The following is a 257,048-nucleotide window of genomic DNA, read 5'->3' on the forward strand; positions in this document are numbered from 1 at the left end:
TTATCGTACGAAACAAATAACATCATAAAAAAGTCAAACATTGTGGTTTTTCTATTATTCTTTTTAAAATACTACAGAGACAACAAATCTATACTTGTGTTTTTCTATTATTCTTTTTAAAATACTTACTACTGAGACGACAAATCTTTACTTGTATTTCCCAGTAATAAAAAGAAGAAAACATGCAATCTCTTTAAAACAGGTACTTCGGTCCCACTGAACTTATTCAATAAGATTTTGTGTTATCATGAAATTCAAGTGATTTAAATTTTAATGTCGACTTCTATATAATTATATAACTGCGCGATACGCTTTACAAGTTCGGTATTTTCGACATAATCTCGCGCATGGGTAGTCAATCAGTCCTACAAATTGTCTGTACTTTGGAATTAGGAACAAACAAATCCCCCCTTTGTTGGTCTCATGGAACGCTACAAACCGTTCTTTTTATGCGATTTCTATATATCAATACAGAAAGGAAATTGAATTGAAAACGTTCAGTACCCGAGAATAAGAAACTGATTGATCAATATCAATAGAGTATTATTATTGAACAATTCAAATCATGTACAATAGAAACTATAGATCTAGTTTTTATTTGCCTTGACAATCTCTTAAACGTTGTCCAAAGGCACCAACTCTACAGAATAGAATCTATATTTATATATTTCAATTATGTCCTTCTATATTTAAATTAGGAAGATATTTTTCTAGATGAATTTCAACAATTCTAAAACGGTTTTTTGGAGTAAAATATCTTCGAGTTCAATAGAAAACCTTCCAAAAATTGGGGAACAAAATACGCTTGAATCTAAAAAGGTCACAGGGATACGAACTTGGAGGTCACGTGATCAAATTCTATGAAACCCGAAGGTTTTATCAAGTACCAACTAAGTTCATATCCCGATGAACTTTATAAAATTGCTGATAAATAATAACAAATTCATTATAAAACCTTGTCCTTTTAAAAGTTTTGATTACAAAACTATCTTTTTAAAACCAATTGTATGACATTTTCTTATAATTATAAAAAAGCTTTTAAAACGCGCTTGCTCTACTACGAAAGCCCATTGAGCTCATGCATAGGTAAAATAAAAAAAAATTCGCGAATAAACACGAAATTTTCGCGAATTAACGCTTCCTTATCTACATGTACTTGGAACATCTAACAGTTTTAAGAAGTTTAATAAGATTTATTTATATCCATATATAAAAAAAAGACAAATTTGTTTTGATATATCAACGTAAAACGGATGATATAATAACAATGAATAATATATATTTATTTAAAACTAAAATGTGTTTGTTTTCAGTCATTGTTCTTCATTAAAGTTCATACGTTTTTACTTACAATTTTCCTTTTTTTCGCGAGAGTTAAGCGTTTATTTGCAAAAGTAACGCGTTATATCGCGAAAATAACGCTTTAATTATCGAAAGATTCGTGTTTATTCGCGAAATATTTTTCTACCTACGAAGATGAGCTCAATGGGCTTTCTTACTGTACTGGCAAGGCGTGTGCGAATAAAAAATTCGAACCAGCTGTCCATTGATTCTAATTTTGTACGTGATGTACGTAAGGAATAAGGAATCATTCTTTGAGTATTATGAGGTGATAATTTTGGTCCTTGACCTTTTCCGAATGACCTTGGTTGAAGGTAATGACACACCCTTAGGTCATAAGCAATCTTTGTGTGAAGTAAGAACTTCCAATGTTTCTCCATAAGAAAAATATGGAACGGACACGAATTTTGCACTTTTCTGCCAGTGACCTTACCCAAATGACCTTGGTTGAAGGTCATGACACACTCTTAGGTCATAAGCAATCTTTGTGTGAAGTAAGAATTTCCAATGTTTCTTCATAAGAAATATATGGACCGGACACGAATTTTGCACGTTTTCTGCCAGTGACCTTGCCCAAATGACCTTTGGTCAAGCTCACGACACATCCTTAGGTCATAAGCAATTTTTGTGTGAAGAAAGAACTTCCAATGTTTCTCCATAAAAAAGATATGGACCGGACACGAATTTTGCACTTTTTCTGCCAGTGACCTTGACCAAATGACCTTGGGTCAAGGTCATGACACACCCTTAGGTCAGAAGCAATCTTTGTGTGAAGTAAGAACTTCCAATGTTTCTCCATAAGAAAGATATGGACCAGACACAAATTTTGCACAGACAGACGGACAAGGTGATTCCTATATATACCCCCCAAACTACGTTTGCAGGGGGTATAAAAACCCCAGGAAATATAGCGTTGTTTAAAAATTCATTTCCCATAACAGTTGTAACCTTAGTACTTATAGTGAAATTATAATTTAATTTTCTGAATCAATTTATTATTAATAGGAAGGCACAGTGGTGCACTGGAATTGTGTTGGAGTGGGGTGGAAGTATATCTTTATAGAATTGTGAATCTAGAGTCAGCTTCACATCGGCGATGGCGTAGCTCATGAACTAAGCTTTAATTATTCTGTATTTACTGTAATTTCAATTTCAGGGTGAAAATTTTCAAGATCAGTAGAACATTGGTACTGTTTTGTAGCAATCGTATTCTATTAGATGTTCCGGTATGCTCGGAAAACACACCCAAAATTGTTTTCCGAGCTATTTATATAATTTTTAAGGAAACTTGGCATTATAAAAACTAAGCTACAGTTACTTTTTGGCATTTATTATAAAACACAAAACTTTAGATCATATACATGTATATAGATAATATAACAAAGTTCACATGGCACAGTTAATCTACAGAAGTACAGTATTCCCAGAATGCCTAACCATGAAGTCTGGCATGCGTATTCAAGTAAAGAAGACCAACGTAGTTGCTAGCGCTCAAGAAAATAGAGACATTAATATGTATTCTGCTCTAGTACACTTGAAAACAATTAACTTTTTTCCTTAAAACAACAACAAATTCTGATATTAAAGACTAATAATTAATCCGTCCTTGGTGACCTTTAAATTCTGTACCGTGATGGAATGAAAATCAAGTCTATATCCAAACAATTGCTAGCCCTACTCGCCCGTCTCATTCAGAAGATTTTTTAACATTGTTAAATGAATATTAACCAAATTTTCAGTTTTAATATTAAATGACTGTAATCAGACAAATAGATTGAAGAACCCTCTAAGTGTACTGTAGACATTGGTGAAAATATTATCAGTGTGCAATGAACTTAAAGAAAATCAGCTTCGTCCATATATGTATCGGACAGAATGAAAGAATTAAAATGTTTAAACTGAAGCTTTTATGAAAATACATGAACATTAAAACCGGTTAGAGCAAATTCCAGTTCAGTTGACTAAAGTTGGACTCAATTTTCAAAAGGGTCAGTTTTCAACGTGTCGAGGTCATCAGATTTTAGAAACACCTTTTTCAAACTGTTGAAAAATTACCCCGAGTATAAATTTCACAACCTTTTGTTTTCAATTTCCAACGTTGAAAAATGGCCCCATTGTCAATTTTCAACCCGGGTCAATATTCTTCGTAACAGGGGCATGGTCACGATTTTGGTCAAAAATTATATTTTGGTTTTAATGTTTTTAATGCTTCCATAAGACATTTCTAACGGTCAACCAAAACTTGAGTGTCATTCATCGTATTATAAGCGAGACACAGAGCTCGCAATTCTGTCATGTAAACAAAGCTTTTGTTTATGTTTTGAAAGTGGAAATAAATATTCCAGAGTAAGATCTAAAATGAATGTGATAAACGCTAGAAACTATTTTTTATGCTTAAAACGAATTAGAAGAGAGATAAATCAGCTTGAAAAAGAATGTTTACTGGTTTATTAAACATTATTACATAACAAAGAAGTGTTAGCTCTGTATCCTGCTGTTAAATCTACGACTGATACTCAAATTTTGGTTGATCATTAGAAATGCATTTCTAAAGCATTATAAACAATAAAAATGATAAATAAAATTTGACCAAAATCATTTAACAGAAAGAACCTCACAATGTGGAGGTGTCCAATACCACCTTAAGAAAAATTAATCACAAGTGTATATACAATTTGAATCCATAAAAATATACAACAATATATTACATGTACATTAAATCAAATAAAAATGTTCATAAAAAATTAGACATTAAATCAGCTCATACTCTAACTACAAAATTGTAGAGAGTACATGTATAATAACATTGCATTAGCATGATAAACAAGTCAATGCAGTTATAAAATATAATAATATAAATTGATATGTTTCATGATCTACATATGTACATGTACATATATATAAAATAGATTTTTTTTTACCATAAATATGTACACAACAATATTGGAATGTCTAAGATATTGGGGTTAAAATGAGGTTATATACACATTGCTGAATACTAGTATTGCTACAACCCATTTTTTCATTCATTTTGATAATAAAAAATTCACTGAGCATGGTATGATATGTATAAGATTAGTACATAAAAAGTCCAATATACAAATTACACTACATGTAAAATCACATTTTACGTGAATCAACAAAAGAACATGAATTTTAAAAAAAAATCTCAATAATATCTTTGGAAAACACTGTGAGTGTTCAAAAGTAATTGTCTCTAGAACCCCCCCCCCCCCCACTGTGAGTGTGTCAGTAGTCTTTGTCTCTATTTCTGTGGTTGACAATACACAGGGCTATAATGATGATTACCAACAACGATGACAGAGCTGTGAGGGACCACGTTGATATCTGGAAATTGTCATTCGTTTCTATTATGGGGGATGATGTGGCTGAACCTGCAAGGAGCAAAATGCATACATGTAATATGTACATTTGTTAACAAGATAATGTACATGTTATAGTGTGACAAAAGAAGAACATTGATTCTCGAAATATGATTTATCCAAGATGTACATGTATTCCTATCCAAAATCATGTTGTACATCTCTACAGAGCAATAAGATTTACCGGTATCCACTTCTTTTCCAAATATATTGTAAACTAGACACAATCTCGTTGCAAGCAACAATGGGGTCCTCCGTGTGATTTTCAGAATGTTATATAAAAACCTTGACTTTGAAGCTATGAAAGACATTAGACCCCCTCTTGGCCCCATATTTGATGGGCTGGCCACTTTTTATTGATATCAAAGTTGTTCAACAATTGTTTAGAAATTTTTAACCATTCTTGAAATATTTGGAAAAGAATGTTTTAGGGGCTGACCTTATCGGGATGATTTATCAATATGTTGGTTGCATAAATAACCACATCATTTGAGCATCTTTTCTTCTATATTGCCTTTTAAGGATACCGCTTACTAATGGGTGAAAAAATTCCTCTAATAGGAACAAAAAACTTACTCATTGCACACTGTAGCCCTACTATTGCACTGCAATTTTTTCACTATCAAATAACTGTCAATGACCTAGCTAGTGACCTCTGAATGTACCGGTATATTGGAAAATTTGTTGAAATTCTATAATGCATTACAAAATATTGATTGTTTTAAAGTTATTTTTAATTGAGTTTATGAGTCTCTTGGCATCTAATTCAAGGGGCAACCCCTTTTTTCTTGATATCCCAAGAATTCTAGTATCCCAACAATTCTATCCAAAATTGTTGTTCATTTTAAAAATAAAAGTGATCAAATATTTAAGAAGCCAGCCGTGAAGATTCTTAATGGGGACAGACATGTATTTCAATAAGGGTAATCAACAAGATATCTGTGAGCCAATGCTCACTAGTGATACCCCCGCTCTGATGTGAATATGCAAAATAAGCAGACTCGACATTTAACAGAAAGCTGGCATCCGATTGGTACAGAAATATATTCCACAATATGGCATGCCTAAACAAATAGTGTGTTAAAATTTCAAGCATCTGCGATAAATAGCTGCTGAGAAATCTTTGACGGAAATTTGTTTTAAAATTTTGGCTAAAATAAACAAAGTACTCATTTAACAGGAAGATGACATCCGATTGGTACAAAAATATATCCCACGATATGGCATGCCAAAACAAACACTGTGTAAAAATTTCAAGCATCTCCGATAAATAGCTGCTGAGAAATCTTTGATGGAAATTTGTTTGAAAATTTTGGCAATAAATAAACAAAGTCATTATTTAACAGGAAGTTGACGTCCAATTGATACAAAAATAAATCCCACAATATAGCATGCCAAAACAAATTGTGTGTTAAAATTTCAAGCATCTGCGATAAATAGCTGCTGAGAAATCTTTGACGGAAATTTGTTTGAAAATTTTGGCTAAAAATAAACAAAGTCGTCATTTAACACCCGATTGGTACAGAAATATATCCCACGATATGGCATGCCTATACAAATATTGTGTAAAAATTTCAAGCATCTGCGATAAATAGTTGCTGAGAAATCTTTGACGGAAATTTGTTTGAAAATTTTGGTTAAAAAATAGGCAAAGTCATCATTTAACAGGAAGATGAAGTCCGATTGATACAAAAATATATCCCACAATATGGCATGCCAAAACAAATAGTGTGTTAAAATTTCAAGCATCTGCGATAAATAGTTGCTGAGAATTCTTTGACGGAAATTTGTTTGAAAATTTTGGCAAAAAATAAACAAAGTCATCATTTAACAGGAAGTTGAAGTCCGATTGATACAAAAATACATCCCACAATATGGCATGCCAAAACAAATAGTGTGTAAAAATTTCAAGCATCTGCGATAAACAGTTGCTGAGAAATCTTTGACGAAAATTTGTTTGAAAATTTTGGCAAAAAATAAACAAAGTCGTCATTTAACAGGAAGTTGACATCTGATTGGTACAAAAATATATCCCACGATATGGCATGCCTATACAAATACTGTGTAAAAATTTCAAGCATCTGCGATAAACAGTTGCTGAGAAATCTTTGACGAAAATTTGTTTGAAAATTTTGGTTAAAAAATAAGCAAAGTCGTCATTTAACAGGAAGTTGACGTCCGATTGGTACAAAAATATATCCCACGATATGGCATGCTATAATAAACACTGTGTTAAAATTTCAAGCATCTGCGATAAATAGTTGCTGAGATAAATGCGACAGAAATTTTTGTTACGGACGGACAGACAGACAGACAGACACACAAGGGTAAAACAGTATACCCCCTTTCCTTCGGAGCGGGGGTATAATAAGAATTATCAATACAAACATGTTTGCTTCTACAATGCTTGATAAAATTTATCTCCTTCTCAAGATATACTCTGTCCAAGTTTGAGGACTTTGGCCCCTAAAAATCCCTACTTACGTCACCAATAGGCGTGACAATGATTTTTTTTTTCAAGAGAGATCTTGTTACGAACAATAACTTTGCTTCTATAATGCATTACAAAATCTTGATCATTTAAATTCACTACCACATTTGTTATATACATCGAAGTTCGAGCCATGTCTTAATAAAATATCAAATATTAAAAAGATACAGATAAAAAGGTTGAAAATTTTGATTCAAAAGGACTACCGGTATATATTACGAGTCATATGGCTGCATAATTTGTCATTTTTTAAAAATTTCAGACACATAAGATTGTATTGTTATTTTTAAGAAGAGTTGATATAAGAAGACCTAAGTGAATTTAAGTTAAAATCTGCAAGGGATCCCTTTCAGATGATAATTTCTCATGTTTAATTAGTAATCAAAAGAACACAATTTACTAGTCAGTGCCTGACTTACTTCCTGGTCGAGATGCTAGCTGAGGGAAATAGCTGGCCCAAAATCCAAAGTCCTTCTGTCGGTAGTTGGTGTAATTATAGGATGAGTTACTAATGTAAAAGTAGCTATGATTGTATATATTGTATTCCCGCCATGTTGTATTCTTAAAATAATTCAGATTAAATCGCCTAGGTGTGGGATCTCTGCAAATAAAGGAAAAGGTATTTTAGTTAATTTTGGCATATTCGTACAGATATTTGAGAGAAATTTAATTCTTTTTTTACATCAGAATTACTATATTAAATGTCATATTAAATAGGGTAATTACTTTGACATTAAGGAATACTAGTACATGTAAATGTACCACGGACTGGCTGATTACATAATGAGTTATTAACATCCTCATTACATATAGTATCGGCGGCAATACCCCGAGCAGAGTCAAGAAAAATGCATAAAGACAGAGTCAACATTTGTTACAATTGCATTGTTTAAATTTATTTTTAGCGCTCTAATTTAATCGCAGAAATTGGAAAGAAATAGCAGAATATAACCTTTTTGGGCCCAAACCAAAAAAAATTTCAAACCGCAGAAAATACCTGATATATGGTATCACAAATTGGAGCATTGTAGTTCTTGAAAAGAACATTTTTAAACATTTTTCCAATATAAAATTTGAGCCCCTCTTGATCAAGCTCGAGGCCCCAGTGTTGGTCTCAATTTGGCCTCACCCTCGGGCCTGAATCCCTAATTCAAGGGTCATGAATTTCACAATTTAAGTACAGGCTTTCATGAACATCATAACCATGCACTTAGTTTTTCTAAATTATATATGGGAGTAGAGAAGATGGTTATTGAAGGTTTAGTACATTTCCAGCATATGGCCAATTTGGCCTGAACCCCTGACCCAGAGGGCATGAATTTCACAATTTTGGTAGAGGGCTTCATGAACCATTATAGTTTATAACCACTAGAAATGCTCCAAACTAAAAATGGTAACAATTGGCCTTGTAGTTTTCAAGAAGAAGTTCAAAATGTAAAATCGTTAAAGGACAACATATGTTGCACGATGACTGAAGAAGACCGATTGCAATATTAAAGTCACCTTAGGTGACCTATTAAAAAAGTTTAATGAATGGTAAGAAACAAGAGAAAAGAGAATTGTTTGGTCAGTGTATTACATCTCACCCGTATGAGGAGAAATTAGTCCACAGACTCATCATGTATTCGCTCATGTTTCTGTCAGCGTAGTCATACTGCTGACGAGGATACACCCCCAGCAAGTCTATGTAGGTCTGGTTGATGAATGGGAAGCCAAAAATGTACTGGAGTTCTTGTCCATGTGCCACTCCTACAGAAACAAAAATAGCCATGAAGATGTCAGGGATTGAAATTCACTTTTTTTATAACCACCTGCAAATTTTAACTGGTGGAATTTTTTTTTACTTGCAAAAATTAAACATTTACTCGCATTTTTTCTTCTCTTAGTAATAATGTGAATAATTTTCATTAAAAAAACTGATTTTCTGTAGTAAATACTGCCTTTGATAGTATAGAGCACAAGTCTGCTCAAGTACGATTTTAGCATTCTGTGAAATCATTAGATTTCGTGGCGGCTCAATTTTCATGGAATTCGTGGGTACCTCTAATCCACGAATTAACATCCTCCACGAATTAATAAATTAGGGTAATAAAGCCATAAAGGTTTAAGAGAATACACGAAATTACGCCCCCACGAACCTGTAAAATTTAAGCAATCCACGAAAATTGGCCCCCACGAAATTAAATGATTCCAGAGTATTTTTTTTTCATAGACTTATACAGATCATAGTTAAATATGGTACTTAAGCCAGCATGCAGGTGATGTTTTCCAGTAAAAAAATAGTCAAAAAACACTTGTATTTTGCTCCAAAACATTAATTTATCAAAAAACAATGCTCCAAAACATTTTATCAAAAAATGACAACCTTCATGAAGTCATTTCTACATTTTGACATCACTGTGGTGACAACCTTTTCCACACTTACTTTTATTCAATATGACTTCAACTATCTTTAACCTTTTGTTTTAAAGCACATTATAGATCTTTAATTTTAGGAAAGGGGGGATGGCTAGATAAGAAATATGTAATACTGCATACAGTCCTTTTGATATCCAGAACATCTTTAACAAGCAATCACGAGCTTATAATTTCAGTAAAAAGATTTGAACTTTCAGTACATGAACATCTTCTATTCTTTTATTGAAGTGTGTTTAAAAAAGAAATACGGTAAGTTAAACCAAAATGAGAAAACTAGCTATAGTGTCTATTTAAAGAACCTTAGCAAAGAAAACTATGATGACTGTACTTGTGAAAATAACAAAGTCCAAAAAATAATCGATTTTAACAATGAAAACGATACACAACACATTGTCTACTAAATTATTTCCATTAGTTTTTCATCATTTGTAAAAGATACATGTATATGAAGATAAACATAACAATTTTTGAATTTAAAATCAATGATCAGACATTGAAATTTAAGAAAATTTGAGCCTTTTCAATTTCAACTTGTGAAATACCTCTGTAATATGGAAGGTAGTCATTCCAGGAGAAGTAGTTAAAGACATAAAAAAAAGTCTTGTTGTGGACAGTCTGCCATTTCATAGCTTCGTTCATTCCAGTACCAAACAGATAGTCCGACATCATCTGATATAGAAAAGAAAACAATTCAGAAATGTTTCATTTAACACCGACCCTAGATTTTTCACAGAAGCATTAGTTCTAAATTCATGAATAATATTTAAAGAAGTTAACACACAGCACTCACATCAATAGTCTTATGCAGTATCATGGTCTGATTTTGTGGTTGTGGCCAGTATTTGTATTGAAAGATCATGGCCTCTTTGGTGACACTATCTTTTACTCCTCTGTCACTCAAAAATTCATTGACAATATTGTCAAATTGGATTTTCTGTACTCCTTCGTCGAGTGTAGGTAAATTGGCTGAAAAACGATACACAAATCCATAATTTCACATTCGTATGCTTTATTTTATGTATTCTCAATGTATATCTGTATGATATAAAAAATACCACTAAACATCATCTTTGCTAGCCAAGGGTTTTCGGTCCACTTTGCTCCCGGGAGCAAAGTGGACCGAAAACCCTTGGCTAGCGAAGATGCTAAATATGCACAGTTTCCATCTCATACAAATTCTACATGTTTAAAGCTATACACGCTATAATTTGTGTCAATTATGAATGGTGGGAAAAAGCATGTGTTTGATTACTCATAAAAGTTACCTTTATGCTGTAAATTACAATGCTCAATTCAATCCCATAACAAAGATATCAAATTTTAAACAATAACAAGAGGCCAATAGGCCTTAACAGTCACCCGAGTACCATGCCCATACACAAACTTGTCCAGGAATCTCATATATGCATTTAATTAAGTTTCATTCTGGAGTATAAAAATTATAATACTGTAAGGACAACCACCTTCCTGCCTGAAATATTTCAAAAAGGACTATAAAACCTGTAATTTTGGCAAAAAACTGAAAGAGTGCATGACCTGATATTGAAAAGTTGCAAGACTGTGATAGAAAATAAATTTCCCATATAAGTTAACTTTCAAGAAAGGTTTTGTGTGTAAATGTGGCTCTTCTTTCATCAAAATTCATGAAAAAGCACTATTTTCCAGGCAGGAAAATGAACAATTAAAAGTCTATATCTTTGTAATGAGATAGAATTCACCATTGTAATCTACAGAATAAATGGAACTTATATCAGTAAAGAAACATATGCATTTTCACTGTCACTCAAAATTGACGCAAATTATAGAATGTATAGCTTTTATTCATTTTTGGAGCCATTATTTTTCCAAAGATATATTTCATCAACAATAGAAATATATACTTTCTTGCACGGCAAAGATATACAGAAAATAACTTGATAGCCTTGAAAACAAACAAGATATCTGTGAGCCAATGCTCACTAGTGATACCCCCGCTCTGATGTGAATATGCAAAATAAGCAAAGTCGACATTTAACAGAAAGCTGGCATCCGATTGGTACAGAAATATATCCCACAATATGGTATGCCTAAACAAATAGTGTGTTAAAATTTCAAGCATCTGCGATAAATAGCTGCTGAGAAATCTTTGAGGAAAATTTGTTTGAAAATTTGGGCTAAAATAAACAAAGTACTCATTTAACAGGAAGTTGACGTCCGATTGGTACAAAAATAAATCCAACGATATGGCATGCCTTAACAAACACTGTGTAAAAATTTCAAGCATCTGCGATAAACAGTTGCTGAGAAATCATTGACAGAAATTTGTTTGAAAATTTTGGCTAAAAATAAACAAAGTACTTATTAAACAGGAAGTTGACGTCCGATTAGTACAAAAATACATCCCACGATAAAGCATGCCTATACAAATACTGTGTAAAAATTTCAAGCATCTGCGATAAACAGTTGCTGAGAATTCTTTGACAAAAATTTGTTTAAAAATTTTTGCTAAAAATAAACAAAGTCGTCATTTACAGGAAGTTGACGTCTGATTGGTGCAAAAATATATCCCACGATATGGCATGCCTATACAAATACTGTGTAAAAATTTCAAGCATCTGCGATAAACAGTTGCTGAGAATTCTTTGACAAAAATTTGTTTGAAAATTTTTGCTAAAAATAAACAAAGTCGTCATTTAACAGGAAGTTGACGTCCGATTGGTACAAAAATACATCCCACGATATGGCATGCCTATATAAATATTGTGTAAAAATTTCAAGCATCTCCGATAAATAGTTGCTGAGAAATCTTTGACGAAAATTTGTATGAAAATTTTGGTTAAAAAATAAGCAAAGTCGTCATTTAACAGGAAGTTGACGTCCGATTGGTACAAAAATATATCCCACGATATGGCATGCCTTAACCAACACTGTGTAAAAATTTCAAGCATCTGCGATAAATAGTTCCTGAGATAAATGCGACAGAAATTTTTGTTACGGACGGACAGACAGACAGACAGACAGACAGACGGACGGACAGACGGACGGACGGACGGACGGACAGACAGACAGACACACAAGGGTAAAACAGTATACCCCCTCTCCTTCGGAGTGGGGGTATAATGAGAGAAAATGGTTACTTATCAAGTGTGAGATATTTCCTAGCTGTCTCAGAAGGACTTTGAACTTTAAATGTGTGTCATGGGGTTACTTACGGATGAAGAATGAACCATCATCTTTGTTTAGTCCTGCCATCACGACAATTCGCTTAAAATTGCCCGTTTCTCTCATGAATTTGGGACTATCTGGTAGGAATGCATCAACTGTCCCAACCAGCGACCCATCAACCACTGGTCCCCAAGGATTCCCGACTGACCCAGGCTGAAAAGATTCATGACAAAATATTAAAATTTTTATTGGGCCAGCATCAAACACTGATGTCAGTAATGGGAAACTTTGTTTATAATTTGATCCAGATGTCATTCAAATAAAACTTTGTATATTCATTTGGTACAAATAATTGATCTATTTTTGACAGTGTCAATGTAAAACAATAACATTTAACTGCAAGACAGAACACAAACTAAATAATCACATCATAATTATTGTCAATTTTCTTGCACTCGAACAACCTGTGAAATCTGACATGACACAGGTGCATGCTTCACAAGAAATTGTTAAACAAACATCGACCATGCAACGAGTCAACAGGTGGCTGGTTACATAATTGGAAATACACTACCAAGTACTTGTTTGATGCCAGAAACAGTAGTCTGAGTGGATAAATATTCTAATACATGGAAGTTAAATTAAGAATAAGGTATTTCTGAAAAATTAGGTTTTTTTTACACTCATTCACCTTGCATAACATGCTATATCAGCAGTCATTCTCCAGCAGTATCCAGAAACACTCTCTAAAAAAATGGGATAAAATTTTGTTTCTATGTATAATACGCACCCCAACTTTTGATAAAATTGGCTGAAAAAAGTGTTTACGCACGCACGCAAGCACACTAACACATATATATATCACTTCAGTTCAAATTTAAGATAGGGTGACAGTGTTCAAATTTCCAATAAAACTTTTATATACTTTTGATTTGGGCTGTGCAATAATACCTGTATTCAGGTACATGTATTGCGATATATATTTCAATACTGGTATATCATTTTAATTAATTGGGCTCAGAATTTCATTATGGGCTCACTATTCCAAAATTCTGATTTGAATTAAAAATTGCTGATGCATTTGTAATTGTTCCAAACACAAAAGGAAGGTCGTAGATTGTGATATTGTGACTGCTCAAAGAGATTCCCTAGAGCCAAAAAAAGTTGACATGCTAATATTCTTAATACATTGTAAAGAATTTGAAGTAGGCCCTGTTGCAGCAGATTATGTATCCCTGCAAGTTGACACAATCAGTCAAAACGTTCATGTCATGTACCCGGTACATGTAATAACTATAAATACATTAATTGTTGCACACGTTTAATTTCCTTTTTTCACCAGATCAGTTGACCACCTTAAATGCATTGTACCAAATGTACCTAATATACTGACTACTTTGGTTTGCTGAATGATAAATCATATAATTTTCTAAGTTTATATATTAAGAACAAAAATGTTTTATTCTTTTATTTGATATAGACTTATAGTGCAAATGAATTTTGAATATAAAATTATAAATCGATCATTTATACATATATCAAGAGCAAATCAAAGTATGTTGAACAATTTATTAAACCTACACATGAAAATACTTTACAATTATTAAACACCAACAAAAGCACAACAAATAAATCTACTGACAAAGCATAGATTAAAAATCACACAAAATACAACATATTTGGCCTTCTCGGGGGCTACTCACATATAAAACTGAAAAACTCCTGGGTTGACACCATCAGGAAATTATTAGCTGTAACTTAAGAAACCCGGGTTGACACCGTCGGGTAAATAATGGTTCCCGGGTTGACACCATCGGGATTTAAAGAGTATTTCCCGGGTTGACACCATCGGGATTTAAGGAATGGTTCCCGGGTTGACACCATCGGGATTTAAGGGATGGAACCTGGGTTGACACCATCAGGTTTAAATGCAGGGACCCGGGTTGACACCAGCGGGTAGATATAACTAATTACATAATGCATAGAAATTTATCTGAATTGGGGGTAACCAGGCCCAGGCCAGTTTAAAAAAAAAGAAAAGAAAAAAAAAATTTAAATTTTTTTTACAATTAATTGTGAGAGCCCCAACGACTGCATTGAGAACAAATTAAAATACAAATGTCTTATCTAAAGCATACAAAAGGTGAAGCATGGGGATGGTGGGTGGGATAATTAAAAACACAATGCGTCTGCTTAGCTAGAGTCCGGACAAAGGAATGATGCTACAAGTAGTTACTGAAACTTAATACTGCTAAGATAAGAGAATCACGTGGTGGCTGACCACCAGAGATGTAGCTGCCCATTATGCAATGCATTACCTAATTTGGACATGGAATTTAGGTATCTGCAATAATTAGGGACCCACTGCCTGGTCTAAAAATAACTACTACAGAGTGACCAAGCTTGTTTGCATATAAAGTATAAAACAAATCCTACATTGTTGACTATAAAATAATATCCAGCAAATGACTGTTTAAACCTAAATACATGTAGACCACACATTACATGAAGAATGAAAATATACACATGAAAATTATTGTTTTATATGTATAAACAAAATTTTTTATACATAAAAAATAACATATAACAGTCTCTTTACATTAAAAAAAAATTAAATCTTGATAATCAAGAGATTTTTGTGAAACACTTATGCCCCTCCCCCTTGAAGACCTCTGCAAAGAAAATTATTGGAATTTTTCTAAAACCAAGGGGCGTAACTCTGTCCAAAATTGCTGGATATATCACAATATATGGCAATACCAAATCCCCCCCCCCCCCCCCCCAAATACCAAGTCCTACTTTTGATTAATTTTTTCAAATTACATATACATATACTTTCTTCACCTGAAAATGAATTTATCTTAAAATCTTCACAATGTTCATGTGAAAATTTTTACAAAGCTAATATTGGTTATTACATTCACTTTACGATAACCTAACATGATTATTCTTCTAAAAACCTGTATACCAACCTTTAATCTGACTTTTGACGAGGCGTTTACAATTTCTCCGTATGACCTGTGTTCTGTGAGACATTTGGTCAGTCTATATGTGTCCCCAGTTGGACAGCCAAGCTCCCGTGCTAGCTCCTTGGCATAGTGCTGGGCATCATTGTTAGACTTAATGATCGCCCACTCACTCCTGTCTGAACCACTCTGCATGATTGCACGTTGAAAGAGATCTGAAAAGTTATTTTAACGATGAAGCAACCTTTCACTCATATACATTGTATGTATTGATGTATTTTAAATTAATCGTATAGAGCTGTTCAGTTCACAGTTAACTATACAATAAGCAAAGCTTGCATATTGTTGCTATGTGTATTCTACTGTAATTTATCGAATTACATTCACACTATAATACCCAACGTAACTGTTTATAAATGATCATGATCTATAATTATTACCAGTATTAATACACTTACTGACAGATCTAGGAGACAAAATCTGTAAACCAACACTAGATGCCCCTGTATTTTGACCAAAAATTGTGACGATGCCGGGGTTTCCCCGGAAACTCCGAATGTTTTCTCTGACAAACTCTAAAGCTCTTAACTGGTCCCACATTCCGTAGTTTCCTGGAGAATTGGCATCGTTTGTGCTTAAAAATCCTGCAGAAAAACCAATGGCATTTAAATTGCATTACTGGTGCATTGACATACAATTTCAAACACACATGTACAAAACAGATTAAGTACATTTTTTAAATTTATGTAGCAAAAACCCTTATTCTAATCAAAATAACATCTTACTTATAAAGTCAATAAATGCAAGCAGCATATTTATAAATTTCAAGCATATTTATAGAATGGGACAAATAAGGATATAATTTTTTCCTAATTTAACTAAAATTAGATTTGTAATATTGTTCCTTTGTGATACACTATAGAAATCCTTAAGGTCGGTAGCGGGGTTAAAATTTTGCGCCCTCTGCGCAGGGTATTGCGCATAACTGTTGTAAAACACAAATTTAAAGTAAAATGTTCAATGATACAGGTTATCATGTAACGTTTTTATTTCAGAAAAATTACTCATCAAAAAATTATTTTAAGTGAAATGAATCGTTAGAATAATGTCAGAAGTATTTTAATTTTTTCGCTGCTTCTTCAAAATCGACATTATTGTCGTCAGAGTCAACGTCTTAGGATCACGTCAGTTGAGACTCTAACGAAACAATTGACAAAAATTAACGTCGTGCATTTTCTATTACAGCGTCAATAATTAAAATCAAAACTATAATTTGCAAAATAAAAACATATACGCGACCTTTCTACGTTCTGTGTGAGTGGAAATGTATTTTTTCTTCTAATACAAATAAATTAAATTTGATTCGTAAACATCCTTTTGTTTAATACAATTCTATAATGTAAAATGGCTGGCACGGCACGTTTGTAGGATCAAACTATGATGACGGAGAGCCTAAAAACCATCCGCTCAATTTCGTTTTAATTTGGCAAAAAGTTTACTTATAGTTAACCTTCCATTGCCGAAAATTTAAAGAAAATCGTATGTTTGTAATTTTTAAATAAGAAATTGAAAATGAAAACCCTCATTTTCCTGTATAATCCTATATAAAATGTCGGTGATGAATCGGACATACGACCAAAATTTGAGCGCGAGAAACAGATAAACTATCCGGTCAGTTTACTTTATATTTTTCACATAGTTTACTCATAAGTTGACATTTCACTGTAAAAAATTTAAAGGAAATCGTATGTTTGAAACATTCTCCCCCGAGACTCCTTAAGTCAAAGTAGATGGGATCTCTCACTCTCAATCCCTCCACTCTCATCAGAAGCAAGCCAACCCATAATTAATAAATGATATTATCATACTTTCATGTTAAATACTGAAATCTGATTGGTTTAGACACAGTTGATAATCCATTCTATTACCCTCAGCTATAGCAACACACTTGGCAATGGGTAACACAACGAATTGTTACATGCATGTAAATTATGGGCGTACGGTTTGCCGTAGATTTAACATCATTTCTATATAAACGCAGTAAAATTTATCTAAAATTGTGATATTCAGTATAACAAAATAAATATAGTGCCTGTTTGGGAGGGTAACAGTTGAAATTGACACCCCTCGTTAACCATTGTCAAACAACGCGCAGTGGAAGTTGATAATAGTTTACTCAGGGTATCATTTTCAACTGTTACCCTCCCAAACACTTTTAACAGGCACTATTTGTATAATGTTGTCACACTTCCCTCAAACATCTCTATAGTATAAATGTGTGCAAGACAAAATATTGTGCTGAGTGCCCTACCCAGTGGTCCTAGCCTGTAGTTAAAGGTCACTACTACCACATCTCTCTCTGCCATGAAGACTCCAGGATACTGGTGGGAGGATCCCATCACGTACCCTCCACCATGGATAAACACCATTACAGGGTACAGTGTGGGGCTGTTACTTGGGATCTCTTCTGTATTCTAAACAAAATCAAATCAAGAAACAGATACACCTTTGTATGTACGGTACATGTATTTCATTATTCTACTTAACTTGAATTGAAAAACATGCTGCAGATGAAAACCACTCTAAAAATTCTAACGATCAAATCAAATGTGTCTGTTTTTCTTACCCTTGGTGCAAAAATATTCATGTAGAGACAGTCCTCGCTCATATTGGCATTTCCCATGTTTGGAACTGTCTCCTTCACATACCACAGGTGTTGTGGACATGCTGGTTTGTATGCTGTTGCATCCCATATACCCTCCCAAAAGGGCCGCTCTGGTTTCTTAAGTAAATGGTGAAACATATAAGTTTAAAGTTACCATTGTGTATAATGTGTATATATGTGTGAGAGAGATAGATAGATTACTTATCATGCTTATATCTAAAATATTGTAGAATATTGATATGACTTAAACCAAATGTTCCATACAAACATATGGAACACCATAGCTGTCTAAAGGACACAAATTACTTAATACATTGTTGTTTATAGTTACCCTATTTGGGTATATCCCTCTAACTATTTTTAGAATTGGTAGGACAACAAAGTAGTGCTTTTAAGCAAAATAGTCCCTGTACTTGCAGAGTGTATATACATTTATTGGGACATTTTAAATCAGAATGCTTGACACATGTCAGAAAAGAGGATTTGCAATTTTAAAAACAAGTGTCAAAATTGAATTATCATTTGAAGAAAAGAAATGAAATTGTTTGATGTACACCCTTTCCAAAACTGAGAAATTCCCTACTTTTACTTTCATTTTCAGAGTTTTTCAATACAGACGCATTTTGGCGGAAAACGAATCAGACTTCAAACCACGAAATTTTAACAGGAAAGAGACAATTTGATGAGCTTTCATTCAAGAGGTCCCTTGTTGCTGAACGAAAATTAGGGCCGGAGCTATGAACCATAACGTTAACATTACCACATATGGAAAATGCATTAGTGGACTATACCCATTGTGTGGCTAACCATTATATCATTACGTTGATAACATATCATAATATTCTGGTTCAACCCAGAGAATTTCACAGGTACAAAAACAGACATATTGTACGGAGATTCAAAATGGGAAATTTTTACATCTTTTCTCCATTTGGGTGTACTTGGGACACCATGCACAATATTCAGGTACTTTTATGTCTTTTCCAATGCAACATTCCCATAGACTTTTTATTTTTGGCTAGCTAGCTGTGTTATTTATTAACCTGAGGCGGTAGGGGGGACAGTTCAAAAGAGATAATCTCATTTTTTTTTCATTCTAATAATTTGGGTACAAAGGTATTTCTGTATATTGAGAAATTATGCAAAAATTGGTGGAGGTAGAAACTTGGGGATGAGTATACATGCTGTTCCATAGATAGAATGTTCTATCATTAAAATGACAGATGTCCTACGGACCTGGTTTAATGATAGAATTTGTCCCATATACTCGCTTTGTAGCAAATAAAAAAATTATATTAATTACCTAAAATGTTGCTCTTTTATAATCTCATATTACCACATTAACTGTTTTTGCAACGAAATCGCTGCCACTTTTAATGTCACGTTCGAAAATGTTTATGGTCGCCATGTTAATGATAAAATTTGAGACATTCCGAGTGCGATTTCCAACAAAATGGCAGGCAAATTCAAACGTTTATTTTAACAAAATGCCTTGGTACAACTCATTAAATGGATATTTTGTGGATAAAACTACATATGCATGTTCAAAAAGGTTTGTAATGTATAAAAATGTTATTTTCCCTATCAGATTATTTTTAACAGACTTAAAATCGAGGCAGAGCTGTTCAGCTTCACGGCTGCTACATTGCAAGTATATGGGACGAATTCTTACCATGTCTTACTGTGACCTGATCGTAGCCTGGTCATGGTAAGATTATTCTTTCTAGCTGTTCCATTGTGACCAAAACATTCCCCGATTACTGTAGACGTTTACTGCTCCAGTGCCACAAATACGTCCACGGCTCAACGTTTATTTCTCATTCTATTTTCAATGTAGAAGACAAAAACTTACCTTAAATCGATAAAGCCTTGGATCATTGTTGTATTCTATTGGTCGCTTTGCATATGGAATTCCAAGGAAAACATTGATGTGTTTTTTGTGTTTAGCAGCATACTGTGAAGGAATGGCAAACCCTTCGACAGCCCCATGTTTTGTATGCACTATAACGCTATCCCTACACTCAGAAATAGTTATCACACACACAAAAACACACAAAATACTCAAAAATTGCATTTTTTAGTGTAAATGTTTAAAATATCGAAAGCTTGATTCATAGCGGAAGTGGTTCAACGTAAGGTAAAAAACAGACTCGAGTGTTGGTAAAAACGGGCCGGGGCAAAACAAAAGCCGGGACAGATCGAGATTTTTTTTTTTAATCGTTAATAATCGGCTAATCTCATAGAAATTTTCAGAATATATCCGTAATATATTTTGAAAATTTCAGAATATATAAATATAAAGTAAAATTTTCTGTTTAATGTATCTCACTCCTCACGTTTTGTTTTCATTGCGAATATGATCATTATATTTTACATGAATATTATTTTATTTTATAATATAATCATAACAAAAGGATTATTATTTCATAATTACACAACATTCATAAAGAAAATCTTTCTGAAATCGACCCATTTCGAATTTAATTAATCGTCAATTAATTAATGTTTAAATGATATCTAACATTGTTGACAGATCTAGGCAGAAAACTGTAGCAAAATGTGATTTTTACTTTTTACAGAATTTTTTAGGGCGTACTTGGCGTATAGCGTGAAAAGTAATCCGTCAACCATATGACCATACATGATTTATTTTACCAAATCTTTTTGCTAAGATGTGATTCTATAGAACAAACACCATGAATTAAGGTTTGAGTCCATAAAATAGTAAATTAATTTAAGTTGTAACTTTGTCTCAAAATATATGGAGGTACATTGAAGTTATATTTCATTGAAAAATATATGTATATTTTTTATTTAAGACAATTATTTTTGGAGCACATATCCTACTTCTAAAGAGAATAAAAAAAACCCTTATAGAACTAAAATAAAACTATTGCAATTGGTATAGAGATGGTATACCATGTCTGTCACATTCAGCCCAGATTGTTTTAATCTGCAGTTGCGCAGTTCCACAGCTGTTCTAAATGATTACAAAAGCATTGTTCTGTTCATAAAAGCATAATTTGAATACAAAACAACATATAGAACCTCATGTTAATTGCTTTTTCATTTTTCATCTAGCATACTGGTTACTTATTACAATCAATTCAATTCATTAATTTACACAAAGAAAGATGTAAATATGAACAATAAAATGCTTTTTGCGGGCTATAAAGATAGCCACATTACAGAACGCGGGTTACGTTCATTTTTTTCGGTATTGATTGCTACCTTTTGTTCATGTTTGTTTAAATATACTCCTCCCTACCTTATTAAGGGTATCAAATACGATAGACCAACAAAATACAAAAGTTATCCTATCTCAATTTTCAATTCTTTATTCGCTCAAGACCAGTTCACTGGTATTTGAGGTTCAAAACCAGTATATATACAAATGTACACGAACACAGTCAAGGATCACATGTACAGTAGGAGTAATGATGACAAAAAAAGGTTAAAATCACAATACAATAGGTTGTTAAAGTTGGTTTCTGGAAGAACAGACTTTGAAAATTTTCTTAATAAATATTGACAAGTTTTTTAGTTTTTCTACATTAAAAGTATTCATGAGCTCGTTAAATTTTATAATATCCCACGTGCTGTATCTACACTTCTTTTTAATCAAGTCATCGCCTTACATGTATGCATGTTTTAGACTTTTTAGGTACGTCCAATCTCGCCCATTCTTAGCAAAAATTGTTTATATAATATATTTTGGGAATTTCATAAGTTAAAGTGACAATCACAGCTTCTTTGTATTAGTGTACTGAGTTTCACCTATACACCCTGTCAACACCACTGTTTTCTGGTATTACATGATTCGTAATGTGTCTTATATACACATGTATGTTTATATTTCGGAGGTGTTTTTTTAAAACATTAAAATCGCATGAAGTAAGAATAATTAATTATTAGGGATGGCAATCGGTTAATCGTATAACGTCCCGACCGATGAAACGGTTAATCAAATCAGAAATTACTTTTTGGAAACATACTTTTTTATATCATTCTCAAATAAATTTTATTTTTCCGTGCAAGAAGAGACAAAGTATGTTAATTTACTTTTATGGTCAAGATCAATGACTTAATTTCATTTAAAACAGAGAAAATAGTAACACACGTGTAACGGATGCATTAAACACCATGGACAAATATTTTTCGATAGTCATGCTGCATTGTTACCCTTAATTAGCTAGCAATATCAGCATTTTCGTGTCAGTATTTGTTTCAAAAATATTACTACTATCTGATCTATAATGACAGATGATAATCGACTTCGATGTGTCTGCCGTAGAAAATATCCTTTTAGGTGGCTGATGTACTTGGTATTGATAAATATTTTCTTGCTGGACCAGCAAGATTTAGAAGCAGTATTTAATCTTAAGACCATTATTTGGGAGGATCAAAGTTTCGCGTTCCATTTCATTTATATATTTCAACATTTCACTTTCCGATTCGTTCAGCTTGTCTTGAAACGCTGCTAGAAAGTCCAACGATTGTTCAGCTCTACATTTTTAGGGAGGGGGGGGGGGGGGGGGTGGGGGTGGGGGAGAGGGAGGGGTGGTCTTCGCTAATATCGGGTCGGGTCGCATGTAATCAATGGTAAATCATCTAGCAGAAACAGGAATGTAATTTTAAAACTGTCGGTATATCTAATGCTCGTATATCTAACAACTCCAGTTCACATTCCTTTAACTAAGCTAGGAGGAAATCAATAATATCTCCAAACTAAAGCTCGTACAGATGTATGAAAACTTAAAATTATGAACGTTCTTAGTTTTTGATGTTGGTTTTTAAAAATATTTTCCGATTTTTTTTTTTCTAACCGATTACAAAATTTGTAACCGGTTACCATCGTTCCGACCAATTAGTCGCTCAACCGGCTAGCCATCCCTATTAATTATATATAAGCATCATTCACATTTCTTTTTTCAAAATGCAGATTGCATGCAACTTTCAATAAGACTTCTGCATTAATCATGCCAATTTATTGCAATAGATATAGTACAGTGCCGATAAACGTACTAATATAGCTTATACTCAGTGAGTAGTAACATTTTTACATGTTGACTAAATTTAATTTTCTTATTATTGATGTTACACGCTGAATGAATAAATCTCTCTCTCTCTCATTGAATATATCGGCCAAGTGATTATCAATTTCCAAAAAAAAAAAAAAGAGAGAAGAAATATCGCGATTCTCGGATTTTTTTTATTGCTGTACAGTGTAACAAAAGCCCATAAACATTGACTTCAGTATCATCGAAATTTGTTTCTTGTATAAAAAAGAAAAGCTGAGAAAACATCATCGATGAAGATGAATTGTACGTCAATGCATGTTATTAGTTGTAAATGTCGTACATGTAGTGTTTATATATAAAACGGCAATTTTATCGACTTTATGCCGCTACTTTGACCTCGTTTTCCAAGCACTGTGACATCAAAAGATAAAGGCCCTTTTCTCATGACGGCAGTCATATATTATCAGTAGCTCACCTTAATATTTCATCACAAGTAAGAACAAGTAGACAATAAATTCCCAAACATTTAATATAAAGCTATTGATAAAACAAATACTAATTTGAATTTAATTGTTTTGATTTTTTAAAAAAATAAAACAGTAGATGCACTGAGGAGTGTTAAATATATTGCATTTTATGTCTTTATTATGATATTATCAAGGCTTAATCACTCTCACTGCTTGATACACGTGTAATATGACTAAATTAAAAAAAAAAAAAAAAAAAAGAGGGTAAAATTCATCAAAGCTTTCAGAAAGTAATAGAGTCAACAGAAAATAAATGCAAGAATCCCTTTATACATTTGTATATATCCCTTAACATTTTATCATGATGCCCTTCAGTTGATGCATGATGTAGATCAATACTAAACAGCTGTGGATTTCACCGCATATGGCACAGTTGGTTTTGGTAAACTAAACATGCATACCTTTGTCTATATTGAACATCTATAAACAACTAGTTGATGCTTGAAATTAAAAACACACTGACATTGAATCGTATAATTCATGGTATTATTCATATGAACAGTTCAACCTATTAAAACATTATTACATTGTGAAGATGTTAACAAAAGCAATAAAGGTATGCGCCCAATAAACATGACAGATGTATCATCTTGAACAACCAAAACTAACGCCTTTGAGCAAGTTTAAAAATTTTAAAACTTTAACGAAATTAAACCGCTATGTAACAATACTACTGATGTAATGAAATGCAAACACTTCTAGGAATCCAAAGATTTAACAAAATTAAATGCAGCTGATTTGAAGATAAATGGCTGACATATTAGTAGATAAAATTAATTGATTCAGAAGCAGATTGAGAATATTTCTGAAATAAAACAGATGGTTTAATTCCTGCAATGTGTCTGCATAGCAGCATGAACTTCCCTTCCTGGTTCCAACAAGTTGAGGTCAACTGTTGGGGGAGGAGTAAAGGTTAACATTTGGAAGATTATTGGGTGTATTCTCCGTCAGTGATGCAGGGGCAGAGCCTCCACTATTATTTGTAATGATGTCTTTGGTTTCATGCTTCCCAAGCTTGAATTTACAACAAACAACCTCCACAAAAAATTCTGTCCAGTTGTGAAACATTCCTAAAACAGAAGCAATTAAGGTAAAGAATTAGGAATTTTATATATATATATCAAAGATCAGAAGATATGAATGTTTTCATAGAAATCAATTTTCATAGACTATGTATCAAAATTCTAGTAAGACAAACATTGATTTTTTTTTCTCTCTTATTTGCTAAAAATTACAGTCATTTAGCAAAAAAAGTTTGATAACTGGTTTAAATGTTTCACGGCAAGTAATTGGTATACCTGTAATAAAATTGACATCTCTTTTACAGTAATGAAGAGAAATTTTGCAAACTGTTGCAATTTGAATAAAGCTCACCTGAGACAGCAAATATTCCTCCCACAATTCCACATAAACGAATAAGGAACTGACTAAAAGGTCTATGTTTTTCTACAACACGTATTTTGAGTGCATTAAGGTCGTACTTCACAAATATTCCTGGCACGCCATGGCTCCCTTTACTATGGTTTATCGTCCTGTTCTAAAAGACAATAAAAAAAACCTCAAATCTTTTGATGTTGTTATAAAAACATTGTCATTCTCTTTGAATGGAGAATTACTCAGCATTTGTAAACTTTACATGTGATGCTTATATCACTGTTCAAGTTAGATGCAGTGTGAGGTTGGATCAAAGTTGTCTCCCTTACCCTCTGTGTGACAGAGAACTGATACGTGTCAATATTGCCTGCTGCGTACGTTCGCACTTCTGTGGGAACAATTTTTATGAAGTAGTTGAAAACATGGAAATCTACAAAGAAACAAAAGAATAGAAAGATTTAACATTTTCTCTACCTACTGGACATATGATCGGAAAACAAGGTGGCAAAGTTGGAATTTTTGCACAGCAATGATGAACTTAACAAAAATTAACTTGTGAAACTGGATATACCGATATGTGCATTTAAGAAAATAACTAGACTTCAACATATCCTAAATAATAGAGCTTGTAAATGCACATTAAATGAACATACTGTCAGATGAGACTTGCTCCTCTCCATCCAGTGGATTAATGATACCTTTCACTGTTTCTCCAAATGAAAAGTGATCAATTCGATGGGAAAAGTTGTATTCTTGAAAAGATCAAAATAAAGTCTATTTTTCCAAAGTCACAGAATAGAAGATTTATATACAGTCCCCTAATATCATAAAAATTATCTTCACATTGAAGCACAATAATCAGGCAGGAGATCAATGACATAATTGAATCTGTACATCTGCATAAAAATTCACTAAGGTATATTCTTATCATATCTAAGAATCAAGATTCCGAATTTCAGATACTCAGACAGGATATAAACAATTTTAGATTTACCTTTTTCATGTACCATCATGGATATATGAGCATGTCCTCTTGGAAAAACTGGAACTGATCTGAAACAGGCACAATAAATGTGTATACCGTATATCCTGTCATTTTCGCGATAATCTAATTTTTTCGCTTTTTTTGCGATGTCTTTTAAATCGCAAACTATTGAATACGCAGAAATTATATTCTGTATTATTTTTCTATAAGAATCTTTTTATATCGCAAAAAATGACTGGCACAAACTGAAAATGCTACACAGTTTCCCCATTTTCAAAAATTTTGTGACACGCGAAAAAAACCCGGATATACTGTATAATAATATGCATAATTATATCACAAACTCCCCTTTATTTATAGATGAAAAGTTACATGTACAAAGCTTACAAACTATTCTTAATTTCAATCCATATATATATCCAATATTCAAAGTAAAAATGTTTAAAGCTTGTTTCTGAATTGTTAATATTAATACTGTATGCAGGGAATCAGTTTTATTTTCGCCCCTTTAGCCCTTGCTGTCAGTTGGCTAATTTAAGACTGGGCAATTCTAATGTCTCGATTATATCGTCTCAATTATATCTCTTTTAACACAAATGTATCTGGGCAAAATCAAGACTGAGCGAAGCCATTTGCAAGTGTAGAAGGGCAAAAAATAACACAGGGCAAATATAACCCTGTATACAGTACTGTGGAATCATCATTATTCGTGGGGGACCAAACCTTTTGTATACTATACGAAAATAGATGAGTATTGAATATATAGCGACAAACTGACAGGAGGCATAACAAAAGGCCCAAGGGCCACATCACTCCGGTACCCCCTGGATATTCTTATATTTATAATCAATTCCATTTTCTAACAGGCTGATTTTATAGTCATATCACAATCAGCATTGCAGTTCTCAAAAAGACCCTAAACAATCATCCAGCGGCAAAAGTTTAAACAATTTTAAAGAATCAACAATATGTAAAAATGATTGGATATACAAGCATGTATAATAACATTTCAGTTTTTGTGAATAATTAAAATGTTTTCCTTTGTACAACTGGATCCCCAATGTGGCCCGACCCTACTCCTAAAGATTTTAATTGAACAAATTTGAATCTTCACTGTCTGAAGTTGCTTTCAAAAAAGTTACAGCTTTTCTAGGCAAATGTTTTTTTTGAAAAAGATTTGAAGATATTTATATATAATTCCTATGAAATGCAAAATCACCATAGATTTTCTATTTTTGGTTGTGTATTAAAACCTGAAGAAGTAGAGGGGGCGTTTCAGGACAGATAATCTGGCTAGTGAATGAATGTAGTTTAGGAACAAAGGTATTAACGATTCTCGATATGTTATCCAAAAACTGGTTGAAGCAGAAACTTGGGACAAAGCATAGGTTATTAAGTTCAAAACCACGCGCAACATTTTGTACACAATAAATATACAGTTTTTCATATGGATCAACCTGTAGCTCCACAGTCTGTCTATCCGAATTTCCTTTAGAGCTACAGTTCTGAATTTAGTGGTTGGATGGATTTTCTTCAAAAATCATAAAAGTAACTAATAGGAATGAGGCATCAATTATGACTTTGTGAGAATGATCAATAGAGCTGGCCAACAGCCAGTGAGTGTATGGAGAGTGAAAAGGTTGGGAATTTGCTACAGCCCTTAAACCCACGTGAGCAGTAGCAGGCTTATTCTTATTTCTGACAAGATTAATGAAAAGTTACGATTAATTTATCACAAAATCAAATAACATACTTTCCGGCTGTGATGTGAAAATTTCCGGCCACTTTATTGACCTCAAGTGAACCGTAAACTCGGCAGGCATCTGGTTCCCCCTCTGCAGGAATCTCCCTGTGTAAATGTAGACAGCATGAGGGAAATAATTGTTAATGACAACAAAAATACTATTAGAAATACTTTAGAATAATTTTTACTTAGTAACCATGCCCCTTTACCATGTTGGAGAATGGGGAAATACAAAAAAGAATATAACCCTAAAATTAAAACCCAGAAAACATTTATGGAAGCCAGGTCATACATAACATTTTCACTAATTTTTTGCAAACAAAAGAAGAAAATATTTCCTCATTTACTATTACGACAGGAAATAATCATACTCTCAACTTTTGCTCAGTCCTTTCAACTATTGATTTATCATCAATACACTGTTTATGCATTTCATAAATAAATGTACAAGTAAAAATTAATGTACATTTATCCTGCAAAAGAATTACACTTATAATTGAAATGCTTCCTATGGAATCCAATTATTTTCTACTGATACCAAAGTTTCAAAACTTAAGATACATACCTTTTAGGCATCCCAGATTTATATGTGGCAATTAACCCCCTTGACATCCACATCACATCCTGAAGAGCGTGATACTCGGATCTCAGAAACTCGCTGATTTCTTGAACTGTCTCATGATAGTGCCTTTGGTTTGGACTCAATTCAAAGTGAGTTTCCTCGTATTTTAACTCCCCAAAACCATGTGTATCTTGACCAGTTACATCAAGAACATCTGCTCCTATCGCTAATTTAAAAAAAATTAAAAAAATCTTGTTTGAAATGTACAATTATACTTTGAAGGGTGGGAAAAACACCTCAGTGTCTTCAGGGATTTGAAAGAAACAAGAGGCCTTAATAGATAATTATCAAGTGATACAATATCATACCACATAAGAATCACAATATTGTAACATATCATATGATATAATAATATATATAACAATATCATACAAAACAATATTGTATCATGTGATAAAAAATTTTTCATTATACATTATTTGATACCAAATCATTTTGTGTCATATAATTTTTTACAATATAAATATTTGATATAATATTGTATCATGAAAAACAATAGTGTATCATATCATACAATACTATATCATAGTAATCATGTTATATCATTTAATAACAAACACATCTATCAAGCAAGTTTGAGTGAGGTAGGAGTTTTTTTAGCATCCTTGATAATTAAGATCAGGCTCTGCATCTGAAGCTACCTCTGCCATTCATTTATAATATAGTTTAATCATCAATGCAACTTTGAAATAGTACCATACTTTCATCTATTAAACATGTGACCTGTTCCAAAAAAATAAACCTCATCCAGCATCCGAAACCTATGGCTCAAATTCAGCATTCAAGCCTGTCAGGTGCATCAGTATCAGGAGACGCACCATCCATGCAAGTTTGGTAAGTTAGGACCAGTATTAACTTAGATATAAACATCAGCAGGCACCTGCTCTAAAAGTCTTTTAAGTTCATAAGTAGGTCCAGATGCATCCTTCATGCAATTTTGGTGAATAAAGGACAAGTTATAACTTAGATACAGAACCTGCAACAAAAACTTTAACCAGGTCCAGATGCCGACGGTATAGTATAAGCTCCCCTCAATTTCGTCCCAGTGAGCTTAAAGTGTGAAACTGTTAACCCATGATGACGGATTAAGACCAAATGCAATAGGTCACCTGAGCAACATGGGTGGCCTAAAATTTCAATTTAAGAGTTGAGTCTGGTATTTAGGGATCTTAGTACCAACTTTGTGTTTATTTTTATCTTTAAAGATAACTTTTTCATGTGAGGTGTCAAAATAAGCCAAGCAGAGTAAATATTGTCCTTACATAATTAATTCTGTTAATGTGCATACAGTATTTGAAATTTGTTGATAAATTTTGATAAATTTTTAATCCCCAATCCTTTTCTTGGAAAGGTTGCTTGTATGAACATTATTAATGAATTATTACAGTATTCTTTTGTACATACCATGACATTTCATTGCAACAGTCATATCTATGTTGAGCTTTAATTTTCTAAAAGAAATGAAAACATCATTAAGACAATCTGTCAAAGAATAAGAGGAATTGTTTGATAAAATTACATTTTGTGTATACTGTGGAATAATCATTGTTTGTGGCTTTTGTGGGTAACCCTTGCCCACAAATTTACATCCCAATGAACTTGTATACAAGCATTTGTTTTAAATTATTAAAATTATTAAAATTATCTTGAACTTGCTACCATGAAATTAAGTCCCAATGAGCCAGGAAAACTTTTGGCTACCAACGAACATGAAAAAAAAAATGGTTCAATAGTATATGCATAATGATGTTTTTTTAATCATCTATAATTATTGTCTTACCCATCAATCCCAGTATCAACTTTATATTCAAACTTGAGCTCTGTTGTTGAGTAGTATATTATTTCTGACACAATCAGAATGAAAATACACAGAAACACTGCTATGGAAACTACAAGAGAGAAAGGAGATCAAAGAATAAGAACCACATGATGGCAAAGAGTCTGAAAGGGAATTAGGGTAGATTACAAATGAACTACAAGAAATAGTTTATGTTAAATTGCTCTCAAGTATAGGAGATAAATATAGTTCATTTATTCTCATCAAGGCTATTGTCTTTTCAGTATAGATAAAATAAGACTTATTATAATATTATCATATAATTATTACAGAAAAAAGTTTGTAAATATTAAAGTTAATGACTACAGAAAGCTTGTAAATTGGCTCTATAATATATCATATTATAAAGGGGTTGAATGATATTTGCAAATACTGACTTCCTCCTCCCGATGCCGTTTTCTCCTGACAATCATCCAACACTTTCGGAAATGCATCTAGTTCTGTCACAACCTTAATGGCCTGCTTCTTACTTGCTACATTCAGACGCCTCATGTCTCCTCAAGTCTTTTACAATTTGTCTCAGAAATGCCAAGGTGCCATTATATCTAATTAATAAAGAAAAAATTGTTTCTAGTTTAAAAAAGTTTTTACCATATATATCAATATATCTTATTCAATTCAAACTCTCTTTTAATAATCTCGGCCGAGTTTTTGTTCCACACAGCGGAGTGCATTGGACTGACCCCCTTACCAAATCTCAGGACAGTCTGCATAATTCACAATTAGAAAGTTGCTTTTAAAATCAGTATATATATCTGAGTGTCTAACCTACTTCAATTTTGCTACTACATGTTATTCTAAATATTGATAATTGCAATTTCATATCCTATTGAACTAATCATTTTGAGTGCATTTTCAATCATCATCCTTATTGAGCTTGATGCTGATGCACAAAAAGTGCAAGCTGATGTACAGCTCTCAAATGACTCTATGGGGAGTTTTAATTTTAAAACATTCAAAAATGTATGCATATGTAACGAGATGGGGAGAAATAATGTCGGACGAGAATGAGATTCGAACCTGGGCCCTCTGAATCTCTAGTCAGGTGCTCTACTATATGAGCTACTTGGCGCCAGAATTAGAACCAGTCTGACCGTCACATTCCTCACCCTTAAATGATCTTTGCCCTCATAGATCAGCTCAGATTCCAGGGGTAGGTCACGGCCCTAAATGTCAGGAGATGGGATAAATAATGTAGGACCTGACCAAGATTCGAACTCACACCCCCGAATCTCCAGTCAGGTGCTCTACCAACTGAGCTATCTGGATCAGGTATCCAAACTGTACGGATTAACATTTAAATAAATTCAAAGTCAACAAATATTATTTTTTTGCACTTTAAATTTATATCCAATTTGGGCGATTGGTCCCAACCTGATAAAGAGAATAGACTATCGGAAACACATGACGGCACAATATGAGTTAAGCCATTTAAACAGGGGCGTAAACAATGCTTATTCAGTTGAAAATTGAACACCGTTTGCAGTAGCAAGGCAAGGAAAGATTAATCAGAATTGAATTTTCATAGCAAACACATTATCTTCTAAAAGCTAGCCTAAAGACGTCACAATCAGCCTGCTAATCTCTCGAAAACTCGAATTTCCTCGAAGATGTAAACCCAAATGTGAGAAAGATTCTTTTAATCTACTTGTTTTTGCATAGAAACACTGGAAAAGTTGTATTACAATGTTAATGTTCATTCTGCTTACATCAAGAGCCCTGAGGCTTTTCTATATTTTCGCTGAAGCAACTTTTTCAGTCAATCTCCCAAGCACAAATAACAGGAAGTTGTCAGAACGGAAGTACACGTTTCAAGATAGGAGTCCGAACAAGTCGTACACAGGCCAACTCGTATACAGGTCAAAGTTCCCGGTATGCTTTAAAACCGAAAGCCAACTCGTATACAAAAAATATAATTTATGTCTAATATTAAATATGATAACAAATATCCAGGCACGTAGCATCGTTTTTGAAAGTGGGGGGGCCAGACCCATCCAAAAAATCTTGACAAGGAAAAAAAAAAAAAAAAAGGAAATTTAAAGTTTCCAAAAATCTTCAAAATCCTAATCCGTGGGGGGGGGGGGGGGGGGGGGGGGGGGAGGGGGGGGGTAGACTCAACTATACTTCCAAAAAAAAATTCTTCCCTACCAAAATTTTTTTCCATCCAAATCATGAAATTCCTAATCCGTGGGGGGGGGGGGGGGGGGAGGGGGGGGGGAAGAATGACCTTCAATTTGACTACTCCTTTCCTAATTTTCATATCAATTTTTTACTAACTTCCAAAAAAGTGGGGGGGCCAACTCCATTATAATTCATTTTTTTTATATGTAAATTTTAAAAATTCGTTGCTGCGAGAAAAAGTGGGGGGGCCAGGCCCCCCCCCCCCCCTGGCCCCCCCTGATGCTACGTGCCTGCAAATATTCTTACAACAGACGATGTCATTTTTATAGCTTCAGATACGGTGAGTGATATTTAAAATCTTGTTCCATATGCAGTTACCGGTAATACAACTATTTAAGAAATGAACTCTAGATAGTCAATGTCTACCGAAGTTATACGAGTTACGGAGTATAGCATGGGTTGGGACAGTTTACGCTTTATAACCCGCGAAGCGAATTATTAAAAAGTATCATGTTGTAAATTTTGAATTTACCGGGTGGCAGTCAATACAAATTTACAACATGACAACTTGTAAATTTTGTATGTACTGCCATGCACCCGGTAAATTCAAAATTTACATCATGACAAGAGCGTAAATTTCTCCAACCCAGGTTATACGAGTATAACTTGGGTAGATACTGGGTTCATTTCTTTTAATTTAATTTTTAGTCATTTACTGTACAAATTGAGTGCGTTTTCTTTTTGATATACATATTGTAATGTTAAAAATTTTAGGTTAAAATCGGCATAAATAGATATGATTAAGCCTTCAAATGGTACAAAATTCTAACAATTTGAGAAAGAAATTTTACCGCTGTTTGTGTTTAGACATCAAAATCGTCGATATGAATATTAATTTGTAAACAAAAATATTTAAATAACGAGCTTGATCGTTCAACGCCATTTCAACGCAATTTTAAAGAATACAAATCTGTCATAATCATAAATCTACATTCTATCTCAAGTCACCATCTTAATTTTGTAATCAATTATGAGCATGTTAAGGGAACAGGGTCGATAAAAATTGGATCGTACGAACGCGGAGCTAAAAAATTGAATTGGCTCTGAAGAACACGGGTCATGGGCCTGTAAAACGCGGAGTTTTTTGACATAGTTACAACAATCATATTATTAAGCAGACATATACCGATGAAAATATCAAATAAATGGCACATAAGCAATTACTAGTTTAAGTTTGAAACCAATAAAACCAATTCTTGAGAAAAAAAACCCATTATATCATAGTTTGTACATCCAACTTGGAGACAGTTATATCATTACATTTACATAGATGTATCTGCTGTTTTATTATGTCCTTGCCATGTCAATTTCGACTTTTTCTATTTGCAGTTTTCCTTGATATCTAAAATTTATTTTAAAAAATCAAAAAATAATTACACACCCCTGAATTGTTAAATTTTGTTTTAATCGTGATTTAAAATTCAAAAGGATAAATGCACTTTAAAGGGGCAGGGTCACGATTTTGGTCAAAATTAATTTTTCTGGTTTTTTATGGTTACAATGCTTCAGTGATGCATTTCTAATAGTTAACCAAAAGCTAATGTTTACATTTTAAATTTTCAAAGCTTAGACCTAAAATGAATGTACCAAATGCTAGAAACTGTTTATTGATGTTGAATACTAATTAGCAGATAAAAAAAAACAGCTTGAAAAAAGGGATCTTTTACGGTAGCCTATATTGAACCAATGTGAATAAAAACATGGCACGAGCCTTGTTGACAAAACAAAGAATTGTGAGCTCTGTATCACTTATAACCCAACGACTGACTCTGGCGCTCAAATTTTGGTTGGCTAGTACTAAAAATGTCTTGCTGAAGCATGGACCACATTAAAACCAGAAAAATAAATTTTGACCAAAGTCGTGACAATGCCCCTTTAACACATCTAATTAGCTTTTCTTTCTTTGGCGTCTGTGCTGTTTTGAGTTCACATTCCTAATGTAAACACTAAATTATCACTGACCACAATGCATTCTGATTTCATACAACATTTGAAGGAATAACACTTTCGAATATTTTTGTTCGGTAAATAAACTCTTCGTTGTTTTCGTTCAACTGAAGTTCTCTATATTTCAGAAGTTCAACCGTTTCCGTGGGTTTTGGTACAATGTCTATTATATCTTTTAAAATGTCCTTTTTGTAAATAAATTCTCCGTTGTTTTCGTTCAAACAAAGTTCTCCATGTTTCAGAAGTTCGACGATTTCCATGCAAGGGTTTTAATTGGTGCAATGATCTATTATATTTTTCAAAATGTCTTTTTTCTATAGGCAATAATATCGTACAAATTGCTGCATCTATAATATGTGCTACAAAACAAAAAAAAAATACACATTCAGACATATATTTGTTCAACGACTACAAATGATTAACCATGCCAATTTTATACAGGTTGGTATATCGCAATATAGAAAAGTCGTATTTTGTACATATTGTCACTTAAGGCAAAAGTGCAAAGTTGCGAAGGCGAAGGAGCGATAGTAGTATTCACCTTTCGACATCGCATCTTCGCACTTTCGCCTTCGCAACTTCGCACTCTCGCAACTTCGCCCTAAAGGCGAAAGTGCGAAAGTCAAAGTGGCCTCATCGGAACACCATACACTTAACTTCAAAGCCAGAATAAAGTCATTATATTATAATCTACCATTTTAAGACCACCAGTTAATTCACGTGGTTTCCACTGCTTTACTAGTATTAGTTTTTTAATATCCTCTAGTTTTGCATTGTAATTTAAGTTTATCATATCATCTAAGTTTACTTAAAATTATATCCCTAGCAAGTCAAAGTTTGTATTGCTCCAATCAAGTTTCCAACTCGAGTGATGAAAAGTTTCTTTTGAAAACTTTTTACTCCCTTTATGATCCACACAATCTTGGTCTTCGAAAAGTTTATATTTAGTCCTGATATATCAGCAAAAAAATCTAGTTCTCTAAGAATACCATCTAATGTTTCTGGTCATCCATTTGCAAAAAAAGATGTGTCATCTGCATATAGTGAAATTTTGTATTCAGTATCTCCAGTTTTATGCCTTTCATATCTCTATTATTTCTAATTATTGTTCCTAATATTTCTACGCAGAGCAAGAATAAGTAGGGTGATATTGGATCACCCCGTCTGCACCCTTTTTGTGGGTAAAAATAATCTGATATTATTCCATATTGAATAATACATGTTTTTATTCAATTAAAATTGTTTAAACACACAAAGACTGGGGGTGGGGGGGGGGGGGGTATAGCAATAGAACAAAAGTGAAGAAAGCGGGGTTAAAAAATAGAACGAATTTGATTGGATGGAAGAGGGGTGTTCAACAGTAAAATAGAGGTCAAGGGTTGAAAATATAAGTGGAGTTAACATTTAGTAAAAAGGACGTGTTGTATAGAAGCTTCAAAGTTACTGGTATTATATACCGGTAACTATTGTATTGGTGCTTGCATTGGTAAACATGGTTGTTTTCCTTAAACAGTCAAAAGATGCCAAAAAGCCCTCCAATTAGGCAATAAACATTCATCACCTGATTATTTTACTACTATATGGTAAAATATGGCAGTTAAGGACGTTGTTTACTCAGGGTTTGAGTTCTCAAATCCGGATTGTAAAAAAGTTGGATTTCATGAGTAAAATTTGTTTTAAATACAAAAAGTATTAATGAAATGAATTATTATTGACATAACAATGGATATTTTTTCTAAATAATGGAATTAGGCTCTGACAAAGTTTGACGTTTAGCGAAACAGAGGAAATTCGGACAAAAATTTTCAGATTTTGTTTTCCACTGAAATATTTTTGGTAGTACTATAATATTTAAAGTTAAGATTTTATTTGTTAGTCAACATAATTTTGCATATTTTCTGTCGGTTTTATTTTGCAATAAACTAAGTTTAATACTATTATTATTTTAGCATTATCATCATTCAGTTTTTTGTTATATTGAATCAAAAATGGGTAGTAATTTGAAAACTGATAGAGGAAATTCGGACTAGAATATCTATAAAAATTGTGAATGAAAACTTAATGCTTTGTATGTCACTACCATTCATAAACTGTATTTTATTTGTTAAAGAGTTAAGCAATTTGTATTATTTTCACAATTAAAACAATCTCAATCATAGTGTAAAATTTTTATGGATTTTTCTTAAATATTCAAAAATTATTCAATGGCAATATTAACTCAAAAAGTAGGTTATTGACCTACTTTTTTGAAAGTGAAGAATAACACTACCTCGTGAGGTCTATAACACACAATAGTTGGTTTTTCATTATCATCAGTGGAATTTTTTTTCATTCTGAGTAAACGTCATCCTTAATGAAAGACTAGCTCAAAGAAATTATCAACAACACAGGCAGCTAATTCTAGACTTTATGAGGTATAACATTTTGTTCTATTTGTTAATTACACATACATTACATATTATAGAAAAATGACTATATTGATACATGCATGTGCATCTTCTTTGTAAATTGAAAGTTGTGTTGAAATTTAATTATAATGTTCCTATTCTATCCAATGAAGTTATAAATAGACATAACAGTTTGTGTTCATATCAAAGCTTTCAACATAGCAATTTGTTGGGCGCCCTAGTCGAAAAAGGTAACAAAGTTGTACAAACGGAAACTGGCAATACTTAAACACAAATGTACATGTATATATGCAAACATCCAATAAAATTGAGAAAAATGTCAAGGATCTTGTAAATTAACAAAACATTGGAATGTGGGGGGAAATGCTGCAATTGAATTGAGCTCACTTTTTTCAATCAAGTTACAACACAGAATAATTGATCACTTATAAGTAACTTTTAAAAGCAATCAATGTTTGACATTAAGTGGCATTACCAAACAAAGCACTGAAGTTTACACTGAAGTTAACACAAAATAGTTTAAAGTAAAACAAGGCTGCCCAAAGTTACTGTAATTCTACGTTTAACGTCACCTTCAAAATACTAAACCTACAAAGCGAGGGCAATAAAATTTCAACAAACAAAAATTTCAACAATGATGTTGTTTTTCATTTATATTAAAACAATTGCAGTGAACGCATTCAAGCTTATTGGAAATTAATTAACTTTTTAATGATCTTTCCTATCAGTTTTAAAGAAAAGTATCGATGTATAATTATTAACGTGCCCTAAATTTTCACATTTCTACAGATTGCAGTATTTTAGCTGCAAAAAATAAAATCTAACTGGAAAAAAAATAAAACTGAAAATTGAGGTTTGTTTGTTTTTTTGAAACAACAATTTTGCCAAAACCTAGTGCGCGGGTAATGATAAACACAGATTTAACTTTAGACAGCCTAACTCCCAAATAATATTCATAACAATAATAATTGTTAAAAGAAAAACCAGCCACTGAATTTGTTTGACTCATTTTCATTTTTCTAAAGCTTAATGGTTTCCATTTTGAACATATTTTCTTTTCTGACTTGGAAATATGTTAAAACCTATAACTGTTCTTGTATCTATGTAAAATGGTACCCCTAAGTTTCTATTTTAGCAGTGCTATATTCAAATTATCAAGACACATTTTCCCTTGATTGTCCTAATCTGTTCAGGCATCATCAAACAAATACATGGATTTAACAATGTTAGGAAAAAAGTATTCATAACTACATTAGATTGAAAAAATTCCCAAAATACATACACAAACTGTTTTTGATATATTTAAACCATGACATATCTACCTATCCATCATTTAATTATTTGAAATGGAGGCATGCACTAAACTTTGCCCAAATCTTACTAAAGTAAGGTTTTACAGATTACCCAACAAATGGCTGAATTTGTCAGCTCTCTGTCTCTTTAATTCTTTATAAACATGTACAGCTTCCAATACAAGTATTACCAGTACTCGATGCTGGTCCTCGTAGACCCTATTATTTATAAATAGTTGAGCCCAGTTACATGGGTATTACAATACCGGTAAATAATACAAACATTGGTCCATGAAACCAATATATGAAGAAAACTGGAGAACATTTTCCAAAAAAATTTAAAGAGACTATTCGTAATTTGCTTTCTAACTAGGTTTTTCTAAACCCTCTTCAAGGTTTGACTGTCTGTCTGCCTGTTCTAGAGGGTGCGAAAGAGAGTCTGTATCACTGTGACTAGCTCCGTATTTGGCCTTTTCATCATAGTTTAGTTTTGTAGACTCGTTGCTAGACTCTGGTGGGGGTCCCAACACAATGGGGGAATCCCCGCCCATCTTAGGTTGCTCGGTTACCACATGCTCAGGTGAGCCTGATTCTGGACTGCTAAATTCATCCTATATAAAATCACAAATTTAACTTATCATTACATACCAGTAAATGAACATCAATCCACAATAAAATCAACATTAAGAACAAAGCTAGTACAGTAAAACTCGGTTATAGCGAAGTCCTAAGGACCAATGGATCTGCTTCATTATATCCGTAATTTGTTATATTCGCATAACGAATTCCTAATAATAACTATTGCAAATTCACTATATTCATGTTTTTTCTTTCACCAGACTACAATTTTTGTTAATTGAGGCTTAGAATGAAAATACTTTCTTTTGATACCTTTAATAATCGGATTCTGAATTTAACGACTTATGTGAAATTATTCACCCCTACGGAACTCTGAATTAGTTCGCTATATCAGTAAATTTGTCATATCCGAATTCGTTATAACCATCAAATTTGGCAAAGATTTGATAAGATTTTTAGTGGGGACTCAAAATAAACCCTTCACTATATCCAAGATTTCGCTATAACCATGTTCTTGCTAAACAAGTTTTACTGTACATAGTATATACCGGTATATATCCAAGTATTGCATTATCTCTATAATTACAACTGAAGGTTTGGATTATTAAAACAAATGATGATAATATAAACAGAAGTGTAAATACACTGGTATCATATAAATTCAATTATTTTGTTATAATGTTTCATTGACTTGCTATAAGTAGCAATAAAAACAAAAGTTAATTAATAAATATAAAACCATGGTTTTTATGAGTTCATAATATCGAATAATATATTGAACCCAGGTTCAATATTTTGTGGTATCAAAATGTTATATGACACCTGTATATAACACAGAGTATGATTAAATAAACAACAGATCTGTCTTAATTAATTAATCAACTTTAAACTCATAGAGAGAGAGAGAGAGAGAGCAAGCACAGGTGCCTGATACCTTGCGTGAGAGAGAGACAGAGCACTTCTACATGTACATTGTACTTCATTTAATATGTCTTCACACGTTCTTCCATTAATTATAATCTATTAATCATGTTTGTTGACCTATGAATATGTTCAAATCAGGTTTTTCTAAATACCGGTAACTGAGTTTGTTATAATGTCTTCATTATATGGCATAGAATTATTGCAAATCTTGAAGGCGGGGAACCAAACCATTATTTCTAGTAAGTATGTACATAGTACATGAAAAGGTAAAATTAAGGTAAAATTAAAATCATTCCATTTATAAGAGAAGAATTGCATCCTACCCTAAAATATAAAAAAAAAAACCCTTGAACTTTTCTTTCTTCAACAATTTTTATTCACGACAGTTTAAATTCGATCTCCATTTGAATACAGAAGTGCCTAAAGAGTATGAATAACTATAATGAATGATAATTATTAGTATTATGGTAGTACAATTTGTAGGTACTGGGTACAGGAAAATCTATGGATGAGGTTTTCATGCAAGTCATGGTCACTGTTAGTGGTTAGTTATAAAGATATACTATGTACATGGTACACACGTACTTGGTGAGTGCCTGGGTGAGTAGTTAAAGTTCCTGAAACGTTCTATTTTCCAACTTGAATGTTGAGTGAATGGTGAGCGCACGCTGAACAGAATTTGATGAGCGTTTATGAACGGTAAATGGTGAGCAAACACAGAGCGCAAACACGAGTGCAAAGTGAATGGTTAACACAAGGTGAAGGATTGAATTATTTATTCGGAGTGACTCGGCAGTTATTCTTTCATTGTGTTACGTCAGTAATCAGGAAAAAATAACAAATAAACTACATGTCTGTATTGTTATCAGCCTAAATATAATATTATCTGACTGAACGATAAGTGAACGCTGAATGAAAGGTGATCGCAAGGTGAACGTTTTGTGAAAGGTGAGTGCGAACCAAGCTGAGAGCACAAGTGAACGCACGGTAAGCACACCATGAATGCACGAATAATGGAAAAGTAGAACGTTTCAAGGACTGTAGTATTAGCTTGGGGAAGCTCTGTGCATTAGTCTTTCAAAGCTCTGGCGAGGCAGAAAATTGAAATAGATGTTCTTACACGACGTACATGCAGATTTGCGTATTCTCCGTCTTCCTCGGGATTCGGTGGCTTCCATTTTCCGCAGCAGAAATTACAGCAACAGCAACAGCAGCAGCAGCAGTAGCAACCTGTGATCACTCCGCAGAAAATAAACAGAGCCTGCAACAGAGGTATGAATACCATCAGCATCCAAAGTACAGAGAAAGACATGACACATGTTACTTGTTGTCTTTTTCACAGCTTCAATAATAACAAAAATTCATCATGTTCACAATACTCAACCAAAACAAAATTTCACAATAAACATACAGTATTGCCCTTTCTTAAAAAAACACTTGACAACGCAAATCCATCTACTTAATGTTAAAGGAAAGATAAATTTAGAACTTACAAATTTGAAACCCCTAGATAGTGATCTAATCAATAAGGTATGTACTGGTACACATGTATCAAAACTTCTGTTAAAAAACACTCATTTGAATTTTTAAAAGAAAAATTCACAAATACATATTTTCCTCATCTCTGTAAAATAGTTAACATTGCACAGAATGTGTATACTGGAAGATTTTATCCTGGTTTTAAGAATATAAACACAGAACAATGATGAGGAATAACAGAAGACAGAAAAAAATTATCCCAAGGGAGGAATATTTAACCAGTTACAGATGTACCGTAACATGCTGAATCAGATATATATAAATCAATAAGTACTAGCCTTGCACCAGCCACTGGTCAGTAAGAGGTAGGTCGTGGCGTTCTCTTCCCCAAACTGGTCTGCCGCCCAGATTCCCAGCGACCCATACTCGTCATAGATCTGTCTCTTGGTGGTGTCCGTCAGAATTATATGAGCCCTGCTGATCTCTTTAAACTGAAAGTACAACAGCAAACATTAGTTTAAAACTAGGACTGTCCAAATGGGACTAATACCCCTGCAAGGCTAATTTAAAATGGGACATATACCCGGTAGTTGAATTGAATTACCGGTATTAAGGTTTGCGACACTAACATAAACAAAAGGCCAACAGGCCTTAACGGTCACCTGAGTACCATAGTCCAAACTCATGAGGATTCTCATATAATACATTTAATGAAGCTTAATTCAGGAGTAAAATAAAATCTAAAATATGGTAATGACCACCACCTTCTTACTTGAAATCTTACAACAAGGACATTGATAAGAAATAATTGTCCCATAATTTTGGTAACTTTCAAGATAGCTTTTAATTTTATATGTTTTTATTGACTTTATTAGATACAGTAAAAAATGGCTAGTGCTGGTATACATGTTTTATTATAAACAACAACAACCTCCCCTCTTTCCCATCTCCAGGGGCACAGACAGACACTCTCCCCCTTTGGACATTTATACGAAAACAAAAACCGCTGAAAAGTTATTTCGTTATATCAATTCTCATGTTTTACCTGTTCAGTTATCAACCAATAAAGCTCCACCCGACTTCGTGTCGTTGAGTGTAAAATAATTCTTAAACATCATGATTATGCATTAACACTATACATCCATTTTGACCCTGCCTAGAGTCAAAACCCATACTCTAAGGGAAATGAAATTTACAACTTTAGCAGAGGACTTCTTGTTTAACATTATAATTATGAAGTCAGTTTTTCTTACAGATGTTTAAGAGTAGAGAAGAAAATTTTTAAACATTATATGCATTAACATGACATGGTCATATTGCCCCCCCCCCCCCCACACACATGGCCTTAACCCCTGACCCAGGGGCCATGAATTACACAATTCAGGTAAAAAAGTTTGTGGACATCATAACTATGCATTCAGTTTTTTCCTCACATGTGTGGGAGTTGAGAAATTTTTGAAAATTTGGCTTTTTTTGCACATTTGGCCCCGGCTGTGGGGCATCAGGGTTGGTAGAGCCATGAACTTCACAACTTAGATTCCTCTTACCATAGAGTTGCTTTACACCAGAAATGGTAACATTTAGCCTTCTAGTTTTCAAGAAGTTAAAAATGAAAATTGTTAACACACAACGCATATTGCACCACGACGGACGAAGACCAGTTGCAATAGGTCACCTGATTGACTCAGGTGACATAATAAAATGTGTAAGGATTACCTCCCTTACTTTTCAACATCAGTGTACAATATATAGGAAAAGGAAAATGAAAACTGTCATAAAATCATTAAATCTTGTCTGATCTTAATAAAATTTGCAGGTGCACATTTTCAGATGGTTTTTAACATATGTACAAATTTACAGACTGTTCCATGCAGTAGTAAAATATTCTATAGGGGGGACAAAATTGCATCTTCAGGTAGACAGACAGACAGGGTGAAACCAATATACTGTGGTTTCATCCATATTCGTTGAATACCAATTTTCGTGGATTTCGTTGTTAAGTTGATCCACGAAATTTAATGTTCATTGAAGTGCAATATCTATTAACATTTTGTATTGATATGGTCATTGGCAACGAATTTACATATCCTTGAAACTGTGATTTTCACTTTATCCACGAAAATTGATACCCTTGAAAATTAATGAAACCACAGTACCCCCTAAACACTGTTTGTGGGGGTATAATAATACAGTCGCACCTGCTTTAAGAGTCCACTTGTGGGACAATGGCAAACTTGCCACTTAAGACAGGTGGCCTCTTATTCCAGGTTTCAAATTAATGAAGAAAAAACACCGAGTACATTCATTTTCATAGCATCTGTAATGGTGGCGTACAGTGAGATGGTGAATGCACAGCTCGGATTGCTGAATAAACCGTTTATATCAATTTTAAATGGCCGTTTTAATTCAATTAATCTCTCAAGGGATTAAGAGCAAAACATTTTTTGCTTCATACGCTCGAAAAATAATTTTCAATTGATTAAATGCGGTAAACAAACATAAGTAGCGTTTCCGTACAAAGGCTATGTACTGAATTTAGTGAATTACGATAGCCAATGTTTTACCTCTTAAAACAAAGTGTCAAAATTTCTTTGGGATGTATACTGGCCGTTAATGGCAAGTGGCCGCTGATTAAAGGTGGCTGTAACAACAGGTTCGACTGTATTTACAAAACTCTACACCAGTATATGCCTCATAGAAATAAAAGTTAATGCATGTAATATTGCACTATATGGATTTTTAAAAGTCCCTTATTGTCTTTGAATTGAACTTGAATTGTGATAGACAGGAAATAGATCAATAATTCACTTAATATCGTTGCTATTAGTATATTTCCCAAATCACTGAGTGTATCAAAATTATCACTAAAGCATGCTCAGCATCATAAGCATGACAAGAAAGTCATTCTTCATTCAGCTTCCACTACATTGTGTGAGCATTGTGTCAACCAGTCTGTTCACCACTCGGTGACTTAATAGACCAGCTCCTGCTTTGTTTATCCCTTGATCCCATCCTCGTTAAATCCCTTCTTTGCTGACTGTACATATAAATATATGCTACATGTCTCGAAGGGCCCTAGTTTATGATTGATTGAACGCTCAAACAACAATTCTCTCCATAGATCCAGCTACACATGGCAAGTACATAGAGCCATGCTGGCAGTCAAGTGATGGCTGTGGGTAATTTGTATTTTTAACTGCTGCTAGCAAGCAAGTTGATCTCACTGTTAAACTTTTTTTTTTTTTTAACAGTGTATTATTCACTATTCATTTGTTTTGTGTATTGATTTCCAAGTCAAGACAGATTAAATTGGAGCAACAGTATGTTACATCATCAAAATTTAAAACAGTTAAAATACAAATGCAGGAAATCATGCAGATATTGGTTACCGGTATATGTATTTTGAGCTTTTATCTATTTAGAAAAAAATTCAAAAATTTAAAATATTGTGTGACCAGGTTTTTAAGAAATTGTGTATTTGACAAAATCAATTTCATGCAGGAAACATAAAAAAGATTTTTTAAAAATGTTCCCCTTTTAACTCTCTATCAATATCATTTCCCAACATACATTGCCATTTACATTTTCTGTAGTTGAGACAGCAGACTGGTCATATCAATTTAAGATTGACCTGTTAAGATTAATCAATTCAGGTGTAGCAAAAAAAAGACGCCCATCGGCCACATCACCCACCTGAGCAACAAGAGGCATGATAAAATAGCTTAATGGAGTCATAATTTTCTAACAGGATGATTTTATAGTCATATCACATGTTGAGCATTGCAGTTCTTAAAAAGACCCTACGTTGTTTAACCTACATCAAACCCCTTGTGAGGGGGCCAAAGTCTTAACAAATTAAAAGAATCAGCAATATGTCCAAATAAGTAAAACCATATATTATATCATTTGAGTTTTTGTGAATAATTAAAATGTTTTCCTTTGTATAATTGGATCCCCAATGTGGGTCCACCCTACTCCTCAAGATTTTGATTTTAACAAATTTGAATCTACATAATCTGAGGTTGCTTTCACTAGAGTTACAGATTTTCTGGGCAAATGGTTTTTTAAAGAAGAAAATTTTTAAAGATTTCTTTCTATATATTTCTATGTAAAAATTGTGGCCCCACCCAACCTCTGGGGGACCATGGTTTAAACAAACTTGAATTTACCTTACCTGAGGATGCTTCCACACAAGTTTCAGCTTTCCTGGCCGATTGGTTTTTGAGAAGATTTTAAAACATTTTTCTCTAGATATTTCAATGTAAACCCCCCCCCCCCCCATTATGGCCCTACCCTACCCATGGGGATCATGTTTTAAACAAATTTGAATCTACCATACCTGAGAATGCTTCCACACAAGATTAAGCTTTTCTGGTCACTCGATTTTTGGGGAGAAAATTTTTAAAGACTATATTTCCTATATAAAAATTCAACCCCCAACCCAATAGTGGTCCCATCCTACCCTAGTGATCATTTAAACTAGCTTGAATCTGTCCTACCTGAAAATACTTCCACACAAGGAACAGCTTTCCTGGCTGATTGGTTTTTGAGTTCTAGGTTACTCTAAATATTCTTAAGCAAAAATTCAACCCCCCATTGTGGCCCCACCCTACCCCCAAGGGTCACGATTTTTAAAACTATGAATCAACATTACCTGAGAATGCTTCCACATAAGTTTCTACTTTTCTGGCTTAATGGTTCTTGAGAAAAAGGTTTTTGAAAATTTCTCAAAAATTTCCAATAATTCCTAATTATCTCCCCTTGAAAAAGGGTGTGGTCCTTACAACTTTCACAACTTTGAATCCCCTTTGCCTCAGGGTGTTTTGTGCCAAATTTGGTTGAAATTGGCCCAGTGGTTTCTGGAGAAAATTTTGAAAATATGAAAAGTTTACAGACAGACAGACAGACAGACGGACAGACGATAGACAAAATGTGATCAAAAAAGCTCACTTGAGTTTTCAGCCCAGGTGAGCTAAAAAAGTCTATTCTCCCTACTGTGATAAATGTGAGATATGAAAAGCCTGAAGTCTGCAGCTGTATAATGCTAGTGTGTTGCATGCCGTACATATGGTCATTGGGTATACTCCTAATGTACACGGTATCCTTTATCAATATCTGATGTCAATTATTAAAGGGCAGTCTCAGCCACATTGAATACTGACACAGTTAGCTGTCAATTAACATCCAAAACATATTGATTACACATTCCTGGTGGACTTGTTACAGACGTGTTTGCCTCTTACCATCAATATGTACCTTTTACATACAATAGGAAAAAGGTGACAGATGAAATATTGATTAAATGTATCTCTATTTTGGACACACATCTGCTAAAATTACAGATGAAATATCAACACGGGTATTAAGATGATGTGTGTACCATTTGGTATGCATATCATAAGATGACAACAAACTCTACAAGTTCAGAAGTTTACACTGCTTTATATATTTATCTATTCAGGTCATATTTCAGGGGATAGAACATAAACGTTTTAAGGGCTACTGAGCTTTACATGTAGTGACTTATAAAATACAGTCCCTGAGAGTGCACTCTGAGCGCTTGTGAACGGTGAACGATGAGCAAACACAGAGTGCAAACGGACCGCAAACGCAAGCGCAAATGGAACGCAAGCGCAAGGTGAACGGTAAATGCAAGGTTAACGATATGTGAACGCTATAAGAATTAAAGCAAGAAGAACGATTCATTTGGAGTGCCTCGGGAGTTACTCTTCTATTGTTTTTCGTCAGTAATCAGTGAAAAATTACAAATAAACTACTTGTATGTATTGTTATCAGCCTAAATATAATATTTTGATTCTTACATAGAATTGAAACTGGTTGGATTGTGATCTTATAACATATGATAAAGAATACCCCTATTCATCTCAAGAGTACTTTCTGTATTCAAGAAGTCAGAGGTAGGAGAGGACTATGTAGACTTCCAACCATGACCTAGGACAGCGCTATTCTGTAGAAATAATACGTACCTTATCCGCTGCCTCAGGGTCATCCGGATTCTTGTCTGGGTGATATTTCAAGGCTAACTGAATAAACACAAACAAATCTGTCAATGCAACTTTGGGTTATTTATTGTACAAAGTTATTGATTAAAGAATAACATTCTATTACTTAAACCATATTTACATAAAATAAGCAAATTGATTGCTATTTCATTTACATTTTAATCTGTTCTAAGTAGAATTGAAAATCAATCTTGCTCAAGTAAATCATATATGGTATCTATTGTTTAAAACAAATTAGGTAAATATTAATTTGCTCAATATTTACAGGATATTTGGTTAATACATATAATATACTGACCCTTCTATAAGTCTTTCTGATTTCATCATGAGGTGCAGACTTCTCAACACCCATTAACTCATACAGACTGTTGCCCGATTTCCTGCAATACAAAATTACTAAATAATGTACCGTACCAAATTTAATGTGGCAGAAAAATACTGAATGTTGAACTTTTTTAAAGTTCAGCAGTATTGAGTAACTGCAATTGAATATACATGTATCTGTACATGTGTTAAATAATTTTCTTTCGGTTTCGCTCTAAGACCTGTCCCTATAGTTTAAAATGATGTAAAAACAATCATACAGCATCTTATTAATTTCATTTGTTCTGCCTCAGACTAGAACTGTAGAATGACACTGTATCCTTGGATAAAAAAGTGTCTAGAGATTGAATATCTACAATTCCTAAGAAGGAAAGAAGCAAAATATATATACTGTTCAGGGTTGTCGGAAGGTATTTCATATTGGGACAGCAAATTTGGGTGATATAACCAAATTTAAGTCCAAATAAAGATATATTCTACAATGTGTCCAATTATTCCTAAATGTAATGTTCTATTTTCAATTATTTGATGGCACTATAAGAAGTAAAGCTTGATTGTTTACATTTGACAATATTTGCACATTTTATTAGAAGAGTTAATATGAATATACAAGCATCACTTATGTTTCAATTTATCAGTCTCTGTTGCACATCAAAAACCACCAAAAAACTAGAACTGTCCTAATGGGACTAATACCCCTGCAAGGCTAATTTCAAATGGGACAAATAATTGAATCGAATAATAAAGGTTTACGACACATAAATAAGAAGAGGCCAACGGGCCACATCGCTCATCTGAGCAACAATAGGTATGATAAAATCAGCTTCATGGAATTATAATACCAAATATCCTGACAATGTGGTATAATACATGTAGATCCTGTACAAAAAAATATGTTTCCCCCGGATATTCTTATATTTATAATCAAGTTCCTTTTCTAACAGGATGATTTAGTCATATCACATTCCGCATTGCAGTTCTCAAAAAGACCCTTAACAATTGTTTATATACAGGATATAAACCTACATCAAACTTTGAACCCCTATAGAGGCCCAATAATCGTCCAGGGGCCACAGTTTAAACAATTTTAAAGAATCAGGAATATAAAAAATGCTTGCATCTAAGTAAAAGCATATACATGTATAATAACATTTCAGATTTTGTTAATAATTAAAATGTTTTTCTTTGCGCAACTGAATCCCCACTGTGGCCCCATCCTACTCCTAGATAACAAATTTGAATCTACACTATCTGAAGTTGCTTTCACTAAAGTTACAGCTTTTCTATGCAAATGGTGTTTTCTTTTAAATACTGTAGACGTACTTTTGTCCGCGTGGTATTAATTTACGCTATGAACGCGGGCACAAATTTTCCGCGGAATTTTATCCCAGTGTACTTAAAGTGCGTTTTCGAATTGCATTACATGAATAAGGATAATCGGAAGTTACTACATTATAGAACACTTGCATATACGTGTACCCAATGTATATCGTTTTTATCTATGCAAACTGTCAAACAAAGTATTGAGAATTCACATAATAAATAATTTAATCTCCTAAAGATTTGAATTTTCTGTAAATTTAATTGCATGAAATTTAAACTTCTCCAAGCTTGAGATAACGGCACGTGTCAGACGACAAATAGCCCCAAGCGGGTCTGTCTTTCAATGACCCAATTAACTACACGCTAAGACCCGTGTTTTTACTGCAATTCTTAGATCCCTTCGTGCTCTGATTTTTAATTGATAAAACTTATCAACTCATAATTTAAACGACATGTGAACCCATAAATTGACAGTTAATAAAGATTAAATGGTGTTTCAGACGATTTTAGCCAGCGTCGTAACATCTTGAAGGCTAACTAATGACCACCGACCAGTGCACAGCCGATAATTATACTGCTCATTGTGAACAGTTCTTACAATTTAAGTCCAAAGTTGAACAAATTCTAGGTAATGATCGAAAATTGCTCAGAACTATATTTAATAATAATTATTCAAATGTTGTTTTTTTTTCGTTCCGCGTAAATTTTTACCCGCGGATTAAATTGATATTGTGATTCCGCGGAATTATGACCCCGTGGAAAAAAATACGTCTACAGTATTCAAAGAAATTTTTCACTAAATATTCCTATGTAAAAATATGTCTCCCACCCCCCTTGTGACCCCATCCTACCCCCCAGGAATCATGATTTGAATAAACTTGAATTTTCACTACCTGACGGTGCTTCCAAACAAGTTTCAGCTTTCCTTCCCAAATGGTTCTTGAGATTTTTAAAGATTTGCTCTATATATTCCTATGTAAAAAGTTGCCCCCCCCCCACCCCCCCCCCCCTCAAAGGTCATGATTTTCACAACTTTGAATTTTCAGTACCTGAGGATGCTTCCACACAAGTTTCAGCTTTCCTGGCCTAATGGTTTCTGAGGAGAAGATTTTTAAAGATTTACTCGATATATTCCTATGTAAAAATTCATCACCCCCCCCCCTCCCCCCACTGTGGGCCCATCCTACCCCTGAGGGTCATGATTTTCACAACTTTAAATTTTCAGTACCTGAGAATGATTCTACATAAGTTTCAGCTTTCCTGGTCTAATGGTTTTCTTTAAAGATTAAGTCTATATATTTATATACCGTATAAAAATGCATCCCCCCCCCCCCCACATTGTGGCTCCATCATACCTTGGGAGTCATGATTTTCACTACCTTGAATATACACTTCCTGAGGATGCTTCCACATAAGTTTCAGCTTTCCTGACCAAATGGCTCTTGAGAAGAAGATTTTTAAAGATTTACTCTATCTATTCCAATGTAAAATTTGCCCCCCACCCCATTGTGGCCCCACCCTAGCCCCAAGGGTCATGATTTTCACAACCTTAAATGTTCACAACCTGAGAATGCTTCTACACAAGTTTCAGCTTTTCTGGTCAACTGGTTTCTGAGAAGAAGATTTTTTAATATTTACTCTATCTATTCCTATGTAAAAAGTCGACCCACCCCCCATTGTGGCCCCATCGTACCCCCAGGGGTCATGATTTTCACATGTTTGAATCTACACTACCTGATGATGCTTCCACAAAAGTTTCAGCTTTCCTGTCCTAATGGTTCGTGAGAAGAAGATTTTTGAAAAATTTTCGAAAATTTTCAATACTGGTAATTCCTTTGCAAAAGTGCATTACATGTACAATTGAAGAAACTCCACAATCCTGTAGGTTTGCCATTTTAATATACAGTTTTTTTAAATTTTGTCTATACACTTTAAGATTACATACTTTAACAAACTTTTCTATCACACATCTTAAAAGTCCTTCACATTTCTAAGAATATTTTCATAAAACAGGAAAAATACTCTTGAAAGATTTGAGAATTCTCAAATGACACAGAAAAAATTGCAAAATTTTACAAAGGAGAATAATAACCTTTAAGTATGAATTAATCATGAAAACAAAAGTCCCTGAATAATTGAACTTGGCATCCAAAGGTTAATATTGTCAAATGCTCTATCTTAAATGATCAGGCAACATATATGAAGTATAAGTTAAAAAAGTCATTTGTTATATATAACTGACTGGGTATCAATGCTGTCATATTGTGTTCCTCCCTGTGGTGATAAAAAAAAGTTATGAAAAAAGTTGCTGTGTTCCTTCATATTTTTTTTCCCCGACCTATTGACCAAAGAGGTATAGCATACTTGATATACGATCTGGCCTCAAATATAGGACTTTTGCAAATATCAGACATTCTTAATGTTATACAATATTTAGTTTGAATATATTCAAAGAAGCACAAATAAGACAATTTCCATACAAGAAGAGTCTTAATTATCTTACATGACATCATTAAAATATTCAGGTTTTGTTAGGGATATATAGGAAAGTTGTTAGTATACGATAAAAAATTGGATATTTGACTATTTAAACCACTCTAAACCAAAGAAATCCAATTAAAATTATGTTCTACAGGTATTGTAGTGCATGTTTACTTAAGGAATGAATTCAATTTTCAGAAAATGTTAGATGCATGGCTTAGTGGTTACACGGAGGTCTTTTTGATTTTGTGGTCGCTGGATCGAATCCACGAAGTAGTAAATAAATTTTTTCACTTAACCAATGTTAACTGAAACATGAAAATAATAGAGAGATTAAGTAACATGTATCTTATCTTCCAGCATAAGACATCAAAGCTGATACTGAAACATCTGTTAGCATCCTGTATCACCTCTTCAAGAAGATCTGGGAGGAAGAGAGTATTCCGGAGGAATGGAAAGAAGGCATACTTATCAAGCTGCCAAAGAAAGAAGACCTAAGGGAGTGCAGTAACTACCAGGGAATTATGCTCCTGTCAGTGCCAGGCAAGGTCCTCAACAGGATACTTCTTGAGAGAATGAGCAAGGCAGTCGACCCAAAACTCCGTGATCAGCAGGCTGGATTCAGAAGCAACAGATCTTGTGCTGACCAGATAGCTAGCCTACGTATCATAACTGAACAATCACTTGAGTGGAAGTCCCCACTTTATGTCAACTTCATTGATTATGAGAAAGCGTTTGACAGTGTGGACAGAGAGAGTCTCTGGAAGACACTGAGGCACTATGGAGTACCCGAGAAACTTGTCTCCCTAATTCGTACCACATACCAAGGCATGAAATGCAGAGTGACCCATGCTGGCCAGATGTCTGACAGTTTCGAAGTCAAAACATTAGTTCGTCAAGGATGTTTGCTGTCGCCATTTCTCTTCCTCCTTGTTATAGATTGGATTCTGAAGACTACCATATCAGACAGGAGGAATGGAATACAGTGGACACATCTGACACACCTTGAAGACCTAGACTTTGCTGATGACCTGGCTCTCCTCTCGCACAACCGAATTGATGAAGATAAACACCACTGCTCAGATACCAGTTACAGTTGGTGAAAGGTCCATCAAAGAAGTCGAGTCCTTCATCTACCTTGGGAGTGTGGTGGACAGACTGGGTGACACAGACTCTGACATCAAGTCAAGAATTGGGAAGGCATGGACTGCATTTTCCATGCTTAAAAACATATGGTCCTCTAAGAAAATCCACATTACCATCAAGCTGCAGATCCGTAACTCCATCGTGAAGTCCATCCTACTATATGGAGCGGAGACCTGGAGGACAACAAAAACATCCCTGCAGAGGATCCAGACCTTCTACAACACCTGTCTCAGGTGCATCTTCAACATCAGATGGCCTGATAGGATCTCAAATGAAGACCTGTGGAGGGAAGCAGTACAAGAAGCAATGGAAATGCAAATAAGACGTCGGAAGTGGGGCTGGATAGGACACACCTTGAGGTAAACCACCATCCAGCATTACACGCCAAGCCCTTACTTGGAACCCACAGGGCAAGAGGAAAAGGGGACATCCAAGAAACTCCTGGAGGCGGGATGCAGAGGCAGAGCTACAGGCACTAGATATGACCTGGAGCAGTGCCGCCAGAGCAGCCCAGAACCGTGTTCGTTGGAGGACTGTTGTTGATGGCCTATGTTCCTCATGGAACGACAGGCCTAAGTAAGTAAGTAATCTAATCTTCTGATTTTTAAAAAAATTATCTAGACTGTTTAGTTCAGTCTGAGTATGAGCACACCCAATATACCATGATAAACAGATCTCTTCATTAACACTATGCATGTACTCTATTTACACATAGACCCATTGCATTTTTTTTAACTTATCAAGGTTAAAAATATCAATAAACATTATACACAGAGTTTTCCAAATTTAACAAACAAGTTGTTACAGTTACCATTACAAAACCAGTATCTAGGTTTCGAAAATGATATTGCAACAGCTAGGTACCTGAAGCTATGTTTAGTAACAGGTACTTTCTGTCCAAACACAGTTGTAGGCGAAATAATGGGAAAAGGCCCTATACCTCTTTTTGAATTTTTAAATTCGTAATCCATAAATAAAAAATGTTTCGCCTGATTTACAAAATTTAAAGTGTACTTGCTTTGCCCCCCCCCCCCCCCCCCCAAGAAAATAGGCTTAACCCCACGGTCACATCTTTTACATATTAATAACATGTTAATGACCTGATGCACTATATGAAGTATAAATAATTATTTATATATAGTCAATGATACTGTAAATCACTCTGTAGTCACCTTTAAATATCATGAATTCAATTTCAACATGCATCAATTCATAATTCAAAAATACTTCATGATGTGTAACATGTATTTCCATCATCATAATTATTATCTACAATTCATCTCGAGTTGACTCTTTATATACCAGATCTTCAACGTGATCTTCATGATTTTTTGATTTTTAAATGCACGAACACACCCATAGTCCAAAAACATTTAAAAATTGTACTTACGATAAATGTCTTGGCCGATTCATTATATCCTTAAGAAGTGTCTGACGATATCTTTAACGGCAGTCAATGGATATGGCGAGCAGCTTCACACTTAACCATCTCTAAAATCGATTATCAACTGCTTCCCAATATCCCATGCCACTTGCAGAGGCCAATCCGGAAAAATTGCACTTCGTCATTGTCATGACTTCATATATATGAACTAACATGCTGTTACTGAATTTGCAGCATTCATTTCCTGTATCATCTAATTTTATTGTAATTATTATTTTCGATTTTTTGATGATCTGAAATACAGAGTATTGTTTTATACACATTACGTCATTTGAAACAGTTTGTTGTATTGGACTCTAATTTTACAATAACAAAAAAAAAAATGATAGCACGTACAAAAACTCGTTCGACCTTACAAAAAGTTACTGTGTCAGACAGTGCATTTCTATTTTACGTAAGACAAAAATAATAAAATTGGTACAGAAATTGCATTTCAATAAAATACTGTGATTATTTTTCAAATACAAGTATTTTATTGGCACAAAAACAATTACAATGGCAAAGGCGCAATGAATATACAGGAACATTATGTGTTAAATTTATACAATAACTGTACAGAAGTACAAAAAAACCCAACAACACTTGTTATCTATAAGTGTCGGGTCAAAAAAAATTATATATATATATATATATATATATATATATATATATAACACCTTTTTATCAACATATACAACCTCGTATATAGATGCACCACAGCAATAATGCGAAGAAGGAATGTTTTCTTTTTATAAATACATACATTTCATAAACAAAATTAATCCTAAAGGAGGTTCGCGGGTTTACCCTATAAAAATTTCAAGAAAAAACATATCCTGAAAATCTGTCCAAAATTTTTTTTATTTTTTTTTTGGTTTTACAGTTAAATTCATTATATAATTTTTTTTATCAGTTTTGCCAACGCTATTCATGCGATAGCCCTGAAACTTGGTATCGTTTTTTGTGCTTGTTTGACACGTTTCCGATAAGAACATAAGCACATTTATCTTAATTTATTCAAGATAGAGTCATTTTGAGAAATTGTAAATAACTTTAAAGGGACTTTGACACGATTTGAGCTCAAAATTCTAAATTTTATTTTTCCATTTTTAATGTTTAGAATGGATAAAATGGGCACTAGTATTTTCAATGCTTTGTCAAAATTTGAAAGTCAGATATTGAGTTATAAGCAAGATACAGAGTTGCGAATTCTTTGTTTTGTAAACAAAGTTCGAGCCTTGTTATTGTTTACATATGCATTTTATTGGTATACGTTTCAATCAAATGTTGCTTCTTCTATTGATAATATATTTTATAACTAAACACATTGAATAGGTTTGCCTTGTTAACATTATTTGTAAACAAATATAAGACCCGAGCTTTGTTTACATAACAATGAGTTCTTACCTTTGTATCTCCATTATAACTTAAATTCTAACATTCAAATTTTTGTCAATAATTCAAAATGTGCAAGTAAACCATTTTATATATTAAAAATTAAAATTTTGTTCTAAAATCGTGTCTAGGTCCATTTAAACAATTTAAACATTTCTATGCTGAAAGAAAAGGTGATTTACAATGTTTTGTTGAAAATTTATATGTGTTCTCGCTAGATTTTTTGCTATTTTTTGTTTTATTGCAAAATTTGCAAATGGGGAAGAACTCAATTTTCATAATTGAGTTATATGGCAATAAAATATAAACAATGCGGATGCATTTGAGCATGTGCAACAGTGCCTAAAACCATTTATACATATCAACCACCCTTGTACATGTATATGCTTATTTAAACATACTATATGATTGTTATTTTATTCTTATTGTTTACGTATTAAAATTACAATTAGCTCCTTGCATAAAATAATTATTTAATGTCTGTTTTAAAAATTAGATTTCTTTTTAGCTCACTTGAACCAAAGGATAAAGTGAGCTTTTCTGATCACCCGTCGTCCGTCTGTCTGTAAACTTTTCACATTTCTCACTTCTTTTCTAAAACCACTAGTCCAAATTTAACCAAACATGATACAAAGCATCTTTGAGTAAAGGAAATTCTAAAATGGTTGTATAAAGGGCTATTTACCCTTTTTAAAAGCGAGATAATTTCGAAAAACCATGAGCAATGGGTGTGCGTCTTTAAAAATCTCCTTCTCATGAGCCACAGTACCAGATATGCCAATATTTACAAAAAAAGTTTGTGTTTATAGTGAAGATTCTAAATTATGGAAATCGCGACCCCCAGAACAAACCTGGGGCCCCAGGCAGGCTTCAAATCTTAACATTGAAATGCATAAGAAAAATGTTTAAAAAATTTCTTCTCAAGAAGCACTGCACCAGAAATGCGAATATTTACACAAAGGCTTGTATATAAGTGAAGATTATATGTATAATTATAAAAATGGTTACCCTCGGACCAAAACTGGGGCCCCAGGCGGGGTTCAAAGTTTAACATTGAAATGCATAGGAAAAATGTTTAAAAATCTAGCTAGCTTTTTATTAAAAACCACTACACCAGGAATGCTAATATTTACACAAAGACTTTTATATACAGTGAAGATTCTAAACTATAAAAATCGTAACTCCGTACGAAAACTGGGGTCCATGGTGTGGTACAAAGTTTAACATATATAACGAAATGTTTAAAAATATTCCAACCAAGAAGTACAATGCAACAGTTTAGGATATGCGTACATCCTTGGATATTGTAGATTCTAAACTGTTTTAAAAATCTTCTTCTCGAGAACTACACCCCTGCGAATGTTATTGTCATTTAAGGTGGTATGGGACATCTGTCGATATTAATGTGGATTAAAGTACTATGTAATTGAAAAACTTTCACCGGTTTAGAATTTTCCAATTTTACGTTATTTCACCAAAAAATAGCTTTTAAAAATATTTGAAAAGGTAAAAATTGTAAAAACCCCAGCGGGATTCGAACTCATGACTTACAGGTTCGTAGTAAACCCTCTAACCCACTGCGATACGGAGTTAGGTGACCATTTTGGGAAAGAAACTACTTATATAATTACACTTTATTTTATTGTTTATTTCGATAAACAATACGTCACAAAATGGAAACGTCCCATACCACCTTAAATTTTAGACCACGTGGTTTAATTTGACCCTTTCAGTTTCGCAGTAAAAATCGCGCCTCGTGTTTATAGTCTATTTCATAGAATTTATGTACTTGTAGTCAAATATAAAACCTAAAGGTCAATAGATTTTAAACTTTATCATCATTAATTGGTGGATAAAATGTGTCTAGTAATAAATGTGACAATACAAAAAATAGTTTTTGTCTGCTGTTGCGACAACTAACATGCTTAGTGGAGATCTCCCCTGAGGATTGATTTTCGATCCGCGCCTGACCTAGTAATAGCATCAATAGTGAAACAGACTATACTACTAGTATTTTATGCAGAATGTTCCTTGAAGATGGCTCAATATACTAAAGTTTTATGCAAAACAGACAACCATTATTTTTTTTAAAACATGGTATCGCTCACTACAAGCAGGCACGTAGCATCGTTTTTGATAGTGGGGGGGGGGGGGGATTTTGAGTTTTCCAAAATCTTCAAAATCCTAATCCCTAATCCGGGGGGGGGGGGGGGGGGCTGGCGTATTTTGTAACTTCAATTTCACTTCTCATTTCCTTATTATCATATCATTTTTTTTTACATACTCCCAAAAAAGTGGGGGGGGGGGGGCAACTCAATGATAATTCAATTTTTTATATGTAAATTAATTTTAGAAAATTTGTTGCTGCGAGAAAAAGTGGGGGGGAGGGGGGCAGGCCCCCCCCCCCCGCGATGCTACGTGCCTAACAAGCATCAAACATGGCTATGATTTTATTAAGCAACCCAATGTTTATATTTTCTCTAAACGTGGTTGAATTCAAACGATAACTTTGTTCTGATTATCGTTTAATATAAATAACCGCTAGATGGTGAATTAAGACATGCATCTTAAAAGATTTTCATGTTTTAACAAAAAGTAGGATTTGATATGAAAAACGACCAGTACTTGCGCATTTTGAGAATATTATCCGAACAATTATACTTCCGCTCGAAACTTCACAAGAACAGAACAAATCTAGGTGAAGCATCGTGAACTTTAATTCGAGCACCTCTGGATTTTTGACATACTTAGCAACGATAAAGAAAACATTCTGAACACATTAGCAGGGATGATCTACGATGCTTCAATTTGTCAGACTGCTATGTAAGCATTCTCAAATGTTGTAGATTCTAACTCATAAAATCTGTGACCCTCGATCTAACACAGGAGCCCCAAAAGAGGTTCAAATTTTAACATGGAAATATAGAAGGAAAATGTTTTAAAAAAAATTTTCTGGAGAACTTCAATTTGTGAGATTGGAAGCATCCTTAAATAATGTACATTTTAAATTAATAAAGCTGTGATCATGGGACTAATGCTGGGGCTCCAAGAGGGGTTCAAGGTTTAACAGAAATATATATGGAAAATGTTGAAAAATCTTCATCTCGAGAACTACAATGCCACAGTTTGTGAGATTACTTTGCAAGGATTCTCCGATAGTGTAGATTCTAAATTTTTAAGGCCATCTATAGACCCTTGAACAATACTGGGGTCCCAGGAAGGGGTTCAAAGGTTAAAATAGAAATAGCATATGCCACAAACTAGAATGTTACAAGGAACTGTTGTTCAGGTGAGCGATGTGGCCCATCCTTTTTTTTTTTGGTTAAACACACTATTGCATACTATTCTATTGCTTTAATGATGGTTGAAATTTGTTTTATGTTTAAATTTTCATTTTAATAATTGATACCTTATTTATATACACGTAGTTTAAAATATAGTCATGCAAGTATACAATCTACATTATGTTTTAATAAAAATATCATGATTTGTGAATAAAAATAGAAGAAATTGTGATATTGGCACATTTTCTTCATTGTTTCTCCCAGTCTCTTAGTGAGATACAAAATATAGGAGTACTTTTAAATCATATTAAGGCCATCTTTTCTTAAGCAGTTCTGTTCTGATATATATACATGTATATATAACTAAGTTGAAAACATCTAAAGTAAAAATGAAATCTAAAATAGTATTGATTTAGAACTGAATTTATTTTCAATAATCATTTGAAAAAACCATACAACTGATTTTTTTGTGTGAATGCAAAAATGCAAATGTCTGTAATTTGCCTAGGAGATAAATAAATCATAATTTTTTTTAGTTCTATAATATAAATAAAAATTTAAACATTTGTTCCTGCAACCTTTTTATCAACTTTCAACCTCCCCAAAGATAAATTACATGCATACATGCACCAGAGCAAAAATGCGAAGAAGGAATGTTTTCTTTATATAAATACATACATTTCGTAAACAAAATTAATCCTAAAGGTGGGTCGCGGGTTTACCCTATAAAAACAGAAGTGGGAAATCTTGGGATGTCTCCATTATGACATCATATTAAATGAATGTGCACAAGACGACCACTCAACTTTTCTAAATTGCGTACAAAATATGATGACAAAGCAAACCCGCAACCTACCTTAAACACATGTTCCCACAACCTAAATATACCCAAAATCTAAAAATTTTGAAAAATACTAGTATGCAAGTTGTGTTGATCAAGAGGTTCACAAGTCACAACTAAAATTATAACCTGTATAAATGTGATCAACCATACGGTTTACGTGTAGGATTTTCACTAGTTGAGGATTACAATACTCTTCCTTGAAATAAAGATCAGATTACTCCACTTTACCAACCCTATTCTTAACAAAACTTGTGTACAGAATTTCATACGGTTTTGAACTGGTTTTTAAATAGATGAAACAGTGATTGAAATGACATTAACAGATCAATAGACTAAAGAAGAATGAGATCACATAAACATCAACGCATCAATTTGTATGTATGCATACATCAGTTATTTTCAGTTGATGATATCTCTGTATTATAATCATATGTACAAAACAATTGTATTATTAGTACTCAAGCACCACAATTCATATGTATTTGACTACCATACATACTATATCAAATCTGTATCAAATAAAGGTATTCAAAACGTCCTCAATTTCTTACTATTACAAGTAAATCATGCTACAGATACTGGTTCATATACTACTTATATTTAATCCCTGAAATCAGAAATATATCATAAATAAAACAACAAAAGCAAATTACTACATTCTGTTTCGGAGAAATGAATTCAGAAGTACTTGTACCGGTACATGTAAAGTGATATTTTCTCATATTGAACATTTTGTAGGCAACATGGCTCAGCTTACTTGCAGTGACTAAATATGAACTACAAGTATTCTGGAAAACTGATGAAGTTTAATCAGTTGTTCAAATAAAATGAAATATACTTGTACATGATATTAATATCAGACATTCCTAAAAATGTCTTTCTAAAAAAAACCAATCAAATTGAGCAACTGAAAATTGGACCATGATATAACTACACAGAGCAAAACTAGCAAGAAAAAAATAGGAAATCCTTTACTGAGACATGGACATGAAAATGGAAATACATTCTAAAAAGAAAAAATCTATCTAAATATATCTGCGACTAAATAATCTAATTATTGCACCATTATCTTACAATTCTGTCTTGTCTTTCTCTGAGGCTGGGTCTAAGTAAGGTTCATCAATCTTATCTAGATTGCCATGCCAGTGATTATAAGCTAACAGTGCGACATTTTTCCCTGCAATGGAACTCATTTCCATGGCAGATGCTGCCAGTTCTATACCATTCACATAATACAACTGGTCATGCAGCACAAAGGGAGGTAAATCTTCCCCCACAGTAGAATACTCGGGGTAAGCCATGAAAGTGGCCATTCGTATGTCTTTCTTTGAGGTAAACATTTGTTTGACATCATCCTCACTTGGTGGCGTATTGGAGAAAAATTTATAAACATCAGTAGGGTTTCCAAAGACATCAGCTTTTTTGTCCTGGGAATTGACTAGAATTGAATCGTTACATGTTAGTATACTATTTGGCAAGTCATCAGCGTTATCAACTCCAAAATACTTGGGATCTGGAACTCCTTCTACAAAAGTAGCTGTCACTTTATGAAATTGCTGAGGAAAATTCTCAATGGAGCTGGGGAAATCTTCAAAATCAATCTCTGACACTTCATCGTGTAATGGTGTAGCGACAATGACAATGTCATAGTCTTTGAATTGCTCTTTCTTTTCTGCATCAAAGAATCCAACTCTATAATTCTTGCCCTGGTACTGTAGAAGTTGTACTGACACCACTGTCCCTTGGATTACCTGAACCTGGGCTTCAGACACCAGTTTCTCGGGCACCTGTTTGTTACCCCCCTTGACAGCCCACAGTCCTGGTTGCACTCCTGCTATAGAAACAGCTCCTGCAGAAATGAATAAAATTCTATACTTCATACATGTACAAGCAGTTAAATGTAATTATCTTCAACTCTACTGGGCTGAGAAAAAAAAGAATAGTGACTTTTCCCATCATTTCATTTTCACCTGTGTCTGGACGGAGAGTACTGGTACTAAACAGGTAACCTGACACAATATGATTTTCAAAACATAGATACTGCTTTTACAATTAAATTCTGGAAACCTGCATCGAGAGATGAATATATAGAACTCTGCGTATAATGTCAGCTGCCTGATAATTCAAGCAAAATACAACAAATCTAAGTGTACACTTGTGTATAGAATACATGTATAGTGTTATTGAAGAGATCTGTCTATATTGCGTATGCTCAAACTCAAGCTGAATTAAACAAAATAATTTGGAAAAAAAATCCAGGCGATTAAATACATGTAATTTAAACTATTCTTATTAGGCTTCAATTAAGTGGAAAAATAGTTACTACCTGGTGGAATCGATCAAGTAACCACAAAATCAAAAAGACCTCCGCGTTACCACTAGGCCACGCATCTAACACTTTCAATGCATGTCTTTTAAATTTAGATCGCTATATACATGATTGTATTAGAAAAGTCACTAATTGAAATATTTCTCTAATTTTCAGTTCGAAGACCACATTAAACCAAAATTAATTCAATGTAAACGTGTACTACAATACCCATAGACAGGGTTGTCTCTAAAAATTGAAGTAGATGGAAGAAATAGAAAAGTAGAAGGGGGGTCTAGGGGTCTTGCTTATAGCTACATTGTGTTGAAATGCAATAATAGCTGGGTAATTAAGGCATTATAAGGCGGGGGAATTCCCCGCCTCCCGGGTCTTAAAGACAACCCTGCATGATAGAATGTAATTTAAATCGGATGTCTTTGGTTTAAAGTGGTTCAAACAGTCAAATATACCATTTTTTTCCCCGCATGCTGACTTTTTTCTGATACTGTATATCCCTAACAAAACCTGATTATTTTATAGATGTCGTGTAAGATAATTAAGACTCTTTTAGCATGATGATTGTGTAATTTGCGTTTCTTTGAATATATTTTAACTAAATATTGTTTGCAAAAGCTCTACATTTTAGGCCATATCGTATATAAAGTGCGCTATACCTCTTTTCCAAGATATTAAAGGATTTGAGATATCAAAGTAAATATACATGAGGAAAAAAATGATAGGGACCGTAAATTCCCTTTGAGCTTTGACTTATCAAGAGTATTCAAGATGTGGATCATGTTTAACATACTGAAGATGAAGATCAGATGTTTAAGATCCAATGTACTTCATCTTCTTTCTGAAAATTAGCATTCATATCTTTTTCCCATGATGAAAAAAAATTCTAAAATACTGACCTACAAAACCTGGAATGTCTGTATTTTGACCATAATTTGTCCTTAAGGCTCCCATTACCATTTCGTCGATGAATGTATCCCCAAATCCGGAAGTTTTCATGACAAATTTTATGGAATTCTTCATGTACGAGATGAAAGACGGGTCCATGGCTCCAATCAGATCAGGGACAGTTGTGTAAGCATGTCCGGCACTCTGAATATCATAAATTCTGTACAAAGAACAACAAAACAGATCTTTTAATGAGTAAAATATTCCCTTTAGTTGTGTAAAAAGTGGAATATAAAATTTTGCAGTAAGGCCATATAAATTTTTTTTTATATTCTTCATCTCGTCTGACCCTCTGAAAATGGCCCGCCCCATTGTATTTTAAATTTTTTTAAAAATCGTGTGGGAAAAAATTAAGAGGAAAAAACTGGGCTCGGTATACAAAAAAGTCACAACATTTAAAATTGCTGCTTGACATGTGGATTATCATTTGATTCCAGTCATGTTGTTATCATAAGGATACAAATGTCTACATGCATCAACAGTTAAGTTAAAATAAAAATGGAATTAAAAGATCACAAATTGGTTTGTGTACTCATATAAGCTTTAACAATTAAAAAACAGAGCAGTTATTATTTCATGAACATGCACAATGAAATAAATATTTTTTAACAGATAAAAAATTAAATCCGTCTACCCGCCCCATATTTCGCGCAAATCTGGATGAGAATTTAAATATCAATTTTCTGTGGCCTAATAACAATTTTATTGTTCATAATACTAATGAAAAATAAAATTGATCTTATCATGTGTGCTTTTTTGCCTTGCAAAACATCATCAAAACTTACCTCATGAATTTAGATAACAATTTTTCATTGATCCAGGAGTCAATGTTGTAGATGTCCATACCGTACCTCCAGAAAAGCTTGGCCATGGTGACCACACTGTATTTACTACTGCTGATCCTCATAGAGCTTCCATCAAAGATCCCAAAGGACCCTCCGCCAACATCTAATTGTTCCAGACCTGTTTGGAAACCAATGTTATCAGAAAAATGATGAATTTTGAACACTTCAAACACATTACACAATTAATAGTAAACTTGATACCATGGAAATATATACTAGTATATGATAAAGGATCCAAATTTGTGTCAATTATGTGTGCACCCTGAAACCACAAATTAATGTTCTAAAGTATATAAATCAAACAATATTAAATGATAATTTATTTTACAAAATAGCAATTCCACTAAATATCATTTAGATTTTTAAGACATATTTAGATAAACAATGAAAATTTCACTCTCAAAATTTCATAGCAGAAAAAAAAATAATCATTTTTTTGTTTAATTCGACCATTCTTCAATCAATTTCAATTGTATAGCCTATATAATACCTACAAATACTGGTGAGAATTTTACCTAATAGCTTGGTGAAATTGACCATGTACATATTTTTGGGGTGGATCAGGGTTCCTCCAGCCTCTATCTGATTGTCGCCTATCTTTATGGTGGTGAGTCTCCCTCCCACCTGCCTCTTCTCAAAGATGTCAATCTTAGCCTCTTTACCAAATAACTGCCTCAGGAAATAAGCAGTAGATGTTCCCCCAATTCCTCCTCCCACAATACCTGCATTAAAGAATTATTACCATAAATACTGGTAATATTTCATTTAATTCATATACATGTATTTACACAAGTACACGTACAGGTAATTAGCATTTGTAGAATTTTATTTAAATTTCAACATCCTGATGTTTAGCATTATACAGGAATACACTTTTTGGATTATGACCCCCAAAAAATCTTCCTTTCTTGGTCCATAGTTTCACGACTTGCCATATCAACTTTACCTACTAAAGGTAAGCATTCCCTTTAGCTATTTGGTTGTGTAATTAATCATCTGCATACACAGTAAAAGGTTCTCGTTTTCTACACAGCCTAGTATTTAGTGATTTAGCATTCTAGGGATCTAATCAACACTGAAAGCAAATCTAATAATAAACCTAATTCATTGTGGTGTGAATTGACTGGTGAACTATTTCATTCATTCATTTCACTGTTCAAAGTTTGATATACATTTACCATATATTTCAATGCCAAAAGGTATGTAATACTACATACAATACCATAAAATTATCTCAATTTAAAATGCATCAATTTCACAATTCCAATTTTCTTTAAAAACCATTTTCTTGAAATTAAGAAAAATTACATCACAATCTTTCTAAAATGTAATATTGAGACAATGTCAGACTTAACTTTACATATATGTTAACATATTAACTAATTAATGTGATTTCAACTTTAAGATGCTTGTGAATTTACAACAAGTTTGGGGCACTTATGTAACATATTTTGGGATGATTATTATATATATATTAGATAGAATGTTCTATCATTAACATGACAAACGTACAACTTGGTTTAACAATACCTATAGACTTTATCCCCTATACTCATTTCGTAGCAAATGAAAAAAAAAATATCGCATTGTATCTCGATCGCCTAAATTTTCAGATGATTGGCTCTATAAATACCTACATTGTCACTCTTTTATAGTCCCATTTTACCACATTCATTGTATTTGCAACGAAATCACTACCCCGTTTAACATCACATTTGAAAGTTCAATGTTTGCGGTTGCCATGATAGTGAAAAAATCTGTGAAATTCCGAGTGTGATTTCTGGCAAAATGGCAGGCAAATTCAATCATAGAAATATTGTTATACAAAATGTACCATAATGCCTTGGTATGACTTATTCAATTGATATTTTGTGGACTTAACTACATATACCGGTATACATATATATTTTCTGACAAAAAGGTTTGTTAGGTATTTTTATGTGTAGCAGATCTGCTTCACGGCTGCTATGTTGTGAGTATATGGGAGGAATTCTTACTGTGACTTGAGCGTAGCCTGCAACGTCATGGTAATTAAAATTATATATAACATATCAATATGGTCAATTAATATGACATAACAGTTTTACAATGAAGGCATAAAAACAGGTTGGGCACAGTTACCCTAATGAGGAATGATTAGGCTAAACGGAACTATTCCTCTTTTCAGGATTAAAAACATTCCTACAAATGCGTGATTTCCGCTCACATCTTGTCTCCTTTAAACTGAAGAATAAGTGCAAAAATATTTTTACATTTCATTAACAACAAGCATCCACTTACAATGAGTATGCCTAAAACTTTGACATTTACAGCTGCTTTCCAGTAAAATCCATGAGTAACAAACTAAATCTATTCAGCAGATTTCTTACAGTAGCCTCTATTGATATTAATGTGATTATTCTGTATACATGTAAAGTCCTACATAGAATTATTCATTTCAATTTTTTTTTCATTTTTTATTGAAATAATTGACAATAATTTCTTCTAATCATTATTTTTTTTCTAAATAAACGTATAGTTTTATATCATTCCTTTTTTTTTTTCATGATAGTTAACAATATGCATATGTGTTAAAATCATTGCTGGTACAAACTTCCGTAGTTTTCATTATATTCCCAAGATCAAAATATTAAATCCAAAATAACAATTTCTCTATTTATTTTTCAATTTCTGTTGCAAGATCAAGTGGTATCAACTGATTAAAAACAAACTCTATAATGTTGGTTGTTTTAGGCAGAAAAAGCATATACTTGTTTCCTATCATATCGCAGGTTGTAAGGTATCACAGTATTTCTGTTTATGTATAGTAGCATGGGCTGAAATTGACATTTGACGTCGGGATATTTTTAGACATAGTAAACAGAGGCACGCTGAACACCACTGAGGTATATAATAGAGGAAACTCCAAATAACATTAGTTTCTGGAAATATTTCTGTATTTATAAGATTTTTCGACAAAATGATTTTAATAACACATTAACTACTGCGATATCATAGGGCTGGCTCATACTCTCAATGGAAAAATTCACAATCAATGCAAGACTGCTTGCGACTTCCACAAGTTCAAAATCGTCTTATTTACGTTTGCAGTTTGGAGGAGTAATGCTTTAGGCCATGATGGTCAGTTTTGTAAAGTACTTTTGCACCACATTGCATTTCTTATTTGTTTTTTTAATTTAAGTGAGATTTTTTTTTAAAATGGCAAATTTAGCATTTGTGGGAGTTTTTTTGTTTGTTACTGAAAAGTGGAATAATTCAGAATAATAACGTAATCATTCCTCATTACGAAAACTGTGTCCAACCTGATCATGCTGATTAAAAGAAATATGCAGGTAGTCTTGTAGCCCAGAAGAGATTTAAAATGAAACCAAGTGAAGTAATATCCTTGAAAATCCCTGTGAATATAAAGTGTTTTCAGGTCAAAATCAAACCTTTATTTTTCACAAGCAATATTTTAGTAACAGCTGTTTCTAAACATCTGTTTCTTTTCTTAATGTTTCGCTTTATAATATAGTAACAAACGATATTTACTGTTTCAAAAAAGCAAGACACATTTAAAAAAAAAACTTCTTTACCAATTGATGGATGTTCTTTTGTCTCCTCAGATAATGCATTTGGCAGAAAACATGCCAGAAAAAAAAGTATCGAAGTCCACATTGCTTTACCAGAAGCTGACATATTGGCCGGTGTACATATTTTAGTTTCAGTTTTCAGTTTAATATAGAAGTTTCGTAGCATGAAGATTTTTGCTTGTGAAATAAAAAAGAAAAGAAACGGAAATGGTGTTGTTTAAATATACAATAAACGACTGTAAAAATTAAAAAAAATTCGTTTGTTTTGCGAGCACGAAAAGTACGAAACAATGTAGAGGGGGATTGTGTAAATGTAGGTCATCGGATCATGTAACGTTAGGACTACGGAAGCATATTAGTGCCAAATTATAATTTGTTCCTTCAAAATCCAGCTGTAAAGTTGAAATTTCTAACTTTTGTCTTGGAATTTTCAACTCTAAACTTGGAATTTCCAACTTTAAAGTTGATTTTTCCAACTTAAATTAAATTAAATTAAATTTTAAATTAAAATTAGCAACTGTAAAGTTTTTACCAATTTTAAACGAATTTCTTTTAATACATGTCAGTGATGTTTATTAACGCCATGTAGATACAAATTCTAAGGCTTTATTTTGATCCTAATTTCTTTAAGTCAATCGCAACTTCTCGGGCCTTTCCGGCAAGCTCGGAAAAACACCTCGAATGTATTACCTAGGCGTCCATGACAACCCCCCTTTTTGTAAAACTTGATATAAATAGAACACATTTTACGATCTGTTGAGATGTGAGCTATACTTCATTAAAGTAAACGATATACACTAAACTATAACACAGAAGCGACATACAAGACTGTCTAGCCGATATTTATTTTAATGGGAAGCTACTCCATTTTGTATAAAATTCTAACATCCGGTGATGTTAATACATTCGAGGTGTTTTTCCGAGCTTGCAGGAAAGGCCCGAGAAGTTGCGATTGTTCTTTAAGTTTGATACTTTTTAATCCTGCATTTAATTAACGACACCATCTTGTTTTACATATTAATTAAGATAACATATATTTATTTGATTCAAAATTATCTTGATATTTGATATCTGATACTGTATCCATTTAAACGTTTTAATCTTTAATATTTATGTAAAAACTTTTAGTTCAGACATATACAACTGAAGGTTTTTGCACAGTTTGCCTGTAATATAATGTATACTTTAAACTTGGAATTTTAAAGAAAAAAAATAACGATGTAGAACTAAAACGCTTGGACCATATCATTCCAAATCGGCTGGGTCAGCATCAGGGGCAGGTGCATCGGCTGGGTCATCATCAGGGGCAGGTGCATCGGCTGGGTCATCATCAGGGGCAGGTGCATCGGCTGGGTCAGCATCAGGGGCAGGTGCATCGGCTGGGTCAGCATCAGGGACAGGTGCATCAGCTGCGGGTGCATCAGCTGGGTTTGGCCAATACCGATCCTCGCATGGTCTGCAGAACCAGTGGATTTCCTCCCTCCCGTGTTTTGCAGCATTATACTGCTGAAATGTTATTCCTGAAAATAGATTGTAATGATATGATAAGAATAATGTCAAGAAACGCAAAACTTTGAATACATGTCATATTTTGTGTTTCTTGACTTTGATACATGATAAACAAAATAGATTGTAATGATATAATAAGAATAACGTCAAGAAACGCAAAACTTTGAATACATGTCATATTTTGTGTTTCTTGACTTTGATACATGATAAACAAAATAGATTGTAGTGATATGATAAGAATAACGTCAAGAAACGCAAAACTTTGAATACATGTCATATTTTGTGTTTCTTGACTTTGATACATGATAAACAAAATAGATTGTAGTGATATGATAAGAATAATGTCAATACAAAACAAACAAAATATAAATTCTAAATTTTAAGATAATTGGATTTTTAAGATAATAATTACTAATTACTACATTGTATGTGACGCATACGCCAATAAATTATTACTATATATAAAATTAAAATATAAATTTTAAGATAATTGGATATTTAAGATAATGATAATTACTAAACATTTTTTTTTACATGTAACAATGCAATACATTGTATGTAATGTATACGGGTCATTATCAAAATATGCAGCCTTTTGCGTCAGTGTCAATTTCAAGGGGGAAAAATAATGTTCTGGGGAATATATACAGTACCATTGGATTTTAGAAACTTAAACCTATATTGTTGAACAAATAAATTGACAATTTTAGTGCTTAAAGTATAAAAAAAATATTATTATCATTGAGATTTCAGTGAATTTATGTTGTCATTAAATTTTTCCAACGTCTTTAACCTACAATATCTTCAATAATATTGATGTTTTATTCCAAAAATCAACGTTAATTTTCAAAACAACATTCATATATTAATTTCTGCTATGCTAGACTAAACTTTATGTCCATCATTTTAAAAGAATTATTTTATTTTATTTAAGAATTTTTTCCTATACTAAATGCCTGTTACACCACTGACAAAATTTTCACAGTTTATTATATTTTAGTCTAATTATCAACTAAATGGTAGATTCCAATGTTTGCAAATTTTTAGATGTTATACTTCATTGTTTGTTAAATGTGTTTTTTGCAATCAAAGTAATTTTTTCAGCAATAATTTTCTCATGTTTTACATTTTTCAAAAGTCTGCATATTTTGATAATGACCCATACGCCAATAAACTATTACTACATATAAAATTATACATTAATTTAAGACAATCTGGATTCTTATGGCGTTGTTTACAACATCGGTAAATTATTAAGGACAACTTAAGACAGTCTGGATACTCAAGATATATATTTTATGGCGTTATGTACAACATCGATTTGATATCGGACTTATAGCTTAAGATGCATATTTCTCATTCACAAACCAATGTACTGTTGGCATATTTTAGCAAACAAACAACATGATATGTCCAATACAAAATATGATCAATTCAATCTGGTTGTTTTTAAACAAATGGTACTTGAAAAAATCCACCTTTTTTGAGAATGACCCATCATGTACAACATCGGTAAATTATTGAGGACAATTTAAGACAATCTGGATATGTGAATTATACTATATACATTGTAAGTGTACTTATAAAATTAGTAACTGGGCTCACAAGTTTTGCATCAAGAAACTCGATTTATTACCTACTTGCATACAAAACATTGTACCATATACAAGAGCTCGGAATTCTCTAATGAATAAGCTATTGACATTACGTTATGTACACATAATAGATGAACATTTACTGTTATGGGGGGGATGATTCTTTGACAAATACTCAAAACGCTGAAATTTTCCAAGACGGTACAAATTTTTTTGAGTGAATGTTGTCGCTCTTCAAAAAATGTCTGAATTTATAAGGTGATATTATATATCATTGTTTATTCATGTATATTTATGTGTATTCATATCTAACGTTATCACTGGCAATATCTATAAAATTTCATTATTAGGGGAAGACTATCAAAGTTATTTAGAACTTGTGTCTTATCCATTTGATTTAATCAATAAAATATGTTCAATTCAATTCAGGAATTTTTGACTCCCATTTTAAAGACTTGAAATGAGGGAGAGTTGCTTTTAAACTTTCACTACAATCAATAAATAGGCTAGATAAATGGATAAAATAAATAAGTGAATTTTTTTAATACAACTTTTCCTACAATTAAAGTTCTCTATGTTAATTTTTTTTTATACCTATCCTATCGATTTATCAAGGAATTTTAGTCAAATATAAATATAGTATATTATTAATATGTAACTGTATTTAATTAGAACATAACATAAGACAGTGGATTTATTGTGGATTTAACACTTTATAAGTTTATACTTGTACTAGTATCTTGGGGGGGGGGGGGTGGGGGGGGGGGGGGGTAAGTAATAAATCCTACACAAATAATTTTGATTTACTTTTATATTTCTTACATACCAGTATTGCATAGGCGGTGCTGCCAACCTTCACAAGCATCACAGCTCACAGCATGTTGTTTAGGTCTTACTTCTCTGCCACATGAGATGCACGGGGGGTTGACCTCTGCCATGGTTGACAGTAGTTTGATACAGTTTCATGTTCCATCTCCGTATATATCTCATTTAGAGATCAAAGGATTGTGTTATGTAAATTCTTCAAAGATAGAATAGGTGATAATCATCTGCTGAGCTTCTGAATGACCCAATTAAAGTCTCAAATTCTTTAATTGTTTAAAAAAACACCAAGCGAATCATTATAAAAACAAGAAGACGGTTATCGACAATTTACGGCAATAAAATCTAACAATTATACCAATTACGTCTTTTTTTGATGAATGAAAAACATAGAATATACGAATAATTAATATAAGTTAACAAGTTTTAAGTTAAAGGTAAATAAAATAACTTATAATATACTTTATTTATAAACAAGGAGCGAACGAGGTTTAAGGCGAACGAGAATTTGGGCGAACGGTAATTAGAGCGAACGGACGTAGGGCGAACGGACTAAGGCGAACATGTAGATAGGGCGAACGCACCCGATACCATTCCAAATAGCTTGCCTGCGTTTATCTACGAAAGACGAATAGGGCCACATAATTGTTTTCTCTCTCGTAATTACGTGAAAAGAATTCGTTATTACAATTAAATTATCTCGTTTTTACGAGAAAAGATCTCGTTATTACGAGTTACGAGTTATTTATCTCGTTATTTCGAGTTAATTATCTCGTTATTACGAGAAAAGATATCGTAAAATATTACGAGTTATTTATCTCGGTATTACGAGAAAATATCTCGTAATTACGAGAAAATATCTCGTAATTACGAGAATAGTTCTTGATATTATGTGTTAATCACCTCATAATTAAGAGAAAATATCTCGTTATAATAAAACAAATAGTAGTTGATATTTGATTTATTATTGTGAAAAAATACATATATTATATAAGTGCTCCTCGTTCATCAGATCTAGACATCGAAGTCGATTGGTTCACTCTTTCAGTCTATTTTATATTCTTTCCAGAAAAGTTAGTTTAATTTTGATTATTTCTAAATAACAACCACATGTGCTTGAGGACAGGACCGACCCCCCTCCCCCTCCTCCACCCCCAGGTATCTAGACACCAAGGACTTTACTAATTTTTTCCGGATATCCCCACTGTATATAAATGTTGTATTTATATACAGAGGGGATGAAACTCCTTTATATTTTTTTTTATATTTTTAAATCTTAAAAAGAAGTCTATAGCTGCGCAGTTCGACCAGGGACGTATATACTTAGTATATACGTCCCTGGTTCGACAGCTGTTCTGAGTGATCAAAAAGGCATTGTCCTGTTCTTGTATGCAAACTTTTATAACAAAATGACATATGTAGGACTTCATATTTATTGCTTTCATATCTTTTGGCAACATTTTTGGCCAGTTTCGGGCGGAAACAAGCCAGTCCAAGAAAAGTTTATATTCTTATCCTCAAATGTACAAGATGGCCGCATATCCCCCTTAACTGAGCAAGCGGATGCATTTTGAACAAACCATAAGAATCTGCGCTCGGCCCAACGGTCATAACGTTTACATATAAAGCTGACGTTAATTTTATATAAATATTTATCTTAAAATATCGCAATAGGTATCGTTATAAATAATACAGATATAAATCGGCGCGAAACGTCTCAGCGCGAAAGGTCTTTAGGAGCGAATCGTCTCGGTGTGAATCGTCAATAGGAGCGAAACGTCCCGTTACCGCTCCCAAATGACTGACAGGAAGTTGCGATAATCATGGCAGCGATGGCAGAAGAGAACGAAGATGTGGATCTTACTCAAGAACAAACAGAAAAATTACTGCATTTTCAGGTGTGCCAAGCAAAATTTCAATTCAAAATGTTTTTATGATTCATACATGTTTATATCAGGACAATCGACTGTATTTTAAAGACAAGACTGGTCCTTGAGTAAGTGATTTGATTGTACATCATCAGAGACATAAATAACATGTTATTTATGTCTCTGACATCATGTAGTACATGTAAGTCACTAGTTGTGCTACGTCAGTTTACTTACATTGTATGTATTTTATACAGAAAATTGAAAATATAATGTTAAAGGGGTAATTTATCGCTAAAAATTACCCCACATGTTTGTTGTTTACAAAAGTCAATATACATTCTACAATCTGTAAGAGCTAAAAAGGAGTCAGTTCATCATATGCTATTAGAGCAAATAGATCCAGATATATAACGTTAGTCCTAGCACAGGAAACATGGCTCCGACCGGACACTGGATCAGACACCTGTATTGGAGGATCAGCAGGCCTGAAGACACAGCAGCATTACAACAGGACCTAGACAGCCTCCAAACTGGGAGAGAAAATGGTTGATGGAGTTTTAAAGGGGCATGGTCACAATTTTGGTAAAAAATTATTTTTCCGATGTTATTGTTAACAATGCTTCAGTGAGGCATTCTTAATTAGCAGCTAAAATTTGAGTGTCATTTGTTGAGTCATAAGCAAGTTACAGAGCTTACAATTCTTTGCTATGTAAACATTTTGTTTACATTTTGAACGTTGAAGAGAAAATTCCTGTTTTCGACCTAAAATAAATGTTTTAAACATTAGGAACTGTTTATTTATGCTTTTAAGCATTTTAAAAAATAAATAAGAAGATAGATATATCAGGTTGAAAAAGATTTTTTTGTGGTATATTGAACATATGTAAACAAAAACAGGGCACAAGCCTTGTTTACATGACAAAGACTTGTGGGCACTGTATTTTGCTTATAACTTTACAACCGACTTAAAAATTTTGGGTAATCATTACAAATGCATTCCTAAAGCATTGCAATAATAAAAACAGAAAAATCATGACCATGCCCCTTTAACGGAAAGAACCTTTAATCCTGACAAGTGCAAAGTCATCCACATCTTTCAGGATAGCTATAGCATACACAACCATGTATTGAACCTTACCAGCAAAGCTAAGTACCTGGGAGTAACCATTAACAACAACCTTGACCACCACATAGACCAGGTGTGCAAGAGAGCAAACTCCACCACAACCTTTCTTCGGAGGAATTATTCTACCATCTTGTCGTTGGAAAACCAAGGATATGTTTTATACATTAATATTCAGCCTCCAGGTGGAATATGCTTTTGCAGTGTGGGAACCCTCTACCCAGAGCAACATCAACAAACTGTAAAGTGTACAGCGCCAGGCTGCAAAATATGTGCTGGCCAACTAGCAGACTACCAGCAGCATTTCATCAATGATTCAACAGCTGGGATGGGAACCACTACAACAAGTACGGTACACAAGCAGAAAAAGCAGTGTTGATGTACAAGATCTAGCACTTTCTTGTTCCATTTCATCTTCACCATTCTGCCATTCTGTCTGTGCTACTATTAGAGGCCATCAACACCAAATACAGGTTCCTTATGCCAGAATAGAGACATTCAAAGGATTCTTCTTTCCATCTGGGATTTTCGTATGGAACACGTTACCATCCTGTGTCACAGAGGCTCAGTCCCTTGATGTTCAAGTCAAGACTAACAGACATGAGTTAACATTAAGTGACAGTGCCCCTCTTTTTAGTCCATTTTTAAACTTTAAATATAGGACCACCTGTTGTGCTTGCATCCCTTTTAAAACAGAACCTGATATCCATTATCAAGGATGCTGAAAAATATATCTTAGTTATTACTGGCCCTAACTTCATCAAACTTGCATGGATAGTGCGTCTTATGATACTGATGCACCTGACAGGGATGAATGCTGAATCTGACCCATAGGTTTGGGATGCTGGATGAGATTAAGTTTTATGGAAAAGGTGACATATTTTATAGATAATAGCTTGAATAGTTGATTTAACTATAATCTAAATAAATCACAGAGGTAGCTTCAGATACAGAGCCTGATCTCCGTTATGAAAGATGCTCAAAAAATCTCCTACCTCACTGAAACCTGCTTAATGTATGTGTTTGTTGTTAAATGATATAATATGCTTCCTATGATATAGTATTGTATGATATATGATACACTGTTGTTTTATATGATAAAATATTATATCATTATTATATTGTAAAAAGTTATATGATACCATGATATTGTATTTTTTTAGAACATTTTAATATGATTTTGTATCATTATATTATTATATCACATAAAATTGTATTATATGATATTGTAATATATAATATGGTATCATATGATATTGTACATATATTGAAAAATACTTTATGTTTATCTCTGTTGGTCATTTTTATCAGGATTTGACTGGCATTGAAGATATTGACAGATGCAAAGACATCCTACGAGAACATAACTGGGATATAGAGGTACCCTTCCCCCTCCCCCTTAAAACAATTAGATAAAGATGTGTTTCTCTGGATCAGTTTCTTTGAATTGATTCTGCCTTTGTGTGCTATCTATTAAAAAGTTACTGTAACATATTTGTTAAGATTAGATTTAAAATAGCCACATAACAATTAGGAAATTCCTGAATTAATTATGCTTTTCTCTTAATTTTCTTTAAAGATGGATATTTTATGGGTTGTTGTAGATTGCAGTACAGGACACATTTAATAAGAGAGAAGGAGCACCAAATGTTTTTAATCAACCTGAGGCAGTGAATAATGAACCCAGAGAACCATCAATGAATTTACAACCAACAGACCAGAGGTATAACTAAAGTACAATGATGATATCATACATGGATTGTAATTAACTTTCTTCTTTTCTTTTTAGCATCTCATTATAATTCATGTTAAAAATTTACTAAAGGGGCACAGGTACCAGATATTTTATAGTTCTTTTATTAATTAACATACCTATTTTGAGCCCCATCATTTCCTCCATTACTGATGTTTGTAGGTAATATGTGTTAGATTAAATTCTTATCATGTAGATCTAAACTGCTTACTTTCAAAGATGAAATCATTGAGCATTATATATTAAATATATGAATTGGGATGATATGAATGTAGTTGTATTGACTTTGTTTTGTAGGGTGTTCACAGTGGCTCGACCTCCACCACAGGGCATTTACCAGTGGTTGTACCATGTGATCATCTTTCCATTTCGCTTTGTGTACTCTACATTATTAGATCTTGTTAGGTTTACTAGTAAGTATCACACACAGGATATATATTTGATTTATTAATGACTAGATTTTTCTCTGATTAATGTACATAAGTTTATAATTTCATATTTGTTGTACTTGTATGAGTTTTGCAATTTTACCAAATAGAGTCAGTATTTTGAATTAGATATTACAATTAATTTTTGGTGAAGTGTTTAAGGAGTCTCGGGGGAGAATGTTTCAAGCATGCAATTTCCTTAAATTTTTTTTCCAGAGAAAGGTCAACTTATGAGTAAACTATGTGCAAAATATAAAGTAAATTGACTGTGTCTTGCCAGGCATTTTACAGAGAGAATTGTATAGAATAAAAGGATGTTTACGAATCAAATGTAATTTTTTTTGTAATAGATAAACAAATAACTTTCCACTCACACAGAACATGATATGATCGCACATATTTTTTATTTCGCAAATTATATTTTCAATCTTAATCATTGACCCTGCAATAAATAATGCATGACGTTCATTTTTCTCAATTGTTACCTCAAAGTCTCAACTGACGTCATCGAAAGACGTTGACTCTGATGTGAATAACATGAAGCTTGAATAAGCGGCAAAATGATCAAATACCTCTGAGACTGAGGATTCATTTCTCTAAAAATATTTTTATGATAATTCATTTTTTTTTAAAATAAAAAATGTTACATGATAACCTGTATATTTGACCATTTTTTTTCTGTATTTGCGTTTTACACACTACTTAGTAAATATGGGCAATACCCTGCGCAGAGGGCGCAAAATTTTAAACCGGTTACTGACCTTAACTGTATTGAAGAACTAGGTTACACAATATGTCTGTTGGTACTGGTAATACAAATGGGTAATACATTGACATTGTATAACATTTTATCTTTCAGTTCGATTAATTCGACCAGACCCTAGAAGAAGTAAGTTAATATCCATTAATATCCGTAATTAATATCCATTAATATCCATAGCTGTATCTTATATAGAAAGATTCTGGTCTAGTATTATTATCATTAGTCTGTTTATATTTACATGCATTTATATCAATTAACTGCTCTTCATGATCAATTTGTAAAAAAAAAAAAGATCATCAAAAACTTGGATACAATGAAACAATGATCGTTAATCAAGTGCATCATTTATCAAAGGTATTTTGCTAAGTTTAACAAGGCTACAGTGTATAAATCCTGCCTTTGAAAACTACTGCTGTATGAAAAGAAATGTACATGATTAATTCTGTAAATATTTTGATTTTTTTTCCCCTTGAATTTTCCTTTAAAGATGTAACAGATCCACTCGGAGATGTAACAAGGTTCATTAACAGTTATGAGGAGACATTAGGTACAACACACCCTACCTTCTACCAAGGCTCCTATAGTCAGGTAACTCATAACCCTCACAGCTAGCTATCTTTGTACCATGCTTGTTTGTTAGACTTACCTCACTACCATTAGAGATTGGATCAAATGGGCATTTTGATAAGTAATGTTTAAAAGGTTTAGAGGTTGAATAACGTAGAAGCCTCATTTGATCAATTTTATAACATGAAAGAATTTAGACTAAACTTGAAATGAAAGTGAATGAATTTGTCTTATGTGAAATCATAAATGAATATGTGTATTCATATTGAATGTTGAAATTTTTTAGGCTCTTAATGATGCCAAAAGGGAGTTAAGGTTCTTATGTGTATACCTTCATGGTGATGATCATCAAGACACAGGTGACTTCTGTAGGTAAGTAAGGCTCACTTGGTGACGAGGGCAAGGTCTGTAGCTCTGATTACAATGTAATCATTCTCAGTAACCTTGATTAATTTCGAAGAACTTCAAGATAACTTACATTGATCATGATTAGAGCAGAGAGCAAGAACTGTAATCATGATTACCAAAAATTATTAAATTATTAATATGATAGTTTAGTATTATGATTTGTTAGCCATATGATTGAATTTGCGTTGATCAAGGTAAAAACAGAAAGTATTATTCATAACTCTGATAATTTGATGAATTGCAGTGGACAACCAGTAAACTTGGATTAATTATGATTAGAGGAGAACCAGTAACTTTGATAATAATGAATTAAACTTATGTTAATCACGATATTAAGAGCAAAGTAGTCGTTTAACCTTGATTACAACCAATGAAATTTTATTTTATCTTGATAGGAGATGTTTTGTATTAAACTAATGACATTTTTAGCTCACCTGAGCTGAAAGCTCAAGTGAACATTTCTGATCACATTTTATTTGTCATCTATCTGTCCGCCTGTCCATAAACTTTTCACATTTTCAACATCTTCTCAAGAACTACTGGGCCAATGTCAACCAAAGGGATTCAAAGTTGTGAAAATTAAGAATCATGCCCGTTTTTAAGGGAAGATATTTAGGAATCATTGAAAAATTTTGAGCAATTTTCAAAATCTTCCTCTCAGGAACCATTTGCCCAGGAAAGCTGAAACTTGTGTGGAAGCATCCTTAGGTAGTGTAGATTCAAAATTGTGAAAATCATGACCCCCATGGGTAGGGTAGGGCCACATTGGAGGGTCTAATTTTTACATTCAAATATATAGAGTAATATATAGAGTAAATCTTTGAAAATCTTCTTCTCAGAATCTTATCAGTCAGGAAATCTGAAACTTGTGTGGGTGTCCTCAGGTAATGTAGATTCAAAGTTGTGAAAATCATGACCCCTGGGGATAGGGGGGCCACAGTATGGGGGTTGAATTTTTACAAAGAAATATAAAGTAAATCTTTTAGAAATCGACCTCTTGGAAACTAATCAGCCAGGAAAGCTGAAACTTGTGTGGAAGGGAAAAAAGGGACTTGATTATAAGCATAAAAATTTCTAAGGGAAATTGGATTTTTATTTAAACAGGATCTACTGAATGTATCATGCTAAATTGTATAGATATTTTGTATTATGACTCCATTAAACTGATTTTATTATGCCTATTGTTGCTCAGGTGAGCAATGTGTCCCATGAGCCTCTTGTTTAAAATTCAGTTTTATTATTCTTATAGAAACACATTAGGTAATCAAGACCTCATTGATTTCATCAACACAAGAATGCTTTTTTGGGCATGTAATACAAACAGTCCAGAAGGATTCAGAGGTAAGAAAACGTCTACATTTAGGTTTAGAAATAACTCTTTGATATTGGAGAAATCTGTTACATCTTGGAATTTTTTTTCAGTGTCAAGGGCATTGAAAGAAAACACTTATCCATTTTTGGCACTGATTGTCCTACGACAAAACAAAATGACAGTAGTAGCACGTATAGAGGGGCCTATAGGTAAGCAAAGAAATAAACAAAATTAATAAGGGTTAAACACACAGTGGGTTCCGCAATATTCCTCGAGTACCAATTTTCGTGGATTTCGCTGTCGAATTGATCCAAAGAAATAAAAATGTTTATTGGAGTACAATTTCTAATTTTAATTGGTTAAAAAGAAAAAAAAACCATAAAGTGCTTTTAATGAGAATTTCCATCCGTCATACATGTACTTGATAAGTTAAAAATTATGAGTTTTGAGATTTCTGAGATATTCTTCAGGGCCTGGAGAACTCATAGAAAAATTAGAAAGAATCTTGCAGGATAACGAGGCATCCTTAATAGCTGCACGTGCTGAAAGGTAAAAGACATGATAACAGGTTATTTGTAAAAAACATGTTTGAAACTGCACTTTCAGCAAGTCAATTTGAATTGAGTGTTTCATAAGCATGCATTGGTTATCAATGCAAATTTGTGAGAAATTATTTTTCTGTAAAAAATTAAATATTTTTGTGATATTATTTTAAATTATGAAATATATTTGATAAATTTTAAGTTGAAAAAAAATTGGTCCATAGCTTTCTTTTTTTCTCCATAAAATTTTGACAACCTTTGAACTATGCAAAAGAAAGACTTGTAATTGTTGACCTTAGATTAGTAAAGGTCATTTGTCATGTTCAAGATCAAATTGATTAGAAGAAGTATGGTTAAGATTTAAAATGGATGTCTTAAATGATTTTGTTACAGGGAAGAAAGAGATTTCACTCAGACGTTGAGGAGAGAACAAGATGCAGCATATTTAGAATCCTTGAAAGCTGACCAAGAAAAGGTAAAGTGATGACTTTAAAATTTACTTATTTTATGGTACATAATAGTTTCTTTATGATATAATAATTTTTCATGTTACACATACTTTACTGCTGTCATGATGGTTTCTTCTTCATAAAACTTATCATGTTTAAATGCATATCAATAGGAAAGGAAAAGGAGAGAAGAGCAAGATAAAATTGACCAAGAAAAACAAAGATTAGTGGATGAGGAAAACAAAAGAAAAGAAATGATACAGGTAATTTTTAGCTCACCAAGACGAAGACGGAGGAGCTTATGCTTTACCCCTGGCGTCGGCGTCCTGACCTGGTTAAAGTTTTTATTACTTGAATGCTGAATCTAAGCTATAGGTTTCAGATGCTGGAGGAGGTTAAGGTTTTTAGAGCTGGTTAAAGGTCATAGAGCTGGTGCCCTCTGATGATTTTATCTTAGTTATTACTGGTCCTTGCATGGATGGTGGGTCTTATGATACTGATGCACCATATTCCCGAGCCTTGGCTTGTAAATATGCCAGATGTTGATTTCATGAAAGATGGAACAGGAGAAGTGAAGAACCTGAATAGGTTTTTATAGCAGTGTTTTGTTTTTGTTTAAATGCCCACAGGGAGAGTTTCTATCTGCCCCTGGGTGGAGGATGGGAAGTTGTTTTAAATAAACCATGTCTACTAGCCACTTTGTTTTAGTTTATCTATGAAAACATATACCAATACACATAAAACCTATCTTGAAAGTTGACAACTATGGGAAAATTATTTTCTATCAGAATCTTGCACCTTTTGAATATCAGGCCATGCACTCTATTATGATCTTTAAGGTTTTCGCTAAATTAAAATTATAGGTTTCATAGTCCTTTTTGTAAGATTTCAGGCAGGGAGATGGTCATAATTACAATATAATAATTTTTGTACTCCAGAATGAAACTTAATTGAATGCATGTACATGTATGAGATTCCTCAGCAAGTTTGTGTATGGCCTATGGTACTCAAATGACCATTAAGACCTATTGCCCTCTTGTTTTTTATTTTTTTTTGGGGGGGGGGGGTGGGGAAGGGGGGGGGGGGGAAGGTAATTTTACTATGTAAATAATAAGTTTGGAATTTCCAGAGGGGGTCCTGATCCACCCCCACCTCCTAGATCTGTGCTTGTATATATGTATTATTACTGGAATGCAAGATGAAAAAATTAAGATTCCTCATCTCGCCGTTTATTTTTAGGAAAGAGAAAGAATGAAGGAAGAATTAAAGATTGAAATCCCAGAGGAGCCTGCAGTAGATGACCCAGATGTAGTACGAATCGTTCTGAAGTTACCTCACGGATCAAGGATTGAAAGAAGATTTCTGAAAAACCAATCATTAAAGGTGATGCCTTATAAAAAAAGACCCCATTATGGTTTCTTTATGATATATCTGGTCAAGATGTGCATGCTACTGTTAAAGTGGTTATTTACGCATGGGGGGAATTTACACTAGTTACATGGTAAGCTTAAAACCGTGTAAAATATCCCTGTGCGAATGGTAAGAATGGAAAAAAAATCAAAACTTGTGTATGGTAAATCATGCATCTGCATATTTAATACCCATGCGTATTGTTTGACTCCAGAAAATGTGTACTATACCACCAGTGTAAATAACAACTTTTACAGTACTATCAACTTTTACAGTACTATAAATGCAGTATTGTGTATTGATTTCAATATTTACTTTGTATTTCAGTTTTTATATTATTTCGCATTCTGTCATGAGGACTGTCCGGATGACTTTCATGTAGTGACAAATTTCCCCCGAAGGACTGTCCCCTGTGAACCCTCAAAGAACGGCCCAGATCCCCCTTCCTTTGAAGAGGCGGGGCTAGGCAAAAATGAAATGCTTTTTGTACAAGATAATGAGGCATGATATTCACAGGATATACATTTGGAATAACACTATGGCTCCAAAAAGGAAAAGTTTCAAAACGAAGGCTATGTAAAATGCAGGCGTTTACCAAGAAATTTGGTAGAAAGAGAAGAAAAAAAAGCAAGGGAAGATTCTATTATGTTATGTATGTTATTGATCAGAAAATTGTCGTTTATTTTTTGACCAGAATGTTGTTCCTCTTTATAACCAAATACAAATGTAGTAAGAAGTACGTGTTGCCAAGTCAATGAGCAACCTAGATGTTCCTCTTTTTTCTATTTATATTTTATAATTTTTTTTCCTTATGTTCAAAGGGTACTGTGGAAATTGATATCTTAAGGAAATCTTTTAGAATAAATTAGTTTGATTTATTTAAAAAACCTGAAGAAATGTCCAATACCTAATTACAATAACTACTACATGTCCTCTGGAGGGCCTTTCAGCCCTTTGTTAATTGTATGATCAGGTCATTTCATTTTTCTTAAAAACCATGGAATAGTACATGAAGTGTTCTTTATACTTGAACTACATAGTTACATACTGTGGAATTGATTAAATTTCTGGGGACCAATGTTTTTGAATTGTCAGTATGTTAAAAGTTTATTCACTGAGTGAATAAGTTTTGTGGATTCACTTTCATGTATGAAAAATACAGACTGTGTTTAATAATCAATAATTTGTTGGGGTGAGTTTACATAACACATCCATGGCAAAATGAGCTCCCATGAATTCTAATAATTCCACAGTATGTACAATATAATGACATGGTAAAAGTCAAACAGAAAGTATTTTTACATTGTATTTCCAGGGGAGCAATACTGAAAGTCCTACTCTTAAAACTAAGTTGCTGCATTCTAGTTTTACATTCAAATTATTGTGCCTGATTGGTCAAATTTATGCCATATATATTTGACTCTTAGTTAAGGTCAGACGACACGTTCCTTGAGAATCTTTTTTGTATTTCCTCGTAATAAAGAAATAAAAAATATTAATTTTATAATTACTTTAAAAATGATTAAAATTTACTTGGATTTGGATTTATGTCTCGATGGTCGAGTGGTTAGAACCGTGGCTGCTCGCTGTATATGTTCTAGAGGTTGTGTGTTCAAAGCCCCGCCCCGGCGGAGATATAGTTCTTATATAGTGAATTTCGCTGTGCTGTAGATGTATTTATTTTTATATCAGCAATTCAAGTGTATTTTCAAGAAGATTATAAAGGAAATTGCATACTCTAGTATTTTGCAGAAATGCCTGGTAAGTTCCCCTAATTTTTTGCAAGAAAGCTTGTCAAAGTAGTAGTAAACCATTAACAAATTCCTGGAAAAAGTTATCTAAAATTGAGGGACGTGTCGTCTGACCTTAAAATAGAATGCTGTTTTAATAAATTCACTGCCAAATTATATTTTGAAAACATTGAGATGCTTTAGTGGTAAATTTATTAATATTATATAGAAAGCATACTCAAATGTTACGGTGATTAAGATGGTTATATAGTTAATAATGTGTTTTTGTATGTTATTAACTTATTCAATAAACTTCAGACTCTTGAACAATGCACAATACTGAATGATGTTTATGAAATTGTCATCAAATAAAAATTACAACATATGATAACGCATATATCTCAAAATAGTCCCAAAAGGATCATAAAATGACATCACTATACTGTTATGTCATCTGCATTTGGTCAGTGTTTGTATGAAAGTCTTTATTTTTTATCTAGTCAACTTTTTTTTATCTCACCTGAGCTGAAAGCTGAAGTGAGCTTTTCTGATTACTTTTTGTCTGGTGTCCGTCTGTCTGTCTGTCCGTCCGTCTGTCTGTCTGTAAACTTTTTTACATTTTCAACTTCTTCTCCAGAACCACTGGACCAATTTCAACCAAACTTGGCACATAGCATCATTTGGTGAAAGGGATTCAATTTTCTTAAAATGAAGGGGCACACTTTCTTTCAAGGGGAGATAATTAGGATTAATTGAAAATTTGTTGATATTTTTCAAAAATTTTCTTCTCAGAAACCATTTGGTCAGAAAAGCTGAAACTTGTGTGGAAGCATCCTCAAAGGGTGTAGATTCAAGTTAAATCTTGGTTCCAATGAGTAGGCTTGGGCTACAGTGGGGGGGGGGGGGTGTGTCAAATTTACATAGTTACATATCAGGTTAAATTTTAAAAACCTTATCGAAAACCATTTTGCCAGAAAAGTTGATGAAACCTATGTGGAAGCATTTGATTTACCATCAGCTGTTTGGGTCAGAGTTTGTCAGTATGGAATTGTTGCTCAATTGAGCGATGTGGCCCTTGGGCCTCTTGTTTTACCAGGCTTTCTTCTTTATATGCATTCAAAATTCAAAACAGATTCTGAAAGTAATATTAGTTTATTTCATTTTATGTTAAATGATCCATAATGATCATGTACATGTACAAAATGTGAATCGAAAAAAAGGAAGAGTTTTTCCATTTCATTAGATTGACAGATAAATAGCTTTACAAGTAATGGTTACATGGTATATGGGCGACCAGTTTCAACATTCAAATATCTGTCATGTTTAAATTCTTCCCTTGAAGGGCGAAATCATGGGTGGTTCCTCTTTCCAGTGAGGCGGCCATGATTTCTGAACGCTAGGGCGGGCTGTCACTTTGTCGTAGTAGGCCTTCATATTGGGAAATTTCCCGAGATCCAAACCCATGCGTACGGATTGGGCAATAAATGGGTAAAACCACACATCAGCCATGCTAAAATCTGGTCCTGCCACAAAGGCTTTGGTCTTGATTGAAAATGTGAAATTGAAAACTTAATTGATTGTAGTAACCGTTGAAAATTAGATTTGCTGAAAACATCATGTTAAATGTTATTACGCACTAGAATATTCTTTTTGTTTTGAGTAAGATGGAACAACAGATGATTTAATTAATTTTAGTTCCCCGTTTGCAAAAGTGAATAAATTGAAAAAACATTAAATACCAATAACCAACAAAAATTAGATACAGTACCTCCCCAAGATATGCCTCCCAGCGGTCCAATTCCTCTTTTGCAGCCTCTACTTTCTTGGCAACTTCTTCCTATTAACAAATGATATTATTATCTAATCAAAGGAATTTAGTTGTTTTATTACAATTAAATATTCGATTCTATTTTGAACTGCCGGTCAATAGACTGCGATCTTTGGACCTGCAACGTATTTCAGAACGCGGGTATGGTAATGTTACATCCTTTCGATAGTTCTCAGGGAATGTATATTCCTTTACATAGACGCTGTTTTTAGTACTTGGTGAAACCAAATTCAATGTTATCAAAATGGAGTTCAAATAATCAACAGTTTTAAAGCTTTATATAAGCCTAAGGTAAACGACTATTTAAAATCTAATGGGTTGAAGACCCCCCCCCCCTTCTTTGGGTAAACTAATATTAAATTGAGATGTTGTAATGCATGCAACAGGTTTTGTGCATGTAAAAGATGAAAAAAAAATCTGAGTTTATTGCATAATGGCACGAAAACCATCTGCAATATGAAAATTGTAAACCACGAAAACTAAAAAAGGAATTAGGTAATAAAACAATTATTTAATGCTTGAAAAGTCAATAGACCAGAATTTTTTCCCTTGGTGCAGGAAACAGCTCAGTATGATCTATTGAACAATAGATCATACTGAGCTGTTCCCTGCACCAAGGGAAAAATATTCTGGTCTACTGACTGCTCAAGCATTAAATAATTGTATATTCCATTCATCAAGAGTTTTTAAAAGTTATAGAATTAATTAATGCCTCATTACATATTTGTACAAGAAAGATTTGTTTATCTTCCTAGAGAAAGATGATCTGTAATGTGTACTTAGGTTAAACAGTGGTATTTTCTTTGTCAAACTCATTTACATTTCTCTGTCATTTACATTTGCAATGCAATTTACATGTAGCACTACATATATATGAATATATGATTCTCAAAAAGAACATAACTTGCCTCTTTGCGATCCTCTTCCTTTGTTTGGAAGAAGTAATAGAGTAGGTCCAATACTAGCTTCTGTTGCATGTTGGCGGCAGCCTGTGTTTAATGATTAAAAAAAGCTCTACATGCCTAAGATTGTTTCAATTGGTGATAACGTCCAATTTAATGCATTATATCGGTTTATACATTATTACAGTAGTGTATTTTTTACCTCGTGCATCCTCTGGAGAACGCGGGCTCTCTTGGCTTTGTCAGTAGGAATGAGTTGTGTCCCTTTGTCTGTATAAGTACACTAGGAAAGCAAATAACAAAATTAGGGATCTCTCTCTCTCTCTACTTACATATGTACATATATATAGGTTTATTACCTCGAGGTATTCACAAATTGCGTTGGATTCATTAACCACGATGTCTCCATCTTTAAAGGTAGGTACCTATACAAATAAAATTATATACAAATAATTATAATAGCTTTCCAAAAAGCTTGCCAGACTAAACAAAATTATTCAACAGAAGCATGCATGTATCAATTAGGCTTATAGGATATGAATTTTAATTTTCGCTGCTGATCATAAATTCGTAAACAACGTGCAGATTTAAGAAATTTCGGTCTCGAATTAGTTTTCATGGTTTCAAATCTTTCCGATAAATGAGAGGTGGTAGAGACATGCCAGAAAAAAATGAACATTCATACGTATAGCGTGAAGATAAATTCTCTTAACGGCTATGAGTGTGAATGTTTATTTTTCTGGCATGTCACTATCATATCTTTGTTATCGAAAAAAGAGCAATGTCTTTCAAAAAAAAAAAAAAGAAAAGAAAAAAAAATGCTAGAGAATGCATGGTTAAGATCTGGAGGAGTACGGTTGGGCTAACTGTGCTGGAACCCCGTACGTTAGTAAAGCGTGTGTGATATCGGACTAGCTGTGCTGGATTACCGCACGTTAGTGTCGATTTTGGGTACAGAATTATATCGGACTGTCCGTGCTGGAATCTTCGCACGTTATTAAGCTGTCATCTCGAAACTCCAAGATTCGGGGTTTTTTGTTGCTTTTTTTTAATACCATGTACCGTTATAGTCCAACCTAAATACAACTTGTTGGACTTATGTTTCGTTTTGTAGTTTTTATTCAGCGTAAACTTGAGCGAGTGTAACGAATTGAGCTTTCCCCTGAATTCACAATATGGACTTTAAAAAAACTTTAACTTTACAATTCACAGTTTACAATGCAAGATACTTTCGTGAAAGTTGGGTAGTATTTTAGTAGAAAGTCAAGTGGCTCTGTCGGGATAACCACAACTTCATTGGTGAAAATTAACGATAAAATCTTTTCACACTTAAAATTTCATAATTTCTTGAAAGTTTATAGTGGTCGATCCAGATTCTACTTGACGATACAACCACCCCCTAAATCAACGGTATTTATATAGCCTATATAAAACGTAGATATATACGACTGACATCAAGCAATTAAAATTATTCATTTTTCCAAAAACACTTCATTATTGACGGTAATTTTAAAGTTAAAGTTTCTTATAAACTTTTGAACAAATTGATTGAACATTTTTCAAAGAAATTCTACATGAGAATCACAAAAACGCTTTTTTAAATGACGCTTGATAAAGAATGTACAAGAAAAAAAAATCAATGAGATTTCGTCTGCTAAACATTTCGAGTTTTCTCGGTAAAGCCAAACGTCTCTCATTTCTTGAAAAGAACATAAACCTTTGTTGACTTTTTATTGTACAACAACTTGTTGATTAAATAAACAATCAAATTAATTGATTAATTTGAAAAAAAAAACAACAAAACAAACGCTTGCTTTTCCGGTGATTATTTTTAGGGACTTGTCAACACTCGAACGTCATGTGCAGCTACTTATAGCAAAGTACGCAAGTATATTCAACAGTCGGCATAATAATAACAATAGTGTAGTGTTGTGCATGTACTATGCCTAAATAGTAGTCAGGGTTTGATACACTATGTATCAAACCCTGACTACTATTTAGGCATAGTACATGCACAACACAACACTATTATATAAATAGTTAGACTAACAAGTATGTACCCTTTAAAGTCCGCCGCATTAGGGGTTTTTAGGGAACATGCTAGCTGATAAGATAGAACACCATGTGCACCACAGTTAATGTAACAATTAACAGACCTGAACATGTACCACTACTAATTGCGGCTATATTAAATTGGTCTACATTCTACACTGCATTATATCTGACATGGAAACTCAATTTTCTTTTTAAAAAACACAACTCCGTATAAAATTGCACTTATTTAAGATTATTACGTTCGTGTCCCTTTAATATGAAAAGCAAACCTCAATGCGGTCAATTAAAAAAAAACAATTGTGACAGTTGAAAAACTAGAGCAGAAATAGACATGATTATCGGTAGTTCAAAATGAAGAGCAAAAAAGACATTATTATAAATTGGAACACAGGTGCTTGAGGACTGGACCGTGCACTACCCCCCCCCCCCCTTTTTCTATATTTTTTTTTCAAAATTTTTTTTTTTATTTCTTTTATTAATTATCATTAACAACCCCTTATATATGTCTCCAGTCGAAAAATAAAAGAAATATCACGACTTGGTAGCATTTTATAATCACACTCGTTTCCCATATATATATAAAGAGAGAAGGTAAGCAACTCCCGTTTGTTTACATTGAGGTACCACCTGGGAAATTCAAACGATTACTACATCAAAAATCGCTATACCTTTGGTGTCATCTATTTTTCTCACTTCCACACATATCCTTCTATCTGAAAACTTATATAAATTAGCACGCTGAACCGTAATCTATCCAATTAATAAACATTTGTCACTCGCGACCACGGTATTTTGAAACGTTTCAAGTAGAAGCTACGGAAGTTAGCTGCACAGCGACATCTATGCTAAGAACGATAACTCATCCCGTGTTCCGAATGTCATTGACTTAACGGTAACGCACGAGAGGCCCGAAAAAAGTTCGGGAAAAGTTTTAGTGCAATATTTAAGAAAATGGATGTAGATCAATTGTTTACCTTTCAAGCAGCAATTAATGGCCATAACTTGGTCATCACTGGCCAAGCTGGGACAGGCAAAACATACATAACAAAAAAATTGCAAAACACATTAGGTATACTAAAAAAAAAGAAGTATCAATAGTTTGCTCTACAGGCATTGCAGCAACACATTACCAGGATTTGAAAGCCCAGACACTTCATAGGTGGGCTGGCATAGAGGACATCAGATATTCAAATGCTGAAATTTTGCATTTAATCTAAAACTTTTCCCGAACTTTTTTTCGGGCCTCTCGTGCGTTACCGTTAAGTCAATGACATTCGGAACACGGGATGAGTTATCGTTCTTAGCATAGATGTCGCTGTGCAGCTAACTTCCGTAGCTTCTACTTGGAACGTTTCAAAATATCGTGGTCGCGAGTGACAAATGTTTATTAATTGGATAGATTACGGTTCAGAGTGCTAATTTATATAAGTTTTCAGATAGAAGGATATGTGTGGAAGTGAGAAAAATAGATGACACCAAAGGTATAGCGATTTTTGATGTAGTAATCGTTTGAATTTCCCAGGTGGTACCTCAATGTAAACAAACGGGAGTTGCTTACCTTCTCTCTTTATATATATATGGGAAACGAGTGTGATTATAAAATGCTACCAAGTCGTGATATTTCTTTTATTTTTCGGCTGGAGACATATATAAGGGGTTGTTAATGATAATTAATAAAAGAAATAAAAAATTTTTTTTTTTAAAAATATAGAAAAAAAGGGGGGGGGAGGGGGGGGGTAGTGCACGGTCCAGTCCACAAGCACCTGTGAATTGGAACAGTTAAAAATTATATTAAAAGAAAAAATATCCCACACCACACATATTATTGATAGCTTCATTATTTTCACTTAACGGTCACTATTTTGAAGGGTGGGGGGGGGTTACATTTTTCAGCTACCTGTATACTATATTATTACACCACTTAAGGTGGCTCTATACACCACGTTTTGATGACGCAGTACGCAAAAAAGTAAATCTTTAAGCATGCAATTCCGGTACTGGCTGATTTAAACTGAGGCGAATTGTATGGGAGCCGCTCTTTTGAAAAAAATATTAAATGAATAGATTTAATTTGATAATTGGAAAATTCATTACTTACAAGTAATGTGGCATTTGACACCTTCACGTTGTGTGATATTATTTATCGAAATAAACAATAAAATCAAGTATATAGAGGATATCTATATTGTGTGATTTTATATTTGCTTTATCCAACGAGTTTAACGAGGCCGAGTACAGAACGAGTACGCACGCTTTCGCGCAGCGTTTCATTTGTATTGTGACGTCATCTTTTTGCTTGGTTGACGTCATGGCGTGATAGTTTCAACTGCAGATATTCAGCGAAGTTTGATGAAAATAGCTCGTTTGATGCGTAAAATTAATGTTATATTGTGGAATAAACATAAATGTCTCGAAGTATAAGCTATATTTGGGCTCGGGTCGAAAACGTGAAGTGGTTTCAGCAAGCCTAGCCTTCTGTTGCGTTTTCTTAACCCGCCTAAGTATAGCTTTAATAATTCATATATTTCAAACAGTAACAATGTATTTTATTTTAATGACCCTTAATATGTGATGTTATATATTCTTTTATTACTTAAATATGTCTGAATGTTTTAATAATACTATATAGATCATATTTTCCGCCTTTGTCAAATAAAAAATAGCCATTCTTTGACAAATCTGGGAAATTTGGCATACAAAAATCAACTTTGATAAGACCCCTGGAACAAACCAGGAGGTAAAAGGTTTTTTTTATTTGACCATTTGATGTCTTTTAGCAATAACTTAAACACGTAGAGCAGGGAAAGGAATCCCTAGGGCAGAAGTTTAAAAAAAATGTAAAACTGATACATTTCAAGCAAAATCCCATAGGATCCTATGTTAAAGATTAACAAACTTTGAGATGACTCCCTAAACAAACGGTGTGGTAAATGTCTTATTTTTTAATCTTAAAATAATAATTATATCAGTAGAAATTCATGTAAAAAATTTCGTCCAAAAATCTAGGGCAGAACAAATTAGACCCGGCCTCGTTAAATGGTGTATATATTCGCGAGGCTTGCCGAGCGAATATAACCATTTCAACGAGTTGGATAAAGCAAATATAAAATCACACAATTATAGATGTTCTATTTATCTCATACAATTTGATTTATATTATGAAGCTTTTGAAACAGTCCCTTGTGTGACCCAAATTGTTTTTTTCTTCAAAGATTAAAAACGATGATGCAACGTTGTGTTATGCGGCTATTGTGACCTTGCGCAATACAATTTAGTACGTCATTCCTGAGATAAATCTAACTGTTTTAATGTAAAGTTTCACTGAAATAAACCTTAAAATAATTTTTTAGCTCTAGATAATTTTTCTTAGAGCTTATTCACTTGATTAAATGGAAATTCCGATTAGAAGACTTGAATAATCAAGTTTGTTGACATAGGCCTACACAAAGTTGCGAATGCTCGTTAGTTTGAATTGACTCGAACGAGGAACAGTTGTTGATGCATGATGTTTAATAAAACAAACACTAGGCTAGCCTTAATTATGATTCAAAATTGAAAATAGTGAATAAGGATGCTTACTGGTGGTGGAATAAAAGTCTCATGAAACATTATTTCGGTAAGTTCTTGTATATAAACACAACCAGAGCGCTCTGTTTTCATCGCGTCGTCAGGATGAACTCCTTGATAGTTAACGTAATTTGTAGTTTTATAAACTTCACAAAGCAAATTGAAAGTTGAAAGTGGGCTAAATTTATCAAAAATCTTGACAAACAAGAAAAAAAGGGTCTTGTGGTTACGGTTATGAATAACTTTGCAAAAAAGGTGTGGTGGGGGGCTAACCCCCCCCCCCCACTCACAATAGCCCCCCGCGGTCGGTTCCGACGCCTGTGCTACGCAGTTATGTGTTTTCCTTCATATTTGTATTTTAAATCTTTGACAAAATCTATTTTATATCAATTTTTGTAGAAGTAATAGTTATGTTAAAAGTACTAGCAAATCTTCGAATATACGTCACTGAAGCTTTGAAGCGAGGGGCTGTGTCAAAAGTAGTTCCGACCGGAAGTATTTGATATAGCATCACCCGTGTGATAGCAAAGGTTTATCACACGGGTAATATACACCACACGTATGAGATAAAAAATTTAAAGAGTTTCTTTACCTCCATCGATATGTTGCACCGTAGCGCAGTGGGTTAGTGGGTTCACTAGAAACCAGACGGTCATGAGTTCGATTCCCGCTGAGAACAATAATTCTTTTTACTTTCCAAAAATTTCTAAAACGTATCTTTTTATTTAATACAGTGAAAGAAAATTCTAAACCGGTGAAAATATTTCATCTATAATATACTTTAATGCACATTAATATCCACACCTAAGGGGGATGAGAGGGTTGCTTTGAATTTCTCTCAGGTTGTGATACATAAATCTTATTAGCCTAGTCAATGTTCCCCTTTATTTATTTGACTTAGTTTTGCATTAAAGCGAATAAATTCACTTATACAGGGCAAAGTCTATAATGAAATATGTATGTACATGTATTTATCATTATATTTAGGAAATGTTCTTCAACTCAGAAATGAAAAGTCCCCAAGGTGTTTGGGCCTTGGGACTTAGGAACGATAACCCTTACATGAGGAACTTTCATACCAAATAAATTTTTTAATATTTTTTGTGTTTATTTGCAATGGTTTTCATTCAATTTTTTGAGTCACATTTATTAAAATATATTTTCTTATAACATCAAGCAACTTTTTCAGATGATTTGTCAACAGAGTAAGAAAATATGAAAAATTATGTTTTGGGGAAATACTAAAAAAATTGCATTAAAAACATTTTTGAATGTTAAGAAGTGTAATAATTTTTTTTATGTGTCCGATGGAAATATCCATCATATGACAAACAAATTTCTCTCAATTTGTTAATAGCTGTCTTTTTAAAACATATTTTACAAAACACGAAAAAACATTAAAAAATTCTTTAAAAATACTTATAGTATCCCTATTATCATTTTAATATTTGATAAGTATATGTTTTGTGGTCTTCTATTGAGATTTGGAATAAACTGTGGGTGTATAGAGCCACCTTAATGCACACACTTTCGCGTCGGGTATTATAGTTTATGGCTATTCAATTAGCAATTAATACGTTGATATGAATTTAATACAGAACGTGCTAATAGATTAAATGTCACTCATAGATTTGAATTTAAACCCCATGCATGCATTATGCATAATAAATAGCAATAAGGTCTTCCGTTGGAAACGGAAGACCTTAATAAAAAAAGACAGTTAAATGCCTAACGCGTACATGTATACTATAAATTACAATTGATTACACGGCCTGCATACTTGTTACGCATGTAAGATGGAATATTTGCGTACCTGACCTCGGGGGTTGAGTTTTAGAATATCCTCCCCTTTCTGTTCCTTGTTGCTGAACGTTATCAATTTGTTCTTGTATCCCCCGAAACCTTTCTCCTCCAAAACTATCATAGGCTTCCAGCAGGGAATGCTGCCCGACCCCCAGAACAGAAACATGTTCTCTGCCATGATGATGATGATATTGCCACTCTCACTGACTGTGTGTGTGTACAGTGTGTAGAATCACAAGTAGTATGGAAAGCCGAGAGGGAACTGCTGTTTTGGGCACGTAATACAAACAGTCCAGAAGGATTCAGAGGTAAGAAAATGTCTATATTTAGGTTTAGAAATAACTCTTTGATACTGGAGAAATCTGTTACATCTTGGAATTTTTTTTCAGTGTCAAGGACACTTATCCATTTTTGGCACTGATTGTCCTACGACAAAACAGAATGACAGTAGTAGCACGTATAGAGGGGCCTATAAGTATGCAAAGAAACAAACAAATAAGGGTTACACATATATTATACAGTGGGTTCCTCAATATTCCTCGAGTACCAATTTTCGTGGATTCGCTGTCGAATTGATCCAAAGAATTAAATGTTCATTGAAGTACAATTTCTAATTTTTAATTATCATTGGTCAGGAAATAATTTATTGTTGAAACTGTGATTTTCATTAAATCCACAAAAATTGATGACCATGAATATTGATTTTAACCGCAGTATGTGCAAATTTTGGTAATATATTGAAACTGAAAAATACATATATTTTGTGTAGCTGTTAAAGAAAAGAAGCCATAAAGTGCTTTTAATGAGAGTTTGCATCTGTCATGCATGTACTTGATAGTTTAAAAATTATGAGTTTTGAGATTTCTGAGATATTCTTCAGGGCCTGGAGAACTCATAGAAAAATTAGAAAGAATCTTGCAGGATAACGAGGCATCTTTAATAGCTGCACGTGCTGAAAGGTAAAAGACATGGTAACAGGTTCTTTGTAAAAAACATGTTTGAAACTGCACTTTCAGCAAGTCAATTTGAATTGAGTGTTTGGTAATCAATGCATATTTGTGAGAAATTATTTTTCTGTAAAAAATTAAATATTTTAATTGTGATATTATTTTAAATTATGGAATGTATTTGATGAATTTTAAGTTGAAAAAAAATTGGTCCATAGGTTTCTTTCCAATTTTGACAACCTTTGAACGATGCAAAAGAAAGACTTGTAATTGTTGACCTTAGATTAGTAAAGGTCACTTGTCATGTTCAAGGTCAAATTGATTAGGAGAAATATGGTTAAGATTTAAAATGGATGGCTTAAATGATTTTGTTACAGGGAAGAAAGAGATTTCACTCAGACGTTGAGGAGAGAACAAGATGCAGCATATTTAAAATCCTTGAAAGCTGACCAAGAAAAGGTAAAGTGATGACTTTAACGTTTACTTACTGGTATTTTATGGAACCATAATAGTTTCTATAAGATATGATAATTTTTCATGTTACACATACTTTACTGCTGAAAATGTCTGTCATGATGGTTTCTTCTTCATTAAACTTATCATGTTTAAATGCATATCAACAGGAAAGGAAAAGAAGAGAAGAGCAAGATAAAATTGACCAAGAAAAACAAAGATTAGTGGATGAGGAAAACAAAAGAAAAGAAATGATACAAGTAATTTTTAGCTCACAGAGACGAAGTTTGGGTGAGCTTATGCTATACCCCGGCGTCGGCGTCCGGATCTGGTTAAAGTTTTTATTGCAGTGCAGGTCCTGTATCTAAGTTATTACTTGTCCTATCTTCACCAAACTTGCATGGATGATGCATCTGGACCTACTTACGGACTTGAAAGTCTTGGATGCTGAATCTAGGCCATGAATTTCAGATGCTGGAGGAGGTTAAGGTTTTTGTAGCAAGTTAAAGTTTTTGGTGCAGGTGCTCTTTGGTAGCCAATTCTAAGTTACTACTGGTCCTAACTTCAAAAAACTTGCATAGATGGTGCAACTTTTGATAATGATGCACCAGACAAGCTTGAATGCTGAATCTGAGCTATAGGTTTCGGATGCTGGAGGAGGTTAAGGTTTTTAGAGCTGGTTAAAGTTTATAGAGCAGGTGCCTCTGATGATTATATCTTAGTTATTACTTGTCCTAACTTCACCAAACTTGCATTAAATGGTGCGTCTTATGATACTGATGCACCTTACAGGTTTGAATGCTGAATATGAGCATCTTCATGCAGTAAAATGAGTTTTGTATATATGCCAGACGTTGAAGACTGATTTCCTGAAAGACGGAACAGGAGAAGTTAAGAACTTGAATAGGGTTTTATAGCTGTTTTTTGTTTTTGTTTGAATGCCCAGAGGGAAGTTCTTTTAAATCAAAGTTGTATTTATTACTAGCAACCTTGTTTTAGTTTATTTGTGATAACATATACACATAAATTATTTTCTATCAGAATCTTGCACCTTTTCAATATCAGGCCATGCACTCTATTATGAATTAAAATGATAGGTTTCATAGTCCTTTTTGTAAGATTACAGGCAGGGAGGTGGTCATCAGTACAATATTATAGTTTTTCTACTCCAGAATGAAACTTAATTTTTCTATGTAAATATTAAGTTTGCAATTTCCAGAGGGAGTCCTGATCCACCCCCACCTCCTAGATCTGTGCTTGTATAATTACTGGATTGCAAGATGAAAACATTAAGATTCCTCGTCTCGCGGTTTATTTTTAGGAAAGAGAAAGAATGAAGGAAGAATTAAAGATTGAAATCCCAGAGGAGCCTGCAGTAGATGACCCAGATGTAGTACGAATCGTTCTAAAGTTACCTCATGGATCAAGGATTGAAAGAAGATTTCTGAAAAACCAATCATTAAAGGTGATGCCTTATAAAAAAAAGACCCCATTATGGTTGCTTTATTATATATCTGGTCAAGATGTGCATGCTACTGTTAAAGTGGTTATTTACGCATGGGGGGAATTTACACTAGTTACATGGTAAGCTTAAAACCGTGTAAAATATCCCTGTGCGAATGGTAAAAAAATCAAAACTTGTGTATGGTAAATCACGCATCTGCATATTTAATACCCATGCGTATTGTTTGAACCCAGAAAATGTGTACTATACCACCAGTGTAAATAACAACTTTTACAGTACTATCAACCTTTACAGTTCTATGTATAAATGCAGTATTGTGTATTGATTTTAATATTTACTTTGTATTTCAGTTTTTATATTATTTCGCATTCTGTCATGAGGACTGTCCGGATGACTTTCATGTAGTGACAAATTTCCCCCGAAGGACTGTCCTCTGTGAACCCTCAAAGAACGGCCCAGATCCCCCTTCCTTTGAAGAGGCGGGACTAGGCAAAAATGAAATGCTTTTTGTGCAAGATAATGAGGCATGATATTCACAGGATATACATTTGGAATGACACTATGGCTCGAAAAGGAAAAGTTTCAAAACGAAGGCTATGTAAAATGGAGGCGTTTACCAAGAAATTTGGTAGGAAGAAAGGAAAAAAAGCAAGGGAAGATTCTATTATGTTATGTATGTTATTGATCAGAAAATTGTCATTTATTTTTTGACCAGAATGATGTTCCTCTTTATAACCAAATACAAATGTAGTAAGAAGTACGTGTTGCCAAGTCAATGAGCGACCCAGATGTTCCTCTTTTTTTCTATTTATATTTTATAAATTTTTTTTCCTCATGTTCAAAGGGTACTGTGAAAATTGATAACTTTAGAAAATCTTTAGAATGAATTGGTTTGATTTATTATAAAAACCTAAAGATATGTTTAGTACGTACCTAAGGGTTACCATTACAATAACTACTACATGTCCTCTGGAGGGCCTTTCAGCCCTTTGTTAATCGTATGATCAGGTCATTTCATTTTTCTCAAAAACCATGGAATAGTACATGGTGTTCTTTATACTTGAAATACATAGTTACATACTGTGGAATTGATTAAATTTCTGGGGACCAATGTTTTTGAATTGTCAGTATGTTAAAAGTTTATTCACAGAGTGAATAAGTTTTGTGGATTCACTTTCATGTATGAAAAATACAGACTGTGTTTAATACTTAAAAATTTGTTGGGATGAATTTACATAACACATCCATGGCGAAATCAGCTCCCATGAATTCTAATAATTCCACAGTATGTACAATATAATGACATGGTAAAAGTCAAACAGAAAGAATTTTTACATTGTATTTCCAGGGGAGCAATACTGAAAGTCCTACTCTTAAAACTAAGTTGCTGCATTCTAGTTTTACATTAAAATTTTTGTGCCCGATTTGTTAAATTTATGCCTTATATATTTGACTCTTGGTTAAACTAAAATGCCTTTTTAATAAATTCACTGCCAAATTATATTTTGAAAACATTGAGATGCTCTAATGGTAAATTTATTAATATTATATAGAAAGCATACTCAAATGTTACAGTGATTAAGATGGTTATATAGTTAATAATGTGTTTTTGTATGTTATTAACTTATTCAATAAACTTCAAGCTCTTGAACAATGTACAATACTGAATGATGTTTATGAAATTGTCATCAAATAAAAATTACAACATATGATAACGCATATATCTCAAAATAGTCCCAAAAGGATCATAAAATGACATCACTATACTGTTATGTCATCTGCATTTGGTCAGTGTTTGTATGAAAGTCTTTATTTTTTATCTAGTCAACTTTTTTTTATCTCACCTGAGCTGAAAGCTGAAGTGAGCTTTTCTGATTACTTATTGTCTGGTGTCCGTCTGTCTGTCTGTAAACTTTTTACATTTTCGACTTCTCCAGAACCACTGGACCAATTTCAACCAAACTTGGCACATAGCATCATTTGGTGAAGGGGATTCAATTTTCTAAATATGAAGGGCCACACTTTCTTTCAAGGGGAGATAATTAGGATTAATTGAAAATTTGTTGATATTTTTCAAAAATTTTCTTCTCAGAAACCATTTGGTCAGAAAAGCTGAAACTTGTGTGGAAGCATCCTCAAAGGGTGTAGATTCAACTTTAAATCTTGGTTCCAATGGGTAGGCTTGGGTTACAGTGGGGGGGGGGGGGTCAAATTTACATAGTAACATATAAGGTTAAATTTTAAAAACCTTATCGAAAACCATTTTGCCAGAAAAGTTGATGAAACCTATGTGGAAGCTTGATTTACCATAAGCTGTTTGGGTCAGAGTTTGTCAGTATGGAATTGTTGCTCAATTGAGCGATGTGGCCCTTGGGCCTCTTGTTTTACCAGGCTTTCTTCTTTATTTGCAATCAAAATTCAAAACAGATTCTGAAAGTAATATTAGTTTATTTCATTTTATGTTAAATGATCCATAATGGTCATGTACATGTACAAAATGTGAGTCGAAAAAAAGGAAGAGTTTTTCCATTTCATTAGATTGACAGATAAATAGCTTTACAAGTAATGGTTACATGGTATATGGGCTACCAGTTTCAACATTCAAATATCAGTCATGTTTAAATTCTCCCCTTGAAGGGCGAAATCATGGGTGGTTCCTCTTTCCAGTGAGGCGGCCATGATTTCTGAACGCTGGGGCGGGCTGTCACTTTGTCGTAGTAGGCCTTCATATTGGGAAATTTACCGAGATCCAAACCCATGCGTATGGATTGGGCAATGATTGGGTAAAACCACACATCAGCCATGCTAAAATCTGGTCCTGCCACAAAGGCTTTGGTCTTGATTGAAAATGTGAAATTGAAAACTTACTTGATTGTAGTAACCTTTGAAAATTAGATTTGCTGAAAACATCATGTTAAATATTATTATGCACTAGAATATTCTTTTTGTTTTGAGTAAGATGGAACAACAGATGATTTAATTAGTTTTAGTTCCTCGTTCGCAAAAGTGAATAAATTGAAAAAAACATTAAATACCAATAACCAACAAAAATTAGATACAGTACCTCCCCAAGATATGCCTCCCAGCGGTCCAATTCCTCTATTGCAGCCTCTACTTTCTTGGTAACTTCTTCCTATTAACAAATGATATTCCATTCATCAACAGTTTTTAAAAGTTATAGAATTAATTAATGCCTCATTACATATTTGTACAAGAAAGATTTTTCTATCTTCCTAGAGAAAGACGTTCTGTAATGTGTACTTGGGTTAAACAGTGATAATATGTATTTTCTTTGTCAAACTCATTTACATTTCTCTGTCATTTACATTTGCAATGCAATTTACATGTAGCACTATATATGATTCTCAAAAAGAACATTACTTGCCTCTTTGCGATCCTCTTCCTTTGTTTGGAAGAAGTAATAGAGTAGGTCCAATACTAGCTTCTGTTGCATGTTGGCGGCAGCCTGTGTTTAATGATTAAAAAAAGCTCTACATGCCTAAGATTGTTTCAATTGGTGATAAGGTCTAATCAAATTCATTATGTCGGTTTATACATTATTACAGTAGTGTATTTACCTCATGCATCCTCTGGAGAACGCAAGCTCTCTTGGTTTTGTCAGTAGGAATGAGTTGTGTCCCTTTGTCTTTATAAGTACACTAGGAAAGCAAATAACAAAATTAGGACTCTCTCTCTCTCTCTCTCTCTCTCTCTCTCTCTCTCTCTCTCTCTCTCTCTGCTTACATATGTACATGTATATAGGTTTATTACCTCCAGGTATTCACAAATTGCGTTGGATTCATTAACCACGATGTCTCCATCTTTAAAGGTGGGTACCTATACAAATAAAATTATATACAAGTAATTATAATAGCTTTCAAAAAAGCTTGCAAGACTAAACAAAATTATTCAACAGAACCATACATGTATCAATTAGGCTTATAGGAGATGAATTTTAATTTTCGCTGCTGATCATAAATTCGTAAACAGAACGTGCAGATTTAAGAAATTTCGGTCTTTTCTTCGATCTAGTGCATGTACATGTATATCACTTGAAATTATATTAGTTTTCGTGGTTTCAAATCTTTTCGATAAATGAAAGATGGTAGAGACATGCCAGAAAAAAAAGAACATTCATACATACAGCTTGAAGATAAATTCTCTTAACGGCTATGAGTGTGAATGTTTATTTTTCTGGCATGTCACTATCATATCTTTGTTATCGAAAAAAAGAGCAATGTCTTTCAAAAAAAAGAAGAAAAAAAAAGACCGCTATAGAATGCATGGTTTAAGATCTGGAGGAGTACGATTGGGCTAACTGTGCTGGATTTCCTCACGTTAGTAAAGCGTGTGTGATATTGGACTAGCTGTGCTGGATTTCCGCACGTTAGTGTCGATTTTGGGTACAGAATTATATCGGACTGTCCGTGCTGGAATCTTCGCACAACTAAATACAACTTGTTGGACTTATGTTTCGTTTTGTAGTTTTTATTCACCGTAAACTTGAGCGAGTGTAACGAACTGAGCTTTTCCCTGAATTCACAATATGGACTTTAAAAAAAACTTTAACGTTACAATTCACAGTTTACAATGCAAGATACTTTCGTGAAAGTTGGGTAGTATTTTAGTAGAAAGTCAAGTGGCTCTGCCGGGATAACCACAACTTCATTGGTGACAATTAACGATAAAATCTTTTCACACTTAAATTTCATAATTTTTTGAAAGTTTATAGTGGTCGATCCAGATTCTACTTGACGATACAACCCCCCTCCAACCAATGTAAAGGATTGGATTGTTAAGACAACGAATATTATTTAAAACCATATCAAAGACTACTTGCACGGTTCACTGTCCATTTGAGTGCATGCATTGTCAAATGCATTGTATGGTAAAATAGTTTTAGACTAAACCAGTATGTACCCTTTAAAGTCCGCCGTATTAGGTGTTTTTAGGTCACCTGAGTCACTCAGGTGACCTATTGCAGTTGATCTTCGTCCGTCGTCGTGCGTCGTGCGTTAACAATTTTACACTTTTAACTTCTTCTTGAAAACTACCAGGCCAATCGTTACCATTTTTGGTTTGAAGCATCTCTATGGTAAGAAGAATCTAAATTGTGAAATTTATGGCTCTACCACCCCTGGGGTGCCACGGGCGGGGCCAAATATGCAAAAAAGCAAATTTTTCAAAAATCTTCATGTGAGGAAAAAACTGGTTGCATGGTTATGAGGCCCTCTACCAAAATTGTGAAATTTATGGCCCCTGGGTCAGGGGCTCTGGCTCTAGGGTGGGGCCAATATGGCCATATAGTAAAAATGTATTAAATCGTAGAAAATCTTCTTCTCTACTACCATATAAATATTTTTAAAAACTAAATGCATGATTATGATGTCCATGAAGCCCTCTACCTAAATTGTGAAATTCATGACCCCTGGGTCAGGGGCTCAGGCTCTAGGGTGGGGCCAATATGGCCAAATAGTTAAAATGTATTAAATCTTAGAAAATCTTCTTCTCTACTATCATATATATTTGTTAAAAACTAAATGCATGATTATGATGTCCATGAGGCCCTCTATCAAAATTGTAAAATTCATGACCCCTTGGTCAGGGGTTCAGGCTCTAGGGTGGGGCCATTATGGCCAAATAGTGAAAATGTATTAAATGTTAGAAAATCTTCTTCTCTACTCCCATATATATTTGTTAAAACCTAAATGCATGATTATGATGTCCATGAGGCCCTCTACCAAAATTTTGAAATTCATGACCCCTTTGTTAGGTGTTCACGCTGTAGGGTGGGGCCAATATGGCCATATAGTAAAAATGTATTAAATCTTAAAAAAATCTTCTTATCTACTCCCACACATGTGGGCAAAAAACTGAATACATGGTTATGATATCCACAATCTCCTTTACCTAAATTATGAAATTCATGGTCCCTGGTTCAGGGGTTCAAGACATGAGGCCGGGGGGGGGGGGGGTATGGCAATATAGTGTTAATGCTTATAATGTTTAAAAATCTTCTCTATTCTCACACATCTGTATAAAAAAACTGACTAATAATTATGTTTACCAGGAAGTCCTCTACTGATTTTTTTTTTTTTAATAATGATTTTATTTGAAATTACATACAAATTGCTTGAGGTAATACCTCCGCAGAGGCCCTCTTTGTATACCTTACCTGGGGTGCCAGGGGCCCCCTGGATCGGTAACTATGTAGTTAATAAAGTGAAGTAATATAATTATAATCATAGTAGATCATACACATATCTAACTTAATAGTGCGAATTTATCATTTTTTTTCTTATGTAAAGATTTATTGAAAAAAAAAAAAAAATATATATATATATATATATATATATATATATATATATATATATATATATATATATATATATATATATATATATATATATATATATATATATATATATATATATATGAAAACAATTCAAAGTCATAATTTAAATACAATTTACGAATAAACATGTAATAGGAATTGACAATTGTGAATATAGAGAATATAAAATGCGGTACTATGCGGTAGGACTTGCTTCTACAGTCACAGTTCTTTTTGTCCTATACCGCATAAAAGTACGAGAGCCAGGTGATAAAATGATAAAAGCATTGCTGAATTAATTTTAAATTATTGCACAATCTGTTGCCAAATAATCTATACCTTAGCAAATGGAATAAAAATATTGATAAATTTTGTACGTATTGTATTAAAATGCGGTACTATGCGGTAGGACTTGCTTCTACAGTCACAGTTCTTTTTGTCCTATACCGCATAAAAGTACGAGAGCCAGGTGATAAAATGATAAAAGCATTGCTGAATTTAATTTTAAATTATTGCACAATCTGTTGCCAAATAATCTATACCTTAGCAAATGGAATAAAAATATTGATAAATTTTGTACGTATTGTCGAGAAATTGAAAATACAAAACATATGGTTTTCGACTGTATACTTGTAAAAAACATCTGGAAAAAGGTTTCTGCTATACTTAAAATTAATATTGCTTGGAAACATCTTGTTTTGGGTTTCATTTATAATGGAAACCAAAGCAATGTAGTTTTAAACAATGTGATATCCTTCATTGCATGTAAAATTTTTAAATACAAAATGAAATGTAAATTGATAGAAGACAATGTCACAAATGAAGGCCTAATTTTATTTTTAAGGTCATCGCTTGCAAGCTTTTTCCTTGTAAATCAGCAAGCACAAACTGTCAATTTTGATTACTGTATACTTAGAACTCTTTCTGAAATGCTGTAAATTGTAAAATATGAAATAGTTATAACAATAATGTTGTATTATTAGTAATAGAATATAATGAACTCTACTGAAATTTTAATTTTCATGTCCCCTGGAGAATGGGTTTTGACTCTGGGGCAGGGGCAAAATGGATGTATAGATGTTAATGCATATAACGTTAAAAAATTATCTTCTTTACTCCCACACACCTGAAAGGAAAACTGAATTCATGATTTTGTAGACCAGATCTTTTAGTTTTTCACCAAAATTATAGGTTTCACAGTTTTTTTTTAATTACAGTAAATGTGGTCGTCATTACAAAGAAGGTGGGTGGATAAGGCGTGTAAAATGCCCATACGCGGTCGGACAGGCTACTAAAAAATCAAAGTATCAAAAAATCTGATGGGTTTTTTAAAAATCATTTAAAACAATATATATTTAACGAATCATTGATTTGTAACCTGTAGGTATGTTCAATACTTGGAATATGTTGACTCAAACAGGCGTATACGTATCAAAACCTGCAAATATTGTCATTATTTAGAACTTCAAGGCATATTCTTTTATAGAGTGGGTCTGTGCTCCATATTTTTCTCATAGTCTAATTAAGGTCTAATGGAAAACAAACCGATTTCAATCAACAAAAACGTGGAGAGATGACCCACTATACATAAAAAATATCATTTTGTATCCCAACAACTGAACGTATTGAAAAAAAATAATACAAGTCCGGTAATTCGTGACCTTAGTCACACATAATATTTAAAAAGCCGCCTTTGTTGTGTCTGAAATGGCTCAGAGGTTAGAGTACCTGGCATAAGCTAAACGTATATATCTAGGGTTTTTATGTTTCGGGTTCGATACCACCAAAATTTCCGACAATATTTTTTTTTCTTATTTTTTTGTTAAATATATTAAAAACTGACTATAGTTAGAAATTGTGCTTTTGCAAAGTTGTATTATAATATATTTGAATAGATTTAATTGGGGAAAAATAAATTTAAAATTGTATTTCACTACTAAACTGAATGGGCATTTGCGCCATCTTATTCCCCCATCTTCTTTATAATTTTTCTACTCCAGTATGAAACCTAATTAATTAGATGCATATACATGTATGAGACTCCATGACAAGTTTGTGTATGGGATATATGCTACTCATGTGACCGTTAAGGCCAGTTGGCCTCTTGTTAGGGAACATGCTTGCTGATAAGATAGAACACCCAGTGCATCACAGTTAATGTAACAACAGGCCTGAACATGTACCACTGCTAATTGTGATTATATTGTATTGGTCTACATTCTACACAGCATTATATCTGACATGGAAACTCAATTTTCCTCTTTTTTTTTTTTAAAATCCGTATTAAATTGCACTTATTTAAAATTCTTACCTTCGTGTCCCTTTAATATGAAATGCAAACCTCAATGCGGTCAATTAAAAAAAAACAATTGTGACAGTTCAAAAACTAGAGCAGAAAGAGACATGATTATCGGTAGTTCAAAATGAAGAGCAAAAAAGACATTATTATAAATTGGAACAGTTAAAAATTATACCCAAAGAAAAAATATCCCACACCACACATATTATTGAAAGCTTCATTATTTTCACTTAACGGTCACTATTTTGAAGGGGGGGGGGATACATTTTTCAGCTACCTGTATATACTATATATTATTACACCACTTAATGCACACACTTTCGCGTCGGGTATTATAGTTTATGGCTATTCAATTGGTAATTAATACGTCGATATGAATTTAATACAGAACTGGTGCTAATAGATATATATTTGAATTTATATATTTGAATTTAAACCCCATGCATGCATTATGCATAATAAATAGCAATAAGGTCTTCCGTTGGAAACGGAAGACCTTAATAAAAAGGACAGTTAAATGCCTAACGCGTACATGTATACTATTAATTACAATTAATTACACGGCTTGCGTACTTGTTACGCATGTTACATGGAATATCTGCGTACCTGACCTCGGGGGTTGAGTTTTAGAACATCCTCCCCTTTGTGTTCCTTATTGCTGAACGTTATGAATTTGTTCTTGTATCCCCCGAAACCTTTCTCCTCCAAAACTATCATTGGCTTCCAGCAGGGAATGCTGCCCGACCCCCAGAACAGAAACATGTTCTCTGCCATGATGATGATGATATTGCCACCCTCACTGACTGTGTGTGAGTACAGTGTGCAGAATCACAAGTAGTATGGAATGCCGAGAGGGAATTCTTTTTATAAACTGCTGTTTTGGGCATGTTATACAAACAGTCCAGTAAGAAAACGTTTATATTTAGGTTTAGAAATAACTCTTTGATACTGGAGAAATCTGTTACATCTTGGAATTTTTTTTCAGAGTCAAGGGCGTTGAAAGAAAACACTTATCCATTTTTGGCACTGATTGTCCTACGGCAAAACAGAATGACAGTAGCAGCACGTATAGAGGGGCCTATAGGAATAAGGGTTACACATAGTATACAGTGGGTTCCTCGATATTCCTCGAGTACCAATTTTCGTGGATATCGCTGTCGAATTGATCTAAAGAATTAAATGTTCATTGAAGTACAATTTCTAATTTTTAATTATTATTGGCCAGGAAATAATGTGTTGTTGAAACTGTGATTTTCATTAAATCCACAAAAATTGATGACCATGAATATTGATAAAACCACAGTATGTGCAAATTTTGGTAATATATTAAAACTGAAAAATACAAGTATTTTGTGTAGCTGTTAAAGAAAAAAAGCCTTAAAATGCTTTTAATGAGAATTTCCATCTGCCATACATGTACTTGATAGGTTAAAAATTATGAGTTTTGAGATTTCTGAGATATTCTTCAGGGCCTGGAGAACTCATAGAAAAATTAGAAAGAATCTTGCAGGATAACGAGGCATCCTTAATAGCTGCACGTGCTGAAAGGTAAAAGACATGATAACAGGTTATTGATAAAAAAAAAAAGATGTTTGAAACTGCACTTCAATTTGAATTGAGTGTTTCATAAGCATACACTGGTAATCAATGCAAATTTGTGAGAAATTATTTTTCTGTAAAAAATTAAATATTTCTGTGATATTATTTTAAATTATGAAATGTATTTGATGAATTTTAAGTTGAAAAAAATTGGTCCATATCTTTGGTTAAGATTTAAATTGGATGGCTTAAATGATTTTGTTACAGGGAAGAAAGAGATTTCACTCCGACGTTGAGGAGAGAACAAGATGCTGCAATTTTAAATTCATTGAAAGCTGACCAAGAAAAGGTAAAGTGATGACTTTAAAGTTTACTTATTTTATGGTACCATAATAGTTCTTTATGATATGATAATTTTTCATGTTACACATACTTTACTGCTGTCATGATGGTTTCTTCTTCATAAAACTTATCATGTTTAATTAAATGCATATCAATAGGAAAGGAAAAGGAGAGAAGAGCAAGATAAAATTGACCAAGAAAAACAAAGATTAGTGGATGAGGAAAAGAAAAGAAAAGAAATGATACAGGTAATTTTTAGCCCAGAGAGACAAAGTTGGGGTGAGCTTATGCTATACCCCAGCGTCGGCGTCCGGAGCTGGTTAAAGTTTTTATTGCAAGTCTTGTATCTAAGTTATTACTTGCCCTATCTTCACCAAACTTGCATGGATGCTGCATCTGGACCTACTTATGGACTTGAAAGACTTGGATGCTGAATCTAGGCCATGAATTCCAGATGCTGAAGGAGGTTAAGGTTTTTGTAGCAAGTTAAAGTTTGTGGTGCAGGTGCTCTTTGATAGCCAATTTTAAGTTACTACTGGTCCTAACTTCACCAAAATTGCATAGATGGTGCATCTTATGATAATAATCGGGGGAGGGGGTAATTTTATTATGTAAATAATAAGTTCGCAATTTCCAGATGGAGTCCCGATCCACCCCAACCTCCTAGATTTGTGCTTGTATATATGTATTATTACTGGAATGCAAGACGAAAAAATTAAGATTCCTCATATCGCGGTTTATTTTTAGGAAAGAGAAAGAATAAAGGAAGAATTAAAGATTGAAATCCCAGAGGAGCCTGCAGTAGATGACCCAGATGTAATACGAATCGTTCTGAAGTTACCTCACGGATCAAGGATTGAAAGAAGATTTCTGAAAAACCAATCATTAAAGGTGATGCCTTATTTAAAAAAAAGACCCCATTATGGTTTCTTTATGATATATCTGGTCAAGATGTGCATGCTACTGTTAAAGTGGTTATTTACGCATGGGGGGAATTTACACTAGTTACATGGTAAGCTTAAAACTGTGTAAAATATCACTGTGCGAATGGTAAGAATGGAAAAAAATCAAAACTTGTGTATGGTATATCATGCATCTGCATATTTAATACCCATGCGTATTGTTTGACTCCAGAAAATGTGTACTATACCACCAGTGTAAATAACAACTTTTACAGTACTATCAACTTTTACAGTACTATAAATGCAGTATTGTGTATTGATTTCAATATTTACTTTGTATTTCAGTTTTTATATTATTTCGCATTCTGTCATGAGGACTGTCCAGATGACTTTCATGTAGTGACAAATTTCCCCCGGAGGACTCTCCCCTGTGAACCCTCAAAGAACGGCCCAGATCCCCCTTCCTTTGAAGAGGCGGGGCTAGGCAAAAATGAAATGCTTTTTGTACAAGATAATGAGGCATGATATTCACAGGATATATATTTGGAATAACACTATGGCTCCAAAAAGGAAAAGTTTCAAAACGAAGGCTATGTAAAATGCAGGCGTTTACCAAGAAATTTGGTAGAAAGAGAAGAAAAAAAAGCAAGGGAAGATTCTATTATGTTATGTATGTTATTGATCAGAAAATTGTTGTTTATTTTTTGACCAGAATTTTGTTCCTCTTTATAACCAAATACAAATGTAGTAAGAAGTACGTGCTGCCAAGTCAATGAGCAACCTAGATGTTCCTCTTTTTTCTATTTATATTTTATAATTTTTTTTTCCTTATGTTCAAAGGGTACTGTGGAAATTGATAACTTAAGGAAATCTTTTTGAATAAATTAGTTTGATTTATTTTAAAAACCTGAAGAAATGTTCAATACCTAATTACAGTAACTACTACATGTCCTCTGGAGGGCCTTTCAGCCCTTTGTTAATCGTATGATCAGGTCATTTCATTTTTTCTCAAAAACCATGGAATAGTACATGAAGTGTTCTTTATACTTTAAATACATAGTTACATACTGTGGAATTGATTAAATTTCTGGGGACCAATGTTTTTGAATTGTCAGTATGTTAAAAGTTTATTCACCAAGTGAATAACTTTCGTGGATTCACGTTGTATAAAAAATACAGACTGTGTTTAATAATTAATAATTTGTTGGGATGAGCTTACATAGCATTTCCAAGGCAAAATGAGCTCCCATGAATTCTAATAATTCCACAGTATGTTCAATGTAATGACATGGTAAAAGTCAAACAGAAAGTATTTTTACATTGTATTTCAAGGGGAGCAATACTGAAAGTCCTACTCTTAGAACTAAGTTGCTGCATTCTAGTTTTACATTCAAATTAATGTGCCTGATTGGTCAAATTTATGCCATATATATTTGACTCTTAGTTAAGGTCAGACGAAACGTTCCTTGAGAATCTTTTTTGTATTTCCTCGTAATAAAGAGTTCAAATAAAAAATATTAATTTTATAATTACTTTAAAAATGATTAAACTTTACTTGGATTTGGATTTATGTCTCGATGGTCGAGTGGTTAGAACCGTGGCTGCTCGCTGTCAGAAGCGTATATGTTCTAGAGGTCGTGTGTTAAAAGCCCCGTCCCGGCGGAGATATAGTTCTAATATAGTGAATTTCGCTGTGCTGTAGATGTATTTATTTTTATATCAGCAATTCAAGTGTATTTTCAAGAAATTAATAAAGGAAATTGCATACTCTAGTATTTTGCAGAAATGCCTGGTAAGGTACCCTAATTTTTTGCAAGAAAGCTTGTCAAAGTAGTAGTAAACCATTAACAAATTCCTGGAAAAAGTTATCTAAAATTGAGGAACGTGTCGTCTCACCTTAAAATAGAATGCTGTTTTAATAAATTCACTGCCAAATTATATTTTGAAAACATTGAGATGCTTTAATGGTAAATTTATTAATATTATATAGAAAGCATACTCAGATGTTACAGTGATTAAGATGGTTATATAGTTAATAATGTGTTTTTGTATGTTATTAACTTATTCAATAAACTTCAGGCTCTTGAACAATGCACAATACTGAATGATGTTTATGAAATTGTCATCAAATAAAAATTACAACATATGATAACGCATATATCTCAAAATAGTCCCAAAAGGATCATAAAATGACATCACTATACTGTTATGTCATCTGCATTTCGTCAGTGTTTGTATGAAAGTCTTTATTTTTTATCGTCAACTTTTTTTTATCTCACCTGAGCTGAAAGCTGAAGTGAGCTTTTCTGATTACTTTTTGTCTGGTGTCCGTCTGTCCGTCCGTCCGTCTGTATGTCTTTCTGTAAACTTTTTTTACATTTTCGACTTCTTCTCCAGAACCACTGGACCAATTTCAACCAAACTTGACACATAACATCATTTGGTGAAAGGGATTCAATTTTCTTAAAATGAAGGGGCACACTTTCTTTCAAGGGGAGATAATTAGGATTAATTGAAAATTTGTTGATATTTTCAAAAATTTTCTTCTCAGAAACCATTTGGTCAGAAAAGCTGAAACTTGTGTGGAAGCATCCTCAAAGGGTGTAGATTCAAGTTAAATCTTGGTTCCAATGGGTAGGCTTGGGCTACAGTGGGGGGGGGGGGTCAAATTTACATAGTAACATATAAGGTTAATTTTTAAAAACCTTATCGAAAACCATTTTGCCAGAAAAGTTGATGAAACCTATGTGGAAGCATTTGATTTACCATAAGCTGTTTGGGTCAGAGTTTGTCAATATGGAATTGTTGCTCAATTGAGCGATGTGGCCCTTGGGCCTCTTGTTTTACCAGGCTTTCTTCTTTATTTGCATTCAAAATTCAAAACAGATTCTGAAAGTAATATTAGTTTATTTCATTTTATGTTAAATGATCCATAATGATCATGTACATGTACATGTACAAAATGTGAGTCGAAAAAAAGGAAGAGTTTTTCCATTTCATTAGATTGACAGATAAATAGCTTTTCAAGTAATGGTTACATGGTATATGAGCTACCAGTTTCAACATTCAAATATCTGTCATATTTAAATTCTTCCCTTGAAGGGCGAAATTATGGGTGGTTCCTCTTTCCAGTGAGGTGGCCATGATTTCTGAACGCTGCGGCGGGCTGTCACTTTGTCGTAGTAGGCATTCATATTGGGAAATTTCCCGAGATCCAAACCCATGCGTACGGATTGGGCAATGAATGGGTAAAACCACACATCAGCCATGCTAAAATCTGGTCCTGCCACAAAGGCTTTGGTCTTGATTGAAAATTTGTGAAATTGAAAACTTAATTGATTGTAGTAACCTTTGAAAATTAGATTTGCTGAAAACATCATGTTAAATATTATTATGCACTAGAATATTCTTTTTGTTTTGAGTAAGATGGAACAACAGATGATTTAATTAATTTTAGTTCCTCGTTCGCAAAAGTGAATAAATTGAAAAAAACATTAAATACCAATAACCAACAAAAATTAGATACAGTACCTCCCCAAGACATGCCTCCCAGCGGCCCAATTCCTCTTTTGCAGCCTCTACTTTCTTGGCAACTTCATCCTATTAACAAATGATATTGCGTTCATCAACAGTTTTTAAAAGTTATAAAATTAATTAATGCCTCATTACATATTTGACATTTGTGGTTATGTATAAGAAAGATTTTTTTTATCTTCCTTGAGAAAGATGATCTGTAATGTGTACTTGAGTTAATCAGTGATAATGTGTATTTTCTTTGTCAAACTCGTTTACATTTCTCTGTCATTTACATTTGCAATGCAATTTACATGTAGCACTATATATGATTCTCAAAAAGAACATTACTTGCCTCTTTGCGATCCTCTTCCTTTGTTTGGATGAAGTAATAGAGTAGGTCCAATACTAGCTTCTGTTGCATGTTGGCAGCAGCCTGTGTTTAATGATTTAAAACTCTACATGCCTAAGATTGTTTCAATTGGTGTGTCTAATTTAATGCATTATATCGGTTTATACATTATTACGGTAGTGTATTTACCTCATGCATCCTCTGGAGAACGCGGGCTCTCTTGGCTTTGTCAGTTGGAATGAGTTGTGTCCCTTTGTCTGTATAAGTACACTAGGAAAGCAAATAACAAAATTAGGGATCTCTCTCTCTCTCTCTCTCTCTCTCTCTCTCTCTCTCTCTCTCTCTCTGCTTACATATGTACATGTATATAGCTTTATTACCTCCAGGTATTCACAAATTGCGTTGGATTCATTAACCACGATGTCTCCATCTTTAAAGGTAGGTACCTATACAAATAAAATTATATACAAATAATTATAATAGCTTTCCAAAAAGCTTGCCAGACTTAACAAAATTATTCAACAGAAGCATGCATGTATCAATTAGGCTTATAGAATATGTATTTTAATTTTCGCTGCTGATCATAAATTCGTAAACACCGTGCAGATTTAAGAAATTTCGGTCTTTTCTTCGATATAGTGCATGTGCATGTATATCACTTGAAATTAAATTAGTTTTCATGGTTTCAAATCTTTCCGATAAATGACAGATGGTAGAGACATGCCAGAAAAAAATTAACATTCATACGTATAGCGTGAAGATAAATTCTCTTAACAGCTATGAGTTTGAATGTTTATTTTTCTGGCATGTCACTATCATATCTTTGTTATCGTAAAAAAGAGCAATGTCTTTCAAAAAAAGAAAGAAAAAAAGACCGCTATAGAATGCATGGTTTAAGATCTGGAGGAGTACGATTGGGCTAACTGTGCTGGATTTCCTCACGTTAGTAAAGCGTGTGTGATATTGGACTAGCTGTGCTGGATTTCCGCACGTTAGTGTCGATTTTGGGTACAGAATTATATCGGACTGTCCGTGCTGGAATCTTCGCACGTTATTAAGCTGTCATCTCGAAACTCCAAGATTCGGGTTTTTTTTGTTGCTTTTTTTTAATACCATGTACCGTTATGTATAGTCCAACCTAAATACAACTTGTTGGACTTGTGTTTCGTTTTGTAGTTTTTATTCAACGTAAACTTGAGCGAGTGTAACGAATTGAGCTTTCCCCTGAATTCACAATATGGACTTTAAAAAAACTTTAACTTTACAATTCACAGTTTACAATGCAAGATACTTTCGTGAAAGTTGGGTAGTATTTTAGTAGAAAGTCAAGTGGCTCTGCCGGGATAACCACAACTTCATTGGTGAAAATTAACGATAAAATCTTTTCACACTTAAAATTTCATAATTTCTTGAAAGTTTATAGTGATCGATCCAGATTCTACTTGACGATACGGTAATTTTAAAGTTAAAGTTTCTTATAAACTTTTGAACAAATTGATTGAACATTTTTCAAAGAAATTCTACATGAGAATCACAAATACGCTTTTTTAAATGACGCTTGATAAAGAATGTACAAGAAAAAAAATTCAATGAGATTTCGTCTGCTAAACATTTCGAGTTTTCTCGGTAAGCCAAACGTCTCTCATTTCTTGAAAAGAACATAAACCTTTATGGACTTTTTATTGTACAACAACTTGTTGATTAAATAAACAATCAAATTAATTGATTAATTTGAAAAAACCCAAAATAAACGATTGTTTTTCCGGTGATTATTTTTAGGGACTTGTCAACACTCGCCTCCAGCTCGTGCACTATGTATCAAACCCTGACTACTATTTAGGCATAGTACATGCACAACACAACACTATTATATAAATAGTTAGACTAACAAGTATGTACCCTTTAAAGTCCGCCGCATTAGGGGTTTTTAGGGAACATGCTTGCTGATAAGATAGAACACCATGTGCACCACAGTTAATGTAACAATTAACAGACCTGAACATGTACCACTACTAATTGCGGCTATATTAAATTGGTCTACATTCTACACTGCATTATATCTGACATGGAAACTCAATTTTCTTTTAAAAAACACAACTCCGTATTAAATTGCACTTATTTAAGATTATTACCTTCGTGTCCCTTTAATATGAAATGCAAACCTCAATGCGGTCAATTAAAAAAAAAAACAATTGTGACAGTTGAAAAACTAGAGCAGAAATAGACATGATTATCGGTAGTTCAAAATGAAGAGCAAAAAAGACATTATTATAAATTGGAACAGTTAAAAATTATATTAAAAGAAAAAATATCCCACACCACACATATTATTGATAGCTTCATTATTTTCACTTAACGGTTACTATTTTGAAAGGTGGGGGGGGGGGGGGGGTTACATTTTTCAGCTACCTGAATACTATATTATTACATCACTTAATGCACACACTTTCGCGTCGGGTATTATAGTTTATGGCTATTCAATTAGCAATTAATACGTCGATATGAATTTAATACAGAACGTGCTAATAGATTAAATGTCACTCATAGATTTGAATTTAAACCCCATGCATGCATTATGCATAATAAATAGCAATTAGGTCTTCCGTTGGAAACGGAAGACCTTAATAAAAAGGACAGTTAAATGCCTAACGCGTACATGTATACTATAAATTACAATTAATTACACGGCCTGCATACTTGTTACGCATGTAAGATGGAACATTTGCGTACCTGACCTCGGGGGTTGAGTTTTAGAATATCCTCCCCTTTCTGTTCCTTGTTGCTGAACGTTATCAATTTGTTCTTGTATCCCCCGAAACCTTTCTCCTCCAAAACTATCATAGGCTTCCAGCAGGGAATGCTGCCCGACCCCCAGAACAGAAACATGTTCTCTGCCATGATGATGATGATATTGCCACTCTCACTGACTGTGTGTGTGTACAGTGTGTAGAATCACAAGTAGTATGGAAAGCCGAGAGGGAACTGCTGTTTTGGGCACGTAATACAAACAGTCCAGAAGGATTCAGAGGTAAGAAAACGTCTATATTTAGGTTTAGAAATAACTCTTTGATACTGGAGAAATCTGTTACATCTTGGAATTTTTTTTCAGTGTCAAGGACACTTATCCATTTTTGGCACTGATTGTCCTACGACAAAACAGAATGATAGTAGTAGCACGTATAGAGGGGCCTATAAGTATGCAAAGAAACAAACAAATAAGGGTTACACATATATTATACAGTGGGTTCCTCAATATTCCTCGAGTACCAATTTTCGTGTATTTCGCTGTCGAATTGATCCAAAGAATTAAATGTTCATTGAAGTACAATTTCTAATTTTTAATTATCATTGGTCAGGAAATAATTTGTTGTTGAAACTGTGATTTTCATTAAATCCACAAAAATTGATGACCATGAATATTGATTTTAACCACAGTATGTGCAAATTTTGGTAATACGTGTATATTGAAACTGAAAAATACATATATTTTGTGTAGTTGTTAAAGAAAAAAAGCCTTAAAGTGCTTTTAATGAGAGTTTCCATCTGTCATACATGTACTTGATAGTTTAAAAATTATGAGTTTTGAGATTTCTGAGATATTCTTCAGGGCCTGGAGAACTCATAGAAAAATTAGAAAGAATCTTGCAGGATAACGAGGCATCCTTAATAGCTGCACGTGCTGAAAGGTAAAAGACATGGTAACAGGTTATTTGTAAAAAACATGTTTGAAACTGCACTTTCAGCAAGTCAATTTGAATTGAGTGTTTCATAATCATACATTGGTAATCAATGCATATTTGTGAGAAATTATTTTTCTGTAAAAAATTTAATATTTTAATTGTGATATTATTTTAAATTATGGAATGTATTTGATGAATTTTAAGTTGAAAAAAAATTGGTCCATAGGTTTCTTTCCAATTTTGACAACCTTTGAACGATGCAAAAGAAAGACTTGTAATTGTTGACCTTAGATTAGTAAAGGTCACTTGTCATGTTCAAGGTCAGATTGATTAGGAGAAATATGGTTAAGATTTAAAATGGATGGCTTAAATGATTTTGTTACAGGGAAGAAAGAGATTTCACTCAGACGTTGAGGAGAGAACAAGATGCAGCATATTTAGAATCCTTGAAAGCTGACCAAGAAAAGGTAAAGTGATGACTTTAAAGTTTACTTATTTTATGGTACCATAATAGTTGTTCATGTTACACATACTTTACTGCTGAAAATGTCTGTCATGATGGTTTCTTCATCATTAAACTTATCATGTTTAAATACATATCAACAGGAAAGGAAAAGAAGAGAAGAGCAAGATAAAATTGACCAAGAAAAACAACGATTAGTGGATGAGGAAAACAAAAGAAAAGAAATGATACAGGTAATTTTTAGCTCACAGAGACGAAGTTTGGGTGAGCTTATGCTATACCCCGGCGTCAACGTCCGGATCTGGTTAAAGTTTTTATTGCAGGTCCTGTATCTAAGTTATTACTTGTCCTATCTTCACCAAACTTGCATGGATGATGCATCTGGACCTACTTACGGACTTGAAAGTCTTGGATGCTGAATCTAGGCCATGAATTTCAGATGCTGGAGGAGGTTAAGGTTTTTGTAGCAAGTTAAAGTTTTTGGTGCAGGTGCTCTTTGGTAGCCAATTCTAAGTTACTACTGGTCCTAACTTCAAGAAACTTGCATAGATGGTGCAACTTATGATAATGATGCACCAGACAGGCTTGAATGCTGAATCTGAGCTATAGGTTCTGGATGCTGGAGGAGGTTAAGGTTTTTAGAGCTGGTAAAAGTTTATAGAGCAGGTGCCTCTGATGATTATATCTTAGTTATTACTGGTCCTAACTTCAGCAAACTTGCATTAAATGGTGCGTCTTATGATACTGATGCACCTTACAGGTTTAAATGCTGAATATGAGCATCTTCATGCAGTAAAATGAGTTTTGTATATATGCCAGACGTTGAAGACTGATTTCCTGAAAGACGGAACAGGAGAAGTTAAGAACCTGAATAGGGTTTTATAGCTGTTTTTTGTTTTTGTTTGAATGCCCACAGGGAAGTTGTTTTAAATCAAAGTTGTATTTATTACTAGCAACCTTGTTTTAGTTTATTTGTGATAACACATACACATAAATTATTTTCTATCAGAATCTTGCACCTTTTCAATATCAGGCCATGCACTCTATTTGTAAGATTACAGGCAGGGAGATGGTCATCATTACAATATTATAGTTTTTCTACTCCAGAATGAAACTTAATTTTTCTATGTAAATAATAAGTTTGCAATTTTCAGAGGGAGTCCTGATCCACCCCCACCTCCTAGATTTGTGCTTGTATAATTACTGGAATGCAAGATGAAAACATTAAGATTCCTCGTCTCGCGGTTTATTTTTAGGAAAGAGAAAGAATGAAGGAAGAATTAAAGATTGAAATCCCAGAGGAGCCTGCAGTAAATGACCCAGATGTAGTACGAATCGTTCTAAAGTTACCTCATGGATCAAGGATTGAAAGAAGATTTCTGAAAAACCAATCATTAAAGGGTACCTGCAGCCCAGCCGATGTGAAACATATGTTAAAGAGTTTATTTACCAAAATTTAATGCAAAAAACCGCATCGAAATCGGTGCAAAAATAATGGAGTTACGCCTCTTCAAAGTGGCTATTTTTACCTGCTTTGGGAAATCTAATCAAGAGAAAACAGAATTAGGCGATAACGAGGCTTCAGCGGAAGTGACGTCACGAGGTCAACACGAGGGAAATTTCCTTACAAAGCTATACAAATTAAATTCGATTTTTCAGCCAAAATGATTGATATAGGTCTGATGTTTTGACGTATCTTGTTATTTTAAGTATTGTAGATCTAGAAATTTGTATCCGTTATTATTTTATTACAATCAGATTTCTTTTTAAAGGATTTTAAAATTTGTTATTCTCGTCGCCCTTTTACCGATGAATACGATATCTTAAAACGCTTACATGGGCAAATTTATGTTCATTATCCATTTTTGATTACATAATATCCTTTCACACACGAGTGATCCGAGATAATGACACAGGTAAACAGGTAAACTAACGAAGCCACTGCTCCAGACACACGTGTATCTGGGGTATGTATACACAAGGTACACGAGTCTGGTGAACAAAGGGAGGGTTTCACACCTCTAGACTGGTAAATTGATTTGTGTATAATTAGCTACTCAACTAATGAAAGATAAAACAGAAAAATAAATTAAACTGTGTAAAATCAAGCATTCGTCAGCTAAAACATGTGTATAATCCGTCAATCAGTGATTAAAGAATCATGCATGATACTATTAAATAGTAAAACTAATGTTCGAAGTAAATGCCTTTATTGTTACTTATCTAATCACTTAAATAATGACCGAATTTATAATTCGGCAATTGAAACCTTTTTTATGTAAATAAGTAATTATTTCGGATTTATAATTTCTTATTTAATAAAGTGCAACTTTCTTTCGAGCGCTATGGTCAGCAATTAAACGCTTTATTACTCCTGACAACGAATCATTATGAAATCTAAATAAACTGGAACATTTTGACAAAGGATGTAAATAAATGTAAAATTAAATTCCATTATCGTATTTTTAAAAGAATACGAGACAGACTTAATCATGCAGCCATCTTGGACTTTCGCCTTGATCCGTTCATAATCCCGTGTTTGTTTGTTAAAGAATGCATACTATTTTGATTGTTATTGGTCCGATGTCAATATTATTGAAAAATCGGGCGATATCATTTGTAATTTTATGCCTTATACGAGAAATAGACCCCGAGTTACCTTTTACGAAATATCATTATGCATTATCAATATTATTAATCAGTTAATAATGTCACTGAGAAATCAATCGAAAGAATGACAATATTAACAAAATATGTTTCTTATAACAATAATGCTTTGATTAATTGTCATTTTGCTACATATGGTGTGCATTTATATGTAAAATGTGTTACACATTTGACGAAATTCATGAAGCAAACAATTCTCTGAATTCGGGCATTTTTGTTCGATAAAATACGGGTTAAACTCAATCAACAGTATAATTAGTCATCCAGGGTTGATAAGGAAAAAAAACAACAGAAAAAAATGTTCATATATCGATAAAACAATGCAAGAAAACAAACAGTTTTCATACGATATTCCTGTTTCTCATGCAGCGGCGTTGACCCCGTGACGTCACAGTTCATCTCGCGCCAAATCGGCATGATTCAAAACTCGTTCAGGTGTGAAATCGGGTTTTCCCCAAATATCTCGAAAACTACTTATGCGATCGCTGTAAAATTTTCAGGATGATGTTTTTACACATAGATCTCCATTATATCAAAAATTGACCGGCACTGCAGGTACCCTTTAAAGGTGATGCCTTATAAAAAAAGACCACATTATGGTTGCTTTATTATATATCTGGTCAAGATGTGCATGCTACTGTTAAAGTGGTTATTTACGCATGGGGGGAATTTACACTAGTTACATGGTAAGCTTAAAACCGTGTAAAATATCCCTGTGTGAATGGTAAAAAAATCAAAACTTGTGTATGATAAATCACGCATCTGCATATTTAATACCCATGCGTATTGTTTGACCCCAGAAAATGTGTACTATACCACCAGTGTAAATAACAACTTTTACAGTACTATCAACTTTTACAGTTCTATGTATAAATGCAGTATTGTGTATTGATTTCAATATTTACTTTGTATTTCAGTTTTTATATTATTTCGCATTCTGTCATGAGGACTGTCCGGATGACTTTCATGTAGTGACAAATTTCCCCCGAAGGACTCTCCCCTGTGAACCCTCAAAGAACGGCCCAGATCCCCCTTCCTTTGAAGAGGCGGGACTAGGCAAAAATGAAATGCTTTTTGTACAAGATAATGAGGCATGATATTCACAGGATATACATTTGGAATGACAATATGGCTCGAAAAGGAAAAGTTTCAAAACGAAGGCTATGTAAAATGGAGGCGTTTACCGAGGAATTTGGTAGGAAGAAAGGAAAAAAGCAAGGGAAGATTCAATTATGTTACGTATGTTATTGATCAGAAAATTGTCATTTATTTTTTGACCAGAATGTTGTTCCTCTTTATAACCAAATACAAATATAGTAAGAAGTACGTGTTGCCAAGTCAATGAGCGACCCAGATGTTCCTCTTTTTTTCTATTTATATTTTATAAAAAAAAATTTCCTCATGTTCAAAGGGTACTGTGGAAATTGATAACTTAAGGAAATCTTTAGAATGAATTGGTTTGATTTATTGTAAAAACCTAAAGATATGTTTAGTACGTACCTAAGGGTTACCATTACAATAACTACTACATGTCCTCTGGAGGGCCTTTCAGCCCTTTGTTAATCGTATGATCAGGTCATTTCATTTTTCTCAAAAACCATGGAATAGTATATGAAGTGTTCTTTATACTTTAAATACATAGTTACATACTGTGGAATTGATTAAATTTCTGGGGACAAATTTTTTTGAATTGTCAGTATGTTAAAAGTTTATTCAATGAGTGAATAAGTTTTGTGGATTCACTTTCATGTATGAAAAATACAGACTGTGTTTAATACTTAAAAATTTGTTGGGATGAGTTTACATAACACATCCATGGCAAAATGAGCTCCCATGAATTCTAATAATTCCACAGTATGTACAATATAATAACATGGTAAAAGTCAAACAGAAAGAATTTTTACATTGTATTTCCAGTGGAGCAATACTGAAAGTCCTACTCTTAAAACTAAGTTGCTGCATTCTAGTTTTACATTAAAATTTTTGTGCCTGATTTGTTAAATTTATGCCTTATGTATTTGACTCTTGGTTAAACTAAAATGCCTTTTTAATAAATTCACTGCCAAATTATATTTTGAAAACATTGAGATGCTTTAATGGTATATTTATTAATATTATATAGAAAGCATACTCAAATGTTACAGTGATTAAGATGGTTATATAGTTAATAATGTGTTTTTGTATGTTATTAACTTATTCAATAGACTTCAAGCTCTTGAACAATGTACAATACTGAATGATGTTTATGAAATTGTCATCAAATAAAAATTACAACATATGATAACGCATATATCTCAAAATAGTCCCAAAAGGATCATAAAATAACATCACTATACTGTTATGTCATCTCCATTTCGTCAGTGTTTGTATGAAAGTCTTTATTTTTTATCTAGTCAACTTTTTTATCTCACCTGAGCTGAAAGCTGAAGTGAGCTTTTCTGATTACTTTTTGTCTGGTGTCCGCCTGTCTGTCTGTAAACTTTTTACATTTTCGACTTCTTCTCCAGAACCACTGGACCAATTTCAACCAAACTTGGCACATAGCATCATTTGGTGAAGGGGATTCAATTTTTTTAATATGAAGGGGCACACTTTCTTTCAAGGGGAGATAATTAGGATTAATTGAAAATTTGTTGATATTTTTCAAAAATTTTCTTCTCAGAAACCATTTGGTCAGAAAAGCTGAAACTTGTGTGGAAGCATCCTCAAAAGGTGTAGATTCAAGTTTAAATCTTGGTTCCAATGGGTAGGCTTGGGTAACAGTGGGGGGGGGGGGGTGTCAAATTTACATAGTAACATATAAGGTTAAATTTTAAAAACCTTATCGAAAACCATTTTGCCAGAAAAGTTGATGAAACCTATGTGGAAGCATTTGATTTACCATAAGCTGTTTGGGTCAGAGTTTGTCAGTATGGAATTGTTGCTCAATTGAGCGATGTGGCCCTATGGCCTCTTGTTTTACCAGGCTTTCTTCTTTATATGCATTCAAAATTCAAATCAGATTCTGAAAGTAATATTAGTTTATTTCATTTTAAGTTAAATGATCCATAATGGTCATGTACATGTACAAAATGTGAGTCGAAAAAAAGGAAGAGTTTTTCCATTTCATTAGATTGACAGATAAATAGCTTTACAAGTAATGGTTACATGGTATATGGGCTACCAGTTTCAACATTCAAATATCTGTCATGTTTAAATTCTTCCCTTGAAGGGCGAAATTATGGGTGGTTCCTCTTTCCAGTGAGGCGGCCATGATTTCTGAACGCTAGGGCGGGCTGTCACTTTGTCGTAGTAGGCCTTCATATTGGGGAATTTCTCGAGCTCCAAACCCATGCGTACGGATTGGGCAATGAATGGGTAAAACCACACATCAGCCATGCTAAAATCTGGTCCTGCCACAAAGGCTTTGGTCTTGATTGAAAATTTGTGAAATTGAAAACTTAATTGATTGTAGTAACCTTTGAAAATTAGATTTGCTGAAAACATCATGTTAAATATTATTATGCACTAGAATATTCTTTTTGTTTTGAGTAAGATGGAACAACAGATGATTTAATTAATTTTAGTTCCCCGTTTGCAAAAGTGAATAAATTGAAAAAACATTAAATACCAATAACCAACAAAAATTAGATACAGTACCTCCCCAAGATATGCCTCCCAGCGGTCCAATTCCTCTTTTGCAGCCTCTACTTTCTTGGCAACTTCTTCCTATTAACAGATGATATTATTACCTAATCAAAGGAATTTATTTGTTTTATTACAAATTAAATATTTGATTCTATTTTGAACTGCCGGTCAATAGACTGCGATCTTTGGACCTGCAACGTATTTCAGAACGCGGGTATGGTAATGTTACATCCTTTCGATAGTTCTCAGGGAATGTATATTCCTTTACATAGACGCTGTTTTTAGTACTTGGTGAAACCAAATTCAATGTTATCAAAATGGAGTTCAAATAATCAACAGTTTTAAAGCTTTATATAAGCCTAAGGTAAACGACTATTTAAAATCTAATGGGTTGAAGACCCCCCCCCCCCTTCTTTGGGTAAACTAATATTAAATTGAGATGTTGTAATGCATTCAACAGGTTTTGTGCATGTAAAAGATGAAAAAAAAATCTGAGTTTATTGCATTATGGCACGAAAACCATCTGCAATATGAAAATTGTAAACCACGAAAACTAAAAAAGGAATTAAGTAATAAAACAATTATTTAATGCTTGAAAAGTCAATAGACCAGAATTTTTTCCCTTGGTGCAGGGAACAGCACAGTATGATCTATTGAACAATAGATCATACTGAGCTGTTCCCTGCACCTCGGGAAAAATATTCTGGTCTATTGACTGCTCAAGCATTAAATAATTGTATATTCCATTCATCAACAGTTTTTAAAAGTTATAGAATTAATTAATGCCTCATTACATATTTGTACAAGAAAGATTTTTTTATCTTCCTAGAGAAAGATGATCTGTTATGTGTACTTGGGTTAAACAGTGGTATTTTCTTTGTCAAACTCATTTACATTTGCAATGCAATTTACATGTAGCACTATATATGAATATATGATTCTCAAAAAGAACATAACTTGCCTCTTTGCGATCCTCTTCCTTTGTTTGGAAGAAGTAATAGAGTAGGTCCAATACTAGCTTCTGTTGCATGTTGGCGGCAGCCTGTGTTTAATGATTAAAAAAAGCTCTACATGCCTAAGATTGTTTCAATTGGTGATAACGTCTAATTTAATGCATTATATCGGTTTATACATTATTACAGTAGTGTATTTACCTCATGCATCCTCTGGAGAACGCGGGCTCTCTTGGCTTTGTCAGTAGGAATGAGTTGTGTCCCTTTGTCTGTGTAAGTACACTAGGAAAGCAAATAACAAAATTAGGGATCTCTCTCTCTCTACTTACATATGTACATATATATAGGTTTATTACCTCGAGGTATTCACAAATTGCGTTGGATTCATTAACCACGATGTCTCCATCTTTAAAGGTAGGTACCTATACAAATAAAATTATATACAAATAATTATAATAGCTTTCCAAAAAGCTTGCCAGACTTAACAAAATTATTCAACAGAAGCATGCATGTATCAATTAGGCTTTTAGGATATGAATTTTAATTTTCGCTGCTGATCATCAATTCGTAAACAACGTGCAGATTTAAGAAATTTCGGTCTTTTCTTTGATATAAGGCATGTGCATGTATATCACTTGAAATTAAATTAGTTTTCATGGTTTCAAATCTGTCCGATAAATGACAGATGGTAGAGACATGCCAGAAAAAAATTAACATCCATACGTATAGCGTGAAGATAAATTCTCTTAACAGCTATGAGTTTGAAAGTCTATTTTTCTGGCATGTCACTATCATATCTTTGTCATTGAAAAAAGAGCAATGTCTTTCAAAAAAAAAAAGAAAAAAAAATGCTAGAGAATACATGGTTAAGATCTGGAGGAGTACGGTTGGGCTAACTATGCTGGAACCCCGTACGTTAGTAAAGCGTGTGTGATATCGGAGTAGCTGTGCTGGAATACCGCATGTAAGTGTCGATTTTGGGTACAGAATTTTATCGGACTGTCCGTGCTGGAATCTTCGCACGTTATCAAGCTTTCATCTGGAAACTCCAAGATTCGGGTTTTTTGTTGCTTTTTTTAATACCATGTACCGTTATGTATAGTCCAACCTAAATACAACTTGTTGGACTTATGTTTCGTTTTGTAGTTTTTATTCAGCGTAAAATTGAGCGAGTGTAACGAATTGAGCTTTCCCCTGAATTCACAATATGGACTTTAAAAAAACTTTAACTTTACATTTCACAGTTTACAATGCAAGATACTTTCGTGAAAGTTGGGTAGTATTTTAGTAGAAAGTCAAGTGGCTCTGCCGGGATAACCACAACTTCATTGGTGAAAATTAACGATGAAATCTTTTCACACTTAAAATTTCATAATTTCTTGAAAGTTTATAGTGATCGATCCAGATTCTACTTGACGATACAACCATTTCTTATAAACTTTTGAACAAATTGATTGAACATTTTTCAAAGAAATTCTACATGAGAATCACAAAACGCTTTTTTAAATGACGCTTGATAAAGAATGTACAAGAAAAAAAATTCGATGAGATTTCGTCTGCTAAACATTTAAAGTTTTCTCGGTAAAGCCAAACGTCTCTCATTTCTTGAAAAGAACATAAACCTTTGTTGACTTTTTATTGTACAACAACTTGTTGATTAAATAAACAATCAAATTAATTGATTAATTTGAAAAAAAACAAAACAAACGCTTGCTTTTCCGGTGATTATTTTTAGGGACTTGTCAACACTCGAACGTTACAGCTACTTATAGCAAAGTACGCAAGTATATTCAACAGTCGGCATAATAATAACAATAGTGTAGTGTTGTGCGGAGGCGAGTGCACTATGTATCAAACCCTGACTACTATTTAGGCATAGTACATGCACAACACAACACTATTATATAAATAGTTAGACTAGACCAGTATGTACCCTTTAAAGTCCGCCGCATTAGGGGTTTTTAGGGAACATGCTAGCTGATAAGATAGAACACCATGTGCACTACAGTTAATGTAACAATTAACAGACCTGAACATGTACCACTACTAATTGCGGCTATATTAAATTGGTCTACATTCTACACTGCATTATATCTGACATGGAAACTCAATTTTCTTTTTTTTAAAAACTCCGTATTAAATTGCACTTATTTAAGATTATTACCTTCGTGTCCCTTAAATATGAAATGCAAACCTCAATGCAGTCAATTAAAAAAAAACAATTGTGACAGTTGAAAAACTAGAGCAGAAATAGACATGATTATCGGTAGTTCAAAATGAAGAGCAAAAAAGACATTATTATAAATTGGAACAGTTAAAAATTATATTAAAAGAAAAAATATCCCACACCACACATATTATTGATAGCTTTATTATTTTCACTTAACGGTCACTATTTTGAAGGGGGGGGGGGGTTTACATTTTTCAGCTACCTATATACTATATTGTTACACCACTTAATGCACACACTTTCGCGTCGGGTATTATAGTTTATGGCTATTCAATTAGCAATTAATACGTCGATATGAATTTAATACAGAACGTGTTAATAGATTAAATGTCACTCATAGATTTGAATTTAAACCCCATGCATGCATTATGCATAATAAATAGCAATAAGGTCTTCCGTTGGAAACGAAAGACCTTAATAAAAAGGACAGTTAAATGCCTAACGTGTACATGTATACTATAAATTACAATTAATTACACGGCCTGCATACTTGTTACGCATGTAAGATGGAACATTTGCGTACCTGACCTCGGGGGTTGAGTTTTAGAATATCCTCCCCTTTCTGTTCCTTGTTGCTGAACGTTATCAATTTGTTCTTGTATCCCCCGAAACCTTTCTCCTCCAAAACTATCATAGGCTTCCAGCAGGGAATGCTGCCCGACCCCCAGAACAGAAACATGTTCTCTGCCATGATGATGATGATATTGCCACTCTCACTGACTGTGTGTTTGTACAGTGTGTAGAATCACAAGTAGTATGGAATGCCGAGAGGGAATTTTTTTCATAAACTGCTGTTTTGGGCACGTAATACAAACAGTCCAGAAGGATTCAGAGGATATTTAGGTTTAGAAATAACTCTTTGATACTGGAGAAATCTGTTACATCTTGGATTTTTTTTTCAGTGTCAAGGGCATTGAAATAAAACACATCCATTTTTGGCACTGATTGTCCTATGACAAAACAGAATGACAGTAGTAGCACGTATAGAGGGGCCTATAGGTAAGTAAAGAAACAAACAAATAAGGGTTACACATATAGTGTACAGTGGGTTCCTCAATATTCCTCCAGTACCAATTTTCGTGGATTTCGCTGTCGAATTGATCCAAAGAATTAAATGTTCATTGAAGTACAATTTTTTATTTCTATTTTATTATTGGCCAGGAAATAATGTGTTGTTGAAACTGTGATTTTCATTAAATCCACAAAAATTGATGACCATGAATATTGATAAAACCACAGTATGTGCAAATTTTGGTAATATATTGAAACTGAAAAATACAAATATTTTGTGTAGCTGTTAAAGAAAAAAAGCCTTAAAGTCCTTTTAATGAGAATTTCCATCTGCCATACATGTACTTGATAGGTTAAAAATTATGAGTTTTGAGATTTCTGATATATTCTTTAGGGCCTGGAGACCTCATAGAAAAATTAGAAAGAATCTTGCAGGATAACGAGGTATCCTTAATAGCTGCACGTGCTGAAAGGTAAACGACATGTTAACAGGTTATTTGTAAAAAAAAAAAATGTTTGAAACTGCACTTTCAGCAAGTCAATTTGAATTGAGTGTTTCATAAGCATACACTGGTAATCAATGCAAATTTGTGAGAAATTATTTTTCTCTGTAAAAAATTAAATATTTTTGTGATATTATTTTAAATTATGAAATGTATTTGATGAATTTTAAGTTGAAAAGCTTTCTTTCTAATTTTCTCCATAAAATTTTGACAACCTTTGAACGATGCAAAAGAAAGACTTGTAAATGTTGACCTTAGACTAGTCATGCGCGGATCTAGAGGGGGGGTCGGGGGGGTCCCGACCCCCCCTGGAAAATGAAAATTTATTAAATTTACATAGTAAAATTACCGCGAAAATATGCCTCGGACCCCCCCTGGCAAACACAATTATCCTTCGGACCCCCCCTGGAAAAATTTTCTGGATCCGCGCATGCTAGTAAAGGTCATTTGACATGTTCAAGGTCAAATTGATGAGAAGAAGTATGGTTAAGATTTAAAATGGATGGCTTAAATGATTTTGTTACAGGGAAGAAAGAGATTTCACTCAGACGTTGAGGAGAGAACAAGATGCAGCATTTTTAAAATCCTCGAAAGCTGACCAAGAAAAGGTAAAGTGATGACTTTAAAGTTTACTTATTTTATGGTACCATAATAGTTCTTTATGATATGATAATTTTTCATGTTACACATACTTTACTGCTGAAAATGTCTGTCATGATGGTTTCTTCTTCATAAAACTTATCATGTTTAAATGCATATCAATAGGAAAGGAAACGGAGAGAAGAGCAGGATAAAATTGACCAAGAAAAACAAAGATTAGTGGATGAGGAAAACAAAAGAAAAGAAATGATACAGGTAATTTTTAGCTCACAGAGACGAAGTTGGGGGAAGCTTATGCTATACCCCAGTGTAGGCGTCCAGACCTGGTTAAAGATTTTGTTGTAGGTCCTGTATCTAAGTTATTACTTGCCCTGTCTTCACCAAATTTGCATGGATGATGCATCTGGACCTACTTATGGACTTGAAAGACTTGGATGCTGAATCTGGGCCATGAATTTCAGATGCTGGAGGAGGTTAAGGTTTTTGTAGCAAGTTAAAGTTTTTGGTGCAGGTGCTCTTTGATAGCCATTTCTAAGTTACTACTGGTCCTAACTTCACCAAAATTGCATAGTTGGTGCATCTTATGATAATGATGCACCAGACAGACTTGAATGCTGAATTTGAGCTATACGTTTCGGATGCTGGAGGAGGTTAAGGTTTTTAGAGCTGGTTAAAGTTTATAGAGCAGGTGCCTCTGATGATTATATCTTAGTTATAACTGGTCCTAACTTCACCAAACTTGCATTAAATGGTGCGTCTTATGATACTGATGCACCCTACAGGTTTGAATGCTGAATCTGAGAGCATCTTCATGCAGTAAAATGATTTTTGTATATATGCCAGAGGTTGAAGATTGATTTCATGCATGATGGAACGCAAGAAGTGAAGAACCTGAATAGGTTTTTATAGCTGTTTTAAATGCCCACAGGGAGAGTTACTATCTGCCCCTGGGGATAGAGGATAGGAAGTTGTTTTAAATAAAACATGTATATGCTAGCAACCTTGTTTTAGTTTATCTATGAAAACATATACACATAAAACCTATCTTAAAAGTTGACAAATATGGGAAAATTATTTTCTATCAGAATCTTGCACCTTTTCAATATCAGGCTATGCACTCTATTATGATCTTTCAACTTTTCGCCATATTAAAATTATAGGTTTCATAGTCCTTTTTGTAAGATTTCAGGCAGGGAGGTGGTCATCATTACAGTATTATAATTTTTCTACTCCAGAATGAAATTTAATTGAATGCATATATGAGATTCTTCGACAAGTTTGTGTATGGCCTATGGTACTCAAGTTACCGTTAAGGCCTATTGGCCTCTTGATTTTCTTATTTTTTTTGGGGGGGGGGGGCGGTAATTCTACTAAGTAAAATATAAGTTCGCAATTTCCAGACGGAGTCCCGATCCATCCCCACCTCCCAGATATGTGCTTGTATATATGTATTATTACTGGAATGCAAGATGAAAAAATTAAGATTCCTCATCTCGCGGTTTATTTTTAGGAAAGAGAAAGAATGAAGGAAGAATTAAAGATTGAAATCCCAGAGGAGCCTGCAGTAGATGACCCAGATGTAGTACGAATCGTTCTGAGGTTACCTCACGGATCAAGGACTGAAAGAAGATTTCTGAAAACCAATCATTAAAGGTGATGCCTGATAAAAACGACCACACTATAGTTGCTTTATTATATAACTGGTCAAGGTGTGCATGCTTCTGTAAAAGTGGTTATTTACGCATGGGGGGAATTTACACTAGTTACATGGTAAGCTTAAAACCGTGTAAAATATCCCTGTGCGTATGGTAAAAAAAAATCAAAACTTGTGTATGGTAAATCATGCATCTGCATACTGTGGAATCATTTAAATTCGTGGGGGCCAATTTTCCTGGATTGTGGATTTTTTGCTTATTCGTGGGGATGTTATTTCATGGATGCGCCGGTTTTCTTTTTCATTAACAAAGATAACTCTTTATGAATTTGTTTTCGTTGAGGATGTAAATTCGTCGGGGAGGGCTACCCACGAATACCACGAAAATTGAGTCACCACAAATTCTAATGATTCTACAGTATTTAATGCCCATGCGTATTGTTTGACCCCAGAAAATGTGTACTTTACCACCAGTGTAAATAACAACTTTTACAGTACTATCAACTTTTACAATACTATGAATGCAGTATTGTGTATTGATTTCAATATTTACTTTGTATTTCAGTTTTTATATTATTTTGCATTCTGTCATGAGGACTGTCCGGATGACTTTCATGTAGTGACAAATTTCCCCGAAGGACTCTCCCCTGTGAACCCTCAAAGAACGGCCCTGATCCCCCTTCCTTTGAAGAGGCGGGGCTAGGCTAAAATGAAATGCTTTTTGTACAAGATAATGAGGCATGATTTTCACAGGATATACATTTGGAATAACACTATGGCTCCAAAAAGGAAAAGTTTCAAAACGAAGGCTATGTAAAATGCAGGCGTTTACCAAGAAATTTGGTAGGAAGAAAGGAAAAAAAAGCAAGGGAAGATTCTATTATGTTATGCATTTTATTGATCAGAAAATTGTCGTTTATATTTTGACCAGAATGTTGTTCCTCTTTATAACCAAATACAAATGTAGTAAGAAGTACGTGTTGTCAAGTCAATGAGCAACCCAGATGTTCCTGTTTTTAAGGTCTTCCGTTTTCAACGGAAGACCCTCTTGTTATTCTATTGTTTTTAAGGTCTTCCGTTTCCAACGGAAGACCTTATTGTTTTCGTTCGGTTTCTTTTTCCCTATTATTATTATTTTTTTTCTTTTTTTTTCCAACCAATTTTGTGTACGCGATTTCTCTGAATCTACCCGACCGATTTACATGAAACTTTCAGGTCTGATAGATAATGATCTGAACCTTATTGGAAATTTTTTTTAATGATGACGTCACTTCCGGTTTTGAGTTATTTACAATTTAACGATTTTCAGAGGGTCGGCTTGTCCAGGGTTAAACTCCTAAACGATTTAAGATATTGAGTTCAAAATTTCAGGGATTGTAGACAAAAGGTTGTAGATCTGACATGTGGTATATATATTTTCCTGTGACCAAAAGCGCTGAAGCTCGCCCGAGCTCGAAAATTACAGTTAAAAAAGCGTCGTGATTTTTCGTGGTTTTCTTTCAATATCTCTTTCCTGGATAGTATTTTGTTATAACATGTAGAACAAAAAATCTTTATAAAGTAAAGAGCTTTGATGTGACATCAAGAAAAAGGGGCTGACCCTTCAAATAAGGGGCTGAGGGGGCTCTAAAGTCTTTAAATGATAACTTGTTACCGTGAAATATTTTGTGATACGTTATAGAAGCAATTATGTTCATTCTAACGTTATCCACCTACACATGGCAATTATTTACTCCTATGTTACGTAATTAGGGATTTTAAGGGGCCAAAAGTCCAAAACTTTCATGCTAAATATCTCAAAATGGAGGACAATTTTGAAAAGCAATATTGAACAAAAGATGCTCAAAATATTAAGCTTAACAATAATTAACCATTATTTCTTTGTTATGCGGTCCCTAAAAGGAGTTACAGGGTCGGCCCCTAAAACGACCCTCTCAAAATATCTCGAGAACGGTACAAAATTTGTAAACACATGTTGAACAAAATGTGTTTGAATTGATTAGATCTTTCATTTAAAATCATGAAAAAGGGGCTGGCCCTTCAAATAAGGGGCTGAGGGGGCTCTAAAGTCTTTTAATGATAACTTTTTACTGTGAAATATTTTGTGATACGTTATAGAAGCAATTATGTTCATTCTAACGTTATCCACATATACATGGTAATCATTCCCTCCTATGTTACGTAATTAGGGATTCTAAGGGGCCAGAAGTCCAAAACTTTGATGCTCAATATCTCAAAATGGAGGAAAATTTTGAAAAGCGATATTGAACAAAAGATGCTCAAAATATTAAGCTTAACAATAATCAACCATTATTTTTTTGTTATGTGGTCCTTTAAGGGAGTTAAGGGTCGGCTTCTAAAACGACCCTCTCAAGATATCTCAAGAATGGTACAAAATTTGTAATTACTTATTGAACAAAAAATGTTTTAATTGATTAGAGTTTTTATTTGAAATCTTGAAAAAGAGGCTGGCCCATTAAATAAGGGGCTAAGGGGGCCTAAAGTCTTTTAATGATAACTTTTTACTGAGAGATATTTTGTGAAAGGTTATAGAAGCAAATATGTTTATCCCACAGTTATAATATATCCAAGCAATGTAATGATTTTTTCATGTGTTACGTAATTAAGGGTTTTTAGGGACCAAAATTCCAAAATTTTGGACACCCATATCTCAGAAAGGAAAAATATTTTGAAATGCAGTACAGAAGAATAGTTGTTCAGAATGATGTTCTTAACAATATGTAACCTTTAAAATTTCGTTAAAGGGCCCCTTTAAGGAGAAATGGGATCGGTCCCTAAAACCTCCTTTCTCATATATCTCCAAAACGGTAACGAATTTTTGAACATTTGTTGACAAAATGTGTTTAGATTTAAATGTCCTTTCATTTAATATCAAGAAAAAGGGGCTGGTCCCTTAAATTAGCGGATCAAAGGGCTCTAAAATCGTTTATCTGTAGCCCTTTCAAGAGAGCCATTTTGTGAAAGGTTATTAAAGATAGATTAGGTATAATACGTTATTATATACTAACAATATAACGATTTTCTCTTGTGTTACCCAATTAGGGTTTTTAGGGACCAGAGGTAAAGAAGTTTAATCTTTTTTATCTTGATTGGAAGAAATGCTAGTATTTAATAAAGCAATGTAAGAGAACTTATAAAAAGCGGTACAAAAAAGCATTAGTACTTCACTCTTTTTTACCATATCATGTTTTGTTGTCGAAATTCAAAGTCGATGATGTCATAATTCCTTCTAAAAAATCGGACGGAAGACCTCCTCGTTGCTCGCAACGAGATCGTGTCTAGTTTTTTATTATTATTATTCTTCTTGTTTTTCCTTCTGACTTCTTTTTTGCTTTATATCTCAAAAAGTATTCGACCGATTTGCAAGAAATTTTCAGGGATTATGTTAAATTCTTGTCCCTTGACGCTTTTAAAGTTTCCGTCATTAAATCACTTCCGTTTTCTAGTTACGTCATTTTAAAATTTTTCAAAAAGTGAATTTGTCCATGACTTTTCTCGTAAACGGTTGTTTATAAAGACTTGAAATTTTCTGTGATTGTAAATCTGCGGATTTACTTATGGCATTTGACCAAAAAAACGTATTTTGTCACTTCTGGTCGAAACCGGAAGTGAAACAAATTTTTCGAAAAAATGAATTTTCTGATCGAATCAAAAATGAAAATGTGTTTTGTAGAGCTTATTAAGCTGAATCTAACACTGAAAGCCGTTTTCAATTCGGACGATGCCTGACAGAGATATCGGGGTTTAAAAATTGATTTTTCCGGAAATTTTGATTCCGCGTCCTTGGTTTAAAAAATAGCGTAATGTTCAAAGTAAAATTAACTCGTACCAAAAATAATTGCTAAGTCGTACTTGAACACATTCGGATTTTTTTTGTTAACTCGTTCTTGAAATCGGAAAGGTTTTTGTTAAGTCGTACTTAAAATCATTCGGATTTTGTTAAGTCGTACCAGGAATATTCGATTTTTTCATCTTTTTATTTTAGTTACTCTTGTTATTGGTTTAAAAGCTCTGCTTCTTACAGGAACTTTTAGCTTTACTTCCGACATTAACGGAAGACCCACTCGTTGCTTTGCAACGAGCTTTGCTCTAGTTTCTATTTATATTTTATAATTTTTTTCCCCTCATGTTCAAGGGTACTCTGGAAATTGATAACTTTAGGAAATCTTTTAGAATGAATTAGTTTGATTTATTATAAAAACCTAAAGATATGTTTAGTACGTACCTAAGGGTTACCATTTCAGTAACTACTACATGTCCTCTGGAGGGCGTTTCAGCCTTTTGTTAATTGTATGATCAGGTCATTTCATTTTTCTCAAAAACCATGGAATAGTACATGAAGTGTTCTTTATACTTGAAATACATAGTTACATACTGTGGAATTGTTTAAATTTTTAGGAACCAATGTTTTTGAATTGTCAGTATGTTAAAAGTTTATTCGTCGAGTGAATAAGTTTTGTGGATTCACTTTCATGTATGAAAAATACAAACTGTGTTTAATAATTAAAAATTTGTTGGGATGAGCTTACATAACATATCCATGGCAAAATGAGCTCCCATGAATTATAATAATTCCACAGTATGTACAATGTAATGACATGGTAAGAGTCAAACAGAAATTATTTCTTACATTGTATTTCCAGGGGAGCAATACTGAAAGTCCTACTCATAAATTGCTTCATTCTAGTTTTACATTAAAATTTTTGTGCCTGATTTGTCAAATTTATGCCTTATATATTTGACACTTAGTTAAAATAGAATGCTGTTTTAATAAATTCACTGCCAAATTATGTTTTGAAAACATTGAGATGCTTTAATGGTATATTTATTAATATTATTTAGAAAGCATACTCAAATGTCACAGTGATTAAGATGGTTATATAGTTAATAATGTGTTTTTGTATGTTATTAACTTATTACTTCAGTAAACTTCAGGCTCTTGAACAATGCACAATACTGAATGATGTTTATGAAATTGTCATCAAATAAAAATTACAACATATGATAACACATATATCTCAAAATAGTCCCAAAAGGATCATTAAATGACATCACTATACTGTTATGTCATCTGCATTTCGTCAGTATTTGTATGAAAGTCTTTATTTTTTATCTAGTCAACCTTTTTATCTCACCTGAGCTGAAAGCTCATGTGAGCTTTTCTTTCTGTCTAGCGTTCGTCTGTCTGTCTGTCTGTAAACTTTTTTACATTTTCGACTTCTTCTCCAGAACTACTGGACCAATGTCAACCAAATTTGGCACGTAAAGCATCATTTGGTGAAGGGGAGAGAAGTTTGTGAAATGAAGGGGCATTCTTTCTTTCAAGGGGAGATAATTAGGACTAATTGAAATTTGTAGATATTTTTCAAAACTCTTCTTCTCAGAAACCATTTGATCAGAAAAGCTGAAACTTGTGTGGAAGCATCCTCAAAGGGTGTATAGATTCAAGTTTGTTCAAATCTTGGTTCCAAGGGGTAGGCTTGGGCTACAGTTCGGGGGGAGGGGGGTGTCAAATTTACATAGGAACATATAAGGTTAAATTTTAAAAACTTTATCAAAAACATTTTGCCAGAAAAGTTGAAACCCATGTGGAGGCATTTGATTTACCATCAGCTGTTTTGGTCAGAGTTTTGTCAGTATGGAATTGTTGTTCAACTGGGCGATGTGGCCCTTGGGCCTCTTGATTTACCAGGCTTTCTTCTTTATAGGCATAAGAAATACAAAACAGATTCTGAAAGTAATATTAGTTTATTTCATTTTATGTTGAATGATCCATGATGATCATATACATGTACAAAATGTGAGTCGAAAAAAATGAAAAGTTTTTCCATTTCATTAGAATGACAGATAAATAGCTTTACAAGTATTGGTTACATGGTATGTGGGATACCAGTTTCAACATTCAAATATCAGTCATGTTTAAATTCTTCCTTTGAAGGGCGAAAATTTGGCTGGTTCCTCTTTCCAGTGAGGCGGCCATGATTTCTGAATGCTGGGGCGGGCTGTCACTTTGTCGTAGTAGGCCTTCATATTGGGGAATTTCTCGAGCTCCAAACCCATGCGTACGGAAAAGGCAATGAATGGGTAAAACCACACATCAGCCATGCTAAAATCTGGTCCTGCCACAAAGGCTTTGGTCTTGATTGAAAATTTGTGAAATTGAAAACTTAATTGATTGTAGTAACCTTTGAAAATTAGATTTGCTGAAAACATCATGTTAAATATTATTATGCACTAGAAGTTCCTCGTTCGCAAAAGTGAATAAATTGAAAAAACATTAAATACCAATAACCAACAAAAATTAGATACAGTACCTCCCCAAGATATGCCTCCCAGCGGTCCAATTCCTCTTTTGCAGCCTCTACTTTCTTGGCAACTTCTTCCTATTAACAAATGATATTGCATTCATCAACAGTTTTTAAAAGTTATAAAATTAATAAATGCCTCAGTACATATTTGACATTTGTGGTTATGTATAAGAGAGATTTTTTTTTATCTTCCTTGAGAAAGATGATGTTTAATGTGTTCTTGGGTTAAACAGTGATAATGTGTGTTTTCTTTGTCAAACTCATCTACATTTCTCTGTCATTTACATTTGCAATGCAATTTACATGTAGTACTATATATGAATATATGATTCTCAAAAAGAACATAACTTGCCTCTTTGCGATCCTCTTCCTTTGTTTGGAAGAAGTAATAGAGTAGGTCCAATACTAGCTTCTGTTGCATGTTGGCGGCAGCCTGTGTTTAATGATTAAAAAAAGCTCTACATGCCTAAGATTGTTTCAATTGGTGATAACGTCTAATCAAATGCATTATCTCGGTTTATACATTATTACAGTAGTGTATTTACCTCGTGCATCCTCTGGAGAACGCGGGCTCTCTTGGCTTTGTCAGTAGGAATGAGTTGTGTCCCTTTGTCTGTATAAGTACACTAGGAAAGCAAATAACAAAATTAGGACTCTCTCTCTCTCTCTCTCTCTCTCTCTCTCTGCTTACATATGTACATGTATATAGCTTTATTACCTCCAGGTATTCACAAATTGCGTTGGATTCATTAACCACGATGTCTCCATCTTTAAAGGTAGGTACCTATACAAATATAATTATATACAAGTAATAGCTTTCCAAAGGCTTGCATTATTCAACAGAAGCATGCATGTATCAATTAGGCTTATAGGAGATGAATTTTAATTTTCGCTGCTGATCATACATTCGTAAACAGAACGTGCAGATTTAAGAAATTTCGGTCTTTTCTTCGATCTAGTGCATGTACATGTATATCACTTGAAATTAAATTAGTTTTCATTGTTTCAAATCTTTTTCGATAAATAAGAGATGGTATAGACATGCCAGAAAAAAAATAAAAATTCATACATATAGCTTGAAGATAAATTCTCTTGACAGTTATGAGTGTGAATGTTTATTTTTCTGGCATGTCACTACCATATCTTTGTTATCGAAAAAAGAGCAATGTCTTTCATAAAAAAAGAAGAAAAAAGGACCGCTAGAGAAAGCATGGTTTAAGATCTGGAGGAGTACGGTTGGGCTAACTGTGCTGGAACCCCGCACGTTAGTAAAGCATGTGTGATATCGGACTAGCTGTGCTGGATTTCCGCACGTTAGTGTCGATTTTGGGTACAGAATTATATCGGACTGTCCGTGCTGGAATCTTCGCACGTTATTAAACTGTCATCTCGAAACTCCAAGATTCGTTTTTTTTTTTTTTTGAATACCATGTACCCTTATGTATAGTCTAACCTAAATACAGTGTACAACTTGTTGGACTTATGTTTCGTTTTGTAGTTTTTATTCAGCGTAAACTTGATGGAGTGTAACGAACTGAGATTTCCCCTGAATTCACTATACGGACTTTAAATAATACTTGAACGTTACAATTCACAGTTTACAATGCAAATCAAATACAAGATACTTTCGTGAAAGTTGGGAAGTATTTTTTAATAGAAAGTCAAGTGGCATGCTGCCGGGCTAACAACAACTTCATTGGTGAAAATTAACGATAAAATCTTTTCACACTTAAAATTTCATAATTTCTTAAATGTTTATAGTGGTCGATCCAGATTCTATTTGACGATATAACCCCCCCCCCCTCCCCCAACCCATGTAAAGGATTGGATTGTTAAGAAAACGAATATTATTTTAAAACATACCAAAGACTTATTGCACGGTTTACTGTCCATTTGAGTTAATGCATTGTTAAATGCATTGTATGGTAAAATAGTTTTAGACTAAACCAGTATGTACCCCGTGTTAGGTTTTTTTAGAGAACATGCTTGCTGATAAGATAAAACACCATGTGCACCACAGTGAATGTAACAACAGGCCTGAACAAGTACCACTGCTAATTGCGGCTATATTAAATTGGTCTACAATCTACGCTGCATTATCTCACATGGAAACTCAATTTTCTTTTTTAAAAACAAACTCCGTATTAAATTGCACTTATTTAAAATTTTTACCTTCGTGTCCCTTTAATATGAAATGCAAACCTCAATGCGGTCAATCCAAAAAACAAACAATTGTGACAGTTCAAAAACTAGAGCAAAAAAAGACATCGTTTTTGATTGCAACTGTGGTAGTTCAAAAAGAAGAGCAAAATAGACATTATTATAAATTGTAACAGTTAAAAATTACATCAAAAGAAAAAGTATCCAACACCACACATATTGTTGATAACTTCATTATTTTCACTTAACAATCACTATTATGAAAAGGGGGGGGGGGTGTTACATTTTGCAGCTACCTGTATAATATTTAATTTATCATTACACCACTTAATGCACACACCTTCGCGATCGGGTATTATAGTTTCTGGCTTTTCAAATTAGCAATTAATACGTCGATATGAATTTAATACAGAACTGGTGCTAATAGATTAAATGTCACTCATAGATTTGAATTTAAACCCCATGCATGCATTATGCATACTAAATATTAAAGTAAATAAAAAAGGACTGTTAAATGCTTTACGCGTACATGTATACTATTAATTACAATTTTACACGGCTTGCATACCATGTTACACGGAATATCTGCGTACCTGACCTCGGGGGTTGAGTTTTAGAACATCCTCCCCTTTGTGTTCCTTGTTGCTGAACGTTATCAATTTGTTCTTGTATCCCCCGAAACCTTTCTCCTCCAAAACTATCATAGGCTTCCAGCAGGGAATGCTGCCCGACCCCCAGAACAGAAACATGTTCTCTGCCATGATGATGATATTGCCACCCTCACTGACCGTGCGTGTGTGTACAGTGTGTGTATAGAATCGCAAGTTGTATGGAATGCCGAGAGGGAAATCTTTTTATATAGGTTCATGAGGTCATTGCGAAATGGGTTGAAATTTTAGAGCGATCTTTTGTCATTTAAATGCGGAGAATCCGAGCCCTAGATCTTAAAGTTTAAGCCTTTCAAACTAATATTGCACAGGAAAATGGCATTGTTGTATCGTTTTTGCCAGAGTGTTTGATGCAAAACACTACTGAAGCGTATTTTTATACCATAAATTGAGGAGTTCTTAAAAATCCTCAAGAACTTGTATTAATGATCTTTGTATAATTTATCAAATACCAAATATTTGCATATATATATAGATCGTTTAAACATTCTAAACGCTATCTTCAACATGTTTCGGAGCAAAATACTAGTAATGCATTAAGAACGTATCTGTGAGCCAATGCTCACTAGTGATATCCCCGCTCTAATGTGAATATGCAAAATAAGAAAAGTCGACAATTAACAGAAAATTGGCATCCGATTAGTACAAAAATATATCTTACAATATAGCATGCCTAAACAAATAGTGTGTTAAAATTTCAAGCATCTACGGTAAATAGTTGATGAGAAATCTATAACGAAAATTTGTTTGAAAAATTAGGCTAAAAATAAACAGTCATCGTTTAACAAAAAGTTGACGTCCGATTGGTACTAAACATATATCACTGGCGTCGGAAGCAAATTGAAAGTGGGGGGCTAGACTCATCCTCTGAAATATTGAGAAAAAAGTAATTCCCAAAATCATGGAAATCCTAATCCGGGGGGGGGGGGGGGGGGGTGTTTACCTATACTTCCCGAAAAAAAAAATTACTTACCCAACAATTTTTTTTTCCAAAATCAAGAAATTCCTAATCCGGGGGGAGGGGGGGGGGGGGGGGGGGGAGTAGTATGCTTCTGAATCGAACTTTACAATCTTTCAAGGTAAATTTAGAAACAATAATCTTTCCTGCGAGAAAAAGTGGGGGGCTGAACCCTCTATTATGCTATGTTTCTAATGGTAAGGTATAAATTTGCAAAAAAAGTGGGGGGGCTAAGCGGGGGGGGGGGCTTCTGAATAGCAGACACTGTCATGACATTAATTTTTTATGTTCGATGAACTGTTTACGTTTGCTTACATTGTAGCTAATTTCGAACCCGACGTTATCATTATGCAGAATGATTGCACGCGAGGGTGTATAACAGTTTCGGTAGGGCAACTATTTCTTGTGAAATATAACTTTTTCCGGGAGGGCAATATAACTATTTCCGGTGTGATTAAGCAATTTTCAAGGCATAGTATTAAAATTATCCCATTTGTGACATAACGAGAAAACTAAACAAATGGTGTCTTAAAATTTCAAGCATCTGCGATAAATAGTTGCTTAGAAAAATGCGACAGAAATCTTTGTTACGGACGGACAGACACACAAGGTAACAGTATACCCCCTTCTCCTATTTCTGATCCGGAGTATAAAAAGTGTAGATCAGCGGTAAGAAAATTTTAACATGTGTTGAAAGATTTTATATACTAGATTTTGACCCGTGCGTGCACGGGTTGACATTGCATAATTATGATATCGGACTTTTAAGAATAGATACATCGACACACCGTAGTGTTGACATTTACTTAACCAAGCTTTAAAACTACTATAATGCTATTAATTTCACTACATTCTGCTTAGTTAAAATAATCTAACTGTGCCCCGGAACAGGCCTTCACCCCCGTTATGTATGGCACGCCAAATTCAAAAAATGAGCTAAACATAGTTTCACATTTGATAAATTAGGTTTATCGACTGTTAATTATAGTTTACGAACCTCAAACTGTAGTTAACAATTCGTTAACTATAGTTTTAATCTAACGGTTGTAAACTATAGTAAACGAATGAGAATCTAAGTTTATCTGTCTGCAAATAACGTTAACGATAGATTTTGCTGATAAATATAGATTCACATCTGTAAACTATAATTTACATTCGTTAACTATAGTTAAGAGTTGTTAATCATTGTTTCACAATCGTGAAACTATATTTATCAGATAAATTATGTTTTGCAATTGCAAATGGTTGTTTTCAGTGTTAATTATAGTTTTACATTTCTGAAACATAGATGATCGCGTTAATAACTATGGTTTACAGATGTGAAATATAGATTAACGGCGTTAAATAAAGTTTCACAGATGATAAACCAGGTTTATTGACTGTAAACTATAATTTTCAGACGCTAAACTATAGTTAACAATAGTTTATTAGTTCGTTAACTATAATTATCGATTCGTTAACTATAGTTTTCATCTGCAAAACCATATTTAAAGGTTGTAAACTATAGTAAACGAATGAGAATCTAAGTTTATCTGTCTGCAAATAACGATAACGATAAATTTTGCTGATAAATATAGATTCACATCTGTAAACTATAATTTACATTCGTTAACTATAGTTAAGAGTTGTTAATCATAGTTTCACAATCGTGAAACTATATTTATCAGATAAATTATGTTTTGCAATCGCAAATGGTTGTTTTCAGTGTTAATTATAGTTTTACATTTCTGAAACATATATCACCGTGCAAAATTCACTGTTTAATTATAACTTTATTTTGGACTTTACTTTTAAAATTCAACATCTGTTTCGTAATATTTTCTCACAATTTATTTCTTACTAAGTTACAAGTTTATTTTGTGATTGACACTTTTCGGACTCTATATGTGATTTCAAAGAGACAGAGTGCCACGTCTCAAGGACTGTTAATCTCTCAAAACAACAATGTGCAATTATCAGCTTTACATGTCTTGGACATCAAAGACTCATTGAGTCTATTTAATTATTTTATATCTGTGAACCTTTCACTCAGCTTACTTATGTCATCACCTGTCAATTTATACTTATTGTTCAGATTCTTATAAATAATTATGTACAATTGTCAATCGGCAGTCTGGAATACGGCGGCCAGCCTCGGCCACGTCCGACTCACCCAGAGTCTTGAGTCCGGAGGCCTCTACTGGCCAAATCCGTTAAATTGTTATAATGTTGCCATCGATGAGTCTCGACTAATAAAAACGGAATCCTGCATCAATTGCCTGTTTATTTCTCTGGAACTGTATACTGGTGGACCTTCGGGAATACGGCAAACCTACCCTTCGTTTTTACCTTATGGCCTACAGCGCGCCACAACCTCATACATTATACCCTTTACGCCAACATTCCCTCACCCGGTTCGTACTGCACACGACCGATGCAAATCCAGAAGAATTTCCCTAGCACCGTAAAATCTACGCGGTCACACATAGATGATCGCGTTAACTATGGTTTACAGATGTGAAATATATATTAACGGCGTTAAATAAAGTTTCACAGATGAAAAACCAGGTTTATTGACTGTTAACTATAGTTTACAGACGCTAAACTATAGTTAACAATAGTTAATTGTTAACTATAGTTTACGAACCGTAAACTATAGTTAACGATTCGTTAACTATAATTATTGTTCCGTTAACTATAATTTTCATCTGCAAAACCATATTTAACGGTTGTAAACTATAGTTAACGAATGATAATCTAAGTTTATCTACAAACCTAGTTTATCGACTGTGAAACTATGATTAGCTAATTTTTGTGAATTTGGCGTGCCATAGTTTTGTAGCCAAAAAAAAAAAATGCAGAATCACTCCGAAGCGATTTTGGAGAAAATTAATGAGGCTGCATTGAAAATTACAGTCAAATTTTCATCTAAAAATTTAATTCATTTTAATGAAGAATTCAACACTTTTTCTCCAACGTTTTTTACTCGCTTCGAATTTACACACTATGTTGACATTTGGAACTCTCGGGATAATTCATATTAAATGCTTTGAGTTAGAGTTATCTCCCGTATTCCTTTGATGAACAGAATATAAGACAAATTTTGAATGAAAAACACGTATTTGTAATATCGTTTCTGAGTTTATCCATGCAAATATGATATTGTGGAAAAATAAACTAAAGAGCCTCTCGTGATTTAGCGTGAATGTAATGCGCATGTGCAAGATTGTCAAATCCAAAAAATCCAGATAATTTCCGGATTTTTTAAAGGAATTTTCGTTGATTATTAATTGGCGAAGCTTGATTGAGAACAAATAAAAAGAAATTGGTAATCTTCAAGTACCAATTGCAATGATGTTTAAAATATATAAAACAAAAGACAGTACTCTTCCGATTTCTCGGCATTAAAGCCCAAAAATTCGAGTCTATTATTTTAATATCAATAATAATAGTAGTATAGATAGATAGAATAGATTAGATGTAAAGGGGTGTTTTAAAATGGGTCTCTCAGTCAGAGAGATGTTTACAATTATTTTTCGAACTATATAATTGAAAGTCAAGCCACGAAAATGAATGATTTCGCTGTTACGTTTTGATATCTCTATTACCCAGGTTTTACGGGGCTTTTGTCAGCGACAGAGGATATTTGCTACTGACGAGTTTCACGAGTTTTACCATGATATCGCCATTAAAAATCTTGAGAAGGAAAAACTGTGCTTGGAAATTTGATTTCCCCTCCTGAAAATATCGGTATTCTACATACATGTACATGGACTTGTGATATATTTTGTTCAGTGTACATTTTTTTCATATTAATTGATGAGTGTATGTATATATATCTGTGTTCATCTTTAGTTGCAAACAAAATAAAATTGATATAATCGTTTAAAATAAATTTTTAATTCATAAACACATTTAATTACATAACAACAACAACAAAAATAAATTCAATAGAATATATCAGTTATTTTGATTTCGAATGGTAACATGCTAAAAAAAATTTACTAGATCAGTTTTAAAGAAAATGGCATGTAACAGGTAAGCACGCGCATAGTAAGAGGCAGGCGCACCGCAATGTGGCACTGTTTCGTCCATTCACTCATAGTACAGGGCATACACGGAGCCGTCGGCAAAGATGTGGCGGTTGTGGAAGGAGGCGGCGGCGAAGTTGTCCCTATCGGCGTCCCACAGATAGCGGGACCCAATCTGTACCCCCTGGTCGTGCATCTGTCCGATCGTCACGGTGCACACCAACTTGTACCTAGAAAGACGAAGCTTATATTGGTACCTGTCCACAACTTAGTATTAAAGTACCAGTACATGGACGTACAGACTTTCTTTTGTTTCTGTTACATGAAAGAAGGGAATAGTTTGACGGACAAACCTTTCACAGATGGCAAGACTACAAATTTTGAACTACGTGTATTATGTTCAAAATATGTAGGAATTATTCTTTGCATTTAAGAGTTTATTACAGAGGCAAATGCATCTGCATAGCTAAAAGATTTGATTGGCGGATGCCTGTACACATGCATATGACTTACCTCTTAAAGTTGAGTTCCTTGACTCTGTGTTTGATTTCGTCTGACAGCTTTTTGGACAAATAGGAGCATTCTATGGGGTCATACTTCATTCCTAAATACATGTTAAGACAGATGTTAATATAAACAATAAAATGCTTTTTGATGACTCATGCGGGTTATGAAGGTAGCGATCATTGCAGAAAAAATTACATAACCCGAGTAAGCGGGTTATGTATTTTTTCTGCAATGTCGCTACCTTCATATCCCGAATGAATCACCAAAGAAAGCATTTTATTGTTTAAATAAGTAATAGGGAATCATTCTTTGAGTATTGTGAGGTGATGAAATACAATGAACGGTCGGGCGTGATCAAATCTATCATAAAGCTCCTCGGGCTTTTTTGGATTTGATCACCCACGACTCTTTTGATCACCTCCTAATACTCGAAGGATGATTCCTTATTCCTTAATTAAAAGCATATGATAATCACTTCACTGCTTTATAAAAATTTCTCCATACTTTTCCCATTTCGCTCCTGGAAGATAATATCAATTTTCATGATGAACCACTTTCTTTGAAGAACCACTAGAACAAGGTTAGTGTTCATTTGTGATCCTACACAGACAACTGTGCCTCACTTATTTTTCTCGTGAATTAAACGTGAAAACACACGTTAAATTGCCCGCGTGACTATAACTCCACACGACTTCACATGAAGCTTCCAGCGAATTTCACGTGAAGCACAATTCAATTGGCTGAGTCCTCTTGCATTTGAAAATTTATAGATGTATGTACATACGTCACAGGCACCTGAAGTTATTTTCTTATAATAATTCCAATTAAAGAAAATTTATCCCAACGTAATTTTAGAAAAAAATATATTAGATAGAGGGTACATTTTCTTTTATAATGAGAAAAATACATTAGGAAGGGAGTATAGTGTTCGTTTGTGATCCTACACAGACAATTGTGCCTCACTTATTTTTCTCGTGAATTAAACGTGAAAACACACGTTAAATTGCCCGCGTGACTATAACTCCACACGACTTCACATGAAGCTTCCAGCGAATTTCACGTGAAGCACAATTCAATTGGCTGTGTAAGAGTCCCCTGGCATTTGATAACTTATACATACATGTATGTACATACGTCACAGGCACCTGAAAGTATTTTCTTATAATAATTCCAATTTTAAAAAATATATCCCAACGTAATTTTAGAACTATATATTAGGTAGAGGGTACTTTTTTCTTCTTATAATGAGAAAAAGGGGTATATTTTTACTATTGGAAAAATCAATAATGGCAGGTGCCTGTGGTATACGTTTGAGTCTGTTGTCATCACCAGCCTTTTAGGTTTATTTCATTATGCCATGTCTGACGTTCGATGCTCTCTCCTCGTACATAGAAACACGAGATATCAGTAGAAAACATGTAATTGCCCGAGAGCACCGTTAATAGGATCGACATATACAATAGACACTTCCCAAGAACATAGAATCTAATAGAGTTCTAATAATTGATGTCCATTTCAAGCTATTAGTAAGGAATTCATGTTCGGAAAAAGATTGCTATTGATGTTTCAATTTTCCTGTCATTTGATATACTCAAACCCCCTTCCCGTAGCTTGCGTGTTTTACAAACATAAACGCAATGGTGTGCAGCAGCAGCAGGTGCACATGCTTGCTAAAACAATGATTGCTAATCATGTCAAACTCGGGGGGAGGGGGGGGGACGACGACGACATTTTGTGTCAGTCTGATACTGGGTATTAATAAACGCTAAACCTGTGATCGAATTCATTTCCTTCTAAATAATGGAAGCAGGTATATTAATATTTAGGGGTGAATTGTTGAAAACTGATCGTCTAGGGAATCATTCCCTCCTACCTTCCAGATTAACTTGCAGGACCTGCTCTATAATGGGCCTGACTTTGTCCGCTCTGAACTTTGATGGTGGATCCAACTGATACGTGTTCTCGTAGTAAACCTTTAAACAAACCCCAAATATCAGTCAAGTAAGTGTGCTATTATTATTTTTTTTTTGGGTATATTTTGATAACCAAAATTTGTAAATGAAAAGCGATGCTCTTTTTTTTTCAAAATCATGCATATTTTCCATGTGAAAAATTAAATACTTAGTAACTCGATCTCTCACAGTTCAAAATCAGAGACATGAAAAAAATACCTTCTTCGCCCTATGAAGGCCCACATCTTCGTCATGGCGAGGATCACAGGCGTAGGAGATGACGCTGGAACCTGCGTTCTTCAGGGGTCGGTGTAGGGCGACCACGTCAAAAAGGCTGGACACCTTGGCTCCTAAATCCCTTCCCGTCATCGCTCTGTCAACTTCCTAAACATGTGCGTGTAAATAGTGGATCATCAGTAGGTATAGATATATAGTTACAGACCGTTCTCATGCAGCAGTGTATCGTGTACCTCTTGTACTACTACTAGCATGCTGTACATGTAAGTTGTCCTTGTGAGTCTCTATCGGCGATTGATTCACATAAAGACTATAGAAAGGTGCTTATTCGGTTTCCATGGTAAAAAGGAAGCTAGGTATCCACGGACGCTGAGATTGATTGGTTTGATGATCTCTGTTGTGCCACTTTAGTCTCGAGAGTCCCTCGTTAAATCAACAGTTCATGTGCGGTTTAATGGCTGTATGAGGACTTGAGAATAAGCACGATCGTAATTACACAGAGACAAATCAAAACCTAATAAAAGTAACTTTCATTGATTAATGATTAAAGGAATCTCCGCGTTCACAAATGTCGCATCAAAATTTAAGAGACGTTTACACAAAAGGAACAGAGCAATCGGTTTGAAAATTTCATGAGAGTAGCGATGTCGCACTGACTATTGTAAAGATATTACATATTCTTTTATCATGATAAATAAAAATGTGTTTGCAATAATGTCTTCATTATGATAATCTATGGTCGTAATTAAATTACCAACGACAGTATTGATAAAAACATTATTATATAAAAAAAAGTTTTTGATCCCCTATCTTTTTATGCGAGCGTGATTGTTGCAAGCAATAAGGTAACGTGCCTTGTGACGAATGGGCCATCTCTACTCGTATTTATTGCCTTCGGTGGCTGGATTTAGAAGTAGCTATGTTAGATTGCTATAAATCACGGTGAAATATTAATCGTCAGTTCCTTCTGCTTGCGTAATAAAATAACAATCAAAAGTGCAAGTCCCGCTCGAATCGATTCTTTCCTGCAATAATTCCGATTCCATGTTAAACAAACGAACTTTTTCTTCATAATGCATCCACCCATTTTTTGTTTCTCAAATTAATACAAAATTATTCACATTTGGTACTCAAATTAAGTATAATTTTCACAAGTTCGTAGATCTATCCAATCAATGATATCTTTGCCAAGGACATTGCTATAAATATATATATATTTGTTGAATTATGAACGATTTAAGAAATGGCTTGAACATATTATTGATAAGTGTATTGCACGCCAAATTTTACAAAAAAGAGCTGTTGCTTAGTTGATAAACTAGGTTTAACTATAGTTTACGAATTGTAAACTATTATTTACGTTCGTTATCTATATAGTTTCACAAATTGTGAGCTTGCCGGAAAGGCCCGAGAAGATACGATTGCTTTAAAACAGTACATATGTTCTACTGATCTTGAAAATTTTCGCCTCGAAATTGAAATTACAGTAAATACAGAATAATGAAAGCACGGTTAATGAGCTACGACATCGCCGATGTCAAGCTTACTCTAGATTCACAATTCTATTAAAACAAAATTATAGACTTCCACCCCAGTCCGCCGTGCCTTCCTATTAGTTAAAGACTGATTCAGAAAATTAAACCAATGCACAGGGACCAAGCCCGTTTGAACATTAATTTCAATGTAACCATAAATTATGGTTACGTTGAAATTAATGTTTAAACGGGCTTGGCCCCTCTGAACCAATGTTTTAGAAATCTCCTTTTGTGTTTTATGATGGCTACATCGCGAGCTCACCAATCTTTTTAAAAGATAAGCTTGTGACTTCATTAAGTTGATTTTTTCATACCTATTGGTTTTTTTTTCGTAAGAACAAGTTCATAAGTTAAGAAATTGGACAAAAATTGTCGGTTAACCTTCTTTCTTACGTCTCGCGGGCATACACCTCTTGCACAACATAGGATATAAACTTGCATGTTGTGGTACCTGGTGTACTTATAGTTCCTCTATATTTTCAAAATAAATAAACATTTCTTTTTCATCTCTAGGCATAAAGTTTTGCATTGTCTACGGCTTGTCTGTCTGTGTCTCTCTCTCCTTCTGTGTGCGTGTGTGTGTGTGTGTGTGAGAGAGAGAGAGAGAGAGAGAGAGAGTGAGAGAGAGAGAGAGAGAGAGCGAGCATTCATACAAAGCTTCCATTCATTGAAAAATTTTCCAATTTCTTTTGCTAAGTCAGTGTGCTCCATCTTTTAAAAGTCAAGTGCCAACGGCCGAACCCATATGACTCTACTAGACACAACAATAAACCTACTTGTATACGGTGATATTTCAAAAATTCCCTTTCTGGTAACTCTCTTATCTTCGTCAAACCATTTGTTTTAAAAAGATTGTGAACTTATTATTCAGACAAACGCATAGATGATACAGACAACACTACAGTCGTGGTCAAAATTGTGTTCAATTTATACCCAGAAGTAAGAATAAGAACAATTATGTCGATATGCTTTATTAATAATATAATCAAAACAAAAAATATTTTTGGAGCGTTCGGTATTTCTTTTAATATTTCAAAAATTCCCTTTCTGGTAACTCTCTTATCTTCGTCAAACCATTTGTTTTAAAAAGATTGTGAACTTATTATTCAGACAAACGCATAGATGATACAGACAACACTACAGTCGTGGTCAAAATTGTGTTCAATTTATACCCAGAAGTAAGAATAAGAACAACTAGACTCTTGTTGCTATAGCAACAAAAAGGTCTTCCGTTCCTCATTTATTAATCTGCACATAAAATCCAGTTATCTTGTAAACAGAAAATGGATACATGTAAATTTTGTCTTTCCTCAAATTTTGGATGTTCATGTTTTCGTTAGTTATAATATCTCGTTGAAAAAAGGCTTTTATCTAGGGACCGGAAACGAACAAACCGAAGTGATTTAAAAAACGGAAAGTAGATATGTTAGTTCATTTACCTACGTACGTTACTGTTCATCACATTGAGTAAAATGTTTTTAACAAAGTTAAAAGTTTTAAAAAAAGTTCTATTGCTTTTGAACATTTCAATTATTAACCGGAAGTGACGTAGGACCCAATGAAACCCGTTAAACACATGGTCAATCAATGTCCATTATCTATATAAGTCTTGATATATCACAGTTTCTTGTGGGTACTTTGTTTTTAAAAAAGAAGGCTACCTGAGATATTTGAGATGTCTCACCGGAAGTAGATCTTTTTTTTACCATGTGTAGATGACTTTTTGTATTCCTATACCTAAAATGTTACTTCAATGCTAAATAACCAAAATATTTTTAAAAATATCAAAATTGGGTGTACTTCCTGTGACGACCGGAAGTAACGCCGGATAAAAAAAAATAGTGTTAACACATGTACATACATAAGTCTATCATCCCACAAAGTTTGGTTGTTCAAGTCGTTACTGTTTTTGAGATCTCGTCGAAATCTGGTTTTTGGTCTCGGGACAGGAAACGGGCAAACGGAAGTGTTCAATGTAAATTGTATTCATTGTTTCTTGTATACTTGCCTTTTGTACATTATTTTTCATTTATCTAACTAAAATATATCAAAGGAAAACAGTTAAACTGATAAACAGCTCGATTTTTTAAAAACTCTTCCGGTATGGACCGGAAGTGACGGAAGACAAAATGAAACCGGTTAAACACATCTTCAATCAAATGTCTATCATCCATGAAAGTTTCGTGTCTTGATCGCCTATAGTTTCTCAGATCTCGCGGGTACAAAATGTGTTTTAAAAAAGCTATTCAGATAATTGAGATATCTCACCGGAAGTAGAAATTTTTTGTTGATATTACATCGCAGAAATTTCCTATGTATAGATTTATTCTTATATATTTATTCTATTGACAAAAAATTTGATGCGTAAATTTTTTTATTTTTAAGTGCTTCCGGTGACGACCGGAAGTTATGACGGACAAAACAAAAGTGTTTAAACACATCTACAGCTATAGGTCTATCATCCCACAAAGTTTGAATGTTTAAGTCTTTACTGTTTTTTAGATCTCGAGGTGACAAGCTTTTTGTCGCGGGACAGGAAACGGACGACCGGAAGTGAATTTAGAATATTTTTAAATAAAATCCTCTAGATCTTTTTATTTTCTGTTATTCCTGAAAATTTTATAAAAATCCATCAAGACATCTCTGAGAAATTCACGAGAGAAAAAGGGGAAAAAAATAATAATAAGAAGAAAGAAAGAAAAAACCTAACAATCACTATAAGGTCTTCCGTTGGAAACGGAAGACCTTAATTATGTCGATATGCTTTATTAATAATATAATCAAAACAAAAAATATTTTTGGAGCGTTCGGTATTTCTTTTATAGAGTACTGCAGCCATATAATTAATTCGATTGTTATTTATTTATCGTCGGACTCTGACTACAAAAAATATTCTTGGCGCCAAGAAATTTGAAAGACTTATTTAGGTTTGTTTCTTATGTAGTTCTTTATCAACCATTTAAACTTGTTTTGATTACTTATCAATTAGTTAAAAATACATTTATTGTGTAAATAATATTTTGTTTGTTTGAATTTATGTAGTAATTAAGTGCTTCAATCGGCATTTCTGAAAAATGGAGAAAAAGGAAGTATTCGTGGTTGTGGTAGCTTTGCTTCTACTGCAGTCTGTAAAGACTCTATCTTGTGTCGTGGACTATTCATCCCCTGATGGTTGTAAGGACGTCGGCGGTGAATGTGCAAAGGGTTCGGGGGAGTGTTACATGGTGCCGACCTACGATCATGGCGACCAGTGTTGCTGCTCATTAGACGACAAGTGTCAATGGATCTTGCCAGATTCAAGTCTTGTTGAGATCAATGATGAGCTGTAACGTGAAAATTTAGAATTACTTTAGCAATTAAGTGTACAAAGTCTAAATATTAATGTTGAAAATCATGGCGTGCCAGAATCTTGTTATTATAATGACTATGTTTAATTATGCACCTCTTCTAATATAATTAAATATGTAGTTTTTGGTTTCAATTTTCTTTATAGCATATATAATTAAAACTGAAAGTGTGTTTTATTGACATGCATATCATGGAAGCCTGTAGAGTTTGGTGTTCATTGTTGGCCATGATTGAAGTATCACTAAAGACGATACGTTTTTAATATCTTTATCATGCGCGGATCCAGAAAATTTTTCCAGGGGGGGTCCGAAGGATAATTGTGTTTGCCAGGGGGGGTCCGAGGCATATTTTCGCGATAATTTTACTATGTAAATTTAATAAATTTTCATTTTCCAGGGGGGGTCGGGACCCCCCCGACCCCCCCTCTAGATCCGCGCATGTTTATCATAACGACATTGTATCAATACTCTCTCTCTCTCTCTCTCTCTCTCTCTCTCTCTCTCTCTCTCTCTCTCTCTCTCTCTCTCTCTCTCTCGTTTGAATTTTTGTTTCACGTACTAAATAAATACAGAGAGTTTGGCAACTCCGCCATTAGCGTGTTTTGTTGGTGAAAATTGTTACAGGACCAACCTTACTTTGAGAACTACATATTAATAAACTGAGATAATGACTTTATATAATTTTATGAAAAATGTGCATAGGTTTTAGACGTTTTAGAAACAAAAAATTGAAAAATAAGATTAATTATTAATATATAAAAAATATATTGGCCAGCTAAAAAAAACATTGGCAAAATCTCGGACGACGGGTAATCAACTGCCTCCTAAAACTTCTCTTTTATTATAATATTGTTTATAAAACATAAACTCATGAATACAATATTTTGAATGTTTTGGTAATAGAGTGTAGCTGTTTATATTTCGATATAATTGTTTATTGGAGAGGTATTCTGATTTAAACTGGGAATACTTTACGATTGAGATCGCGAGATTTCGATCAGTTGCCAATTCTCAGATAAATGTTGATAATATTTGTGTACTGGGACGAGTACTGAAAGTGAGACTTTTTAAAACATCTTATTTACCGTCACTGTAAATGACAAATTGAATGTCATTTAAATATTTTTTCTGGAAATTTAATACACCCTGTACCTGTGTATTGCGACCCCCCCCCCCCCCCCCACCCTATGACGATTGAGTGGAAAACCGGAAGAGCCAAAGGTAATTCCCACAAACATGGCGGCTGATTTTTTGCGGGAGAGGCATCCGCTAGTGAATTTCGGAGTAACGAGGGATGGGAGAGTCTTTTTCATCGAGTAAGTAAAGTGAATAATGAAGAATTGAATGAAAAATTTAGAATTAAGAAGGAATCGCTTGAAATTTTGATTTTTGTCCCATTAACACCTGATACAGGTAAGATATTTACCTGACTGATCAGGTTAGAATACGAATATTTTATAGAAAGTCAGTGGCGTTTTCTTTCTTTGAACAGTGATAAAACACGTACTACTTCGTGGCTTCATCCACTAAAAAGAAATCCGATGCAAACAGGCCATAGCAGAGTACCAGGTAAGAAAATGCGACAGTGTTTACAAAGGGACATAACTCGTAACTGACCCAAAACCATATGTTCTGTCAGATAAAATCTACAAATTCTTGTCGTGTTTTCGTGGCATCAATGATCATCTTACATAAAGCGTTTAAGAGATTTAATGCCACAAACTGAATGAATAAGATCTATCTTTACGTAAATGTACAATATTAGTATCCAAATGTTAACAGGTTTAATTTATTGACAGCTATATGATTCTTCGAAGGAGGTTATTATGTTGCATCACGCAATTTAGTTATAGGTATAAGTTTGTACAAGTATCATAAAGAGAGTTAGTTTTTACACTGTGATGCAAAATATACATTTAAATGTTTGTAAAGATATGTTCACAGTCTAATTTTATATGTATGTGTTCGATTAAAGTGAAATCGGTCATCAAATTCACTTTTTATCCTGATGGCTGTAAGTGTGTCAAGTTCATTGTTTATTTAGTTTACACCATCTTCGCTAGCCAAGTGTTTTCGGTCCACTCTGCTCCCCACAAGTGTGAGGAGAGGTACGGATCAGAAACCCTTGACTTGGGAAGATGAGTTTACACTGGTATAATACACAAATGCATGTTTAGTTGCAAAATGCATTAATATATGATTGTGTTTATATAGTTTAAGGGAGACAGGATCGATCAGATAACTGCAATCTAATTAATCTATCTTGTATTTTATTACTGATATAGTACATGTACGTATATACATACACACACGTGCGTGCGTGTGTGTGTGTGTGTGTGTGAAGATCAGGATTAATGAAAACATTAAAATTAACAAATTTCTTATTGAATCACTATACAAGTACTCGCAAGTTAATAGATCATATTTAAGAAAAATTCATGCGATTAAAAAGGGGACGGAGGGAGCGAAGCGACCAAGCCTCTTCTTCATTGCATAAATTTAATAATATGATCTAATTTACTTAGAACATATCCCACTTTTTGATTGGCTGATCAAAAGTTCAGCTCTAATGAAATATTATCTCTCGACTGCCTTTTGTTTACAGCTCTGTAAACGGTCAATTGAAAACTAGAGAAATTCTTAATGATTAAAAATATCACTTAATAGAATATTTAGCGACTGCTGATTGGATGAAAAAGTGGTTTATGTTCTAAGGAAATGTAATCAAGAAACCTACTGTAAAACTATACGTATACGTCATATATTTTTAAGAAATTGCTGATAAACTTAAACATTTTTCTGAAAATGGAACTTAAAAATAACAATTATGAGGCATCATGGTTTTTAGTTTAGGTAAAATACAAAAGCTTATTAACAGCCTTTCATAGTACATGTATTTGAATAGAAAACATGTGTGACATAATATGCTGGAAGATGATAGTGTGTAAATAGATCAGCTGTTGTGCAATATGAAACCAGATGACATAATTTAGTGTGTATTTACCAGTGAAACTAGCCAGAAAGGTCAGGTACATGCCACTGATCAAGCGTGTCATGTGGGAACTAAATCTAAACAGCCGGGTTGTTATTGTACCTGTGTAGTGTAAATGGAAAAATATGAGCCATGATGAAGGCTAAACTCTACAGATGCGTGTAAAAGCATTGACACAGAAACACACAACAATGTTTTGAAATGGTTTGGTTAAAACTGTGTTATATTAAACATTTTGTTTTGAATTTCTCTTCACACTCAAAATGCATGTATATATGGATGCTTATAATAGCAGGCAAGGTTACAGTATGACTTGCACCTGTTGAAAAGAGAACTCGATAGCAATCAATAGGTCAAACAAACATAAAAGTATTAAGATGTAGACTCGATTAGATTTTAAAGACTTTATGACGTCTGATTTATATAGCGGTATATCAAAAGAAACCCATGCCATGACTTTTGTTCCTTTATGTAGACACCTATCCAAGGAAATTGACAGAACAGGTAAAAATGAGATGCTAATGTTTGATTTATGACAGTTTGGGCTGGACATTGAATTGTTCGGATACTTCAGTCATATATCCAGTGAACTGAAGAGAAGTTTGCAAAGAGCTAACAAACTTAAGCATTTATTGGGGGGATCAAGTTTCCTTAGTGTCACTTGTTGGCTTTTGTTTGCTTTATATTTTATATGGCCCAGCCGGGCTGTCCCAGTTTACAGATGGACAGTCATTTTAAAAGTCCTGACTAATCGCCTAAGTAAGATCACTTCTTATCTATTTCTCTCGTCACACCTATTGTTGAAAACAAAAACAAATGGATACCCCAGGAGGAGATTTCAATGGGGGGAAAACAGCTGAGTTAAGAGGACTATTGGCTTAGGTATGAAATAATGTACTTGCTCTGAATGGCCCTTCACATTCCGGAATATTTTGCATAGAAAATATATATAAATATGCAGCGTAGAAGGAAAGGTGTCATGATTTTATGCTGATGAATTCACATTCAGTGTCTGCCGTGTGTGTGTGAGGACAAGTGAAAAATTTGGATACCGGCGGCATTAATTTGACTTGAAGCCTTTTCTTCAATTCATTTGGTATTGTCAGTTGGTCAGTTGAAATTTAAGAGACTTATAACTACTACTAAGTTTACACTGAGTTTGTGGATCATGAATTAAAGGTGAGTCACATGCTTCAATGCTATAAATGTTTGTAATGGTCATATTTTCCACACGAGTCAATCTGTACGCAGGATGTCAAATTTGAAAGAGAAAAAAAAAGCCTGACAAGGAATTTAATATACAGGTACACCAGACTGTTGCTATTTATATTTGACATGAACTTGATACTGTCAAGTTACTAGATTTCAGGAAATATTATGTTCAGGAAACTTTCTTTCGTGATAGACTAGAACCAGTAAGTATATGAATTTTTTGTTTACTTGTAAAATCCACAGTTACTGATAAGATCAGAACTCACTGTCAAGACCTTTATGGCTAAAAACACTTTATATGAAGGAATAATAATGTCCAGACACGATAGTTCCATTTTCTTTTATGACTGAAAGTATTTTTTAATTGTATCGAAATTAGCGCAAATCCATTAAGAAAAATGGTTACACTGTTAATAAAGGACAATTACGAGTCATTAAACATATATATTTTGGGGGAAGGGAGAAGGAGGTGTCCAATTGATAAATTGTGTATTACATGTGTATATACCAACACAATCACTTAGAAAAATGTGATTTTCTTTAGTTTCGGTCCCCTGGGGGCATAATACTTCACAGGAAAGAAAGAAAAAAGTATTGTGCTGGTGTGTAAGTGTTACATTAGGTGGAAACCTGAGGTGGGAAATGTCAAATGATGTTTGTGTTTAATGGACGTCTGTGTTGTCTGACAGCCTTATGATTAGAAGTCTGAGGGACAATTAACGACTTTGGACTTTGTTTTTTATCTCTTCTTTTTTTCCCCCATGACCTTCATATTGGATGTGTTTTGATTGAGATGCACTAACTTGCATTACAAACTGTTTGATATGATTGATCATGTTGATAAAGCAAATTTTATCAATGTTATTGATATGCAGACCTGTATGAATTAAAATATTCCCATAACATGAGTGATCAAAGGTGGTTCCTGTGTTACGTTTTGCACATGTTTAACTGAAGTGGAAAACAGCCTTAATGGAGGAAGTTATTCGATTGCTTCTTGTTTTTAACTGTAATTTCATGTGGACAGTTCGAGACTAATTTGAATTTAATGGTTAAGTATGATATAAGAGCTATGAAGAGGGGCCGAAAACCAGCTGTTATTGTCTGGTCCTCAAGAGGTTGGCAACTCTTTCAAAGTAAGAATTACATTCTATGGTCAGCTTGGATTAATTGTCTCTATTATAATGTTGAATTTGGTTAATTTGACTTTTACAAATAATTGATTGTTACATCACTATGATAGACAGTGCTGTATTACAACTACAGGTATGCAATTAATATAGTCAATATGAATACCTGTGAGACTCAGTGAATTAACTATAATTTGCTCTTGTGTCATTGTCACATAAAAGCTTTTAAGATATTATTTTGGACTGTATGTTTGATTTTCTTGCTGATGGGCATATTAATTTGTAAAGTTTTCATGTATATATTTTTTTTCTTGGGGGGGGGGGGGGTGGGATTTTATAATGAAATATATTTATTCAGTGTTGGTCAACATGTATCAAGTTTAGCTCTTGTAAATAATTTTTTGTATGCAAAAACCCCCAGTACATGAAAGTATTTTATATTCCTGGTATCAGAAATAAAACGGTTTTTGCAGCACAAGAATAAAATTCTGCACCCTTACTTATTATCTCATCTTACCTTAGCAATTTTACTTCAGTTGTGAGCATAACAGACTTAACAGGAGTTTATACTGTAGAAAATGAAAAAAAGCAAGGGAAATAATGTCACATATCAATGGTTAAAAAGTCAAGATCGGGTTATTGCAGGTTTAATACCTTTACCCTGGTTATACATATACATTCTTATGCACCTAAATACAGGCAGAGAAAAATAAGTGGTTTAATTTCTATACAAGCTTTAGAAAACTTATGCATTGTTTTACATGAAGATTTGATCTTGATATGGCAAGACAATTTTGATTTTCATTAGACATCAAGATAAGTCTGATCATTTAAATCGGCAATTCAAAATCAAATTAATGTTATTTCTTAAAGTGTAGTATATAGAAATAGAATATTGATTGATTTTGTAAGTAAACTTGAATCTGATGCTAAGTTATTTTACACCAAAGTTTTAAAATCAGACTTATGAATATTAGATGAATGAGTGTGAATTTAAGCATGATAGCTAAATACAGTTTGGTTTCAATTTCAGGACTGCCAGATGGTTGGGAACAAGCCGTGACACCAGAGGGCGCAATCTACTTCATAGAGTAAGTACTATCAAGAGCAGATAACTTCTGTTAGGCCAGTCTGCAGGACAGAATGTCACATATATATAATTGTGTTGCATGTTGGAACTAGGTGCAATGGAAACTATATTAGAAGAGGTAGAAGAAAGGTATATATTATGCTTAAGCTTTGAATGCAATGAAGGTTTCTGGTTGTTGCAAAAGGAAATTTTAAAGACTTGCTTGCTATATGGCTTAATTTGATTTTGGTGTTTTAAGTCAGATAACTCAGCCAGCGTGTTTGTGAATGTTTGTCACCTCTCTCATCTAGTGTATACGTAATTAATGCTGAATCAGTTTCATTGATGTGTTGCAAGTTACCTTTGACAGTGTATTTTTTTAAAAATCATTGATTTTCTTAATTAATGTTGAAAATAGGGAGAACCAAGGATTCTAGAATGGTGTATATTTAAGGCATCAGAACATGTACGACAATAATAGCTATTCAGTATAATTGATTGATCTTTGACCTTTTGTTTGTTAGGCTTTGATTAACAAAGCTGCTCGAATCAATGATTCTTTAAAGCAGAACATTGAAAAATTAGCATGAATTGGATTTAAATTGATGATCAAATTGACAATGAGGTGTTCATGTCCTCTCATTGTGTTGTTACATAGTAATCATAAATAAAAGACACAGTTAATTGATAACTAAAGTTCCAATTGAAAGACAGAAACATGTAGTCTTCAGAATCTGAGTTGCCTCACCTTTCCTGGTGTTAAAGGCTGAGGTTTTTTAACCGGTCGGTTTATTCAGGTGGGGGGTGGAGCCTATATTAAAAGAGGTGTGTAGCCCCGAGGGAAACAGGCTCGCTTCTGTATACATGTGTATATACATGGGGTATTAAGGTGCTCTCAACAGAGTTTTTCCAATGATCTGAAAGAATATCGTATTTGTATGTACTTAATAAATTCTTAATCGTTGAAATGAAATTCAATGTAAATGCATAAATAACAGCGTGTGACATGGACAAACTCTTTCGTTTGATTGAACAAGTATCTGACGGGATTTTCTGAGAATATATTGTGATGTTTTGTGTATTATACGATCACCCCCATCGTACTCAAATACTAATGCAACATTGCAACAAAAGCTTGTAAAACTTTTCCGATCAGCTACTAAATTAAAGTGCACAATGATTCTACCAGCTGCGTATGTACCAGAAATTTGAATGGGGTGCTTATTTTCTCTGTCTTTAAGGAGGTATTGGACATTCCGACAACTCCTTTTTGCAACATACTGTCTTTCAAAGTTAACAATATAATTAACAATTAATAAATTTACAATTCTAGAATTTTTTTCAATTGTGTGTCGCAATCCTCTATTGTTAAATTCAATTATTTGTCCCATTTGAAATGAGCCTTGCGGGGGTATTAGTCCCAATAGGACAATTCTAGTTTATTTTACATATAAGAAGTTTTGAAATGCATCAGGCATGTCCAAATTTCTACAAATTGAAAATCTTAAAACAATGATTATGTTTTAAATATGATGTACTCATCAACATTGAAATCTTGAGTTTCCTATATAAACCACCTTGATTGTCCTGATTGTGACCTCGTAATGATGTTTGCTTACAGACATTCACTCATTCATTCTTTAGAAGCAATAAATGGTGCCTGCTTGTTCTTTGGGGAGGTCTATAGTTAGTACACTGTGGACAGGTTACAGGTGATTACATCAATAATGGTCACAAAACACATGTAGATCAACAGATAATAGTCGGCATAAGTGTCAAACCTACAAATAGCTTTAAATATAGTGGTAATGCAAAGAACAGGCCAAGTATGGATTCTTTAGATTTGAATAAGTTATAGTGCATGGATATTAGAAATAAATGTTTGAATGATATATTAGATATGAGTTATGGATAAAAGAAAATTTGGAACTTGATTTGGGATTAGTGGTTTTTAAGGACTATTTTCATTTTTAATATGCTAAATCTGCTGGTCAAATATCGGTAATTGTTGTATGGAGGAAAAACTGCCCTCTATCAGTCATAATTTAAGGAGACTTGATGAAATTAGAATGAAAGTTTCGTAATTTATTAGATATTCAAGCCTATATTATGTAACATATGATCTGTAAACAGATGTTGTTTGTGCAGTATAGGTGTGTAGCTTTAGTGCTGTAGTAATTCATTATGACTTTTTTCTTGATATGAATTTTTAAACTATATCTATAAAACCGTTTATGTTCTTTTTCACCGTATGGTATAAAATTAAGGTAGCTAGTCCATCCATAACTATCATATTTCATATCTAATAGATTGCAAGTTTGATCACTAAAATCTTAGTGTGATTTTAAGGGGTTTATTAAATAATAAAGTTGCACCTTTGAAATCTTTAAAAAAAATTAATTTTAATAAATTTATCATATGTTGAAGTTAACATTGAAGTCTATGGGAAAAATGCATATTTAAATATATTTCTTTAGTACAAGTAATTTTCTCACATTTCTCTTGGTAAAAAGTTGCAAAAGCTTTCTCCGTATTCGAATATGCGAAAATGATTCATAGTTTTCCATACATATTTTCAGAAAATGATTTTATCAATTTTCCTAAAGGGCGGACAACTCTTTAAAAAAGTTTTAAGTGCACAAAGTTCATTTAATTGACTACATACATACACCCAAGTTTGGTCTATGTCAGCCTTATAATAGCTTTAAATATGTATTTGATGTAGTATAGATCAATCAAAATTGTTAAATTCACCTTAGTTATGGATGGACTACCTTAAGTGCACACTGGAGTAGAATTTTGGGAAATGTCTATTCATCACTTTTATTATTATTTAAATAACCTTTTATAAACCTTTGACTCTATATTTTTGCTTTCATAATGCCACTTGTAAGTGCAAACTATGTGTTAAAGCTTTTTTTTTTGGAAAATTTCAAAACACTGAGTTGAGTGTAAAAGAATTCCTTTACAGCAATTATTGATTTTATAAAGTGTGGCCAAAAAAACCCTATTGACACAGCCATTCTCTGGGAATTAAAAGATTAAGACCATTCACAACACATCAATAGACAGGGTCTTAGTTCAATATTGACCAAGCCTCTATCAGTTATTTGTGGTATATTGTGTTTTATACTTAGTCAGCTGGCTCTGGTACAGGTGTAACGAATGGTAACATTTTGATTTTTACCTGTACAAGTGTACCTGTATGTCGTAGACTGAGTAATGTTGACATTGAGCAGTGCATGCGTATATGTGTGTGTGTGTATAGAGCTTGACTGAATGAACACACACTTTAACTTCTTTACGAAGGATTTTTTTTTTTCGTCTGTAACACTGCATATCCTTAAATCACCAGCTATCCAAAGGTTTTTGTTCCTGGTATTTAGACTCTGAACATTTAACTTATTATTACGGTGACATATTGGGCTCAAAACAAGGAATGTATGTATGTAGGTTGGAATGCTAATTTGCAGGACACAATGAGAGTTCTAAGGAAAAGATTGGCATAGTGCTTTGGGAATGTCAATGAAGGTTTTTTTTTCTCAAAGAGGTTTTTTTTTGTGAGAGGCAGCAAATGTGAACATTCTGTGTGATCTTTTGTGATTTTCGTTTTATGGGATCTGAAGGTTGATGAACTTGAACCATGCCCAGGTATGATTAATTTTATGTGAAATCAGAATCGAAGAAAAAAAAAGTCTTTTGATTTGTATTTTTTATGTCCTAGCTGTCAAAAATGGTCGGAGATTTGTACATTTCAAATGCATGTGCAATGGAGAATTTTAGATTTAAAAAAATTATTTTGAAAAAGAAATTATGAATGTTAATTGATAAACTTTACCATGCATATAGATTCATGTGAATTGATTGGTCTTAAAAGTTACTGGCTGCTAAATGTTTCAAACTTCTTTAATTGCTGTTTATTATGAAAACTTGAGCAATTTTCGTTTTCTTAATTTCTCAGTCAAAAGGTTTTGTGTGCAAGTTCTCAAAATTGTGTTTTCTTCTTTGTCACAGTCACAACACACACACAACGACCTTTGAGCACCCAGTGACAGGAGGAACAGTCAACCATGGGAGTCCTATACACAGGTAGGTAGTCGTGGTGTTTCCATGTACAGTATCCATCAGTCTGTATCTCCGCTTTCATTGTCATCGAAGATCTGTCAGTAGCTCAGTCTTTGCATATAACTCTTTGATCATGCACTGTAAACAAACTTCTATTCATGTGTGTCAAAGTTTACCAAGGTTTCTGACAACATATTATGTCACAAATATTTCTATCAGTAAACTAGTCTTTGCATTGTGCAGGCTTTCAACAAGATTCAAAGCATGGTTTTTGTGTATTTCTCATTCTTTCTGCTGGGTGCAAGAACTCTAGAAAATTCTCCATATCTGGTGCTGTGTTTTAATTACTCTCTACCATAGTCAATAAATTAACTTAAGCTGGTATATACCGGGTAATGTATTTTTAGTGTAAACTCTCAGTTAATTCTCTCCAGATATCAGAATGAAAGGGTCTCTATTAAAATATAGGTGCCCATAAATGCCTGTTTGATTTACCTGTTATACAACCCTGTTATTTGTAGTGCAAATTGAACCTTCCTGATATGTGTGTGTGGGTGAAAATTTTTTCAGTGTTCAGGTCAGGTGAAAGAAGTTCTAACAAGTCCCTATAGCTTGTTACACACCTTTCATATTGTGAGCTTTACACTGTCTTGTGCAGGATTTTTAAAAAATTGTTTACATCAAAAATAAACTACAATTAGATTGTCTTTTTAAAGTAAATATTCTTTGAAAAAAAAAAAAACTTTGGACGTTTCCCAAATTTGTTGTTATTACATTGTATTAATCTGTCAGGAGAACTTGACTCAGTGGATAAATATGATTAGCTGATTACTTTCGGCAATGTGCACTGGTTAATGGGATTATCAAGTAACAAGTCAAATTGGTCACAAGCTTCTTTTTAATAATTTGTCAGAGCAAGAGATTCAGGTGTAAAAGGTCATTTCTCCATTATAGGTTCACATTTACATAACAATAGATAATCTGTAGATGTGATTTTTTTTTCTCCCCCATAATGATTTTGAGCAGTGAAATAATTTCTTTCGCCTGTTGTATTGTTTGGATTTGGTTGAAAGCTCCTGTCATGCTGAGAAAATGTATTAGGCCTGCCTTCAAAAAATTTAATGGGATTAAATCTATTCCCGAGGCTTATGCTTTCAAAAATGTATTTATATACAACTTATTCTTTCGGGACCTGGATATTTCTAACTTTGATTCGGAGGGAATAAGTGGAGCTTGTGTTTTTTTATCTAAAATGCTGCGGATATTGTGATGCACCACTTGTGTATTTCTCCATGTATCATATATCTTCATATGGTTAGAATGATTCAGGTTGGAAATTAAAGTTTATAAAGTAGTGCTTTAAGAGATGGAATAGATTTTACAGTAAGTATCCATTAAGGAATAATCTGTGAATCATTAAAATGGCGCTATCAATTATTCTATCTAATATTCAAAGTAGAATTTTTTTTTAAAAGTTATTCTTGTGATATGCATGTACCAGCAATAATTGTTTTTCAAAAAACCTGTAATAGAAATATCTGTATATGAGGTTTGTTAGAAAAGTTTGTGGGCAAAGTGATTTACCAAAATTTATGGAGCACCATTTCATAATTCCACGCTGTCAGCTGACGTCAAACAACTGAAAGTCAAACCCGTCACTCTTTTTCAATTAAGTAAACACCTTTCAGTTCCACACACTTTTCATGTCATTGATGTCCATTGATGTTAACATTTTTTATTCAATTTTCAAGCGTTGGTCGTCCTTATTCGGCGATAAAACGTCAGAAATTCTTCAATATAATTGAAACTTTCACAAAATAACCTTTCTTAAGCTATCATGATGTCGTGAAATATTGTGCATTTTAAACGATACATTTTCTCAATAAGGAAAAATGCATACAAAATACATTTACAAAAAAAAGACATGCTCCATGAAGCATATCTTATCATAATAATTAAGCTAAGAGAATATCATGTAAATAGTCCGCTCTCAATCAAACTTGTCCGTAAACTTTTTTAACAACCCTTGTATTGATCGAGAAAGAAATGGTACACTGTGTACTATTATGCTGATTTGTACATACTATACTTAGAACCATTTTAACAAGAGCTTGGACTTTGGGTAGTTGTGTCAAACAGCAATGTGACGTAGGCCTGTCTATTTCATTGCTTGCCACTCAGCCATTGCTTTTTGAAATCAACAAGATTTGTCTGGCTTTTGAGCCAAGACGAAGCAATCGGTGCAAATTCGCTTGAAATTGCGTCATTTTTAACTTGTTTTGTTGTAAGAAGTAGATAGCTACGTCCAACCGAAAGTACAAGGTCTTGTTATAATGGTTCTATGTGTGCCCTTCTTATGGGATACAATTGAAAAAATATGGGAAAAGGAAAATCTCAGTAAATAACTTATTCAAATGAGTGTTGAAATTGACATTTCAGATCACCAACTTCTGCCGCCTCTCCCCCAAACAGTCCTGGACACAGACCCCCAGTAAGTATAGCCCCACGTAAGGTTTAAGGAGGCCTAAATAGGTTATAAACCAATCTCTCTTTCTTCTTATTTTTTGTCCAAAATTTATGTGCCATTTTCTCCAAATATAAGAAAACCTATGAAGTTGAGAATTGTGTATATTAGTTCATATCATTAAATCATGATTTTGTTTTAAACATACATAATATTATATTCAAATGCATGAATTCTACTTTAATCATTTATTTGTCATTTAATTTACAGAAATCACCAATAAGATCTCCAACAAAGCTAAGGTTGGCAACCGTTTTCTACCTCTGACCCCTTACATTGTGAATTTAAGTTCAATATTAATTAAAGAAGTTTTAATTAATAGAGTAAGTTAATAATGGTTTTTTCCCTTTTCCCAGAGCTTTAAAGGCGCCAGCAGCCAGGCGAGAGGAAACTGCCATGGTGACCATCAGAGGCTGGCTGTATCGCCAGGTCAGTACAGTTTATATCTAGACCTCTGATAACTAACTTGTTCTGGTTGTGTGAAGAGAATCTTTTTTTATCTACCAGTACTGAATATCATGCAATCACTGTTTGATTATAACAGGAGGGTAGTGGCCTAAAGTCATGGAAAAAAAGATGGTGTGTTCTCGCAGACTTTGGACTTTACTTCTACAAAGGTAAGTTTGTTATTTAACGATAAACTTCATTTTTAAAAAGCTAATGATGAACATATAAGTTTGATGATAATTCATCATATTTTTTGAGGGCTTAAATTTTGTGGATTTCGCAGGTATTCACCTATTGACCTGTAAATCCACAAAAGAAGCTGAGCAGCCTTTCAGTGAAAGATTATTGAATTTCTCTCTCGTTGCCTATTATAGATGACAAGGAGCGGCATTCTGTTAGCTCCATCCTGTTGCCCAGCTACCAGATATCCCGGTGTGTGCTTGGAGAAACCAACAAGAAATTCTCCTTCAAGGCTGAGCACAACAACATGAAGACTTGTTTTTTTGCTTCTGACAATCAAGGGGACATGGAGAGATGGATCAAAGCCTTGGAACTAGCAGCTGCCTTAAAAGGAGTTCCCAAGTAAGTGCAGAACTTGAGTGAACTTTGACAATAGATAAAAATTGTGAAATGTCATCTATTGACATGTGTGTCAGTTATTTTTAACCATTTCTATTAAAGTGTATAATGATTTTTTTTGTTTGTTGAAGGAGATCTCCAGAACCAAACAACAACACACCAAAATTGATTCCCAAGTCAGCGTTCATGGAATGGGATGAAGATGAGGATGAAGATGTGAAGAAGAGGTTCAGTGGGCCACCAGAATTTCCTCCGTCCAGGAAGACTCATCAGCAGTCAGCTTTCGGGCCTTATCAAGGAGAAGGACAGCCTCAATTTTCTCCAAATAGTGATAGAGGCCGATACTCTGAAAATCGTGACCCAACTCAAAGAAGATACGAACAATTTCCATCAGATCCAAGGGCCCAGCAAGTGGACCATAGGCCACCGAACAGACAACCAGACAGAGGAAGGCCTCATAGTGAGGAAATCCCACCCTCCAGAAACTACCAAAAAGACAATTCATTACGACATGACAACCCTCAAAACAGGCGGTTGAACCTTGATCCAAATTCTCAGGAAAGATCTTACGATGACCATGATCCGAGGAACACGTACCCACGAATGAATACTCAGGAGAGTCGTGCTCGGAATTACCAGGACGAAGTGAACGGGATGCAAGGTTTACATGGCAGAGTACCGGACTACAGCAGGGCAGCTTATGACAGGGAACCAGTCAGGCAGGATAATCAAGACGACGTTTATAGCAAACCTGTGAAAAAACTGAATCGTGATCTCTCGCCTCATGAAAGGTTCGAAGAGAGAGGCGGGCATCATAGGTCAAAGGAGTATAGAGTTCAAGGTCAAAGATCACCTGGTGGAAAGGCTGATGACAATCCGTATGTTCCCATGGGTCAATATGATCCAAGGTGCCCTTTTTTCTTTTCCAAACTTGGGATTTATTTTCAATATATCTTAAATGAACTAATGTAATGTGTAACATTTGAATAGGGGTTTCTTTAGGTCTTTTTTAAACTTAAATGTCTTAAAATACTTATATAACAGTATTTGATAAAGGCTACAATTTGACATTATGTACCATATTTGGGTGTTTCATATACTTAGTATGTTAAAGCACGTTTAATCTCCTTTTTCAGTATAATTGTCCTTGTCTTAAAATAAGAAAAATAGTGTGAAATTGTATGTAATTACCCTCTGTAATTCTTCATAGATCTAATGAGCGACCAGACATCATCCCTCCCTCAAATCATTCTCGAGAAACCAGCGAGACCAGTAACTATGGATACTACTCCCCTCAGAGGGCTGAGGCACAGCTGGATCGTAACTACAGCAGAGATGAGAGGGGGTACCCTCAGGATCCCCAGATTCTGAGGCACGGGAGAATCAGGCCAGAGCACGATGAGAACTACCCCGGCCGCTCCTCCCACCAACAGCCCAAGGAGCCCCCTAGGCTGTACCTCACTGAAGACCAACCACCCAATGGCCAGCCCAATGGTCAACCACAGCCAACCAATAGGGAAAATCTCAGCTTGCCCGTCAGTCAGAACAACCTGTACGTTGATATTCCCCATACCTATGTCAATATTGGGGATGCCCTGTCTCACAGGTACGATGACCAGGTCAGCCCCGCCCCTAACCGCCCACCACTCCCGACAGCAGTACGCTCTCAGTATGTGGAGGAATTAGCACAGGCCAAGACTCCAAAGACGTCGCGGGAACTCATTAACGCTGAGAAAGCTTTAGAAATACGAATGCAGCAGCCAGCTTATTTCAATTATCCCACACCCACCAACGAAGCAGCACCTCAATTCCCTGTAAGAATTTATTTATCAAATGAAAAAATTCACAAAATTTTGAAAATATTTGTCAAGCAAGTGCTTGAAAATTTTAAGTCTCAATTGTAGGTCACCATGACAGTGAGCCATTGAGACACAATATTCTGAGTGTTAAGACCTGCTTTGTATTTTTATTGTAGAGAGGAGGCAATAATTACCAAGGCAATCATCTACACCCTGGATACGAAGGCAATCCACGGCAGAATGAAGCTGGCCAGAGAAACCAGAATGGCTATAAGACAAGTATGTGTGTTCCTAATGTATAGATGTAGTGGTATATAGGTATCATAGCAGGTAGATAATAAATACTGAATATCGAAGGAAAATTAATTGTAAATAAAGTAATGTATAAGGGAGAAAATTTTAATATATTATATATAGCTTTTTGACAGTTTTAACAATGCTACAACGTATATGTATTCATTATTTAATTATTTGTATTTTTAAAAATAGCTTATCTTCATCTGCACATGAGATTCTCTATCTTTCTTGATATAACAGTTTCTAGTTTACTTTTGAAGTTGCACTTAAATAATGGCTTAGCTAGAGAAATTACAAATTGCGCCATGAATGTAAAAATAGAAAAATAGGACATTACATGAGTTAAACATTAAAAGAATATGAAATTAAAGTTTCTGACAGCTCAAAATTACTGATCTTGCCTTCAATCCTTTGCATTGCATCTAAATTAAATTATGTCAATCTGTAAATATGTGTATTTAGACACTGAGACATGTAGTCTATGCAACAGCTTTTCATATTATGCATGTGGTGTGGCTATTTCTTAGAAGCATGCCAGTTTCTGTATTGCTTGATGTAGTGTAACTATGTAAGATATCGGTTTTGTGTATATGTATGGGTATATTCTAGATCCCAACAATCAGCAGGGTGATGATAGCTCAGAGGAGCCAAGGATAGTTAAGGAATTTCACTCAGTCTCAATGCTAAGGTCAGGCTCAAAAGAGGTGCTTAAGAGTCTTGACGCCAGCGACCTTGCTCGCAGGCGAATGAACAGTCCGGATAACTCCATCTCGAGACAGCTGAGTAGGAGTGGGTCTCCGGAAGAAGAAGAACATATGCATGATGATGAAGTAGATAGAATCAACATTAAAAATGATCAATACTTGATGAATGAAAGTTCACATTCAATGAATGAACATAGTAGAGACCATAATCAAAGTTTCTCAATGCATCAAAACGAAAGGCGGGATTACGATCAGTCAGAAAGGAACTCTATCAGTGAACCCAAAGTAGTCAATGAGTCCACACAGCCAACCAATCAAAGACATTCTTTGGATGGTTTCAATGTCAACCGAGTCAATAACTTGTTTATACAGAATGCCCCAATGAATGATAAATCCACCAACCTGAGTTTTGACGGAGCTTTACCCCAGGGTGGCAGACACTCATCACGACCCGTGATGGATGGTTACAGGTACAATGCAGAAGACGATACCGAAAGTGAGACTGACGTCAAAAAGAGGCTCTCCACTGCAAGTTCCCAAATGTCCAGGAGGGAGGAGTCAGAGGGCCAGAGGCCCCACCCACAACCTGTCTATCAAAGACAAGGTATTCTGGTGTGACTTGTGCAACATCATTGGCAGGAACTTGCATAACCCTTTGAAGCAGTACATACATTCACAACATCTGCTCGCAAACCAAATTTTCTATTCTGTTTGTTTGTTGTTTGTGTTTTATGTGTTAAAAACAAATGACTGCATGGATAGAGATTAATTAATTCACTTGTAGAAAGATATTGGTTATGGTAGATGTGAACTTTGTGGGAAAAACAAGATTTTTGTTTTATTATACCCCTGCTCTGAAGGAGAAGAGAGTATACTGTTTTATCCTTGTGTGTCTGTCTGTCCATCTGTCCGTCTGTAACAAACATTTCTATCACATTTTTCTCAGCAACTTTTCATTGAAGATGCTTGAAATTTTAACACACTATTTATTTAGGCATGTCATATTGTGGAATATATTTTTGTACCAATCAGACGTCAACTTCTTGTTAAATGACGACTTTGTTTATTTTAGCCTTAATTTAAAACAAATTTTCTACAAAGATTTCTCAGAAACTATTTATCGCAGATGCTTGAGACTTTAAAACACTATTTGTGAAGGCATGCCATATCGTGGGATATATTTTTGTACCAATCAGACATCAGCTTCCTGTTAAATGTCAACTTTCTTTATTTTTAGCCTAAATTTTCAAACAAATTTTCATCAAAGATTTCTCAGCAACTATTTATTGCAGATGCTTGAAATTTTTACACACTATTTGTTTAGGCATGCCATATCATGGGATGTATTTTTGTACAATCGGACATCAACTTATTATTAAATGACGACTTTGCTTATTTTGCATATTCACATCAGAGTGGGGGTATATACTCACAGATATCTTGTTTTGGATATGGTTTAAAGATATGACTAAATGTTTTGCTTGATGTTGTCAAATACCAGTGTGGTTGCTTAGGGGATGTTGTGGCCATTTTTGTTGTTGTGTGGGTAGAATGTTGTGAATGCATGATCTGTGAGAAGGATGGTAAAATAACCAAATAGCAATATATTTATAAATATCAGTATCATTATTATATTTGCATGCTTTTTATGAACCAATATAAACATTTCCCAATAGAAGTATAATCATGTACATACATTATACCAGTCTTTTTAATAGATTTTTTTTAACCAAAGTTTTCTTTCTTCCTTCATGTGCAGAACAATATCTAGTACTAGTAACACAATTATACAACTATATATAATAATAATGTGCTGGAATCTGATTTGCTAGAGGACCAATTTGTTTTCTGTCTTTTAGATGCAGGAAACAGAAAGGGAAACAAGAAGCCTCCACCTATGGGGATGATTCATACTGTCAGAGAGGACCCAAACATGCCCGATTCCCAAGTCATTGTAAGTTGATGATAGGTGGACAATTACAATCATTTGCATTTTGAGTCTTTAAGGAAATTTTTGTAAGTTGTTTTGAAAGATAAGTAACCCTGATCCAGTTATGTAGGTCATAAAATTGTTTTGTATGCGAAAACATGATTTTTAATTTGCTTCAAAATTTTAGATAACCTGAATCACTCAGGTGACCTATTGCAATCTGTTTTTGTCCTTCTTCGTTCGTTGGTCGTATACTTTTGAACATTTTTAGCTTCTTCTCTAAAACTGCTGAACCAATTTCAACCAAACAACCTAATGATTATATAGTGAAAATGCATTAATTTTTCAAAAATCTTCTCCTTTGCCCCTGGATATTAAGCAGATGAACTATGAGTTCATAATTATTATGAGAAAGAGTGTCTCTTCCAAAATTGTGAAGTTCATGGCCCCTGGGTCAGGAGTTCTGGTGTTAGGGTGGGGTCTAAATGAATTCAGTAATTCTTTGAAAATCCTCTCCTTTACTCCAGGGTATTAATCCAATGAATTAAGTACATAGTTATAGTGAGGAAGAGTGACTCTTCCAAATTTGTGAAGTTCATGACCCTAGGGTAAGGGGTTCTTGTGTTAGGGCAGAGATTAATGATTATATAGGGTATGATGGTGTAATTTCGACCGATTATCTTTTTTGTACTTACGATTTGTTCAATTATGTTAATGTATGTTATGGTACAAATTTTAAAGTAATTATTTTAGAATTTAGAGAGTTTATTGGATTAAACGATTCCAGAATTTTAAAAATGATTTCATTTGCCTTGTGATTATAATGCACATGAATATACATTGTGAAAGCCACACTGCAATTACTCAGGTGATTGATAAGGCCCATGGGCCTCTTGTTGCTTTTCACATTCTTTTTTCTTATGATTTTAATACCATATTCAAATTCCGTTTCATTGCAGGAAACTGCAGGACTTCCCAATATGAACAAAAAATATCCTTTGGGAGGCAGCCGAATCAGAATGAGCATCTGTGCTGGCGACCTCATTGGAAAAACGGTGGGTATTAAATATTGTTTTATACAGGGGGTTACTTTATGGAGTATTTTCATAACTACAGACTATCCATTAGAATCTCTTCAGTGAAATCTGGCAGAAAGAAAGCAGTACATAGCATGTCAGTAAATGTTATATTGACATGTGTCACTCTTGTATTGGAGATATCTTTTACATTACATTTTACAATGCTATTGCCTCACAATTTTCCCAAGTTCTGTCAAATTACACTAAAATTGTATGTATTTCAATAGAAATTTTAATTTTGGAAGGGAGTAAGGGTATGTTATACAAAAAAGCAAAATTTTGTTCAAGGGCACATTTGTAAAAAAAAAAAAAAAATTCCACGGGTTGAAAGGTTACCTGCTATCTGAAACTAACTTGCTGTGTTGTCTTTAATAATTTGTAAAACTTACATTTGTATTTTTAGCATGATGAGTTGGTGCTGATGCTGATACAGCTCAGGAGAGAACAGGCAGCTGAAGAAAATGTCCGCAACTTTATCAGACAAAGGCTGGAGGAGAGACGGCCCGGGGAACATCGATACAGACAGATGTAAGAGAACAATCACATCATTTCTGAATGATGCTATTCCTTTATTTCTTATTGATAATGTACATGTACCAGCTTTGTGAATTTTTGCCTAGTGATTTTTCTCGCTTTATTTTGCTTTTTTTTTTGGTTGTGTAATCAACAATTTATCTTTGATTCATGTTAAGCTTGTTCTGATGACTTGTCGCATCTTCTTGATGAATTACAGGGTTCGAAATTCGGGAGGGGGACCTGTAGACATCAGCTTAGAGGAGGATCACAACGATTATGTGGGATTGAAGCATCAGCTGGAAGATGTTGAAAACAGGGTATGTACTGTAAGAAAAAAAAACTTCACACCAGAAGAAATAGGAATTACATGTTCTGTACATGTAACTGAAGTAAAAACTGGTAAATTTAAATTAATTAATGCTGTAAAAAGAAGTTATAAATTTTTTTGTCTTTTTAGTTGGAAGTATACCGACCCTTGGTGAACTTGGTCCACAACATGGTCAACATGGGCAGCTTGTACGGGGGCGACAACTACATGATGGCTAGCCAGTACAGAAAGGTCAGCTCAACACTATTCTAAACTATCGATATAGCTCAGAGAAGTTCACAGAAATGTGAACATGAGAGTTTTTCACACAGCCCAGTTTTGTTCAGCATTGTAGTACCCAGAATTCACACCTAATGAAAAAAAGAACACTACATGTATTATATGGGCATGTCTTATGTGCAAAATTTGTTGAAAGATTTAAAACTACCCGATATTCTATATCCAGTATTTTGGATATAGATAGGAAGTTGTCATTTTGCAGATCAATTGTACATGTATCAGAGATGTGCTTATTATTTGGATTTGGATTTTTGGTAATTTTTGAAAAAAATACTAGCTGTTGAACTTAAACATTTTCTGGAAAAATATTGCATATAGAGTACCCCGTTTCTCTGGAAAGGTAGTGTTTATCAATTTAGGGTTGACAAATGGATTATGGATACTGTTCACACAAAAGAGAACCTGGTTTGCTGTCACATTGACAGTTTTTTTCTTGTTTCAATAACATCACATTATCAAATTTGTTGTGATAAAGTGTGACATGGTCTATGTAGGATTAACGTGTGTCTTTCTTATTGTACACAGCACCTGCTATCCCCCGAGGAGTACACCCCTCCAAAGAAGATGATCGAGTTCTCTCGTAAACACCAGGAGGATGAAATGGTGCAAACCCTGAGGGAGGAGATCCAACAGCTGACCAAGGACGAAGCTGACCTTGAGGTACGACATCATTTTCATCAAGGTCAAGGTCATATAGATATTAACTTAATATGACCTGAGGTACATGAACTCATAAATTTTGGAAGAGGGTTGCCAGATGCCCATCCCTTCTGAACCTTCAGTGAAATATGCTTCCATTATTATCAAATACAAACAGTTAAAATATTTGCTGATTTAATAATGGTACAGTTAAGTGAATGAAAACTTTTTTTAAAACAACAATAAAAACTTAATCAAATACCTGTATCTACAAAATAATAGTGTTATTGAATGAGTGTCGTCAAAATGGATGATTTTGAATGTGTTTGTTTGATCAGGAGAAGTTAGAGAGGCTGTATGAACTGGACCGCATGTTACAGGAGCAGTCCTTCAAGGTCACCAGTCTACAGGAGGACAAGGTCAGTTGTTGTTGCTGTTGTTATTGTAAGGGGAGGAGATGTCGTGGGTACTCACAACATCCAAAAATTAACATTCAATGCTTATTTTCATATTTATTTTGATGTTTATTAATCGCTTTAAAGCCATTATATAAGCTCTTTGTCATGAATAATAGATGACACAGCAATAAAACATGCCTGGCCTCAAACATATAATACCAGAAACGTTGATGAAAAAACTCTTCTTTGATAGATATGATTTAATGTTATTTTTCAAAGTACATACTAAATTGGTTAGGTATGTTGAACGGTTCAATAAATTTAACAATAATGTACTGTGGTTTCATTAATTTTCGTGGGTATCAATTTTCGTGGATTTTATGAAAACCATAGTTTCAAGGATACGTAATTTCGTGGCCAATGATCCTATCAATACAAAATGTTATTTGAAATTGAACTACAATGAACATTTAATTTCGTGGATCAACTTAACAACGAAATCCACGAAAATTGGTATTCAACGAATATTGATGAAACCACAGTACCTAATTAAATATGCTTGATGACATTTAATTGTGCTTACGGTATACACCATGATCAGGTTAGATGTGTATTATTGAACATTGAATGTCACAAATCTCCATTGCAAACATAAGGGGAAGTATACTCTAAATGTAAATATCATATTTTAGATATTGAATAATCCTAGAAATTTAATGTAAATTAAGATTTAAATATGGTTTTTTTTGTACACATTTATGATAATATAAGTATCTGTTCATTAAACAGGACATGCTGGAGTTGGCTTTACAAGGAATCCTCAGACAACAAGACATGAGTCGAGACAACCCTCGCGAACTCGACAATTTCCTCCGACAGCAGAGGATGATAGAGAAAGAACACTCCCGAATCATGCAGTTTCTGGCACAGGCTTCCAAGGTCAGATTCTACAGGCTGTACATGTAGCCATGTAAACCAAGATTTACATTGAATGAGTGCATATAATTTGAATTTAAAAATTACAGGTTTTATTGAGCTTTTTTTATTTATTTAACCATAGGAACTGGAAGAAACAACGGCAGAGAACAATAAAGTGGAACATGAGGTGGCTCTTTTGAGGTCAAAGGTTCATGGAGAACTTAATCGTAGCAAGAGTGCGCCATCTCTGGTATATACCATGTTTGATTGTTAATGTGATAATGTTTACCTATACCGGTAGTTTTTGAGTTAATGATAAGTTATATGAAGTCTTTTATTATGCCATTACCCAAATCGATGCACTTTTATGTAATGATGAAACATGTCTATTGATAGACTCAGTAGTAAATATAAGAGATGCAGATTTTGGGACTTTAATTTTTCTTTACATAGTCTGAAGAGAACTACAAGAACAAAGTGAAGATGGAGAAGGATCTGGCCCGAGTACAGGACATGATGGCGGGACTGACAGAGCAGCAGGCCGAGCTGTCAGAGGCCATGAAACGCTTCCGCCGACTGTCCTCAGGAGGGGGACTAGAAAACATGCTGGAAAAATCAGAAAAAGGTGAGATAAATTAGAGTTTTGTGAATTGGATAATTTGTTAATCCTTTTTTATTTGAAAGGGGGCTATTGTTAAAAAAAAGAATGAATTTGCACTTTGTATGGAAGACTTGAAAGCCTTCTGGACAAATCTGAGAAAGGTTGAATAAATTTAGTGTGTGGGATATTGAGATTAAAGAAATGACATCTCATAATTAAGTGGGTAGAAAATTACCCCAAAAAAATTAAAAATCTAATTTAATCTACCTTGGCAAATGAAATAAACCTAATGAGAGGAAATAAAATAATAAAGATATGCATTTGATCTTCATATTTATAGAGGCACCCAAAACAAACAGAAACAATGCGGTGGAGAAACTGCCCAGCATGTATCTGGAAACTGACCTTGACACTGGGGACTCCAAGGACCTGTCCCAGGTCCAGCAGGTGCTCCACAGCTACAACTCACTGCCCCGGGGCGCCGGCTACCCACTGAAGAACAACGACACTGACTCAGCCAGATTTGAAACCCTAGTTGCCCAGAATGTAAGAGTTTTGTGCTAAAGATATTTATTTAAAAACACAACTGTGCCTGGGCGAATTCAAGACGGGGCAAAATGTAACCCCCGTTTGCAAGTGTACAAGGGCGAAAATTACACGGGGTGAAAATAACCCTGTATGTACACTAGTTTTTCTGGTCAATTGGTTTTTTTTGGGGGGGGGGAGATGAACATTTTGTAATGAAATCAACACTACATGTACATATTTTGTAAAGAATACAGATATGAAAACTGCATATTTGTGGAAATTAAAGAAGAAAAATGAAAAACATGTTACTGATTTTGATTGAACAGAATGTTTCCCTGGAGGGCTCCTCTCTCTCCCCAGGAGGTGCACCTTTAGACGGCCCCGAGAGCCAGTGGGACATCTCCGAGGCCGATGAAAACACCAAGCGCTTCTTTGGTATGTGAAACTGGGTGGCAGATATGGTTGGTGCTATTGGTAGCTAGTTTTGATTATAGAACACCACTACAAGGTTGCACCATGGGAAACAATGCATTGTGGAGAATATAACATTTTTTTATAAAAAATGTTTCTAACATTTATTAGTTTCTTTTTTTTTTTAATCCAGTTTAGATTTGAAAATGTTTTATTATTAACATATAACATACATGTACTATCTGCCAAGCCAGTATGTTTTCAGGATAAAATTTGAATTGGTATTCTCTTTGTTATCAAAGACAATTTTGTCATAGACATTCAAGGAGATTGGTCATTTTGATAAAAAGTCTATATCTGTATGCATAAATTATATACATTGTAAATATTTGGAGGACAATCACTATATATATATTTATCTACATATTACTTATGTATTAAGAGAGCTTTAATTAGGAATACCGGTACATATAATATATGAAAAGCTGGAAAGATTTTAGAATTATTATATAATAGCAGGTTGTTTGTTTTATAGTTTTAATAGCATGATTTTGTTTGTTCTGAATTTCATTTAATATTTTGGCAAAATTAATGCATATTTGATATAAACAGCTTTGACATTTGGCATTTTCATATAATGATTGTTTAGGTCACCAAAAAAAAAAAATCCAAACAATTTGTCTGCACCGAAAGTTTTTATTGTCTTTGTTAAAATTTAATTGATAAAAGATGAAGGATAACTGTATGCAGAAAAATATATGCCCTCGTTTCATCCCTTTCGCCCTCATCAGCTGGCAAATTTAATGACCTGGACCAATTAAACACGGAGCAAATTCAAAACAACTTTTAAATAACTGTGTTATTTAGAAAGAGCATTTATTTTCTAACTGTGCTTGGGAAAATTCAGGACAGGGCAAAACCATTTGCAAATGTAGAAGGGCAAAAATAACCCTGTATACAGTAGCTTTTAAACATCAACAATTTCATTGTAAGATAGGCAGACTGTTTGAATTTTATTCTTCACAAATTTTCTTAACTGTAATCTTCAGAATTTTTAAACAGTATTTAGCACTATATATTCTGAAAACAAAACATTCAGGGAAGGCATTTCTGCTTGTAGACTGCTTAGAGGGCAATTTCCTTTTGGGGAAAAAATGGATACATGTAAATATCCTTGACGCTTTGAATTTACAGGTATTATTCCCAAAGAGAAATCCAAAGTGTTAACTGTTAGAGACGTGAAGCGGCAATCTGAACAGCGCAAAGAAAATCACAAAACTCGTCGGGAGGATTTTAGCCCTGGTCAGTTATGATGTCATCATGTCGCCATAGAGACGGCATTGTCTTTTCTGATTTGGGTCAATTGGGAGGAGGGGGTTGACAATCTCTTTTAAAAGAAGCAGTACTTGCCAGATTTTCCGATTTGCAGTGAAATTAATTGCTAGCTTTGCTGAGTGAAGACTGATTTGCATCTCATTATTATTCACATTTATTTTGTCAGCATTTTTTTTATTATTCTCTTTTTATTGTTATGCCTTATTTGGAAACAGCACTTTACACGGAATGTTCCTAGATCACCCATTAGTAACTAATTCTTAAAATTTCACATTTTTAATTTATTAACATACCGTATTTTATTTACTAGAAATCGATTTAATATACATGTACCCTGTGTTCATGAATTGATATCGCATTGAGTTGTTGATGTTTATGACATTTATTATCTTCAATTTGTTATGTGTTTAATTCTTTATACTATAACAGAAAAAAATAAAGAGGAATGTTGTATTATCTGTATATTTTATATAAAAGGAAAATTATACATACATATTCATATATTTATTATTTATATGCAAGTCCAGTAACAGCTTTTATAATAGGTTTTTTTTTCCTTCTTTTTTTTTTATCACAGACCCCTCCTGGAATCATAAAGGAGAGTCAAGTGACCAGGTAAAAACCAGATTGTGTATCAAAAAACTGAGAATAACACATTTACATGGAAATGCATATGTACATAACTAATTCTTTATAACTGGATCAAAAGAAAATCAAAAGAACTGTAATGACTTGTATAAATAAATGATATTTTGTGCTTTCTAGGCTGTAGAGCCACAAACAGCTAACTCTGCTGGTAACCACCCAGTATATGAGAATCTGCCTCCGGTAAATTCAAGCAAACCCTGGTCCTCTGTGTTGCCTAGCAATCCTTCCTCTGCTCCATCCTCACGGCGCTCTTCTAGCCTCCATCTGATGGGGCCGCGACCTTTCGTACCCTTCCACCTGCAATCTCACACCCCTTCCCCTGTTACTCATGTGGAATCCCCAGTCACTGTCTCCATCAATAGCAGCTCATTTCACCAGCCCAGCAGGGATGGTGTGGTCAAAGCCACTCGAATCATAGTCCAGCCACCGTTCAATGATGAAGCGAACCACACGAACCGATCCATGACAGGCAGTGCTCACAGTTCCACGGGGATGTTCAATGTGAAGCGGACCCCCAGGGGGCGGTACATGACCATCTCCAGCAGTGAACCGGTCAGGCTAGAGACCTCTCTCATCACGCCCACCTCCCCTAACACTGCTGCAGGGGACCTGATCACCAACAGAGTAAGTCCTCACTGGTACTACAGGTAGAGTGGGGGTTGACCCAAACCGACGGACCGAGAGTCAATGGTCTTCCTTGTCATTCAACAGGCCTAGATTTGCTAGTGTTTCTGTATATGTTATCTCGGCTTCATGTCCAAATAATGCTTGAATTGCTCTCAATATGTAATTATACATTTATGAATTCATATATACATATATGTATATGACTTTGCATGAAGATATGTAATCTTTCTAATGGAAATTATATCCTGGTATATGTACCTACCTTATATAAAAATTATGCATTCAAATGCAGTAATCATTAAAAAAAGTTCTATAATGCAATTGGTTTTTCACATGATTTACATATTATTTACTATTTTATGAAACCCTTATAACTTTGCACTGATTTTCTCATCTTTCCTTGTCTGTGATTATAGATGGACATGGTTCCAGACATTGTCAAGAGTTCCCAGAAGACACCCCACCAGTTGGATGAAGAGGCCATAGAGAGGGAAATTGTAAGTGTACTAGATCTTGTAATGTTAATGGGTGTGTGAAATTATAGTGGAAAGGCTACTTACTTTTATATTAATAATATAACCATTGAGGCAAAAATGATAAAGTAAAAGACATAATAATCTCTTGTATTTACGGGTACCTGTGTATTTTATCTTGACTGACTAAGAAAATCAATCAGCATGAAAATAACCTGATTTTAAGCTCACCTGAACCGAAAGTTGTAACAAAACCTTGTATATAAGCTGAAGATTTCAAATTGTAAAAATTGTGACCCCCCGGATCAAAACGGGGGCCCCAGGTGGGGTTCAAAGTTTATCATAGAAATACATAGGAAAAATGGTTAAAATCTTCTTCTCAAGAACCACTGCACCAGAATTCTTAATATTTTCACAAAAGTTTGTATATATGGTGTAGATTTTAAATTGTAAAAGTTGTGGCCTACAGACCAAAACTGGGGCCCAAGGTGGGGCTCAAAGTTTAACATAGAATTACATGTGAAAAATGTTCAGAAATCTTCTTCTCAAGAACCACTGCCTAGGAAATGCAAAAAATTATGCAAAAGCTTGTATATATAGTGAAGATTATAGAATTTAAAAATTGTGGCCCACTGATCAAAACTTGGGCCCCAGGCCGGGTTTAAAGTTTAACATATATAGGAAACACGTTTAAAAAATGTTCTTCTCACAAACTAAAATGCAACAATTAGAGATATTACTATGCTAACATCCTTGGCTATTGTAGATTCTAATTTGTCAAAATCGTGGCCCCCGGACCAACACTGGGGCCCCAGAAGGGGATCAAAGTTTAACATAGAAGTATTTAGGGAAAAATCTTCTTCTCAAGAACTAGAATGCTACAGTTTTTGAGATTATTATTCAAGCACCTCAACTTGTTGTGGAGGCCGTAACCCCCAGACTAATACTTGGGCCCCAGGCAGGGTTCAAAGTTAACCTAGAAATATATAGGGAACATGTTTGAAAATCTTCTCAAGAACTACTGTATATAGTGCAACAGTTTGTGGGATTAATATGCAAGCATCCGTGCTATTACAGACGCTAAATTGGTAAAATTGTGGCCCCAGGACTAATACAGAGGGGTTCAAAGTTTAACATAGAGTAAATAGGAAATTTTTTTAAAAATATTCTTCTCGTGAACTACTATGCTTCAGTTTGTCAGATTATTAAGTAAGCATCCTCAAATAGTGTAGATTCTAAATTATAAAAGCTGTGACCCTTGATCAATTACTGGGGCCACAGAAGGGGTTCAAAGTTTAACATTGAATTATATAGAGGAAAAATGTTTAAAAGTCTTCTTCTGGAGAACTACAATGCTTCAATATGTAAGATTACTTTGCAAGCATCGTTTAAGAATTTAATGTAACTCTAGATTAGTAAAGCTGTTACTATTTGGCTAATACTGGGGCCCAAGAGGGGTTCAAAGTTTAACATAGAAATATATATAAAAATGTTTAAAAATTTTCTTCTAGAGAACTACAGTGTTACAGTCTGTGAGATTTCTATGCAAGAATCCTCAAATAGTGTATATTCTAAATTGTTTAAGCCAACCATAAACCATGGACCAATACTGGGGCCCCAGAAAGGGGTTCAAAGTTTAAAATAGAAATGGCATATGCTACAAAATAGAATGTTACAACTTTTGTTCAGGTGAGCAATTTGGCCCATGGGCCTCTTGTTTAGGAAGTGCTTGCTGTCTGTTTCCAGTACTGTAAATACATGTAGCACATTTTGACTAGTGAAAGAAAGCATGTTAAGGATATCATGTCTTGAGTACATATTATATACAGCCTATCATATTCATTGATATGCATTATATGGTACATACAGTATATTCATATGATCTGTTTTTATAACTCAGCATGCCTGTGAAATGTTCTTATGCAATTAAAGCATTTAATTATAGGCAAACTCGCTAAAAAATAACATCCCTCTCTTACCTCAATTTTTCTGATAATTTTAGTTTTTAGAAAATTGCTTGTTATTGGATTTAATTGCCTTCCTTAAAAATAGTTGCATGTTTTTGAGATGAGAACAGAATCACAGAGAGTTATGGAAACTGTTCTGCATGTGATGAATGAGTTTGTGGACACTGCTTGTTTTTGTGTGTAGCTGTATGTGCCCAATAAAGTGGAAATACCCGAGAGGTACATCCCCGACTCGGACGACGAGAGTGTCACGGAGGAAGAGAAGATCAAACGGGAGGAAAAGGCTGAGAAAATCAAACGACTGCTCACCAACTCCAGGTCAGTGTCGTAGGCCTTGAGTGTGTCGTCAAGATTAGGTGTTGTCAATAATACACTGCTGTCTGTCTGGATCTGAACTTGTAATGTTTGATTTCTTTATCTCTGTAATACCAGTGGTTCTATCGCAATTACAAGGCAGATTTGGGGAAGATTTTATTGCGGAATTTTAGAACTTGCAATTTCTATTGTCGCCTTACTAAATTGGTGCTTTTTTCTTCACAGCACTTTATTACATGTACTTTATACATGTACTAAATAATGTTTTCAACAACTCATCAAATTCACTAAGTCTTGTAAATTATTGGGTAAATGGAAAATCTACATGTACATTAATCCACAGTATATGTATTCTAATTAGTTTCGTTATTTAACAGAGCCTCTGTCACCATCGTCGGAAATAAATTAGTGTCGTTCCTCTCTCCATTACCCGTGGGTCAGTTTAAACTTCAACGCTCGTTATAGTGAGCAAATATTCATATATATCATCCAATCAAATTAGTCGTTACTGAAGTGGAGCTCTTCTGTTGGGGTACACTACCTTATATGAATAGCATTATTCAGCATGTGACTATATTTGCGTCAGACAGATTCTCCAATCCAGTGAATAAGTCGCAAAGCATGACGGTCTGCCACATAAACGTCTTTATGATTCAATAGACACAGGAAATTGGTACAATTTGTGTTTTACTTTAAAAGGTAAAAACTAAAAAAGGAAATCATTACACACTGTACACTTTGTTCCATACTCGCATTGAAACATACTGTTGTTTTAATAAATAAAAAAAACGATCAGTATCGAAAGTCTGGCAAAGATACGCATAAAAGTATAGACAGTTTGATTTTAACGGTTTTAACAATTTCTTTTTCTCGTCTTTAAAAATATTGAAGTAATTCCTCAGGTAAATTTTAAAATATTTTCATCTATTAGAGTCAGAAGTTGATATTTTGTTTGATTTTTGTCTTAATTTAGCTCAATTTCTTCCTCTTTTGAAACTGGTATTTTATTGCATTTCAGTGGACTAGGCTATTGATTTACTGTTTTTATAAAATCATTAAATATTGTCCGCATTAAACTAAGCGAGAAATGAACAATGCTTTTGAAATGGCATTGGAAATATAACGAACTCTAGCACCAAAAAAAAAAATGTTGTACGCTAAACATTCTGAGGAGTGTCCCTAAAGAAAATTTCAAAGTGCATTCTACTAATGTTATCCCAAACCAGTGGTATCATGAGAAAAACATACTGAAAGAGCGTTTAAACGGACCCTCGGGTAATGGAGAGAGGAATGACATGTAATTAACCGTGGGTTCAGACAATGTTCTGTCACTGACTTGACTGTATCGTACCTGTGTGTTTTTCAGTGTTCAGCACTCACTTTCTCAGCCAGACGTCAGCCAGGTGGGCGAGATACACCAACAGGCTCACGAGCAGAAGATCAAGCGAGCTCATCTCCTGGAAGTCAGCCAAGAATTGGCCAAACAGGTCACCCTCAAATCTAGGCAGGCAGCTGGTACGTGACCATCATCCTCTCTTCCATAGGATGAATTTTATTTTTTAATTTAATTTTCTAGGTCTGGGAACCAAATGCATGATATTTGGTTATGATTTTACCTTTTAAGGAGAAATATCTTTAGAATTATCTTTTTTTTGTTTTTTGCAAAAATTAGATTTCCCAAAGCATCCAAGGTATTTAGCTTGTAAAGCTAGTGTGTACTTTGATCCTATTTCTATTTTGTGTGTTGAATTGTTTGTTTATCAATACATGTATTAGTTTTTCATTGCTAGCATGGGAAATTTATTTATATTTTTAATTTCACTTTAATGTTTTGGGGTTGAGTCATACTGTGTTGCTTTTTTTAGCTCACCTAAGCTAAAAGCTCACTTAGCTTTTCTGATCACTTTTGTCCGGCATCATCTGGCTGTCTGTCTGTCTGTCTGTAAACTTTAAGAATCGTCTCCTAAAAAGTAATATGCGCAGAAAAGATGTAACATTAGTAAAAGCAACCTCAGAGAGTGTAGATTCAAATTGGTCAAAATCATAATCATCAGTGGTAGGTTGGAGCCACATTGGTTGGGGTGGGGGGGGGGGGGTCCAATTTTCCAAATAAATCATTTTAAATTATTCACAAAAACTCAGATGTTTTAATATATGGTTTTACTTATATGCAAGCATTTTCAATTGACATATTATTAATTCTTAAAAATTGTTAAATTGTTTTGACCTTCGCCCCTGGTCGCCCCTGGAGAATTCTTGGGCCTCACAAAGGTTGATGTAGGTTTAAATCCCATAGATAAACAGTTGTTTAAAATCTTCTTGAGAACTGCAGTGCTCAATATGAGATATGGCTATAATATCATCCTGTTACAAAAGGGGCTCATTGATTAACATAAGAATATCCAGGGCCAAAAAATCTTTCTATACAGGATCAATTATGCAACATTGTCCAGATATTTTGTATATATATGACCCCATATAAAAGCTGGTTTTTATTATGTCTGATGTTGCTCAGGTGAGTGATGTGGCCCATGGGCCTCTTGTTTTATTTATCAAACACCATGCTTGAATGAGTTTCTGGTTTGATTTTGACAATATCATAATGAAATTTCTTCTAGCATCTGCAAATAAGTCACATGATGCTCAGTATTTACACAGCAGGTAAGGTGATGCCACATGGTGATAGAACATTGGTTTTGATTTGTTGTTTAACACTGGTTGTTGTCTCTCTACAGCACTTTGGACCTCTGTCAAAACCATTTTCATGTAGCTGTCAAATAAGTAATAAAATCAAATTGGACTGTATTATTACAGTGTGTGTGTATGTAAATTTAAGAATAGATATTTTTTTTAAGAATTCACTCTCAATTTTATCATCATACTTCTATGCTTTTTTCTTGTGGATGTCTTAAATACGTGTTCTAAGAAGGATTTACATTTTGTACTTTCTTCAAATAATGGTTTGTTAATACATATACACTGTACTAGCATTTTAATTTCAAATTTTATGAAGGATGATAACAATGATAACTTTTTGAATCTATTATTTTCCTAACTTTATTTTCCTCAGTTGATTTGTATTCCTCACATTGCTCTCTGATCAAGTTTTTACACAGCAACTGCAAAATCATCTCACCATACCCATACCAAAGTTCATCCTGTTACATATTTTATTAGCAAATCATTGGACATTGATTTCTTTAATGAATACATGTAGAATCTATTTTTTTTCCCTTTATAGCTGCATTTAGAGTATTAAAAAGATAATTTTAGATGAAAATGCTATTAGTGAAATATGGGATAGCATGAGTTTTTAACCCTGTTTGCCTGAAATTTGTTGGTTCTTTGATTAAACAATTGCAAAGACCATTATTTAAATGTTATTGCCATAAAAGCATGTTGAATTAGCATGATTCTAACTTGTATAACATTCAAATAACAAAATGTAACAGTGTGTATTTGTAAAAGAATATTTCTTATACCAGTAATTAGGGCCTCACTCTGTGGACGCCCTATAGTGATCAGTCTGTCCATCCGTCTGTCCGTCCATCCTTCCCTCCGTCTTTCCATCCAATATTGCTTGTCTGGAGCATATCTTCTCTCCCCTTGACCTAATCTGGTTCATACTTCATGCACAGAGTGCCTATGGGCAAAGGGTGTGCAGTGACTTTGAACCATGTTTTGAGGTCTACGGTTAAGGTCATAGCAGAATTATATACAAAATCCTTGTCCAGGGCATATCTTCTCTCCCCTTTGTTCAATCTGGCTCATACTTTACTCACATAGTGTCTACAGCCAAAGGGTATGCAGTGACCATGCGAAAATTCTTTTTTCAGGGCATATATAATTATATACTTTCCACTTAGCCCTATTTGGCTTATACTTCACATAAAGAGAGCTTTTAAGTGAAGGGTGTGTAGTGATCTTGAACTAATTTTCAAGGTTAAATATGAAGGTCATAGCAGAATTATATAAAAAAATGTTGTAGGTCAAGTGTCAAGGTCATATCAAAATCATGCAAAAATCATTTTTAAAAGCATGTATACACTCCACTTAGCCCAATTTGGCTAAGTCTTTACTTAAACGAAGCTGTTTGGTTAATGGAGTGCAGTGAACTTGAACCAAGTCAATGTGAAGGTCATTGCGAATCTCTTTATAGTCAGTTTTAGACGGTAGATTATTTCCCATTTGCTTAATCTTGCTCAGATTGAACAAAAATGCCTGTATCTAAAGGGTAAAGAGATTGAATTAGAAGTCCTATGCCATCTGGAAAGTTTTAGGTCAAGGAAAAGCAACATTCTCTGAAATTCTTTTCATCCTTTTGTCCATTATTTAAGCGGGACCCTTTGAAATGGTCACCATCTCAATGTTGTCTAGTTACTGATTAAAACTTATAGATGTATGTACATGTAAAATGTACCTCATGGTGTACTAGTAATTTCCATTTAAAAAGTATTTCTATATAAACTTTCTAGTGATTTTTTTTTAATAAGTGAATTAAAAAAAAAGAATTTTTAAAGAAGGTAAAAAAAAAGATGTGAGGAAGAGAAAATTGAAGAAATAAAATACCTAAAGTTAGTAAAATAAATTTCAAATTGATAACCTACATTTTAATAGTAAAAAAAGTATAAAAATTGATAAAGTGGTAAAACTGTTAGAAAAAGAATTCAATGTCTTAATTTTTTAATCAGAATAAAAATACCACAGTTTTTTTAAAACAAAATATTTTATAATATCTTGGTTTTCTTTACAGCTGAGCGAGCCAAGCGGAGAAAGACATGGTCTGGGTCCCCGAGTAAGGTCCCTGATCCAGTTCTGGATGCAAACGACTTAGAGGTCGACCGAACCATGGGCAGTATGGAGTACTTGGCCCCCCATCACCGCAGGCAGGAAAACATGTACATATAGGGTCACTGGAGACAGGAAAACATGTACCAGACCAGAAATCTTGTACGTGTACACATGGGCCATCTTACAGATCTTGAAAACCATCAAATTTAGTACAAATGAAATGCAATAGAAAAGTTGCAATTTGTAACGAGAACTTGGACACAAATAGTTTGTTGCAGTTTGTAAGAGCAAGATACAGTTATGCAATTACCTATAAAAAAAGAAAGATATCGGGTTTTCTATGCAGTATTCTGAATTAGGACAATGTGGAAGAGTATGTTCATTTCAAATTTAATTTGAATCTTATTTTCTGTTTAACATGTTTAATGTACGAAGGCCTCTAAATGCCTTTAGTAACAGTGCTAATGAAAGATGAGGGGAAAGTGTTTTCTAAACAAGAGAGGTGGTGTCATGCACCTCTCCAATAATCGGCCATGTTTTTTGACTTAACAGCACTCAATACAATATTTCAATGTAAATTATAATGCACTGTTCTGGTCAAGATAAAGAAAGATAAATGGAGCCAAAGAAATGCTTTTAACAAACTGTGTACTATATGTAATATATAAGCTGTGTACTGCTTAGCTGCCTTGTTTGTGTAAATTTTGCTTCTGCCGTGTGGAGTAGCTAGTGTTTAGTATGTCCTACCTCATAACCAGCTCTGATATGATTTGAGATTATAAGACTTGAGTTGCTGAAAAATTTACGTTCATTCTGTGGTGTTTTTTTTGTCTATGACATAGTATGTAAAAGTTTGTTTAGTGTTGGTGCTGTTTTGTTAACCACAGAATCTTGAATGTCTTGATTCTGTATATTAAATGTGAGAACTAATGAAGGTTGTGTAGATCACATTCAGTGACAAATTGTTCCAATACATTTTTTCTACATTCCGTTATGGGTTTCTTTTGTCAATTTACAAAATAAAACAATTATATCAATATTCTATAACCTTCAGCTGCAATGTATGCAATATATAATGTCGGTAATTTTGACATTTTTTTTTAATACGTGTAGATAAATGTGGTTGTGAAATTGTTGGCACTATTGTTCGATATTGTTGAATATTTAGTATGCCGCATAGCATAGAGTAAATTTTCTATTTGACTTGAATACGATTTATAAAATGTTTATATATATGTGTAATGTAAAGTGTGTCATGTCACAAATGAACAATGCATATCATTGTTAACATAATATCTCATTTACATAAACATTCTTGATATTGTTTCATTGTTGCTATTATTAATTGATACATTTATAATATTTTATGAATTCTATATATTATATTTTTTTCTAAATATATAAAATAAAAAATTAGAAAAATATTACTTTTGGTTTTATTGTTGTTGTTGTTTTTTTTTTTGGAGGGGATAATTTTGGTTATGCAAGTGTAAGGTTTCTGTACGAAACAATCTTCTATGTACTTGGAAGGGGAAATCAATAACAAATTAATACTCTTTTTACCAATTGAGAGGTCAACAAAGAAGCAGGTATGTTTTCTTATAATATTTACCCTAAAATTCAAAAGTTATTCGATATCTTTAGAGAATATGCATACAATATCTTGAATATGTGTGTATGTAAAGTACTAGGTTGTACACCTTTATCACGTTTTCAAAAAAGAAAAATAACTTCAACATTTCGCCATATTTCCCAAGTGTAGTCAAAAATGATGAAATGTACATAGCACATTTTCTGATAGTTTTTTGAAAAGGAAAATGTGTCCGCAACTGTCACCCAGCATGAAATTAATACATTTTGTGAAATCACATGATAAAAATATAATGAGAGTCATCGCGGGCGACCGCTGCAAACATAGTTTTCTATTCAAATAACTATTGAATAAATGGTGTCGTCTGCTTAGTTTTAATAAAAATATGGGAAAATGCGCTCTTTATGACGTCACAATCACCATTATGAAAGTTTAATCAGGTAACTATTTATAGATGAACATGGGTGATATCAGTTTTAATTGCTATAGTGTCAGTAATACCTCTTAGTTAATTTATATAATAAACACAAAACCAAGAGTAAGAATTTTATTTACATGTACAAGAACAGTAAATATACATGTAAGTAACAAAAGGGCGTGTTATGATACTTGTCGCTACAACATTGCACATCATGAAACTACTGTATACATATGTATATGTTTCATAAAGCAGATCAGTATGGTTATTGAGCACTATCAAAAAACACTCTACTTAAACCACTTGTGAGATATATTGGATAAAGACTATATACTGTACATGGAATGCATGATAAATGACCTGATGGCTATAATAGTATATACAGTTTGATAAAAGGTATATATTAATAATCTTTTAGATTCTTTGAATGCAGTAAAATATAATTTAAATTGCCTCATTTACAAAGCTCATTAAGCAAAAACACATTTTCAATCAAACACTATATTGCATGCCATATAGCTAGTGTTATTGTTAATATCATTTCAGTTAAAATTAATTCTTGTAGTGTAAGTGATTGCATGGCTAAAGAAATCTGTTTAGTTTCAAACTGTACTATTTTTCCTAAAATTAATCTTAAAAATTTAAATTATCTTAAGGGATTTCAATTTATACCAGTATCTAATTTATATAAAAATAACTTGAGACAGTTTCACTGTTTCATAATCTGCTTTGCAGGTTACCTTACTCTACCTGGACCTAATTTCCCTAAAAGTTTGAATTAAAACACCCAGTACTACAAAATTGATAGTTTAACAGAATGAAATGTTACAATTTTTCTGGATACTAACATTTCCACATTTACAGTTGGTGTAAATTTTGATTCTACAATGACCTTATTTTCAGTATAAGTACCACTTAAACAGATTCTTGTTAAAAAAAAACAGCACTGCAGGGCTTTTTAAATTACAGGTACTACATACATACCAATACCATTATTCTGTAATTTCTAAGTACAGTAACATTGGATGGTGGCATAATAGTGAGATTCCTGCTAAAAACAATTCCATAAACACTATTAACCTCTACAGTATATTAAAAAAGAAAAAAAACAACAACAGTCACTCTGCAAACAAAGTATCACAGATAAAAACTTCTCTTCATTAAATGTTTTATAGAAAGCTTATATGTACTGAAAATGTCCTCATCTTGAACATAACATACCTGTACAGTAAAACACGCAAAAACTGAAGTCTCTGGAAATTAACAATATGAATGCGTTATAAACGTAATTCTTTATATCCAACATGTATATAATATGGTTAAAGACTATTGGGAAATGAATAAACATGACTTCCCTTTATTATGACATGTTTGCTGTAAGAGTATAGTACAATGCTTGGCTTTACAGCAAAAGTTGTCAGACATCTGTGGCTTGATCACACTGTACATAGTACAAAAAATGTTGATTAAAGAAAAAAGATTGTCAGATACCATACCCAAGTAAAGCAAGAAAATAATTCTAATTAATATTAAAGCTAATTGTAATGAGCAAACAAAACTGTGTCAAATGGGATAAAAAAGCAAAAGATGATTTCATTTGCAAAAAAATGTACATGTACATATATTTCTGTTCCACCACCACATTTGATGTTAAAATGTCCAAACTTGGTACGGCAGTTATCCTTAATAAGCAATGGGACTTTTTTTCTCCAGTGCAAGTATAATCCTTCAGTGACCAAATAGATTTTCATACTACATGTATGGTTTGTTAGCTCACCTGATCCACAGGATCAAACGAGGTGGTGTGTGTTATTTGCAATTTTTCACAAATTACAAAGTTGCACATTCTCTATCTGGTTTGGTATAAAATCAACTTTGTTCAAGCAACTAAATAATCTTACAGGAATATGATAAGAAAATAATTCAAAAGAATTGATGTGTAAAATAGTCATCAATGTTGTGTTGGCAAGATGGGAAGCTGGTCTTGGTTTTTCATTGCTAAAAATTGGTAATAACATCCACTATTTTGGATTTTTCTTTTGTTTTAGTGATGACAAATTTCACTATATAAATGCAAAATGTGGTACTGTTTAAAAAAAAAACACTGCTAAACACATCTTACATATCATGTTTTAAGTACATGTATTTTGTGTTTACATGATCAGATTTTTAAAAACCTTAAAGCGATGAAACATCAAATACACTATGTTACATCACCTAAATCATCTTAAGCAAACATTGAAAGTATCAGAATTCTAAATAAAGATAAGTAAATATTGTACTGCAGTTAAACTGCTATAAAAAAATCATGTAAAAAATTAAATTTTTTCAAATTTTGCTAAAATACATGTGATGATAAAAATGAAATGCTCTACAATAATGTATTGCATATAAAAAATAAAAACTTGACATCTAAAAAATGAAAAACTAATACACATATCGGTAATTGGATCTGATGATGGATCAATATTAGTTATTTTGATGTGAGTTTACTTGGTATATATATGTAGATGTTTAAATCAACACAACCACAACTAAACAATTAATGAAAAGCACTGTCAATATATGTTTACATTTTAGAGAAATACCGCCTCCCCTCTGAACCAGAGATTTGATTCAGTCTAGCAGCTGGCAACTAAAGAAGTTTTACTGTACATAACTACGAGTTACACTCAACATTAAACAATCTGTTGCACTAATTAAATTAACTGTAGTACCCTGAAGGATGAAAATCACATCTCACTTTCTTTCCCCTTTCTACACTATCATATTTCTCTAATACAATCATCTGAGATAATATTGCATGTAACAATTGACATTTCTTGCATTGAATGATATGGATAGAGTAAATAAAGACACATATGCTAAATTTAGCACTGTTCTTCCTTCCACTGATTATAGTAATCATGATCTAGCATTCGATTTACATTTGCTTTAAGGTGGTATGGGACACCTGTCCATATAAATGTGAATAAAAGGACATTATGATCTAAATACGGTTTAGAATTTTTAAATTTTACAATATTTGACCATAAAATACATTTGAAAATGTTTGGAAAGATAAAAATAATAAAAGCCCCAGCAAGAATTGAACTCATGACATACAGGTTAGTAGATAATGCTCTATTTCATTGCACTATGCTGTTAGGTAACATTTTTGGGAAAGAAAACATTTATAAAACTATACTTGATGTTATTGTATTTCAGTAAGATGTATGTCACAGTTTGGAGTGTTTCTTATAATACATGTATTTTAGCATTTACATGTAATTGAAATACATATACCATATACATGTACAGCATAAAAGAATTGATACATAAATTGCTAGAATAAGATTACTGCTTAACAAAGTATGTTCACAGAATTCATTTAACTAAAAGTTGTTTTTTAAAAAAGAACAATATAGAGAGAATTAAGTACCAAATGATAAGTAGATTTGCTTGAGGTACATGTATCAGATGAATTGATTTTATCTCCCGGTACAACTGAACAATTTGCATCACGGCAGTATTTTTACACATAATATATATAGACAACAATAAATCTTATCTCTTAAATCTTCCATGTGTTTATCACATACACTGTACCAGGAATGTAAACCAAAGCAGTTGAACTGCTCAAACTTTAAATGACCCTGTAATTTTTTTTATCACAGATTATCAACAAATCACATTCTCTCATTTTGAAGATTCCAACAATTTTAAAAGCATTCTCACATCTCAAGGCATTAAGATTTTTAAAAGTCCTTTATTTTTCTTCCCTGCCTTCTTGTCCTGCATTTCAGCTTTTGCTTCTGCTATTCTTTGGTTAAATATTTCTGTAATAACAAATTCATATGAATTCAGTTCAAGAGATTTTTTTTTATATCTACTAGTATATATATATATTTTGAAAGTAGACTAGTGTAAATATTGTGGTTTCATCAATATTTCTTGAATAACAATTTTGGTTGTAGAGAGGATCAACAATATTAAATGTTCTTTGCAGTGAAACATCAAATAACATACTGTATTCGTTTGATAGGATCACTGGAAATGAATTCATGCATCTTTGAAACAGTAATTTTCACTTAATCATCGAAAATTGATACCAGCAAATATGAATAAAACTACAGTACATAACTAAAAAATTATTAAGATATGCAATATAAAACTAGTACTTTCATAGCATATTACATGTAATACATGTACAAGTTCCCATCCATGCATGTATATGGATTTCGTGGTAACCTTTTTATATGCAATTACCAAAAATAGTGTACACGTATTTCCAAGTGAATTGATAACAGGAGCATTCTGTATTTCTTTTTCATTACATGTGCATAATTATTAACATATTATTAGTTACTATGTTTTACTCTGTAAAAGTACCCACTCATGTGCTAAAAGAAATGAATTTAAATGTTTCGTCTATGAAGCTTTAAATGGGAGACCATCTTACCTATAGTTTTACTCTTCTTTTTGGCCGATTGGTTTCTCTCGGTCTGTTCTGTGATGAAGACGTCGAACATCTGAGTCTCACAGAACCATTGCAGGAACTGTGCCATGCTGTCGGTGGGAGCATCATGAATAAACTGCTCCTTCTACAACACAATAATCAAAATCTTTATTTCCTGTCACAAGCAGTGGCCTCAGAAAGGTCACTAACAAGAAAACAGCCCATTTATACATGTATTATAACTGAGTAAAAAAGGCAAACTTAATCTTGATTCATACTTTAATAAAAATAAAAATCAGAATCCAAGGGCCCTTACTCCACTATACTCTATCCCGAGTATTTGCTTCCACCACTTTTTGCTTGATATTTCAATAATAGTAAATACCTTTGTGCTCAAACTACGTTCATCCACTAATATGAAAAATGTCCAGATTATCTGTTTTGAAACGCCCCCTCTACCGCTTCAGGTTTCAATACACATCCCAAAATTGAAAGTCTACGGAGATTTTGCATTGCATCAGCCATTACGTTAAAAAATTGCGCGATGTATTCCGAGTGTATTCCGAATGGAGAAAAGATGTAAACATTTCCCATTATAAATCTCCGTAAGAAAATTGTTTTCATTCTTGTGAAATTTTATGAGTGAAAAGGGATAATTGTTCAATGAAGATATCTTGGATATATTCCCTTTCATCGATTTCAATTGTATTTCTTTCACATGTACCGGGGTATGTGTATTTTTATTAAAAATCATCAAAAAGTGATGGAAGCAATAACTTGGGACAGGCTATAAAATTAACAAATTTAAAAACACCAATTTGTCTTAAACTACTACTATGGCATTGTATATCAATTTAAGTGAAAAATTATCATATTACAAGTCAATCAATTCAAAACCACACATCAAAATTCAAACACAATATTATCACAATATAAGAAAATTCTAAACAATTACCAGGAAAACTCGTTTCCCATCTTGTTGCGTAGGGATGTGCTCTGCGTAATGGCCGACTGCCTCCACAAACATGCGTAGAAAGGCCTCTGACATCATCAGATTGGAGGCCATTTTTACATCTGACAAAAGAAATGTGTAAATGTTAAGGTAATGGTATTAAATACATCAAGAACATCATTTGCAAAACAAAGCTCCACCCAATTTGAAAATTCTTTTACATTTTCAATTTTATTTCAGCATGTTTGATAACAGAAGCAAATACCTGCATCTACTTTGCACATGTTTAGTGCAGTTTTCAGAGCTTTTTGAATGTCTTTTGGCAATAACGTTCCCTCGTCTCCCTGACTTTTCAACATTTGTTTCTTGTTCAGGTCAAAAATTACAATCTACGAAATTTATGAATTCACATCAAACACAGTAAATCTATTAAAACATTACCATATATTGTTTTTCTCTTTAAAGCAATCATATTTTTCTTTACTTCATCAAATAAACAAAAAACGAAATTAAGACATTCTTCTTTCAATTAACTTCAAGTACATTTACATATATATGTACCACTCAGTAGATGCTTATCTAATTAGTAAAAAATTGTTCCAATTAGCAAGAACTTGAATAGTAAATGTATTGATCGAATGTATAAATGTATTATTTACATAAACTATAAACAACTTTATGTGCTCCATAATTATAGCTTAAAAGTTACTCAAGACATGAATATTGGCCGGTACACATAATTAATCTTTGGGTATGTAAATTATTTCTTTTTATAAAGTTAGATAATATTAATCTTTATGTGTCCTTCCATTACGTCGTAATTGGTTACATCAATAAGAAACATTTGGTAATATTCAAGGAAAAGCCAAAACAACTTAAGGCAAATTAACAGAACTACTTTTTTATTTTAAATTTCATAATACAATTCTATATATACCAGTAGATAAAAAGCTGCATTGAAAATATCAACAAAACCAAGATGATATAAAAAAGCTGATGAATGGGAACAAACTTTAGATAATTCAACAAACGCATCCTCTGCATTTCTCTTTATGATGTTGTACAGAATGTATTTTGTGTCATGTTTGTGGATTATCTTTAGTTCATGTATATGTTTACTTCATATTTAGACAGATGCGTAGCAGTTGCGTACATACTTTGGCAGAGGTGGGAAATGATTTAATTGAATATCATAAGGGATTTTTTTTTTTACTATATCTCTTCATTAAACAAATAAAATATACAAGGAAACAGTAAAATCTGAGGGTATGGTAGTCATGACAATGTTATCTAAACTTTACCTCTTTAGTTAATTTCTGAAAACACATTTGATACAAATCCTTATAATACTGTGAATAATATTAAGACATTACAACACCCAATTCATCACATTAGATTTATTTTTATAGTTAGAAACGCATTTATTGAAGGTGTCACAACATGTGTTTCGATCGAACATGTGTTTACCTGGTGATTGTAATGAAGACTACCAATTAGATTGGTTATTATACTTATACAAAACCCGTTCTCAATTTGGTGCAATCAGATGTTTCCCCACCCACCTGCCTTCACAATAAGTCAAAACGAAAATGCATATCATTCTAGTTGCATAAAAGTAATGCATACTCAATTAAAGGGGCATGGTCACGATTTTGGTCAAATTTTATTTTTCTGTTTTCATTATTTACAATGCTTTAGGAATGCTTTTCTAATGATCAAATGAAATTTGGGTGCCATTCATTGAGAATGCTTTTCTAATGATCAAATGAAATTTGGGTGCCATTCATTGAGTTTTAAGCAATATACAGGGCTCGGAATTCTTCGTCATGTAAACAAAGCTCGTGCCCTGTTTTTGTTTACATAGGTTCAATATACCAGTAAAAATTTTTTTTAAAGTGATTTTTATTTGTTCTTATTTATCTAAGCATAAATAAACAGTTCCTAACGATTAAATTACACATTCATTTTGTGTCTAAAACTAGAATTTTCACTTCAACAATCAAAAAGGAAACAAAAGTTTTGTTTACATAGCGAAGAATTGTAAGCTCTGTAACTCACTTATGACTCAACAAATAACACTCAAATTTTGGTTGCCTTTTTAAAATGCCTTACTGAAGCATTGTAAACATTAAAATCGAAAAAATAATTTTTGACCAAAATTGTGACCATGCCCCTTTAAAGTGAAGCTCTTTCTTTGGAAGTTTGAAAAGGTCCTTATTCCTTAAAAAGTTATGAAATAAGATACCTTAAATTTACACATATGCGGATAATAGGATAAAGACAGGGAGGTCTAGCCCTCCCCCTCCCCCTCCATTTAGAAAATTCAAACTTAAGTATTGTGGATTTAAAAATCTTAATTTAACAGTGTGAAGAAGTTCCTAAACCCTTCAAATGCTGACGAATAAGAACAACTTTAACAAGTTAGCATTACCTCACTGATGGGAAGTTTTTGAACATAGGGTAGATGGGAGGACAGAATGCCGATTATGAAAGGCGTGGGTGAACATGTGACATCTAACATGGACTCCGGTAGAACGGGGATGTAGGTGTGCTGCCATCGGAACGGGTACAGCAGGGCAACTAAGGCATGGATTGTCTGAGATAAAATGCTGTCAACAGAATTTGAAAGAAGAAATTAAACATTTGTGTGACATTCAAAAAAGAAGTCATCTTGAATTACAAGGTGTGGTCAGGTGTTTTATTTTGTCATGTTTACTTACAATAATAAAGACTGTATATTTACATGTACTGTCTAATCAATTTACAGTGTGTAATGACAATTACCTGAGATTTTTGGCACAAAACAAAATGCTTCTCTCCAGCAGCATGCAAGAGAAAAGCTTCAGGAGCTTGTCTACTCCTAGCTTAGATAACAGGTACTCTCTATTCACCTGAGTGTAAAGAAAACATTTAATTTACAGTACTTCCCAAATGTAAGGCTTTGATGAATCTGAATCAACAGGAATGTGTGAATGACATTGACACGTAAAACATTGTTATGTTTTGTCTATTCTTACATTATCTACACGGAAATCCTCAGGTCTGGATAACAGAATTGTCCCTGTGTCCCAGTTTTCATCCTGAAATCAACCAAAAATTTGACACATGAACTGTATATCCTTCATATACATGATCACAAAATCAGAATTTACAGAGACAAAAATAAATTGCCTGATGATTTCAGCAATGTGTATAAAATCGCAAGGTTGACTTGCTTTCTTACCAGTGTCCTGACTTGCACCACTTTCCCAGGTTCGGGTAAAGGTCTACCAAATGCTGCAGACAGCAATTCCTTGGCCAGATCTACTGATTTATGCCGACACTCCTCTGCAGCATCCAACAACTGCGACAAACAATAAAAAAATTTTATCTGCATGTAGTTTCAAATTTTTTTCTAAAACCAATTTATAATACTAAATGATAATTTGTTTTTTACTTATTTTATCTATTTTAATTTACTGTGAAACCACAGGCATCTGTTATCAATAAGAAAACATTGGAAAGCTAAAGGGCCGATATTGGTTTCTGTCTTAACAAAAAGCATATCGATTTTCGTTCCACTTCTTGATTTTAGGCCATACACAGTAAACTCTTAAGTTCTAGTTTTCATTAAGTAAAGGGATTAAAAAAAAGTATCACAGTCATTGTCTGAGCAGTATGAGTTATGGAGGGTTTTTTTTCTTTATTATCTTTAAATTCTATTTTCAGTTTACTTTCTATAATACAATACATGTACTTTATATGCGTTTATTTACAACCAGGGATATATTAGCACCTATCGAAAGTCTCGTACGACGTGATTTCAAAGGTCACTTTATGCATCAATTTTCTTTTATTTTATTGAAAACATTCACACAATATCCTTTAAAATATAAAGAATGTGTTATTTTACTTCATTCCTGTATTGGATCATAATGACGATGATTAAATTCTCACATATCCCGTGTCCACAACGACGTTAAAATAGAGTATTTATTTTCCTTATATCCCATTCAGATTTAAACATGATAATTCAAAATTTATGAAACAGCTAGATTCATATCAACAAGAAGAACACATTTATTTCTCTAGTAAAACAATACCCATGGACTTTAAATAGGCGTTGGCGTTATTTACGTTCTAAAGTTAAAATTTTTTGTACCTTACGCCATGTGGGGGTATTTTATGCGGTTTTAAGCTTACCGTGTAACTAGCGAATATTTCCCCCATGCTTAAATAATCAATTTAATAGTAACTGTAAACGATGCTCCATACCTCATTGTACATACTGAACGCATCCACTGGACTAATGATACAGATCACCTCTGGGAGACCCGCCTTACTGCAGAATGGCTACAAACAACTCCACAGAATGAGTACAAAATCAACAAAGACTAAACTGCCTTAAATTTGCATAGAATTCAGCAATCATTATATTCAAATTTGAAACAAAGCATCTATTGCACTAACAACTGTAAATGCTCTTAGACTATTAAACTTCCTTTACATTATACATTTTTATTAGACATAAAATCACGGTAGAAGCACATAGTTCTATGCACTCTCACCCCTTTGAATATACTTTTCAACCTACATGTATTACAGGCCATAAGGGTATGTAGCACGTAGTATATCAAACAACTAACACTTACCACCATTCTTCTACAGTAGCCATACACTCTTTCTCCCTCTACATTGGTCAACACAAATGAATAGGACTCACTGCAAGAGGGAAGTTGACATGTTTATAACTCTATCAAAATTAAATATCCCCATTCATTTGTTTGTGAACCAAATATATATGCATGTAACATGAAATAATAGAGATCCCTATACAAGTTTTCCTATTGTTAATTTTAAAGTACGGTAAGTTACATGTACAACATGAATTTGTACATTTATCAAGAGTATAAAGGGTTTATTTCACTTGGTCTTGGGAATAAGCATACATGTGCTTTTTTTAGCAATAACAGGAAATTTAATCTAATTTACAGTTCAACTTTTGTTTTCACTATTGTAAATAAGCTCTTGGCATACAGAGGATATAGAAAATTTAACAAAACATTAAATGAGATGTAATAAATTAATCTAAATTTGATAAGAATGAAAGATTGCGAGAGTTCAGGTATGCATTTCCTTATCTAGCTAAATATAATCATAATTGTGGCTTATATACCGAAAAATTTCACATATTAGCTGTAAACTTATTACTGACAAAAATGCCCTTCACATCTTTCAATGACCTTGACCTTGTGTTACCTTGGAGCAGCAGCAGATGCTGATTTGACATCAAACTCCTCAGCATCTGGGAAACAGAAAGCAGGAATGTTGGCATTGCTTTCAACCTGAAAATAGATATTTCAGAATCAAAACTGCAACAGTAACAGGAGTTTTTATGCTGCACTGGTAAAACTATAAAGTAAATGTATTATAAATTTCTGTGCAAGATAATTTGTAAAAATATGTCTAATTGTTTTATATTTGTGGGAAACAAAGTGAAACTGCTAAAGTAAAATTAATGTACTATCGATCACTCCTAGCATTTGAATATCAGTTAATGCACATAAAATACCCAAACACACTTTTATTTTCAATTTGATGAATACATGTAGGTTTCATCTTTAACATTTATATGTTGAGCAAACCTGAAGATTATCACTCAAATACATAGAGTAAAGAGGGAAAGTACTAATAAGAAAACTACGGTACAAGTACATGAGTACGCTATAATTAGTCATCCAGATACTAAGTATATCAGTAAATCTGTACTCAGGTTTTTGTGGTTTTAACCCCCCCCCCCCCCCAAAACAAACTGCATGACAAACATCACTTAAGTACAATGTCTACAGAAAATACATGTACTGTGATTCTAGAAAGTGTCAAATACATACAAAATACATAAAATATGTAACGCTTTATATGAATTAAGATGAAAGTTCATTGCTGTTTCTAAAAAATGAATCTAATACTCAAATTCAAGTATCAATAGATCATATTTTACAAAAATGTGAGCAAGATTTGCAAGGATAAGATGCTGGTTCAGGTATTTATAAAAGACATTTCGTGAAATTTCACTCACTCACTGGAAATGAACTACTAATCAAAAAGATATTCAAACATAATTGATTTATTTAGATATGCATGCTGACAGTACATGTATTACGTACATGTATTAGCCAATGTAACATGTAGAGGATAGGTCATATCTGTTCACCTTGCATGGTGGTGATGTTATTTAAAAAGTAATTTAAAATATCTCAAAGTCATCGATACACATGTATCATAACCTTTTCAAAAAGATATATTTCAGCGAGAAGTTATTTATCACAAGTTTGTTTATCAAATAAAGTACTGGTAAACTTCCTTGTCAGTTAACGGTAAGTGTTTTCCTCCAAGCAACCATATTCATGTACACATATTCAACCAGTATGACCAAACCCTACAAACATTTTAAGGGTCTCCCCACCAAGGCACTCTCATTGTTTAAACTCCTCATCTCCACTGCTGATTGAAGCAAATTTAACATGAACAAGTGAAATGAAAAAAATTTAGTTGTCTTATTATTCTTTTATTATTTGGCACCATCTCCAGATATTGTTCATATATACACTGTTCGTGACATTGTCTATTTCATGACGTCAATGTTTTTTATATCTGTTACAATTTAAAATCGATTGAAGAGCCGATCAGGCGAAAGCAATTTGGATTAAAGGACTAAGTGCGGTTTTATGCAATTTTTGCCCCCCAAAATCAAAGTTTTAGAAAGAGCTTTAAAATAAGATGAAAGATAGTTAAAATCATATTGGAAATAAAGGTGTAAAAGGTTATAACCACAGTGACGTCATAACGTAGAAATGACGTCATGAATATTGCATTATTTTGATAAATTGATGTTTTGTAGCAAAATATGGGTGTTTTCCGATGGTTTTTCGACTGGGAAACATCGAGCGCAGGCTTGCTCAATTACCATTTTTTAGTATAATATGTATAACTATCTGAAGAAAAACATGTTAAAATTGCACTTGAGCAGACCTGCGCTCTATACTTCCAAATGCAAAATATAGAGCAAAAATGAGAATATCTTCATTTGTTTGCAACTTTGCGGGAATTAGGTCATTTAGGTGACGTCATAGATAAATAGCGAGTGAGCAATGATGACTTAAATCAAGATTAAAGTAAAAGGCATCCTCTTTACAATGATTTGTAAAGATTTCATTTTTATACGATACTATTTAAAAAATGGTTGAAATCGGGGGCAGATATTTGACCATACCGCACATAGTCCTTTGATAGAAATGAAGTATTGTGGTATCGTCTGCTAAAAACTTTCTTACTAGTATATAGTTACCTATACCTAGGATTTATTCGTTTATATACCATATATATATATATATATATGCTGGCATAGCAGGATTGTGGTATTATTTCTCAAAAGGTATAACACAAAAATGGAATGAACGCAATACAGAAAAGGGAAATAAAGTTATAACAAAAACACATAAAGGGCAGAAAAGGGTAACTGCGAAATTGAACTGTGCTAACATAAAATGATTTGAATAACCAATCTGGAATACACACATCAATAACATGCTTTATGATATTGATACTAATCCAATGAATTGAAGTTTATTACTGACAGATTATCAACACCTAGAAACACCAAATCAAAATTAAACATGCTTTTGAGAACAACCCTAACTCTACATGCATGTTTTGACACTTACCCTTTGTCTACAGATTGACAGTTGGCCGTCAGTGTCAATCTGTAGCTTTCCCTGATAGGCATACAAAAAAGAGCACAGTGACAGACAGTTTGAATTTTTCTTTAATAAAGTTGTGAAATATCTGAACACAATTTCCAAAGCAAGAAAACTGGAAAATATTGAAATACGGTACAACATTCAAATATTAACATTATCAAAAATAGCCCCACCCCCACCAAGAAAAAATTTACCCCCTCCCCCTCCTCTCGCTTGTAAAATCTTTTTACATTTACCAAATACATGTACTTGCAGAAATCATGCAGAAAATAGAAAAAAAAATGCATTAATCTGGCAGAGCTGTTGAAAATTTTATGAGAAATGTCAGTCTGACTTGAGATTACAAGTTTTATACATAATTCAAGCTCCAGCCAATAATCAACACTTTTTATATTACATGCTCAGATTGCGAGATTCAAGTGTTTCAATTAAAGTCAACTTCCTGAAGCACAAAATATCATCTTACGGTATCTGTTGTTTAATAATGGAAACGATTTAAATCTCCTAGTATAATTATTTTTACACGAGCCTCTAAAAATATATCCTTTTCTTCCTGATTTTTTTCCAGACTGTCAACCTGTCACTAAATTTAAATTTTCTATGAACAGACAAAAAAAACCAACATTATTTTTGTTAATTTTAATATTTATCTATTTTAAAATGACCAAAAGTTTGTACAGCTTAGTTTTCTATCTTTGTTTATGGGTTAATTTGAGGAACATATATTTTTCTCTAGCTAATAATTCATTGTTTCTTTGCCAGAACTGCTCAGACACCTATTAAAAACATCCATTAAGATGCCATGTTTTTCACCATCACAGTTTTCCAATCCCATCAATTAAATTATCAATTTCATATTGGTCATTTGGACAAGTGTTTTTGCCTAAGAAATAGATTTTGTCCAGACAATTTCTTAAGGTATTCGATGTATAACGACCACATTTTGTACATTATAAATGAATGGTCCTATATTCTTAATCATGATATCATTTTGAAGGTGTGTAAAATAAACACTCCACCAGAGGAATTTTCAAAATTTTGATTATGGTCCAACTAATTACACCTTGAATTTTGCATTGAAGTCTATGGGCAATTTATGTTTTATTAAGATATTGTAAAAAGTAACTTAAAATTCATAAAACTCTTTTGGTTAATACATGCATAAACCTTCTCTTTATTTAAATATGAAATAAAATGAATCATTTACCACAGATATTTTGACGAAATTAAAATTTTCTTTTTTTCATCAAGGGGAGATAACTCTTTTAAAAAAATAAAGTGCAAAATGACCGGCTCCTTATAGGTTGTCAGTCATGTGAATTTGGTTCACTTCACTTTAATAGTTATCAAGCAATACATATTTAACTAGTTTAAAATGCTTTGAAATTGTTCAATATCCCTTCATTATACATGTACATTGAATACCTTAAGTGGTTTTCTTTCGAAAAATTTCAGATGACTATACATGGCACTTACTAAGTCTGGGAATTTGTAGATGATTTTCGGTTGAAATGTCTTGTAGTCGTCGTTCGTATGTAGTCCCACGATGAGACAGAAATCAAACATCTGGTTGTACGTCTGGGTTTGAACCTTCTGAGCTCTGCGGATACTTTTACTCTAAAAAGTAACACAAAAACACAATAAATAACAGACAAAAACTTAACAAGGATTTTATTGATTAAATTTGCAGGGGTATAATTATGAAACTGCAACACAGTAATTATACTGAATTTTTGTTACCGTATTTTTTCTAACACTGCCACAATGGTTAAGTCTCTTCTTGATCTCATTTTCATCTACCAGGCTGTCAACATCTGAGGTATAACAAAATTAACATGTGATATTTAATAACATATCTATTATTTAAATGTAGATTTCAAAAAAGGCACTGCATATTAAACACAACAAGTATGGTTTACTGTACATAATATACTGACCAGAACTTTCCCCGGCTGATTCTGTCTTGTGTTCACCTTTCATATGGCGGACAACAGCAAATGCTAGGTTGATTTTCATCTTCACCTATGCATGAAGAAGAAATATTGTCAGATCAATGAAAATATCTTACTGTAACAAATACTCCATAAAAGCTAAATTAAATGATATTATATCTAAGCTTTGAGTGCAAAGAGATTTGATGCTGTTATATGTTACCTTATTATTCCAATTATCATATTGAAATGATGTTATAACTATGAAGAGATTATTTGTATTTGATCCTGAGGGGGAAAAAAGTTAAAGTACCATATGTTTACCTTTAATTTTTTATTAAAATACTGTAGATTTCTAATTAAATGGGAGGAATTAATTAATATCTGCGTAAAATTGCGAGAAGCACATCTCGCAGATTTAAAAATCTCACTTTTATTTTTCCAACAGATGCTAAACTTAATGAAACAATGATAAAAATTTGGCGTTCAAGATTTGGTGCAAAACAGTTGAATTGCAGAATAAGTACTCAAGTATAAAGTAAACTTGTTTAATATAATTTGGCACCATATCCCTTCACCATCAAGTGCTATCACAATGTACCCATATATCCAGTTTTTTTAGGGGGTAGTTGAGATTACTTGCAGTTTTCAATTTTCATTCATTAACTTTACACTCTCTCCATAATCATTTTAGTATTGCAAGGAATAAAAAACACAGAAACGATATCAGTGTGTGCCATAAAAAAACAGTAAAGTAAGAATCAAAAGTAATATTGATAAATAATGGATGCATTTTGCAAATACATATGTAACAAACACTATTGATTTAATTACTTCATTTTTTGTAGAATTAATATTTTTTAATTAGGCCACAAAGTGGGGAAAAATGATATACATGTACTTGAGATATTTTATAACTGTGTGAAAGAAGGTAACTATACATACTGTGGAATCATTAGATTTCGTGGTGGCTCAAATTTCGTGGAATTCGTGGGTACCTCTCATCCACGAAATAACATCCACCACGAATTGATAAATTTGGGTAATAAAGTCATATTTCCTTTTGTAGATATATAAGAATACATGAAATTATGTCCCCACAAACCTGTAAATTTTAAGACATCCACGAAATTTAATGATTCCACAGTATGTGAATCTTTAAATAGGACTTATGTTACTTGTACATATTAATGTACATGTATGAGGATCGAGAAACATGACACTGGGTTAACACATGAGTTAACATGTGTAAACAAAGAAGCACAAAGCTAACGAACACATGTGTTAACACATACATATAAAAGAAAGAACTAATAACATGTATTTATACCAAGGAATAACATGTGTTAACTTGATCTAAATGATGAAAAACATGGGTTAACACATGTTTTAAACTAGTAATCTAAACTATAAAGATAAACATAGAATAACTGTTAATTATCACTTTTAAATGAAGGAACATATATATGAGTTGACATACATGTATAAAGATTGAAAGGAACATATTGGTTAACATGTTGATGACAATACAAAACAAGTGTATGGCTACTACAGATACATGAGCTTGTGCACCAACCTTTTCTGCATTGGACTATATTATGTAAATGCACATGTAATATTAAAAACTCTTGTAAAAGCAAGAAATAAAATGTTATGGAAATTTTTTAATCATAAATAAATGTCTAGTGCTCTGGTTATAGTTCTGGTGTTGCAATCAATGAGGGGGAAAAACAAGTCAGAAAAATGGTGTCACTAAATATGAAGCTTGTAGTCTGATTCCAGCATCATAACTGGGAAAATGTAAGTTGGCTTCTGTAAAAAGGTTTCAGGGCTAGAAATAATCATTCTTTTCCACTGGTCACATAGGCTATCAAACAAAATCATTACTGATTTATGATTGAGAAATTCAACTTTCCCACTGGACTAATAATTATGGAAAAATAACTATATGGCCCCCAAGGGTTAAAGCTCTTCACATGGCACTAGCTTTATTTTTTTTAATCCAAAATTTACTGGCCCAAACCATTTGCCCAACAATCATTTTCATTATAAGCACTGAAAATGAACAGGACTAAATTTGTGTCTTACGTTTTGTAGTTTCTTCCAGTTTTCTCGGGCCGTGGCTCGCTTAGGTTTGATGCCAGGTTTTAACTTCTTCAGCTGCTTCATTACAGCATGGCTGATTGGACGACAAATCTGCACGGCGAAATATGACAATGATATATCAAAAGAAAGTGTATCAATTTGCATACTACATGTATTACAATTCTGAATAAAATTTGTCAACTTGTAGACTAAACAACTATTAGTGAAACAATATATTTCAGAACTAATTCGTACAGCTACTTTTAAATGCTCCTTGCAATTTTTTCCATTAGAGCTATAAAGAAGGACTGTTATAATTTTTATTGATTTCATTTAACAAGGTAATTTGTATTTTTAACATATAGGTCTCTTAAATGTGTAACAGGAAACTCAACTATAACCAAGTTTTATATCACAATGAAAACTCTCTTCCAGTGCAGTGCAAGCTGGAAGGCTATCAATATATCACAAAATACTATGCAAGTTAATAATACCCCTTTTCTGTATGATGTTATCGAGAACATATATCTAGTTTCAACTCTTTCTTCCTCGAAATGATGCATGAATGTTAGCTAATAAGGCTTTAACATCCTTTTTAAAAATAAATACAGCATAACTATATTTTCTGAAGGTGCCTTTTTTTTTCTTTTTTTTTTTTTACATTTTATACAATAGGTACCAGTGCATTTATTTTCTGTGATTTCTTAATTAGTGGCTATAACTATAATAAGGATTGTACAACAAACATTTTTGAGATTGAATAATTTTGCGATTAGATAATACAAAATTTTGCAAAAACTAACTTCTCTCAGATCCCTCAGAAAAAATCCACTTAAATGGTACTTTGCATATATTTTTGCCCTTGAAATTCTATCAAAAACAAATTTATTTAAGACAAACGTACCCCTCCAGTTGTTGGATATGTATCAAGGGAAGCAGAATTCCCCAGCGTTTTATGTGTGGGCGACCCCAGGGGCATAGCATACCCTGCACTGTCCACATATATCTCACTGTCATCACGAAAGTTAACTGTCAAGGCGGGATCACAATACACTGGATTTCCCATCAAACTGTCCATGCTAAGGCTACGTTTAAGGTTGGAGGAACCATTTCTGGCAATGGATGTGGTTTCCGGTGGTGCAGGTGTGGGTAAATCCCAATGCTTGATATTGCTAATACTGAAGTCACCACCATTCACATCTTCGTAAATATTTAGACTAGACAAAGAAAAAGGTTTATGGGGCAATTCGCCTTGAACACTTGATTCCTCCTTACTGATGGATTCCCCTGAAATTGTCACAGGTCGAACTCTTGGGGGAGGAGGTCTACTAGGTCGGGCCATTCGGATTTCGGGTTTAGAATGTGAATCTTTGTGTGAAGGTTTAGTGATCTTTTTGTACACAGGTGAATCTCCTTCATCGGGTACATCATCATAAAGTTGGAAAGTTACACCTTGTTTCTTCAGTTGCATGTATTCATCATGTGCACCTGTTCTTGGGGGTTTCTTGGGAGGAGGTTGGGGTCGAGCATTCACCTGTTTGGCTGGGGAACCAATAAGTTTGCTAACCGGGCGTTGGTCCCATGCTTCACAATACTGTGAGTTGCTGTCTTCGTCTACTGAAGGTTTCTTTCTTTTAATGACTTCACTATACACTGGTCCTTCTTGTTCCTCAGACCCTACACTTGGGGGACGTGAAGTAGGTTTTGATGGAGGAGCAGGTCTAGGGGGAGGGGTACTTTTTACATTTGTCACTGATGGAGAATCTCCCGATTCAAACATTTGTGTTCTACGCTGCACAACACTACCAGCAACTGACTTGCTTTGTTTCTCATTTTCCTCTTCAGATGATACACTTGATGCTCTTGGAATAAGTTTCTTTTTATCACCAGGTGTTGAAAGACTTGGTTTTCTTGATATGGGAGGTTTTTCATTGTTATCCTTTGTAAAACTAGGTTTCTTTGATAAAGCAGGTTTTGCAGGGGTCAACTTTTGAGGGCTTGGTTCTCTAGGCCTGGGGTTTGGAGGAGTATTGAGATTTTCTCCATTCCCTTTAGCCTCAAATTTGTTCAATACTTTTGACAGTTTGGGGGAAGAACTAGGGATGAATGCTGCACTTCTGGGACGTACTCCTTCCCTGTTCATTGCTCTCCTTGGAGAGTCAAGAACTGTTGTTGTTGGCCTCTCATGAACAGGACTTGAATGTGAAGGAGGTTTAGATCTAAGTTGAACACCATTTTCTGCTACTTGTGGACTCTCACTATCCGATTCAAATCTCTTGCGTATGATGTCTAGTTGACCTGGTGGGAGTTGTCTTATGCTACTAGCAGGATCCTCCTCAGACATTCTAAATGCTTCTGACAGTATGTTTAATTATTCAGAACCTCATCACACATAATCCCTGATTTTACACAACTCTTGGCTGTGAAATTACATCACTAGAAGTGGGCAGTCAACAGTCAGCCAACCGAGACCTGTTGATAGAAATAATAAACAATCAAACATTTTCAGGAACAATAACGTTAAATCTTGAAAAAAAATCACAAAATATTTACGTAGGACCTCGGCTTTTATAGGCCTAATCAACATCTAATTATCATCAATTTTGCTAAATTAGTCGTTTTGAAAGTACACTTTTTCTTAGTGCATTGCAATATACAAAAGTTTGTGACTTCTAGAAAGTTAAGCATCTAATTCTCTCCTTACTTTAAGAACTAGATCTTTTCAACACGCTTCACATAATTTTTATAACATCCCGGTTTGTTGTCATAAACTATTTTCCATCCTCTGTTAACTTCACTTCCGGTGCCATTAAAACTCAAAATTAATAGAGGCTTCTGTTCCGGAAACAGAGAATCGGGTTTTTTTGGAAGAGTTTTGTGAAAATTCTTATATTACCTTCCTACTCCTTTGCTGTATAATTATGATAATTATTCCACTAGCTTCTCTGCCAAGCACATACCCACTTACCGCCTCGATATATAAAACAGGAAGTAAGCAGGATATGATCATACACGGAGTAATATAACGGCCCCTGACTCCACTCTCATAATAAAATAAATATATACATACATACATGACCCAACCTCAAGTGGGTTGTCTGAAAATCGAGGATGACAAAAGCGAGCGATTCATAACACATGTTGTGTAAGTTATAGAGGAATATTGCTTTACGATCTGCTGAACATATTCGATTACCCAATTCGTATATAAAAAATAAAGAATGTGGGCGCTTAAGATGTAGATTCGGCAGGAATCTGGGCGCACAAGGAGAGTGAAAATTTCATCAATTAATTTTGAATATTTTTCGAATTATAACCGTTATTTGGTTTCTGTTGGATGTGGAATGAGTGGAAAAATATTTGAAATGCAAAAGGTTTTATTATAATATGGGTCTAAATATAGCAACAGGATGCAATTCGTGCAAAATCCTACTTATTTACAACTGTTTTTAAATGATTTTGTTGTCTCTGGGTCTTCTCTCCACAAATTTGAAACGTGTAAAGTTAACATATTTCAACATTTAAAATGTCGCTTTTTAAAAAAAGATGGAGAGATGACTCAGAGATGACTAATTATGTACGTTTTCAAATTATTTTTTGAGGGATAAAAAACAAAGTCCATTGATATGACAGTGTTGTTTCAAACAGCACTTTATAGAGCATATATTGACAAGTCTCGCATGGCTCAGTGGTTTCGTCCTGGATTGGTGAATACATACTTTCAGTGTTTTGGGTTCAAATCCAACTGGTGGTTTTTTTTTTTTAAATAGACTTTTTTGTTTTAAATGTTTGTTATTATAACATGATGTTGAATTATAATATACCGGTATATTTTAATTTGTTATTATTGATTTCTAGATCTGCTGTATGAACACTATAAAAAAAATTCTTTTGTTATTACTAGTTTTTTAGGATATACACAATATAACTTCATTAAAATATGTTTGCATTAAAATTTCCAACTAGTTATCGGTTTACCTCTCATTGCCATTTTTTGAAAGCTTTGTGAGTTTTTTTTTTATAACCGGAATAGCCATGTACTTCGACTCTCAACATAATATATTTTTGTTGAAACCTGTACATAGCCTTTCGAGGTTATAGACATTTAAATCCTAATTGATTCGTGTCGAGGATTCCTGCAAACTTACCATCTTGTGCGCTCACTTTCTTTTTGTTTTTTTATTTTATTTAAAAAAAAAAGAAATGCAGTTTCATTTCCTTCTATCGGTGCCTGTCTAATGGTGGTGTATTTAAAAGGTTTATTATTTATTATATAAACAGCATGTTATTCCCCGTTTTCGTACATTAGAATAATAACATTTATACTGTTACAAAAAATACAAAATTCTAATCCTAATGAAGTTGTTCTGGTCTTCTGGGTTACTTGAAATTGAAGAGAACACATTTTTTTTGCCGATTTCTCCATAGGAAAGGATTTTTTGGAGAAAAAAGAATTCATATTTTATGATAGAATTGAACCAATATCACCAATAACGCCATTTTATACTTGTCCAGTGAACATGTGCGGATTTAGAGTGGGGGCGCTCCCCCCCCCCCCAAAAAAAAAATAATTTAAAATTCACATTGTAAAATTACAGAAAATAGGATTCTGACCCCTCCCCCTTTGAAAACTTTTCTGGATCAGAGCGTGAGAAAAGACACTTTAAAGATGATCACTTCATATATAGCAACGCTTTAATAATATATGATTAATACATATACTAGAACTTTAAATGCTAACATTATACTGTAGTGCACTAAGTAGAATATTCCGAGGGGAGAGATAGAAAGAGAAGAAAACAAATCATTTAGTGGATGTATAAACACATTAAATTTGGTCATCTTCCCAAGTCAGGAGTTTCTGATCCGCTCCGCTCTAAGTAAATGCACATGTCAGTAGATCGGAGCGGATCAGAAACTAGATATTGACTTGGGGGGGGGGGGCTTTTGGTCGGTAATACATGAACTCAGGGTTGTCTCCAAGACCCAGGGGGCGGGGAATTCCCCCACCTAAAGTGATGTAATTACCCAGCTCTTTTTGCATTCAAAACACAATTTAGCTATACATGTAAGCTAGACCCCCAGACCTCCTTCTACTTTTTTATTTCTTTCTTCTACTTCAATTTTTAGAGACAACCCTGTAAACTTGACTAATGTATATCTTTTTTTACAAATTTTAAATACATGCATAAAAGAATATAAAAAATGGATTGGCCATAATGATGTGATTTTTTTTTATGTTAGCTTTCAAAAATGTAACCGGTAATTTTGTCTACTAAAGTCAAGTTTGATTAATTTATCATACCAAAATCTGTTGTGACAGTCTGAATGTTGTCCGACCATACATTTAAAAACTTATAAGCTGCAAATAAAAACTATCGAAAATCCTATTCATTCAAATTAAACTTCACTGAAAAAAAACGGAACAGGCTGAAAATCGAAGAAATCTTAAATTTTCATATAAAGTAGCTCGATCTTATAATTCTTATTATTTTGGAATATTGAATAATGGAACGATGAAAAAAAATCCAAAAAATAAAATTCTTGAAATGTTCAGACATGCATGCAGTCACTTCTTTCTTTTTTTTTTTAAAGTTTAGCTTCTAAACATTCTGTTTGAATGAAGCATACTCAATTTTGGCAGACTTGCATTGTAATTGTGTCGTTTGTATTACGATGAATTCGAATATATATGTAAAATTACGCGCACGTTGAAAATATCATAGAACGCTGAAAATTTGTGAGATTATATTAGGTTACTATTTTCTCATCTTCGCTAACCAAGGGTTTCCGATGCACTACGCTTCTCTTTATGAGCTAACCAAGGGTTTCCGATACACTACGCTTCTCATAAAGAGAAGCGTAGTGTATCGGAAACCCTTGGTTAGCGAAGATGCTATTTTCTAAGAACTTGAAAGCTCACACTACCCTATCCATCAAGCTAAATATAGTCCCCAACTCCACATGGTAAAAGGCATATGTTTGATAGTTAATAAAAGCAGTAGATCAATCTTTCGTTTTTCAAGATACTTTTTGTTTAATAATGTGGAATAATCAGCTAGGGAATAATTAACACATCATCACAAATGGCTGACCTCGATCTGACTGAAACGACATTTCGTTTTATTAAAACGATTTTATTGACAAAACATTGTCACTTACTCCATAGCCGAGTGGATACAGGCACGTACCCCCCCCCCCCTTTTTTTTTTTTTTGCTTGTCAAGATTTTTTGGATAAGAGTCTGCCCCCCCCCCCCCCCCCCACTTTCAAAAACGATGCTATGTGCCTGGGATAAAGTGTCGGGCATCCCTAGTTCGAATCCCGAAGGGCCCGGGGCTATTGTTGAATATAATGAATGTAACCAGAGACATAAATATAAATGAATTTTAGATATTCATTTTTTATCGGGCCCAAACTGCAAATTTTTCGCAGATTTGACTTATGTACAGTTTTTTTTACCATTATGTCTTTCATAATTAAATAATATACTGTTAATTTGATTGTCTTTTTCCAGATGTGTTATTTCACCTAAGAACGAATTTTTTTTTTCGTCTTTTCATGGGTTGTCCGTGTTACTCATGAAGTATCCACTTCCGGTCTCTTTAACCTGTGTAATCCAACATGGTGGGTGAAAATATTATACACAAAATTGATCTGCAGACATCGAGACTAATAAACCATCTTTAGATCAGATTGAATAAAATTCAGATACTTCAATCCTTCAATGACAATCGAATACAAGTTTTATGTTAATTGTTGGAAAGAAAACCCACTGTTGAGATGTAGAAAGTAGTTGATGTCTATTTTTTACAGTTGTAAACATTGTGATTAAAAATGTTAGTAGCAGTTTTTGAGACATGAAGATCTTTGGGCAATATTTTATTGCAAGAAACAGATGAATATCGATATTTTTAGCTACATTAAAATTTGCTTATCTTTTAACAGAGACATCTATAACATTAGAATTTATCCGGCCCTGTCTCTTAATAATGTCCGAGCGCAGATACTGAGTGTTGATAAAAGGCTATAACTTATGCATGTTTGTAATATTGCAGCAAAATCTCATGTTTAAGTTCTTTATTTACTCTTTTCTATAGACCACAAGGAACAAGAAGACGAGGAAGTTGAGAGGACACGTCAGTCATGGAAAAGGACGTATAGGTAATTGTACACAAATGTTGCTGGCAAGAAATGGTACTATGTTGAGAATTGGTTTTAGGGCAATATGGTTTTATATAATTCTATATTTGATCAACAGCTTATCTTTGATTTCTGCCATCAATATATATATATATATATATATATATATATATATATATATATATATATATATATATTTTTTAGGGATGTCAACGAGTACCCGGTCAACCGGGTACTCGATCGAACGTCCGATTATCTAATACTAAAATCGGTACTCGGTTACTCGGATGTATATTTTTTAATATTTCTAAGTTGATTTAATAATACATTAAAACATCGGTTTTAAAACTTAAAATGTCCATTGCACTTGTACATACAGTAATTAGGATTCCTACGCCTCTAAATATGCTAAATGACCCTTATCGCCCGTGGCAGTGTTTATATAGTAATTATCGTGACCAAGCACCTGTTACCTAGCTTTTCTCACCTTTGGCTGTCTTCTACCCTTATTTTTTGGCTTACTTTAATGATTTGTTTTCACTGAACATCGTTTATATAGTCTATTATATAAATTAGATAGCACACAGTAGAGAAATCGAACAGACCTAAAATGTCGCCACCGACTTCAAAAGTCTGGAAATATTTTGAAAGAACTGAAGATTCAAAAAACGTAAAATGTCAGCTGTGCGAAGTAAACTTATCCTATACGGGGGGAATGACAAATTTTGTCTATTCTCCAAGAAGCCGTAAATTCTTGGGAAAAGAGACAGATGATATTACACGTGCGATTGTTGATATGGTTGTGTTTGATTACATGCCGTTACAAATGGTCAAAGGCAAAGGCTTTAAAAAACTGATGTCCATCGTTGCACCAAACTACAACATACCGTCAATGTACTTGTTAATATTTATTAATATTTACACTTTTACCGAGTACCCGGGTACTCGATCGGCAAAACGTCCGAGTAACCGAGTACTAAGAATTGACAGATTTGACATCCCAAATATATATATATATATATTTAAAGTTTATTCTCAGTGTGACCTTATTTTACACTTAGTTTAGCAATAACTTGCCAACTTTTGAACTATCAATATCGATGAAAAAATTTCAGGTGACTTCAGTTCATTTAAATTTTAAAATACACAAAATTGTCATTCAATATTACCAGGAAAACACAGGAAGCATCCTGGTGGTCGTGGAAACGCTGGAGGCCAGCACCACCACAGAATTAACTATGACAAATAGTAAGTATGATTAGCATTCAGCAAATATTTACATTCTATGTGGAGAAAATGGATTGTTATTAAACACTTGATGATCATGTTGATATCTATGCTTTTAGCATGTTTAGTATAATAAGTGAAGTTCTTCATTATTCAGCTTGGGTATGGATTTACTATTTTGCAGAGGAATGATTAGTAAATTCACAAATGAGATTCTAAGATTTTCTAACGCATTATGTTCGATGAATGGGCAGATGTGAGTTTTTGATAGATAATTATCAATTTTGGAACTTATATTTTAAAAAAAACTAATTTTTCTGCAGTGCACCAAGTCACACTATCTAGTCACGAAATGGCTACCAAAATTTGCATCTGGTCACCTTTTCAAAAATTTTGGTCACCATCAAGAAATATTTTACTCGCCAATGTTGCCATGGTAAAAGCATTTTGTAAATGACACAGGTATATCATTAAACAAATAATGAACACTTATTATCAAGGACAACTTATTAGACCTAATCTTGTCATGTTTGGAGGTCAAAAATTGTCTCGCACAAAGACTTTACTTTTTCCATGCATTGTGACACTCTCACGCTTGTGAGAAGTACATCAAGTTGTAGCAAAATCCGACATGTTAGCTGCAGGTCTGTAGCTCCAGGTCTGAAAAAAAAATTCGGATGGACAACCTTGGAGCTACAGTGCTACCCATTGAAAAAAATGTAAATTTATTGTGCACAAAAACTTGGGCTAATTTGTGACTAACTAAACTTATTTATACACAAATTCTGTGAAAACAATCGGTACAGTTAAATTCTTCATGCAATTTACTACTGATATCCTCTCTTTACTTGCCTCAGACGTCATCCAAAACACACTACTGACCTCGGAAAATTAAGCATGTTTAATTTACATCAAGATCGAGAGTTGCCATTTTTATGTAGACAAACTGCACCACTTCACTTTACGAGGCTGGTGATGGTGTTTAAAAGAATATCAGAGGCAAGTAAAGAGAGGATAAATTGTATGAAGAAAAATCTTATGATTAGTTAATCTGATAATTTTTCTCTGAGAAACTGACTATCAGATTAAGCAGAACCCTTTGTATTGAGAAATACATGTTACACCTTTTGCTAAATATTAGAACACTTTGTTTTTCAGCCATCCAGGTTACTTTGGTAAAGTTGGTATGAGGTACTTCCACAAAACTCTTAACAAGTTTTTCTGTCCATCTGTCAATGTGGAAAAACTGTGGTCCCTGGTGTCTGAGAAAACCCGGGAAAACTACAAAGATAACAAAGACAAGGCTCCAGTCATCGACGTCGTACGAGCTGTAAGTATTCCAAGAGAGTTCATCCAGAAGACTATATATATTATTTCATGCCATTTAAGATACTTCACTATATTAAAGCTTATGATTTATACGACACTAGGTCACACGATGGCTAGTTAAATGTTTTGTTAAATTTTTTGTATCAATCGATTTGGTTGTGTATCATCATAGCTCAGTGGGTAAAGTATTGGGCTTGTGAACTGCAGGTCACAAGTTCAAATCTGCCTGGGGATTTTGTTTATATTTACTGAATAATTTTTGGAAATCATAATTTTTTTCCTAAATTGCATAATTTTTTTGCCTATTTCTTGTTCATCATGATCAAGTAATTTTCTGCTGATTTGAGAAACTTTTTTCGAGGTGTAGTAAGCCACTTAAGAATGTCATGCTTTTTCTTTTGATATTTAAGTTTTGATGCACAAGACTGATATATGTGTTAGCTGTTAAATAGTTTAATCATTTCTGTGGAGTTCTCATTGATTTATCAGTAAACACTATCTGTACAGATAATGTTAGCTAAGAAGTAGAGAAAAATATTTGGGGAAATTACCAGTCTCACTTCAGCATTATAAATAAATCACTTTCATTAACAGGGATACTACAAGGTTCTTGGAAAGGGACATCTTCCCAAACAGCCAGTGATTGTCAAAGCTCGTTTCTTCAGCCGATCAGCAGAACAGAAAATCAAGAAAGTTGGAGGATGCTGTGTTCTGACAGCATAAACAATGTATAGATGTGGTCAAGCTTTCATTATCAATAAAAGTAATGAAAGTATTTTTGTTCTTCTCTGGTTTAATTAGGGCCCCACTGCGGGCACCCTATAGTGTCCGTCCAAGGTCTCTTGTCCAAAGCATATCTTCTCTCCCCTTGGCCCAATCTGGCTCATGCTTCACCCAAAAAGTGCCTTTTGATTAAAGGTGTGCAGTGACCTTGAACCATGTTTCTAGGTCGAAGCTGAAGGTCATTGCAGAATTATACGAAATATCCTTGTTCGGACCATATCTTCTATCCCCTTCAGGCTTGGTCCAATCTTGCTTAAAATTCACTCACAGAGTGCCTATGGTCAAAGGGTGTGCAGTGACCTCGAATTAAGTTTGTAGGTCAAGGATTAAGGTCATCGGATCACACAAAATAAAAATTTCAGAGTCTATATACTCTCGACTTGGCCTTTATGGCTCAAACTTCGCATAAACAGAGCTTATGCGTAAAGGGTGTGCAATGACCTTAAACCAAGTGTGAAGGTAATCTGGAGCATATCTTTTCTGCCTTTGGTCCAATCTGGCTCATATTTCACTCACAGAGTGCCTACAATCAAAGGATGTGCTGTGACCTTGAAGTTTGTAGGTCAAGGTCATATTGGAGCACGCAATATTCTTTTTCAGTGTATACAAATACCCTCAACTTGGCCCTATTCGGCCCCTACTTCACATTAACAGAGCTTTTGGATTAATGGTGTGCAGTGACTTTATGATTTGAACTAAGTCAATGTGAAGGTCATAGCAGATCTCTTTATAATCAGTTTTAGACTAGATTATTTCCCATTTGCTTAATCTTGCTCAGGTTGAACAAAAATCCATGTATGTAAGGGGTAATGAGCCTTAATTAAAAGTTTTATGCCAGTCGGATAATTTCTAAGTTATATGTTAAGGTCAAAGCAAAATTCTCTAAAATCCCATCGTCTGGGGCCCCATCTCAATGTTGTCTAGTTTCTCATTGTAATCTTTGTAGGTGATTTGCATGAATTTATCAATATCAATATGATATATCAATATATACATGTAAATCATATAATGAATTAATTATTGCTGGGTGGTTTTTTTCGATCAATAGGATGATTTAGCTACCCGAGAAGTACAATATTCACCGAGTCGGAGGCGAGGTGAATGTTTTGCTTCGAGGGTAGCTAAATCATCCTATTGATCGAAAAAAAAACCCAGTAATAATTGTAAAATATTGAACTCCAAGGGTGGATCTTATTTTTAACGAAGTTTTGATTCATGAACACATATGTTAAGAAAGATAATCAAAAGTTAATCAGGTGCCACAAGCGGTAACCATGCATAACAGGGGGCGAGATGAAAGGTCTAATTTTAATTAGATTGGTCCCGTAACATTTTTCAACAACAAAACACGCTAATGGCGGAGTTGCCAATCTCTGTTACTACCATTTTGTCTGTGGTATGAAAATGTTTGTAATATAAACACGCAAGTGCATAGAAACTATTTTAAACCAAAGTTGTCCGCTCCAAGGTATCTGCCCGATGCATGATGAACTCGCTCTACACTTTCCGCCATCATAATGATTGGTCAACCCGAGTTCTTGGTTACCCCGTTCTGGAAAGTTCCTTGCACCAAAACAAATCGCGCATTCAAGAAACGAACTGGCTCAGCTTATTTATTCTAAATTTGTAAAATTTTAATTTCTACGTGTGCTTCAAATAAATAAGTCACCGGTAAATATACTAGTATTCACTCTCTACGTAATTATTTAATATTATTTCATTACAAGTATAAATTTTTATAGTTATACCCATCAAAACTAAAATCGAACACTCTAGTAACTTATTAGTTATTTATTCAACATTTGTGAAATACATGTATCAATTTCTATGTATACCCTAAATAAGTTCACAACAAACATATTTACTTTTACGTAATCATTCAACATTATTTCATTGCAAGTATATTTTGATGCAAATTCTCACTGATTTGGATCCACCAAAGCATGTCCACCCCCTTACTTTCAGTTTTGCTATTTTGAGCTTGCTTTATCGAAAATGAAAGTCTGTTTTTAATTAATTTCACAATAATTACTTAAATTCAAGTATAGTTTACGGACACCATCTTACACGTGCTAAAATACCAAAGGCGCAAGCAGTAACTCTGGTGCAGGCATTTCGTATAGGCTTTCGGCAAAATGTCCTCATTTATGAGTATAGATCAACTATTTTGTTGTGGCGAACCATTTGAGCATCGAACATTTGCAAAAAGAAAAGTAGCAAATGAAAGTTTATTCGTTAGTTCTGACGGTTCAATTAAGGCTTAAATTGCATTAAGTACTACATGAAGTATCTTGAAAAACGAGTTTTATGGCACATAACATAAATCTAAAAGAACCAAATTATGAAACAGTCATGTGCAATTTTGAAGAGATTGAACCAATATTCTTTTGATGTTTCAATGCTATTGGCAAGGTTTCGCCAAGAACAGTTTGATGTATCCGTTGATATGTATGAAGTATTCTTATCAGCTTGTTAAGCAATGTGAGCTAGCTTGAATAAATTGTTTTCCGATTGCACGAAGAGGTGGTGCAAGATTTTCTTTTTCGGTACAAAGTCTCCCAACGTATACATGTAAGCAAGGTTTTTGTAGGTCTGTTTTTCATTTGGACACAGTTTATAAAGACACTTTTTTAGCACTTGTGGTTAGATTGGATAATACTTTTGGAACTATTCCATACAGTTTAGTGCAATATACCGTTTAACTTAATTAAGGAAAGTAATTCGAGAGTTACTATAAATAAAACATTTTTATGCATTGTGACGTCATCTTTTTGCTTGTCGAAAATACTTTATAGTAGCTCGTTTGAGGGGTAAAATTAATATTGTATTGTAAAATAATCATAAATGTCTTTAGGTATAAGCTATATTTGGGCTCGGGTCGAAAACGTGAAGAGGGTTCGGAAAGCCTAGCCCTCTGTCACGTTTTCTTACCCCGCCTTAATAAAGCTTAATATATGTATTTTAAGACAGTTATCATATATTTTATATTAATGATCCTGAATATGTGATGTTATATATTTATTTATTACTTAAATATGTATGAATGTTTAAATAATACTATAAAATTCAGCATTTCCGTCTTTGTCAAATAAAGAATAGCCGTTATCTGACAAATCTGGGAAACTGGGCATACAAAAAAATTTGATCACCTCACGATACCCAAAGGATGATTCCTTATTCTTTAATTAACATTATTATATAAGGGTAGTCTTTGATTAATTTCTTTGGGGTTTAATTGGTTGGAAATGAACCCCTTTAATTTGTGCCTCCAGTTATAAGCTAGTTCAAGTAAACATTTCGCCAAAATGGATCTAGGATTATTTATTGAAAGAGCATAATTTGTTATATGAGTTCGATGTTTACAGGAGGGAAAGATATATTAGGTCTTATTTTGAACACTCTTACATAAAAACTTCGCTTTAATGTCTAAAAAAATCAATGCGTTTTTGTTTTATTAAATATCACTTAATTTTCCTTATTTTTTTGGTAGGGGGTGCTTAAACCACTTCGCATCTTTATGATTAAGAATTATTAATAAGATGAATAAAAGAAGAAAAACCCTTCCAGGATTGAATTGGTGAATGTTTTATTTTATTATTTACACAGAAATGGCGTTGAGTCCTACAGCGAGTGTAGACTGGGTGTTAGGTGGAGCCCTGATGTTTATGGCTGTACACACATCGTCCTCCTCCTGTAACAATGTGTTCAAAATCCCCCGGTTCACTTCCGTCAGAGCGGACCTGGTAACCCTCTGTTCACGGATTCGCTCAACTAAGGCTTCATTCTAAATGATTCAAAAGTATACACCCAGTTGAGAATTCAATATTAATGATTAATGATGTAAATGTCATATTCGATTTAGCAATATTCGGAGAAGGCCAACCCAATCGATTTTGGATCATATACATGTACTTCTTGATTTAAAAAAAAATTACAGTAGAATAAGCCACTTGGTCAAATTTTCAAAAATATGCCACCAAAAGAGAAGAGATAATAAAGAATTACTGTAAATTGTTTTTTACAGAAATTAAAAATAAAAGGCAAAATTCATGAGACATTGTCGGTTTTAAAAATTTGAACTTAATCTCCATAAACTGAAATAAAACTGGTCTCGATTAAAATTACTAAAAAGTTAAAATACAAAATTACAGGAAATTATATTAATCATCTTCATAAGCTCAATTTTCTAATATTCCAGTCGGGATCAATGATAAGATCAGATGTGGTTCAATATTAAAAACCACCTTTTTATAATTTGTTCATGTCATCTGATTTTTTTTATGAAATAAGACTATTGTTGTGTTAAAAAAGGATTTTCTTGCGCATTGATCTGTATGGAAGGAATTACCGATAAAGATAAAGATAATCTCTTTTATCTTTTTAGCTGATGTAACGAAGAATTTTAACCCGGGTTGAAAATTGACCCGGAATCATTTTTCAAAGTTGAATATTGAGACCAAAGGTGTTGAATAAAGACCCTACCTGGTCCATTGAAAATTAACCCGCATCGTTGAAATTTGATTATGAAACCGGTTCTAAAAACACATATTAATTAATGTTTACATCTTTAATTTAATCAATCAAAAAATTACATTCCTTCATATTTATTTTTTTAGATTTCTATGTTTTAACGTGAGCATATTCTATATTAAATAAACAGTCTAATCAAAAACACGAAACATTTTAATTATTAGATCTCGATTTATCCGATTTTCAAAATAGTGAACGTTTAGCATATAATCGCTGTGTTTTGAGATTTTAATATTTTTAAAATAATGTCTTAATCAAGAATAAATTTTGGTTTACATGGTTAAACGAAATACATGAGTTGTACAAAAATACATTTTTTCAACCCGGGTTAATATCACTCGTTGCATCTGGTTAACCTACTTTTAAACGTTATTTTTCAAAACGTCAAAACTTTTGTTTTAGTTGGTTATTTGATAGTTAGATCATTGTTTACCCGTTGTCTCAGCAAGGCGTATTCCTCTGTGGTCGCCTCCATCTCTTCGCGAGGTACTCGGAACAGGTGCATCAAATCTTTCTTCCCTTCGTTATCTGTAAGAAACACTTTCTTAAACCATTTTGTAATATTTTTATAATTTCAAATCTTTTCTAATAAAAATTGACAGTTTACACACTGCACAATTCTTATCGAACATGCTCGAATGGATATCTTGATGCTTTTGCATAATTGCATATTGGTTACTGCCCGACATGAATGTTTTGTTCTCAAGGAAGAGACCGATTTAACGTGTATTTGAGTTATCAATCAATCTTTAGATGCTTTTCAATAGTTGTCCAATCTGATGATTGATGAGACAGTCTCTGATGAAAGTAAAACTAGCCGTAAATTCAAAGGGTTCTAACCCATCAAAAGTTTGCCCCCAAAATTCAAAACATCATAAACAGGATTAAATTTAACATTTTGAATTGCCCTACGTGTTTAAAAGGATAAAACGGATTCTTTAATGATTTTGAGATTGATATACCATTGAACACAGGATTTCGGAGGAGAAAGCTGCGCTTCTTTTTGAGATCTCCAAATTCGTTCAGAATCGTCAGCATGTTATCATTATGGTCTTCCCTCAATTGTTCTCTGTACAGCTGCAAAGCAAACCGCACTGAATAAACATTCAACTCTCATTACTTAGAAATTTAAATTTTACGTTCACAAAAGGATTTGATCTCAAATACTATCTTTTCTTGCCAAAAAAATCCTCATAATTTTTGTTTTGAGAGTGAATGATGGTAATTTATAAAAAAAAATATCATTGCTCCATGGAATTTGGTCATTTGAAGTATAAATATACACGTGTCTGTTTGCAAGTATTATTTTGCTATTGAAATAGTGAAAATGTAACATAAATACTGGTTAGATATTATGAATATATTGTATACGTGTTGCTATACTGTGAGATGCTGTCTTTTTACCGACATACTTTTTAATTTACATATTTTACATGTATCATTTTGTTTACGGACATTTCTGTTTCATACAATATTACAAATATCTTAGAATGGACGTATAACAACAACTGAAGAGTTATTCTACCTGTAGAATTGTACACGCCTCCTGGTCGTCCAAGTTTCGCTCCATGTATTCATTGACAGCAACCCTGGCGGAAATCAACCTTCGCTCCAATTCCTCTGCAAAATACGAAACGAGCAAATCCCCTCAGCTGACGTGTTCGAAATCAGTCTCAACAGTCTTACCGAGTATTTTCAGTACTTTGATTATTTTACGCTTCGTTACATATGGTTACAACAATCTGTCAATCTATGGGCGTTGGTGTCAAAGTTGTATAAATGTGCCATACCATGTTGTTTATTTTTTTTCTTGATACTAATATCATGTACATGATCTTATATCTGCAGTTATCGATCGATTTGTAATTTTAGCCGTGTGATGAGTACTGTTATATAAGATAAATTAACTATTATCCTTGGTATAGTCTTGTTACTAGATTCAAATATCTAGTAAAGATTCTAATTATATTTGACCTTTCCATTATGGTAGTTATCAAAATAAATTGGAGGATAAATTTGACAATGTGTCCCGTGTCAGCATATGACATTTTCTGAAGAAGTGAATTTCGTACTACATCGCTCTTAAAATCACCGTATAAAATGACATAATGCGTCATCATTATAGCTATCACCCACCTCTCTCCTCGCGGACAAAGCCCGCTATGCTAGGAACTGTCTGTTTTTCAGCCAATTTCTTGTACTTTTCCAGTTCTGGTTTTCTCATAGTCAGCAAACGGAATTTTGAATCAGCTGAAAATTGTAACACTAAAAAGGTCAATTTTAATTCTTTACAAATCAAATTCATCTATGCACTCTATTTTTTAAAGATACAGTTCTTTTTATTTTACGTTTTAAACAAAATGAATTATAAAAATATCATGCATCAAAACACATTAAACAATTATAAATGAATATTATCACCTTTTTTAAAAAAGTTTATATAATAGTCTTCAAAAGAAGAACATGACTTTTTGTTTTGCTTTGTTTTTAAAATCATTCTCCAATTCATTGATTTAATCCTGTCATAATCGACCTATTTAATTAATTCATTAACAAATTACCAATCTCTTCTCTCAACTTCCTCAGCATTTCTTTTCTCTGTCGCAACACCTCTTCCTCCTTGCGAAGAGTATGACCAATCCTCTCCAACATTTCATCCACCCCCTCGAATTTCTCTGCTATCATTTCTATCAAATCCTCTGAATACTGCAGTTTTTCTTTGTGGTACATCATGTTTTTCCGTAAGGACTGATACAAATTTTGAAGAACGGTGTTATTTTTCATCATTACCGAAAAACACTTAACAATTTGTACATAATCAATTAATACTGCCTGGTTTCCAATATCCCTAACATTTGCTCCACGAAAACGTCCCAAAAATTTCGACATTGTTCTAAAATAATGTAAGCAGTGGTTTCCAAAATTACTATGACGTTACGACAATAATGTCTTATTATGACGTCACAATAACAATAATTCCTCCTTTACTCGGTATACATCTACCTCAAAAGTATATGCATTTTTTTAATGTAAGGATCCATCGCCTCGTTTTTATCAGGCACAGTTAACATCTTCTTCCTTTAAAATTCTATATCTACATGGTATGAGAAAATAAGTCCATGTGTATACTAGTAAAGGTATTAGATTCTCAAAACTCTACTATGACGTCAGAACAGTTTGGGTCTTATTGTAACGTCATAATTTTCGGTCATACGGTCATAATACCGGTATAGTTAATTTTCTGTGCCTTATCAAAGTTAAACGCTTAATCAGATTAGTTAACGACTCCCTCTAAGGCTTGAATAATTCTTTCATTTGTATGTATGCGTTTTTTGTGGGGGTTTTTTCTTTTTACGTATCATTCTGATTCATTGATTTGGTACATTTTTTAAAAATTCAGCATTGAAAGTAAGAGAATTCATCAATAAATCATATCGTCTATGTATAGCCTAGGGAAATACGGACCCAACCAAGTGTATAGATACATGTACCGGGTATCAAACTAGACGTACATCAATAAAACCACTTTTTGTCTTCGTTTTTAGTACATGCATGTAAATATAAACGTTTTTCTTCGTGTCCGTTTCCATAATTAATCGCCGATGCGACAGTGATATAAATTCATTTGAGAGAAGGAGGATAGAATAGGTCTATTAAATAAAGTTTCATTTTGAGAGCTCTATAAGCGAGCGGATGAATGGGCTGAGCCAGTTTGGCAGTAGTTGCCCTAGCCGCGTTCCGTACACAACTGACTGTGTTCATCAGCCCTCCCATCCCGCCAGCCATTTCTGTCAAACTCATCCAGAAGCTTCTGTTGTTTACTTGGTATATATCATATCTAAACACCACTTACGACTTCACGAGAAGAAGAACAGATAGACAGAGAGAGAGGACAAATAAGAGCGAGGAGTAGACACACACATACATACTTCTGGGGTAAGATTGCTATAATCAGTTCTATTCTCTTTTCCTTGATTAATGACGAGCTAATTGTGTTCAAATACAAGAAATAACTTTCATAATTCTGTTGATTTTGGTGACATTGCAGTCGTTGAAAAAGAAGTCCTTATTTTTGTGGACTTAAACGATAATCTTATGCTCAGGTTAACCATTGGGAGTCAATTTTGTGTGGTGAATCATTTTAAGTCGTGAAGAAAACGAAGGCCGTGTATTTCGGTATCAGTTTGATCATCTGTTGATAGGGACTCGCGAGTTTTGACAAGGCTACACAGACTTCTGTAGAAAATTTATTAGCCAAAATATACTCCTCATTATCGCGTTCAGCTTGCCCGAGTTGCAGACCAAATGCTAAATACACACATAGACGTTTTACTGAAAATTCTGATGTTCTCTTGCAAGCATGTCGAAAACCACACATACAGTTATAGAGAAATCTTATTAAGCCCTGTAAATAAAAGCTCTAGTAACAGATTCTCTTTTTTCTTGATGGCGCTGTTATTGTTAGAGATCAGCCATTACGTAATTTGCGTCTACACTGAGAACTCTCTGATTGTACGATGTCTACGGTTTCAGTACGGAACCACTGCCTGCTGCGCGCGACGTTACGATAGCACTCTGCTAATTGGTAGAAATTCGAGTGCTTTATGACTGACCGTTTCTTGTATCGAACACCTGGCTGTCTTCATCTGTACAGTTCAGAATAATAAATGCTCTGTAGCTTTACTTTTATTAAGAACAGATTTAATCAATGTGTCATAATATTTACGTTATGGTGATTCTATCGAGTCTATATTCTTCACATATGAAAAAAGCAGGCGTTTGTTTGCGTCCAATTTGTCTATTTTGATACTCCTACACTTGCATCTGAATGACGTGTAATGTTTCTGAAGAAAAAAAGGTAACATTCCTTGAATGTTTCTCTCAGTACAAGAATTTTACTCCGCCGAAACACCATCACATCGCACCCAAAATTACTAACCCTTGATGCATGTCAAATAATGCTGTACCGCGCACACATACAAGCTTATATACCGGTATACTGGTTTACACGTGTACACATTCGTTTTTCATTCACCGGACTGGAATAAATGTTTCATCTCTGAAAACATCGCTGGCCAGGATAAAGACATGAACTTGTTGTGGCCCGGAGTCTTAGCATGAAATATAGACTTTGTCAAACGTTCTCTGTCCAAAACCAACCAAGCGTGAAGTTTACGGTGCATTTAGATATATCTGTAACAGGAAAAACGTGTATTTAACGAAAAAGTTTGATTAGTCATTTTTGTATATTACGCAAAATAAATTGTCTAATAGTTTTACACGTACAACAGACATTACGTGGGATTAGAAATCAAGTGTGTTCCTGATTAACATTATAAGGTATTAACAAGGTAAGAAACGAGAGAGAGAGAGAGAGAGAGAGAGAGAGAGAGAGAGAGAGAGAGAGAGAGAGAGAGAGAGAGAGAGAGAGAGAGAGTTAGAGTTTCCTGCGATGAATAGAGTAGTGTAAGAGATGCTGAAAAGATAAGAGACTCGTTTAAAACTGTGAAAACTATTAGGATCGTTTTATCTCTAGCATTCGCACGTGCATTTAGAATAAGATGATTATTTGGGGCCAATTTACATAGGAGTAGGTAAGTTTGTGTGGAACAGGATATTTTTAGGTATCTGACAGTAATACGAGATAAGTTGTTACGAGTTATAAATTCTTGATCGAAACCTGGGACAGATGTGACAGAATTGTGACTCACACCTGGCCAGATTTACAGGTAAATAAAAGGTGAAACAACGTCGATGGGGGCAGGTCATTAATCCATCCAAAAGTGATAAGCGAGGCAAGGATAAATATTCCATTCATAACGTATAATGTGATACACAATACCGTAAAAAAGCACCAGATGCATAGAAAATTGTATCCATCATCTGTGTTCTTGTATTTTAATGTGTGAGAAAGTTCACCACTGAACGAGTTGAAAGGAAGTTTTACATTTTCGTTTCAATGAAACTGAATGTTTTTAACTGGGAAGTAATTGAATTACTCAAAGAAGCAATAGATGGTCGTTCGCGTTTAAACAATTTGAACAAAGAAAGAAAAATTTAAAAACTTTTCTACGTGAATAAGGTAAGCGTATCGTAGCAAACAATAAACAATGCCCATACAAGGCTGAGAGCGAGAAAACCGTGAACTGGACGGGGCGAAACCTGCAATTACACGACACAGTTCGGTAGTAATATACCACCACCGGGCGCTTGGCCATTCGTACGGCCGCTCTCGTAGGAATAAGGCATGTACAGTGTATGCTATATGATAGGCAGGCAGACGGAACGAGGAGAAATGAATTAGAACTATTGATTATTGAACCACCGGCAAACAAAATAAGGCGGAATATTATTTCTATAGCATAAAACAACATGGCGCATAAAATGAGAGAGCCAGATTGGATGAGGTATGGCGAAAAAGGGAATCATTCCGAAAAAATAAGTGTGTGTTGTCAGGTGGATAATACAGGTGGTTACTTTAACTTTGTATTCTGTTTTCTGATTACAGGTCGTTTAAAATGGCACATAGGATTCCTATTCAACAAGACGACTTAAGTTTCGAAGAACGACAAAGCAAAGTGTGGGAGGATATGGAAAAAGATATGGAAAGGAGAAGAAAGGAATGGGAGGATGAGATTGAAAAAATGAGGGGCGGATTCTTCAATCTCCGCCCTAGCAGCAATGGAAAAATCGAGGCCTTAACGGATAAGCTTGGAAGCTCGGACGATGCGAAAACTGTTATTGAGAAAGATCAGTTTGGACGGCCTGTTTTTCGTGTCCGATTTAACGTGAGTGAGTACAAACCAGAGGAAGTCAATGTGAAAATGGATGCACAAAAACTCATTGTCAACGCCAAGCACGAAGAAAAGGCCGGTCAGCGATCAGTGTCTCGTGAATACAGCCGCGAAATCAATATTCCAGACGAAATCGACCCAATGGCCCTGCACTGTACTATATCCTCTGACGGCGTTCTTACGGCTGAGGCTCTCATGCCGGTCCCGAACTACGCACCCATAACTGACAACACGGGGACCCAGAGGATGGTCCAAAATGTAAGCTCCCCCGTGTCCAGTACCCCACCCCGGGGCACCCCACCTATGGGCATCCAGGTACAAAACTTGCCCCCAACAACCCATACGTCCACGTTTACAACGTTTATGTCCCCTAAAAGCGGTACCGCATCCCCACCCCAACCGCCTTACCCCGGGGCTAGCGCCAGTACTGCGCATGTAACCAACACCAACAACCTTCAGCGCACCTACTCCGCTCCCCCTTCACACGTTACGTCATCATCCAGCACGAGTAAATACGAAACCCGGAGCGGCTCGCAGTCCCCGGCAACGACAATGGACAGGGATAAAAAGTACCGCGTGGAGATAGATATTGAAGACTTCAACCCGGAAGATCTGAATGTGAAAACTGTAGACAAGAAACTTGTGATCAGTGCCAGAAAGGAGGAAAGGATCGGGTCGCGGACCTCTACAAAGGAACTGAACCGAGAGTTCTCGTTACCGGACACAGTCGATCCCATGTCAATTAAAGCCTTCTTTTCGGAGTCCGGGAAACTCTTAGTGGAAGCGCCTATGATGCGTCCCATTAACGTGGGGCACTATCCTGAAGCACGCGAAGGCAGTCCTCATTTCGGAATGGGTTCCCCTCTGTCCGGTCGATGACAATGAGATAATTTATTATTTAATTAATATTCTTCTTTTTTTCGCTGTCAGTGATAAATATCTTGTCTGCATCCTTCATGGTTATCAAGTATCTGGACTGGACTATGAATGAAATAGGACATTACGGTTTATCATGATATATGACAGATCTGCATGTGAAATCACAGCCTGCGTTGTATTTTGTTTAGGAATATACAATGTACTAGCAATAATTTCAATTACCAAAGACTACTAGTATTTCAATGTTAATCAACCTCATATTTGCTAAGTTTCTTTTGCTTCCTTTTTTTTTTTACACAAAATTAATGTGCATTGCGGGTCATTATGATATTATTTATTAATTTACTGTCTAATAAATATACATATATGTATATGAATTTATATGAATTATTTGTTCCCCTGTACACACGTAAACAATATGACAGGAATGATGAACTGATGATCCTTTGACAGGATTAACCATATGTTTAGGTCAGGTTGTTGGTTAGTAATACAGTATTAGCTCTGACAGGTACTTGTTCCGTTTTTGTGTGGTACATGGTATAACTGGTATCTTGTCAGTGGATCACGGGTTCATATCAGCAACGCTGCATCCTGCTACGCCAGCTTTTATGCGGTATTCGGAACCACTGGGAGGGGGTTGATCCGATTCATGTCCATGATACAAGAAAAAACGTGGAAAACATTTGTATCTTCGTCTTCGTAATATCTACTGCCCCCCTTTCCAAAAACCCCAACTCTTCATTACCATTTTTTTATTCAATGGCAACACTGAATATCATGAAGGAATATGAACATCATAACATTATAACATGTACATGTATGTTGACGGTTATCAAATGGGTTGTTTTCGTTTGTTTGTGTGTGTGTTTGGGGGGAGGGGGTATTGACATTTGTCGTCCGTAAGACAAGAGTATTTAGCCGAGTGCATTGACCCAAGTTCTTGCCAAAACTATAACAATATGGCTTTTGCCCAAATTAAACACTTAACTCCAGTTTTACAGAAAACCTGTAAACCCGTCAGATTCGTCGGCAAGACCAGTAAAACACAAAACGAACTTTTATTTAATTTATTTACAAAAATATAGGTTAGGTAAATTTTAAAAATGCATCCTGTTTGGTTAACAAACATACAGGGGTTGTGCGCAATACTTTATCAGTATTTGATTTGCGCCTGGTCTTAAAATGAAATCAACTAAAGCAAGGGGTGCTGAGGCCCAGTCAACGGATAGCATTTATTATGTGTCAAATGTAGATGATGTTTAATTTTAAAAATTAACTTCCACATATCATCATGCATCCTTTAAATTTGAACGATCTGATTTGATTCTTTAATTCGTTTTTGTTCCTGATAGGTATTTTCGTGACTATGATTGATTACAAAGTGCAATTGATATTATTAATACAATCATACAGAAAATAATAACGCTTTAAAGGAGGTAACTAAATCTTGTTTTATAAACAGAGTAGATACTTAATCTTTGATGAGGCTCCAGCCATTGTGAATAGCATCTATCGAACCATCTAGGCCAAACAAAAGGCCTGTGGACTGTATCTTGATGCTGGCGCTCATCTTTGAACATGGATACCAAAGATGACCTATTGTCGAACAACTAAATCCATAGATATTTATACAGACGCCGTCGATGCCTTGTAATTTAGAAAATCGACCATCCATATTGGCATTTAGGAACTTCATGAAGAACTTTAAAGTGTGGTGAATACCAGCGTGACTCATCTGAAACAGAGCTTGTCGTTTATTACTCACCCCTTATGATGACGTCACTATGTATTGTTCTTTGTCTTGTGATCATTTGAACTAATCAAACTCACATAACAACTTGTTTGAAAATATCATATATAAATAAAAGAAATTTGCAAAACGTTGAAGTAAATCATTTTTCGTTTGGCAATTACTGGTCAAGTTTTCTATTCATCATTTTTAACTGGGTTTTCCAACGGAAAAACCCGGTTATTAAAATGGTGAAAATGGCGGGCGGGCGGCTGCCAAAAGGGTACCCTCATTGTATGGATAACTCCTCCTACAGTTTTCAAGATAGGAAGTTGTTCTTTAGCAGATCAATTGTACAAATATCAGAGGTGTGCATATTGCTAGGATTTTGATTTCTGACTATTTATGAAATAAGTACCAGCTTCTGAACTTAGTCATTTTTTGGAAATATTGCACAAAGGGTACTCCATTTCACTGGATACGGGTTGACATGGATTATGGATACAGTTCACTCTAAAGAAAACCCGGTTTGCTGTCACATTGACAGCTTTTCACTTGTTGTACTTAACATTGTGATATTTAAACGACAGTTTATCTAATCAATGCTCACTTTATTTGTGTATGCATGAAATCCAACATTATACATTTGCCATTAAAATAGAGAACGACGATCAAACAGAGTTAATGCTATCATTATGGCAATAATTTACATGTTAATGAAAAAAAGATGATAAAATGCAAGGGACAACGGATAAAGACACAGCCCATTTACTAGGCTGCTATGGCATTTTTAAGATTATTACAAGTGCCAACAATTTGGTAATATTTCTCTTCCGTTCGTTAATTTGGATTAGGAGACTTTATTGGTTTTAATTTTGTATCCTAGTAAAATTTGTTGGAACTAGGAGACCATTCGAGACAGAAGTCCAATCGAGAAGGAGACAGAAAAATCCCAACGGGTCTGCCTCAGATTGCCCAGAATTACATTCACGTGTCATTATTCCACGGAATTCCTTATTGTTTGCAAGATTTGAATCTGCCACAGTAGATGTAAATATTGTCTAATTGTCAAGAAAATCTACATTGCAGCAAAATCCCTAACGTCCTAAGGATAAATTAGCCTGGGAAGTGAAAATGCCACATTCTATTGGAACACACCATTTTGCAGAGCAATCAATCTATTGTGTATACAATATGCACCCAAAGGAAAAAAAATCAATCGAAAGTTCCGGGCGATTCCTTACCTTTCCACGTCTTCAGTAATTATACTATACAGTATGGCGTTTTTACACCAATCAATGGATACTTTGACATTTTGCAGGGTTTATGCAAGAAGACACTGTGTCATTGTGTGCATATAGAAACTAACGGACTTACATCAGATTCGATTTAAAAATACGAACAAATGATATTCATTTTATCTTGAACACGGCAATATACACGCCCAATTTGAACACGACGTTTAAAAATAACTCCAAATTATTCAATACAGTGAAACTTTTTTTTTTTTTTTTTTTTTTACAAAATCATTGTTTTTCCATCTTAATATACTGGATGGCTAATCACAGCCTTTATAAAATGGCCGCCTTATTGTGTCTCTTTGGTTCTTTTATTTGACACCACGTGCACTTTCGAACACAGTGCTGCTGCATGTTTCCAAAAGGTCAACTCCTTCAAAGTTATTGAACTCAAATATTTATAAAAATGAAAATACTTATAAAATTAATAATAATATCATGATAATCGGAAATGAACGGAAGAAGAACGTAGATGTATTTTCATCTATTTTGAACACAATGACTGGTCCCCTCATGTTATAGTACTGTACCACAGTACATTACCAATGACATCTCTATCATGTCTGATTATCTCGAGCCTTTAGATTTTTTTCTGCATGTTTGTTAACTTTATTAAAATTAGCCCCTGGAATGCTTTGAAATGCAAACAGACGCCATTAGAGCAGAATAATTACCAGCCAATGTTGTGAACCAATTCATCAGTCAGCTCCCGAAATCGGAATGTCCATAAAAGTGTTCAATAACATCAGGTTAAAATGTCTGCTTATTATTCGTTTAACGCAGCCTCCCTCTGTTTTCTGGGAATATTCATGAATAGATTAATCGGATGGATATGGATGAGACAAGCAATAAAGGAATGGTAAGTGACTCTAATACAAGTCGTTATACGATTGCATACGTTCGACTGCATGCTGGCTTATCAGTCCTTTGATTGTATCGATATTGCGTTTGATTAACTACCGAAAGATAAATTACAGTCTTGCTTTTTTATGTTTACCCGTTTATTTGGGTGGGAAAATACAACGATAAAACAGTTTATATACAGCACACGCATAATATTAACTATAGTCGTAGAACTGTCGCCTTTCCATGGGGAAATTGGAAGACAATCTGGTCTTGGTTGTACATAAATTTTCCGGAGAGCTACAACTCTGCATTCTATAGATTTATCATCAAATAATTGGACCTATCAAAATAATTTTTTTCAGACATATTTATTTATTATTATGGGATCCCTCTTCGCTAGATGAATAATATGTGTTGCTTTAAAAAAGCTATCAAAGATTTGTTTGAGAATATAGACTCGGCAATATAATAACGCTTAAAGTTTTCTTTACAAATTTCAACCTCCTTTTCGAAATATAATGATTATACAATGTACAATGATTTTATCATGTAAAACTTTATAGGAGAATTAAAACCAATGAAGGTCAATCTTTTTTTTGCTATACTTGTGTTTAGATATGGCATTCGTGGTTTTCCCCTTTAATGGTAACCACTTTCAAATGGAAATACCTTCCAAATATGGAAGTAATCATTTACCTTTCTTTTCATGCGATGCCATAACTATGATTTCATAAAGCGTATAAGAGAAAACGTCAAATTTGTAGATATCTGAAAATTATCTGAATACCTATAGATCTTTCGACAAATTTGGGATGATAGTCTTTCGATTCATTTTTTCTTACAGAACTAAAGTTATGCAGTCAAATTTACAAAGTCCTGGTACTATAAGTGTTTTAGAACTGCAAGGTAAATATTACTGACACTTTATGATTCAAAATCATCGGTTTCAACCATCAGACAAATCTACATACAGTAACTGTTCTACTGGGCAGGCGGAACGAGTATTTTTTTTTTAACGTTATTTAACATTCTTTCATTTGTGGGAGAATTTTTTTCGGTATAAATGTAGTTTCTCCAACATTACGTAATATTTTTCCATTCATCGTGTGAAAATCGTAAAAACAAAAATGGTATAATTTTATTTTTAAACTCTTGCACCCGTCAACCTTAAAGTGCACCGCCTTATCTGTTATTAACTCTGAATCAAAAAGCTTTATAATAATGAGATAATATGCTATTCCACGCACAATACCTCGTACCCAACGACATAATATTCTGCACAAAGCTTAACAGATTAGAAGATCAGTAGAATAGACAGAGAGTGTCCCGTGACACGATGGACAGGTATAGATTGATCTCACCAATCACGGGCGGTCTCAGACTCCACATAACGCTACAAACATTCACATGGCATGTGTGCGTTTCTCGTAATCTGGCTGTTTTGGAATTTCTTTAAAAACGCTGGTGAGTAAGTTTTTATCTATTTTAGGTATTAAACATATATAAGAAAAAGTTTAAAAGCGTAAAAAATTGCTTCTACATGTACAGTAAATGATTGTCCTTTCTGACATATTTTATTTCTTAAATAAAAAGTAGCCATATTGCAGATCTTATTTAAGAAATAAGTATGTCAGAAAGGACACTACGAACAAAAATACTTATTGGACTTACATGTACATATACTAGTACATTTAATACATAAAATAGTCATAATATTTTAAATTCACATCGAATGGTGTGCGTTTTTATGATTTAAAAAAATGTTATGTACGTTAAGATGGTTATTTTTTTATGAACAATTCGTTAAGGACTTTTTGATATAGGTTTTGATATAGCAGTGTATTTATACAATCATTGATTTTGCTAATTAGCATAAATTTCGATGTTTCCTCTTTTCAAATTTATAAATGTTGTTAAAATGTGCTTTTGAATTGTCGAGAAATCAAAAATCAATCTATTGTTTAGTCTGCGTTGCTTATGTAACAACAATTCTCACGTCAAAAAAAGTTTCAATGCATTTGACGCAATTTTGTCACTTATATTGTAAATTGTATTATTTTCAACAAGTATTGCTAGAAATTAAAATGCACATATAAAATGGGTTTTGAAATGCAGTTTAGGCTAGACTTTGCTGTTTATAAAACTAAAACTACTAGTACCTCAACGCAGTTTATAATTTATATATGTGAACACATTTTGTTGGTTATAGAGTATCATAACCAAAATCAAATCATTTAAAATGCAATGTCTAAGAAACAATATAAAATACTTTTCTAAATACATTGTACCATACGCTTGATTGTACTCAAATAGCACATTTTGTTATTTTCGTAGCTAAATTTTGACGTATAGCATTATAACATTAAAGAATCTGACATGTGATATCTGTTTTAAAATCTAGAGTTTCATTTTGTTACCTTGGAAACCCTAATAGTCATTATAATTAACATTCAGTTGTAGTTAAAAAAATAATTTTATGATTAAATACCTTCTCCACCCTTTCGGTGCGTGCAGCACAGCAACAACTTTTATCATTCTCATCTCTGCTTTGAATCTTTGGTGTGCAAAGGAATATTAAAAACATTGATTTGTTATTAAATACATTCTCCACCCATAAAGCGCCCGACACAGCAGGCGTTTTTATCATTAACAATAAAGATCCTAAACTTTAGGACTCTTTTACCGATTCTACCTCTCCTCGGATGTTATTACAGGCGGCGTCCAATGCCTAAAGAATGACGACATCGGGTATCGTCAAGGAAACATCTACTCCTGTAACGACCCGGATTTAAGCGCTTGCTGCGAGATGGACGGGCAATTTACATGCTGCGAACCAAACTACGTCAAAAATACGTACGATTCTTTTTCTTTTCTTTTGTTATCCAATCAAGCATGCATATATGTCATCGTCGCAATATTCGTGAATACCGGTAAGATGGAACAAATATACATGTATATTGGTATGTTAGTTGAATGTTAACAACTGCTTCAAATGAACCGATTTATACCATAACAAATAAACAAAATTTGTCAAATACATTTTGTTGTGTAAAGGCGCAATTCTTGAAACTTATTGCAACGCTTTAAGAGGGTGTGCTGCCATCCTGTACATTCGACGATAAGAATGTAAACATTTCATGAACTGTTTCTGCCCAAAACTGGCCAAAAATATTGCCAAAAGATATAAAAGCAATAAATATTAAGTCTTACATGTTTGTTTTTTTAAAGTGTGCATACAAGAACAGGACAATGCCTTTTTAATCACTTAGAACAGATGTCGAACTGCGCAGCAACGGACTTAATTTGAAGATTTAAAAATCTGAGAAAATATGAAGGGGGTTCATTAGTGTCCTCTGTAAAATATAGGCATTGTCCTAGGCCTGTTCTTTTAAAAGTAGGATAGGGGTCCAAAAAGTGATTGTCTTAAATCAAAAAAGTATTCATTATATTTAAATGAAAATATATCTGCAATGTACCTCCATAGACAAAGACAAAATATATCTTGTGGTTTTTGAGGCCCATTTTAAGAATAGGGTACCTTACTTTAAGACAGTTACAACTTAAATGAGCAAGATTCAAATTTTTTCTCACCAAATGGTTGTAGAGAGGACACCAATGAACCCCCTTCATATTTTTTCAGATTTTTAAATCTTAAAATACGTCTGTAGTTGCGCAGTTCGACAGCTGTTCTGATCTAAAAAGGTATTGTCCTGTTCTTATGTGCATACTTTTGAAAGAAAATGACATGTAGGACTCCATATTTATTGCTTTTATATCTTTTGGCAACATTTTTGGCCAGTTTCGGGCAGAAACAAGCCAGTTCAAGAAATGTTTACATTCTTATTCTCAAATGTACAAGATAACCGCACATCCCCCTTAATGAAATACACTTCGTTGAGAACGGGTTGGTGAAAAAAAAACCGCTATCGGTCTTATATTTTTCAGTTTTCCTATCCTTTCGCTTAATAGGGGCATATTACATGCCTTATTCTTTTATTTTACAACAAAAACTTGTAAGCTAAAGTGCATCTGTTTTGAACAGCCGGGAACAGTTCAAGTTGTGGGGGAGTATTTGTGTGTTCGTGTTGGTCATTGTGGGAGTGTACACGTGTCTACACCGTGATGTGCAGTGGATCTCCGGTCAGACCATTCAGGAAAGCCTCGGAATTAATAAGAAAGACAGGTAATAAATTGTGAACTGGCTTTGGAGACATTTGCAATCAGTTCACAAGTTTTCACAAACCCCCTTATTTGTAAATAATCATTCTCCTCCTCCCTCAAAAAATAAATTAAAGGTATATGTGGCGCATTTGGAGTAAAAAAATTGTTGACATATATTTGAATAAAAATAAACATTATGCTTCTTATAATTAGACGTTTCACAAACTCTAGGCCCATAAAACATGTTCTGTCTTTAGTGAGAACCATTTTAACAAGAGCTTGGACTTTGGGTAGTTGTTTCAAACAGCATAGTCACGTAGGCCATTCATTAATGTAGAACGACATAAATTGTTAATAATGTGTAATAAAGATGAAACACGATTTTAGTATCATCGACATGGAAACGGAGAAAATACCCCTCTCCCTGAGGGATGTATGTACTGAGAGTGTTTATTTATTCTTTATTCAAAAATTCCTCGAGGCGAGAATCCACTTGTGGAAAATCTTTAAAAATCTTCTTCTCATAAAGTATGGGGGGGGGGGGGGGGTGAATTTTTACACAGGAATATATTGAGAAAATCTTTAAAAATATTCTGGAGTCCAAAAAGCAGTAACTTGTGTGAAAGCACGGGTTGTGCAGATTTAAGGTCTTTCGATTGTCGTGTGACGTCACTGTGAGCAATCCGGAATATTTTACCGTTATCGGTTATAATAAAAGTGTTATGTGGTGCATAGTTTTGCCAATATTTCTTGATGTATACTTGTGTTTAACACATTTTAAGCTATGTAAAGTATAAGGACACCAATGTTTAACAATTCATAGAGAGTAGTTTGAGTTGAAATCGCTGAATTCAATGAAAAACTGATAAAACCGTATATAGGCAAACTTGACAAAGACCACAATTCATATTTTTTTACCAGGCAAGGTAAACATTTCTTTGCAGATTTAGATAGGATATATAATGAATTACAAATGTACCAATTTTCAGTGAGTTTGAACCATTATTTCAAAAGTTATAGACGTTTTATGTTGCTAAACTGTACTTATTCATGGTTGAAAAATCGTATCAAAATGCACTGTAAATGTGATAGCTTTCATACTGGCAATTTTAAATGGCCTTAAAATGTTAAAATACTTAAAATAAAGGATTGCGATTAATTTCTTTTAAAAATTGCTTTATTATATCAAAATTAGTTAAAATAAAAGAGAGCAGTCGTTGCTATAACTGTCCTGATAGTGTACTTGTGTTAGCTCCTACAGCATGAACAAAATATTTGCAACATACCAATATTTAACGTTAATTTGATTGTTTGCATATTAATCATCAAATTTAAACAAAAATTACACAGATTAAACCATAAAAACATCGAGGGTGGAGAAACCTTAAGTGTGATCAAAAAAGTGTGTGTGTGTGTGGGGGGGGGGGGGGGTGATATACAATGTAGGAATATATTTTCTGTACAAGTTAGTTTTCAAGATATTTTGATTGTGATACTGCAATGCTAATTCGATCAGAGTTAAGGTTTTTGTTGCTCAGGTAATTGATCTGGCCCCTGGGCCTCTTGTTAACAGTTACTATTAAAGGGACATGGTCACGATTTTTGTCAAATTCTATTGTTCCTGTGTTCATTATTTATAATGCTTTAAAAATGCATTTCAAATGATCAAATGAAATTGGAGATTCAGTCGTAAAGTTATAAGCAGGATACAGGGCTCACAATTCTTTGTCATGAAAACAAGGCTCGTGTCCCGTTTTTGTTTACTACATAGGTTGAACATACCAGTAAAAAATCTTTTTCAAGCTGATTTGTCTATATGTCGGTGAAGATTCGGACATACGACCAAAATTTGAACGCGGTAAACAGATAAACTATCCGGTCAATATACTTTATATTTTGCACGTAGTTTACTGATATGTTGACCTTTCAATGGGAAAAAATTATAGGAAATCGTATGTTTGGAACATTCTCCTCCGACACTCCTTTAGGCAGGGTTAATTCAAATCTTTTGTAATTTTTACCGTACCGTTAAAAAATATTTTTTTTTATTTCTTGTCTCTTTGTTAAGCGATTGACTTCTAAAGTGTTGTTTGTGTGAAAGTCCTATCATAATGTTTAAGTCAAGAAATGAAGGAAATAATCAGAGGTTATTATTGTTATTCACTCAAAATACGCTACATATACCTTTAATAACTTATTAAAAATATACATAAATACAGTGTATAAATGAAGAAAATCGAACTGCAATCTTTGATTGCCAACTCTTCATCTGAAATATTTTGGTGGATGCTTTTTGGGTTGGCGGTGGTGGAATTGAAATGTGTATTGACACCCCCCCCCCCTCAAAAAAATTTCTGGATCCACTCCTGAACATGATAAGTGATCCTCTTGGAGGTAGAAATCATGTCCCTCTGTTTAAAATAATAAATCTCACCAAGATAATGAGAACATATGAGCTGTATTATTGATCATTAAAATGTCAAGAGGTGATTTGGTCAGATTATTTTCATTTAATAAGTCTGTGTATCCTTATTAATAAAACAGATCTATTTTTTTCAGGGTTGAACATGCATCATCCATTCCTCTAACAAATAGTCAGTCAGGAGAGAAGACATAAGATGGGTTAAATTTGTGTCTTTTATCCATTTTGTATTTGTATTACGAAGTTGCTGTATAAAAAAATTCATAATACACTTTTGAGAAATCATACTCAAAATACACAACAATGTTTCATAAAAAAAAATATCAAATAAATAGCACAACAAATTACATTTGAAAGCCCTGCACAATGCCTGCATTATATCAAATACAAATATAAAAAGAAACGTGCATCTATAAAACTAAGTACAGCTGTTTTAAAATCCAAATATTTGATATACAATCTTCTTTCTCATACATGAGTGATGGTTATGACTATAGTCTAAAAATAAAATTACTCAATATTTCAACAAAATATTGCAATATGGCAGTTCATAAGAATACAATATGTATATGATGAAATTATACCTCATAAAATGAAGTATTGTTCCAGAATTGTTAGCACGATTTTTTTAAACGAAATATACTGGCCATTTAAATGATGCACAGGTAGAAGATCTGAATTAATAAATGCACAAATAACATGTAAACAATTAAACTTTCATTGTCCAAACTAATTTTTGACAAAGTCCTTTTTTATACTAGTGTTGTTATAAAAAACAATTCAACAAGGACTGGTTCGAGGCGAGAAAAATTTGCAACAACGAGGCTCTTGCAAACCTGGCGAAGATCTATCGCATGCAAATAATAGTAGGTTTACAAAAACTTTTTGTTGATGCTTATATAGTCAAGATTTGACACTAAAAATCAGACAGAGGTTTATGGCTTATAGGAAGACACTACATGTTTTGTTTTGGCTGCCTTGTTAAATTCAACTGAGGTTAACAATGTCTTGAGTATCTTTAAACTTATATATGAGGTAAAACTATTAAACTTTTAAGAAAGAGAATAATACAGGATGTCTCTGATTTCATGACAATGTGAAATCACTGCTCAGTCCACTGACAAGTATTTGAGGGCCTTCAATCCATATTTTCTAGATAAATCTCGCTGATATTCACCTTTCAAAGTCTTAAGACAACTGTAAAATAAGAAACAAATACATTTGAATGCAGTTTTTTGAGAAAGAGAGAGGAAGGCAGAGAATGTTGATTTTTTTATGTTATATTACCTTTATACATGTAATACTACACTTTTTCTAAATAAATCTTGAGAATATCTTTTGTTAATTTCGTTTTTAAAAGTGATTTCATTTTAATTACACCAGTATTAAGAAAAAATACCATTTACGAGGGCTGGGTGGTCTTGACCATTACCGGTAATAGACTCTATTAATCTCCACTTGAAGGAGAGCTTTGTATAAGACATAGGAAAAATGTTCAAATGTAATGCTTAAATATATAGATTTTTCCTGTACAAATTGATACATGTACATGTAGATAATAATGAAACAAATCATATCTAAAAATTTAAGGAAGATATGATGGTTAATTTCTTGACCAGCCAGCCTCCTTGACTGTAAATTGTACATTCTGGCAGTAAGAATGTAAAGACTCACTTTCTGTATAGTGCATTGTTACGGAACTTGGTGATCTCTAGACTAGGAGCATGAGGCATATGAATAATGAATGCATCTGGCAAGACAACAAATTTGTACCTGCAACATAACAAAAATATAAATAAACATTTATCAAGAACAGTCACACTTGGTTTAAGCGGCCACTTGTGAGAGAATAAAAATTGGTCACTTAAGACAGGTGGCCTCTTATTCCCGGTTTCAAACCAATGAAGTATATTCATTTTCAAACATAATTTTAACACTTTAACAAATTAAGAAGTTATGTCACATGAAATTCTTTTTATTTTACACAGATTTCTGAAAAAAAGTTTTGTCATTTTGTTTTTTGTGTCGTGGAGATAATTTACAAATTATTGTCACACAAAATCATGACACAATCTCCAATATCGTACGTGAGGACATGCCTTGTTTACTAAGTTATATAGATCTTTTTTTTTAAAATGTGAAGACCTCTTCTTACTTTCCATTTCTTCACAATGCTCGATTTTTACCCTGAATTCGTCAGAAATATTAGGGTTGATATAACATGTTAAGCGCAAGGCTGACCATTTGATAATTTTGGGACCAAAAAACACTGGCCGCTGGCCGCATTAGACAGGTAGCTGCTTAAATGAGTTAAAATATAATGAAAAACTAAACGGGCGGGATTGAAAGTGGCCGCTCATGGGGAGTGGCCACTGATTAAAAGTGGCCGTAACAGCAGGTGTGACTGTACTTAGTCGAAATAATGATAAATTAAAAAAAACAGAAAATGGAAAACACATTTCATTCATTATATTCAGTATCTGAATGCTCCTAATCCTGGATATGCTTTAAGAGCATTTATAGATCAAATTCAATTTCAGTAAATACATCCTAAATCTGAAGGAAAAGTTCATCATTCTTACCCTAAAAGATCTAGTAGTATTGCATGGGAGACTTTGTTCCATCCAAAGCCAACAAAGCGATGGTCAAACAGAGGAATCCCTTTCTTGACAACAATGTATGGCTCATAATCACGCTCCCATTTCACCTGTAAAAAACAACATTTACAGAAGGTCTTTAAAAGTATATACAGTCAGCAGTACCTGGAACATTTTTTAAAATGCACTCTATATTATGACATACATACAATGTGGAATGATTAGTATTTGGTAGTGGCTCAATTTTCATAGATTTCGTAACTAGCCCTCACCCATAAGTTTTAGTCCTCAGCAAATTATGAAATTTGATATATGATTCATTAGAGTGAATCCACAAAATTATCACATGTGCCCTCTGAAATCTGGCATTCGATAAAAATTGGTCCTCTAAATTTAAATGATTTCCAAACAGTTGACTGAATATCACTTACAGTATACATAGCTTTAGCAGTTCTCCATTTGGTGTAGTTCGTTGGAAGGTGGCCTTGTGGCCAAACATCGTATCTAAAATTTCAATTCCAAAATTCATATTGTGTAATTTTTACAACATGAAGACTCAAATTCATTCTCATGTTTATACTTTTATATTATTAAGCCAACATATAATTTAAATACCTAAAAGTAAATATTTCTTCCTTATCCAGCTTTGTCAAGAGGTCGGCTTTTGTAGTGGGAAATTCTAATCTATACCTCTGGGTTTCAAAAGCTGGTATGACTAAAGCCTGCAAAAAAAAAAAAAATTTCTATCCTTAATCGAAAAGAGCATCATCAAGTTTTTGGTTTACCTTAAAGTGTACTGATATCTTTTTCCTTCAAGAGTTTGACACGTATAACAACCCACTAAACGAGTGACTGAATTATTTTGTTGTTCATCAGACTTACTTTACTTTCTTTTTCCATGTCAACCCTCAGACTTACTTTACTTTCTTTTTCCATGTCAATCCTTAGACTTACTTTAATTTGTTTTTCCATATCAATCATTAAACTTACTTTACTTTCTTTTTCCATGTCAATCCTTAGACTTACTTTACTTTCTTTTTCCATGTTAATCCTTAGACTTACTTTATTTTCTTTTTCCATGTCAATCCTTGATACAACACTTTTCAGGTGATTATACAGGCCGGGCATGGGTAAAAAGTCTATGTCACTCAGAAACATGTGAGATGTCTGGCTCTGGTTCAGGGCCACATTGCGCAGGTAATTCACAGGATAAAATTGCTAAAATTATTACAATACACAGAATGTTTGTTATTCAAAGAAAGATAATTTACACCTACAAAATCATTGACACTGTTTTCCCCTTTATTTAACCTAGACACAAATCATCACTCTAAAACTAAAGATAAATAATGAAATTACATGTCATTAATATATACTTATATCTAAGTAATGGATATATAAAACGACATATATGTATTCTATTTTATCATAATATCATTTTGAATTTCGACTGCTTTTCAGACATGTACCGGTATGTCATACATGTTTAAGTACCTAAAATCTAAATTAATGAATTGATATAAAAAACATATGGATTTTATTCCTCTGTTATTGAAACAAATCAAACAATAATCCTGGCCTGCATTTTACAAAAGACCTTATGACCAAACAGATAAATTTAGATTATTCATCAGCTATGCTTCTAAATGTTTCAACTTAATGAAAGTGAAAAGTACAAATTGAGATCAAAATAACTTGGAATAAATGATTTTGTATACATTTTCTGCACTGAGGATAGATTACTGATAATCAACAAGATTGGAAAGAATCATGACTTTATCATTAGTTCTTTTGTAAAATGTGCCCCTAGTATTTTTGCTCACCCCATCTTTGTACACAATATGATATCCAATGTTTGTTCTCTTGGTCAATATTTCTGAATCCTGGGCATACTTCAGGAACTGTTGGGCCTCAGCATCGGACAAGTAAAGGGCGAGGCTGATCGGCCCCTCCCAGCGATTTGACAGCAGTTCCAACATCTGGAGGCGGTCGATACTTAATTGGGTCACTAGGGTCACATCGTACTCCTCGGGCTGGTATTTGTAGTCCAGGTAGAACAGGTGCGTGCGATGGACAAGCGATTGCTCGCGTCGGAACTCGAAGCATTCATCCTCGCCTATCTCCTCTTGGGCTGCTGTTGGATTTGCATCCTCTGATTTCTCACAACCAAACAGCTCTCGACGTAGCAGATTGCCGTCATATTCCACAAATGCTAAGTGCAAGTTTCTGAAATAATCCACGTGCTTGTTTTCCACTTTAAACTTCTTAGGTGAATTCCAATGAATTATCTAAAGCAACCAGAAATGTCAAAATAAACACTTTTAAAACATAAACATATTAAAATGATTAGAGTTTAGTATAATGATGGAGGAAATTTTGAGAAACACCTGTTGGGATTTACAGTATTATTATTAAAGTGTTAAATTTAGATTGAATTTATGATACATATGTATTTACAATCACTGATGTCACAAAGCTAAAACTTTTTTTAAACATATCAGTATATAAAAATTCTTATTTCTTAAATATTGATCACTTAAAGCATATTGCATAAAACAAGCCATATTCTCATTTTCATTAAGTGCATGTATATGTAAACATCGTCATGGCAAATATTATGATTCGAATGATAGGTTGAAATTTTAACTCAAGTTTAAGTTCCACTGAGATTGTTTGAAGTTTGTCTGAATTTTGCATGCCATTCTCATTTCTTCTTAATAACTTAATGTTTACCTTGGGTTCTTCCAGCTGATTGTAACACTTGTCACTCTTACTGTTATCTGACAGCTGAACGTTCCACTGACAAGGTAAATGGTACACAAAGTAGGGGTGTTCCTTCAAAACCGCATTGAAAATATCCTGTTTCAAAAACAATTAAATACAAGTAGAGAAAATTGATATAGATACATGCACTTTTTTCAAAATTCAGATACCAAAGTATAATCACACCAGGGATATACAAGTAAATACTAATGAAATTTGCAACTATTTCAAGGCCTAATATTTCTCACAAAGAGATTTTGTGAGTTGATTTTAATGTCATGGTGCTAAAGAAGTTGCAAATGCTGTTAGTTCATTCATTTTAGGTCACATGAAAAGCATCAAAATTGCATTGTAATATTTATATGCTATTTTTGTATAGGTCTGCCTTACCTGATCAGCTAGCTGTGTGTACTGCATTGTCTCTAGTTCTTTCACAGCAATTTTCTTCCACATCTCCATCCAATTCATCTCCCTCAGAACGCGCAAATTCATCAAAATGACCCCCGTGTTAAATCCACGACCCTGAAAGCATTCCACAGAATTACATTCAAATGGGACACAAGTATCAAAACAGTACAATGGATACAAATAATATCACAATAGAACAAGACAGACTGATTGGACATACCAAGGCTGGCCATGGAATGTGGTTCTTCCAAATTTTCCCCAAGTACCAGTCACTCTGGTTTTCTACCAAACCAAGCACCTTCATAAAGTCAGAAAAAATCTATATTACTCATTCCAGACAAGTCAGATAGATCTTTCAATCTTAAAAACTTGAAAGGGAAGCAAAGTGAAAAAGAGAATTTGTTTTTTGCCAAAATCAAACTCATAGACATTATCATTCTGTTTATTTGTTTCGATATTGTCCAAGAATGCATATTTCAATGACTGAAGATTTTCTGTTATACCATACAAACCCTACCTTTAATCCATTAAGAAAACTGAACATTTTCCATAGCTCTGCAATGTCAGTGGCAAAACTAACATCTGTATCCAAGACAATCACCTGTGGAAAAAATTTACATAGGTTCAAATCTTTCTAACTTGAGAGCTATCCACCATCTCTCTCTCTCTCTCTCTCTCTCTCTCTCTCTCTCTCTCTCTCTCTCTCTCTCTCTCTCTCTCTCTCTCTCTCTCTCTCTCTCTCTCCAAATTTTACAAGTAAATGTGTACTGACTGAGTTAGATGTACATGAGGATTCTGATACTGACTGAGTTAGATGTACATGAGGATTCTGATACTGACTGAGTTAGATGTACATGAGGATTCTGATACTGACTGAGTTAGATGTACATGAGGATTCTGACCTTTTCCAGAGATGTTGGGAGTGTTTTAGGTAGGACTAACTTCAGCAGGCCATATATACCAGAGTAATGTTTGTTGTGGATCCATTCAATGTCTTCCTAATAAACAAATCAAAATAAATATTATCTATTTCATTTGATGTATTTCAAACATGCGAATAAAAATCAAAATACATTTACCTTTATCTTTTCCATTCTATGTATTCCTAATAAACACATGAAAAAAGATATCTACAGTATATACACTTTAATAAAATATTTACCTTTACTTTATCTGCATGATAGAAACTGATTTTGACTGAAAATAAAAAGAATTTTTGAATGAAACATTTCTACATCAAATCTAAACAAATCTTTGATAATCTTAAGGTTCTCGGATCCTCAGCCTCAAAATATTTTTTTCATCATCAAAATGATATTTGTCCTTCAAACTTTATAAATGAAATAAAAGAAATTTATTAATGGTATCTATGCATTTTACAAAGTTATTGCAAATTTGCCCATGATGGATATAATGGAATAAATATACAAGTTGAGATCAAATTAAAAGTCAAAGGCCTGAAGGGCCACAATGCCCATTTCTACAGACCATCAGGAACACTCCAAGTCTCAAACAGGTAGTTCAGAATGACCTGTGCAGTGGTGTCGGAGAGGAAGTGGAAATGTAGAGGATTTTTTCGATAGAACAAGACACTCTTGATGAGGGTCACAACATCTCTTGTTGACTTGTGTCCAGAACATACAATGGCTATATGTATCACCTGGAGAAAAAAAAGAAAAATAAAACATTCTAAAATTAGACTAAAAACTTAAATGATATGGAGTAGAATTTGACCTATGCTAAATTTGCACATAGTATTTGTTATGCAGATACATATGCAATTTGTGTTTGGACATTTACATCAATGCAGAGCCTCTTCACCAAAGAAAAAAACCCTCTGTCATTAAAATCATTACTAACTATTATATTGAAATGATTAATACTTCTACAGTATTTTCCATTTATACAATAATAATGTGTTATTATACTTTTTCTGGTTATACCTCACATTTTGGAACCTCCTGCTGAGTATTGGCACAGTTGTTGAATGATTTGGGACTTGCTTCATCTACATTCATTTCAAATGCTGCCAACTCTGTCCGAGCCAAGCTGAACAAGGATATCACCATGTTACATTATTTCTCTTAAATATATATGGAACATATAATAAACCAAGGTAATAAAGGATAAATAATCAATTAATTTAGTTCTCTGAGTATACCTGACTTGTTTTCTAAGAGCTCTGTTGTCCATGCTTAGCTCTCTTAGCTTACTTGCAAACTTTAGCTCAAGTCTTTGGAATGTAGCTTCCCCTGCGTACCCATCTGGAAAAACACCCACCAATTATTTTGTGCAAATTAGTTTGTTAAACCTAATGAAAAGAATCAGTTTTATAAGGCAATTGAAACATTTTTTTAATGAGAAAAGTCAGTCTATATTCATACAATTTGTATTCTTGTCGTTAGGAAAAGGATAATCTTATTAATAACATTTTGTACCAAATCAAAGAGTTAAGAGTTAGGTTAAAAAACTAATTTAAAGAACATGGGTTTTTGACAATGCTATGGATAATGATACAAGTAAATGGATGCAAATTGATTCCATTTAAGTTATAAGCTTACCATCTGAGGTGAATGTGAGGTACACCAGTATCAGAGTAGGAAAAGCACCTGCTATCAGTAATAGCACAAGGCCTTGTCTGGAAAGCCGGATCATCCTATTAAATTCAAGTACCATATAATTAACACAATTGCAATATGATAATTATACCAGTATTCAGTCATGCTTATGTACAGTTTAATATACTGAATCATATTTTGTATAGATGCAAGTTTTTTCTTTTATAGTTTAGCTGTCCCAGGTTACTGTTTCCATCACTTTTTGATGAATTTTAATGAAAATACAAATACCTGTCAAATCAATAAAGTAGAATTGAAATTGATGCAAGGGAAAAAATCCAAGATTTCTTCATTCAAACTTTATCTGTTTTTACCCGAAGAAATTAACGTGAACGAAAACAAATTTCTGGTAAATGTGTATACATCTTTTCTCCATTTGGAAATACTCGGAACACCTCACACAATTTTTCAATGTTATCATCCGATACTTTTCATTTGTTTGCAATGCAAAATCCCCAAAGACTATATATTTTGGACTGTCATCTGTGTATTGAAACCTGAAGCAGTAGAGGGGGCGTTTCAAAACAGAAAATCTGGACTTCTTTTGTTCTAGTGGATAAACCTAGTTTGGGCATTAAGGTATTTATAATCATTGATATATTGTGCAAAAAGTGGTAGAAGCAGAAACTTAGGACAGAGCATAATATCTGATTTTACTTTTTTTTCCATTATTGGTTCACAGACCAATTTAATAAAAAAAGGTTTTATTAAATGAAATTTCTTACCTAAAATCTGACTCTAAAGTAACGTTTCACATATTGAGTTCCTTTTCATGCCCTTTATTAATCTAAATACAAAACATAAATACAAAACAGCTATTATGACATGCTAACCTTCGTTGTTTTATATTAAATAAAATTATGGTTATATGGCCGATCGAACGACTAAATTGCAAAAAAAAAACATGTCAAAGACAAATCGATTTTTTTATGTAATGGAATATGATCATTTCCCTTCAATAACTTACCTGTCTCTTTAAATTAAAAGACAAGAAATAAATAATCTTGATAGTTTCTTTAGGAAGCGGTGTGTAGGAATTCAATAACTCGTACGTTGATGATTTCTACCGATTCTACGAGTATATCTGCATTAATTTATTAGTTACATTGAGAAGTTTGCAATGGTAAAAATAAGTTCGTGATATGTAATATTTTTAAACGTATTTTATGCTTCATTAAGTTCATTAAAAGTTTATATGACTTAACTTTAGAACAAGTTACTAAATACTTACAAAAATGGCTACCAAAAGCAAAGGCAACGAATTCCTATCTCAAGTGTGGGAAAAATATAAACGTTACGTATCAGATTTTCCAGAGACAGTTAGTCAGATAGAGGCAACATCCAGGCTACTCTCATATATCATTGCTGGTAATTACTGATGACCAAGAATAATGTTATTTGCATTAACATGAGATCTACTTTCTCTTTCAACGCTGACGAGAACCTAAATTTTGACCTATTATGATAAATCTTGTCAATTCTGCATGCGAAGCACTATCATATATTGTATCACGTTAAGTTTCCGTTTGAATAAGGCGGATACTAGATAATTCTCAGGGGTGTGCAATCACAAAAGTTGACCACTAGCCCATAGGCTAGCGGGAGTAACAAAGTTACTATAATCCGAGATTCCTCTGTTAGGGTTAGAGTAATCTCGGATTACAAAGTTACTAGTCCAAGCCCCAAGATTCAAAGTTACAAGCCAGATGATTGTTGAACATTGACATTTCATTTTCTAAAAAAAAAAAACCTTTTTAGGTAGCGGTACAGAATGTTTTCTCCTGTATGTAGATCGAATGTTCTATCGTTAAAATGACAGATGTCCTACGGACCCGGTTTAACGATAGAATTCATCACATATACTTGCTTCGTAGCAAATTAAAAAATTATATTGCGCTTTATCTTGCCTAAATTTTCGTGTTATTGGTCTCAAATACCTACAATGTTGCTCTTTATAATCCCATATTACCAAATTAACTGTTTTTTGCAACGAAATCGCTGCCACTTTTATCATCAAGTATGAAAATTCATTGTTTATGGTTGCCATGTTAACAATAAAATCCGAGACCTTCTGAGTTTGATTTCCGACAAAATGGCAGGCAAATTCAAATGCGTATTTTAATATGCCTTGTACGACTCATTAAATTGATATTTTGTGGACTAAGCTACATATGAATGTTCAAAAAGATTTGTAATGTATAAAAATGTGTTTTTCCTGTGTGGATTATGTTGAACAGACTTAAAATTGACGCGAAGCTGATCCGCTTAGCGGCTGCTACATTGCAAGTACATGGGACGAATTGTTACTGTGACCCGAGTGTAGCCTCGTCACAATAAGATTATTCTTTATATCCTATATGATACTAGCATATAATTATTAATATACAAAATATTTATTAATCTAATGTTTTCTGCAATAGACTAGTTAAAAAATATTCAACTTCATTGCTACTTATTTTAGTTACAAAGTTAGTCTTGGTGTTTATATCAGAAAGCCCTAACATAGCATTGTAATTGTGAACAGACTTAGACTATCAAATCACTGCAACTATCTATGTGTGCATGTATTTTATTCTTTCGAATTTCCATGTACAAAGTACAACTATGCATTTAATTATGTAATGGTAAATTTAATTGAAAATAATGGAAAATGCACAAACAGTTATATGCAAAATATTTTTTTTTTAATTCACTAAGCAGGTAACTTTAAAATGTGTTCATGAGAATAGTTACTACCGGTACATAAATTTTATGATATCTCTGTAATACACTTTCTCTCTCTCTCTCTCTCTCTCTCTCTCTCTCTCTCTCTCTCTCTCTCTCTCTCTCTCTCTCTGTAAAAGAAATTAATAAATAAAAGAAAGAAATGTCAATTCAACACAAAAGGAAAAGGGAGTCATTTTACAGTGATTGTCACTTGAAAACAGCTGCACTTGTAAGTATCGAAGCCATTGAGGTGATTATCTGCTTGACTTGGGAAGATGGTATAGCCACTAGTCAACTGTCGGTAAAATTTCAAAGTATGAAACTTCCTGCAGAGTGTTTGTAGACGCTACTCAGAAGAATGTAGCAAGAGAAAAAGATGCACAAGAAATCTTTTGGCCATCATGACTCTGTCTCAAAAGGAGCAGTGAAAACACAATGACGATACACTTTTCCTACTAGGGCATTCAAATTTACTGGCATATTTTGGGACCAACGGGCTAACACAATACAGCTAGTCCGACCTCTAAAATCGGTAACCCCAGGCGTCGGGCGATGGTAATTGCACATCCCTGATTCTTAAATTGTGATTCATTAAGGCGGTTTTTATAATTTGAGGGTGACAGATAAAACAATTTTTCAACTTTTTGTAAATAGTTAATTTTTTATGTTTGGGACTGGACCATAGGTTATTTTTAAGGCATATGTAACTTCATTTTCAAAATAAGTGCTTTAGATCATTTAAAAAAAAAATATATATACATATCTTGTTATAATATATTTAGATAGCTTTTAAACAAGAGTCAATTCCTTAAGCAGCTTGGATTGGGGGTAAAGAAACTTTGAAAGCCACAAAAGACTTGTGTACAAATTTTATTGACAATTTTTAAACTATAAAGTACCCGTTTAGAACATGTACCACATGTCGCTCTTGTGCATGGATGTTAAAAATTTTGCTTTTGTATGATTTAAGACCTTTTAGAAATTTGCTCATGTAGAAATAAGCATTTGATCTGTTCTTTTGAAGGCCGGTTTGAAGATTCACAGGTTTTCTCTGAACTGGTGTACCTGGCCTCAAACCTTTTGGTATTAGTCAATGATACCATCATCAAGAATGCATCAACGTTTGCTCAAAAAATTGTAAGTTGTTTTATGCATCATTAGGATTAAGCAGGTAATCAATAGTGATGAATAATAGCAAAATTACAGAACTGTTGAAAGAAAAACATTTTGCTAGTAAATACTTTTGAATGCATATCTGATTAAGCATATGTTTTATGTAGCCTTTGTCAGTGGAAAAACTAAGAAGATTTCTGACAGTGTTGGAATATGGGGAAGTATTTATTGAGATGGCAGCATACAGAAAATGGGGAGAGACTGGAAAATGGGTTTTGATTGTCATCATACAGCTGACCAAGTAAGAAAAACAGAAGTAATAATTGTAAAGACATTACAATTATATTACTCTGAAGGTGAAAACTTCTGTGTTGGTTAGAAATTCTACCTTTTAAAATTGTTTTTTATCTGAGAATTGCATGTAAAATAATATAACTCATTGCACTGAACATTGCACATTTTGATCCAATATGCACAATGTATTTATCACCGGGTACATGAAGGACACTATTAATGTTCAGTTTCTATATTATCAGAGCAATATGGAGATTAATTTTATTGTGGAAACATCATGGAGGAATACAGCCCATTCCACCCATTGCACCATTAGACAGAGACAAGTACACAAAGCAGTTCAAACACAATCCTACTGAGGTAAAGCCTTTTACTGACAATACTGCTAGGATTTCTTATGATTTTAAAAATATTTTCTTCATCATTGACAATATTCACCTGTTCAAAAATCATAGGATTAGCCTCTTTCTTTATTTAAAAAAAATGATTGATACAATTTTTACCCAAAAAGGAAATGCAAGAATTCCAAGAAAATCTAGAAGGTGAGACGGAGGGAGAATCTGTGAATGGACCAAATGAAATGACATTCACTCTCAAACGATCAGGCAAGACCATAAGGAGACTCTCAGCAGGTAAATATTCCATCATCTTTGATATCTAGACATATGAATGTAACCAAATTCTTTTTTATGCAGCCATGGGATTGAACTCTTACTGATTAGGGAATGGTGCATTTTTTCACAATAGCTCCTCCCATCAACTTTCGCTCCTGGAGACTGCCTGGCCATGGTGGGAATGAGAATGAGAAAGCACAACTTACCTTCTATAACCCCACCAAACTGTCCAAGCAGAGGCTATGGGGAGAGACCCTGTATATTGCCAGACCACTCATTCATTGTATCCTCTATTGACAGAAAGCTTCTAATAAAAGTTTTGACCAAAAATTATTTGGGGGGGGGGGGGGGGGAAATAACTATTGAATTCCAATAAGTTTTTGGTTTTTAAATTATTTGTAAGAACCATTGTTAGAACCATTACAGGTTGACATGGATGATTTTTTTGATATATAATATAAGACCTACATGAAGCTCTAACACATAGTAGCATCGAAATAGATAAAAATTTTGAGGAATATGTTATGTATTAGTATAATTTAATATGATGAATTCTTAATTGACAATAGTATTTGGCATGTATGTCTGTGGGACAATGTCATGGAAACCATGGATTATGTCTGGAACCATCGATATTGCAAGGTACATGTAAAAAAAAATTAAGAGACTTTGAGCTCATGCAATTAAGGTAAAATTAAGATACCAATATTTGAACATATTTATCTACTGTGGTTTCACCAGTGTTCATTGAATACAAATTTTCTGGATTTTGTTGTTGAGTTGATCAATGACATTGAATTTCATTGAAGTGCAATTTTTTTTATAGCATATTGTATCAATGTATTGATAGGATCATTGTTCATGAATTTATGTATCCTTGAAACTATGATGTTTATTAAACCTACGAAAATGGATGCCCACGAATATTAATAAAACCACAGTACATAAAAAAGTAATAAAAGTATGATATGTTGTTTGTTTTTAAAAAGTTTCAAATATGAATTTATTGATTTTTCTAGTCTGTGTATGATGGGAGACACAAAGGACATGAACCCAGAGGAGAAAAGGGAAATCAAGAGGAGATCACTCTTGCTTTTGTATTATTTGCTGCGATCACCATTCTTTGACAGCTATTCCAAGTATGAAATTACTAGCTATCTTTTGCTCTTCTTAAATATTTTCATTTCTCTAACTACATGAATTTCACCGTATTGCAAGTCACTATAAAAATGGAATCATTCTATTCCATTCCATTCCATCATGGATAGGGGCTATGCTTGGTTTGTCACATGTAACTTACGGTATTAAACATTTATGATCCTCAAACTTGGTTGGTTTATTTAACAGGATGAAGATTTTATCCACATTAAGAGTACTAGCTGACAATGTACCAGGCCTGGGTATTCTATTGAGTAAGTACATGTCATGCTTTCAGCCATTGGTCTATCATAAGATAACTTTTATTATCATGATTGTACCATTATAACAATCCATTTTTATTTTTAATCCATTTTAGGACCAATAATTGATTACCTACCTTCATGGCAGAAAGTTTACTTCTACCTTTGGTCGGCTTGAGCTTGGAACATGACTGATTTTTTTTTAATCAAAACCACGCTGTGATGAGAAAATATGGAAGTACCTAATTTTCTCCCAATGCAATACTTTTGTATTTGAGTAACATTTACTGATTTTGATCATACAATGTTTTAAAAAAAAATTATAGTAAGGGTTTGCAGATATTTTGATTATATCACCATGGCCTCAAAGGAGTAACATTGTTAATAAGATCGTTCTGTGTTGTAAATTTAAGATGTTTAAGAATGCAGTAAAATGTGTCAGAAATTTTATAAATAAACTTGGTTATAAATAAGCTTGTATTTTGTGTTGTATATAGAGTTATACATCTTGGTATTAAAAGTATTTTGAAAATATTGCTACCAAAGTTGTCGTCCTTTGAATTTGCACGTGACCTTTGTAGTGTCAAACTTTCTTGGAATAAGAGACGTTTATTTTAGGTTGTCTGAATAAAAATAGATGCACTGTATAATGAATATGAAGGGCGAGATTTTAATGCATGCCAAAACAAAATGGCTTGTTTTAGGGTCTGTCGTAAATTGATCAGTTTAACTTTGACAAGGCTATCAATCTTTTTGGTTGCCCGGAACAATGCAGTGAAAGTGGAACTGACCCTGGCTACCATTCCAGATTATGTAGTTGTTGAAATAATTCTGGCAAACGTGCATCGTCGGATATACAAACGGGCGATCACAGGTTTAACTCCTCAATCAAGATGTGGTCACCAGAGAAAAGACGTGATCACCCGTGAGTTTAATCGTAGTAGAAGACTTGATCAACCGTGGGTATCCGTCAATTGAAAAAATTGCGGTTTACAGTGCATAATATCGACGGTGTCATTTACAATATCTGATGTTGTTTAAATGCTAGAAATTTGTGGTTAGTGTATTCAGTTTGACGGTGCCTCTTTTCATTCATGCTCTAAATGGGTACCCGGTACATACTAGTAATTATAAAACATATTTCAAGTCTTATTTTCAAGGGTAAAATCAAAATTACTAGAACTTGCATAACTTAACTTTTTTTAATTTGGAAGATTTATAAAGCGGATATTTGTAGCTCCTCTACCTTTTTTAATCATTCATGGTTTAACCTTTCTAACAACCTTTGAGTGATTCTAAGGAGAGGCACACGTCAAAGAAAATAAATTGTCCAATAAAGCACTCCCCACATATCGTCTTGCACATTTCTGCTAACACTCCATTCTTCCTTAGTTTGCTTTTTCCGATGATAAAATCGACCCCGTCAAAACACACAAAATCGAAAAATTTCTTCGATTTTTATCAAACATTTTATCTTCAATCTAAAGTTTAAAAAAAATCTCTATAGTGTAAATTTAAAAGACAAGTTCTTGGTTTTTTTTTAGTGATTGTGTACACACAAAGTACACCTAGAGTCTGTTCACGACACAGGAAACGGGACACAAAAACACAAGTATAGATATTGTTAACACACCTCGTTATCCGAAGTGCATGTGCAAATAGTAACTTTGTTTGATCTGACGCACGTCTCTCTCTCTCTCTCTCTCTCTCTCTCTCTCTCTCTCTCCATTTCAGAAAAAAAGAATAGACATTTTATGTTGAATTTTAAAGTAAAGAAGATTTTTTTTAATTCGATAACCGAAAGTGCACACCTAGAAATGATGACTCGATCATGCTCACAATACCGTCTTCGCATTCATTTACTCTAGGGAAATTCATATTGTTGTCAAAATGCAAAATCTTCCGCGATCCGATTACCCCAGATCATTTGTTCATAAACATGCTTCATTGACAGCGAAAGATATCTCAAGAAGGAAAAATTCAGCTAAATATCCCCAAATCGATAGAAAAATTATGTAAGAGCGTCTTCCGTTGTTCTACTTTGGTTTTATGCTCTGTGCTTCACACGGGAAAAATAAAAAATTAAAGTGACAAGCATGTTTGCTGCAGCAGACACCCCCGATCCAAAGCCGAGTGTTCTTATTTCTGTTGTCAATTAAAGTTCTCCAGTTTTCAAATAAAGTATAGAAATTACATGTACATGTACCATAAGTTCCATCAACAGAACATTTCATACTCGATAATAAAGAGCTTAGAATATAATAGAACACAATTTAAGTAGGTTACTGGAACACTGCTTCTACTCGCTGAATGGACACTACGCAGGAACGATAAGGAAATTTACCGAACTCTGTTTTTCCCCTCTGACTCGGGTACTTTCTATGGAAGTTTACTGAACTTTTATGTAAAGGGGCGGTACAGTATTTTTTCATTCTTCTGATTTCCTCTTTTTTTGGCTAGACTGGTCCTCTGTCTCTATCGTACATCGCGCATATCAGATAGGCATAGCCAGTCTATTTTTTGGCCAGAAAGTTTCTTGGCGGCGGTAAGAATGCAATGCAATAAAGTTTAGTGACACAGTTTGCATGCTTGCTTATCTAGACCTTTGTTTCTTTTTGAACTTTTTTCTGGAGCATCAAAACAACTCAATAAATAGGGTCGGACCGAGCTATCGCTGTTTTAAAGTTGATGTAATTATTTGTAATTCGCCTGTCTTTCATCTGGTCTTTATCTCAGATGCTTTCCTTCACCTATTTTATCAGAACAGAACACCTAGATTGTGAAAAACGAAGATAAGATTAAACAATTTCATTTCAAATATAAGCAACTCTTCTCAAACTATCCATGAAGAATAATTTCCTCGATAAATATTTATGATGTAACTCCTCACACCCTGTCCTCGATTCACTGTATACACAACCTACAATAGATATAATATACACCATGTACTAAATTACTTTTGGATGTTATCTTTTGCGTGAATAAAACATCTCAAACTATGTAAAACAGAACCTATGAATTTCACAATCTCGATATATTTTGTATTGATTGTTTGCTGTTTCAACGCTCAATTGTCACCATGACAACACATTCAAAAGCTTTATGCAAAAACCTGGACGAGTGTTTGACTACAGCGGTGGCCTCCATATGCAAAAGATCGCAGGTTCGATCCCCGTCTGCGACCAAACTCGGACGTAATAACAAAAAAAACAACAACTATGCAGCAGTGAAACCTTGAGCTTCGTTGCCCAAAACCAGTGAGGTATTTGATTTGAATTCATTCACCAGCATTTTGTGATATCATAACTTAAGATAAATAGTCTCGAAAATAGCAAAACAGTAAGCTATCAATCAATCAAGCGATTGATAAAGATCAATTGTTTCAAGCAAGTATTGTCGTTTTTATTTTGCAAACAAGGCACAGACATTGCTACAATCGAATTAAACTTACAGGATTCATATGATGATATAATTTCAAATGAAGTTTTCAATTGTAATTGTAAATTGATATGACCTTTAAAACTCTTGGCTTTCTTGTAAAGAATTCAATAAAATGTCTGAGAAAACCTCTGCTTGTTTTCATTGTTGGTTGTTCCCATACATTTTTTCATCAATTATAAAATAGTCAAGATTTTGTTCTGTAGCAAAACATCTGCCAGATTCAGTCTAATATAGAGTGATTTGTGTATATACTCCTAGTTTTTCAATTGCTGTCACATCCTTCCCGTGGGAGATATCTCAGTAATCATCGCCTGGAAAGAACCAGGCCGACTGCGTAGAAAGACAGCCACAAAAGTGATTAACTCAAAAGACATTTGAATTCTTTATTTCTTGACACAATATCTTAAAATAAAAAAAAAGATTACATTATCAACATTTTAAGACAAATAAAAGCAATATTTCACCTCCAAGTGTGCAGGTGCTTGCAAATCTAAGTAAGAAAACAACGGAACACAGTAACAGGAAATAGAGACACAGAGACAATGCATGATCCGTTTTCCTTCAATATTTAATAACTCTGGTTATAGGACAACATGCGAGACACATTCATTGGATGAAACATGTAAATAAATTATGACTGTATTATGACGCAATATTCCCTAACACTGGCAAGACTAGTTATACACTAACTGGATGTGTGTGGTATATTTGGTAGTCAGTTTGTTTTTGGTTACATGTACATGTAAAGACATGGTGGGATGCTTTTATAATTATACAAGAACTTAGAAAATATGTCTATATGATGAAGGGACTCCGAGTAAATGAACATCTTCTAAATTAAGGTAATGAAAAAATATGTACAGCAAGATAGACAAATTTAGCACAATTTATACCCATATCAAACGACCACAGCAGAGAACGAAACGGGTCAACGAACAGAAGAAAAGATGAACAGAAAGAAGGGACATCGGAAATAAATAATAATTAAAATAATTAATATGTTTATAGCTGCAAAAAAAGTGACAACAATGCTGATACATAGGGGTAAAACGCACAGTGTTAGTCATCTTATACTAGTAGCCATAGTGAACAACCCAACAAACAAATCAACAAAAACAAAACAAATAATAATGATTATATTAAAAAAAAAGCACTAATTCCAAAGAGCCTAACGTATAAAAACATTATTATCAATACTATGAATGTTCATTGCACAATTTTTTAACAAGTCAAAAAGCGATTACAAAAATTACAACAAATAAA

At 33.7% G+C, this 257,048-nt stretch overlaps 22 protein-coding genes and 3 long non-coding RNA genes across 59 annotated transcripts; 11 read left to right on the plus strand and 14 right to left on the minus strand.

Annotated features, from left to right (window-relative positions):
* Positions 1-2,655: 2,655 nt before the first annotated feature.
* Positions 2,656-20,554, minus strand: LOC105322690 (cholinesterase). Its single transcript, XM_011421536.4, has 11 exons — positions 20,261-20,554; positions 18,370-18,525; positions 18,055-18,217; positions 16,202-16,387; positions 15,750-15,958; positions 12,825-12,990; positions 10,424-10,599; positions 10,176-10,302; positions 8,802-8,964; positions 7,635-7,816; positions 2,656-4,736 (listed from the first exon to the last, which is right to left on the minus strand). Exons 1-11 carry the CDS (start codon positions 20,480-20,482, stop codon positions 4,591-4,593), a joined length of 1,896 nt encoding a protein of 631 aa, XP_011419838.3. The 5' UTR covers positions 20,483-20,554; the 3' UTR covers positions 2,656-4,590.
* Positions 20,555-24,019: 3,465 nt separating this feature from the next.
* Positions 24,020-32,353, minus strand: LOC105322691 (endoplasmic reticulum-Golgi intermediate compartment protein 2). 2 transcript variants are annotated; one of them, XM_011421537.4, is made up of 11 exons: positions 32,228-32,353; positions 30,896-31,063; positions 30,462-30,570; positions 30,086-30,132; positions 28,625-28,847; positions 28,069-28,164; positions 26,325-26,383; positions 25,984-26,082; positions 25,660-25,760; positions 25,331-25,493; positions 24,020-25,026 (listed from the first exon to the last, which is right to left on the minus strand). In XM_011421537.4, exons 2-11 carry the CDS (start codon positions 31,008-31,010, stop codon positions 24,845-24,847), a joined length of 1,194 nt encoding a protein of 397 aa, XP_011419839.3. In that variant the 5' UTR covers positions 31,011-31,063; positions 32,228-32,353; the 3' UTR covers positions 24,020-24,844. The 2 variants fall into 2 exon arrangements, with proteins under 2 accessions (XP_011419839.3, XP_065940874.1); XM_066084802.1 differs by lacking the exon at positions 32,228-32,353 and adding an exon at positions 31,628-31,753.
* Positions 32,354-38,483: 6,130 nt separating this feature from the next.
* On the minus strand, positions 38,484-54,176 carry LOC105322692 (dnaJ homolog subfamily C member 5). 2 transcript variants are annotated; one of them, XM_034478561.2, is made up of 6 exons: positions 54,016-54,176; positions 47,650-47,731; positions 47,316-47,372; positions 41,667-41,819; positions 40,979-41,110; positions 38,484-38,957 (listed from the first exon to the last, which is right to left on the minus strand). In XM_034478561.2, the coding sequence occupies exons 1-6, from the start codon at positions 54,036-54,038 to the stop codon at positions 38,712-38,714; spliced, it is 693 nt and encodes a 230-aa protein (XP_034334452.1). In that variant the 5' UTR covers positions 54,039-54,176; the 3' UTR covers positions 38,484-38,711. The 2 variants fall into 2 exon arrangements, with proteins under 2 accessions (XP_034334452.1, XP_034334442.1); XM_034478551.2 differs by having other exon boundaries at positions 40,970-41,110.
* Positions 54,177-59,134: 4,958 nt separating this feature from the next.
* LOC105323619 (prenylcysteine oxidase 1) lies at positions 59,135-67,416 on the minus strand. Its single transcript, XM_011422790.4, has 5 exons — positions 67,263-67,416; positions 64,203-64,409; positions 63,628-63,805; positions 62,794-63,002; positions 59,135-61,420 (listed from the first exon to the last, which is right to left on the minus strand). The coding sequence occupies exons 1-5, from the start codon at positions 67,363-67,365 to the stop codon at positions 60,642-60,644; spliced, it is 1,476 nt and encodes a 491-aa protein (XP_011421092.3). The 5' UTR covers positions 67,366-67,416; the 3' UTR covers positions 59,135-60,641.
* Positions 67,417-68,504: 1,088 nt separating this feature from the next.
* Positions 68,505-71,778, minus strand: LOC136275587 (tropomyosin-1, isoforms 33/34-like). Its single transcript, XM_066085176.1, has 2 exons — positions 71,190-71,778; positions 68,505-68,779 (listed from the first exon to the last, which is right to left on the minus strand). Exons 1-2 carry the CDS (start codon positions 71,299-71,301, stop codon positions 68,505-68,507), a joined length of 387 nt encoding a protein of 128 aa, XP_065941248.1. The 5' UTR covers positions 71,302-71,778.
* Positions 71,779-72,939: 1,161 nt separating this feature from the next.
* LOC105324082 (FAS-associated factor 2) lies at positions 72,940-83,862 on the plus strand. Of its 2 annotated transcripts, none has more exons than XM_034478580.2 (14): positions 72,940-73,083; positions 75,491-75,559; positions 75,784-75,902; positions 76,230-76,345; positions 77,220-77,249; positions 77,611-77,711; positions 77,977-78,062; positions 79,348-79,439; positions 79,521-79,619; positions 79,881-79,959; positions 80,346-80,427; positions 80,575-80,664; positions 81,641-81,784; positions 82,139-83,859. In XM_034478580.2, exons 1-14 carry the CDS (start codon positions 73,009-73,011, stop codon positions 82,316-82,318), a joined length of 1,362 nt encoding a protein of 453 aa, XP_034334471.2. In that variant the 5' UTR covers positions 72,940-73,008; the 3' UTR covers positions 82,319-83,859. The 2 variants fall into 2 exon arrangements, with proteins under 2 accessions (XP_034334471.2, XP_065941575.1); XM_066085503.1 differs by lacking the exon at positions 72,940-73,083 and adding an exon at positions 74,576-75,051 and having other exon boundaries at positions 82,139-83,862.
* An 812-nt stretch (positions 83,863-84,674) lies between these two features.
* LOC136275708 (glutathione S-transferase A-like) lies at positions 84,675-93,958 on the minus strand. Of its 3 annotated transcripts, none has more exons than XM_066085505.1 (6): positions 93,707-93,956; positions 86,631-86,696; positions 86,474-86,554; positions 86,274-86,358; positions 85,310-85,374; positions 84,675-85,083 (listed from the first exon to the last, which is right to left on the minus strand). In XM_066085505.1, the coding sequence occupies exons 1-6, from the start codon at positions 93,872-93,874 to the stop codon at positions 84,865-84,867; spliced, it is 684 nt and encodes a 227-aa protein (XP_065941577.1). In that variant the 5' UTR covers positions 93,875-93,956; the 3' UTR covers positions 84,675-84,864. The 3 variants fall into 3 exon arrangements, with proteins under 3 accessions (XP_065941577.1, XP_065941576.1, XP_065941578.1); XM_066085504.1 differs by having other exon boundaries at positions 85,310-85,378; positions 86,278-86,358; positions 93,707-93,955; XM_066085506.1 differs by lacking the exon at positions 86,631-86,696 and having other exon boundaries at positions 85,310-85,378; positions 86,278-86,358; positions 93,707-93,958.
* On the plus strand, positions 93,912-120,712 carry LOC136275712 (FAS-associated factor 2-like). 4 transcript variants are annotated; one of them, XR_010714218.1, is made up of 8 exons: positions 93,912-94,004; positions 94,086-94,171; positions 94,577-94,655; positions 95,021-95,102; positions 107,234-107,323; positions 107,823-107,966; positions 108,323-108,969; positions 120,228-120,708. XR_010714218.1 is itself a non-coding variant. In XM_066085514.1 (7 exons), the coding sequence occupies exons 2-7, from the start codon at positions 94,138-94,140 to the stop codon at positions 119,747-119,749; spliced, it is 609 nt and encodes a 202-aa protein (XP_065941586.1). In that variant the 5' UTR covers positions 93,912-94,004; positions 94,086-94,137; the 3' UTR covers positions 119,750-120,712. The 4 variants fall into 4 exon arrangements, 3 of the variants coding, with proteins under 3 accessions (XP_065941586.1, XP_065941584.1, XP_065941585.1); XM_066085514.1 differs by lacking the exon at positions 108,323-108,969 and having other exon boundaries at positions 119,570-120,712; XM_066085512.1 differs by lacking the exon at positions 120,228-120,708 and having other exon boundaries at positions 108,323-109,132.
* On the minus strand, positions 98,990-106,046 carry LOC136275709 (glutathione S-transferase A-like). Its single transcript, XM_066085507.1, has 6 exons — positions 105,801-106,046; positions 100,333-100,398; positions 100,140-100,220; positions 99,943-100,027; positions 99,626-99,690; positions 98,990-99,398 (listed from the first exon to the last, which is right to left on the minus strand). The coding sequence occupies exons 1-6, from the start codon at positions 105,966-105,968 to the stop codon at positions 99,180-99,182; spliced, it is 684 nt and encodes a 227-aa protein (XP_065941579.1). The 5' UTR covers positions 105,969-106,046; the 3' UTR covers positions 98,990-99,179.
* Positions 110,865-114,827, minus strand: LOC105323979 (glutathione S-transferase A). Its single transcript, XM_020065404.3, has 6 exons — positions 114,573-114,827; positions 112,223-112,288; positions 112,032-112,112; positions 111,846-111,926; positions 111,509-111,577; positions 110,865-111,279 (listed from the first exon to the last, which is right to left on the minus strand). Exons 1-6 carry the CDS (start codon positions 114,738-114,740, stop codon positions 111,061-111,063), a joined length of 684 nt encoding a protein of 227 aa, XP_019920963.3. The 5' UTR covers positions 114,741-114,827; the 3' UTR covers positions 110,865-111,060.
* LOC136275329 (FAS-associated factor 2-like) lies at positions 114,806-118,010 on the plus strand. Its single transcript, XM_066084150.1, has 6 exons — positions 114,806-114,840; positions 114,952-115,037; positions 115,450-115,528; positions 115,908-115,989; positions 116,129-116,218; positions 117,242-118,010. The coding sequence occupies exons 1-6, from the start codon at positions 114,806-114,808 to the stop codon at positions 117,443-117,445; spliced, it is 576 nt and encodes a 191-aa protein (XP_065940222.1). The 3' UTR covers positions 117,446-118,010.
* A 942-nt stretch (positions 120,713-121,654) lies between the features above and the next one.
* On the minus strand, positions 121,655-126,219 carry LOC136275710 (glutathione S-transferase A-like). 4 transcript variants are annotated; one of them, XM_066085509.1, is made up of 6 exons: positions 125,986-126,218; positions 123,589-123,654; positions 123,434-123,514; positions 123,237-123,321; positions 122,292-122,356; positions 121,655-122,063 (listed from the first exon to the last, which is right to left on the minus strand). In XM_066085509.1, exons 1-6 carry the CDS (start codon positions 126,151-126,153, stop codon positions 121,845-121,847), a joined length of 684 nt encoding a protein of 227 aa, XP_065941581.1. In that variant the 5' UTR covers positions 126,154-126,218; the 3' UTR covers positions 121,655-121,844. The 4 variants fall into 4 exon arrangements, with proteins under 4 accessions (XP_065941581.1, XP_065941580.1, XP_065941583.1 ...); XM_066085508.1 differs by having other exon boundaries at positions 122,292-122,360; positions 123,241-123,321; positions 125,986-126,216; XM_066085511.1 differs by lacking the exon at positions 123,434-123,514 and having other exon boundaries at positions 125,986-126,219.
* Positions 126,220-134,980: 8,761 nt separating this feature from the next.
* Positions 134,981-138,553, minus strand: LOC105323777 (glutathione S-transferase A). Of its 2 annotated transcripts, none has more exons than XM_066085517.1 (6): positions 138,313-138,553; positions 136,278-136,343; positions 136,105-136,185; positions 135,908-135,992; positions 135,566-135,630; positions 134,981-135,389 (listed from the first exon to the last, which is right to left on the minus strand). In XM_066085517.1, exons 1-6 carry the CDS (start codon positions 138,478-138,480, stop codon positions 135,171-135,173), a joined length of 684 nt encoding a protein of 227 aa, XP_065941589.1. In that variant the 5' UTR covers positions 138,481-138,553; the 3' UTR covers positions 134,981-135,170. The 2 variants fall into 2 exon arrangements, with proteins under 2 accessions (XP_065941589.1, XP_065941588.1); XM_066085516.1 differs by having other exon boundaries at positions 135,566-135,634; positions 135,912-135,992; positions 138,313-138,552.
* A 1,116-nt stretch (positions 138,554-139,669) lies between these two features.
* LOC136275522 (uncharacterized) lies at positions 139,670-143,592 on the plus strand. The gene is made up of 2 exons (XR_010714105.1): positions 139,670-139,732; positions 142,937-143,592. It is a non-coding gene; the product is annotated as an uncharacterized lncRNA (long non-coding RNA).
* Positions 143,205-148,495, minus strand: LOC105324168 (dynein light chain Tctex-type 5-B). Its single transcript, XM_011423251.4, has 5 exons — positions 148,363-148,495; positions 146,034-146,198; positions 145,736-145,835; positions 143,869-143,959; positions 143,205-143,585 (listed from the first exon to the last, which is right to left on the minus strand). Exons 2-5 carry the CDS (start codon positions 146,181-146,183, stop codon positions 143,420-143,422), a joined length of 507 nt encoding a protein of 168 aa, XP_011421553.2. The 5' UTR covers positions 146,184-146,198; positions 148,363-148,495; the 3' UTR covers positions 143,205-143,419.
* LOC136275521 (uncharacterized) lies at positions 145,724-146,129 on the plus strand. The gene is made up of 2 exons (XR_010714104.1): positions 145,724-145,863; positions 146,006-146,129. It is a non-coding gene; the product is annotated as an uncharacterized lncRNA (long non-coding RNA).
* A 1,845-nt stretch (positions 148,496-150,340) lies between the features above and the next one.
* LOC136275523 (uncharacterized) lies at positions 150,341-151,061 on the plus strand. Its single transcript, XR_010714106.1, has 2 exons — positions 150,341-150,513; positions 150,629-151,061. It is a non-coding gene; the product is annotated as an uncharacterized lncRNA (long non-coding RNA).
* Positions 151,062-152,117: 1,056 nt separating this feature from the next.
* On the plus strand, positions 152,118-185,836 carry LOC105324266 (pleckstrin homology domain-containing family A member 7). 18 transcript variants are annotated; one of them, XM_034478642.2, is made up of 34 exons: positions 152,118-152,249; positions 152,426-152,502; positions 157,301-157,358; positions 161,351-161,425; positions 163,841-163,892; positions 164,136-164,167; positions 164,282-164,354; positions 164,470-164,542; positions 164,747-164,954; positions 165,083-165,859; positions 166,162-166,765; positions 166,927-167,029; positions 167,657-168,355; positions 169,611-169,705; positions 170,641-170,736; positions 171,164-171,288; positions 171,494-171,593; positions 171,734-171,835; positions 172,409-172,543; positions 172,861-172,941; positions 173,710-173,859; positions 173,981-174,088; positions 174,292-174,463; positions 174,780-174,985; positions 175,294-175,402; positions 176,573-176,680; positions 177,291-177,328; positions 177,479-177,985; positions 178,405-178,485; positions 180,613-180,746; positions 182,110-182,258; positions 182,416-182,434; positions 183,362-183,404; positions 185,497-185,634. In XM_034478642.2, the coding sequence occupies exons 1-33, from the start codon at positions 152,170-152,172 to the stop codon at positions 183,372-183,374; spliced, it is 5,439 nt and encodes a 1,812-aa protein (XP_034334533.2). In that variant the 5' UTR covers positions 152,118-152,169; the 3' UTR covers positions 183,375-183,404; positions 185,497-185,634. The 18 variants fall into 18 exon arrangements, with proteins under 18 accessions (XP_034334533.2, XP_034334539.2, XP_034334531.2 ...); XM_034478648.2 differs by lacking the exon at positions 183,362-183,404 and having other exon boundaries at positions 185,497-185,635; XM_034478640.2 differs by lacking the exon at positions 182,416-182,434.
* Positions 185,837-187,658: 1,822 nt separating this feature from the next.
* On the minus strand, positions 187,659-207,721 carry LOC105324425 (DENN domain-containing protein 2B). 4 transcript variants are annotated; one of them, XM_066083972.1, is made up of 19 exons: positions 207,585-207,721; positions 205,593-207,160; positions 204,692-204,799; positions 204,180-204,194; positions 202,610-202,694; positions 202,413-202,486; positions 202,149-202,289; positions 200,637-200,687; positions 198,172-198,257; positions 197,565-197,634; positions 197,188-197,265; positions 196,157-196,276; positions 195,951-196,013; positions 195,718-195,824; positions 195,365-195,542; positions 193,199-193,322; positions 192,937-193,055; positions 191,985-192,126; positions 187,659-191,361 (listed from the first exon to the last, which is right to left on the minus strand). In XM_066083972.1, the coding sequence occupies exons 2-19, from the start codon at positions 207,030-207,032 to the stop codon at positions 191,264-191,266; spliced, it is 3,099 nt and encodes a 1,032-aa protein (XP_065940044.1). In that variant the 5' UTR covers positions 207,033-207,160; positions 207,585-207,721; the 3' UTR covers positions 187,659-191,263. The 4 variants fall into 4 exon arrangements, with proteins under 4 accessions (XP_065940044.1, XP_065940043.1, XP_034334618.2 ...); XM_066083971.1 differs by lacking the exon at positions 207,585-207,721 and adding an exon at positions 207,393-207,550; XM_034478727.2 differs by lacking the exons at positions 204,180-204,194; positions 207,585-207,721 and adding an exon at positions 207,393-207,550.
* A 3,517-nt stretch (positions 207,722-211,238) lies between these two features.
* On the plus strand, positions 211,239-215,162 carry LOC105324627 (large ribosomal subunit protein uL15). The gene is made up of 5 exons (XM_034478744.2): positions 211,239-211,314; positions 211,788-211,851; positions 213,003-213,078; positions 214,216-214,387; positions 214,981-215,162. Exons 1-5 carry the CDS (start codon positions 211,312-211,314, stop codon positions 215,107-215,109), a joined length of 444 nt encoding a protein of 147 aa, XP_034334635.1. The 5' UTR covers positions 211,239-211,311; the 3' UTR covers positions 215,110-215,162.
* Positions 215,163-218,738: 3,576 nt separating this feature from the next.
* Positions 218,739-222,646, minus strand: LOC105324763 (golgin subfamily A member 6-like protein 4). The gene is made up of 6 exons (XM_011423971.4): positions 222,261-222,646; positions 221,836-221,949; positions 221,225-221,319; positions 220,662-220,776; positions 220,133-220,227; positions 218,739-218,953 (listed from the first exon to the last, which is right to left on the minus strand). The coding sequence occupies exons 1-6, from the start codon at positions 222,586-222,588 to the stop codon at positions 218,768-218,770; spliced, it is 933 nt and encodes a 310-aa protein (XP_011422273.3). The 5' UTR covers positions 222,589-222,646; the 3' UTR covers positions 218,739-218,767.
* Positions 222,647-223,412: 766 nt separating this feature from the next.
* LOC105324845 (major egg antigen) lies at positions 223,413-227,749 on the plus strand. 3 transcript variants are annotated; one of them, XM_011424169.4, is made up of 2 exons: positions 223,413-223,635; positions 226,208-227,749. In XM_011424169.4, exon 2 carries the CDS (start codon positions 226,218-226,220, stop codon positions 227,370-227,372), a length of 1,155 nt encoding a protein of 384 aa, XP_011422471.3. In that variant the 5' UTR covers positions 223,413-223,635; positions 226,208-226,217; the 3' UTR covers positions 227,373-227,749. The 3 variants fall into 3 exon arrangements, with proteins under 3 accessions (XP_011422471.3, XP_011422554.3, XP_011422391.3); XM_011424252.4 differs by lacking the exon at positions 223,413-223,635 and adding an exon at positions 224,873-225,050; XM_011424089.3 differs by lacking the exon at positions 223,413-223,635 and adding an exon at positions 225,718-226,106.
* A 4,815-nt stretch (positions 227,750-232,564) lies between these two features.
* On the plus strand, positions 232,565-239,167 carry LOC105325081 (uncharacterized). Its single transcript, XM_011424495.4, has 4 exons — positions 232,565-232,712; positions 233,963-234,101; positions 235,291-235,431; positions 237,969-239,167. The coding sequence occupies exons 1-4, from the start codon at positions 232,661-232,663 to the stop codon at positions 238,024-238,026; spliced, it is 390 nt and encodes a 129-aa protein (XP_011422797.3). The 5' UTR covers positions 232,565-232,660; the 3' UTR covers positions 238,027-239,167.
* On the minus strand, positions 238,470-247,264 carry LOC105325011 (xylosyl- and glucuronyltransferase LARGE1). Its single transcript, XM_011424384.4, has 19 exons — positions 247,185-247,264; positions 246,943-247,004; positions 246,161-246,255; positions 245,761-245,863; positions 245,543-245,648; positions 245,088-245,259; positions 244,762-244,796; positions 244,502-244,597; positions 244,117-244,200; positions 243,820-243,897; positions 243,582-243,713; positions 243,162-243,287; positions 242,252-242,716; positions 241,491-241,646; positions 241,044-241,150; positions 240,860-240,932; positions 240,414-240,538; positions 239,506-239,604; positions 238,470-239,028 (listed from the first exon to the last, which is right to left on the minus strand). The coding sequence occupies exons 3-19, from the start codon at positions 246,252-246,254 to the stop codon at positions 238,941-238,943; spliced, it is 2,139 nt and encodes a 712-aa protein (XP_011422686.2). The 5' UTR covers position 246,255; positions 246,943-247,004; positions 247,185-247,264; the 3' UTR covers positions 238,470-238,940.
* A 160-nt stretch (positions 247,265-247,424) lies between these two features.
* On the plus strand, positions 247,425-252,546 carry LOC105325205 (peroxisomal membrane protein PEX16). Its single transcript, XM_011424698.4, has 10 exons — positions 247,425-247,585; positions 249,948-250,060; positions 250,204-250,337; positions 250,573-250,690; positions 250,842-250,962; positions 251,078-251,227; positions 251,514-251,586; positions 251,964-252,083; positions 252,292-252,356; positions 252,461-252,546. The coding sequence occupies exons 1-10, from the start codon at positions 247,453-247,455 to the stop codon at positions 252,520-252,522; spliced, it is 1,089 nt and encodes a 362-aa protein (XP_011423000.3). The 5' UTR covers positions 247,425-247,452; the 3' UTR covers positions 252,523-252,546.
* The last annotated feature ends 4,502 nt before the right edge of the window (positions 252,547-257,048 follow it).

This window comes from Magallana gigas, chromosome 5, assembly GCF_963853765.1.
Source record: "Magallana gigas chromosome 5, xbMagGiga1.1, whole genome shotgun sequence".
NCBI classification, from domain to species: domain Eukaryota; kingdom Metazoa; phylum Mollusca; class Bivalvia; order Ostreida; family Ostreidae; genus Magallana; species Magallana gigas.

What these genes read in the sequence shown, in the direction of transcription:
- LOC105322692 (XM_034478551.2), bottom strand. Translation starts at nt 54,038, where the DNA reads ATGAATCGGCCAAGACATTTATC. An exon ending in TCAGAAAGACTTATAGAAGG is followed by an intron (nt 47,373 to 47,649) that starts GTCAGTATATTA and finishes GTGTTTATTCAG; the next exon opens with TTAGCCTTGAAATATCACCC. An exon ending in ACCCTGAGGCAGCGGATAAG is followed by an intron (nt 41,820 to 47,315) that starts GTACGTATTATT and finishes TTGTACTTTCAG; the next exon opens with TTTAAAGAGATCAGCAGGGC.
- LOC105323777 (XM_066085517.1), bottom strand. Translation starts at nt 138,480, where the DNA reads ATGGCAGAGAACATGTTTCTGTTCTGGGGGTCGGGCAGCATTCCCTGC. An exon ending in CAATTTGTGAATACCTGGAG is followed by an intron (nt 136,186 to 136,277) that starts GTAATAAAGCTA and finishes TTGCTTTCCTAG; the next exon opens with TGTACTTATACAGACAAAGG. An exon ending in TTCTCCAGAGGATGCACGAG is followed by an intron (nt 135,993 to 136,104) that starts GTAAATACACTA and finishes CATTAAACACAG; the next exon opens with GCTGCCGCCAACATGCAACA.
- LOC105323979 (XM_020065404.3), bottom strand. Translation starts at nt 114,740, where the DNA reads ATGGCAGAGAACATGTTTCTGTTCTGGGGGTCGGGCAGCATTCCCTGC. An exon ending in AACTCAACCCCCGAGGTCAG is followed by an intron (nt 112,289 to 114,572) that starts GTACGCAAATGT and finishes TTATTTGTATAG; the next exon opens with GTACCTACCTTTAAAGATGG. An exon ending in CAATTTGTGAATACCTGGAG is followed by an intron (nt 112,113 to 112,222) that starts GTAATAAAGCTA and finishes TTGCTTTCCTAG; the next exon opens with TGTACTTATACAGACAAAGG.
- LOC136275712 (XM_066085514.1), top strand. Translation starts at nt 94,138, where the DNA reads ATGACAGTAGTAGCACGTATAGAGGGGCCTATAA. An exon ending in ACGTATAGAGGGGCCTATAA is followed by an intron (nt 94,172 to 94,576) that starts GTATGCAAAGAA and finishes GATATTCTTCAG; the next exon opens with GGCCTGGAGAACTCATAGAA. An exon ending in TGAAAAACCAATCATTAAAG is followed by an intron (nt 107,967 to 119,569) that starts GTGATGCCTTAT and finishes TTTGTATTTCAG; the next exon opens with TTTTTATATTATTTCGCATT.
- LOC105324763 (XM_011423971.4), bottom strand. Translation starts at nt 222,588, where the DNA reads ATGTCGAAATTTTTGGGACGTTTTCGTGGAGCAAATGTTAGGGATATT. An exon ending in CTTTGTCCGCGAGGAGAGAG is followed by an intron (nt 221,320 to 221,835) that starts GTGGGTGATAGC and finishes CGTATTTTGCAG; the next exon opens with AGGAATTGGAGCGAAGGTTG. An exon ending in AGGCGTGTACAATTCTACAG is followed by an intron (nt 220,777 to 221,224) that starts GTAGAATAACTC and finishes TTTGCTTTGCAG; the next exon opens with CTGTACAGAGAACAATTGAG.
- LOC105325011 (XM_011424384.4), bottom strand. Translation starts at nt 246,254, where the DNA reads ATGATCCGGCTTTCCAGACAAGGCCTTGTGCTATTACTGATAGCAGGT. An exon ending in AGGAGGTTCCAAAATGTGAG is followed by an intron (nt 245,260 to 245,542) that starts GTATAACCAGAA and finishes TTTTTTCTCCAG; the next exon opens with GTGATACATATAGCCATTGT. An exon ending in GACTTGGAGTGTTCCTGATG is followed by an intron (nt 244,797 to 245,087) that starts GTCTGTAGAAAT and finishes TTTTATTTTCAG; the next exon opens with TCAAAATCAGTTTCTATCAT.
- LOC105324168 (XM_011423251.4), bottom strand. Translation starts at nt 146,183, where the DNA reads ATGACGGGAAGGGATTTAGGAGCCAAGGTGTCCAGCCTTTTTGACGTG. An exon ending in GCCTTCATAGGGCGAAGAAG is followed by an intron (nt 145,836 to 146,033) that starts GTATTTTTTTCA and finishes GTTTGTTTAAAG; the next exon opens with GTTTACTACGAGAACACGTA. An exon ending in CCTGCAAGTTAATCTGGAAG is followed by an intron (nt 143,960 to 145,735) that starts GTAGGAGGGAAT and finishes ACATGTATTTAG; the next exon opens with GAATGAAGTATGACCCCATA.
- LOC105323619 (XM_011422790.4), bottom strand. Translation starts at nt 67,365, where the DNA reads ATGTCAGCTTCTGGTAAAGCAATGTGGACTTCGATACTTTTTTTTCTG. An exon ending in AAAAGAACATCCATCAATTG is followed by an intron (nt 64,410 to 67,262) that starts GTAAAGAAGTTT and finishes TCTTTAATGCAG; the next exon opens with GTATTGTGGGAGGAGGAATT. An exon ending in CAATTTCACCAAGCTATTAG is followed by an intron (nt 63,806 to 64,202) that starts GTAAAATTCTCA and finishes GTTTCCAAACAG; the next exon opens with GTCTGGAACAATTAGATGTT.
- LOC105324845 (XM_011424089.3), top strand. Translation starts at nt 226,072, where the DNA reads ATGGCGCATAAAATGAGAGAGCCAGATTGGATGAG. An exon ending in AGAGAGCCAGATTGGATGAG is followed by an intron (nt 226,107 to 226,207) that starts GTATGGCGAAAA and finishes TTCTGATTACAG; the next exon opens with GTCGTTTAAAATGGCACATA.
- LOC105322690 (XM_011421536.4), bottom strand. Translation starts at nt 20,482, where the DNA reads ATGCAATTTTTGAGTATTTTGTGTGTTTTTGTGTGTGTGATAACTATT. An exon ending in TGAATATTTTTGCACCAAGG is followed by an intron (nt 18,218 to 18,369) that starts GTAAGAAAAACA and finishes GATTTTGTTTAG; the next exon opens with AATACAGAAGAGATCCCAAG. An exon ending in GCTAGCATCTCGACCAGGAA is followed by an intron (nt 4,737 to 7,634) that starts GTAAGTCAGGCA and finishes TGCTCCTTGCAG; the next exon opens with GTTCAGCCACATCATCCCCC.
- LOC105325081 (XM_011424495.4), top strand. Translation starts at nt 232,661, where the DNA reads ATGTGTGCGTTTCTCGTAATCTGGCTGTTTTGGAATTTCTTTAAAAAC. An exon ending in GAATTTCTTTAAAAACGCTG is followed by an intron (nt 232,713 to 233,962) that starts GTGAGTAAGTTT and finishes ATGTTATTACAG; the next exon opens with GCGGCGTCCAATGCCTAAAG. An exon ending in CCAAACTACGTCAAAAATAC is followed by an intron (nt 234,102 to 235,290) that starts GTACGATTCTTT and finishes TGTTTTGAACAG; the next exon opens with CCGGGAACAGTTCAAGTTGT.
- LOC105322691 (XM_011421537.4), bottom strand. Translation starts at nt 31,010, where the DNA reads ATGAGGCGTCTGAATGTAGCAAGTAAGAAGCAGGCCATTAAGGTTGTG. An exon ending in TTTCACATCACAGCCGGAAA is followed by an intron (nt 26,384 to 28,068) that starts GTATGTTATTTG and finishes TGCCTGTTTCAG; the next exon opens with ATCAGTTCCAGTTTTTCCAA. An exon ending in AGGAATATTTGCTGTCTCAG is followed by an intron (nt 25,027 to 25,330) that starts GTGAGCTTTATT and finishes CTTCTGTTTTAG; the next exon opens with GAATGTTTCACAACTGGACA.
- LOC136275708 (XM_066085505.1), bottom strand. Translation starts at nt 93,874, where the DNA reads ATGGCAGAGAACATGTTTCTGTTCTGGGGGTCGGGCAGCATTCCCTGC. An exon ending in CAATTTGTGAATACCTCGAG is followed by an intron (nt 86,555 to 86,630) that starts GTAATAAACCTA and finishes TTGCTTTCCTAG; the next exon opens with TGTACTTATACAGACAAAGG. An exon ending in GGGAGGCATATCTTGGGGAG is followed by an intron (nt 85,084 to 85,309) that starts GTACTGTATCTA and finishes TTTTCAATCAAG; the next exon opens with ACCAAAGCCTTTGTGGCAGG.
- LOC105325205 (XM_011424698.4), top strand. Translation starts at nt 247,453, where the DNA reads ATGGCTACCAAAAGCAAAGGCAACGAATTCCTATCTCAAGTGTGGGAA. An exon ending in CAACGTTTGCTCAAAAAATT is followed by an intron (nt 250,061 to 250,203) that starts GTAAGTTGTTTT and finishes TGTTTTATGTAG; the next exon opens with CCTTTGTCAGTGGAAAAACT. An exon ending in TCAAACACAATCCTACTGAG is followed by an intron (nt 250,691 to 250,841) that starts GTAAAGCCTTTT and finishes TTACCCAAAAAG; the next exon opens with GAAATGCAAGAATTCCAAGA.
- LOC136275710 (XM_066085509.1), bottom strand. Translation starts at nt 126,153, where the DNA reads ATGGCAGAGAACATGTTTCTGTTCTGGGGGTCGGGCAGCATTCCCTGC. An exon ending in AGAGGATCGCAAAGAGGCAA is followed by an intron (nt 122,357 to 123,236) that starts GTTATGTTCTTT and finishes GTTAATAGGAAG; the next exon opens with AAGTTGCCAAGAAAGTAGAG. An exon ending in GGGAGGCATATCTTGGGGAG is followed by an intron (nt 122,064 to 122,291) that starts GTACTGTATCTA and finishes TTTTCAATCAAG; the next exon opens with ACCAAAGCCTTTGTGGCAGG.
- LOC105324627 (XM_034478744.2), top strand. An exon ending in AGAATTAACTATGACAAATA is followed by an intron (nt 213,079 to 214,215) that starts GTAAGTATGATT and finishes TTTGTTTTTCAG; the next exon opens with CCATCCAGGTTACTTTGGTA. An exon ending in TCATCGACGTCGTACGAGCT is followed by an intron (nt 214,388 to 214,980) that starts GTAAGTATTCCA and finishes TTTCATTAACAG; the next exon opens with GGATACTACAAGGTTCTTGG.
- LOC136275329 (XM_066084150.1), top strand. Translation starts at nt 114,806, where the DNA reads ATGGAAAGCCGAGAGGGAACTGCTGTTTTGGGCAC. An exon ending in ATAGCTGCACGTGCTGAAAG is followed by an intron (nt 115,529 to 115,907) that starts GTAAAAGACATG and finishes ATTTTGTTACAG; the next exon opens with GGAAGAAAGAGATTTCACTC. An exon ending in AAAGAAAAGAAATGATACAG is followed by an intron (nt 116,219 to 117,241) that starts GTAATTTTTAGC and finishes GTTTATTTTTAG; the next exon opens with GAAAGAGAAAGAATGAAGGA.
- LOC136275587 (XM_066085176.1), bottom strand. Translation starts at nt 71,301, where the DNA reads ATGGCAGAGGTCAACCCCCCGTGCATCTCATGTGGCAGAGAAGTAAGA. An exon ending in GCACCGCCTATGCAATACTG is followed by an intron (nt 68,780 to 71,189) that starts GTATGTAAGAAA and finishes ATCTATTTTCAG; the next exon opens with GAATAACATTTCAGCAGTAT.
- LOC105324425 (XM_066083972.1), bottom strand. Translation starts at nt 207,032, where the DNA reads ATGTCTGAGGAGGATCCTGCTAGTAGCATAAGACAACTCCCACCAGGT. An exon ending in GCATCTGCTGCTGCTCCAAG is followed by an intron (nt 197,635 to 198,171) that starts GTAACACAAGGT and finishes TCCCTCTTGCAG; the next exon opens with TGAGTCCTATTCATTTGTGT. An exon ending in TGGTGCAAGTCAGGACACTG is followed by an intron (nt 196,014 to 196,156) that starts GTAAGAAAGCAA and finishes GGTTGATTTCAG; the next exon opens with GATGAAAACTGGGACACAGG.
- LOC136275709 (XM_066085507.1), bottom strand. Translation starts at nt 105,968, where the DNA reads ATGGCAGAGAACATGTTTCTGTTCTGGGGGTCGGGCAGCATTCCCTGC. An exon ending in AGAGGATCGCAAAGAGGCAA is followed by an intron (nt 99,691 to 99,942) that starts GTAATGTTCTTT and finishes GTTAATAGGAAG; the next exon opens with AAGTTACCAAGAAAGTAGAG. An exon ending in GGGAGGCATATCTTGGGGAG is followed by an intron (nt 99,399 to 99,625) that starts GTACTGTATCTA and finishes TTTTCAATCAAG; the next exon opens with ACCAAAGCCTTTGTGGCAGG.
- LOC105324082 (XM_034478580.2), top strand. Translation starts at nt 73,009, where the DNA reads ATGGCAGCGATGGCAGAAGAGAACGAAGATGTGGATCTTACTCAAGAA. An exon ending in TTACAACCAACAGACCAGAG is followed by an intron (nt 75,903 to 76,229) that starts GTATAACTAAAG and finishes TTTGTTTTGTAG; the next exon opens with GGTGTTCACAGTGGCTCGAC. An exon ending in ACCAAGGCTCCTATAGTCAG is followed by an intron (nt 77,712 to 77,976) that starts GTAACTCATAAC and finishes GAAATTTTTTAG; the next exon opens with GCTCTTAATGATGCCAAAAG.
- LOC105324266 (XM_034478627.2), top strand. Translation starts at nt 152,170, where the DNA reads ATGGCGGCTGATTTTTTGCGGGAGAGGCATCCGCTAGTGAATTTCGGA. An exon ending in GGGAGAGTCTTTTTCATCGA is followed by an intron (nt 152,250 to 152,425) that starts GTAAGTAAAGTG and finishes TTCTTTGAACAG; the next exon opens with TGATAAAACACGTACTACTT. An exon ending in TGGCTAGCCAGTACAGAAAG is followed by an intron (nt 171,836 to 172,408) that starts GTCAGCTCAACA and finishes TATTGTACACAG; the next exon opens with CACCTGCTATCCCCCGAGGA.